This window comes from Typopeltis vanoorti, chromosome 14 (assembly GCF_054136105.1).
Source record: "Typopeltis vanoorti isolate ZY-2024b chromosome 14, IOZ_Tvanoo_1.0, whole genome shotgun sequence".
Lineage (NCBI taxonomy): Eukaryota > Metazoa > Arthropoda > Arachnida > Uropygi > Thelyphonidae > Typopeltis > Typopeltis vanoorti.
In genome coordinates this window covers 63,406,746-63,622,139 of record NC_143562.1, presented here as the reverse complement: position 1 = coordinate 63,622,139, position 215,394 = coordinate 63,406,746, and the positions used below count along the sequence as shown (strand labels likewise).

Genomic DNA, 215,394 nt, shown 5'->3' with positions numbered 1-215,394 from the left:
CTGTGGTGTTTCCTATGAAAAGAATGAAAGTGTGGGATTGCAATGTTTAAGTGACCAAAAAAGAAGGGATATAAAAGGTATGAAGGATTCAATAGGATTGCCACAAAGGAATTTTTTCAATGTATGACAAATAGAAGAGAGATAGATAGGTAGATAGAAAGAGAGAGAGAGCAAAAAACCATGGAAATTGTTAACAGTGTGATTAGTAAGGGAATGTGGACTAAAGTTTCCTCTTTTTGGATGGAGAGTGGTAGAGTGGAAACGACTGCAGAAATTAATTGTTAATTTAAGATATGATATAGTTTTAGTCTAGTCGCGACGGGAGGAACTTTTTCTGATCCTCTCTTTGATTCCCGAGTTGTCAATTTCCGGCACTGGCAAGCGGAATTTTCACCCGAAAATTTGGGTTTTCGTCCCTTAAACTCCAGAAAATCGATTGTAGAACCCACACTATTTTCAGGCAGTAACGCTTCTTGTTAGGATTAGGTACCACGAGACAGCAACACTCGTTTGCCTGTCTTCCACAGCAGCCGCCTATAATTAGTGATAGTCATGGACCAGCTATCTCTGATTGTCTGCCATGGAGATTGAACACACACACACACAAAAAAAAAAAAGCTAGACAGGGTTAGAAGGCTCGTCTACAAGGAAATAAAAAGCGTTAGCTTATTATTAATATTATTCATATAGCGGTTAGTATGGTCTCTACTATGAGACTTCTGACTCCATAGAGAGGCAGTTATAAAAATATGTGGTAAATATTTGGGTATTAGAGAAACCTCAATTTTATTCTATAGCAATTATCTTTCAAGTAGACGCTTGCGTTAAATAGCAGAGAGAAACTAAGTAAGTAAGTTAACACCTTTTATTCCCTTATAGGAAGTAGATGCGGCCTTTAAATCCTTTCTAGCCTTTGGAGACTGAGTGAGCAATTCAATCTCCACTGGCAGCCAATCAGAGATAGCTTGCCCATGGCTATCACTAATTATAGGCGCACCGTTGAAGAGACGATCAAACACGTGCTGCCATCTCATGGTACCTAACACTAATAGGATAAGAGGATATGTTACTATCTGAAATAATGTGGATCCTATGGTCGATTTTCTTGAGTTTACGATGAAAAACTGGAGTTTCCGGGAACAGGAAGAAGAAAGGCTTATTATGATAGCTGATTATAGGTGCGCCTATAATTAGCTATCACTAATTATAGGCGCACCGATGAAGAGACGAGCAAACAAGTGCTGCCATCTCATGGTACCTAACACTAATAGGATATGTTACTATCTGGAATAATGTGGATTCTATAGTCGATTTTCTTGAGTTTACGGGATGAAAAACCGGAGTTTCCGGGAACAGGTCGAAGAAAGGCTTAGATAAAGTTCTTCCAGTCGGTGACTAGACTCAAACTTATAAGTCTATCTTCGTGCACCACTTCCGCTAAGCTACAAAGGCCTCATATTGCAATCCTAAATGGACACCACTTAAAACATGACGATCAACACTTGGCATGTAATAAAAGGACGTCGAAGAGAACATAAAATTCAAATCACACCACGAGACAGAATAATAGGAAACAATTACCATGGTTGGATACCAAAGGTTTCCTGACGTTACACCAAGAAATGTGCACCTAATCCTATCAACAGGTTTGCAGACTATATGCAGCTCCATTCATCCTATTCATTTGATAAACCATTCATTGAGCAGACAACACGCATCAAGACCATCCTTTAATTGGGCCTGGACAATCTCGTCGTGATCACTGCCGCCAAAACACAGTTTTGCCTCTTCTCTCTCAAAAAAATATTTTAGCTCATATGAGTATTCCTTTATCCTTAGTAATACACGAATCACTAGAGAAGATCAGATCTTTCTGCTTGTACTATCATTTACCTCCAGTTTCTCCTTACACAAAGACATTCCTATCTTTACTTGTTAGCATATTTTTCAACATACTGTCAAATATTTGGCTAAGTGTAAAGTCGGGAATATCTTCCATCTATATCAGCACGTCAGTTTATGGATTTTTGGTTTTCCATAATATCTTGGGATTAATGATTTTTCGGTATTATTAATTTCTTGGATTCTGACCAACTGAATCACTTTTTATTTAATAGTTCACATGGAGAAGGGGTACGCTATTTTCCAAATGATACTGCAGACCTTATCCACATTCAGATTGCAGTTATGTTACTCAGAACTAAACTGCAACCAAGAAATATCTCCAAATCAAAATTTAGGGCTCACAGTGAATTTCGAGAGAAAAAAATCATCGGGATAATTAAAAGTCACAAAGCAAACCCATCAGTGATGATTAGCACAGAAGAATAAAACAAAAACGAAAATTTTACTTCACGACTCCAATACTTGCAGCTTTTTTTTTTTATGTTGAGCCTGTACACGAGAGGTTGGCTGCTCAACCTATAGTACTTTGGACCGTGTATGGGAGAAAGACTGCAATTGTACATGATATACACATAATAAAGCCAATGACTTAATTAAAAAGTTAATCACTCGTCCAAAAGAATTGAAGAAATCTCTAACATCGAAATATCCTTTAGTCCCATGGGGAGTAAATTTATGCGGAGTGAAATATCCATTCACCTGATGTTCACTTACGTTATATTCTAGACAGATGAGATTCCCTGACCTCAAACTTAGGTTTCTGAATAGTTTCACAATTTCGAGAACATAGGGATTCAATAACAAAACATGCGCGATAAGTAAACTTTTCTGTTCGGATGGATAAAAATGAAACCGAACAGAAAACTTCACTAAATTTGTGCATTCGTCAGATTCATCAAAGACGGTCATAGAATTATCAGTTGGAATGATTACACAGAAATACCGTGAAATAAGTGTTGAAATTTGGGAAAAAGACAGACTTGTTTATGATTCTCATTATATTCTTTGCCTCCTGAGAGCAAGAGAAAGCATCTTGTTTCTTGTAATCAATCGTTTACTATGATAGTACGTTTTAGAGAGAATCTTGACTAGATCTTCCACACCGACCGAATCAAGATGGCCCCTCATGGAATAGCAATTACAGAAGTCTCCTAGACATCGAAAGGTTCGACTGCAGAAGTGTTGAATCAAAATAATGGCAAATTCAAAAAAACTTTGAGTTTTTTTTTTAATTTTCTTTTAACATTCCAAAGGATATGAGCCTATATTTGTGCATGCTGTTAAGGATGTTTCTGTTTTTAGTAATAATCCATAGCCTATATGATATTCAATTTTCCTTAACTTTGACAAGATTAAGCTAACCTACCCTTCTGAACAAAGAGTTGCATGAAATTTACAAAAGTACTATTAATTAATCTGCTATATTGAATTATTCAAATGATGGAGCAACTCAGTGTTGAGATGTTTTCATTAATGTTGCACTCCCAATATTTTAAGAACCTCTTCAATAAGTCTTAATTTGTTAAAAGAATATCAAGATGGTTTCTTTACTTTAATAGTTAATTTCACTTAACGACTCGACACACTTTTTATTTTTTGTTGCAAAATACTACCAGGTACAGATGAAATCTTAAAATACTTAACTTATTATTCACACCTTAATACTTGTTGAGACTTTTAGGAATACATGCTCTCCACTGTTCTCTATCCAGAGCAAGTTCTTTCTCATTATAATACATTTGAAAGCCCAGTGCAGTTCTAAGGACTTTATGTCATGTAAATTTTGGTCTCTCCTTGGATCTTGTACCTTACACATTGCCATCAAATAACAGACTAAGACTCCCTTCGGTCCTTTCTTCCACATTCTGGGTAAATTAATACAGTTAATACTTTTAATCGTATCGAATTGTTAAATTTGAGATATCTGAGTCTGCAGCACTTGGGCATTAATCTTCTCTTCTCTTCAATAGGTTCAATTTAATCCAGGTTCTTCCTCATAGAGAGTTAGTAGTAGTAGTATTAAAGATTCCTGTACTTTTAGATTTGTAGGAATATTTTTTCCCAATTTTAAAGTTTATTCATCCTTCGCACTGCTAAGGAGAGGATGCATTTTATTATAGCCATCATTTCAATTTGAATTCAAATATCCTCCTAGCTAAAATTATTAACTTGACATACGATTTCGTGATCAAGTATTATCTGTTTATCTCTCCGTATGTCTTCCAATTTTTATTATCTTTGATTTTGGTAAATTATTATTCATTTTTTACTTTCTGCAGGTATCCTTTACTATTGCATGTTAGCATTGGAGATTTTTTTCATGTTGTAATTACTCAGATATTCCATAATTATTACATCGTCTGTATATTGCATTTGTCATAGTTCTATCATTAACTATTAGTTGTGGACAGTATTTTGTGAAATTCGTGGAGAAAAATATCAAAAGGCATGTGGAGAGTGGGCATTCTTGCGTAATTCTATTTTATATTTTAAATCTTTTGGTTGTCATAATTTTATATTGAATTGTTGCACTTGTATTCTGATAGCAGTTTAAAATAAATCTTAGTATTTGGAAGTCGCTGTTTTTCTCAGTAAATTATTATTATTATTATTATTATTATTATTATTCGTTACATCCCCAGGAGTCCGAGGACTCATCGCGGGAGGACATCTACTATACAACGGTCTCAACCATACACCGAACCTCTACTACCAATCATCCCCATCTACCGCCCACCACAACTAGTATTTTTTTGTCTGTAAATTGCGTGTGTTCTGAAGGGTTGATTTGTCTGTATGCAGGATGAAAAACCCGAGTTTTCGGACGAAAGACCCCTAACACCTACTACCTCCGTATGAGATCGGCTAACTCACCTTCCATTGATAAAGTCCGTGTATCCTTAATATTATTATTTAGTTTTTTGTTAATAATAATGAAATCTATCTTGTTGCTTCCCATGTGTACTTATGTATATTTTTATGCTTGAAGAAAATATTGCTGATTTTTAGACTGTTAAATATGCAGAAGTCTCTTAATAAAATTCCATTGTTATTGATTAGTGATTTTCCCTGTGATCCAATGCTTCCCGTTATTGGGTCATATCACACTCTAGCATTAAAATCACCCATCAAGATTGTTGCTTCATTTTTATTTGTTTCATCAATACATTCCTGAAGTTTTCCATAAAATTCTTATGTCTCTTCCTCTTTTCCATCTACTGGTGCATAAATTCCGAAAATATAGAATGTTTGATTGATTCGAAATTTTTGATTATTTTGTCCGATAGCAAAGTATAATCGGAAATTTTGTTTTTCCATTTTGTATTAATCCAAATTGCAACCCCATATGAAGCCCATTTGTCTTCTGGAACTCCGAAGAAGATCATTACCTAATCTTCCAGAATTTGAGATCCCTTCTTTTTCATTTTTTGTCCCAGTTATTGCTCCTATATCAATGTTTCTATTTTTTATTCTCTGTTTAGCTCATCAATTTTGTGTATGATACCACGATATTCAAAGTAGCTATTTTTAATTCTTAAAGAGAAGTACCTGTCCATTAGCCGAGTCAATTCCGATAAAATCTATCCTATTTTTCTTTTTCAGAGCTTTGCGAGTAATTGTAAATCTCCCCTGATAGGCTACCAAACTTTTGCAGGGTAAGTTCGGTGGTGGTGCTGCAACCCTAACGCCTCCAAACCTACATTTTGGAAGGAGAAAGCAGATTCCACTGCGTGAGATTGAAAGAACATAGTATAATAGGAAAGATTCGCCCCCTAGCCCTCGACTACTCTAATCGCATTGGGAGAAAGGAACAAGAAAGAAAGAAGAGTTCGGACCGGTCTACAGATAATATAGAGATGTATACTATGTGAAGTAAGGGACGGTCCAGAATCAGGTGCTTCGGGTTTGCCGCTCCCGTACTCACTAAATTCATTATCAAAAATTATTACCTCAAGGTAATAATTCATAGACTTTCGTCAGGAATTTCATTCAATCCGTAGAAGAGAACTATGGAAAACTATAAAAGAATTTGGAATTCTCAACAAAACAATAAGAATAATAAAGAATCTCTACGAGGAATTTGAAAGTGCAGTACGAGTAGAGAACACCTTAACCCGCTGGTTCCATACATAGAACGGGGTAAGACAGGGATGCAAACTGTCACCAGACCTGTTTAATCTTACACTAGAAGAAGCAGCCAGTAAGGCCTTAAACAAAGAAGACTCCGAAATCAAAAATTATGGGGAAAACATAACAAATTTAAAATTTGCAGATGACATTGCATTACTTGCAAGCACGGAGGAAGATCTACAACGAATTTCTGATAAAATAAAGGAATAATGTATAAAATAATAAAATTTAGATTAAGCATAAATATAGACAACACACAAATATAGACAACACACAAATAATTTTTGTTTTGTAAATCTCTCTGTAATTATTGCATTCTGTTTTATCTCCTTCTTGGTATATATAGGAGTTCTAAATGAATTGGTCCAATCAGTAGGTAATGTTTTATTTTGTAGATCCTTTCAAATAATGTTTTTAATGGTTCCAAAAGTTGTTCCTTTCCAGATTTTACGAATCCTGTGTGTATTAGATCAATACTAGTTTTGCATTTATCTATGCTGTGGGTTATTATTTGCTTGTAAAGATATTTGTTTCATCTTCCCTTTCAGTGGCTGGAATGGTAATAATATCCCGAGAGCTGTTTTCCCATCTAACCATTCTTTTTGTTTTACTTTCAATTAGTTGTCCCTCTTTGTTTTTTATCATTATCATTTTTGTTGTCCGTGTCTTACTAATTTGGTCTATTTGTTTATATAATCCATGGAGGTTATTTTCTTTTGATAGCTTCTCTGCCATTTTGCATTTTTCTTCTTACCAGTTATTCTAGTCTCTTTTAACTAGTTTCTAATTTCACTGGTTAATCTATTATATTCATTTCTGTTATTATATCATGCTTTTTCTTTGATCGCTTAACCTTTTTACTTCATTCGAGATCCGATCCTTTTCACTTTCTCTTTCTCTGTAACCAATTGTATTTTTTGCCGATTTTAATATTATTTCCTTTAATTGAACTAATATTCTTCGATGTTTATATTCTGTTTCGGTAGTTCCTTCCGGACTTTATCTAGTTCCAGTTGATATTTTCTTAGAATATCGTTGTCTTGTAGTTTTTTTTTTTTATATTCAGTCTCCTTTCGACTCTAAAAGTGCTTTCAGATTTTAACTTTATCCTTAGGTTTGCTAATACTAGCTTATGGTCTGATCCACAGTCTGCAGCAAAGGATTTGCAATTTAGGATACTTGATTTCCATCTTTCCAAAAATTGAAATCGCCTAACTAGGAATACTAGTTTAATACTTTTAACACTTGGAATGGAACACCAAACACCTTTCTAAAACTCCCATATTCTGTCCAAAACAGATGCTAGTTTTGATGTAGTAGTCATTTAGTTAGTGAAACATTAATTTTAGATATTTAGAGATTTAATTTTATTTATTTTAAATTTATTTAATATAGAGATTTTAATTAGATTAACCATTAATTAATTGATGACTATTTAATGAGAATCATGGGAACAACTGAAAAATACACATTTTTAGACAAAAAAGAATGAAGATGTTCTAAAAGAACTAAAAAATAAAATTAATAGAAGAAAAACTAAATAATTACAAAAAAAAATTGGATAGAACATTCACACCAATTGGCCAACACCCAATATCTTAAACAATTAATAAAATATAAACCAATTGGAAAGAAATGCTGGGTAGTTCTAAAATGATATTACATGGATAATGAAATTGGAACAGACCAATGTGGGATATATGCATAATTACCCTTTTGATGATGATGATGATGATGATGCTAATTGTCGTCATCATGATTCTTTTCCACATTATATGCTTTCTACAGATGCGCTTATCAGGGCTGTTAATCTGAAATGGAATCCCACAAAATACCTTACCCACAAATTCTGTTAACCCTATGGTATTGTTTCCGCATTGACATTATGCTCTAGGTTGCATTTACAATTTTTGTTATATGATCCTTGAACTTGATCTTTCTATCTATTAAAACTTGATAATTCCTAAGTTCAAGCAGTTTCTTCAAGAACTTCTCGGTCAGTGGGATACACATTGGATCTTTGAACTGAAAAGTATATTAGTAATATAGAACTATCGTCCATTTTTGCTTATCTAGAATTACAAGTACTAAATTAGCATGCAAATGCTGCCTGCTAGTTACATCCCATATTATTATTATTATCTGAGACTTGCAGGTAGTCAAGAATTTATCGAAGAAGGCTATATATATCCAAAACTAGCAATCAGAGCTTCCCTTAAATGCAATTACACTAGATAAACTCCCTCTTGCAACAGTGAAACAGCAAACTGTTCCACTGACTCAATGCTTCTGAGAGAAAAATCTTGATCTTATCCCCTTTTCAACTGCAAACAAACGTAACTTCCATATAACAAAAAATTTCATTGGACAAAATCGATTACACCTATTCAGAAGTTTATAGACAACTATCATATCACACCTATTTCTTCTGCTAACTAGATTCTGTTCCACATACTCCAAGTCTGTGCTCATAATCTAAATTCTATTATTTCTATATAATCTTTGTAACATTTCTTCTTTATCAGTTTAGTTTGCTACCCAGGAGACCCAATTTAAGCACAGTTATCCAGGTGTGATCTTCTGAAGATCTTGTAAAGGGGAAAATGACTTCCTTATACCTACATGTCAATTATCGCTTCACCTTCACAATTATCCTCTGAGTTGAATTTGCAATTATTTGCTCATAATCTATTATGAGCTTAGATCCCATTAAAAATTGTACTTGCAATGCAAATTCATATCCACCATTATGCAAGATTCCTAGCCAATCAGTTCTTGTTGCATTGAAGTCAATATAATATGTTGGAAATCTTATCAAGCCAAAGTGCATAACTTTTCGGTTACTAACACTGAAATGAGCAATTGTCGTTTGCATAAATTTTTATGCAAATGAACATTGCATAAAAATTTATGCAATTGCCATTCTGTTTAAATCATTCTGTAAGTGTTGGATATAAGAGTAGCATCACTGATTGTCCTGCCTATTTTTGCATGATTAGCAAACAACTGGTCATCACCCTTTAATTTTTCCTAATGTCATTAATGTACAGATTATATAACACTAGTTGAAGGACTTAACCCTTGATTACACCACTGGTCACATTAATCCTGGAAGATTTTTATGTAATCTGCATTTTGCATCACCTCACACCTACCATATTTTACTTTTTGATATTTGCTTTTAGAAAAAGCAACTGACACAATGAAAAAGGAAAAGTTGGTCCTTGTTGGGGATCTAAATAGCAGAGTAGGAAATGATTATGAGACATACAAAAATATTTTGGGAAAATATTTTTGTATGTCTTTTGTATTGGAGAAAAGAGCAAAGCTAATAATAATGGCAGGTGTCTGTTGGATTTCTGCTCAGGACGTGGACTGGTTATTACTAACACCATGTTCCAACATAAAAATGTGCACAAATTCACATGGAGAGAAGAGGCTAGGAATAAGAAAAGTCTCATTGACTATGTTATTGTTGATAGTGATGTTTTCTCCCTGGTGCAGGACACCAGAGTGTACAGAGGATTTGAAATTGGAAGTGATCACTATTTAGTCTTGAGCAGGATAAAATTGAATTTCATATTGAAAAGAATAACATGTAAGAAAGTATTAAAGCGAATAAAAGTTGAGCAGCTCTCAGATGTGAACTGTAGACTGAAATACAGAAAGATTATTGAAAAGAAAATGAAAGAGTTTGAGAACAGGAATCAAACCTTGGAGATTCAGTGGCAAACTCTGAAGAAAACATTGATTGATTCTGCCAGAGAGGCATGTGGTGAGGTTGTGTGCAAGGATAGAAAAATCAGAACTCCTTGGTGGACACAGGAAGTAAAAGAGGCGGTGAAGGAAAAGAAGAAAGCATATCAAAAGTTCCTGTCAAATAAGTCAGCTTGTGCTCTTAGAGAATATAGAGACAAATGCAAGAATGCTAAAAACTGTAAAACTAGCTAAACAAAAGTCATGGGAGGACTTTGGCAAGAATACAGAAAATAAATATCAAGAAGGTGGCAAAATATTCTGGAGGTTGTTGAAGAAGCTTAGGAATGGAGGAAAGAGTGCTGTAAAAGGAGTTAGAGATGACAAAAGGTGACATGAAAACAGGAGAAAAAGATATCCTTCATGTATGGAGTAATTACTTTGAAAAGCTGCTAAATGAAACAAGCAGTGATGACAGCACAGTGATAAAAAACACTGACCAGGCATGCAGTCAGGAATACATATCCATACTTGAAGTAGAAAATGCCATCAAAGGCTTGAAATGTGGAAAGGCAGCAGGAGTAGATGATATTCGACCAGAAATGCTGATGTATTGTGGTATAAGAGTCTTACAGTGGCTGCACTGCATAGTTCAGCCTGGACAGAGGGACGAATTCCCGATGATTGGAGTAGAGCTCTAATAGTACCCATATATAAAAAGGGAAATAAAACTGAATGTGAGAATTACAGAGGTATTTCCCTACTGAGTGTTCCTGGCAAGATCTATGCAAGTATACTTGAGAAACGGTTGAGAAGAATTGTGGAAGAAAAGCTTGGTGAAGAACAAGCTGGATTCAGGCCAAATAGAGGCTGTCAGGATCAGATCTTCACTTTACGACAAATAGTTGAGAAAGCATGGGAATATAACAAAGATCTGTATTTAAGTTTTGTCGATTTGGAAAAGGCATATGACAAGGTGCCAAAAGAGAAGCTATTCAATATGCTGCAGTTATATGGTGTCAATGGTGAATTATATCAAGCAATACTTAGTCTTTATTTGAGTTGTAAGTCAGCAGTTAGAATTGAAGGAAGTACAGGAAGATGGTTTAATGTTAAATCTGGTGTGAGACAAGGATGTACATTATCCCCTCTGTTATTCATTATCTATATGGATCACATTATGAAGGAAAGTGGTATTAAACCTGATATCAAGATTGGAGATGTTAATGTCAGCTCTTTGCTTTATGTGGATGATGTTATACTTCTAAATAAATCTGCTACAAGTCTGCAAGATTCTCTGACTAAATTGAATAGCTGTTGTAATAGATATGGTATGAAGGTCAGCAATAAAAAGACAAATACAATGAAAATAGGCAGAATCATTGAAAATGTCAATTGTGTTGTGAATGGAGAACCTGTGGAACAAGTAAAACATTTCAGCTACATAGGCACGATTTTTACTGAAGATGGTAAATTAAAGAAAGAAATAGACAACAGAATCAGCAAAGCTGGTATGGTGGGAAGTCAATTGAATAAATTCATATGGAATAAGAAAGAAATTAGTCGGAACACTAAATTAGCTGTATACAAGACAGTGTCCAAACTAGTTTTAACTTATGGATCTGAGAGCTAGGTCAGAAGTAAAACACTTGACCAAAGACTAGAGACCGCAGATATGAGAGTCCTGAGAAAGATTAGAGGCTTGAACAGATCGCATCAATGGCAGTATCATATTAAAAATGAGGATATTAGGAAAGAACTTGACATTGTCAGCATCCAGGAATGCGTTAGCAGAGCTAATCTCAGGTGGTATGGTCACTTAAATAGAATGGGAGAGGAAAGATTAGCAAAACAAGTGTTCTTTGCCAAGTTGGCAGGAAAATGACCCAGAAGAAGACCAAGATATAGGTGGATTGATAGGGTACAAAGTGCCTTAGACGATAGAAATATAAGATCTGATAATGTTGGAGTCTTGACAAGTAACAGACTGATTTGGAGGAAAATTGTAGATAGGAAGTTAATAATGATGTAATTTTGTCATGTAGTACTATCATATCCTGTACACCCCTTGAGGGTATATTGCAGGAATTTGATGATGATGATGATATTTGTCTGTCAACCATCCACTAATTCAATTCAAGAGTTTATGTTCCAAATACATATTATCCAGTTTATACAAACGCCTCTGATGTGGTATCAAATTAAATGCCTCAGTGAAATACAACAGTATAATAATAATAATATATTTCATCGGTAAAATGATGACTGTGTACGCTAATTGCCGCCTTAATCCTTTACACCAGCTTTTGATTCTCGTCAGTCGGCTATTCTTCTACCAAAGTAATAGGTAATGTTCCAGTCTCCTTTCATGTGGCTTATTTAATTACTTTCCCTGCTGAATCCTGTAAAAAACCTCAGAAAAGTCCAAACGGATCGTGGTATATCCATTTCCCTTGTCTATCTCAATGCAACATTGTTATAAAACATATGCATATTACTCAAAAAGATATCTTTCGTTCAGTAAATCTATGCTGTTCATTTCAAAACACAGAATAGTCCTATGTTTTGGATTTACTAAACGAAAACTATATTTTTGATTAATTTGCATAGGTTTTGAGTAATTTGCATATATTATGGAAATCACCAAGATTTCGATAATGTTGATTACCACTCCTGAGATACATAGCCCAACAGTCAGACAGTTCTTTGCTTGCAATACTCATGTGTCACTGGTATATCATACACACACACACACTTACTTTCCTCTAGTGTAGAATCTTTCTTGTATTGAGGTTTAATTTATATAGCCAGGTCAAAGTACAGCTAATTCTGTTCAATAATCTCATGGCATACGTGAAATTCCGTAATCTTGTAACAGATGAATTCTTTTTTTAGTTTATGCAATAGATGTAATACTTCTTCGTGATATATTTGAATAACATCCGTTCAACGTGCATGAACTCCTGAACCCTATATTATTATTATTATTATTATTATTATTATATTAAAAAGAATACTAAGTCAAAAAGACTGTACTCAGTAACTTGTATACTAAATTTCTGCAGAGAAATAAAATATCCATATTAAATACAGAATCTATATAAAATTATTTTAAAAAGAGACAAAATGCAGAAACATTGTGCATATTACTGTGTATACGAGTACATGTCGCCGAAAGCGAGCTGTTACTAATGGCTGTTGTCTGAGGTCACAACATATTTACTAATGTCATAAATTCACCCACTTTATTTTTGACGCCCCTGATATTTATATTCGCTGATAATATGTTAGATTACATTCATACTTGTTTTTATACTGAAATCTATTTTAGCTGGCTTGTTTCACTTGGACATATAGAATTCTTTAACTTTATTTGATGTCTTCCTTATGCAGGTGTACTTGCACGTACTTAATAATTCTGAGTCGGAAGAATACACAATCTTTCTTAACCATAATCCCCTTTATGATTACGGACTTTCGTGTAATGAACAAAGTTAAATAACTTAATTAATCTTACACAATTCACAGGTCCAATTAATCCATTGTACCAGAACAGTTAACAGTTAGCGCACCTACAAATATCCAAAAAAGGCCAATGATTCCTTCTACCCAGCATCAAATCGTTTACCATCACAGGTATTTTCCATAGTTTAGTTCTAACATTCTTAGCCAATCACAGACAGCTGTCTCACGACCAAGAAGGGTTTCACAGGCATCCGGAAAAGAGATTATGGCAGATATAACTTATTTATCTCATGGCTCCTACCGAGTTTAATTTATTTCTATAACAATAAGGAATTTCAGATATACATACAAAGGACACTAGATTAATACCTGCCATCCTCAACCTACAAACATAATGCCATTCCTTGAAATGTGTTCGTAAGTTGAATGTATTATTTTTTCATCAGGTATACCGTATATTATTATTATTATTATTATTACATCAACTTTCCTTTAGTTAATGTAAATCTCACCTGCCTGTAACATCAATCATACTGAAGCTTAATCTCTTTCACACTCAACATTCACAACATGCTCAGGCAAAGGATTCCACCACTCTCCACGCAAACAAAAAACACAAAAAAAAAACCCATTCTCTTATTGACTACTTCCCTGCACAATTTCCAGGGATGGCCTCTAGTTCTCCCACCTTTTTTATTTTCCACAATCTGAATAATCTCTCTCGTATCTGTCTGATAAATACCTCTCAAGTTGGAATTGCTTGCATCTTGAAAGTTTGTAAGTAGAATTTCTTCTGTATATATATATATATATATATATATATATATATATATATATATATATATATATATATATATATATATATATATATATATATATATATATATATATATATACAGGGTGTTCGGGATAAATTTGACAGTTTCGTAAGGAAAAAGAAAATCTTCTTTGTATCTATTAAATTTAATGAATTGACAAAAAAACATTACAGGCAGAGTTAATTACAATACTATCAACAAGATTTACTCAAAATAACCACCATTAGCATAGATCACAGCTTCAATTCTGCTTCGGAACCTCGAACAAGCTGATGCTACAGTCTCCCTGGGAAGGGCCGCAAAAACTGTTTTAATTTTATCCATTAACTGGGCTTTTGTATTACTGGAAGTGCGATTGGTGTCTTTTTCAACTGCGCCCCATACAAAATAATCCATGGGGTTAAGGTCTGGGGAGTTTGGAGGCCAAACATTTGGACTGGTGAAGTCGTAGAAATTTTCAGACAACCATTTTTGACTTTTCCCAGAGGTGTGGCAAGGGGCCGAATCCTGCTGCCATACATACGGCCTACCATTGGCTACCCTTGTTATCCAGGGCTTGACTACAGTTAGCAACTCCACGAACAAAGCCCGAATTCCAATGCCAGGGTTCTTCAACACCTGTTCCTGCAGATTTGCGAGGAATTCTGCTGTACGAACGCAATCAGATCGTCTGCTAGGGATCTTTCTTCTTGCTACATCCTCGTAGTCACCATTGCAAGTCTCTAGTTCATGCCTGATTGTTTTTACTGTATTCAGGGAGCATTGGGCAGCAGTCGTAATATCCTTATTTTGATGGCGGGCACGAATCATCATGATACAAGTTATTCTCTTCCATGATTCAGGTGGGTTCCAGCTATCCATCCTTTCTGATATCTTGTATATGAATGAAGAAGGGTCCAAACTTTTAAATGAAGAGAAGTGTGTGTTAATACATGTAACTTACGGAAAAATATAATTAATTATAAATATGTCAAATTTATCCCGAACACCCTGTATATATATATATATATATAACATAGTTTCTGATATATATATATATATATATATATATCAGAAACTATGTTATGTGTTATCTGTTTGGATTATGTGCATGTTTAACTGTCTTTGTACCTTTCTGATATATTTTCTTCTGAGTAAGATTAAGGTCGGAATATGAAACTATAGAATCTGTGAACAGTTCGTTTCAAGTTACTTTTTCATTGTACAATTTTCATCAGTACGATTTTTAATGTTACTTTTTCGCCAGTACGATTTCTGTTTCGTACTGATTTTTAGGATTTGGAGTATTGCAATGATTATGTCTAATAATAATAACAACAATACTTTTTAACATTACGTGACTTACATTAAATAACTATTTACTGTAATTTGTTTTAATTATTACAGTAAATTAATAATTAATTTACTGTAATAACAAAATACAGTATAAATAGTTATTTAATGTAAGTCATGTAATGTTAAAAATTATTGTTGTTATTATTATTAGACATAATCATTGCAATACTTTGCAATGTATTACAAACATTGCAAAAAGGGGCGCCCCCTTTCTAAATTATTGTTACCTCTTATATATAAGACACTAGCTGGACTATTTTTCGATCTTTTGTATTTCGTAAGCAGGTAGGTAGCAGCCTTCCGAGGAAGGAGAGTACTATATTTCAATAGTATTAGTAAAAAAGGATTTAAGACGTACCATAGCAACCCCCCCCCTTTTTTGTTTTGTGCCTGAGTTTGGTATTTAAAGTATTACTGTAGCGTTAACGGGATACCTTATATTATATTATATATTATATATGTGTAACTAAATTTTTCTAAGTCTTGTTGGGATACGTACGGAATTATAGCCAGTAGTAATTACTCTCAAGGGTAAAATTTTAAAATTGGGAAATTACAATTTTGTTCTTTATTCACAAGTTCTGGTTTTTAACCGATAAAAAATCGTGTTTACTGTCATTTTAAAGGAATTAGTGTTCATATTATGACCTTTTTCTTGACCACTGGTATCACGTACAGTGATAACTTCATCTAATTTTTAGAATTGTCGGTTAGTTTCCTAGTTTTTGTTACTTTCCATTGCTTACCAGTGTATCCTTGAAAATGCTGACATATTAGTCAGTGAAACATGTCGGATATTAAACTGTTATTTACTTGACTAACGTACAGAATTAAGTCTAATTTAGGAATTAGTGTTCGTTTATCTAATCGTGGATTATTTCAGTCTTCGATAACTGCCTGATGATTTATTGTATTAGCTTCTGACAGCAGTGATGTACAACTCGCAGCTATGAAGGCAGCAGTGTTTTCGCGTTATGGGATTGATAAAATGTTGCAGTATCTTGAAATAACTGGCCATTTCGTGTAAACTAAGAGTTCGTCAGTATTTTATTAGTCAGCGTTTATCCTTTCAGGCACGTTAATGGGATCTGTCTTGGAAATTTTTTTCGTTTGGTGAGGCCAAAGAAGGCACCTTTCCGGCAGACAATTCGTTCCAAACTATTAATCACTATTGGAGATGTTAACTTAACATAAAAATTGGGCTTAGTACCTTTTATTTAAAACTTACACTAGTATTCTTGCTATTTTATAGCACCATACTGTCCAATGATTACTGATGGTTCTTAACTCTGTGATGAGAAATCCTGCAATTCTGAGGACAGATACTTAAATTTTTTTAACGGAAAAACAATCCGGTATAACCCTAACTTTATTTTAATATCCTTTACCACGTACTCTTATTCAGTAATTCTCATTCATCAATAACCTTGATAAAACTAGGCTATATCAGCTGAAATACTATATAGGTTTAATTGTAACTGATTCAGGATTATGGGCTAGGTATTTCAAAATTTGAAACGCACAAAGCATACATTCATACATTACGTATGCTAGATTCCTGAATGTTAAGGTACTCCAATCATTCAAGAACTACTCACATCTAGCTAGCTTATAAAATTATATGCTAGCTAGATGTATACAAAATTGCTTTTGTACTGAGTACAAAAGTTATTCTAGAGATTGAACAAAAGATGTTCACTCCCTCAACCTTATCTAAAATAATTCGTCTAGTTTTCCTTAGTTAATGAATTTTTGATTTGAAGATCTCAACTATATATCCAGATGAATGGTATATAAAGATTTCATTTGCTGTTTTGATCACTTCCTCTTTTGTCTCTCCTTTCTCTAGTTTTCACCAATTTATTTGTCTACATAAGAAGACTAACATCAAGTACCTAATAATTTTTATGCCATTGTCAATTTTTTAACTCCTAATTTTTTCTTAGTCCGTATGATCTCGTGTGTTTGGACCTTATTTCTAACCCACATCCATAAATTAATTGAGAACGCTAGTTCTTGGTCTGTAAATTAAAGAGAACAAGAAATTATATACTTGTTTAATCCTTTATCCAAGTGCAAGCAAACAGTTTGCGCCTGAAGTATTTTCAGGACTTAGTCAACTCGTATATAGAGGCTAATGACTACATCACTTGCCTTAGTATCCCATAATGCAAAACTTTTGGACATATACAATGCTACGCATTGTGGGGTCACTACCCAGACTGGTTTAGACCTTTGAGGTCTCATCATTGGGAGCCAGACCCAGAGATACTAAGGTTGAAGTAATGCAGAACTCCTATTTTCATATGAGTAGCCAAAACGTGTTGCACGTTATTAACCCTAGCCTGCTCGCTCTTTTTTTGACATCACTGCTCATCTGAGGTATGCTATCACCCTACGACATTTCTTCTCCCCTCCACTATAGGAAATTGTTATTGTGTTTAGGTAGCCCAAGCTATTAACAGTTTACCTATTACGATATTTCAAAAGGGAAAATAAAATGCAATATTATGTAATTGTAAATTTTTACTGATATTTACCAAGTGTCGTACTTTCTAACGAAAACAAAAAATATATCCTAATTTTTGTTGTGCAAATGTGTTTTTAGGTTTCAGTACACGAAGAAAAAAATACCTTGCAATACAAATTATTATGCATGACACCTCCAAGGAGTCCGAAGACTCATTGTGGGAGGACACTTGTTGTACAAATGAACTTATTTACACAAAACAATGAGTCAAAAATTGCTGTTGCTTTAGTAATTTATTACACAAAAATAAAACATTTTTCTACCATGTGAATGATTTGTAGTTGGTAAATATAATAAAAGTTTAAAAAAAGGCTAAAATGCATCAAAATCAGTTTATAAACCGTATAGAACGTTAATTCTTTATCACATTCATTACAAATGTCTTTCCTGTGATCTGCACAAAAAATGTCGCATACTGAACAACAGATTTTGGTTTTCCGATCCTTGGCTCTGGACAGATCTGACATCGAGCTTGCTTCACTTTTGGTTTTGGAGATCTCTCAGCAGGACCAGCATTGGTGTCTTCATTGCCTTGGATGTTCAGAACTTTCAAGATTCAAGCCCAAATTCAAGTATTGGCGCCTAATCATCTTTTTCTTAGTTGCCGACTGGAGAATTAATTATCTGCAAGTTGATTTCTGCTTAATCCAGCATCCCATAAAAATAGTGCAGAGGCCATCTTCTGGCTTGTTGTGTAGGCGTGAGACATTGGTGGTAGAAACTGTCAACGCCACCTTTTGTGTAATAAAAGAGTTAACTTCTGGTTGCTTAGAGACCTCATCAACTTTCTTGTCACTACATTGATAGAAAGAGCTGTGGTACCTAACACACACTAATGCTTGCCAGGGTATGCTATCACCCCAACAGTCTTGCAGAACGACACATACTTCGTGGACTACCCTCGCTCATTGACTGATGTGGAGAATGATTAGAGTATAGCTGGGTGGGGGAAGTGCTGTGCACATCTGACTAATTTGTAGAAGAAAATGGAGTCACCTGGGGTAACATCATCCTGTGGAGCATTGTAGGGTTAAAATTTCTGGATTAGAGATAGTAGTTACACTTGGTTTAATCCTTTATCCAAGTTTAATTTTTTGGTATCTTTAATTTATAGTATAACCAAGTGGAGAACACTTCCAGCTATCTCTAATCCAGGGTATTTTAATATGTGGTATGTCTTTTGGCTACTCATGAAAATTGATTTCTGCATTACTTCAACCTTTGTATCACCTGGGTCTGGCTCCCACTGATGTGACTAAGTTTGTATGTATACACATCTAGTTAACATCTAATAAAATTCTGAATGCAAAATTGCTTTTGTACTGAATAAGTATAAGTTATTCTAGAGATTGAACAAAGAGCTCAAATGTGAACCCACTGAGACCTCAAAGGTAGAAACTGGTCTGGGTAGTGAGTGTTCCCTTAATGCATAGCATTATACATGTCTGCAAGGATGTGCTTTGCATTATGGAATACTAAGACAAGTGATGTAAAGTCATTAGCTTCCTATATATGAGTTGCCCAAGTCCTGAAAATACTTAAGGTGCAAATTTTGTTTGCACACTTAGATAAAGGATTAAATCAAGTATAATTTCTTGGTATCTTTAGTTTATAGTAACCAAGTGGAAAAACTTCCAACAACTAGTTCTTGGTCTTTCATCAACCCATCTTATCTCCACTTCTTTCAATTTAAGTGTAGACTTGATCTGTCCTACACTATCTTGTGATATTTTTGAACAGCTTTCTCTTGGCCTTTTGTTTTGCACATCTCTAGCCTGAGATGGCTTCTACATGTCTACTACTAAAGTATGCGTCTATTAATCCTTATAGACCACCCAAATTCTTGTTTTCTTGTTACAATACATGAGTGTTATAGGATGAGTAACACTGGGTTTGAGATTTTTATTGAAACTGATGTAAAGGATGTCAATAGTGTGCATAAGTAAATACTCCCAATGAGTGGAGGGCAAGTAATTATGTGGGGGACTTTCAACTTTTGCCTAAAATTAATAGTAGAGAAAAGAAGAGAATATAATTTGGAAACGCATATTGCATTTATTGACTTTGAAAAAGCATTTGACAAAGTTAAAAGAAACATTATTTAACATATTAAAAGAAAGACATACCAAATAATATCCTAAAAGCTATCAAGTATATATGAAAATAATCAAATACAAATAAGATTAAATCACGAGCTATCATATACAAGAGAGAGAAACCAAGGGGTCTGACAGGGATGTCCCCTCTCAGCACCTCTTTAATATCTACTTAAATGAAATAATGAAATGGAGTAAAAATTTACACCAAGGAATTAAACTTTCACCTACAGTTAACTTAAACACTCTCCTCTTTGCAGACTACCAAATAATAATTACATTCTGAAGATAACTCTTACAGAAAGCTATTTTAAATCTAAATGAGATATCCAAAGATTATGGTATGATAATATCAACAGAAAAATCAAAAACTATGGCCTTTAAAGGAAAAGATCCAGCAAGAACAAAAAAGTAATAGATAACAAGATCTCAGAACAGGTGAATTCATTTAACTACCTAGGATGTATGATTACATATGAAAAAGATATAAACGTAAAAATTGCAAAATATTTAAAAATGACAGGTAATTAACTCAACCAAACCTAGTTCAAAAACAAACCAGGCTAAAAGTATACAATACATTAGCCTTACTGGTCTTAATGTATGGAAGCGAAATCTGGACAATAAAACAAAAAGACAAAGATTAACAGCAGAAATCAAGTTTATGAGAAAAACTGCAAAGTAAACCCTATTTGATCACAAAAGAAACGAAGATATTATGAAAGAATTAAACCAAGAACCAGTAATAGAAAAAATTAAAAAACAAACATAAATGGATGGGACATGTTCAAAGAATGAAAACAGAAAGATTACCAAAACACGCATTAAAGTAAAAGCCATTAGGAAAAAGAAAACCAGGACGTCCTCTTAAACGATTCAACGATGACTTCTAAGGCCGGAACAGGCCATGCTAGGCCTAAATCCTTGATACGTATGATGATGACTTTCAACTATGGAAACAGATTGAAGAAAATGGAAATTACTAAGGAATACTAACAGTGACAAATAAGGATGTGGCCATTCTGCTGTGATTAGACCATCTGAACAATTCAGATTTGGTCACCTGGATTTCTTGGAGAAGTAAACACAGGACTTTCAGGGACAGATAATGGTATCAGGTTTGTGGAATATTGACAGGTTGAAAATGTAAATTGAAGTTTGGTTAATAGGCAGAGGGGATATTAAGAAACCTCCAGCAAGTGAGGAATTATGCTATATGGCACTTGTTAATGGGCTGCCACATACTACATGCACCAGCTATCATACTTGTTCTTGAACTCATTGAACAATATCAGTGGCATTCTAGTCATCTCACTATTAGAGGAAAAATCTAGATCTCATCCCTTAGTAGTATTTATTCTCAGCTTTGTCCTTTCTCTACCCTCCATAAATCTATCAACTGAAATCCTGTATGACCCTATCGGAAGTAAGTTTCAATCACATTGCACCTCTTTACTAGTCTACAAATTCTCAATCTGTCTTCATAACCAGTATTCCACAATCCTGGTATGTTTAACAGTGGAGAGAGTGTCCTTTGCACACTCTCCACTGTATTAGAATCATAATGGAAATCAGTAGCCACACCTGCAACACAATTATCAAAGTGAGGTCTTATCAAGGCCTTGTAAAGATGCAAAATAACATCCTTATTGTTTCAGCGTTGCAATTATCTTTAGAGTTGTATTTGCAATCTTTACTGCATGGTCCCTGAACTTCAATGTTCTGTCTACCAACACTCCAATATACCTAGCCTGATCAGGTTCTTCTAGCATAATCCCACCAATATAATGACATCTGATCACACCAAAATGAGACTACATTTACTGACATTCATTTCCCTTGCACACAATTCCAGCCTATTCAAATCTGCAACGTACTGCTTTTCTGATTATCCTTCCCTGATGTTAATGTATAGATTGAATATAACAAATTAAGAGCTTCCCACATATGGGATAGGGACGATAGGTCATTTTTGGAAGTGGTATGAAGGTGTAAGGCATGACGAGTTATGCAGCAGATGGTGAGTGGAATGTTTTGCTGAATGAGATGAGTGTACAAGCATGGGATAGATTTAAGATGTAGTATGATTCAATCTAACATTATTGCCTCCCATTATATTGAATGAATCTTGACTGTAGGAGGTGTTTGTTTAATAATTTGTAACCAAGAGATGACCTGCTGTTACCCAGTGCTTAGATCTTGATAGTGCATGAGAGGTAAAGAGTGTTTTGAGGGAAGTGATAGCAGAGCATGCATACATGATGATAAAATTTAAATGGATAAATACCAGCAGGAATTGCAAAAAAAAAAAAAAAAAACTGTAGAGGGAATTCAAAGAAACCTGATGACCATCAGGCACAGGGCAGAAGAGTGGACAGTGTGGTAAGGTGAAATCAGCAATGTAGGCCATAGGTATGTGGCAGGTAAAATGAAGAATTTGGAATCACAGAAGATAAATAGGTGTAGGTTTACTAACTTTTGTGGGTGGGACCACAAAAGATTAGTAATTAATATTCATTATCCAGATGGATATTGCAGTAACAAGAGGTAAGGACTTATGGAAATAGATTAACTGGAGGTGCATAGGATATTACAGAAACTTGATGTTAAATTAAATATTGTAGGATTAGAAATACCAGCTAGTATTAGATGCTAGGAATTGCCAGTGCCTTTTGCCCACCTTGTTTCAGTACAGGATTGGTGGAAAGAGGAAAATAGTTCTGTTGCAGTCAAGGTATTGGAAGCTAAGGAAAACTCAAATGGGATAATACATGTAAGGCAACATGGTTTCGAAGGGGGTAGGTCATGTCTCAGTAACTTATATTGTGATAACTGAGTTTGTTTTTATGTTGGGCCCATAAATTAGATATTGGTCAACCTATAGTACATTAGTACCATGGTTTATATGAAAAAGTAGAACAGGATGATTTGAGAAATACTAATTTATTCACTAGTACAGTACAAGACTGCTAGTAGTGTGCTGCTATGCCTATCATACATTTTAAACCTATTCATTGTTGGGTGCTCACAACAACCTAGTTTGCACACCCTTACTAACCACACTTAGCTTCACAGTGTGATCTCATTTTGCCCCTACTTCCCATTTATTGAAAAATTCTTCTGTCAGTCTTATAGTATCCCTTTAAGGTTATTCTATAATATATCCTCTCTCCATCTATCCTCATAGGGAACATTCCATAGACTTGTCACTAGCTTGGTCACTTGTCTCTGAATCCTCTCCCACAACATCCTGATCCCAAAGAAATGCAGGTGACCAAATCTGTGCACAGTCAACATGTGGCTGAATCATGGCCTTCTAAAGAGAATCTTGTCAATGTTCTTCAGCATCCAAGTAATCCTGAGCTGTTTTCCTGAATTTCAAATCTATCCACCATTATCCCTAGCATACTATTTCAGTAAATAGTACCATCAATGATACAAAGGGTGTGTGATCTTTTCATCCTGAAGTGCATTACTGTAAATTTTATGTTGAACTAACAACCATTCTTTTGCCCACACTGCCAATTTATTTAAATCATTTTGTAAGATATCTACATTACCTTTATCAACTATTGCCCTCTCTAGTTTTGCATTACTGGCAAACAACCAAATGTCCCCTTTTGAATCTGCTGTTATGTTATATCATTAATTTACAGATTAGTAGTGGTCCTAATACAGAACCCTGGGGCACCCTGTTAGTCACCCTCACTTGCCTTGATTCCACTCCACTACACAATCCTCTATCAGCCACCCCCTCCCCATCCATGTCACCAGCCTTCCCATTTGCTCCAACTTATGTAATAGTTCTCCATGCAGTATTATCAAATTCCTTTTGCAAAGTCCAGCAGTATCATGGTATAGCCATTTCTTTTATCCAACTCGCATTATAAAATGTGAATAAACTACTGAGGCAGGGCCTACCTTTTTACAAAGCCATGCTACTCCCTATAAATTATTCCTATCCGCCCATTCCTGAATTTTTTACTTTTAACCAGTTTTTTTTCCAATACTTTAACCACCACTACTTCTGTATTGGAACCATCTTCATGTGATGGAACTATCTTACCCTCTTTCTACTTCCTTGATTAAACAACACCCACTGTATTCATTAATACAGTGGGTGTTGTTTAATCAAGAATAGGTACTCAAGAATATTGATATTTTTCAATATTCTTGAGTACCTCCAGTTCATCTACCTCAATACTCACCTCAGTAACTGTAAAGTCAACATCTGTATGATGCTCTTGCAAAGTGATCACTTAGGAACTGAACTATTTCTTGTTTCCATTACTTGTCTATCTACGATCAGCACTAAGTAAAGTGATCCTTCCATAATTATTCTTCCTGTTACTTGCTATGGAATGAAAAAAACTTTTGGGATATTTTGGCCTGCTTAGCTAATTTTCTCTCATCTGATTTAGCCTTCCTTGTAATACTAGTCGCCCTTCTTGCTTGTGCTTTATATTGCTTATGGGCATGTTCATGTTTATATTCCTTCCACAGTGCTTTTTTTGTAGCTGCTCCTGCTAATTGCCAAAGATGCATAATTGGGTAGAGCAGTGTCAAAGATGTTAAAATATTGCAGAATGACTTAAATAAGCAAAGGAGAGTGACATCACTTTACTGTGGCAAAGTTAGTGGATAGAGTAAGATGGTATGTAAAAGTACCTAAAACAGCCTAGTAGATTTCTTGGTCACTGGAGAACATTCTGATGCAGAGGAGTGTCGGGATATTCTTTCATACCTTTTTTAGTCTTATCAAGTCCCTATGTTAACTACTGTGCACAGATGTGGTCATGGTTTTCTTGGGATTAGGTAGAGAGGACCAAGGTGGCAGGTCTGGAATTCACCTTATTGAGGATAGTTGAAGATTTGTGGGTTACAAAAATTGGTTGATAGGTAGAAAGCAAGAATTAACACTAAATTTTTACATGATTTAATAAAGGAAAATTTTCAGAATAGGTCTGGAGGAAGTAGGACCATCCTTGGAAATTGAACAAGAGTGGTTACCACAGATGTGAGAACACAATATCTACTTCATTCAGTGGTAGACTATTCTACATAGTATGAACTTGGACCTTATGATTTTGTACATCCTCTTTGCTACTTGGAATGGCCCAGAGTCCTCTGCCTGCCATAAGCTGTAGTGTTATCTATACTACAAAGAACTTAAGTTATGTCTTCTAATAGGGTTGCTGCATGCCTTGCTATAAGCCAGTTCTTTTTGCCACATTAGAATGTACTTTAATTCAGCTGGACATTATCCAATGTGTGAAGTTGGTAAAGAATAGGTTTTTTTCAATGCTGTCCCTGTTACACAGTTGCTGACTAGGTCAACATTCAACTTCTCTGCATAACCAACACATTTCATTTTAACCATCATGTAGATTGGAGTTTAGCTAGGAGGAAAATGTGATATGATAGACCCAATTAAAGGGATTTTACCAGATATAGAAGAAATTAGAGGGGCAAGTATGGGAAGAACAAGATGCTGTAACTGCAATTTGGTAGGATAGCCTGCAAATACACCTATGGAATCTTCCCAGAATATTGCAGTGTTGACTGACTTCCTTTCATGATTGCTTAGTGGTCAGTATTCACTGTACAAATTGTGGACATTCCTGTGTTAAAGCAATTAACACTAAGATTTGCTCATTTGGAAGGCTTCTTGATTTTTGTCGTAAAAGTGAGTAGTTTGAAGAAACTGGCTCCATATAGCTATTAAAAGCAAAGAATGAAATAAAAACTGAATGTGGGTAACAAATACAGACATGATCAACTATTAACTGCCCATTTTGCTAAGAGCTATTATCATGTTTCATAAACTGAATATGTGATAAGGGTGGTGAAATATCAATACAAATGCTAAGAGTTCAGCTGAACTACATATGCTGTTACCTGGCTGTCTTGGCAGCCCAATCTTCCATATAAATATAGTATTGTAATCTGGTGCTCAAACAGAAATGTCTTAATATACACATCTATGCTACCTACTGTAAAAAAAAAAAAAAAAAAAAAAAGGCAATCTATTCTCTTGGCTGCAATAGTTTATCAGCTGCAAGTGACTTCAGATTTCTATATTGAAATCAGGCACAAATTTGATCCTAGGTAAGTATATTGCTATAGTTCTCTCCTATTCTTAAGTCAGTTTTTTAAGTAAATTTAGGCATCGCACTTCCATATACAAAAGGCAAACAGATCAATTCTAAAATAAAACATTCTATTAATGTCTCCATGGATTCGAAAGACACTGTGTATGGGGGGGGAGCAACAGCATAGCTCAAATATACCTAATAACCACAATGCATCCAGAATTTCACCATGGAGGCAGAACCAACCATTATTCACAGTGCTCATCATACCTCTCCTTAAACTGATTTATCAAAACTACCAATCACCTCAGGCAACCCATTTCACTCATTCACCATCCTTATAGCAAGAAATCTAGACCTGCATCCTTGTGAACAAACTTCAGCTTCCAATGATTGCCTCTTGTTCATCCATTGTATAAAATCCTTTTAGTAACTTGAATGTTTGTCATGTTGCTTCTCTTCCTTCTGTGTCCTAGTTTTTATAACTCAAATCTCTCCCACAGGCCCAAAACTTACCTGTCCTTGAATCCTCAATTACTTCGATCACCAAGAGACTCGGGTCTCAACCAAATTTGAGCATGACAGTTGAGATGCAGAGATATCAGACTTAAGTGTAAGACATTCTAAATTTCACATGCTTTTTCACGAGTACCTGAATCAACACCTAAATAAAATTCATCTATGAATTAGAATCGAATGGTTCACTCCCATTTCTGGACCTTCTACCAAGGAATCAGGTAAATTAACTCTTAGAAGAAACTTAGTTTCTATATTCGGCTTTGAAATAATGTTTGATTCAATATCCACTTAATTTGTATAATAGGTAAATTAAGTTTATATTTTGAAAGCTGACACATACTGACAGGTACCTATATGCCTTGTCCCATCATTATAGACATGGCCATCGCCAGATTAGACCTTGCCTTAAAGCAAACAATTAAATATCGCTCCTGATGGATTATAAGACAAAAATATAAGAAAATCTCAAATTTCTATTTTGCTTTTATTACAAGAGAAATTATGCAAAACAATTAAATAATGTTAATTAAATGTTTGCTCTACAGGGATATCACAACAAAACTTTATAAGCTATGTCCACCTTTATCAATATAGTTGCTAGACCAACAATCTTTCCTGGGTCATTGCTGTTTGTAAATAATTTTTAATCAGTTTAAGCTTGGAAAAACTTCTTTCCCCACTTGCTACTCTAACAGGAATTGTTAGCGTAGCAACAACGCCTACTGCAATATGGCTGAACGAGCACCTTTATTAAGCTGCGCTGTAAGGTAGGCTGCCTCTATTCTACACCCTATCGACTGTACTGATTATAGATCACAAATTGGGCATTTGTGATTATAGATCACAAATTGGGCATTTCCACTCTAGGAGCAAGAGCCTGACTTATTACTGACAGGGATGAATTGGCCAAAGAACTTCAACATTTAAACACTTTCCTTCGAAATGGTTATAATGACCACAATCTCCAGACTGATTAACATGAGACCAGAGAAATTTCTAACGAAAAAAAAAATTCATGTGCTCACATTAGTTCTAATTCCATATACAATCAAAGTAGTATTTACCCTTCTCTCAAGATGAGATCACTACTCTTATCTGCAAAACCTTGATATAGCCCACTTCATTATTCAGGTGTTTCAGCTGTGGTGTGATTGCTGGTAGTCTTACTATGGATAGACAGAAAAATCAATGGAACTCATTGAAAAAACACTTTGTGATTGAATACCATAGACATGAAGCCTCAGCTTTGTCATCACACACTCTTCAGCTGACCCACAAGATGCTTTGCTAATGTGGGATAAATCGGAATTATCACCACTGCTATGATACAACAGAAAAATCTGTGAATCTTTGGAAATAGCAGTAGATTCTAAATACTGACCAAAGTATTAACTTGTCTGAATACATCCTAGCCTTTATTAGTCACACATTCATGTGAATGTGTAAACACACAGAACATTCTGAACAATTAGAAATATTTTTAAAATAACCTGTTTTATATAACTGCATAACAGTTGTCATCTTTGTTAGTCACTGTTTTGTCTACTAGTTTGTATATTTACACCTGAAGAAATGCTGTTGCCAATTAAAATGTTAAACTTATTCTGGTGTCTGCCTTGTCCATGATTACATAGATGCAAAGTGTCCATTGAGGTCACTTCTAATAACCTTCTGATATTATAGAAAAGATGCATATATTTGACATTTGATCCTTGTGACCATTTGGATGGTTAAACCACTGATCACTTTAAATGAGATGTGTTTAACTGTAAATTAACAGGTATCTGCAGGGAGTTGACTCATTGCAGGAGGCCCACAGCACAGCTCATACCATCCACAATCCAGCTAGAATTTCACCATTCAGAAGCTAACCATTCACATGGTACTTAACTCTCCTTCAAATGATTTACTGATGAACCAACTACCACAACAGGCAGCCCATTCCACTTATTCCCCACCCTACTAGCAAAAATACTTTATCTTTGCTAGCTGAAGCTTTTTCAACTTCCAATGATCTTGTTCTATCCCCAACCCTTTCAGTAATTCAGCTGAAAGGATTTTATACAACTGATGTTTTTATGCCATCTCTCTTCCTTCTGCCAATTTTTGTAACTTGTAAATCTTCAATTTCTTCATACAAAACATTTCATAGGCCCAAAACCATTTTGGTTACCCACCTCTGAATCCTCAAACCCAGGCAACCAAATCTGAGTATAAGTCCAGATAGGGATATACCAGAGGCTTATGAAGGATTTTGTCCCTACTAGTCAACATTAAGCCAAGTGATCGTCTGAACTAGTTGGCTAATTTTTTGCAATACTACCTCTGAACTTCAGATCTGAACACCCAGATCCCTGGCCTCAAATTTTCAGCAACGAAACTCCCCTATATTCTAGATATACTAGCTTTGAATGAAGTGAATCTTTTGCATTCTTTGTTAAAATTTAATGCTATGAGGAACTCTGCTGGATAGAGCTGATGCAAGAGACTAAGCAAGTTATTGTGGAGTTGTTCAGTGATCATGTTGCTAAGATATATACTAGCTTTGAATGAAGTGAATCTTCTGCATTCTTTGTTAAAATTTAATGCTATGAGGAACTCTGCTGGATAGAGCTGATGCAAGAGACTAAGCAAGTTATTGTGGAGTTGTTCAGTGATCATGTTGCTAAGATATATACTAGCTTTGAATGAAGTGAATCTTCTGCATTCTTTGTTAAAATTTAATGCTATGAGGAACTCTGCTGGATAGAGCTGATGCAAGAGTGACTAAGCAAGTTATTGTGGAGTTGTTCAGTGATCATGTTGCTAAGATTTTTCATCCTGTTGTAACAGGAAGTTGAAGTGATACTTCAGCCTAGTTCCTTGAAGGTGAACAATTTAAGTCATCTTGATGTGAATAAGGCTACTGGACCAGATGGAATTTCACCATGTTATGAAAGAATGCACTTAGGAACTGACACTTCCATTGTTTAATGAGTAGTGTCCTCAGTAATTTCTAATGAGTGGAAAGAGGGCAAGATTCTTCCATTGCATACAGCTTGAATCAGAACAGATGTTTCAAATTAGGCCATTTTGTGTTTCTGGAGTGGTAAAGGTCTTGTAGAGATTGGGTGGAAAAGGAAAGGATTCTGTTCAGAGGTCAACATGAGTTTGTCAAAGGGAGGTCTTGTTTTAAAAATTTACCTTGCATTTTATAATAAGGTGATTAAAGTTCTGGATGGGATGATTCATGTACAGTAATACTTCCAGATTTTACAAAGGCATTTGACAGGCTACCACATAAACTGGTATAAAAGTTATGGCAAATGGGATTGGAAAATCAGTCTGTTTGCTTGGATAGCAAACTAACTTTCTGAAATCAAATGGTGGCCTCTCTCAGGAGGAGTTACCAGTGGAGTGCCACAGGGTTCTGTTCTTGGACCACTGATGTTTAATTTGTTAATGATATTGTGGGTGGTCTGCATGCTTGATATTCAACTGTTTGCAGATAAGCTTGAAAAAGTTATTAGAAATGATACAGATGTACTGGTGCTTCAGAGCAACTTGAATAAAGTGGCTACATGGGCTAACAAGTGGGGATGTCAGTTTAACACCAGTAAATGTAAGGTTTGCATTTTGGATCTCAAAGTAAAGCTGTGTGTCATTGGAGATGTGTTATAGGAGGTGGAGGAAGTGTGAGATCTTGGTATATTGGTGGATAAAGAATTGAAGTTCAAGGGACATATTGCAAAAATGATAAAAACAGCACAAAGGGAATGTGTACTTAGTATACTGCATTTTGCCAGTATACTAAGAACACTGATAAGTAGAGATAATGTGGTCATTCCATTATACAAGGCTTTGATTAGACTACATCTGGATTACTGTGCATTGATTTGGTCACCTGTCTTCCTAGGTGAGAAGCAAGCTCTGGAAAAGTTTAGAGGCAAATCACAAAAGCAATATCAGGATTGTGGAATAGTGACTGAAGACAGGTTGAAAGAATGTAAATTACAGACTAGACAGTAGGCAGAAGAGGAGCAATATGATATATAAATTAAGGGGTGATTTATCAAATAAATACCCAGGATATTTTTCAGAGGGTTGAAGGAGGGCATTCTTGGAAGTTGTATAAAGGAGTGCAGCATGACTTTTGTATGGGGAATGGTTAAGTGGAATTTATTGCTAAATGAGGTGAGTGCATGAGGTATGATAAACATCTCTTAGAATGAAACTTACTATTGCCTCCCTTGAGTCTAGACTTCAGGAGGTGTGTGTATAATATTAATAAATGTAACATATAATCAATGTGCCGGGCAGAGTGAGAGTGGTTAGTGTATATGCTCTCCAGCCAAGAGGCTGCAGGTTCAAATCCTGCACAGGCATTGATGTTTGCGATTGTCTTCCACCTTCATACATTCACTCATCCAAGTATAGATACTCTCCCAATATGGACTGGGTCATGGTAGTAGTACACTCAAAACCTCCTGCAATGGGAGAGGTCTCCACCCTGCAGTGGGTAGAAAAATAGGCTGCTCATAAGCAGTGCACAATAATATTTATGATGAAAGCCCAAATTATCTCACACTACAAAAAAGGAGCCTGGTAATTAGAGAATTTAAACCACTTGCAAAGTTTGCTGGGTGATTGATCCACTCTGCTTGCCACCCAAAGGCAAAATTACATTGATAAAATTTTAATTCAAGGGTAGCTTAAAAGAGAAAAACCTAGTTGTGTAATATTAAAATGCAGGGATGACAAGATGTGTAGCCAAACAAATCTTGTCATCCCTGCAACTTTGAACTTTAAACATGTCCATTTAGTAGTCCTAATAAACAAAGGTGAATGAAATGGAATGTAGATTCTGAATTAAAGTTTGGAAAACTAAAAATTAAAGAACAAATCAAGTGTGTATATACAAGGTGTACTGGCTACTAGTGAAAACATGAGCAGCAGCAGACTGCAAGCTTTCCACAAAATAGCACATTCATGTTTTATTTTCTGTTGAATGTATATGTGTATGTGTGTATATATATATATATATATATATATATATATGTGTATATATATATATATTTAAGTTTGCATAATTTGAGATTCATCTCATTGTATATTTCAGCTTAGTTTGGCTCCGTATAGATTATCCCTATGTTCTAAAATTTCAGACAGTATGTGCTTTTTACATCTAATACAAAATTTTAATTACATTAATTTTGCCCTTTGGTTGGAGAGTGTGGTAGCTCCATCTTTTTATTTGGGAGCTGCAAACCTAGTTTTGGGAAGTTTTTATAGAAAATCTCTGGAACACCTGTATACACATGATTGTCCATGGTACTTGGAATCAAGACAGATGGGTTTGAGTAACTTGCTGAAATTTTGAGTTAGGGTATATCTCATACCCCTTGTCTAAGTCCTTTGTGTTGTGTATATCCTGTCTAACTGTAAGATATCTTTAGTTTGGGTAAAAGGATGGCTGATGCAAAGTGGTGTGTGTGTGTGGGGGGTTGCACAAATTAAGGTGATACGTGTGCCCCGAGGATGCCCTTGATCTGTTATTCAATCTTTATATCAATGATATTGGGAAAGATTTGACTGGAGACACAAGTGATTTTTGCCGATGCTAATTGGGAATGTGATTTGACATGCAGCACTTACAGAATTAGGCTGGAATGGTTTAGTTCATTAATAAATGAAATTGCATTTTAATGTGAGGTGCAATGTGTACTAGTGGGATCTTGCTAGAAGAAACTGATCAAGCTAGGGATCTTGGAGTTTGTAGTAAAATGGGGAAGTTCAGAGAATTGATATAGCAAAGATTGCAAATACTTAGATAATGGCATTTTCTGAAACATTTTGTGTAGTCTCCTTGCTGTCAAGATGATGCTGATAATGTAGGAATGTTAAAGCATCAGGATTGTGAAATTCAGACTGAGGCTGGGTTGAGAATTTAGACTTCAACAGGGGAACAGATATCCTACATTATGAAATGTTCATAGGATATCTTTTCCAAGGTGTGGAGTAGATCAGAGGGCATCCATGGAAGTTCAGGATAAATGTAATCAAATTAGATAACTACATTTTTTCCCAACAGGTGAGCAGGTAGCATGAATCAGATGTGATTTTTGATGTGGTCTCTGAACCCTTTACTCCTTGGAGGTTTAATATCATATGAAAATACTTAAATTTAATGAAGGTCTAGAAAATGAAATCAAACATGTTTTATTTTTATTTTTTTATCAGTGCAGAATCTTCGTAGAGCAGTAAAAACCTCTTCACAAAATGGAATATTTAAATAAGAATTTTTGGGTGACAATTTTTGTACTGTTTTCAGTGTCAACTCAATTTTTTTATCAATTCTGCTACTAAACTTGGAAAATATGGATGGAAGGAAGCAAATTATGAATATTGATTAAAAATTAGATTTAGAAAATTATTGAAATGGTGCTTCTACAGTGCAGAATCTTCAGTGAAGTCTACATAGAAATCTACAAAGAAAAGATTGCATGTAGTAGAAATTGTGAGCAGAATCTTTAATTCCTTATTTTAATTAAATTTGAAATTCTTGATTGCTTCTAAGCAGTTTAGGAAGACAAATTACTTGGGTGTGTTTTTGTATGTATATAAATTTTTATTTGTACTTTTATGGATTTCTTTTCAATAAAGAAAAATTATGAAAATGGTAATTTTTTTATACTCCAGAAATTAACGTTTAAATTCTGGTATCAAATAACAGACATCTAGCTTTGTTTGAAATGTGGCAGCCTTTCCTTTTAAACATAAAAGAATTCTGCGTGCTTGATCTTTCAGTACTGCAATCCTAGTGACAATAAGCATCAGATTGACATAGACAACAGTGCTCCTTAACAAATTGGTGATTCATAGATAACATTACTCTTGTCTGCCCAATGCTGGAAATGATCCCTCACTAATTTTTCAAATCTTAACTACTAACGAAATACAAACTGGTTTGTAGTTTAACACTTCTGTTCTGCTACCACTTATGCATTGGCACCGTCTTACTCCGTTTCCCATGGCCAGACTCATTGAAAAGCCAGCTGATCAGTTTAACACATTCTCTCAATGCCCATGGTGAATCCCATCCAGTCCCATTGCTTTGACCAAGTATAAAATATTTGAAATGCTTTTCTTGCACTTTTAAACCTCAAACTTGGCTCATCCCTCTAGTATTAAAACCTACATCTCTAGGATGGAATACCCCAATAAAGTGTTCACTGAACTCCACTATGTCCTTTGCATCAGTCACTACTCCCATTTTTATCCAGTGTCATTCTTCCATGATCATTCCTCCTAGCTATGTAAGGAAAAAATTTCTTAGGATTTTCTTTTGATCTCAGGGCTGATCTCTTCTTATATTCCAGTTGTGCCTTTACCATATTAGTCACTCTCCTGGCCTGAGTCTCATATTCATGCATATGCTCTCCTTATTTCTTCCACCACCTTTTTACCTGCAGTTCCAGTTTGATATTGTTTGTCATCCACTTACCACCAAACTGTTCTCTTTTTCACTTGCAGTATATAATGTGCCATCATTGCTAATAAATCTTCCTTCCCAGGCACTGATATCTTGCCCTTCCATGGAACTGCCCTGAGCTGATTTCTAAGATTATCACTTGCCTTATAGTTCCACATATGCCTTTTCTCTTTGATACTTCTGTATGTATATTCATCCAAGTCAAAACCACATGGTCATTCTCCCTAACCAAGAGCAGAAATGCCATTTCTAGGTTCCCCTTGTTAGCATCAGATCTGATGCTATGACAAATTCTAAAATTAGAGCCTTTGTAGCTAAGTCAGTATAGATGAAGCCTTTTGGTCTGAAAGACCTGGGTTCACTTCCTGTCCATGTGAGGAACCTTTATCCAATCTCTTTAGACTAAAGGTGAGTTAGCCAGTCTCATATGGAGGTAGATTTTTTTTTCTTACCCAGAACCTTGGGTTTTTTGTCTCAACAGGCAAACCAGCTCTGTGAACACTGAATAGAACCCAGGTCTTTCTGACCAAAGGGCTTTTATACTGACTGAGCTACAGAGGCTCACTGATTTAGTCATAAAATATATACTTATTCTTTCATTAGGAGGGCTCAACCCATCCGAAAGGAATGTGTTCCTTCTACATCTTGCCTAAGACATTTGTCCCTCCAAGAATTCCAAAAATTTCATTCCCCTACTTACTGTATGCAGTTTCCTCTTCTCAATTTATACTGCTGAAGTTGAAAGCTCTCATAACATTCTTTTTGTACTTAAATATCTTCTGCTCTTCACTCTGTTCCTTGGCTTATAACACCCCATTAAATATCTTGTCCTCCCAACCTTCACCTCACACTATTCCTGAGAGGGCACCTCACTTATAATACTCCACCACTGCATTTGCCCTTTCTTATCCTGATGAAAAATGACTATGCCTACTATTTCTGTGAAGTATATCATCAATCAACCATGTTTTAGTGATTCCAATAATCTTTTGACAGGCTGAGGCTATCAGTGCCACCAGTTCATCTATATTCTGGTTACTCCTGGCATTAGTATAAAAGAATCGATGCATTTACTGTTTCTATTTCTGTCACATTCACAAAGGAAAATGTGATGACAGGAATCTTGATGGTTTTTTTACAATTGAAGGTGAGTTAGCCAATCTCATATAGATAACATTTTTTCCCCCCCTTCAAACTTTGGTTTTTCATCCCATGTTGAGGTAAATTGCAATGAGAATGTGCAGTTTGTAGACAAAAAAAAAAATACTGTTGGTGGTGAGACAGTTGATGGCATTGATGGTAATAGTGTCCTATGGAGAGTGGAAAATTAAGTAATAGGGGAGACAGATGTGTGTAGCAGAATAGTGGAGTGCCCTCCTGCAATTGAGTCCTTGAAGGTATCATGCAATAATTCTCTCCAGACTCCACTGGATTCAGCATTCTACAGTGTATTCCCTTTCACCCAAGCAACTATTCCCACACAGGCCACCCTGCTACCCTTTTTAAATGAAGTACAGGAAGAAAGTAAAGTAAAGTTATCCACCTATTACTGATTTGCCATTACTGCTGACAGCACTATAAATCTCAGAACTTGGTCTATCTGCCTTGTGGTTGCCTGCATGTGCATATATATCCACTTGTGTCTATGAAAATGCTTTGGTGACCAATGTAAAAACATCAGTAATACGTAAGCTGTTTATCTTTTGTTTTTTCTTGAAGCAAAAACGCAGATAACCCTTCAGTTAAAAAGGTTCTTCCTGTCCTAGACTGGGTTTGAACACTGCTCTTTTCACCCAAAGAGCATTAGAGTTAAGAGCTTGATTATTCACATTCATTTGAAAAAAAAAAAATTTGACTATTATTGCTGTGTCACTATGGTGATTCATTTATGTACAAATGAGTATTTGGGGAGGGGGGAAAAATGGGTATTTGAAAGTGAGATGAACAAGTTACCTGCAAGAAGTACTAATACTTTATAGCCAGTGTTGTAACTTAAGGCAGTATGAACCTGATTAGCTGCATAAACCTATATTTGTGATAACACAATTCTGGATAATTCATGAATTCAGACAAATCAAATGCTGTTTATGTGAAAAAGCATCAATATTTAAATTTCTGAGAGCCAAGTTTGGAAATGTGTGCCAATAATTTTTTTTTTGTGCTTACTAAGGCATTGTTAGGTAAGTTACGAGAACTGGAATTTTATTAAATTAGTTCCTGTAATGAAACTCATAAGCAGTTGGATGGGCCTCCTAATTTGTTGATATATAATAGAAAATGGACTTAAATACAGCTTTATACACAAAGTAAAAACCAGCTGTCATATTACACACAACTTTTTATTTAATAAAGAAAAAGTGCACTTAAATCAATATTTTACAAGTACAGGTGCCCAAATGTATGATGTACAAAACCGTACTGAACTTTATCACCTCTTTCAGTACACTTGCTAAGAGATGGTGTTTGGCTGCATGCACATTAATAAAGAGCACCGTTAGACTTGGCTGTTGCAATGATATTGACATTGGAAGAAAGGATGTTGAGCATTATTTTCATTCATATGGAGTTAAAGCAAATAGTCCAAGCCTATAACATGTTTGCAAGCAGTTGTAGGCTTGGACCATTTGCTTTAACAATCCTTAAGCAATAGTTTCACTGCTTTAATTGAGAGGTTCTGATGTACTGGGAGTGCTCTGGCACAATGTAAAGAACATTTTGAGGAAACTACGAACTGTTAACACAAATGAGAATCATGGGCATGTACTGGAGCAAGTGTTATTGAGGGGGGGGGGGGGCTATGGAGAAAGCAGAGCTATGGAGTCAGAAGCAATTCTTAGTTTACTTGGAGTTGGTAAAAATGTACTGACTCAATGAATTGCAATACAATATAAATGTTAATTTCCTATTTCACAGATAATTAACCGTTTTTTAGGATTAAGTTCTTTGCAAATTTCAAAATAAAACATTTTACAATATATTTGTGAAAGTAGCACCCCATGAAAAAATTCACAATGGCAAAAAGTGTCAACAAGGGTCCTCTGTTTTTGAACACTTTATAATAACAACAAATGGGAAATGTGTCAATGTACTATAGAAGATGATTGTCAAAAAGCATGCGATGCAAAAATCACTAGTTTTTGTGGTTCTGATAAAAATACACCTACAAGAGCATAAATTTAAAGACACTTACAGCATTTTCATCCTAAAGTGTTAGGCTGTGAATGAGATAGCAATAAAACAGTGATACTCTTCAAGAGCATGCTAAACACACTTCATTACCATCATCATTTTGAGGATATATTAGTAAAAATGTACTGCCATTTTAACTTCCTGAGTAGTGGTATGTTGGTGCCACTGTTGAATTTACATTATAGCAAGGAGACTGTCACTTCTCTGTATTGAAGAACTTTTCTGCTAGAGCATGAAGGAGGGATGGGATGCAGGGAATGTTGACCTAAATCTGGGAGTTTTTAATGAACCATGGGGGTGTCCAGAATCATTCTGACATTTATTCTGTATCCTCTGCAGTTTTTGAAAGTTTGTATCTGAATTATGGCTCCATGCAGGAGATGCGTGGTTTGTATTAAAGGTTTAAAAGTACCTGAACTACTGGATGAAGCTAGAAGCATTGGTAACTCAGGATCATCCTCTTAATAGTTCAAATGAAGAATTAGACTTTGAAGTCTACTTGGACAAAATGGAATGTTCAAAAGTAAAGTGACATTGCTTATGCATGACAACCAGTAAATGTCAAAAAAAAAAAAAAAAAGAATTTCAGCAAGAAGTTTTTAAAGAATTAAAAGAAATGGAAAAGTGATTATAGAAGCCATCCTTATTTCAGAAATCATTAGTGATGTGGCTAGAATTGCAACAGCAATGCCATCCACCCAGATCAGTGTTGAAAGACTGTTTTTGGTACTAAAAATAGTCAAATCAGATTTGAGGGCTTCCATGAGAGAGGATATGAGAGCAGTTCTCTTTCTCTAAGAACAATTTGTTTGTAAATTTTGGATTTCATTTTTGATCTTTGAACTCCCTGGAGGTGTCACATAATAATTTAACCCCTATTCTGCAGCTAGATGTTAAGTTTCTTTAAAAATGTGGTTGGGAACAATTTTTCAATTTTCTACAATATAATTTTATTTCATTTAATGTAATTTTTCATGTCCATTGACTAAAATTTTATATTCAAACAATACTTGAATCTCAAAGGAAGAAAACTGGTAGAGAAAGATGTTTTTGTTTAGTTTCTTTGTTTTGTATCCTATATTCCTATTACTTCATTATTTATAGCATTTTGATAAAAACAAAATAATCAATTGACCAGTATTTTCATTTTCTGAGTTTTGTCTTTTGTTTAAAATTTAAGGTTACTGAATTTTTCTAATTTCTTTAAATAGAATTAAAAAGCCACAATGGCATAGCTATAGCCTTTAGACCCCAACTTTAACAGGTTAGTTCTAAAAAGTAGCCTGATGATTCATGTTGGCCTTGTATGTTGAGTGCTTTCAATTGATATAGGAAATAAATTAGTATATTTATTTCTTATATATTGATACATAAATTCCATAAATTGAGGAATCTGAGGTTTTATTTACAGACTCCCCAACTGCTAGAAAGTTCTGATAAACACTTAGAACAAAAATGATAAAGCAACTGATATAACCACAAGAAAGAATATTAGTAGTCATGAAGGTAACTTATGTTCTTTCTTGTGGTTATCAGTTGCTTTAATATCGTATTTGTTCTAGGTCTTTATCAGAATTTTCCAGCCCTCCCTCAGTCTCCAAAATGCAGTCAACACCAAATAGTGGTAAAACATGGGATACTGAAGTGGTTAGTGCAAGCAGAGAATTCTTTAGTTGGGTACATTTTTCATATATCATTCAGGTGAGTGTTTAACAGCGATAGATTATACTGCACAGCAGGAATACATGCGTGCTGGCCAAACTATGAAGATCCATCCTTTCTCCATAATGCGTGGTTCTTAAAGCACATTCCATCTAAGCAGTCATGTAAACAGAAGAACCTACAAGTTTCTTGAGACCTGAATTTTCCAAGAGTCAGTGAGGTTGCTGCAATTTACTGCCATAGCATAATTGGGCCCTACTTCATTGAAGAGAGTGGTGTAACAATGACCTTGAATAGCAGATTCTATATAGAGAATGTGTTGGTTCCGTTCACCTAGGATTTGCATAGAATGCATCATGCATAAAGCATTTCATGTATAGGTATTCCAACAGTACAGAGCAACCTGTCACACATCATAGTTCTAGAACCTATTTATCAGAACACCTTCCCAGAAGGCTCATTTTGAGGTTTAGAATTCATGTTCTCTGATCTCTCATCAAATGATGAAGGATCAGAGAACATGAATTATTTTATCCCTTATCTGATCTCTCAAGTGATGAGAGATCAGATAAGGGATAAAATTACATATGTTCCAACCCTTCTCTAAGATGGCCAAGAACCTTTGATGCATATATTATTTCTGATACCTCCAAGGAGTCCGAAGACTCATCGCGGGAGGATACCTACAACTGTCTCAACCTCTACTACGAATCATCTCCATCTACCTCCACCACAACTGGTATTCTGTCTGTAAATTGCGTCTGTTCTGAAGGGCTAATATGTCTGTATGCTGGATGAAAAACCAGAGTTTGCGGGAGAAAAACCCCTGCTATACTAAGAAACCTTTCTCAAAAGGCATCTATCACAAGCACATAATCTACCATCATGTTTTATTTGTCTAAGATTCCACGCAGTAGTTGTGGATATACATGTGTGAAACATTTTTAATAAATCCATTTTACTCCATATCATTGTAGTTATTCAGTACTGGGTTCTTTTGTGCTATGCTGTATTATGAAACAAATTCTTGGAATAGTATATGGTTATGTGGTAACCATAGTTAACAGATCAGCAAACTGACTTCACATAATGGATAACAGTACATAATTTTAAATGCATCATTGCATAGAATAACTTTCTTGGTTTTATAATTATTTCTATGAAGTCAAATACAGAGGATAAGACCTAACTATCAAGTAACTTCTGCATAACATTTTTAGACTGTGTTTCTGTGCATTCCACTTTTCTTCTTTTTAAAACTATATAGTGTTTTACTTCATGAAAAATTGATATGGTAGAACTCTTCCTTCTTCCCCCCCCACCACGCACCAGCTATATCACACATCAGTTTTTGTACATTGCATTCCCTTAATCTACCACACTCATGTTCAACATTCTGGAGCTGATGTTATCAATTTCTCTGGACTTTTTCCCTGAATCCCATTCCCTCAAACTTGGTGAACAATTATCTTTCTTTGGTTTGTTTTGCTTTGCCTTGTACAGTGGAACTAACCACTATTTCTACATGCAAGTGTTTTTATTTCTATAAGCCATTAGTATATTCACAATTCTTGTAATGTCGCTCTGAAATCTCCTTGCCCTCCAATGCAATCAGATAGTGCTACCATATACTCCTGTTTCTCAAAACTGCACTGCTTCAAGAAATTAGTGTGCCATAATTTGACTATCTTATGAGACTGTGACATGAATGTCCATCTTACCAAGTTGTCATAGTAATTAACTGGTAGAGAATGGCCTCATTTGTTGATGCATCCTCTGATATATCCAAATCTAATACCCTCTGACTTAACCCCTATCACACAATAATTGTCTGTTAGCAGTTCTATGAATTACCTTTTTTATCAAGGTTCCCACAATTAAAAATAAAAGCAAAAACTATTAATATATATATATATAAACATTTACTTTTATAAATTCCTTAACAAAACTAAATTTTTGAAGAGTATCATAAAAACTAATTTTGCTACACAATTTTCTGGAAGATTCATTAGGGTAAACAAAAAAAAATAAAAGCTATACATTAAAAAAAGCCATTAACAAATACAAAAAAAAATCATGTTGCAAACTACATCACTACCATGCTTGGGCAAGTGGAGAGCACTTGCCTTCCAACAGGCTGCAAGTTCAAATTCCACTGTGGATGTGGGTGTCCAAATATTCTCAAGTGGTAGATGAATTTCAGTAATGAAATTCATCTACCCTTGTTCTGAAGGGGAATGAAAAAGCTGTTTCATCTCTTGAACAGGGTTTCCAGATAACCTTTAGCCTATCCATGATACTAGTTTGTGTAAGTTTAACTTTTTCAGGGATCGGATTCACATTAAATTAAAAGTAATTCTACAGTGAAGTATTTGTGCATGACTTCTCCATATATACAAAGAAACTGCTTTATTTGGATAACCATTAAGGATAGAACTGAGTATATGTCTAACTTTTCCTATTCATATGCAAGATGTTATATTTTTGCTATATTAACAATGTCAGATTTTGATGTAGAGTTGTGTAGGGATTTGACATGAAGATGGAGTGTTTGGATGGGTTTAAGAGACTTCTATAAGTCATTTGCAGGATTATTGTTCAGGACATCTATAATTCTGTTGTCAGTTTTCATGTCAGATGCATTGAAGAAATGGAGAAAAATTTTGAGGTTCACTGTTTTCAGATAACAGTTAACAGCCACTTTGAGATATGTCATTGACATATCTCAAAGTGGCTGTTAAGTTGGGTTGACTTAGTTTCATCAGATTTTTCCCATATACTGTGTGACAAATATACCTATACAAACAAGCCACTGATGGTTATGAATCTAACCTTTTCATTTCCAGATATCTGGATAAAAATAGATCAGATAAGAAAAAAAATCCATATCAAAAGATTTTTCACTTGGTTATGAAATAAATTATATTCTTGTCTAATTTTTTTTACCCTAGTCAGTATACATGTTTAAAAGGAAGTGTTTCACATCATAGGATTGATGTGAAGTCAACAGCCTGTACATACAACTAGATGAGTCATGAAGATGCTTTGCATTGCAAACTTTGCTTACACTTAGGTGAAGGATTAAAAAAGAATATAATTTCTTGCAAGTAACAGACATCTGCTGGCATATATTGTACAACCACAGTTGATAGGACCCGGTCTTGCAAATTGCCAAGAATAGTCAATTCATGCTGAAGGGGAGAAAGAAATATAAAGGATGTACAAATTGGTTGCGAACATCTGAAATCACCAGGGCTGTGCCAACCCAAGGGTGCACCACACCCGACCGGCAAAATTTATAGGGTGGCATTTTATGTAGCTAATATCTAATTTGGATTATGCAATGCAGTATTAGGGACGGCTGATAAAAGTTTGCACCCAGGCGACAAATACCCTTGGAAATCACGTGCTTTATACGTAAAATTTTCCAACTGATACAAGCAAAATAGTTACCACTTTAAAAACTACAATGTTCATAAAAAGTTAAATTTACGATGCGTGATAATAAACAACTCTTCCCACAAGACTGATTGATTACCCTATTGTTGGAATGGATTCTCCTACTTCTGACATGTGTCGAAGGGTCTCTCATCTGGGCATGCAATACTGACAGATAAGGAAACATCTGAACTGGTTAAAATATCTGGAGTTAAAGGTTCACAATAGCATGAAGTTTGCTATTGTTTTATAAAACATTATATACTTATAGAACATATAAATCAGCAGTATATACTCATGAGAACTGCACCTTGATTATCAGCTTTGTGAAATGATTACAGGTTAAGAAAAATGTAAAAGATAGCTGTACACACCCTCTGTTCAAAAAGAAACCTAACTTTTCGAAAATAGAAAAAAACTGGCGGTGCCACCTGTCGTATCTTTTTGTTCTTGAAAGCAGCAACCTTCATTAGTGTTGTGTCAAATGTTTGACATTTTTCATTAGAAGCCAAGACTGTGTTTTGCCAAATGGATGGAAAATTAGTTTCAAACAGAGATACGATTGACTTTTGTGTTAAACTTGATAAAAGTTTTACGAAATGCATCAAATGCTTCAAAAAGCATACGGTGATGAATGCTTATCCCATACTCGAGTTTACGAATGGTTTAAGCGATTTCAAAGTAGTCGCTTGAAGATGATGAAAAGCCAGACCATCCAAAAACTGGACTAAGCAAAGATCCAAGAAGTGCGTGATTTCATCAAAGAAAACCCGAAATCAATTGTGCACATTTTGACCGAGGGTGTGGGGCTTTGTAAATTGAATTCGCTATTTATTCCCCACAAGTTGACTGACAACCAAAAAATCTATTGAATTGAACACTGCAAGGACCTCATTAAAACGGTTCGTAAGGACTAAACTTCCTGGAAACGATCGTTACGTGGAGAACGAACATCACCACGTGATGAAACGGTGTTTTGAGTATGAGCCCAAAACGGAGTGCTGAGTGGAGCCCAACAGAAGAGGGGTATCCAAAAAAAAAAAAAAAAAAAGTTGCTTGGAGAAGTCAAAAGTAAAGACGATGCTGATTTGTTTCTACGATTCAAAGGGCATTATTCAGAAAGAATTCGTTCTGCCTGGCCAAACAGTCAGTGGCGAGTTTTATCTCTAAGTTTTGAAGTAATTGATAGCGAGAATTCGTCACGTACGGCATGAATATTGTGATTGCAGCTGTCACTTTTGCACGATAATGCACCATCTCATTGTTCAAACATTGTGACAGTTTTTGAGCAAAACCCAAGTTCGTGTGTTGGGTCACTCGCCATATTCACCTGATTTGGCACCCTGTGATCTCTTTCCTTGATTTCCTTTGCCGATGAAAGGAAAGCGATACAACACCATTGAAAACATTCAAGCGACAGTTACCACACCCCTCAACAGTATCCCAAAAACAGATATAAAAAAACTCATTTAACGAATTAATTGACCGTGCGAAACAGTGTATCGAAGCTGAGGGAGAGTATATTGATTGAAATCAATGATTTGGACAGAGGGTGCATTGTATTATATGATCTGATAAACTACAGAAAACTCATATTGAAAGAATTGTCAACTTCCTTCCTTGACCCAAATAATTTAAGGCATGATAAACATTTGTATGGCCTAAAGTCGCCTTCCCCCACCCATAACAATCATCAGAATTTAACAACAAACTATCTTTGCTAGAATATATACAGTATCATTTCATTAAATAAATACTATTGAATGACTTAAAAGATGCATAGCTTTTTGCTAGGAGTCTATCTTGCAAGGTGGTTAAATTTTTTTTTTTTTTACTCAAAGGTCAAAATGGTAGTGCAAAGATTAGTTTGATCTTAACATTCATTATTATTATTACCCCAAGACCTCATGGAGTCAGACTCATCTGAGAGGTCCTTTCATCCTACACACAGCTCATCATACCATGCCTTGAAATACATTCAAACCTCTTGCAGACACCACACTCTCAGGCAAGGCATTCCAATCATTTACAACTCTGCACGAAAAAGACCTGCCTCTCACTCCAAGCAGTCACTTTATTGTAATAAGTAGATTACTAAAACATGACCTCTCTTTAGCAAATCCATGCTGTCCATCAAAGATAATACCATTGTTGTCAACCCAACTCTGGATCCTAGTTCTCGCAAGCTTCTCCAACAACTTAACTACAACAACTGACACACAGATAGGCCTATAGTTTGATGCTTGAGTTCGATCACCTCCTTTATGAAGTGGCACAATCTTCCACTCCTTAGGAACTTGACCGGGTGCAAGACTCATATCAAAAAAATGTCGAGACAGGTGTCAACTCCCTGACACATTCCTTCAGAATACATGGTGATATATTATCAAGTCCCACAGCCTTATTAACATCTAATTTACTCAACTCCCCATACACCTCTTGCTCACTTAGTCTCTCCTCCCCATCATCTACTGCTCTCAATCTCTCCATGAAGTCACATTCACAAGATTGAAAGACCCTATGAACTGCTCAAGTATCTCCACCACACATTCTGTAACAGCTGTCTTTATACCACCTTCTCCTATCAACATCATCCCTCCACAATCATTCTTTCCCCTGTGGGCCACATGTCGAAAGAACTCCCCAGGATTCCCCGTGGCCTCATTAGCTAACTGCTGTTCATACCTCTTTTAGCCACCCTCACCAACCCAGTCACTCCCCTTGCCCGGTCTTCGTAGACCTCATGGAATTGGTTATCTCCACTTCTCCCATGCTGCCTCCACAATGCCCTTTTTCTCTGCATCGCATGCTCAATTCCTCCATCCCACACCTACCCCAACCACCCCTGGAATACATCCAGACAATGCATCTACTAGACAGTTCTTGAACCCCCCCCCCCCAAACTGCACTGATCTCCTTTCCAGCTAACTCCTCATTCCATGACACACCCGCAAGCTGTCTCCCGAGCTCCTCATAATCACCCCCATCCCCCCGTAGTTCCACATATACCCTTTTCTCACAGAGGTTCTCACACTGCTGCCAACCACCCCCCATTGCCACTCGACCAATTGGCAGATGATTGGACACCTCATTTACAATTACATCCCCTGATGGGATGACCAAATCCAAGACCCTCAATCCTCACGTGCCCCCCCCCCCCCCGTTACACTGTCTGAGGCAGTTATCCCTCAAACTCAAGAAACCCATCCTCCCCCACTTCCAGTCGCCATCTCATCATTCCAGTCTACATTGCCATAATTAAAATCGCTTGCAATGATCACCCCTTTCTCATTTGCTTGGCCAATTTGATTATACATTTCATTATCACCCCCATCCACAACAACATCCAACCAAGCATTTGACTCCATCTCACACCACACTGCCCCAAAACCACTGGCAGCACTTCCCTCCCGCATCTCCACCCCTTATGGATATATCTTTATCATCAATAACACTCCCCCTCCCTTTTTACCCCTTTTATCCTCATGACACATCATACCCTTCCATCTCTATTCCCGTCAGGATGTCGTCCTCTCCCAACTATGTCTCCCTTATTCCGACAATCTTTGGGTGAACAGATGCAATTAATGCAACCATTTCATCTGCCTTGTTTCTTATACTTCTAGCATTTGTATACAAACACAAAAGCTCATTTCTGGATCTACAGCTAGTTTCACCGATACCACTCACTCAATGTGATCTCTCCATGCTCGGCTGGGGCCATTTCCCTTTCTGCTTATTCGTTTTAAAACCCTTTTCAATTCCAATTGTTTCCTCTTGATCCCAGGTCATCCCATTCCTTTCTACACATGCTCTCACCTCCTCTCGGAGCATCCACCTTTCTCACGCTGTGTACCCCTGTCCACCCTGAGCCTCCCTGTTTCCCTGCTCCTCTTGCACACCCATTCTCTCATTTTCTATATTCATACCACTCACTTCCTCATTCATAACCACCTCTTCCACATCACTTCCCACTTGATCTGATTCATTCTCTCTCACTCTACTCACTTCTCTACCTTCCAGCAGCAGTCTTTCCAAGCGACTCACACCATAACCACTCAAATGCAGTCCATCGCTCCCATACAGTTCACTTCGTCCTTCATACTCATTCCACACATTAACAAACGACTTCCGTCTCCTCACACATTTCAGCCAGCATATCATTCATAATCCTTGCTCTCCACCTCATCTCACCAGTCATACCTAGGCAACACGCTGACTACCCTTCCTGCCACGCTATTCTCTTTTATCCTTCTAAGCAGCCTCCTGATATCCATTCTGATGTGCTCTTTGTCCTCTGTCAAATCATTTGTGCCAATTAAAATCATCAACTCCTTTGCTCGCTCCCTCCTCATATCCAATGCTTCAATCACTCTACTCATTTTACCGCCTGGAAAACATGCCTTGTGCATCCTATCATCTGGCACACCTTTAATAATGGAGTTGCCATACAATGCCACTCGCTCATCTTTCGTTAACTCTTTTGTGCCATCACGATTTGTTTTAATAGTTTTTACCCGAATTTTCTTAATTTCATTCCGCATCCATTTCATCTCTTTCCTCATCCAATTCAACTTCCGAATTGCCATCACATTCTCTCTATCATTCAATCTTTCAAATTTTCTAACTCTCGACCCCCCTCTTCTCACTTTCACTCTCATTCATCCATCTGTGCTTCCGTACTTTCGGTCCAACATGCATCCAACTTCTGCTATCATTCATTCTTTAGATTTTTTCCACTTTCGATTCCTGCATCATGCCATTTCCAGTTTCATTCGTTCTCTCAATTTCGTTTCCTTCTGCCACTCTCGCTTCACTTTCGTCCTTTTTAACATCCGTTACAGTTTTTAAATCACTCGTTTTCTTTTTTACTGATTTTTTAATATTCTTTCGCCTCTCTTTCACACCATCCTTCTCTTTCGGACCTACAGATTCCTTTGAAGAAAAGCCAGAGCTATCAAGGAAGCCAAAAATACCTTCCTGTTTCTCAAAATCTACTCTGAAATGTGGCATCAGTAATTCTTGCAGATAAAGGGATTGTGAGATTTGAATTTTTTTTTTCTCCCTCCAATTATATACAAGCAGCTATCATAACAGTAAGCCAACTAATAATGCCCCCACCACATATACACAGCTCACTCATTAAAATATGCTGACCTTTAATATAGCCCAGTTAATCCATTTACAGTGTGTTAGTAACTATTACACCAAGGGTTAGATAATCTGGAAATCTTACTCTATATACCAAGCATGGAACTTTGATGCTACTTCCAGCCTCCAATAAGTAGGGTGATGGTCATCTGTTAACATTTAGATCTACAGGAATTTGAACCTATGACCTATTTGGTTGGATTAACAGAAGCACTCTCTACTCAGCCACTTAGCCTGGCAGACCAGTTGTTACTTCCACCAATATGAATATTTGCAATTATAATCCAAAAATATTTCTAATACATTTTTCTCAAGGAATATGAGTGATCATAAAACTATAAGAGTATACTTTATTTATAATAAATATTTAAATTTAAAAAATCAATAATTTTGGATTTCTTTACAAATTTGTATTATATTATACAGCATCACTCATTTTCACCAATTTCCCTTACCACTGTTTTCTTGTCTAAGATAACTGTTATGCAAGTCCAGCATATTCAGCCAGTATTTAAAAAAAATAAATAAAAATAAAAAACACCCAACTCAAAACCAAATGTAATGTTTTATAAGAGGATAATAGTTGTCATGAGGACCACCAGTTGGTGAGTGTGTGTAACACATGACACAAAAAATGTGTGGCATGGTCAGTTAAAGGTGGGGGAGCAGCAGTGCCAGGGACTTGTATTTGACATCCATTACAAATGGTGATTTCTCCCTAAAGGATAGTGGTGGCATTGAATGTGGTGAGGAAGGAGAAACCAAAATGTGAAGGAAGCTAGCATCGGCACCTAGAATTTGCTAGAACAAGTGTTATGGAAAACCGTTTCTTGAGATTCACAGAGTTGGCATTTCCGAGACAAATGTTCAAATATTCTGTATTTCATGTTAGGTTGTTAAGAGTAGTAATGAATATAATTGGAAAGAAAGAGGAAAAATAACAAATTATGAAACTGAAGCATCTTGGACTTAAACATAAGCTTGAATGTGTCAAGGAGTTAACATGCCTTTTTAACTGATATCTTCAAAAAGACCTTGAAAAATGAGAGGAAAAATAGAGTATGACAAAATCAGTGGTGGCAAATTATAGACCTGTTAAGAATATTGGCAGAGAGACATTGAAAATTGATGAGGACAGCATGCATTTGTTAAGGAAAGATCTTGTTGGTCTTATTTCAGTAACCTAGTTAGGTTTGGTATAGGGTGACAACTGAGTTGGCAGATGCAATGTTTGCATATTTTTTTTATAGATTTTGCTTCAGTTGGTGTTTAATAAATATCACGTGACAACTATTGTTGAAAGTAATAGAAAATGGGTATTCGGTAGCCTAAGTACAAGGATGGTTGGCATTGATTCTTCAAGAGTAAAACTACAAGATGGGACTTATCAGTAAGTAGTTCAAGGGAATGGATATTTGCTTACTCATACTAATTTCAGATAAGTAATGAATGACAGATTTGTGGTTGTTTAACACGTTCATTGCCAATCACGCGATGCGAGTTCTCACCAAATGGCCAATCACACGTTATCGCGTGGACGTCGCTAACTAAATAAAAAAATAAAAAAAATTTGGCCACCACACGAAATTCAAATTTTCAGCTTGGCAATGAACGATATCACGTGATGCGAGTTCTCACCAAACGGCCGATCACACGTTATCGCGTGGACGTCGTTGACTAAATAAAAAAATAAAAAAAAAAATTGGCCACCACACGAAATTCCAATTTTCAGCTTGGCAAGCTTGGCAATGAAAGTGTTAACACGTTCATTGCCAAGCTGAAATCCATGTACTCTCAGATAGTTTGGCAAATAAAAAAGTGGAAATATGATTAAAAAGTAAGTTGGTGAATGCCAATCAAATATAGAAAAAATTATTGCAGAAATTATGGACAGTAAGTGAATGAGACATCTCTGGAAGCTGCATAAAGATTTTTTTTTGTTTGTAAAGAATGATAAATGGCCAGAGATTGAATAAACAAAAACGTAAATTTCTCCAGATAGAGCAACTTATTGGACCATGTATTTTCATATGACTGGCAGTAAAAATTGATGTTTTCTTCCTTTAGAAAATAATTGATTGTCATTGCTTAACAGGCTCATCATTTCCTATTACTTTTGTCAATAGTGAGTGAGACTATACCTATGAAAGTCTACTCTGACATTAAAAGCTCTTCAAGAACAGCTTGTTTCAGCTGCTCAGCAACAAAGTGGTGTCCTCAGAAGACAACTTACTATAGTCACAGGGTTTCAGATCCCGATTTATTTTGCATATGATGATACAACAGCCACGAGTCCCCTTTTCTTACAGAGATGTATAGCATCACCTCAAACCTCCCATTTTATCTGGGCTTGGGACTGGCATATAGCTGATGAATCAGGCCTATGGCTGGATCTTAAGTATTCATGACTGTAATCCATGTAGCCAGTTTGCCTGTTCTGGGGGATGAAAAATCCCCCCTACCTCCCCATGAGACCGGCTAACTCACCTTTTGTCAAAAGAGACCAGATAAAGGTTCCTGATGTCACGGATGGGAATCGAATCCAGGTCTTTCCAACCAAAGGGCTTAGTCTATACAGACTGAACTACAGCAGCTCCTCAGATCCTATGTGTAGGATGGGACAGATCAGTCCAAATGTTGCATCTGCTTCCCATGTGTACAAACTGGTGTGAGGTCATATCACAGAGAAAGTTTCCACGCCTAAGAAGTGTCTAACTATACTCACGTCAACAAATCCATCAAACTCATCTTCTGCAGTAAGGAATCCAGTCACCACTCTCTGCTTCATATGTGCACATATAACAGGTGCTATTTTGACTACTTGTGACACTCATGTAAATGATTTCAATGCTACTTGTGGAGCTAAAAATGGAATGAGATGATAATAGTATTACAAGAGATGCAGAAAGAACAGGCATGCAAAAATAGGGAAATAAGGGGTGGTGGGATGGACAGGAAGACATGGCATAGAGAGCATGGTTGTTGGAAGTAGTAATAAATTTGTATATAGGGATGATCAGCATAGGAATGGATTTGGATGGGAGGTAGTTGAGAATGAGGAGATATATACAGGAATACCTCGATTATCGCGGTTATTGTTGCCACGAAAAATACCGCAATAATCGAATCCGCCATAATCGGGATAAATAATGCGTGTAAAATGAGTGATCAATGCCAATGATTTTTCAAATCTATTAAATTTTATATATCAAGTAAAAAAGAAATATGTTAAACGTGTTAAGTAAAAAATGAAGGTTCATTAAGAAAAACAAGATTATTCTTTAATCTTTATTTATATATAAGAAGTACATACAATTATTCTTTCTTGGATAAAAATTGGCGTAGAGTTGTCTGGTGGAATTTTTTCTTTCTTTTATCTTCGTATAAAACTCGGTAGCAACGGATGGAATTTTCAATTTCCTGACAAACCTTCAGTGATCACTCGAGATTAGGATCGCCATTCAAGATTTTTTTTCTTTAAAATTTTCAGCAATTCTAAACATTTTGTCCATTTCTTTGAGGGTGAATTCCTTCAGTGCCAAGTCAATTTGTTCGTCATTATCATCGATTTGAGCACGTTCTCTCGAGGTTAATTAGGTCTTCATCATCCAGCTCCTTATCATGTGACTGAAGCAGGTCCTGAACATCACCTTTTTTCAATTTCTTTTAGCCGTAGATCGAAGCCCTAGAGTTTGCAGCGTGGTCTAAAATATGGCGAACAGTTGATTCATTTAGGACCATACTCTCTTGCAATTTTGGCTTTGGTTATGCCTACTTCATACTTATTTATCATATGCAACTTATCTTCTAAGCTGAACACTCTACGTTTCTTCTAGCTGTAGACTTGAAATCATCCTTGTTCCTTTTAGCATTCATTGTAGGGGTAAATAACAAGAGAAATAAATATCCACATGTACTTCAGGCAAGGGCGGATAGTTACTGGTAAGTGGTGAGAAGGCACCATCTGATAAAAATGAAGCGCTACAAGAGAGCGATACCTGGAGAATGGCGACTTGAACTGGTTGCATATTTAGTGGGCTACATCTCGCAGCCGCGATAATTCGAATTTGGAGCGCAATAATTGGAATTTTGGTATCAAATTACAAACCGCGATATTCCTGTGTATATATACATATCTGGGATAGGTAGTCATTAAGGTGTTGGGCAAGGGGTGGTGTGGTGAGAAAATCACCAGCAAGTGGCAGTGGAAATGCTAGTTATAGACCTAAAAGTGAACTGCTATGTTTATACAAATACCAGGATCATCATAAATAAGAGAGATGTTTCACCAATTGAGTTTACTTGTCCAAAAATTGTAATAAGTAAAACATAGGATATCCTGGCAGAAATAGGAATGGAAGGGTAAATATTTTTTTTTTTTTTTGCAAGAATAGAGAGGATAAGGGGAGGGGATGCTACTGATAAAATAACAGGGAAATTATGTCCACATAAGGCAGACGAAAGAAATAGTTTTAAGGTTGTATGAGGCAGAGGTTGATAGGAAGAGATTTTGTTGGATGTTGCTATAGGCCAGGGAATTTGGTGATGTAGAAATGTATAAGCAACCTGTTAGTGAACAAGAGAAGGGTGATTTTAATTATGGTAGTATAGATTGGAATGAAGAGATAGCATTTGGGAATATAGAAAATGAATTTCTTGAATTATTTTAGTAGCATGTAAAGGAGGGCATGCAAAGATCAAGAGTTTTAGATCTGATCATTTCACAGGATCTGATGGTGAGTGCGGTATTGCACTTCCCTCCAGCTAGTTGCGAGTGATCACTTCATCACTATCACCAGCTTTCTACGAGGAAAGAATATGTGGAATTGCAAGGGCTGCTGATTAGAAGCTTAGAGCTATAGCATGGAGTGAGAAGCTGAACAGGAAAGAAAGGCTGCTTGAGAAGTGATAGATATACTTAACAGCATCAATGTATTCTGAAGGTCAAAAGGTTGAATAAGATGGGGGTCAAGTGGATGAATTAGAAGGGGGGATTAAGCATGAAATCTGGAAGAAGACACTTTGAAAGAAGCACAAGATGAATAATGATAATCAGTTATATAAAGAGCAGGCCAGGAAAGTGACTGAGTTGGTAAGGACAGCAAAAGTGCAGTACAAGCAGAAATTGGAAAATCAGGCAAAGAAAAAATCCTGATTTTTTTTTAAAATTATTGTTATTATTCAGGCCTTCATGGAGTCAAAAGACTCATCACAGGAGGTCCTTCCTAAGAAACAAAGTCTATCAAGACTCTCATCATGGGAGGTCCTTACTAGGAAACACAAAGTCTATCTTACCACTCCTTAAACTCATTGATCGCTCTCGCCACTATCAGGCAATGCATTCAGTGGTTCAACCACCCTCCATGCAAAGAAACCACTCCTCACTCTCTTGCTCACAGTTTCCTTTCGTAACTTCTAGGGATGGCCCCTTGTCATCACTCCTTCCCGCTGTTCAACCAAGCGAAAGAACTCCCCAGTGTCAACCCTGTAACCACCTTTCAACAGTTTAAAAGTCTCAATCATATCATCTCTTGTTCTTCTATCCACCAAACTCTGCAGTCCACATTCCCTCAGCCGATCCTCATAACTAACATTGTACAGTCCTGACACCATCTTTGTTATCTGCCTTCGTACCCTTTCCACAGTTAATTTATCCCCTTCAAATCCTGGGAACCAAATCTGAGAACAATAGTCTAATGTGGTCTGATCAGTCTTATACAACAGAATGATAACTCTTTTATCTCTGCAAGTCACTGTCCTTCTCATTATTACAGCAATCCTCTGTGTTACCTTCACCACCTTTGCAATATGTTACCTAAATTTCAGGTTTTTATCAATCATCAACCCCAGATCTCTCATCTCCCCCTACTTCCTCCAGTATAGTTCCTCCCATAGAGTATGCAGCATCCCATCGTTGTGTCCCAAACCTCAAGACCTTACATTTTGCTGCATTAAACTGACATCCCCATTCATTTGCCCATCTCTCCCATAGTCAAACCTAGTGATAAATAAACTTTCAACATCTTTCTCTAAATCCAGAGTAATTTAAAAAAAAAAAAGGTGATAAACCTTTTGGCAACTCCTATAGGTAAAGATGACTTGCTACTGCTTCTGCCTGGTATCTCCAGCTCTGGGCCTGGCTCCCACTGAAGAGACCTCAATAAAGGTCGAAACTAGTCTGGGTAGATGGCCAATCCCTTAATGCATAACAATATACATATCCACATAGGAAATGTGTTTTGCATTATGGGAGATACTGGGTTAGGAGTGTTGGTAGCTTGCTCCACCTTTGCCACGAGTTGCCTTGGTGTTGCACTACTTACTGGGATAAGATAGTGCAACACTTTATTTAGTCCTGAAGATATTTTCAGGCGCAAACTTTGTTTGCTCTCACTGGGATAAAGGATTAAACTAAATTCATTATAACATTACCCTTATCTGCCCAATGCTGTATACGGTCCCTCACTAATTTCTCCAAGATCTTAACTACTGATGACACACAAACTGGCCTATAATTAGACACTTCCAGTCTGCTACTGCCCTTATGCAATGGCAATCTTACCTTCCTTCAATTCCCTGGGTACCTTTCCCACAGCCAGACTTTCATTGAAAAGCCAGGTCAAAGGCTCTGTCAGTTCTTTAGCGCATTCTCTCAAAACTCATGGTGAAATACCATCCAGTCCCACTGCTTTACTGACATCCAGAGTACTCGGTATTTGGAACACACTCTCCTCCTGCACCGCTAAACCTCGAACCTGCCCTATCCCTCTAGTATTAAAATTTACTCCTCCAGGATGAAACACTCCAATAAAGTGTTCATTGAACAATTCCACTATGTCCTCTGCATCAGTCACTCTATTCCCATGTTTATCCCACAATGTCATTCTTCCAGTCATTTCTGATCCTACTGGTCACATAGCTAAAAAATTCCCTAGGATTTTCTTTGGATCTTAAAGCCAATCTCTTCTCATATTCCAGTTTTGCCTTCCTTACCATACTAGTCACTCTCCTGGCCTGTGTCTTATATTCTTCATGCATCTTCTCTTCCATAGCCTCTTTTTTTTGCATGCAGTTCCTGTTTAATATTTGTTTGTCATCCACTTTACTCCAAATTGTGTCCTCTTCTTCACTCGTGGAATGCAGCTTACTATTGCTGCTAACAAATATTCCTTCACAATTTCCTAAGCACTAATGATATCCCGTCCTTCCAATTCCTCCCCCCATGAAACTTCCCCAAGTTGACATCTAAGACTATCATAATCACCTGCTTTATAATTCCACATACATTCCCATCTCTTTGATACTCCTGCATGTCCATTCATCTTCCAAGTCAAAACCATATGGTCACTCTCTCTCCAACTGGGGAGAGAGATGTCATCTCAGTTATCAACTCTTCTGATGCTATGATCAAATCCAAAACTCTTGTTCCCTCTTTTACATGTTGCCTATGACATTTGTTCCTCAAGAATTCTAGAAATTCCATTCCCTTATTGCTACATGCATCTTCCTCTCCCAAATTTATACTGCTGTAGGTACAATCTCCAATAACAATTATTCTTCTTGCACTTGCTGCACTCAACTGTCTAAACATCTCCTGGTCCCCACCCTCTTGGTCTGTAGTAACACCCCACTAAATATCCTGTCTTGCTCACCTCTACCTCACACCATATGCTTTCAAAATCATTAGTGTCACTGCCTTCCAAAGCCTCCACTCTTAGAGGACATAAATTTTATGTGACAAGTAGAAAGAATGACGATTATAGCAAGATGATGTTAATAGATGAAAGTGGGAGATTGGTAACTACTGCAGTAAACACAGTCAAGTTATTCAATGAGCAATTCAAGTTTATCCTTAGTTTTGAAAGCAGAAGCTCAAGTGTGTAGAGAGAGAAAGACTTAATGGTGAGTGAGCAAGAGGTATATGAGGAATTAATCAATAAGGCAATAGAACCTGATGACATATCACATGTCTCTGTCAGTGCTTGTCGGCATTGATTTGTTAAAGGAAGGTAGTGTTTTACCAACTTATGTACATGGTAAAGAATGCAGAAAGTTGTGTATGGGGGATGCAGTATCCTGAAAAAGGAAAGGCACTAGTTGCGTGTCCCAAGAGTTTGTTTTGGGTCCATTGTTATTTAATTTGTATATATTAATGATAGTGGGATGGATTTAACTGGTGATACAACTGTTTGCAGATAATGCAAAACTGGGGAGAGTGATGAATCAAGCAGCTGGTGTTGCATTGCAGACTTCAACAGATCGTATGAGTGGGCAATGTCAGTTGAATGTTGCAAAGTGTAAGGTTCTGAAATTTGGCAGGAAACTATGGACTGTAAAGTATGTACTTCGTGGGGAAATTTTGTACAAAGCTGAGGAGACGTCTCCTCATTGTATGACTTGATCAGGCCTTATACAATGGAATGTATATGGATTGTTTGTTATACACAGATTTGGCTTCTTGGTTTTCATGGTAATGAGGATATATTGGAAAGGGTGCAGAGAAAAAGACTAAGGTGGTAACTTGTTTTTGGTATATGAAGACAGTTTGCAAAGCTTTTTGAATAAGAGAAAGAGGATATAATTGAGACATTTAACTTGGTAAAGAGTTGTTACAAGTACAAGCTTTCAGGGATGTCTTCTTGTGATAGAACAACTTCCTTTCTATGGAAGACATTTTTCACAGAATGAGAAAAGGGAATAGAACAAGGGGGACATCCATGGAAGATCTATAAGGAATATGTGAGCAGAGCCATAAGGAACAAGAGGGATTGGATGATTTATCTTGACATTGTGATAAATGCAGATACACTGAATAAGTTTTTGAAGGATGGGTTGAAGATGTGTGTGTGTGTGTAACAGCATGTACCTCCCATGATGAGTTTGTAGATGACTATAGAGGTTTAGTGTGCTAGTAATAAATAAGCTACAGTACAGTGCAAAAAAAAAAACTACTGAACTTTGACCCCCCCCCTTCAGTACACGTGCTATGAGATATGCCATTCAACTGCATGCACATTAATAGAAGATCATGTGTATATAGTCGACACTATTCCATTTAGCTGTAGCAATGGTCTGACAGTGGAAGAAAAGATTTTTATTGTTGAAAACATTATTTTCAATCATACAAGGCTGGTAGAGCAAATGGCCCAAGCCGAAGACATGTTTGTAAGCAGTTTGTTCATTTGTAAGCATGCTCCAAGCAATAGTGTCATCATTTACTTAATTGAGAGGCTCATATTTCCAGAAGTGTTCTGCCGCAATGCAAAGGGCATTCAGGAAGACCATGAACTGTTAACACTAATGAGAATCACAGGCATGGGCTAGAGCAAGTAGTACAGTCTCCAAAACTCAGACTTTTCATACATCATTCAGGTGGGGTCAGTGTTTAATAGCAATGGATTATGCTGCATGGTGGGAATACGAATACTGTGCCCACATGCTAGCCAATCTACAAAGATCTATTCTTCATAATGTCTGGCTCTCAAAGTGCATTTCCATCTATGTAGTCATGTAAACAGATGAAGCAACAAGTTTTTTGATTTTTGGGAGCTGAATTTGTCCAAGATAAACTTGTTCACAGTGAGAAGGTCACCACATTGTGTGTGTGTGTGTGGTTTCTTGCCATGGTAATTGGGCCCTACTTCATTGAAGAGCCTGGTGTAACTGTGACCTTGAATAGCAAAGGCTACATCAGGGGGTCTTCAATCTTTCAGATAGTGCGGGCCATATTAAAAATTTCAATGAAGCCTGTGGGCCACTAAGCTATACTGCGGTAGTTAGAATTGTAAGATGCTTTCCGGATTCACAAGGAACACTGTGCATTTGATACTTTACATAAAATCCTATAAAAATAAACAAACTTTAAGAGCGCAGGTAGGAGTCAGGTTCATGATAAGTAAGTACAGTCAATACTTAAAAAAAGCTAATTTAATGAAGAAAACATTTATTTTTTACTATGTCAATGATAAACTTGGCAATGCTTTTTCTTGACCAGCATGTCAATGTTAGCATCAATTGTGGAAGTTGCTATGCACAGAGTATTCGTGAGATGTTGGTCCGTAATCTGAGTTCTTGTCTTGGACTTCACATGCTGCATTTTGGAGAACTGCTCACATAAGTATGTGCTTCCTAACAGAGCACACATCTTCAAAGCATGTCGGCGAAGATTAGGGAATGCATCCTCAGAAATGTAGTCTTTGTAAAAATGTAAGCAACGGCACATTGAATAATTTTTCTCTCAAAGAAGAGTTGTTTTGGAGTTCAAGCAGCTCCATTTGTACTGAGCCTAGCATTTCGGCAGCATTGACACTGAATGGCATTGAAAATAAATCTAAAGACTGTTGGTTACGAAAATCACTAAATCTCTCTTCGCATCGCAACATGGCTAAGATTCTAGCGTATTCATCAAGAGACGAACAGTTGGACTCAGCGAGAAGCTGAAAATGAGTTGTCATTTTCTGCAAGTTGCGACTCCCAAAGTTTGAGCTTGGCCACAAAAGCTTTGATGTGATCAAACAGTGTGCACCAATTGATCTTTGGATTGTAGCTGCGTATTTAGGTCATTCATATGCAACGAGATGTCAGTCACAAAGTCTGTCATCCACTTCGGATCATTGAATTCCGCAATTGGCTTCCCCTTGGTTTGCATGAACTGCTGTATTTTGCTCCATATGTCAAAGTCTCTTAAGAACCCTTCCTTCTACTCAACTAACACACATCACTGTGATCAGCTTTGCCCTCTTGGGTCAAAAACTCTTGGAATTGATAATTCAATCCTCTTGCCCTAATAATGTTGATGACAGTCAATAACTTTCATGACATTCTCAAACCCAATAGTTTTCGTGCACAAATTCTCTTGGTGGATTAAACAGTGGTAATGGACAACCTTTTCCTTCTAGTTCCGGTTCTTTCCGTAGCAGCTTAACAAACCCTTCGTTCTTTCCAACCATAGCAGGGGCACCATCAGTTACTACACCCTCGAGGCTGGTTAAGCTAGGTCGAAACGCTGGAGCATTTTCTTGGTGGCTTCAACAATATCAGTGCCTTTCGTCATTCCCTTCATAGGTAAGAGTGCTAGCAGTTTTTCTGTCACATTGAACTGTTGATCAATACCACAGACAAAGATAGCCAGTTTTGCTGTATCCTTCACATTTGTGCTCTCATCTAAAGCAAGTGAATATCACGTAAATTCAGACAACCATTTTTTTTTTTCCAAGTTCCTTCAATGTCATTGGCAAGTTCTTTGACACATCGTACTACAGTTATCCCAGACAAACTTCAGATTTTTAAACACTTCCTTATTATTTGGGCACAGAATTTCCCCAGCAGCGATGAGAACTCTCTCACAAGATGGCTTTTGATTTTTTAGCAATTTTTTTTAGCTATTACATAACTTACTTTGACGCATGCTTTTGCTCTCTTCCCTCTGCCTTTTAAAGCGTACCCTGCTGGCATTTTAAATCAGTTTGGAGACGGTTCACTTTGTCCACAAGAAGCTGCCCTTGAAGGTGATCGAAATTGGATGCATGCTTTGTCTCATAGTGTCGATTTATATTGTATTCTTTTGATACTGGCACTGACTCACAATAAATTAAACACACTGGATTATCGTCGATCGGCACAAAAGTACAAATTAGTCCACTTTTCATTAAAAACCCGATAAGAATCACTTGATTTACGCTTTTTACTCGTAGACGCTAAAGTGATAGAAGGTGAACTCAAAAAATGATCCAAAATAGCCGTGTAACAGTTATTATCCACTGAATATGTCTCACACTAATGAAAAAAGTCTGGCAATATAAATAGGTATAGCTGACACGACGAACCTGCGTGTGCTTATACACAAATATCACACTGTTTACGACTGACTGTGGATGAGATTCTCTTGTATTTATATGAAAATTTGAAGTATCGAGAACCTTTGAGATGTATCTGGAAGGCACTAGACAGTGCACTCGAACGAACTACTGCTTCAGCCATCTACCTGCAATATTAGTACTAGTACTTAAGTACCGTTTGGCACTGGTAGATGGCTGAAGAAGCACGTCTATTTAATATTTTTATAGGATTTTATGTAAAGTATCAAATGCATAGCATTTCTTGTGAATCTGGAAAGCATCTTACAATTCTAAATACCACGGTATAGCTTAGTGGCCCACAGGCTTCATTGAAATTATTTTTTATTTAATCACGTTTTAATGTTAAGTAGTAATTTTCTCAAAATGGCCGGCAGGATATGGCAAAGAGCTCTGCATGTCACAGGTGGCCTGAAGGCCATGCATTGAAGACCCCCTGGGCTACATCACGAATGTGTTGGTTTCATTCACCTAAGATTTGCATAGTATGTGCAAAAAACATTCCACTTTTGTACACTGTTATTCCAACAGGATGGAGCAACCTGTCGCATCATGCAGCTCTAGAGCCTATTTATTATAACACTTCCCTGGGAGGCTAATTTTGAGGTTCACTGAATTTACATTCTCCTGGTCTCACATCATTTGATGCCTTTGTTTGGGACATGTTGAAGGAATAGGTATTCCATTATTTCCTACCTTCAAACCTTAATGAACTAAGAGATAAAATAGATGATATATGTCCAGCAGATGTCTAAACCCTTGATCTTCCTTTGCATGCACTAGGAAACCTGTCTTGAAATACAAGGTGCCCATTTTGAGCACATTCTATCGTCATTAATGCTTTATTCCACCAAGATTCTACCAATAGTTGTGGATGTACATATGTTTAAACATATTTCTTTGTTGATAAAGCCATTTAATCCATAACATGTTGTAGTTATTCAGTACTTTTTTTTTTTTTTGTGTCATACTCTACTTGTCTGCTTGGTGACATGGAAAGCTTTATGCTGATCTCAAATCTAAAGAAAATATACAATTTTGTACCATTCCTCAATATTTAGTTATGTCAATACAGTAGCAAACAAATTAATCCAAACAATAACATTTTAAAGAAAAATTTTAATTTCACAAGATAATAAATACAAAAATTAAACTCCAACTATGCACTGATGAGAGTTCGCTTATGAAAAATACATTTCTGACATTTTGATTTCCTTGGTACTGAACTAGAGTTTTGCTCTCTTAAGGTTTCTGCCTAGTCTGAAGAGAACCAGTTTGAAACTGCTGTCAGGGCAGTGAAACCTTAAAAAATGCACTAATAAAAGTGCAAATATATGGATGCTTGGGCATCCCATGTCTTAAGTAGCGCGAGCAAAGCAGTTCGGGGATGCCAAGGATTGTATTCTCCCAAGCTCTCACAGGAAACTTTCATAGTTTCTACAAACATTCGGCTTTGAAATAATGTTGGATCTAGTATCCACTTTACCTATGTAATTTTACATTGCTGAAATGAAGCCTTGTGGCTCTTTCTTTTAGTAATATATATGTGCTCCTCTGTTCCTAATAAGTTCATTAATTCGCTTATTTATGGATCTACCAATGTAGAATGCGTTTTTCTTATTTCTGCATATTTTTATTGCTTATTTCTGTGACTTTTGAAGTGTGGCATGGAGCAAGCTCCTGTTGAAAGATGAGTTCTTTGTCTTTCTGGATCTGTGGGACCACTCCTCCAATATTTTTATGTATTGGTCACTTTTCAACTTACTGTCAATAGGCACAAGTGATCGTGGACCTATAAAATAACTCCAGAACATATTTTTTTTAGCTGGGTGTTTAGGAGCTCATTGAAGATGGGTAGTAGAAGTCTTCTCAGCCACTGATTTGCAAATATAAGGTCCTCTCTCTTTCTCCTTGGACAAAGAAATGGCTCTCATCTGAGAAAGACCTTCTTCCACTTCTCAACAGTCCAATCTTTATACACATTTGCCCATTGTAACCTCTTTTACCTGCATAGCCTTTATCAACAGTTTTTTTTAAGTCTTGTCAGTACTCCCTGCTTCCAACAATCTTCAATGGACTATCATGTCAGAGACATTAATCCCACTAGTGCCAAGTCTACAGCAGATAATCTTGGATTCATTTTTATTTTCTTAACTAGTAAACGATCTTGAGTAAGTGTAGTTTTCCTTTTTCTCACGTTTTCCTTTTATGTCAGGAGAAAAAGTACCCATCTTCCATTGAACCTCTACACTTACTCAAGTTCATTACCCAATGAACTTGAGTAAACCACATTTTCCTTTTATGTCAGGAGAAAAAGTACCCATCTTCCAAAACCTCATTAAAATTGCATTAACACTACCCAAATTAACCACACTCATTGGCAATGTTTTTGAGTCATGGATATGTGCTGAGAAAGAGTACATATTTTTGAACACTTTCTTGGAGATTTATCCATTTTATAGCTACACAAAATAAATTAAACACTATGAATGTCAACTTATTTACACTATTAAAAGTGCACAACACTGTTAATAAACATTGTAGAGACAGTTCAAACATGTAGCATTCAATCAAAATAAAGAACTAAAACCAAAATTGAAAATAGTAAACCGAAACCAACCAAAACTTTTGGAAAATTTGGTTTGTTTGGATTAATTTGTTCACTGCTGTATACATAAGCAAATTAAGTGAAAATTTAAAAATTCATAAGACCTCAGGGAAAATGATGCAAAGAATGTATATTTTCTAACAATAAAGCAAAACACAAAAATAAAAAATATTTTATGTTTCAATTCACAAAAATCAACCAGATCAAGAAACTGACAACATATGTAGGTGACAATGGTAATTGCATCACAAACAATCAAAAGAATCTTTAAACATGAGAATACATGTTCTGGCCAAATTACACAAAAGTATAAGGTGGTACCAGGAGTGGTTCTCTTATGAAGAATGTATATTTTACAACTGACCATGGGTTACAACAGTATAGTGTATTGAAACATTGTCAAGAACAAGAAATTTTCACAGGAATCATGATGTAAAAATTTATATATAGAATCTAATTTGAGAATTATCTTGGGGCTTAATGGAAATAAGATGTCTATAAATAAATAAATTACTTTTCAGTATTTTGTCTTCCTCATGCAACTTGAAGCAATAGGATTCACTGTTTATGTAATGCTGAAACTGAAAATGTGATTTTATAAAGCAGAGAATTTTGCACCCTGGTATGTGCAAAATCCTCTGCTTCTAAAAGTTGGCTTACTTTGAACAAGGTAGACAGCCAACATCACTCTGTGAGAGAGAAAAAAAAATAGACACACATTATATATTTGTTTTGTATTTAATATCTCCACTATGGTCCTCTGGTTATATAGTGTTACTGGAATTTAGCCTAAGGTGAAAGGCCACTATGCTGCTTGCTCGGAGGTCTTAAGTAGCTTGTTTAGTCTCTAGCACAATTCTTGGATTATTTGTCCATACTGTTAATGGTAACATACAATAAGTTTACTACCTTTTGTGAGTGGGACTCACATTAAACAAATTTCACAATGAAATATCTTCGTGACTGTACTAGCTGTATATGTAGACAGCTGAATTCAAGTTGATCTGTATCCCACAAGGCCCAGCATATTTCCTTCTCAGACTCATCTACTGCCATGCAGCATGTTTAGTCACTATTTGGGGTCACTTCATTAGGAGATAAACCCCTGAAAATACTAAGAGCTATCTGATGACCAAAGTAATTTTCCAATGTGCAAACTTTGTTCCCTTACAGCTAGGTAAAACAGGGATAATATATATACACATAAAGATATATACAAAAACCTATAACTTATTTTGTTAACTTTAGATGTATCTCTCCTTGCATAAGACCTTCACCTTAGCAGCCAAGATTACTTGTCTTCTTAGAGAATTGCTTTGGACTAGAATATTTATTCTTCTTTCTTAATCTCTTTATTCATCTATTTTGCAGCACCTGTCCAAACATGCTCTTTTGTAGGTGTGGACTGTTCCCTTTGGATGCCTTTGTGAGGCAAAATATCATTATTTTGGATTTTTTTTCTTTCTTTCATTAAGCCAAAATAGACTTTCTACCCATTAAGCCAGAAGATAAACCTATATAAATAACTTATGCAATTTAGAATTTTTTTCTTATAAAATATCTGATTATAATAATTACATTATCTTTATATGGCATTAAAAAAAAGAATTGGTGCAACTAACATACTTGAATGATCAGTGATGTAAGTAGACAACTGCCGCATAGTACTATTTATGAAAAATTACAATCTTTCTACAGACTGGTGCCTTTTACAAAGACATTTCTCTACCTGAAATGGTAGGCCTCAGGTTGATCTGTAGCAAAATGTCTAGCTCCAGCCTTGAATATATAAGAATGAACAGTATAAAACAGCGGCTATAATTAAGCCAAAGTTACTCTATTTTGATATAAATACATGCACCAATGTGATGCATTATGTATTTCTGTTACAAAAAACAGTACTTTGACAGGTGTTTGGGATATCTTCACTAACAAAAAGTGTTTCTTTAAAATAATTTCTCACATTTATTCCACAAGAGCAAATAAATTAGAGTATAAAATAAATATGTATATTATAATTATACCTTAAAAATTCAAGGCATAACAACAAAGATCTTAACAATACAAAGAATGGACAGAACATAACTTTTTCAATAACACATTAACAGAAAAAAATATACAAAATTATATATCTTATAATGAAGTTATCAAACACATCCAATTAAATACCTGATTGTTACTTTTTTTAAAAAATAAAACCAATTATATTACTGTGTACATAAAATATGCAAATTCAAAGACCTATACTACGTGATTTTGTTACATATTAGTTCTTACAAAGTAAACTAAATTCAAAGTACCACAGCCACTTTACAATGCAATGAAACAATACCCTTCATCAGGGACATAAATAAGTTTAAAAAATATGTAACTTGCTTGTTACTTTATTATCTACAAAATTAATTGCAAGCCTATGCACTCAGAGTAGTAGGGGGGGGGGGGGTCCAAATAAGCACAAAATAAATTTTTTGCATATTCTTACGTTAAATTTAAATCGAGTCGAATACTGCCACAAATTTTATCAGCAATTTCAATAAATGAAAAATCAATGGAAAAAATACAAATCACATTGATTTACTGCATATGTTACTGCCCTATCAATATCTAGACAAGTCTAGTGACCCCACCCCTTGAAGAATAGTGCATCAGGAAAATTCAATTCACAAAAACAATTATAGTAATTTAGTACCTTCTGAATGGGCGAGCTTGCTCTAGTGATCAAATGGTACTTTTAAGATGTTATAGGTATCAAAAATAAACAAGGTGTGGTTTCACACCAGGCGATGAAAATCAACCTACTATCTCTAATACGTCTGTTGAAAGAAAGCAAAATGAAGATTTATCACTGTCATTTTAGGAAAACTTCATATTAAATTTCTTACTAGATGATAGCATTGTGAAATTCAGATAGTAAAAAAAAAAAAAAATTGAGTAGGTTACACTGTTATTTTCCTTATGAAAATCAATGTGCATATGCCACTGGTTTAAGGATATTATTCCACATTCAGTAAACCTTGCAAGCACACATATAACAATGAACTGTATGTTTTGTATAATTCTAATCAAATACATAAATTATTGGAGTGGTTTGCTCTGAACTTCTCTCATATTTAAACCCCTTACTATTAATAACATATGTACCAGTTATTTTTAAAATGTTCTTAGATATAAAATTACTTAAACCCAAGTTCCTTTCAGATTTAGTCAATTCATGTTCAGAGCACACTGAGATATTATAAACACTATTGGCACTGTATTCAGCATATCTCAGGAGAATTTAAAGAAAATTTTTAAAATGTTTCATATTACTGTATTATGAAGGTGAATAAGCCTACCAAAAATAAATGTACATATTTGCTTAAATCCCAGTGCTTTGGTAACTAAACTATGAGTTTGGTATGTATAATTTAACAATGAAATGAAATTATGCATTGTTACAGTTTTAAGTCATGGAAGAAGTCTCTACTAATACTCTAGCTTCTGACAAATAATACAGTGCAGAATACACAACCCTGCACTACATGCCACGAAAATAGTAAATGAGCATTTTTCTGATCAACTGTCCACACCAGTATCGAGTCCCAATATCTGCTTCATAACTTCATATGTAGAGAATGACACAGCTACCATGGGTATTGCACGGAGATAGTTTATACTCATACCTCTATACAGCCCTTTCACAATTCCATCTTCACGGAAAGTTATCATGAGTGTAGTGAAGAGACCCTTCCTAAAATAAATACATTATAGCTATAAAAGAAAGTAACTCAACTATAATAAAAATAAGGTACAGGATTCATCCATAAATTATACAATATGATTTTTATTACACAGTCTTGCCTTGCCATAAATACTGTTACAACTTCTGCACACCTCTGCATTGCCCATAGAATTGTGCGAGCCCAGTTCCGTTAGTGGCACTGTGCAGCCCACATTCACGTGTTTATCATTAGACAGAGTTGTCCAGCTGTATGGGTTAACATGCAGCGGGGAGATTATGAGAACCGTGTAGCTGTAATAGCACTTCACAAGACTGGAATATAGCCACCTGTTATTTTCAACATGTTATATTGATACAGAATACATATCTGATCACCAAAGAACAAGTAAACCATGCTGAGTTAGGATGCAACAGCTTGTGAGGGCTGTGAAGGCACACCTCCACTGTAATCCTGTGAGAATGCAGAAAGTGATGTCGCGAAAGATGAACATTTGACAGAGGACTGTCACATGCACTAACTGATGACCTGGGGGTGAGAGCCTATTGTCGTTCTACTGGACTTCCTAACACCACAACTTATGTGGCAGAGGGTGATAAAATCAAAGCCACTTCTCTGGCAGTACGTGAACAATGGACACAAAGATATCCGCTGCAGAGATGAGAAGATTTTTCACCACTGAAGAGTTGTTTAACCACCAAAACGATTGGGTATATGCCCAGGATGGTCACATAGCACCCAAAATTTAGAGAGGTCATCACTCCATGTCAGTGATGGTTTGGTGCTAGATGACGTATCAAGGGGGGGAGGGGTATCCAATTGTATTTCTGCGAGAAAGGGATCAAAACCTCAGCCAAAGTGTATACACACTGTGCTGAAATCTGTGGTATGGTCCCTGAACAATACCTTGTTTCACAGTAGACCTTCCAACAGGACTTAGCCCCTGCACACAAGCACGCAACAGTGGTTTAAGGCGAATGTACCTGACCACATATCACTATCTGGAAGTCCCGATCTGAATCTGCTGGACTTCAAAATTCTGGTCAGTTTGGCACATTTCCATTGGATGGTGTGTATGCAGCCATCAGAAGTGGCCTCACAGATTTCGGGTGTGCATGAATGCAAAAGGAAGACATTTCAAACATTGAGTGTTGCTATATGCATGTTATATGTGGTTTGTATGTGCCGAAAGCTGTAAATGAACTTACTGATAGATTTAGGGTTTATGCACTGTTCTAGTTGTAACAGTATTTAAGATTAGACTACATATTCTTGGATTAATGAATTAACTTCATGACTAGTGAGGGAAGTTAATTATTCCCTTCCTGAAACATTGTTTATGAAGTAGCTTAGAAATAACAATGAAAAGTGATCTACATAACTTTCTGTAATTACTGCTTAACTGATGCAAGTGTTACATCAGTATATCACTATACTGTTCTAACAGCTATGTGTAGACTTGTTAAGTAAACCTAAAGGAATGGAAAAAAAAAAAAAAAACACTTGAGAAAGATCTGCTATAATAAATCTGGATGAAAAAATAATTCCCTACCATACTCCAGGTATTACTTCCTAAGAATAAATACCTATAAAAGTACAGCATTCAGGCATAACTGCAACTATTCAAGAACAGAAATACTGTCAATAAGGCAAGAAATTTTACCACCAACATTCCAACCCTTATATTTAGTATCTGTAAAAAATAAATTTTGAATATGAAATCAGTGTAATGAAGTTCAAAAAGTTGCATAAAGAAAATGACACTGTAGTCTTAAAATGAAATAGTAAAAATCATAAGAAAAACCAAGAACAAATAAGTCAAGATAGTAAAAACCGTACTGCAATGCCCACAAACTGAAGAAACAAGGTTTTGAATAAACAGCAATGGAGGTGTTGAAAGTTTATTTTTCACTTGGTTAGACTATAATAAATTTAGTTTAATCCTTTATCCAAGTGTGAGCAAACAAAGTTTGTGCCTGAAAGTATCTTCAGGACTGGGGGTAAGGTGGTACAACACCAGGCAACTCATTGCAAAGGTGGAGCAAGCTAACATCACTCCTATCTCAGTATCTCCCATAATGCAAAACACATCTCCTTGTGGTTATGTATAATGTTATGCATTAAGGGAAGGGCCACTACCCAGACTAATTTCGACCTTTATTGAGGTCTCTTCAGTGGCAGCCAGGCCCAAGTGGAGATACCAAGCAGAAGCATTAGCAAGGTCATCTCTACCTATAGGAGTGGCCAAATGGTAGAGATGACCTTGCTAATGCTTCTGCCTGGTATCTCCACTTGGGCCTGGCTGCCACTGAAGAGACCTCAATAAAGGTCGAAATTAGTCTGGGTAGTGGCCCTTCCCTTAATGCATAACATTATACATATCCACAAGGAGATGTGTTTTGCATTATGGGAGATACCGAGATAGGAGTGATGTTAGCTTGCTCCACCTTTGCAACGAGTTGCCCGGTGTTGTACCACCTTACTCCAGTCCTGAAGATACTTACAGGCGCAAACTTTGTTTGCTCACACTTGGATAAAGGATTAAACTAAATTTATTATAGTCTAACCGAGTGAAAAATAAACTTTCAACATCTTTCTCTAAATCCAGAGTAATTTAATAAAAAGGTGGCACACCGTTTGGCCACTCCTATAGGTAGAGATGACCTTGCTAATGCTTCTGCCTGGTATCTCCACTTGGGCCTGGCTGCCACTGAAGAGACCTCAATAAAGGTCGAAACTAGTCTGGGTAGTGGCCCTTCCCTTAATGCATAACATTATACATAACCACAAGGAGATGTGTTTTGCATTATGGGAGATACTGAGATAGGAGTGATGTTAGCTTGCTCCACCTTTGCAACGAGTTGCCCGGTGTTGCACCACCTTACCCCAGTCCTGAAGATACTTTCAGGCACAAACTTTGTTTGCTCACACTTGGATAAAGGATTAAACTAAATTTATTATAGCAATGGAGGTGATGAATCCAGATGCTCAATAGTTAGTTTATTCAGGTACTGAAAATCATGAACTCTACTGGCTATTAATGTATAAAAACAATTGAATAGTAAATTCTTACTACCACATGTATCAGCATACAAGGCAGCTAAGCAATAAAATAGACCATCCTCTTTTCAAAATGTATTTTGAACTATATATTTGTCGTATAATGACCATAAATTTTACACTGACAGCTTCTTACATATTAACTTAATATAATGTAACCATAGCAATCATCTCAGATATTCTCTTTCTGTAATGTCATCCCACCTGAGAGGATTGGTAAAATTTTTGTTTATTATAAATTTCTAATAATTATAAATTTCTGCAAATAATTATAATTATTGGGAACTTTATACATGAATAAATATTTCTTACTTATGGATAGGATTTAATTGACAAGATATTGTTTAAATAATCAATATTTATTACAAATTTAACAAATTATACATTTTAGCATGAAATAATTTTAACAAGAATATCCCTTAATTGTTTTGAGCGGTATATATATTAACATTAGAACACAGTACATGCTATCTAATAACACTGTTATAGTGCATTATACATTATTGCAGGAACTAAATGATCAACTTGATTTTTCTATTGCTGAATTCAAAAGGTTCAGATTTTACACACAGAGAATAAGATTACCCCTATTTTTGGCAATTTTTTCAACTTCAAAATAGCATTTTATACACCATCATATACAGTGTAAAAATAATCATAATTTAAAATTCTGAATATTTTTACATATTGTTTATGTTAGTATGTTTATTAGTTTTGGTTTCATAACCCGCATTGTGGCACTTGCAATGTGCCTGTTATTGAAATTGTTTTGTCAAAATGAAATGTAAAGAAGTTAAAAAATTGATGTACTTACTGGTTTTGATATTTGTATTATTTAAATTTTATTATAGTTTAAAATATTAAGTTGTGTTTTATGAAGAGACATCCTCGTTACGCTAATGAAAACAGCATATCGGCCATTATATTTAGTTTCTCGCTTGCCATTTTCAAGGAGTGCGCATGCTCGCCGAGAAGTTTGATGTGTGATTGACAGCTGACAAGAACAGCGTTCGGTATCAGAGTAACGAAAAGTAAACAAGACAGTGTTCGGAAGGAAATAAGAATACAGGAGGGCAGATATTTAGATTCGGAGGAACTTAAGTATTTTTATGTGACAGTCTGAGGAAAATTAATAGTATATTCCGAAAAAGGAATCGTGGAACTATGAAATATTAAAGTAGAATAGGTATTGATAAATAAAAGAAAATATTGCTATAGACGTTTTAAAAGGAATATTTGAGGAAACGCTAATTGGAATGTTAATACTAGATTCCAAAAAGGGAATCATAGAACTGTGAGTTTTTTAAAGTGGAAGAGTTATGCCTGTCAATAAGCATTAGTGAATAAAAGAAGAAATTGCTATTTACGTTCTAAAGGAATGTTCAAGGAAATGCTGATTAGGAAGTTTCATCTGTCTTAAGACACCGGATCTAACTATTATTTCTACTGAAAAGGAAACAGTATTGAGTCAGAAAGAATTAATGTGTGCTACATAAGTGATGAGAAAGGATCCTATGAAAATGAAGAATAAAGTCATATCTTCGGAAAAAGGCCTTGACAGAGAAAGAAACTGGCTATGAATATTTTGTCATTGTGAAAACAAAGTGTTTAGTCTAGCCTTAATTGTGTAAGTTTATTTTTAAAAGGCCTTGGATCCAATTATGTTGAAAGTTTATTTTTCACTTGGTTAGACTATAATAAATTTAGTTTAATCCTTTATCCAAGTGTGAGCAAACAAAGTTTGCGCCTGAAAGTATCTTCAGGACTGGGGTAAGGTAGTACAACACCGGGCAACTTGTTGCAAAAAACTTTCAACATCTTTCTCTAAATCTAGAATAATTTGGATAAAGGATTAAACTAAATTTATTATTGGATCCAATTAATTCTATAGTTATAGTTATGTAAAGTTGTTTGAAGTGTGTGTGTGCACGTGCGCGCGTGTGTATATATTGCTTTTGTTATATTCATGAGTTATATTCATATTTGGTCATGAGTTAGTGATTTTTTGGATTCTGTAAGAAATAGTAAAAATAAGGTCATTGCACCAATCGGAGTGAACCTTTGTGCATATATAGGTACACTCGGAAATAAATTAAAAATAATTGTTGAACAGAGATCATTTCTATATACAGGATTAAATTAATAAAAATCCTATATTTAAATAATGACGCAGCCGGTAGGATTAATATTATGATAATAACCTCTATATAAAAATCTCTAATTATAAACACACAGTACTTGTCTCTATAATGCAATCAAAATATAAAATCTTTCTCTTATTAATGTAGTTGGAAGAATTATGGGACAAAGTACTCTTTGACAGGAAAGACCCAAGTTTGATTAATGTTATAAAAGGAATCTTAATGTGGGCTTGTTTTTTCTTTCTTTCTTTTTTTTTTTTTCAATTGAAGGTGTGTTAGCCAATCTCACATGAAAGTAGCAAGGTTTTTCATCTGGCATAGAGAAAACTCAGCCAGAAAGAATTTACAATTAACAGACAAAATAAAATTACTGGGTAGCAGATGGCACATTGTGTGGCTGTTGGATAATGTAGTGTTTAGAAGGTGTAGAGTGTCCTGATGTGATCAGTGCTGGCCCTAGGAATTTTGCCACCCTATGCACTAGCTTATTTTGCTACCCCATTCCCCCCCAAAAAACTCTTAATGACATCTTAAAAAGCCACGATGTTAAGCTAGGCTTCAACATGTCTGATCATAAATTCTAAATAGTAGCATTAACTAATGAAAATTCTTAAGTTAATGAAAAATGATTATAAACTTTTTTTTTTTATAGAAAGAGAGAGACAATTAACCCTTTAACGGTGGAATTTTGTTCTGAAAATTTGCATCTGCATGGGTAAAATCAACTGCTACTAATATTGACATTACTAGGATCGCAATTAGAAGTACTTGCCATGAGCACAGAATTTTGGTTTCGGTCCTTTGGTTTCCGAATTTATGGTCCTTATTTTCTCTTGTACTACATTAGCTGTTTCAGTTTTTAGATATTTATGCAAAGTGTCACTTTGTTTCTGAATATCGCGTTCTTTTTCTGATTTTCGTTTGCGATATTCTGCACATTTTTTTTTCCTTTTATCAGACATATTGGAATGTTAAAATTATTTTAAAAGCCAAATCCTAATAACTGTATCAAAAAAAGTATTATTAACAATCACTGCACAACTGTATTTTGATTCTATTTCTTTAATTGGTTTACTCTTCACCAATTATATCGTTATGATCGTTTGATCTTATTGGCTAAATGAAATTTACCCTCAGGTCAATGTCAACTCATGGCCGACAATGGAATCGGAAATAAAATGCAATATTAAACACAACATAATACTACATTATTTTAAATGATTATGATTTTTAAAAAATATACAGTTCAATGAAGTTTATTTATATAAAAATTTAACTAACAACTCACTGAAGTCTGGTTTCAACAAAGAAGGAATAAATTACTTTTTTATGATTATTTCGTACAGTTTAGGCCAATTACCCCCCCCCCCCCAAAAAAAAAAAAACTTGTCACCCCGTGCAAATGCACGTGTTGCACTATCGGTAGAACTGGCCCTGGCTGTGATGAGTTCTTGGACTCTATGGAGGTGTAACATAATTACTGTTAGCAGCTAACCATAGATTCAGCAGACAATGCAGGAGGTTTTGCTTGTCCAATGACACCTGTCACACTGTACCTTAAACCCTTTTACTCTTCATGTTCACAAAACATGACAATTTCTGCTCACTGACTCACAATTCTTATACCACTTCCAGGGATAGAGTTTTATCGCCTCCTCTCCCAACACTCTCGTAGGACACCTTCCACATCAATTTGATAAAATTTTCTTGCAATTTACATTCTATTAGTCTTTTGCCTCTTAATTAGATTGAACACCCAACAGCATGTATTATATCAAAATATATGTTATCTAACAGCATATTATATTCATGGGATTATGCTTGGAGTAAATGATAACACTAGAGATCTTGGAATTATGAACAGAAAAATTGAAGTTCAAAAGGTAACATAACAAAATAGTTGAAACAGAGTTGAAATAGAAATAGAAAATAGCTAAAATAGAAAATGTCGAAACAAACAATGACATAAAAATGGAAGTCCTATTGCCTCTTTATAAGGTCTTGATACATCCACAATTGGACTACTTTGCACTTACATGGTTTTCTGGGTTCCAAAGAGATAAAGAAAAGTGGAGGGGCTGCAAAGAAGAGTCAAAGATTATATTGGGATTATGGAATGTAGATTACGAATATGTGGACTGCAGATACTTGTGCACAGAAGAAAAGGGAATGATATGATAAAGATCTATAGACTTTTGAGAGGGGGTTATAGGATATAGGACACAGAGAATAAGATGACTAGGAGTCATCTTATTCTCTGTGTGTAAAATTTGAACATTTGAATTCAGCAATGGAAAAATCAAGGTGATTGTCTAGTTCCTGCAATAATATATAATGCACTATAATGGCTTAAATATAAAGAGCCAATAGGCTTCATTTCGGCGATATAAACATTATTCAAATTAAGGGGATATTAAATCCCACATTGTTTTAAAACCGAATAAGAAATTCAAAGATTGGAATCAGAGAGTTTCATGCTGAATATAGTAAACTATAAAAGTATTGGCGGTTACTAGCGTGAGCTAATGCAAGTAGTCCTAGTACGTAGTACAATCTCAGGCAACTCGTTGCAAAGGTGGGGAATCTACCCTATTCCCCAGATTTGGCTCCCTCTGACTTCTATCTCTTCCCAAAACTAAAACTCTTCCTTGCTGGTCAGCATTTTTCTTCGAATCAAGAGGTGACTGCAGCTGTAGAGGGGTATTTTGCATATCTTACTGAGAACCACTACAAGGACAGGATAATGGTGCTGGAATAAATGTATTAGTCTTAAGGGAGATTATAAATAAAATAAAAATAATTTTGAAATTATAAATTCGTTTTTTCATTGTTAGGCCGAGAACTTTTCAGACCACGCTCGTAAATTCATTGATAAAATTTTTCATTATGTGAAAGGGGATCATCTGTGGAAGTTAAGTTTGTGGACAGTCTGGCAGTTGGTGTAGGTGATGTATGGCCTCCCTCAATGAGTCCTTGACTCCCTGGAGAATGCAGAGATGAAAAACTAAACCTATCTCAGGATTTTAGAACATTGAGTAGGAGGCAGGATTAAGGGAATGTAGTCTGCAAATAGGAGAGTTGATAAGAGATGTATAAGTTGGTGAGACGAGCCTATCAGATAGATGCAGGAAAATTAGCCCATGCTCGTATAAGTAAATATGACCTCTCCATTGCTTCTGCCTTAGTATCACCACTTCTGGGTCTGGCTCCCACTGACGAGACCTCATCAATAAAGATCGAAACCGATCTGGGTAGTGGCCCTTCCCTTAATGCATAGCACTGTAAAAATTTGATGTAGCTTAATAATGCCAGAAAGCCTTACATTAATTTCTACAGAAGTCAAGCCCTGTAAGGATGTTATAAAAATAACCTGTATGTCTATGTATATTTAAAACAGTTTGTTAATGTAAATAATTCCTATGGGAATTGTCCGTACTTGCTGCACGAAGATTATAGAATGTGTTGAACTAAGGCAATACCTTGTCACCAGAAAACCGTATATGTTAGCTCCTTATAAGGACATAAAGTTTGTTTGTGAAGTCCACCTGTAAATACTCAAGGTCAGTGTTAAACCTACCGATAAACTTCAGATGAATATCCACTGCCCGAAACAAATAGGATTAAAGGAGTACACGAGAAGAACAAAGAAAGGGTCAGCGTAGTGGAAGAACAAGGGACCACACCGAAATGTTCTGGGTCCCATATCTTCGTGTAGGGATACGAAAGAAGGGGAATAAAAGGTGTTGGCCGGAAGATCGAGTAACAGTTCTAGGAGTTCCTCAATCAGTTGTCCAGAGGTCATTATCGAGAAGTCGCCAGCGGTTGTCCATCAGATGTAAGCCATCGAGGATGCGACTTCAGGAGAAATCATGCCAAAGGCCTGAAAGAAAAGATGATAGGAGCCGATCTGCCAGGCAAGGCATAGACATGATGACAACTCTTTGCTGGTAGCTATTGTCCGAGAAGGCATTTTCGAGCGGGAAAGAATTGCTCCGTTACGTTCAACGTGCATGCAAATACTCCTCAAGCCGAGAACATTCGCCCGGTTTTTGTGGGGCGGAGTTTAAGTTCTACAAACAGATAGAGGGGACAGCCATGGGTTCACCACTTTCCCCACCCTTGGCCAATTTCTTTATGGAGACATTTGAAGAGAAAGCCTTAAACTCTGCCCCACAAAAACCCACTATTTGGCTTCGTTATGTGGATGATGTGTTTGCTATTTGGCCACATGGCTCAGACACACTCCACTCCTTCCTAGCACACTTAAACAACCAACACCCCAGAGTCCAGTTCACCTTAGAAAAAGAGGAAAACAACACCCTCCCCTTCCTAGACACTTTAATCACCTGCCAGCTTGATGGATCTTTGGTTTTCTCTGTTTACAGAAAACCCACCCACACTGGCAGATACATTCACCAGCAATCCCCCCCCCCCCTCACAACAATATGGGGTGATAAAAACACTATATAACAGGGCAAAATTAATCTGCTCAGATGACAAGGCCCTGACTATTGAACTAAACCACATCCTCAACACTTTCTTAGCCAATGGCTATAACCCCAAAAAAATCCAAAAAATACTAAAACCTGTAAACCACAACCCCCCCTCCACAATAAAGATTACACCAAGTCTATCATCATCCCCTACATCCAGGGCACCTCTGAGAAAATAACCAATATCCTCAAAAAATATGACCTTACTTCCTGTTACAGACCATATAAAAGTTGGCATCCCTTATCCGCTCTACCAAAGACCAACCACTTCCCTAGACCTACCTGGTGTATACCAGGTCCCTTGCAGCTGCAAATTGTCCTACTTTGACCAAACAGGCAGAACAACAAATATCAGGATTTCAGAACACCAAGACTACATCCGGTTTCACCAGTACAGCCGCTCTGGGCTGGCAGACCATGCCTTGGATAACCACCATAAAATTCATTGGAAGAAAACAAAAATAATTCATCGCAGCAAGTTTAAATACGAAAGATTATTCAAAGAATCTTCAGCAGCTCTAAAAAACGTTCCTAACCTCAACAAATTTGGGTGCATGAAACTGCCCCAAATTTGGGAGACTTTCATTATGAGAACTTCAGCCCAACTGCCAAGACTACCAAATTAGCCTGCAAGAGGGCACCACTAGGACTTTAGGAACAATATTAGTTTCTTGCTTTCTTCCTCATTTGCTTTGTGTTAGTTCCTGAGTGCACACACCATATCTTTATGTTCCTGAAGATGGCAATGTGACATTGCCGAAATATAGAAGTTATTCATTAAAGTTACCTTTAATTAATATACTTTATATGCGTTGTTAATTCCGTAAACTAATTACCAGTTATGTCTAACCAACGTATAAGTCTTGCTACCAGATAACTTTATTAGTGGACTGTTAAGTTGAGGCTGATGAAATTGAGCAGAGTTAATGGTTGAAAATTAGATGTTTAATAGAAATTTATATGTGTAAAAGTCAGAGAGTAACTGTTTGTCAATGGTGCATTTTGCCTATAGAATTATCTTAGTATCAGAAGGAACGAGCTTTTATGTGTAATGATATTCTTTTATGTGCATAAAAGTTAAGAAGTAACAGTTTATTAATAGGTACCATTGCTTAGGGTAGTAACTTGTATTTGGAAGACAGTGGTTATTTATGTGACATAATTTTCATGAACTGAACGAGCATTTTAAACTAATCGTTTTATGTAGAGCTGAACTAAGCAAATTTTTCTTTATTGCAATAATAGTGTAAATTGTTTTATGTAAAATAAATGTGTTATTTAAATGTTAACAGAGTGTCGCCTGATACTTAATTTTTTGATGCACTGTTCTGAAAAAAAAAAAAAAAAAAAAATTAGAGCCTATTAGCGGAAACCAGGAGAAAGGATAGATAGTAGACCACGACTGCAGATATTAATTAATCAGGGATAATTTGAATGTAATGGAGAAAACTACTGGACGTACTTAACACTTCTTGTTATTAGAAAATGGACATCAGTGGCGCAGCTTTTCAAATAAATTTTCTGGTGTTCAAAGAATAAAAAGGCAAGTGCAGAAGGCAGTATAGCTTAAAGAGATAATATTGAAGACATAAGGAAAATAAACAGATATACAGAAGGGGCATATAAATAAATACAGATAGAAATTAAACTTCCAACACCTTTCTCTAAATCCAGAGTAAATTAATAAGGTGGTGCACCTTTTGGCAACTCGTATAAGTAAATATGACCTCTCCATTGCTTCTGCCTTAGTATCACCACTTCTGGGTTCGGCTCCCACTGACGAGACCTCAATAAAAGTCAAAACCGGTCTGGGTAGTGTAAAGGTGGCCCTTCCCTTAATGCAATAGCATCATACATGTCTGCAAGGAGATGTGCTTTGCATTATGGGAGATACTGAGACAAAGAGTGATGAGAGCTTTGTCCACGTTTACGAGTTGCCTCAGTCCTGAAGATACTTCAGGCGCAAACTTTGTTTACATACACTTGGGTAAAGGATTTAACTAAATTTATTATTGCATGTAAAACTTTACCATTAGTAACTTCCTATCCTACAGATCTTTATTATATTCCCACGATTTCTCAACTATTTGTCGTAATGTGTGTGTATATATGTACACACACGCATTCGAAAAATTACAAATTTAAGTTCGAATTGTCTGTAATCCATTGAACTGGAAGATAATTTCCTAGAAAGATAATTTTGCAGTTTTGGTAATCAGACTGTATGAAATCAACTTTTAGAGATAAATATTCAAAGAAAGCAGCAAGTTTGTCTGAATTAGGAAAGTAAACAAAAGCTATAAAGTGAGACAGGGTAATCTTGAGCCAGAGCAGATTATAAAGCATAGATTTCAGGTCTGATAAGCTTTGTCAAGGAATGTTCTGATCTGACTAAAGCTCAAGTTCCTCCCTTCCTCTTTTAATGAAAGAGATCAAGCAAGACACAGTTGAGGTAGCTAAGGTGGACAGTTGTGGAGTAGGCCAAACAGGATTTGATTAGGAATAGCAGATAAGGTTTAGAAATCTTTAAACAATAGGATAGATTATTTATATTAATATTTGTATTAATAAATAACAGTTTCTTGTTAATTTTTGTGGGATATTATTTATACCCTCTGTAATAATATTAGTATTTGTCTTGGCAATCTTTCATGTTATGAGATAGTGAAGAAAATTTACAAAGCAAGGTAATAAATACATCTGAAGTGAGGAACTAGTGTACTTACTCCTATACACAGAGTGCTCAGAACAATCCAAGTGTAGCCTCTAAAGTGTTCCCTTCACACTGCTATATTCAGACTTTCTCCAATCATGTTATAGCAGAAAAGTAGCAGAAGGATTATTCACCAGCTAAATGGAAATACTCCAGACATTACTGTTAGGTTCAGTTCTATGTTCTATCTAGTGGCCAGACTACAGAAACAGCTTTCATCTGTACCCTGAAACGGAAATGTGCTTCCTAATTTATTAGCAGGGTGTTAAGTACCCAGCAAAGGTCATCACTTGCACTGTATGAGAAGAAAAGGATACAGAAACTGGGGACCCTACTCTGGAGACAAAACATGGTAGTAGCCACTTTACATATCCAATAAATAAGATAATGGCATTTCACCAGGCAATGAGTCATCTACCATCTAGCAATTAGTTGGAATTTCCCAGTTTTGAAAGATATGCTTAAAAAGATGGCGATACACATCTTATAAAGTTACAAGGTTAACTAGCATCTTAAATCCCAAATGTTTAAAATGTGACAGTTCTATGGCCAGCGTGCCTGTTATGCAAGATGAAAAACCTAAATTTCCATCAGGAAAAAACATCTGAAACAGTTAATTTGCAAATGTGAAGAATCTACTGCAGTACTATTAATGTTCCAAGAATACCAGTCAGAAATTCTAAACCTAGAATTAGCCTTCTTTAACTTCCAAAATCAGGGATATTAAGGGTCAAAGCTGTATAACTGAGAGGAGACCTCCACGAAGCTACCGACCAGGGCTTCTGACCTAATGTCCAATCCTCACTTTCTCGTGGTGCACCCTGTTGGATATCTACTTGGATACTGAACGAATGAGGATGGGCTGGCAATTTGGGATTTAGCCGACCAAATTGTATTCTTATTGGTTAAACCAAAATAAAAAATGATGGTACGACATGACAAAATTTCATGCCGGCTGGGGCGTCGCCCAGTTAAACAAGGCCCCCCCATTGTTTTCACCAGGGAACCAGGGTGAACAGCAAAAAGTCAGCTACTGGAACAAATCTGAAAACAAACCCCAACTCAACATCACCAGAGTTAAAGATCGGTACTATCAACATAAGAAGCCTGAATGGCAAAGAAATGGAGCTAGCTGAAGAATTAGATAAGTACCAGATCGACATAATAGGGGTGACAAACAAAAAAAGACAAAAACTGGTGCGATCTTTCTGAGCAATAAATACAAAATGTTATATTCAGGCAATGACTATCAAGGAAAAGAAGGAGTAGCCATAGTATTCAACACAAAATACGAGGCTAATCTTCTTGAATAGCAGTCAGTCTCAAGTAGAGTAATGTGGGCAAATATGAGAATGGGGAACTGGACAACGAGACTTATTTGTGCCTATGGTCCCACAGAAGATTCTACTAAGGTAGAAGTGGAGGAATTTTTTGAGGCTTTAGAGAAAGCAGCTGACACAATAAAAAAGGAAAAGTTGGTCCTTGTTGGGGATCTAAATAGCAGAGTAGAAAATGATTATCAGATGTACAAAAATATTTTGGGAAAATTTTGAGAAAAGAACAACGCTAATAATAATGGCAAATACCTGTAGGATTTCTGCTCAGGACATGGACTGGTTATTACTAACACCATGTTCCAACATAAAATTGTGCACAAATTCACATGGAGAGAAGAGGCAAGGAATAAGAAAAGTCTCATTGACTATGTTATTGTTGATGTGATGTTTTCTCCCTGGTGCAGGATACCAGCGTGTACAGAGGATTTGAAATTGGAAGTGATCACTATTTAGGCTTGAGCAGGATAAAATTGAATTTCGTATTGAAAAGAATAACATGTAAGAAAGTTTTAAAGCGAATAAAAGTTGAGCAGCTCTCAGATGTGAACTGCAGGCTAAAATACACAAAGATTATTGAAGAAAAAATGAAAGAGTTTGAGAACAGGAATCAAACCTTGGAGATTCACTGGCAAACTCTGAAAATAACATTGATTATGCCAGAGAGGCATGTGGTGAGGTTGTCTGCAAGATAAAAAAATCAGAACTCCCTGGTGGACACAGGAAGTTAAAGAGGCAGTGAAGGAAAAGAAGAAAGCATATCAAAAGTTCCTGTCAAATAAGTCAACTTGTGCTCTTAGAGAATACAGAGACAAATGCAAGAATGCTAAACACTGTGTAAAACTAGCTAAACAAAAGTCATGGGAGGACTTTGGCAAGAATATAGAAAATAAATATCAAGAAGGTGGCAAAATATTCTGGAGATTGTTGAAGAAGCTTAGGAATGGAGGAAAGAGTGCTGTAAAAGGAGTTTGAGATGATAAAGGTGACATGAAAATGGGAGAAAAAGATATCCTTGACGTATGGAGTAATTACTTTGAAAAACTGCTAAATGAAACAAGCAGTGATGACAGCACAGTGGTAAAAAACACTGACCAGGCATGCAGTCAGAAATACATATCCATACTTGAAGTAGAAAAAGTCATCAAAGGCTTGAAATGTGGAAAGGCCGCAGGAGTAGATGATATTCGACCAGAAATGCTGAAGTATGGTGGTATAAGAGTCTTACAGTGGCTGCACTGCATAGTTCAGAAAGCCTGGACAGAGGGACGAATTCCCGATGATTGGAGTAGAGCTCTCATAGTACCCATATATAAAAAGGGAAATAAAACTGAATGTGAAATTACAGAGGTATTTCCCTACTGAGTGTTCCTGGCAAGATCTATGCAAGTATACTTGAGAAACGGTTGAGAAGAATTGTGAAAGAAAAGCTTGGTGAAGAACAAGCTGGATTCAGGCCAAATAGAGGCTGTCAGGATCAGATCTTCACTTTACGACAAATAGTTGAGAAAGCATGGGAATATAACAAAGATCTGTATTTAAGTTTTGTCGATCTGGAAAAGGCATATGACAAGGTGCCAAGAGAGAAGCTATTCAATATGCTACAGTTATATGGTGTCAATGGGGCATTATATCAAGCAATACTTAGTCTTTATTTGAGTTGTATGTCAGCAGTTAGAATTGAAGGAAGTACAGGAAGATGGTTTAATGTTAAATCTGGTGCGAGACAAGGATATACATTATCCCCTCTGTTATTCATTATCTATATAGATCACATTATGAAGGAAAGTGGTATTAAACATGATATCAAAATTGGAGATGTTAATGTCAGCTCTTTGCTTTATGCGGATGATGTTATACTTCTAAATAAATCCGCTACAAGTCTGCAAGATTCCCTGACTAAATTGAATAACTGTTGTAATACAAATGGCATGAAGGTCAGCAATAAAAAGACAAAGATAATGAAAATAGGCAGAATCATTGAAAATGTCAACTGTGTTGTGAATGGAGAACCTGTGGAACAAGTGATACATTTCAGCTACTTAGGCACGATTTTTAGTGAAGATGGTAAATTAAATATAGAAATAGACAACAGAATCAGCAAAGCTGGTATGGTGGGAAGTCAATTGAATAAATTCATATGGAATAAGAGAGAAATTAGTCGGAACATTAAATTAGCTGTATACAAGACAGTGTTCAAACCAGTTTTAACTTATGGATCTGAGAGCTGGGTCAGAAGTAAAACACTTGACCAAAGACTAGAGACCACAGATATGAGAATCCTGAGAAAGATTATAGGCGTGAACAGATGGCATCAATGGCAATATCATATAAAAAATGAGGATATTAGGAAAGAACTTGACATTGTCGGCATCGAGGAATGCGTTAGCAGAGCTAATCTCAGGTGGTATGGTCACTTAAACAGAATGGGCGAAGAAAGATTAGCAAAACAAGTGTTCTCTGCCAGGTTGGCAGCAAAACGACCCAGAGGAAGACCAAGATATAGGTGGATTGATACGGTACAAAGTGCCTTAGACGATAGAAATATAAGATCTGATAATGTTGGAGTCTTGACAAGTAACAGATTGATTTGGAGTCAAAGTGTAGATAGGAAGTTAGTAATGATGTTATTTTTTTTCATGTAGTACTATCATATCCTGTACACCCCTTGAGGGTACAGGGCAGGAATTTGATGTTGATGAACTTCCAAAATCACGGCATAATCAGAATTTTAAAAAAAATTCAAAGCCTCAAGTAGCATATATAACTTGTTAGTTACATGTACATCAGGATTGTGTAATAGTGAAGTTACCATCAGTATTGCTAAAAGATGTGGAAAGTTGTGTCATATCTGTAATAATTACTGGGTACCATCAACTGATTAAATTATTCTAATTATTCAACAATTTATAGAAACAGTAGGCTCAAATACAAAAAAACAAGAGTGATCTGAAGAAAACAGTGATCCAGGCAAAGAAATATGTTAAGATGCCTGTGAAAAAACAAAATTTAGAATATCATGGTGAACTTCAAGAAATCCAAATGGTTGTCCTGGAAAAGAAGGAATTCTATCAAAAGTTACTATAAACAAGCCAGTATATATACTTAGAGGAAAATGTAACAAAACTACATGCCAAATAGTAGATAAACAAAGTTCACGGAAAGAGTACTGAAAAAGTGTCATGACAGTGGGGAAAAAAAAAAATATATATATATATATATGTATATTTTATTATAGAGGTTACTGAAAAGGCCAAGGAGAAATGAAGAATATTCTCTATGCTTACTTGAGTAATTACAGCTTTGAAAATTTAAAAAGTAATAGTGACAGAACAAAGAAAACATTCATGCCAGTAGTAAATGATATTCAAAAATGAATAAATATGAAGAAATAAGTTTCCATCTGCTACACTGTATAATTCAAAAGCCTGGGCACATAGTTAAATTCTACACCATTTCCAAACACTAATGAACAAAGAGAAAAATCGCAATAAATCAGGTATATTATGTAAAAAAGGGGCATTGAATCTGGTTATCATATACAAATACATGATGCAAATACATCATGTATTTGTGTACATATACATCAGCAGTATATGCAAATAAGCTACAGCATAAAAGCAGGCCTATTGGAATGGTTTTCTATTTGATATCTGGAATGAAAACAAGATATTTCATAATAGCAAAATTCTTGGCTATGGCTGCAAGACATCATTTAACCAATGAATTCAGATGGCAAACCACCATAAGACTAGAGGCTGGCCAAAGTCAGGTAGAGATAGCCAGATGGTTGCATGCAAGTCGTTCTGTGGTTCACAGACTGTAAAACCAATTTCAAGTCACAAACAACATCTCGGAAATAGGTGAAGAAGGGCCACAGTCCACTGTAATCACAGTGGGTGAACGATATCTCCAATTATCTGCTTGGCAAAACAGGAGTGTTACCCCAAATCAGCTACAATCTAACTTTGCATTTGCATCCTGTGGCATGTGGATGCCACAGGAGAGAATGTCTGAAATGGACCGGGCTTCATATCAACTATAAACAAGACCAACAGGGTTGGTACTGTTCATAGATGAGTCTCGATTTGCTCTACAAAGAGATACCAGGTGTGCTCTGATCTGGAGAAAACCAGGGACATGTTATCATCCCTCTAATATCCATGAAAGGGACACTTATGGTGGAGATAGTACGATGGCTTGAGAAGGCATCCTGTTGGATGGATGAACCATCCATTATGTGCTATGTGCTTCCTGGTGGAACCAGGAATGCTGCAACTTATAGAGACAAGGTCCTGGACTCCTATGTCCATATGCAGGTGCAATAAGGGAGATATTTATCCTACAAGATGATAATGCTTATCCTCATCAAGTGAAGGTTGTGGACCAGTATCTTCATATCTTCCAGTATCCGTGGACCAATATCTTCATATTTATGGAGAAATATGACCTTAATCCTAGTGAGCATGTCTGTAACAAGTTGCTCTAAATAGAACTACTAAGTAGATGAGTTGCTATTCTCAATCCTTCCCTCAAAACCTTGGAGGGACTCAGGAGAGCTTTGCAGGAGCAATGGTTATTACCAACTGAACATCTGGACACCATTATAAACAGTATGAAACATTGTGAGAGGCAACCACATTCCATATTGAGGCACTTTTACAATCTCATTTTGATCTTGTTTTGACCATTGTCTTCATGTATTTATTTGTTTTTGAATTAAACTATTTATTTAATTGCTGTGAGCGCTTCTGTCACATCTCATATATTGCTTTTCACTAAATTGCATAAAAATTCATCATACAGTTTTTGATTTATTGCGATTTTCTCTCTGTTCCTGAATTTAATGAAACCATGTAGATGACCAGCATAGAGCACTCATAGTACCTATCTATATAAAAGAGAAATAAAAAAATGTAAGAAAGAATTAGAGGCATTTCCCTACTGATTTTTCCAGACAAGCATTCTTACAAAAAAAAACAAAAAAAACTGAAGAACAGGCTGGTACAGGCCAACTGATGTATATCAATGCTACAGTTATCATACTTTTTGACAACAATGAATAAAGAGAAGGAAAGAATATATAATTTTAAACTGTATTAATGAAGAGGACAAACTTAAATACTTCAAGCAAGTCAGTATAGCCTTTTTTTTGCTGGTAGCAAAAAAAAGCCTGTACATAAATATATTTTTATAATATTTTATATTACTGAAAATGTGATGATATGATTGAAAACAAAAATAGCTTTTCAATCATTTTTTTTTTTATAAAATTTTCAAATTATCATTATACTTTTATGGAAACTTAAGGATGCACAGGATTATCTACTTTAACATGAATCCACACTGGATTAAAGTTTAATTATTTAAACATTTCCTTTGATTTTCAATTTGAAAATTAATAGGTAAAATTAATAATTATATTGGAACCGTTCAAAATACCCAAACTTTTCAGTTTCAGGAAACATCATGCTCAACTGCATTTTCCTTCTTGCAACATCTAAAGGATATCTGAAAATGAAATTATCTCAACTGAATATAAAGTAATATTTGTTATAAAGTATAAATATCTTTAGATAAAACACAAAATCTTTAGTAATCCAAAAGCTTTATATATAATAAAGCAAGATAAAATTATTAGTAATTTATAATTCTTTTAAAATTCACTAAATGAAATAACTGGATGGTCAAAAATAATTGAAATGTGTCTTCCCCTCCCACAATTTGGTTTTTAAAGAAGTTTTCTTTAGCCAAATTAACCTTATTTGTATATAATATTGAAAACATACTGATTTCTATTAACATAATTTGCTATATAGAGCAGTTGCTAGATTATCTGATTGGGGTAAGAAATCAATTTTTTGGTTGCTGTAGTAATAATGCAAGCATTGCAGGAAAGAAGCAATCCTAGATAATTAATGCTATTTCACATTATTAAATTCAAATACAATCACTGCTTCTAGTTAGCCTCTCATATTAAAAAAAAAAAAAAAGCAACGTTTCTGCATAATAGCTTTCTCAAAATCAATCAACACTAGACAATGCTTACCATGCTTTGCATTATACTCATTGAGTACTCTCAACGAACCCTGTCAACTACTCGCCAAGCAAAAAATCCAATATTCACACAATTTCCAAGGACCTGCTGTTTTCTAATTCATGGTGTGTATTAAAAAATTTTCTTCTGCATCAATCCTACAAAACCTGTGTGTTCATATCATATACCCTCTTTTCTGCCTATCAAATTTTTGTAATCTGCAAACCTTCACTATCTGCATAAGGTGCATTTCACAAAACAGTCACGATTTTGGTCACTGACTTCTGGATCTTTACCACTTTCTCATTCCCATGGAACCTAGATGACCAGATCTGCAAGTAGCCCAGGTGTGATCATATCAAAGCCTTATATAAAAGAGAGATAATCTTATTTCTCTTAGACTGTGCTTTCTTTCACCAACTAGGTAATCCTATGAACTACTGTATTTTGATCACTTTTGCAATATAATTTCTGAAATTCAAATACAGAAAAGAGGAGATATGATAGAAACAAACATTTCTAACTGGTTTTTTATAAGAGTGATGCAGAAGAAATTTTTCAGTATGCGACATGGGAAAGAACAAGTCACCTCTGGAAATTGAGCAACAGTTGGTTAGTAAGAATTAATTATATTTTGCTTAGAGAGTGGATAACAGATGGAGTGGGTTGCCAATCAGTAGCAAATGCTTTACATTGAAGGAGTTCAAAGAGAATGACAAGTATCATGAATAATGGTTAGCATAGGCTTTCTATGACGAGTCTTTGAACTCAAGGAGATAAACAAGCAATAATAGTAATAATTAGGTCATGATTTCATGAGAGATAACTTGTAGAACATTTTATTTTCAGCAAAATCTCTGGCCAAGTCTCATGTTATCTTTAGTACTTGTAGGAAACATAATTTACAAGCACAAATTTAGTCTGTTTGAAAGTGATTTATTTGGTTTGCAAGTAGTTAAGTGCCTATTCACTTAACTACTTGCAAACCAAAAAAGTGGGAATTCTGAATGGTCATACAATTGCTGAAATTTTTAACCACTTAACATATCTTAACCATTTAACCGCATAATATATCTTCTAGAGATACACTAATGAAAAGTGATTCAATATTGAAACTGATCATTAAATGAGTAGAATGGAGAGAAAGAATTTTCACTTTATCCAGAAAATCAGACACATTTTTTAAAAATTTAATTAAATTTTTTTTTTTTTAAATGTAGAATGTTGGAGTTACTAATCTGAGCTTTTAAATGGGATAAAGTGGAAGACCATAGAACTGAAGGGTTAGACCAAAAAAGTTTGCATATGGCATCTCCAAGGCTTACAACTTAGTCTAATAAAGAGTTTCATTTTCTCAGTTGACTATTCGTGGGGTTGTAATCCAGTTCCTGGTAAGTCTGTCATGCTGTACAAGAGAGATTTTTCATTTTTAGTTTATAGAGTCCATAACTACTGTTGCTTTCCCTTTGTAAGCTTTAGCAATAACGAGATGACTGATGTGACTTAAGTATTGCAAAACTTTAGCTTCTGATAAGGAAATATTAGAAAGATGCTTGGATTTCAGTAGCACAAATAAGACTTCCAGGTGAATTTTATTGGCATCCTCACTGGAAGGAGATAAATTGTGGTCAATATTAAAGAGAAAATCAAAGTATGGTATCTTCTCTGGAACTATAGCAATTCATGTCCTTTGGTTAAAATACGAATTTCTCTTTCACAGTTAAAGGGCATCCTTTGATGTTTACTACCAATTATCTGGAACCCCCATCCTGTGGTTCCAGATATTCTTAAAACAACAAATACCATCCTTCACTGAGAAGAAGTAAAAGAAGTAACTAAAAACTGGTAGAATCAGTAAACTGTGTTACAAAGTAAGCTGTTAGATCCTGAATGGAAGAATTTTAAGAAATTATTCATTTAGAATCTAAATAAGAATTTGGCTAACTCAGATAATACCTGGTTGAAAGCACAGTTCTGAATTTATGTTGTATAGGAAGTTGTGTAATAACATGTAAATCGCACTAGAAAAATCTTGTAGTTGAAAACTAGACTGAAGGATTACCTGATTAATGAATTTGTAATAAGGAAATAGTAGTATATTGTCCCATTAAGCTGTCCTAAACTTAATAAGTCACCAAAGAAGTTAAGAATACAAGTGCAAATTACGGCCGATACATATGCACGTATCGGCTGTAATGCCGCAAGCTACAACGTACGAGGAAGATGAGGCAAGCGGAATTCCCTACAATACAGCACCTAACGGCAGCTCGGACTTTGAGGATCATCTCGAGGACATGAAAACTAAGGGTCGTGTGGAAAAGAAGGGATGAAATATAAGGCAATGCACGCGATAATGCGAGGCTTTTTTCTGGTTATTCCTGACTTCACCTCGAGAATTCCTGACTAGCGGACGGAGTAGGGATGAGCGAGAGGGTCCCATAATGCCGGATAGAGGACAGGCATTCTGAGTAAGCAACACACGAATCATCAGCCTACGCCTATGCAGAAATTGTGCCAGTCGCCGGATGTCCCACTCAAGTAGGAGCAGAGACAACACTGTATCGAGGCAGTGAGAAGTTCGAGTCTGGAAGAATGTAAAGCGGACGGCGTAGTCGTCAGCCTATTGCGGAAGCAACTAATTGAAGGAGGACCCGAACAACACGTGGCAGTTAACAGACCTTCGGAAAAAGATTGGGTAACGTAAAGACCTTTACTATATGTTTGAATGAGACAGAATTTAATGTTAGATCATATTAAGTGGACAATTCATAGTGGACTATAATAAGGATTTGTATTTTAAGAAAGAGTAATTCTGCTGAACAAAGGAATGTCAGGAGTGTAAATTCAGCTGCATGTGACTGAGATTATATGTGAATTTGTAATTTTGTAGATGATTTATACCAGAATTGTAACGGGTTGTGAAATGTCTTTAAATGTAGCATGCATTAAGAGTTTGATTTAGAATAACATAGTTAGCTAGTTTTAATGTTTTATAGCTTGTGTGTGATTAGCAATTTGATCTGTGAGTGTTTTATTAAATTAGCATTGAGTAACTAACTTAGCAGGAGATTTTGAAAAGCTTAATATCCTGTTCCAATTATAGTTATAAAGTGTAATTTGTTCCAATAAACATGTTTTGTTGGATATGCCTGACTCATGCCTGATTTCGAGAATTCAAATTACCACTTACAAAAATTTAGAACCATAGTGGGAGGGAATCTAATAAAAGTGTTCGAGTAATAGATTGTTGACCACGATTGCAATTAGTACCAGTATCTATTTAGAGTATATTAGAATGAATGCCAATTAACCTAGGAACATTCCCTGAATTTTGAATAAGCTCATATTATAGGACTCTGGCTGGCGCAGCAATAAAAAATAAATTTGCCAGTGTCCGAAAAGGAAGCATTCCTAGGCAGAGGAAGTATATTAGTATACTTAAGGAAGTATATTAGTATATTATATCAGTGAAGAAAGTAAGAAAAAAATTAATAAATATAAAAGGAAGAGTGAAAGAAAGATACAAGTAAATAGACAATATATTATATCAATAACGATAGATAACGAAGATATAACAAAGCTATGAACTAGGATAATCCTTTCTTAAAAACTGTTACTATCTAAAAATTCCTAACTTCATGAAGCTGAAAGAAACCATAAAATCTCCAGGTGCACATAATAACCTGAATGTAAGTCTATTATTTCTCTCAATTCGACTTAAGTGAAGCGTGATCTCACTTTTAATATATCATATCTCTGACTCGCAGAATATTATCTCAAGTGTAGATCCTCAACTATTCCATGTAGGCTTGAAAGTTGGAAAGCACTCTCCTTCCATCTTATAACATGCACAGGCAATGTTCAATTTCTGATCTAAACATTGTTTGTGACAGAAATTTTGAATTGTTATATACCTTCATTATATGGATGTATTTATTATCTCTCAAGCCTGCCAAGCTTACTATTTTCATATTATACCACTGTTATTTATTAACAATTTTTGGCTTAGTTCAACTAGTAAGCTAAGGTGATTAAAGAAAATTCTTTTACCTCTAGTGAAATTATGGAAACCTGTCAAATTGTCTTTGAAACTGAATACTGAGATATAAATAGTTAACCAGAACATCAGATAATCCTAATTCTTTTCACAATCTGGACCTTTTCTTAGCCAGCTCTTCTCATGGCAACTATAACCATAACCTTATGCATATAAGGTTATGGTTATAGTTTATAGTTTATTGTGCCTTTTCTATGGCTTGATCTTCTCTCAGCCAATCTCAGTTTTGTACCATCTGTCACTAAAATGGTGCCTACTGGTATGATATCTGGAATTTTCTCTAACTCTTTAACATTTTCCTCCTCTGATTATGGTCCTTACTAATAATCCTTACTAGAAAGAGGACATTTATTCCTCATTCAATTGCAAACCTACAAACACTGATTCTTAAAAAAAAAATGTGCCTTTACAGATAAATATACAGCATATATGCAATGGCTTAAGTCAAAAATTCTAACTCCTCACTCCACCTAACCTAGAGTCCAAAACAAGTAAGAAAATTATCAATAAATCCAAAGCAGACTTTATCAGCTAAATGCAATAAGCTTGCATCCTGCTCAACTAGCAGTTGAGCCTTCTGGTCCCTAAGGCTGTTAGGGACCAGAAGAACTTTGGTCCTTCCTTATTTCCACTACTCTTGCATCTTGATTTTGGTAACATCACTCAAATATAAGATAACCCTCATGTCAGTCTTTATCCCCCAATGTACAGACAACCAAGACAAATCATCTCTTATAATACCACAAACTGCTTACAGCGTACCTCCTGAGATCTTTCATCAGAAGGGAAATAAGAAAAATCCTTATTAATCTTACCACTAATAAGTCTCCTAGTTTAGATGATATCCCTTCAGTTGTGCTCAAAACTTGTGCTCCAGAATTAAACACCCATTCTGTATTGCCTATATAAGCTTTCATATTCTTTCATATTCATTTGTTATTTACTCAACAACATAGAAGATGGCATTATCCAACATTATCCAGCCTGTTCTAAAAATGGAAATAAAAGTCACCAGACTATTCTCCCGCTGCTCTCACCTCAGTACTCCTGAAAGTGATGGAATGTCAATATCTAGCTTCTTCACCACCTAGAGACTATTAGTTCACTAATGATCAACAATACAGATTCCACCATTCTTGTTCTACCAAAGACCTTCTCACTAACATTAACTAACTTTGTACAAGCCATGGAAAGATATGAAGAAACTCCTGCATGAGTTTCTTAACATTTCCAAGGGATTATCATGTCTGGTATCAAAGCCTTTTCAACAAACTACTATCTTATAGTCTTCCTCCTGTCCTTTGTGAATATATTGCCAGCTTATTCTCATCAGATTTCTTATCAATGCTGGATTACCCCAGAATTTGTACTCTAATCTGTGCTTTTCATCCTCATCACCGACTTTGTCGGTGATGAGGATGAAACTTAACTAAAAATCCTATTCATAGTTTTGCTAATGACAGTATTCTTCTCTTCATTTGAGAAATCCTATAGTACTCAGGTGATTCAAGCTTTAAGATTGTCCATTACTAATGCCTTAAATGCTGATCTCGCTTTTCTCCAGCTGAATAAAAGATAATTTAGTGAATTTCAATAACGTCAAAACAGTCCTTTTTATTACCAGGAAGAAAGTTACTCCTTGATTTGATAATGTTCTGATTTCCAATAAGGATTCATTTTCTCTTCTTGGGATGACTATAGCCCAAGAAAGGGAAAACTTTTTGGACAATGAGCATATTAGATCAACAGCTTCTCAAAAGCCTCCACCAATTTTTTTTTTTTTTTTTTTGTTCAAAACATCACTTCTCTCCTGCTCAACTCATAACATTTTAATACCACATCCCACTGACCTTTGGAATATTCTTCTCACAGGGTGGTACCCTTTTCATACCAACTCCCTCCAGTTAATTTCTCACAGGCACTGTTTCTGCATTATTACTTTTTTTTTTATAGATATTTTCAGGGACAGTGTCCAATGAACTGGCCATCACCATTCATTCACCTTCTTCTAATCATATAAGAAACAAGCAGCCACTTGTTGACATTCATACATCTGACACAAAAACCATATCAAATCAACTTCATCCTCCTTTATTCCATCTACTTTTGTTCTTTGGAACAGAAGTAGATGTAATGAGGAAGAAGATTAATAGATATCTTCTTTCTCCTTAATCACTTGCCCACATACAGTGCTGTTGTTTTATAGGTCTTATGACTTCTTATGTATTGAGTCAATAAAAAAAATAATAAATAAAAATAAATAATCCAAATTTGTGCATTAATAACATTGTGATTGTGCGACATCACCTTATAAGTTTGAAAAAAGTTTATTTTCATTTGAAGAGTAGTAGAAAATTGTTGGGAAGCTCAGTAGCCTGCAGTTCAATGTTAACTTGACCAGGCTCTCTGTCTTTCAGCACATGAATAGAGAAGGAGAGCAGAGATAACGAAGAGCAAGATGGCCGAGTCGTGTAAAGCAAAGGGGTTCAGTTTGTAAATATGTAGAGTGAATTTAAAGGGAAGTTGGAATTGCTTAAGGTTGAGGGATTCCATTTTAATGGATTTGGTATTGGATATTTAGAGAAGATACTGTTTCTCAAAAAGCACAGAATCAAATAAGTGTGGCTAATGATCCAAGGGTGAATTGTAAAGCAGAACAGCATAGCCAAATAGGTTGCAGGGCAGGAGGAAGATGAATACAAATCTGAAGATGTAACTGAGGCAGAACAAGGTAATGGAATGCATAAAGGTGGGGACAGGTATGAATGGCAATCAGCCAGGAGCAGAGAAACAGGAGTGGTCAGACTAAAGAGAGAGAGAGGTGTTGATATATCACCTGTATTTTGAAGGAATGTGCTAGAGCGTTGACATCTGCTTTGACATATTTGTTTACTATGAATCTTACACATTAGGTCAAATTCCAAAGGAGTGGAAAGAAGACAAAATTATATCACTTCATAAGGAAGGTGACAAAACTCAAGCATCAAATTAGAGGCCAATCTATGTATCAGGTGCTGTGATTACTGGAGAGGTTTGTGAGAACCAGGATCCAGAATTGGGTGGACAACAGTAGTATTATCGTTGATGGATAGCATGGATTTGCTAAAGGGAGGTCATGATTGTAATAAGTAGCAATCTACTTATTACAATCAGGTGACAGCTGCATTGGACAAAGGAGATGGACGCATAGTAGTATATACTTGGATTTTGCAAAGGCTTTTGACAGATTACTGCTTCCTCCATACACAACATTCCAGAACAGTAAAGTAGTGGGGTGGCTCAGGGCTGTTGCTATTTAACCTGTATGTTAATGATATGGATGATGATTTGAATGGAGATATTCAGTTATTTGCAGATGATGCAAAGTTAGGAAGAACTATGAGGAGTAGAGCAGATGTTGTGTCCTTACTTTCTTGTGGCTTTACAAGAAAATTTGAATAGACAGTGAATGAGCACAAGGGTGGGGACCAGTTCAATGTTGCAAAATGTTACGTTTTAAAATTTGAAAAGATAAGATGTAGAATTTACTCTTGGTGGGGATATATTGTTGGAGATGGAGGAAATAGATCTTCAGGTGATGGTGCATAAGGATCTAAAATTCAGAGCACAACACGAAGAATTCTGGCAATGATGCAGAGATAGTGACTTGTAGATGTACAAACATTCTGGTTCCATTGTGTAAGGCATCGAATATATCACATATGATCACCTGGTCTTCAAAAGGATGAAAAGATATTGGAAAGGGTCCAGAGGCAATTGACTAAAGCTAGTTTCCATCTCTCTGGAATGTTGAATATGAAGAAAGATTAAGAAATGGAAATTTACAGAGTCTAGTGGATAGGAGGAAGAGATGCGATATGTAGAGACTTACAAGTTGGTAAGTAGTTGTTATAGAATTAACATTGAAGAGGTTTTTCATAAAATGGTAGGATACGGGGGGGGGGTGAGCAACAGGTCATCCTAGAAGCTGTATAAGGAGGGTGTGAGCAAGGGAATGGGAAGCAGGCTTTTTGCATAAAGAGTTGTGAACGATTGGAATGCATTTCCTGAGAGTGTGGTGTCTGCAGAGAATTTGAATGTATTTAAGGCACAGTTTGATGAGCTGTGTGTATGACAAATGGACCTCCTGCATGAGTGACTCCATGGGGTCTTGGGATGATAATAATTATTATTATTATTGTTCCGGGAAACTCCAAGGAGTCGACAGACTCATCGAGGGAGGCCCTAACATCATGTCTGGAACAACTATTCAACATTCACAAAGTATCTATCATATCTTGCCTTGAACTCATTCACGGTCGTAGCACCCACAACAGACTCTGGAAGCTTATTCCACTCATTCACCACTCTCCAAGTAAAAAACCTAGCTCTAACACCCTTGTCAACCACGCTCTTGCCCAGCTTCCATGCATGACCCCTAGTCCTCCCACCACCAGTCATATTTTCAAAAATATCTTCTGAATCAATCTTATAAAACCCTTCAGTAATTTGAATGTCTCAATCATATCACCCCTCCTTCGCCTATCGTCCAATTTCTGCAACCCACAAATCCTCAACCTATTCTCATAAGGTTCATTCCACAGACCTGCTATCATCTTGGTCACTCGTCTCTGGACCCTCTCCACTTCCTCCCCATCACGAAGAAACCCTGGTGCCCATAACTGGGCACAGAAGTCCAGATGGGGTCTTATCAAGGCTCGATACAGAGGAACAACAACTTACTTCTCTCTGCATGTTAAAGTATTTTTCATAAGCCAAGTGATTTGGTGAGCTGTTTTAGTTACTTTTGCAATGTGCCCCCTAAACTTCAACTCCCTATCCACCAGCACTCATCAATCTCCTGGAGTACGGTTCCACCTATGCGATATACTGCTGCTATTCTTTTCACCCCAAAGTGCATAACCTTACACTTTGCCACATTAAACTGACATCCATTTTTCCTAGCCCAGTCCTCCAAACTATCCAAATCATCCTGTAAAATTTTGACATCCTGTGCACTCACAATTGCTCTACCCAACTTTGCATCATCAGCAAACAAGTGAACACTTCCTCTCAAATCCTTTCCAACATCATTGATGAACAAATTGAAAAGCAGTGGTCCAAGAACAGAGCCCTGCGGCACTCCACTGGTCACAAGACGTCTTTTTGACTCCACTCCTGAATAAAACACTCTCTGGTAACTCTCCTTCAACCACCCTCCTATCCATCTTACCAACCCTATATCTATCCCCATCTGCTCCAGTTTACTGATTAAGGTTCCATGTGGTATCCTGTCAAAGGCCTTGGCAAGGTCCAGTAGTATCACTGTAAACCCATTTCCCCTATCCAGTTCAGCTGTCACTGTGTTATAAAACGTGAGCAAGTTACTGAGGCATGATCTACCCTTCACAAAACCATGTTGTCCCCCATACAATATCCCATTTTCATCTATCCAATCCTGTATTCTTTTCTTGACTAATTTCTGTAAGACCTTGACAATGATTCCTGATATGCTAATCGGTCGGTAATTTACAACAGCGGTCTTGGAACCACCTTTATGCAGTGGAACTATTTTCCCCTCCTTCCACCCGCTCGGGACTAACCCAGACCCGAGACTCAAATTAAACAAAATGGTCAAGGGTACTGACAATTCATTAGCTGCTTCTCGTACTACACGAGCTGGTATACCATCCAACTCCACAGATGTATTGACATTGAAGTTATGCAATAGACTACTTACCTCCACTTCATTCACCACAATTCCCGTATAATCTACTGGTTTATTCGTTTCTGCAATGTCACCACCTGGATGATGTATTCTTGCAAAGTGCTCACTCAGTAACTCAGCTATATCAACTGATTCAGTTACCTCCCTACCATTGGCATTCTTTAAAATCATTCTGCCATATACATTTTTTCTTTTACTTGCTACATATCTAAAAAACTGTTTAGGATTCTCTTTAGCCTGCATGGCCAATGTTCTTTCGTAATCCTTTTTTGCTTTTCTTACCACACTCGTCACCCTTCTGGCCTGCGCTTTATACCGTTGTGCCTGCCGGTCACCTTTCTCCTTAAATTCCCTCCATAGTTGTTTCTTTTTTTGCAGCTCAAGCTTAATGGTGTTATTCATCCATTTAACCCCTACTTGATTTATTAATCGGACTCTAGGTATACAGTCAGCCATTGCTTCATGCAAGCACTTCTTAACCACCTCCCATGCACTATCAACTTCTAGTCCTTGCAGTTGTACATGCCATGGCACTGAGCCAATCAAACTCCTAAGCTTGTCATACTTTCCAGCCTGATAATTCCACATGTACCCTGTCTTAATTGAAAATTCTACACCTTTAGCCACCTCCCAAGTCAAGACCCTATGATCACTCTCACCGATTGGTGGCAATGTGGTCATATTTGTTACAGCCAAATCCTCGGATGTAATTACTAGGTCAAGCACTCTCTGACCCCTAGTATTTTCCATTACATGCTGTCGCAGATAGTTATCCCTTAATAACTGCATAAAATCCAATTCCTTCCTCCCGTGTGTCCTCTCCTCACTCCAGTCAATGCGACCATAGTTGAAATCTCCCATAATAATCACCCTCCTTCCACTCATTTCTTCTATTTGCTTGTGCATACTGTTACCACCATCTTTTCCATCACCTGGTCTATAGCAGCACCCAATTGTATATTTAGTTCTGCTAGCCACAATCTCACACCAAATGGCCTCAAATGTGTTCCTTTCTCTATCCTGCAATTCAACTTCTATTCTCCTTGGCTGTAGCTCATCAGCTATCATCAACAATACTCCTCCCCCCATTTTATTCTCTCTGTCATTCCTGAACACACTATACCCATCACATTCAATCCCACTAGCTATATCATCTACGGTCAGCCATGTTTCACTAATACCAATAACCTGTTGTCTGGAAGTGCCAACCATGGCCAAAAACTCTTCCTTCTTGTTCCTAATAATCATAATAAGAGTGACTAGAATAGAGGATGCTGGTGGGATATAGATAGTGGGATTGTTAAGTTTGTATACAAATATAAGGAGTATCTGAAATAAGGAAGCAAAGTTTTTTTTTGCACTGATTCAGTCAGTGTGCCTGTTGGGAATAGAAATGGAAGGATATACAATTTTCCAGGACAGGAAGGCAAAAAGAGGATGGAAGTATTTTTAATGATTTCAGAAAAAGTGTGTCCACTAAGAGTGAAAGTTGAAGATTCTGAATTTTTGTAGTGTGAATTTGAAATTAACTGATTAGTATATCTATTTTTGAGAGAAACTTGTGAAATGAAATTAAGAATTATTTACACATTAGCACAAGAAAAGTATATTTAATATACTGCCAGATATTTCAGTTTGAAAATAATGAACTATCATCAGTGGTTAGGCAGAAAACAGTTTTTGTTTTACAAAGTAGAATACAAACAATTGATCATCTAAAATTAGAACAAGCCATGTGTTGTTACATATTGTTAATCAAGATATCATTTCACTGAAGCCAGGTAAACATAAGATTGCAGAATAGTTACATGTATAATTTATAATGTCATCCAAAAAACTTAATTTATAAAATCATACTAAAGATATTATTAGACAGATGTAATATTTAGAAAGGTCTTCATTAAAAAAAAAAATAAATAATAATTAATATGTTACTCGGATCAAACTTTCATATATTTTTGACATAGATATGCAGTCATTACGATTCAGGTTAGGGCGGTAAAGTAACGCCTCAGCACTCTCTTTGAATAGTGCATTCGAATTTATGCCAACATCTGTGTAGGAGGCAAGTTTTGGACCAAAGAATGTTGTGGTTTGTCTTTATTCCGTGTTGTGCCAACCCAGACTTATCGGATTTGCTGTGAAGAATATAAGATTGATGTTCTTGTAATCTTTTTTTCTATAGCATCCAGTTTGTCCAAAGTAAAAAAGATGGCAGTCACATGGAACTTGGTATACACCAGGAAGAGACATAGTTGAGCATTTATCTTTAGATGAACAAACTATCAAAACTACTATCAAACAATACATGAAATTAAACGGATTCTCTGAAAGGACTACACAGAACACCTGTTCAACTCCTACAAGCCAAACCAAAACAACAAAGAATCAATGTCAAGTTCTAATCCCATATACAGTCATCCCTCGACTTACGTTGGGGTTCCGTTCCATCAGGCAGGACGTAAGTCGGTTCGGACATAAGTCGATACATTAAATCAGAGTTATAGGGATTAGGGACTTAACAGTAATAAGTATACTGTCATTTAATTTTTAAACTTTATTATAAACTGTACTGTGCATTACTGCCACTATAAAACAGGAGAATAATCATGCAGATCTTCCTCCACAATCACATCTTCATCACCTTCCCTATGTGAAGGACCAGGCTGTGGCTCTTCTGGTGTAATCTTTTTTTTTTTTTTTGATGATAATGTCTGATGTGCTTTGCTTGTTCCTTTTCTTCTTTTCATCATAAATTTGTTTATAGCAAGCAAATGGATCGTGTATTTTCCTTTCTACTAATAAATAGCGTTCAACATTGGGGTCCATGTCTTCAACCATTTTGAGAACATCGCTAACTGCAGAGACATTTATTTCTGCAAGAACCTTCATTGTGAATTCTTTAACTACCTCTTCTTGTTTCTCTTTTTCCTCTTCCTTTTCTCATTCTTCATCTTCTGCAACACGTTATTCCTCCAGTTTGACAAATTCTTTGTTGGTCAACTCTTCAGGGACGCTTCCTAGGAGTTGAACTATGTCGTCATCATTCACTTCGAGATTCAGGCTGTTTGCTAGGCCTGCTATTTCTTCACTCAGTTTACAAAAGGTCTTCATTTTTTTCAAAACTTCCAAAATCATGCACAAACCTTTTTAATGTCTTTTTCCATATGCCACTTATACGTTGAGAGGTCACTTCATCCCAAACTACAGCAATATTTTTAATAGCATGATAAATATTGAATGCTTTCCAGAATTGCATGAGAGTCTGGTCGTTTCCTTCATTATCAGAAATGGCTTGTGAAAAAATTCTCTGTAGATAATAAACCTTAAACACTACTAGAACTCCCTGATCCATTGGTTGGATAAATGAAGTAGTATTTGGAGGAAAAACATGACCTTGAACTTGGTGAAGATCACTGATATAAGACAGATGACCTGGAGCATTATCTAGAATAAAATTTTAAATTCTACATTTTCTTTCACACAATAGCTTTCCATTTCACTCGCATAACCGTTGATTAAGGCATCCAACAAACAATTTTTGAGTCATCCATGACTTCTTATATCTCCACTAATGAACTGGAAGAGTACGCTTCCTAATGTTTTTGAAGGCTTGTGGATTCTCACTATGCCTATCACAAATGGCTTCAGTTTATATCCAGCCACATTATCCCTTAACAGAATTGTAACACAGTCTTTAAGAGCTTTGAAACCAGGCATAGATTTTAGTTTTTTGTGGATGAATTGTCTGCTGGGGCATTTTTTTTCCAAAACAAGGAGGTCTCATCCTATTAAATATTTGCTGCGGCAAATAATTTTCTTCCGTAATAATTTTATCCAATTTCTCCGCAAACTCCTTGGTAGCCTTCTCATAGGAACTTGCAGATTCACCATATATTTTCACATTATGCAGTGCAAAACGCTGCTTGAATCTCATAAACCAACCAGAAGAGTGTTGAATTCATAGTCATAATCGGGTCCTGCTTTCTCCTTCAACATGTAGAAGAGACTTAGTGCCTTAGCACTATGACCATAGATCTTATGACTTTAGTCTAAGGTCATTTACTATGACCTTAGTGCCTTAGCACTATGACCTACTTCCAGCATGCATAGACGACATAAAAGGTTGTCTATGCATGATGGAAGTAGCTTTTTCAATCATTGATAGGATCTTGTTTGCTTCATCACTATAGTTGAACTTGCAAATTTGATTCAAGATCAATTGCTTGCCTCTTTTTCTGCGATTCTTCACTAGATTTTTTTAATTGGGCATGTAGAGGCCATGTTGCATAAAATATCGCAAAATATTTAACAATAAATACACAAATAACATATTTTTCAAACACAAAATCAACAGAAGAACTGTTGAAGCCAGGTGCTATCTGCAGAGGGAGGTTGCCACTGCATTGTTGCTAAATAAAAAACCTTTTTCTTTAATGCTCGCTTGTATCTTGTTCGAAAGTATAGTCGAAAATGTTATTAATTCCATTATGGGATCATGGACGTATCTTCGAAAGGACGTAAGTCGAGGGATGAATGTATCTCCGAAATTTCAGAACCAATTTCAAGAATTTTAAAGAAATATGATCTAACAGCTACTTATATTCCTATTAATAAACTATCCACCTATTTCCTCTCATCTAAAAAATGGTGGCATGTGAATTCATAAAGCAGTATCTGACACAAGCAATATATAACTGCATACCAAGAGTTAAGTGAATAAATAGAATAGGAGTGAAATGGATGAATAGCAAAATCAAGCAAGCTGTGCTGGAATATGAAGTGCAGGACAGGAAGGTGATGAACATGGAAAGAAAGAAGAAAAAGGTGCAATATGAGAGGAAATTGGCTAGTCAGGCCAAGGATAATTCAAGGGAATTCTGCTATATAGCAAGCAAGAGGAAAAAAATTATGGCAGGCTGACAGCAGTGGATGGTCATGGTAGCTGACTGACAATTGCAAAGGATATAATGTAATTATTGAATGAGTACTTCATCTGTGTATATCATATTGGTGTAAATGATGCTGTGTAATATGTAGCAAGCAGGCAAGTATAAGGAGAATTGGAAGTGAAAGAATTAGGTGTATAAGGTGTTGATTGGGTTAGATGTTAATAAAGCTATGGGAATTATTATTATCGACAGACCTCTATGGAGTCAAAACACTCATTGTGGGAGGCCCCACTCTCTCACATGCACTTCTCATCATACCTTGACTTAAATCCATTCACTATCACCGCATTCACCACACTCTCAAGCAATGCATTCCAATCACCAACATTCTCCATACAAAAAATCTACTCCCCCCCCCTTGCTCACATGCACCTTGTACAGCTTCCAGGGATGGCCTCTCATTCTCCCATATCTCCAGATATTCTATGAAAAATCTCATCCATATTAACCTGGTAATTACCCCTTACCAACTTATACTTGTTGATTATGTCTCCCCCTCTTCCTTCTATCCACTGGTCTCTATAATTTGCATTCTATTAATCGTCTCTGAACTCTCTCCAACATCTCATCATAACCTTTTTGAAAATCTGGCAACCAAATCTGTGCACAGTAATCCACATGTAGACTGATCGAATTCTTGTACAATGGAATTAAAATTCCTTACTCTGCTTTCATAATAGGCCATGTTATTCTCACAATTTTAGCAAAATTGTCCATGAAATTTCAAGTCCCTATCTACCATTACCCCTAGATCTTTCATTTTCATCAACCTCCTTTAAAATATTCCCACCAATCCTATACTCTGCATCCCATCTTTGCTTCTCAAATTTTAAAACCTTACAGTTTGCATCTACAAAAAATTGCATATATCACCATTTAAGCTGTTTCCAATATCATTTACATACAAATTAAACACAATGGTCCCAAAACAGACCCCTGGGGCACACTAGTCACTTTCCTCTTCTGGGATATCACTTCCCCTCCCCCTCCTCATACACAACTTGCTGATACCTATAACCAGCCAATCTCCGATCTTCTATCCAACCCCATCTGTTCCAATTTATCCAATTTAACTACTAGTCTAAAGCCTTTGCAAAATCTAAATATACTATTGTATATGAATCCCCCCTTGTCCAATGTATTCATCACCTTGTTATAATAAGCAAGCAGATTGCTAAAACATGATCTTCCTTTAGCAAATCCATGCTGTCCATTAAACAGAATTCTACTGCTGTCAACCCAGTTCTGAATCCTTGTCCTCAATAGATTTTCTAACACCTTAACCACAACTCCAGATAAGCAAACTGGCCGATAATTCGAAGTCTTATCATCCCTTTATGAAGAACAATTTTGCCATCTTTCCACTCCTTTGGAACCTGGGCTAATCTAAGGCATGTTAAAAATGTACGTTGAAGCTGTTAACTCCCTGTAACATTTCCTCAAGACACACTGTGATATACCATCAAGTCTACGGCCTTGTTGACATCAAGTTTACTCAATTCCTCATATACCTACTGCTCACTCACCATCAGTGTATCTCCCCATTCCCACTGCTCTCAAGTTCTGCATTGTCACAATCACAAGGATGGAATACTTTAATGAAATGCTCATTAAACATCTCTACTATATCCTCCTCAATGTTTATTATTCCTCATTATCACTGACCAAATTCATCCTCCATAATTTATCCTTTCTTCTACTGGCCACATATTGGGAAAAATTCCATAGGATTTCTTTTAGTGTCATTTGCTAACTGCTGCTCATACTGCACTTTTGCTACCCATACTGAGTTATCTTCCTTGCTTGCTTTTTCTACTCCTTGTATAACCGATTATCTTCACTCATCTCATGCTGCACACTTCTCTACAGTTATCCATTTTAGATCTACCTTATTTAATCTCCTGACCTTTGGAATACACTCAGTCATTGCCTCTGCCAGATACTTCCTGAGTAAAGACTAAACAGCACTGATTTCCTTCCCACAATTCCTCATTCCATGATGTCACTGCAAGCTGCCTCCTTAGTTTGCCATAATCACCCACTTTATAGTTCCACATATAACCTTTTCTCACAAAAATCCTCATTAAACATGGCTGGCCATCACCCAAGTGATCACTTCATGGTCACTTTCATCAACTGGAGGATGATGTGACACTTCATTTACAACAATATCTTCTGATGAGATAATCAAATCTAAGATCCTCGATCCAAGTGTGACCTCTGTTATGTACTGCTTAAAGTAGTTATTCCTTAAATTCATTCTCTTGATTTTTCTGATGCTCTCTTCATTCCAGTCTATATTACAATAATTGTAATTGCACATAATGATCACCCTTTTCTTATTAGCCAGACCAATTTGCTAAACATTTTCTTCTCACTGTCTTCCGCATTACAAGGTCTACAGCAACACCCTACCAAACATTTCAATCCTATCCACCATCACACAATACCGCTTCAAAACCACTGACAGTACTGCTCCTTTCATCTCCACTCTAGATGGGCACAACTCCTCTGCTATCATTAATAATACTCCTCTTCTCTTTTTGCTTCATCTGTCTTCACGAAAGACGACATATCCCTCCATCTCTATTCCTGTCACAACGTTACTCTCGTTCAACCATCTCACTTATACCAACAATTTTTGGATGAACAAACTCCATCAACGCTATAATTTCATTCTCCATGTTTTGAATACTTCTAGCATTTGTAAACATACATACTAGCTCATTTCTATTTCTATAATAAGACCCACTAACCCCATTTCTCAGACATGACTCTTTCGTACTCTCCCCTGTCCATTCCTGTCTATCATCATTGATATTACACCCTTTTCTAGACCTAAATGTTACCTCCCCCCACATCCTCGCTTATTTTAATCCTTTTCTTGCGCGCTCACATATCTACTCCTGAAACCATCATTTACACTTTTCATGCAGTGTCCTCCTGTCCACCCTAACCTCCCCCCCCCCATTTTCCTGTTCACTCACCTATCCATTCACAAACTTGCCTCCCTTATTCTCCTTCTCTTCAACAACACCTGTTTCCTCAGGTCTTACATTCACTTCAGTCATCATTTCTTGCAACAACAGTTTCTCCAACTTATTTACACCAAACCCATTCAAATGTAGCTCATCACTTTTATACAGCCTCTATCCACCCCTCAAACTCATCCCACACATTCACAATATGAATTCCTTTCTCCTCAAACAACTCTGCTAGCATACCATTCATAATCTTCACTTGCCTTCTAAACTCATCATTATCATACCTGGGCAACATGCTGAATACCTTACCTACCACACTATTATCTTTCACTCTCCTTAAGAACCTCATGACATCCCTCATTACATTCTTTTTACCAGTCAAATCATTCATGCTAACTACTACCACCAACTCTTTTGCTCACATATTCCTCTTATCCAATTCTTCAGCCACCCTGCTCATTCTACTTCCCGGAAAACAGACCTTGTGCACCTTTTCACTCACCACACCTCTTATCAAATCTCCACACATTGCCACTCTCAAATCATTTGATATTTCTTTCAAATCTTTTGTCTCATTCTTCTTCACATCCCCATACAAATCCCTCCCCAGTTCGTTCCTGATAAGTTTAATCTCTTGCTTCATTTTTACCAACTCCATTTTCATATCTTCAATTAATTTTTCAGTGCCATTTACACAGATCTCATTTTCACTACCTTGCACATCTACTGTCTACCCTCACTGCCATCTATGCATGTTATCTTACCAATCAACATTGTTAACTCATTGCCACTTTTGTCCACTGTCTTGCCATTACTGTTCAAGCACTCAGCCGTACCGTCAACTACACTTACCCCTGCAGCTACATCCACAATCTTTTCACCACTACTGCTTACATTCAATGATATCTCATAATCCATAAGTATGCTACGATTCTTGCACATCCAAACCCTCTCATCTCTCTCTCTCTCTCCTATTTATCCTCTCCATATAAATATCTTCAATCTTTCCCCAAACACATACTGGATTCATGGCACCTGAGTATTTTTGAAAAATCCATGCTGCTTGCATTCATCTTTTGCACCATCCTATGTTTCATTGCTATTTTACTTATGCTGAAAGCTGCATACAAGAAACACAAAGAAATTTAATAAAAACAGAATTATAACTACACTGAACACAGCCTACCAATCATAATTATCATACAACAATATTTAAAAAATTGATGACATATCACGTATCTTTATGGAATATGCAAAGCAGCTCTGCCTGTCCTTGACCGGGTTATTTAATGAAAGCTTTGTAGTGGGTGAGGTTCCTAAGGAGTGCAAAAAGAGCATAACAGTACCACTCCAAAAGCATGGAGTGGTACTATTATGCTAGGACAGATCAGTCTGTATAACTGCAGATGTAGTCAAGGCATTGGAGAGATAGGTTAGGAGTAGAATACAGGATCGGGTTAATGGACATAGGATTGATGGTTAGCATGGATTTGTAATGGGTAGGTTTTATTTTTATTTTTTTAAGAATTTACTTGCATTTTATGATAAGGTCACAAGCACGTTGGATAAGAGAGAGAGAGACTCATATACAGTGATATTCTTGGACTTTGCAAAAGCATTTCATAGATTGCCTCATGATAAATTGGTGTACAAGCTGCAGATGCAAGAATGGACAGTATAATGTTAGATGGATTGGAGATTAGCTCTCCGAATGACACTCACCTTCCTTTCTTGGGACATTGCACCTCAATACACAACTTGCTGGCTCCTGTCAATTAACCATCCCTGCAACCAAGCTATCCATCCCCATCCTGCTCAATTTCAACAATACTTTATCATGCAGTACTTGAGCAAATACTTTAGCAAAATCCAAATATCGACATACAAGTATCTTCTCTGTACAATACAGTAAATTTATTATAAAATGTGACCAAGTTATTAAAGCATGCCCTCCCCTTAAACCCATGCTGTTCTCTCCGGGTCTGTATTCCATCTCTAACCAGCATCTCTAACACCTTCACCACTACACTTGATGCACACAGCAACTTATGGGTTTTTTGCCATTACTGACTTGAATTCTTCCTTGTGTACTGACACTATTTTTCTTTCTTTCCACTCTTCTGGGACTGTTCCTGTTGTCAGACCTCTGTTGAATGATCAATTCAAGAGCAGTGCCAGCTCTTTCATATATTCCTGTAACATATTTATTTTGTGCAACAAAATATCCCATTAAGTCCCAGAGCACAGTCTTATTAACATCAAGGGTACATAATATGCTAACACTTCCCATCCTGAAATGTCACTCTTCTGTTCTCCTTCCAATTCAACACTACTCTTAGCCCCTACATGGAATATAATAACAAAATTCTCATTGAACATTTCCACAATATCTTCAGCAGCTGTAACTTGTGTTCCATCTCCAGCAACAAAGGCTTTCATATTCATTTCTTCTACTAGCAACATAACTATAGAATTCTCTAGGGTTTTGCTTTATTGCTTCAGCCAATCTCTTTTCATATACCAATTTATCTTCATTTACTACACTTGGCAAATTCCTAGCCTGCATCTTATACACCTCATGCCACTGAGGGATACCCTGTTCTTATCTCTTTCAAAACATTCTGTTTCTCAGAAGCCACTGCATAATTCAAATGATTCATCCATTTCACTCCTGCTTTTTTTATTCTCTAAACCTTTTTTTTTATTCTCTAACTTTTGATACACTCTTATTGCTTATGTCATTCATGCCACCATCAATTGTTTCTTTCAGATCACTCATTTCAGTATTCATAACTTTCTTACTATTTGCTGCTCTTTCACAGTATCTCTTCACTATCAGATGAGCACCCATTCTTCTTGCTGCATTCTCACTATCATCACTCTTAGTCACTGATATATTACCACCTATCAACTCTGCATTCAAGTTACATTTCACACATTCTCTTTCTATCCATCTTAAAAATCCATAATTTATCAATATAATCCAACAAATACATGTAGCACACCTCACATTTCACACAATGACTAAACTCAAAATTTAATTCATGCATAAACAAAGCCTCTGTCATTTTGCTTTTGATGCCAGTCAGTATATGAGTTGAAGTACAACTTGGATAAGACTGTTGCCAAAATGTCCATTAGGATGAAAGAGGTGGTATAAACATAGCATGGCAGAAGTTTTTCCCAAGAGCCTTCGCAGGGGTCGAGAAGGTCTGGCTATCATTTTAGCAGGAGACAAGCTTAGTGAGTTGGCTCTTAAGGACTTCTTTAAATTTGTTGATTTCTCTGCAATTATTATGGACTGTAGTGAAAGCAGAGTGAGAAACTGGAGTTTTTAACTTGAACCTGAACATTTGCTACATTTTTAGCTTGGACTACTTTAGCATATTTGTTGGAAAATCAAGGCTTGGGTAAGGGATATGGATTGCGAGTGGAATGGAGAACAAAGACACTCGTGCCAGCAAGAATAATTTCAATTTTACTACGTTAAAGAGCCAAGAAGCTATTTTTCCAGCAGCATAAATTAAGTTAAGGGGGATAATAAATCCCCTCATTATTTTATTTTAAAGCTGGATACAAAACTCGGAGATCAAAATCTAAGAGTTTCATGCCGAAGAACTATTGGCGAGTCCAGGCGTAAGTGATCACCTGGGTAGTACAACACTAGGGCAACTCGTTGCAAAGTTGGAGCAAGCTCCTTCACTATCCTTAATATTTTCTCATAATGTAAAATTCAACTCCTAGGAGATGTATTACTGTTTTACATTATGAGGAGAGGTCACTACCCAGACCGGTTTCGACCTTTACTGAGGTCTCATCAGCGAGTAGGTAACCTGGAATACCAAGGTTTGAGTGAACCGAACTTACATATCCCCCACTAATGAATTGCCAGAGCGGTGTACCCATATATATATATATATATATATATATATATATATTATTATTACTACGTTAAAGAGCCAAGAGGCTATTTCTCCAGCGGCGTAAATTAAGTTAAGGGGATAATAAATCCCTCATTATTTTATTTTAAAGCCGGATATGAAACTCTGAGATTGAAATCTAAGAGTTTTATGCCGAAGAACTATCGGCGAGTCCAGGCGTAAGTGATCACCTGGGTAGTACAACACTAGTGGGGGTATATGTAAGTTTGGTTCACTCAAATCTTGGTATTCCAGGTCTACCTACTCACTAATGAGACCTCAATAAAGGTCGAAACCGGTCTGGATAGTGACCTCTCCTCAATGTAAAACAGTAATACATCTCCTAGGAACTGCGTTTTACATTATGAGAAAATATTAAGGATAGTGAAGGATCTTGCTCCACCTTTGCAACGAGTTGCCCTAGTGTTGTACTACCCAGGTGATCACTTACGCCTGGACTCGCCAACAGCTCTTCGACATGAAACTCTTAGATTTAGATCTCCGAGTTTCGTATCCGGCTTTAAAATAAATAATGAAGGATTTATTATCCCCTTAACTTAATAATTTCAATTATTTGATCAGAGCAAGTGCTTGGATTGAGAGAGTGGAAACAATCAATCAGATCATGAAAAGAAGCATAGAAATCTCTATGGTCATCCAAAATGGCATCATTGTGGTACTATAGAATATAAAGTACTATAGAAAATAAATAATGAGGGATTTATTATCCCCTTAACTTAATAATTTCAATTATTTGATCAGAGCAAGTGCTTGGATTGAGAGAGTGGAAACAATCAATCAGACCATGAAAAGAAGCATAGAAATCTCTATGGTCATCCAAAATGGCATCATTGTGGTACTATAGAATATAAAGTTGAGAGAAGAACAATCTGAAGGAAAAAAAAACATGGACAAGGTTATGGTCAGAGTTGCCAAAAGGAGACCAAACAATAGTATATTTGGAAGGAGAACTGGTTAAGAAAAATTTCGAGATATTGGAATAATGATGAGGTAATCTGGTTTTCTGATAGGCAACTAAACAATTTGCATCATCAGATCATTACCAGCAGCAAACAATTCTGCTTCTCTTCCAACATTGTCGAAAGTTAGAGAAGAAGGGGGGGGGGGGTCAGTCAATATTGTGGGTGGGTGTAATTGTCCAAGGACAATTAGCTTACTGTTTGGGTAATTAGACTGTGTGATCAACTTTCAAAGATAAATAATCAAAAAGTTGATAAAATCATCGAAAATAGAAGAGCAATATATATATATATAGTATATGAAGGTAACAAAATCAGACAAGGAAATCTTAAGCCAAAGCAGATCATATAAAGGAACATCCAGGTTTGGCACGGATATAAGACCTGACAAAAGCACATGTTCTGACCTTCTTATGGAAGTTATCATGTACAATGTAATGCGAAAAGCTTAGGTGGGCTATAGTCAGAGAATGCCAGTTAAGGTTCAATGATGAATAACAGATTGTGTTTGGATATTTAAGTGGTGGTGCACTTCATTAATGTTGGTAAAGTTTATGTGGAAGTGCTTTTTAACTTGGAATGTTGTAATTTGGTTGGATTTTTTGGGGTATATTTTTATCTTTTTTTGCAATTTTTTTGGTTGCTTTTTTTACTATTTTTGAAATTTTGGTTTTCGTGGAATTTTTTAAACCTTGCAACTGGCCTTGATGTATATCAAGATTGCCACAGATGTGAAATGCCTGTTATAACTTTCACTGAATATCATGGATACAAAGTGCATGGAGTAAGATATTTCATCAACATGAACATTGATGTGGATAACTAGAATGACAATTTTTTATGCTTTCATGTTAAAAGAGCATAAAAAGGAGGAGAAAGAAGAGGCGAGTGGAATATTAGGAAAATTTATGAAGTAGAGGTGAAGGATTTGTGAATATAATGCCCACACAGTGCCCAGACTCCAGTCCAGGCATGGCCTAACTATGCACCTGCAAGCTGCTATACTCTCAATGACTATAGGCACAACTTGGTAGTGAAACATCAACAGGATCATTTGCCAGCTGATCAGGAAGACTCCCAAAGCATTATGATACCAATAGGCTTAGTACTATGCAGCATCTGGCAGCCAACCTGCAGAAACTGCTTCAATTTCAAATGGAGGTGGTGCTGGCTCTCTAGACAGATGACAGTGTGTGCCCAGTAAAGCCACCACCACTCGCATTGCATGTAAGAAAAAAAAAAAAAGGAAGGGGAGAGAAAAAGGAGACCTTACTCTAAAGGCAAAACATGGCAATAACCACTTTGCACCTCCAATAAGCAAGGCAATGGTGTTTTGTAAAGATATTTAAATATCCTTACATGATTTCTGTTTATAAAAGACACTGTTAGATTGTTTTTTTATGTTACTACCACAACAAAAGTTCTCTCTTTTTTTTTTTTTTTCAATTTTTATTTATTTTATTTTTTTGATATTTTCTAAATTTATTTTTACATAATCCAGAAACTCTACTCTAGAGACCAAACATGGAACTTTTTCAGGCCTCTAATAAACAGGGGTTGTGTTCTCATACCAGACGAAGTTCATCTACCATCTAAAGATAATCACAAACATCTGTGCCCAGGGCAGGATTCAAACATGACCTGTTGGATGGAGAGTGGATGCATGGATACACTACCATTCAACCAACCAGGCCAGCTAATTAAAAGTGAAATAAAAGATCTGTAAAAATACTGTTATTTGAAATGATATTCGACTATAAGAAGAATTTGGTAGCAGTGTTTGTAGTTTCACTAGTGAGGCTCTTAAGCCTAACCACATCTCATAGTTTAAGTCACTGGTGGAATTAGTTTACCCAATTTGGCAGTTAAAAGAATTGGCAAGATGTACATACCTTCCTATATTGTTGAGTTAAAAAAAAAAAAATCACAGGTATTTTATGCTGAGTCTGTGTAATAGTCATCAAGTGGAAAACAAACCCAATTGCACCACTGATAAATACATCCAGTCCACAGTTAGTAAAAACTTCTCTCTTTACTATTTGTGATACCTGCTGTCGTGACGTCATTCGTAACATCACAAATTGGAGAATGCAGTGTATTCTCTACTGTGATATAAAATGAACAGCTGAAGAAAGAAAGAAAGAGAGAGAGACAAAAAAAAAATGGAATGAATAGAAAAAGGAGATCATGAATAATTCCATTTAAGAAATAAAAGGAAGGAATAGTTATTTTTTCTGAATTCCTTATTCTTCAAATTCTTACTAAGTGAATATATTGTATCTTTACTGTTATGATTTCAAGTTTTATAACAAGGTGACAGCTGAACTGGATAAGGGAAATGGGTTTACAGTGATACTGCTGGACCTGGCAAAGGCGTTTGACAGGATACCACATGGAATTCTAATCCGTAAACTACAACATATGGGAATGGATATAGGGTTGGTGAGATGGATAGCTGGGTGGTTGATGGAGAGATATCAAAGAGTAGTTTATTCAGGAGTAGAGTCCAAAAAACGGCCTGTGACTAGTGGTGTGCCACAGGGTTCTGTTCTTGGACCACTGCTGTTTAATCTGTTCATTAACGATATAGGGAAGGGTCTAAGTGGGACAGTTCATTTGTTCGCTGATGATGCAAAGTTGGGTAGGGCGACAGTGAATGCAGAAGATGTCAAAGTCTTGCAAGATGACTCAGATAAAATAGAGTTCTGGACTAAGGAGAATGGATGTCAATTTAATGTGACAAAATGTAAGGTTATGCATTTCGGAGTGAAAAGATTAGCAGCAGTATACCACATTGGTGGAACTGTACTCCAAGAGATTGATGAGGCCAGGGACTTGGGAGTGTTGGTGGATAGGGAGATGAAGTTTAGGGGGCACATTGCGAAAGTAGCTAAATCAGCTCATCAACTCACTTGGTTGTTGAAAAATACCTTGACGAGCAGAGAAAAACAAGTTATTGTACCTCTGTACCGAGCCCTGATAAGACCTCATCTCGACTACTGTGCCCAGATTTGGTCACCTCGGTTCCTTCTTGATGGGGAGGAGGTTGAGAGGATCCAGAGGCGAGTGACTAAGATGATAGCAGGTCTATGGAATGAACCATATGAGAACAGGTTGAAGATTTGTGGGTTGCAGAAACTAGTTGATAGGCGGAAAAGGGGAGACATGATTGAGACATTCAAATTGCTAAAAGGATTCTATAGGATTAATTCAGATGATATTTTTGAGATCAGGACTGGTGGTGGGAGAACTAGGGGACACCCATGGAAGCTGGGCAAGAGCGTGGTTAGCAGGGGTGTTAGAGCTGGGTTCTTTACTTTTAGAGTGGTAAATGAGTGGAATAAGCTGCCAGAGTCTGTTGTGGGTGCTATGACAGTGAGCGAGTTCAAGGCAAGGTATGATAGATACTGTGAGAATGTTGAACAGCTGTGTGAACATGATGTTTAGGGCCTCCCTCGATGAGTCTAAGGACTCCTGGAGTAGCCCGTGGTAATAATAATAATAATAATGATTCTTAAATGAAGACTGGATAGAAAGCTATTTTCTGTGTTTACAGAACTGATAGCTGACATCACTGATAGTTTACTTCACATGTATCAACTGGATAGTTGAAACATATGAAGTAACTTAAGGTTTTTGATACTTGACAACTGACTTATGAGGGTGTGCTGAAAAGTTGTGATAATCACCATGAAGGACTTGAAGTAGAACCATGTAACTTACACATTATTCTACATATTCCCTGCAAAGTGTTACACACTTGTTACAATGCTGCATCATTTGCAATCCTTGGAGAAAAGTATTTCCCTTGTTGCACAAATCAGTGCTCAGCTTCATCAGACTTCATCATCTGTGGTAAATTTTGTTCCTTTTAAGCATTTCTTTAAATTTGAGAATAGGAAATAGTCAGATGGGGCCAGGTCTGGCGAATAGGGTGGGTGAGGCAGACATTGAAAGCTCAAGTTGAGTATTGTCTGTTGAATTTCATGAGCAGGTTCATTGTCCTGCAAAAACAACACATCTCTGCTGTTGGTACTTCAGTACTTCCTTCAATACCTTCAGAGCTGTTGAATAAACAGCTGCTGTAACAGTTTCACCTTTTTTGAGGTACTTGGTAAGAATTACACCATCCATTCCTTGCTGACCTTTTGAGTTCAGAACTTCTTTAGCCACGGAGAACCTTTCTCTAGTCCACTGACTGGTCTCTGGATCATAGTGATGAAGTCATGTTTCATCAACAGTCACAATACAAGCCAAAATACTTGCACCTGCTGTCTCAAAATGATCCAAAATCTCTTGAGATGACAGCACACGTTCTCTCTTATGGTCGGCATTCAAACATTTGGGAACCCACTTTGCTGAGAGCCAAATGTCCAAATGTTGGTAGATAATGATCCCAACTCATTCCCTGGATATCCTCATAGTCTTTGCAATGTTTCTGGCTGTTATTTGCCTATCATCTTATCATATCATATCACTGCATCATTGTTTTCAGGTGTGATCACTGTGGAAGGTCTTCCTGACCTGGGGGAATCTGTTGTTTCAGGATACCAAGTTTTAAACTTGGCCACCCATCTGGCAACTGTTGGATATGTTGGGGCTCAGTCCCCTAAAGTCTCACACAAAGTTTGGTGAATCGCAGTTACAGACTTTCTTGCAATATGAAAAACTTGATGGCATGCACCTCTGTGTCTTCGAATTTCTTCAAAACCTTTGACATGTCTTTTTATATATCCTAAAAGAACAAATTATTACAATTTAATGAAACATGGGGGTTAAAGGGATATGTTCTTTCTTGTAGTTAGATTAGTTGCTTTAATATCATTTTTATTCTAGGTATTTATCAGAACTTTTCAGCCCATAAATAGGACCTGAATATACTTAGAGTCAAGTAGTTGGAGACTGGTAGGAGTTGTCTTTCTTTTGTGATTGTATTCAAGGAAATTTATTGCTGCTGTTTCCCTTAGAGCATTAAGGATCGACAAGAAGCATGTGTTTTGCCTCTTCCAGAAAAAGATTAGATAAGTTTTCTGTTACATCCGGGTCTGAATGAAATACATCAACTTATAATGCATTTGCAAATATTTTGTATTTAATGTAAGAAAAGATTTGACCCAATGTTTTAAGGTTATGAATGTGTGCATGAACGAGTAGAAGATCACTAATTTTTTAGTATACAATTTTATTCTATACGTTGTATTTACACACACATTTATTAATAAAATATATAAAAAGAAAACTTAATTTTCATGTATGTAGAGTTAGTCAACAAAGTTATAAAACAGTTTCAATGGATGATGAAAGTCATCTGCCATCTAATTGGCATTTCCTCCACACCGGGGTGATTATGCTTCTTGAGGTGTTAATACGCCTTGCTAGAGCCCTGTTTATGGAAATAAGCCTTGCCATAAGAAGATAAAGTTGACTCTGTTGGCAGAGGCTATATATTACACATCACCACCAAATTAATGGCCCATAGCAATATTAAATGAGTTTCCAGGATTTGGAATCCTTGGATTGTAGCTATGCACTTTCAGATTTAGAGAGGAGAGGTGCATTCAGTATTGTTGGATCTTCTGCAAAAGAGTAGAAGAGGCTAGAAATTTTAGAGTGACATTAGGCAAGTTACTGAAATTCAACTGCACACAGTGCAAATTCACTATGTTGTTAGAGATAGCACAATGAATTGCTTCTGGTGATGAATAGAACACAGAGGACAAACAAGAAATGTGGCATGCTTTCTTGTGTAATGTAATATAATGATCAGAATACAGTTCTACTAGTGCATTCAGATTTATTCTCAGGATTCTTGAGGGGGAAAGGGGGAGGAGAGAAATTCTAGAAAAGCTCAAAGAATGGTAATAAAAGCAACATGTATTTCTGAGGACAGATCGATGATTAGAATCTGCAGAGTCTGGAAAAGAGAAGCAGTGTGACAATTTGATTGAGAAGAACTTACCAGAGAAGGACACTTTTCGTAAATATAGGAAGGAACAAGAGGCTATCTGTGGAAACTGTATGCAATAGTAATTATTGTTAATCTGGATTGACAAATGACTGAAGTATGCTTCCAGACTGTGGAGCATGAAAGTATTGAAACCTTTTAAGTTTCGATACTTTGTATAGGTAATAATAGAGATTTTGGCCTTTATGGTAAACCTCCCATTATCAGTCTTAATTCCATGATCGATAGCAGTCTAAACAACTCTATTAAAATGATTTGTATTAACAGCAAATAATATCTCCACACTATTATATGAATATGCTAAACTAAGGTAAAACAGAAAAAAATGTAACATACTGAACAAGTATTTCAAGTTATAAATCCATTTTAGAGAGAGAAATATTTGTGCAATGCATTAAAAATTAATCTCGTACTTACGAAAAGCTCTGAGCAATTGCACCAGCAAGACCTCCACACAATAATTTTGCAGGAACAACAAGAACTACACCACCACTGCTAGTAGCATGAGGTTTTCCAAAGACATGCGGAAAGTATTCAAGGCAAAACAGTTTTAGTCTCTCAAAAGCATAGAATGATAACCCTGAAAGCGAAATTTAATCTGTATATTATCGATATCAAATCATTAAAATCACTGATAATAACTGTAAATATCTATAACAAATTAATGTGATATAACAAATAAGTATTGTTACACAAGGATTTCAATCCATTCATTTTTAATTTTTGTGGTTTAATTCATAACACAAAGAAAATAAGATATTTAATTTATGATTATTATCATCAGGGCTCCAGAAATACAACTTAAATCTACAAGCCAGAAAAAATTCACCCAAGCTATTCGTCTATTTATATCAATATTGTTACAGGTGATGTTAAAAAAAGTACTACATTCTTAATTCAATATACATTACATGTAATTATACAGATAAATCTTTGACTTGCCTTTGCAAGATAACTATTTTTTTTTTAATTAACAGTATTATGAAATAATCTGAGTTATGTACAATTTTCATGCATTTGATTACACTAACCTAATTAATGCTGTAGCTGTGAAAATAAGCTTAGGACTACTATATTACAACTGCACACCTACTTAAAAGTGCAAAGGTGTTGGAATAATAACATGTATAGATCTACTACAGTAGTTAATCAAATTGTGCAGATTTTAATTTCTGTGTTTATAATGACTGGTTTATTTTGTTAATGAAACTATATTGTGAGAAAAGTACAATTATTATTTTTTTAAATAATAAATTGTCTATTACATATGTTGTGCATATATATATATATATGTATGTATGTATGTATGTATGTATGTATGTATGTGTGTGTGTGTGTGTAGAAAGTATTTTACCTTGGATATAATAAATGTTAAAGATACCAAGCTATTTTAAACCTGGTTTTACTCCATTTCCCAAGTAAGCAAACAGACAAACAAGTCAAGTTTGCACCTGCAAGTGTTGCAAGTCTAGCTGACCCTGCACATAGTGCAAGACCAAGGCAACTCATGGTAAAAGTAGAATAAGCTCTGATCACTAATCTTAATATTTACCCTTAATGCAAAGCACATCTCCTGGAGGAGATGTGCTTTGCACTAAGAGATGTATACTGCAATACATTATGGGTGGGGTCACTACCCAGACCGGTTTCAACCTTTTTTGAGGTCTCCTCAGTGAGTAGCTAGACCCTAAATACCAAGGTTCTTAAAGTTCTTAAAAGAACTGGGCGATGGACTGAGTCCTTGACTCTTTATCCCGTCATCTGAATGAAGAAAATCTGTGTGGATGGGGTGTTATTGAGCTAAAAGTTCTAGTCATGGCTGGGTAACGGCAATAAGCCAAGCCTCAGTTAAAACTTCATTGGCTACAGCATTGCCCTTTGTTACCCTGGAAGTCCTAAAAAGGACTAAGTTACTAGAAGGTGTTTTTATTTTGAATAAGAATCTCTGGAGGAGATATAGATGTAAATAAGTTTATTTACCTTGGGAATAATGTATATTAGGGTTACCAAGTAATTTTATAAACTTGGTTATTTTTACTCCTAATCTTTTATTTTTATTTTATTTTATTTTGAATAAGAATCCAGATTCTTATTCAAAATAAAAATACCTTGTAGCGACTTGTATAGGTAAAGTTGATAAAGCTCTGTATTACTAAAACCTTGGTATTTAAAGTCTAGCTACTCACTGAGGAGACCTCAAAAAAGGTTGAACCCGGTCTGGGTAGTGACCCTACCCATAATGTACTGCAGTATACATCTCTTAGTGAGATGTGCTTTACATTATGGAAAATACTAAAAATAGTGATCAGAGCTTTACCCACCTATACAATGAGTTGCCCTGGTGTTGCACCACCTTTAGACTCTAACTACGTTCAGGCGCAAACTTAACTGTTTGCTTACTTGGGATTAGGAGTAAAAATAACCAAGTTTATAAAATTACTTGATAACCCTAATAGATATATTAGGATAACCAAGTTATTTTATAAACTTGGTTATTTTAACTCCTAATCCCAAGTATGCAAACAGTTAAGTTTGTGCCTGAAACAGAGTTCAAGTCTAAAGATGGTACAACACCAGGGCAACTCATTGTAAAGGTGGGTAAAGCTGTGTTGTCAGCATCCAGGAATGCATTAGCAGAGCTAATCTCAGGTGGTATGGTCATTTAAACAGAATGGGAGAAAAAAGATTAGCAAAACAAGTGTTCTCTGTCAAGTTGGCAGGAAAACGACCCAAAGGAAGACCAAGATATAGGTGGATTGATACGGTACAAAGTGCCTTAGACGATAGAAATATAAGATCTGATAATGTTGGAGTCTTGACAAGTAACAGACTGATTTGGAGGAAAATTGTAGATAGGAAGTTAGTAATGATGTAATTTTTTCATGTAGTACTGTCATATCCTGTACACCCCTTGAGGGTACATGGCAGGAATTTGATGATGATGATGATGTAAAGCACATCTCACTAGAAGATGTATACTGCAGTGCATTATGGGTGGGGTCACTACCCATAATGCATTTACCCACCTTTACAATGAGTTGCCCTGGTGTTGTACCATCTTTAGACTTGAATTCTGTTTCAGTTGCAAACTTAATTGTTTGCATATTTGGGATTAGGAGTTAAAATAACCAAGTTTATAAAATAACTTGGTTATCCTAATATACAATATCCCCAAGTTAAATAATTTATTACACACACATATATATACATATATATATATACTTGCAAGTTTAATATTGAACTAAAGGAATCCATTTAATTGATTGATTGAATTAAAAATTTATTTTATTGAAAACGACAACTGCAATTTAATTTAAATGCATATAATGATGAAAAACACATTTTTTCTGGCACAGTTCAACCATGTGAAATTTATTGTTTCCAAGTCAAGTGCTGTAACTATTACACGTAACAGCAGCTCACTTTTATCACTTCAATTGAAACAAAAACCAGAAGTGTGTCATGAAGTGGAGCATGCATGGAGTGAAAAGAATCCCGTGTGTTGTTGCGAGGAGATTTTTGGAACTTGAAAGCAGATATTTATGAAGTATTTCATATAGAAGAAATATGTTTGAAAGCTATCAATTGTTATGTTATGACATGAAGACAGAACAACCATTATGGGAGGGAAGAGGATACGGCAGATTGAGTTTTTAATTACCATGTACAATCTTTCAATATAGAAAGAAAAATAAAGTTCTGAACCTTAAAGGAGATAAAAGGCAGAAAGAAATTGAAGATGATTGGCTTACATTATGACTTGTAGAAAAAACTGGCAACTAAAATTGCAGCTGTTTCAACAATTCTATAAAAGAGAATGGTGTGGTATTCAAATTAAGAATTTCAGATCCAAAAGTTTCACTTCTAACTCTCTGGAAATAAAACTTCTCTAATGAATTTGTTGGGAGTCACCCAAGATATGATCAAATAACTTGACAATGAATGACAAGTTTTAAGAAAAAACAAGTATAACCCCGTGTGGTGCCAGGATAAGAATAGCTCCACGCCCACGCATGTCGTATGAGGTGACTAAAATGGGTACCCAGAGAGGGAAAATGGATGGTAGTGCTCTAGCCAATGAAGTTTTAACTGAGGCTCGGCTATTGCTGTTACCCTCCTGCCATGATCAGAGCTTATAGCTCAATAACACCCTTTCCACATACATTTTCTTCAATCAGATGAAGGGATAAAAAGTCAAGGACTCAGTCCATCTCCCCCCCCCCAAAAAAAAGTATAAAGCATGCAAAATATATATATTTTTTTTTAATGCATTTACAACAAGGACGAAAATTCACTCACCACTTGTTTCTGTTTACCTGCCTGTGGAAAATAGGAAAGTGGATTTCTGGGTCCTTGATTATTATTATTATTATTTTCCTGACCTCCATTGAGTCACAAGGCTTATCGTGGGAGGTCAACACAAAGTCTATCATACCACTCTTCAAAATCATCCACAGCTTGAGCATTCACCACCTTCTAAGGCGAGGCAATCCATGCTCCTACAACTCTGCATGTCATAAACTTACTTCTTACTCTTTTACTCACCACCTCCTTTTGCAACTTCCAGAGATGGTCCCTCTCCAAGGTTACTTCATCTCTTTCAAATCCCAGAGACCTGATCTGAGCACAAAAATCCAGATGTGGTGTGACCAAAGCTTTATACAATGGGATCAAAACACTTCCCTTGTGGTTAATGTTCTCCTCAACATTGCCAAAATTCTCTGCAATATCTTCACAACTTTTGCAATATGTCTTCAGAACTTCAAATCTCTATCCACGATCACCTCAAGATCCCTTCCTCCCCCCTTCCACTTCTTGCAGTATAACTCCACAAGTGAGTATGAAGCATCCTATCTGGGAATCCCAAATTTTAAAACCTTACATTTAGTTGTGTTAAACTGACATCCCCATTCATTTTCTGATCTTTCCAGCTTATTCAAATCCTCTTGAAGATCCAAAACATCAGCACTATTACTAATAACCCTCCCAAGCTTCACCTGAAAACAACTGAACATCTCTCTGTAGTCTTATGACAATATATTGCTGATAGATTGAACAGCAGTGGTCCCAGAATTGAACTCTGTGGAACTCCACTTGTAACCTTCCTATTCCCTGATACTGCTCCCTAGTATACAACTCTATGATATCTATCAGAGCTAGTCACCAAGCCAGTCCACTAACCAGATATTCAAAAACATATGATGCAACTTAAAAATCAACTTGTCATGTGGCACCCTGTCAAATGCCTTGAGAAAAAAAAAAAAAAGAGTTGTACACCTTATCCTCATCCACTGCTCTTGTTATTCTACTGTAAAAGGTAACCAGATTACTAAAACAAGAGCACTCTTTAACAAATCCATGCTAGCCTGCATAAATATATACCCTCATCAATTCTGTATATGATTCTTACCAATTTCTCCAAAATCTTAACAACTAAGTACAAAACAGCCTATAGTTTTGATACCGCTATTCTACCACCTTTATGCAATGGTACTATCTTACACTACTTCCACACTCTCCAAGAACTTGCCCTATTGCAAGAGCAAGACTTACATTAAACAGCCATAACTTGGCTGTTTAATGTAAGTCTTAGTTAATTCCATAGCACATTCCTTTAAAACACATGGTGAAAGTCCATCTACTCTCCCTGCCTTATTGACATTTAGCATACTCAGTATTCCGAATACATCCTCTTCATTCACTTCTAATACTTCACCACTCATTATCCTTCTAGCAATAAAGCCTTTAGTACCAGGATGTAACACTAATAAAGTGATCATTAAATAGCTCAACTATGTCATCTGCTTTGGTCACCCGATTCCCATCTCCACCCAGCAAGATAATTCATCCACTATCATTTTACCTCCTAGATGAGTAGTTCTTGTAGATAAGCTTATACATTGGTTAAACATAACTTCTAATTTTTTAGAAAATGACAATGTAAACTAGACTGATTATAAAAACTTTAATTAATAACTACTTATATTTTGGCAATGTTACATTGCCATATTCAGTGATCATAAAACGATGGTATGTGCAGCAGGCACTCACACTAAGCAAATGAGGCTGTAGAAAGGCAACAGAAGTCGGTTCTAGAGTCCTAAATGGTGCCCCTTAGTGGACCAAATTGGGTTGTCTTGGCCGTTGGGCTGACGATCTTAGAATGTATATGCTTCTCAAATTTGGGACAGTGGGGCAGTCTCATGCATCCAAGTTTATTGAGGCTTGAAAAGATTTTCAGAGCTGAGGCAGATTCAAGGAATAGTCTTTCATACTTGTACTTGCTGCAGTGTAATAAAGTGGCCTTCTTCTGGCATATCCTGTGGTAGGTGTCCAAAGCATGGAACCTGGTAGGTCTAGGGCAAGTGACTTGTCTTGGTGGAGCAGATAAGAGATACCAATTTCTTATGTGGTTTGTAACTGGTTATGAGGTCATATTTCCTTAGGATCTTTGTTAATTTTTTGGATTACCCTGAATATATGGAATAGTGATAGATTTAGAGTAATCTCTGCTTTGAAAGAGGAGTTGTGGTTACCTGGTTTTAATATTGTTTGAGGGGGGGGGAGTTGTAACCATTGGCTAAGGTATTAAGGATATGGTCAAGTTCATCAGTTAGCACACTTATCTGAACTAATAAATTTTGCTGTTATACAGGATTTTTATAATTCCATATTGTTGGGGGAGGTGACTGCATCTACCTATATGTCTAGGTTTTTTATAAATGGAGAAAGCTAGGAATCCATCAGGCTGGCATGTAATCAGGGTCTAGGAAAGGGAGACTGCTGTTGTTTTCCCTTATCCAAGGTAAAACAGATTCTGAGGTGTTGACTGTTTAAGTGTGTTGTGAAATTATGAAGTATATCCAGGTCATGCAGCCAAATGGAGAACACATCATCCACATAGCATAGTCAGATAGTGGGTTTTGGGGCAGAGTTTAAGGCTTTTTCTTCAAAAGTTTCTATAAAAGGGATGGAAAGAGAGTAGAGAATCCATGGCTGTCCCCTCTGTTGAATTTTCCTTGCCAAATGAAATAGCCAAAGTTCATTGTGAACTGAAATAGGGCTGAGATATTGGCAGAGATGTAGTGAGGCTATGGCCAATATGGCCCTGGTCATAGACGCTAATTTTACATAGGTGCAAAAAATGAGATTTTTAAAGTTTTTTTTTTTTTTTTAGAACACCGCAATTTTCTTTCCTGGCCATAGGCGCCAAAATTCCTCACGACGTCTCTGGATATTAGGAGAAAATTTGGCTTAGATAAGGTCTAGGGTTTGAGTGGGACATTGGTGAATAAAGAGGAGACATGAAAACTGTCCCCTATGTCAGTGGGTTGGAGTATGAGGTTTTCTATACTAGCTTTAAAGTGGGCTGAGTTTATTTTATGTGTGAAGGTGTGTTGCCAGTATATTGTTTCAGCACTTTGGCTAACTGTTTGGATAATTTGTATGTGAGGGAATCAATTCCATTCACAATGGGACATAATGGTCCATTTTGCTTATGGATTTTTGGTAGTCAATATATTAGGAACAAGAAGGAAGAATTTTTGGCCTTGGTTGGCATTTCAAGACCACAGGTTACTGGCATTAGTGAAACATGGCTGACAGAAGATGACACAGCTAGTGGGATTAAATGTGAGGGGTATGGTGTGTTCAGGAGTGACAGGGAGAATAAAATGGGGGGAGGAGTATTATTGATGATAGCTGATGAGCTACAGCCAAGGAGAATAGAAGTGGAACTGCAGGATAGAGAAAAGAGCACATTTGAGGCTATTCGGTGCGAGATTGAAACTAGCAGAACAAAATATACAGTTGGGTGCTGCTATAGACCAGGTGATGGAATAGATGGTGGAGATAGTATGCATAAGCAAATAGAAGAAATGAGTGGAAGGAGGGTAATTATTATGGGAGATTTCAACTATGGTAACATTGATTAGAAGGAGGAGAGGACACATGGGAGGAAGGAATTGGATCTTATGCAGTTATTAATGGGTAACTATCTGCGAAAGCATGTAATGGAAAATACTAGGGGTCAGAGAGTGCTTGACCTAGTAATTGCATCTGAGAATTTGGCTGTAACGAATAAGATCACATTGCCACCAATTGGTGAGAGTGATCATAGGGTCTTGACTTGGGAGGTGGCTAAAGGTGTGGAATTTACAATTAAGACAAGGTACATGTGGAATTATCAGGCTGGTAAGTATGACAAGCTTAGGAGTTTGATTGGTTCAGTGCCATGGCATGTACAACTGCAAGGGCTAGAAGTTGATAGTGCATGGGAGGCGGTTAAGAAGTGTTTGCATGAAGCAATGGCTGACTGTATACCTAGAGTCTGAATAATAAATCAAGTAGGGGTTAAATGGATGAATAACACCATTAAGCTTGAGCTGCAAAAAAATATACAACTATGGAGGGAATTTAAGGAGAAAAATGACCGGCAGGCACATGAACGGTATAAAGTGCAAGCCAGAAGGGTAACGAGTGTGGTAAGAAAAGCAAAAAAGGATTATGAAAGAACATTGGCCATGCAGGCTAAAGAGAATCCCAAACAGTTTTTTCGATATGTTGCAAGTAAAAGAAAAAATGTATATGGCAGAATGATTTTAAAGAATGCCAATGGTAGGGAGGTAACCGAATCAGTTGATATAGTTGAATTACTGAGTGAGCATTTTGCAAGAATATATCATCCAGGTGGTGACATTGCAGAAATGAATGAACCAATAGATTATACGGGAATTGTGGTGAATGAAGTGGAGGTGAGTAGTCTATTGCAAAACCTCAACGTCAATACATCTGTGGGATTGGATGATATACCAGCTCGTGTCGTACGTGAAGCGGCTAAAAAATTGTCAGTACCCATGACCATTTTGTTTAATTTGAGTCTCAGGTCTGGGTTAGTCCCGAGGGGATGGAAAGAGGGGAAATAGTTCCACTGCATAAAGGAGGTTCCAAGACTGCTGTTCTAAATTACTGACCAATTAGCATATCAGGAATCATTGTCAAGGTCTTAAAGAAATTAGTCAAGAGAAGAATACAGGATTGGATAGATGAAAATGGGATACTGTATGGGGGGAAAACATGGTTTTGTGAAGGGTAGATCATGCCTCAGTAACTTGCTCACGTTTTATAACACAGTGACAGCTGAACTGGATAAGGGTAATGAGTTTACAGTGATTATACTGGACATTGCCAAGGCCTTTGACAGGATACCATATGTAACTCTAATCAGTAAACTGGAGCAGATGGGGATGGATATAAGGTTGGTGAGATGGATAGGAGGGTGGTTGATGGAGAGATACCAGAGAGTGATTTATTCAGGAGTTGAGTTCAAAAGACGGCTTGTGACTAGTGATGTGCCGCAGGGTTCTATTCTTGGACCACTACTTTTCAATTTGTTCATTAACGATATAGGAAAGGATCTGAGAGGAAGTGTTCACTTGTTTGCTGATGATGCAAAGTTGGGTAGAGCAATTGTGAGTGCACAGGATGTCAAAATTTTGCAAGATGATTTGGATTGTTTGGAGGAGTGGGCTAAGGAAAATGGATGTCAATTTAATGTGGAAGTGTAAGGTTATGCATTTTGGGGTGAAAAGATTAGCAGCAATATATCACATTGGTGGAACCGTACTCCATGAGATTGATGAGGGCAGGAATTTGGGAGTGTTGGTGGATAGGGAGTTGAAGTTTAGGGGGCACATTGCAAAAGTGGCTAAATCAGCTCATCAAATCACTTCTGAAAAATACTTTAACAAGCAGAGACAAACAAGTTATTGTTCCTCTGTATCGAATCTTGATAAGACCCCATCTAGACTACTGTACCAGATATGGGTGCCAGGGTTTTTTCTTGATGGGGAGGAGGTGGAGAGGATCCAGAGACGAGTGACCAAGATGATAACAGGTCTGTGGAATGAACCTTATGAGAACAGGTTGAAGATTTGTAGATTGCAAAAATTGGTTGATAGGCAGAAAAGGGGTGATATGATTGAGACATTCAAATTACTGAAGGGTTTCTATAAGATTAATCCAGAAGATATTTTTGAGAATAGGACTGGTGGTGGGAGGACTAGGGGGTCATACATGGAAGCTGGGCAAGAATGTGGTTAGCAGGGGTGTTAGAGCTAGGTTTTTTACTTAGAGAGAGGTGAATGAGTGGAATAAGCTGCCAGAGTCTGTTGTGAGTGCTATGACCGTGAATGAGTTCAAGGCAAGGTATAATAGATACCGTTTGAATGTCGAATAGTTCTTGACATGATGTTAGGGCCTCCCTCAACGAGTCTGTCGACTCCTTGGAGTTGCTCGAAATAATAATATATTTGTGTGTGTGTGGGGGGGGTGTCTGTCATTTCCACAGGCCAAGAGGTAACCTTCTTAAGGAGCCTATGGAGTGTTCTGTTTGTGTGCTAGTGGGATCATATTCTACAAGGAGGTATAGAACGATCTAAAAGTAAAAAAGGCAAGCTTACCTGTGTAAACTGATTAGTTTAAAACCACAGTGGCATCTCACTTATCTGCTTTGGTAATTACTATTTTTTTTTTTACTTTTCATTTCTTGCAGAGCTTCAAATTCTTTTTTTATAGGTTGCTTTTTGGTGGTTTGACTTGGGTGAGAACACTGCCTACATCTAGCTACATCCAACTGGCTACATCCAACCATATTGCGAACAACATCATCAGATGTTGTTCGCAATATGGTTGGAAAGGCTGCAGATACCTCATTCTATTTGTATCATTATTTCTTCAGCAGGGATCTTTGTAGGTGATATTACGAAGTTGTGGCCATGTTCAAGTGTGCTAATTGCTTCAGGGTAAGGGATAATAGGTTTATTATTGTGTTAGTAGGTAGTTGAGGTTTCGAAGCAGAGTTCTTTTGTAGACTTTCAAATTTTTTAATGTGCCGACATTGTATTCTTTGAAATTCTTTTGGTGCTGAAGCATTTGTCGGAAAGGATCATTCTGACGTTCAGTGTAGTAGCAAGCTTTATTTCTAGTGCAGAATAGCTTCTTTGGTGAACATGGGTGGTGTAGAAGATTTGCTCATATAGAAGAGTGAAGCTAGTGCATCTGTAAATGCACAAAGGATCACAAAACAATGATATGTGCATGCAGGCACTCACACTAAGCAAATGAGGCTGAAGAAAGGTAACAGAAATCAGTCCTAGTGTCCTAAATGGTGTCCCTCTAGTGGGCTAAATTGGGTTGTCTTGGCTGATGGGCTGACTATCTTAGAATGAGACTGTCCCAAATTTGGGAAGCATACATTCTAAGATAGTCAGCCCATCAGCCAAACCTAACTGACCTGGAGTATACCAGGTCCCATGTAGTTGCAAACTGTCCTACTATGGCCAAACAGGCAGGATAGTCAATATCAGGAAATCAGAACACAAGTTATGTTCTTGGTGGAACCAGACTACATCCAGTTACACCAGTACAGCCACTCAGGACTTGCTGACCATGTTTTGGACACCCACCACAGGATACACTGGAAGAAGGCTACTTTATTACATAACAGCAAGTACAAGTATGATAGACTATTCCTTGAATCTGCCTCAGCTCTGAAAAATTTTCCACACCTCAACAAATTTGGGTGCATGAGACTCAGATAACCCGAACCACTCTCCAAACACCCTAGATCTCTTCCTTACCAATGACCCTTCCAAATGCACAGTGAATGTAGTGGGCCCACTAGGTAATTCTAACCACAATCTAGTGCTCATCTCCTCCCCCATACAAGAGTAGTTTGGCATTATAACAGTGCCAAGTGGAACATCTTCCACGACTTCTATGCCTCATTCCCATAATTGGGCTATTGTTTTCAACCATCCAACCCAAACATATGCACCTAACTCAGAGGCCTAGCTAGAGGGGGTGGGCGGTCCACCCCAGACGGCACTTTGAACATTTTTGAACTTTTGCAGTTAATTCTAAAATACAATCTCAAGAACTCAGTTCCAACTATTGTAATACTACAGCGAATTTTCCTCACAATTGCTGTAAGTGTTGCTAGTTGTGAGAGGAGTTTTTCTAAATAAAATTGATTAAGAATTACCTACATTACTATGAAATAGATTTCGACAATGTCATTGACAATTTTGCTAACAGAAAAGCAAGAAAAATAACATTTTAGAATGTTGAAATTAAAGTTTTACTTCAAAAATAAACATAGTGTTTTAATTTATTTCCCTATACGTCGTTTTGAACTTTTTGTAGTATTTTTGGTATGTATTGAGAAGGGTGGCAAATTCAGGAACCATCCCGAGCGGCTAAAGCTCTAGCTACACCACTGACCTAACTTATCACCAAAGTAATCCTCACTGGAATGGAAACATACATTCCCCACACTACTCTGAACTGCCATTCCTTAACTAAACCCTGGTTCTCCAAAAGATGTGCCAAAGCTTTACAAATGAAAAACCAAACAAACCATAACTGGCTCAAATCAAGAACTCCATCCTCCTTTAGAGCTTATACTCAAGCCTGAAAGAGGGGGAAAAAAAACAATGTTTCCAAAACAGAGTTCGAAAGAAAACAAAAGCAGGAAACTAGCAGCCGAGGGTTTGGTCTCTTGCTGAAGCAATTGGTTGTAACTTCTGCCCAACACCATTCCCACTCTCCTATCATACCCAGATGGCTCCATTGCATCATTACCCACAGAAAAAGCCAATCTCCTGGCTTCACACTTTGCTTCCAATGCATGCATAACTGACAATGGTAAATCTCCTCCAACCATTCAAGATGCCCAACATATGCCCTATATCCTTTTGTCAGAAAGAGATCAGAAAATTACTGCCCAAATGAGACACAAAAACAGTCTCCTGGTCCTGTTGGCATTCCTCCTATTATCCTGAAAGTTTGTGCACCATAACTGACTCCTATCCTATGTTGCCTGTATATGCTCTCTTACTCCACTGGTATCTATCCCACAGCCTGGAAGTTCCTATGTTCAACCCGTTTCCAAGAAGAGTGACAAGTCAATGCCATTCAACTACTGCCCTATCGCACTCATCTAGTCCTGCCTAAGTAATGGAGAAAAAGTCATCAATTCTCAACTCTTACACTACCTTGAAGGCACCCAACTAATAAATGACTGCCATTATGGATTCCATTGCTGCCAATCAACAGGATATCTGCTCACATATGTCACCCATCTCTGGACAAATGCCATGGAGAAGTTTGGCAAATCTCAAGTGGTTGCACTTGAGATCTCCGAAGCTTTTGACCAGGTCTGGCACAAAGGCTTATTAAGCAAACTACCATCGTTTGCTTAGTAAACGATGGTAGTTTAGTCTGTCTCAGGACTTCTGTAGTTTGATTGCCAGCTTTCTGTCTGGAAGCACACTATGTGTGATGGTGGATGGTTAGTTGTCCTCTCATCATTTCACTAATGCCAAGGTTCCACAAGGTTCTGTCCTCTCACCAACACTCCTTCCTGCCATATATATCAATGACCTACTTCCATTGATCTCCAACTCAAAGCACAGTTTTGTAGAACACAGCACATTGTACTCCTCACTTTCATTTGATAAACCTTACTCTACACAACTCGCTTGAACCTACAGAACATTAACCCCCCCCCCCTTTCAATTCCGATCTCCAAACCATCCTCCAATGGGGTTCAGATAATCTTGTCAATTTCAATGCTAATAAAATCCAGTTCTGTCTTATTTCTCATAAAAAGAACCATTTTATCACTATTATTTTTTGACAACACCCAAATTTCCAGACAATTTGAGATTTCTCTTCTTGGAATTACCCTAACATCAAGCCTCTCCTGGCATAAACACATCACAACCATTGAATGAAGAATCCACAGCTTCTAAAAAACTAGGATTTCTCTTTTGCTCAAGATATTACTTCACCCCTGAACAGCTTTTAATTATACAAATCACAAATCCATCCAGCTATTGAATACTGCTCTCACATATGGAGTGGGGGACCCCTAAAAGTTCCCTCAAAATGCTTGACTCAATACAGAGGAAAGCAATTAGACATTAATGATCCATCTCATACCAACTCACCCCCCCACTTACGCACAGACGTTTAGTTTCGCAATATGCGTATTCTACAAATATTTCCATGGGAAATGTTCATCTGAAATAGCATCAATAATTCCCCCACTTAGTACTAAGCTCATTGGAACATGTACAGCTGCTGCTCAACATCCATTCACAGTGCACCTTGAAACTCACAAAGCAAGTTTCTTTTCCTCCTCCTTCATCCTTGCAACTCTTGTATTGTGGAACAGTCTCCCCCCTGTTGTGTTTCCAAAGGAATATAATCTTTTAAAATCAAATGTAAACAAGTTTCTCCTTTCCCAACCTACTACCCATATAAGGTACTAATGTGCCTTATATGGGTAGTAGGTTGGGGAAAAAAAAAAGAATTAAGGTTATACAATTGCTTAAACAAAATGGGCAATGACAGACAAAAGTATCTGAAGTAAAAAGTATGAGGAAGACCAAGACATAGGTGGATTGATGACAGTTTGGTATGAATCATTAACCAATCAAAATGTAAAGCCATTCTAATCATTTATATGACAAATAGAATGATTTGGAAAAAAGCTGATAAGATAAATCATAAAATATTGTATTCGATTATCATATTTACTATTCACTCATTTAGGATATACATTAGAATGTAACCATAAAAATTACAGAAAATATATGAGTGAGATTTGCTAATTACAAAATGATCAGCATGCACTATGGCAGCACTTCCCAAACTGTGGGCCGCGGCCCCCTTGCGGGCCGTAGGTTTTGTTGAGGGGAGGCCGTGAAATAATGAAAACAAACTTAAAATGTTGAAAGTTTATTTTTCACTTGGTTAGAGTATAATAAAATTAGTTTAATCCTTTATCCAAGTGTGAGCAAACAAAGTTTGCGCCTGAAGTATCTTCAGGACTAGGGTAAGGTGATACAACAACCAGGGCAACTCGTTGCAAAGGTGGAGAAAGCTACCAACACTCCTATCTCAGTATCTCCTATAATGCAAAACACATCTCCATGTGGATATGTTTAATGTTATGCATTAAGGGAAGGGCCACTACCCAGACTAGTTTCGACCTTTATTGAGGTCTCTTCAGTGGGAGCCAGGCCCTAGTGGAGATACCAGGCAGAAGCATTAGCAGATCATCTCTACCTATAGAGATGATCTGCTAGAGATCTCTACCTATAGCCCTGGTTGTTGTATCACCTTACCCTAGTCCTGAAGATACTTCAGGCGCAAACTTTGTTTGCTCACACTTGGATAAAGGATTAAACTAATTTTATTAAACTTAAAATGTTTTGAGACTAAGTAGATTTTTTTTATTTTAAAAGAAACGTATTTAACTTTTATTATTTATTATTTCTTTTTTGTTATTTTTTATATTTTAATGGAAAAATTCACACATTGGTGTTGGTTCACAAACTTTGCTTTCTGCGTATTTTGGCGCTTAATGAATATTAGTAAATATTGCTTATTCATATGTTTCATTTTAAAGCCATGGTTAATTATATTTACTTCGAATGCTCTCCAGGGAAGCTCCAACTCTTCCTGTTCGTAATCAGGGACTGTTGATATTGATTTTATATACATATCAAAACTCGTTTTATATTATCACTGTCATCTGAGCTGGTTTTCTGTTACCAATAAAAGTTTCGCATATACTTCACACATGAAGAAAAGCTTAAACAAGTTCATGTGGGGAGATAGTAACTCGCTTGCAGTGGTAAACAACACACCTAACAGCCACTATACTACAGAGGCAATAAAAACAAGTACTTTTATTATGCCAGTGAATAAGGTATGAGGAGTCTGTGTAATATATTTCTCAACAAATAGTGCAATTAGAGACAACTGGGATAAAAACACACTAATTAATGAATCACATGTCCCCTCATACAGAAACTATTCTGTATAGACTGAAACAAAACCATATGTTGCATGGACAAACACAGTATCTAACTAAAAACTATTGTTATTAATTAGATGTGTGCGAGTTCGATTTCCCAAGGCAGCAATAAAATTCAACCGAACGTGTTAAAATTCGTAAAAGTGTTAAAACTAAGCAATATATATATATATATAATGAATGTTATGGCAGTTTCACATATGGAATTCGGTTGAAGAGAGTTAGCATTTCAACTCAATTGTCAGCTATGCTTTTATCTTTTGGTTGCGTGATCTTTTGTTAATACCGCACCAATCATATGCACGTTTTAATAACCTGCCTTTGCTGTCTGTTTCGTGTTAGGCTTAATTACCGTAAAGGGAGAAAAGTCACAAAAGAGAAAAATGTTCCTGGTCCGGGGATTCCCTTATTCAGGTAATATTCACTAATTTCATGTTATCAGTCTGTGGTGTGCCAGTATCGGTAAGTGGTGATATTATTTGATCTATTCTACGTTCAAAAAAATAACCTTGAGATGGATAAATGGCTGATAAAAAATAAAAAAAAATCCTGCAAACAATCAGAAGCAGAACCAGACTAAAAAAAAACGACAGTATTTCATATTTTACCAGAACAGCCTGCATCGTCTTCAGAACCAACGGTAAGAGGCAAAAAATGTAATATATGCATTTGATTTTTGCAGTATTCGCTGTGTATGTTTTGTATTGAATATAAATACAATAAATGTTATAATAATATCTCTATTACGATTTTTTTCGAGGGGGGGGGGGTGAAATATTTTAATTTTTGCAAAGGGGGCCCTGACATCCAGAAGTTTGAGAAGCACTGCACTGTGGATTTCCAATATTAAATAATACTAACATTAAATATATTTCAAACTAAATGTTTCAAAATTTTTGTACCTGCATATGGAACCATTCCTAACACAGTTGGAGACAGCCCTTTGTAGAGAGCTCTGATGCCACCCTCCTGTGAAATCAAATAAAATTTCATCCATGAAAAGTGGAATCCAGCAAAGTTAAAATAACTAAGCTTCAAACAGCAAGTAGCTTAAATATTTTGCTCTGCTTAACAATAGTAAGCATATATTAGGGAGAGCAAAATTTTTTAAAAAAAATATATAACATTACAGTTGTTCTTTATTATAAGGATGTAAAGAGAACTTGAAGACTAGTAATAAATAAAATAAAGGCTTGCATTATATAACAGTTATGCTTTCACGTGTGATGTGAAACACATAGCACTCTTTACAGTTTTTTTTTTTTTAATTTTTTTAAAATACATCCAGAATAAAACATTGCTGATATGTGTATAAAAATACTGGAATAACAGATGCTTAAATGAATATCTATATATCTGAATATCTACCCATATACGGTACTAACGTACTATAGGTTGACCAGTGCCAACCTCTCATATATGGGCCCCAACATAATAAAAATAAATAAAAATAATAAAAGCACAAAAAAATAATTAAATAAAATAAAATAAAATAAAATAATAATATGATAAATTAAAGAACAAATTACATACACTTGTAACATGTCATCATCATCATGATTGTCAAGGATTTAGGGCTAGAGTGGCCTGTTCTGGCCTAAGAAATCATACATACAGAATTTCCAGTCATATGCAGTGGCAAACCCAGGGAGGGGTGTGCCACTCCCCCCCCCCCCACCCCCAACCAAAAAAAAAAAAAAAAAAAAAGAAAAAGGAAATAAACACTAGAAATTTTTCCAAAAATCATTTCCTAATTAAAATTAATTTTTTTTTTTATTTATGTTTGTCTTCTATTCTATACTGCTTATCAAGTATTGGTGATCACTGCAGATGCTCAGTCATAGGTCGCATGCAATGCGTAGTGTGTATTCATAAATCATCTACTCAACTCCCCCCCCCCCCCAAGATTAAATCCTGAAGTGCCACTGGTCACATGTGTAACACGTAATGATTGGAAATTCTGTATGTTTACAAGGGTGGTCTGAAAAGTTCTCGGCCTTGACCACAGGTGGCAACACTATCGACAAGATTTTTTTTCTAAGTTAGTACATCTGTCATAAGCATCCATGTGAAATTGCAAGTCATTCTATCAAGTAGTGTGTTTTATACAGCTGTCTGAAGCAAAAGTGTTGTCTGTATCCCTTGAAATGGATAAAATTGAGTATCATGCGGTTATAAAATTCTTCGTAAAAGAAGGTTTAATGGAAAAAGAAATTCGTTCGAAGTTCATGGACACTCTTCTCCTTCATTTTTGACAATTAATAAATGGGCTGTCGAGTTTAAACGTGGCTGTACCAGCCTTGAAGGCGATTCACGTGAAGGACATCCAAAAAGTGTAACAACAGCAGAAATCATCGATCAAGTGCACGATATGGTATTGGATGACTGGCAAGTCAAAGTGCCTGAAATTCCTGAGACTATAGGCATTTCAAAAGAACGTGTAGGATACATTTTGCATGAAGAATTGCAAATGAAAAAGCTTTGCGTAAGATGGGTACTGCACTTGCTCACAAAAATGCATGAAAATCTCTGAACAGTGCATGGAGCATTTTAACAAGAATAAAAGATTTTGTGCGTCGATTTATTACTATGGATGAGACATGGATTCACCATTACCCACCAGAATCAAAACATTGGACAGAAGCCAGTTGTTCAGCACCAAAGAAGACAAAGTCGGTTCCATCAGCAGGAAAGGTCATGGCATCAGTGTTTTGGGATGCTAAAAGGAATTTTGTTTATTAATCATCTTGAAAAGGGTAAAACAATAACCGGGGAATATTATTCCGATCTTTTAACCAGACTAGACAAAAAAATTCGCGAGAAAAGACCTGGTTTGCAGAATAAAAAAAATCATCTTTCATCAAAGGACAATGCACCTGCCCACAAAAGTGTTTTGGCAATGAAAAATTTAGGGATCTGCACTATGAATTGTTGAAACATCCATCCTATTCCCCAGATTTGGCCTCCCTCTGACTTCTATCTCTTCCCAAAACTGAAACTTCCTCACTGGTGTTATAAATGTTGTTTTCTTGGTTTATTATTTATTATAATTTAAGATTACATTATTTAGGTAGGGGACACTACTCTCTGGTTTCCCTTCATATGCCCTATCGATACTCAAACTATCTATCAGTTCTGTGGCCGTCACTTAGATTGACACGTGTGCGAATTCGATAAACAAAGAAACTGCCCCTGGATAGAGCCGATTCCTTTATGGAAAATCTGGAGCTGTCTCCTCGTTGGGTTCTGGAAAATTTGTTTATTAATGCTGCACCATCTAGAACCCTTAGATCAGAAAAAAGCTTCTTAAATCAAGGAGAGAACTCTAAGAATGACACGCAGTTATACAATTTATATAATAACAGTATCCAAGTTAGCTAAATCCCTTATTTTAAACTCTCATTGCAGTTGTGATCTCCCCAATTAATTAGTTCCACTCAGGTTCTACTTAATGAGTGGTGCATTGGATTCATTCATCAGGCAATTTGTTAGGTAAAAGAAAAAAGGTTTATTCATCAAACTATCACAATACAAATTTACAAAACTTGTCATATGACTAAAGTAAATCTTTCTCCTAAGTTAACAGACTTAACTTAGGAGAAAGTTAAGTCTGTTACCATGAGACAATATTAATTCTGAATCAATTCACCGATTTTTAACAATCGGATCTACAATTTCTCTCAGTGTTTAACTTAACATCAAGCATTACTACACTATAACATACTATATACAAATTATCACCACACTATATCAGAATTGAATCTCAGAGATAAAACATTCTGGTATCAGGCCAAGCCCTAAAGTCCTGTTTCATATTATATATAGGTCCCACTAATATTTCTTGCACATTAATACACACAAAGTTCTTTTACACACACAAAGGAAACTAAAAGATTCGAACGTTACCGGGACCTTCGGACTTTATCGGGTCTATCTCTCGATCCTTACAATTCCTTCCACAGCTCATTCCTTCTTCCTCACAGTTGTCCTTCCGATGGGCCAGCCTGGAACTCGCGATCATGAATTATCCTCTCCCATGTAGACGAGAAGAGCTCTGCTTAAGTTGGTCCACGTGGTCTAGCATGACGGTCAGCTTGCGTTGATTCTTCTCACTTTACTGACGAAATGCCCGCACTTGGCTCGCTACTCGGCTGCGTAACTGCATCTAGACATCGTTCTGTTGACGGCTCTCACGTATTCATCTCAGGGAATAACTCGAGCTGGGCCTCTCGAGTGACCTGCACCAAAGTTGAGAGAGAAGCAACCAAATGAAGAGCGCTGAGAGTAAGAGCCTAAGAAAGAGTGCCCACTAGCGGTGTCAAGCTTTTTATATCATACCTTGAGTGGCGCTCCTACAGCATCATACCTTTCTGCTTGGCACTACTCCTTTGCATGCGGTTCCGGTCCTTCTCTTTGCATCTCCCGAGAAACTCCTGCGTGCAACTTACTCCATGCGTACGTGACTGCCGTGAGTCATGTTACTAATCCAAATGTCTTGTTTTGCAAACTTTGAACTTGCTTTTACATACTAACATAATTCTCAATTTTTCTTCCATTGTTAAATTTACAAGAACAGGTAATATTATCTTACATAGAACAATCCAATATTAAAAGCATTTATTTAAAAAATTTTCAAGCAATTAACATCTCTACTTATGTAGAAGTATTTCTCTCAGTGATCTGATGCTTGTAAAATCCTGAATGAGATATTTCACAATGAAATCTCTTCATTCAAGATTTAACACTGGTCAGCATTTTTCTTCAAATCAAGAGGTGATTGCAACTATAGAGGGGTATTTTGCAGATCTTGCTGAGAACCACTACAGGGACAGGATAATGGCACTGAAGCATCGCTGGAATAAATGTATTAGTCTTAAGAGAGATTATATTGAAAAATAAAAATAAATTTGAAATTATAAATTCGTTTTTTCATTTTTAGGACAAGAACTTTTCAGACCACTTTCATATGTATGCATATATGTACTGTATTTGTGTATATCGAACAGAAATAAAGTCAAAGAACACATTATACAAACATTGAAATTAGTCATATACATATTAAGGTTCATGTATAATCAACACAAAAAAAAAGACCATTATACATAAGATTCTAACTACTCACTAGAGAAAGTTCTGTGTTTCTTTTTTCAGAGGATTCCTGAGTTTTAATCTCTGGCAAGACATGCAAGTTTCTCCCCTCCCAGAAATTGCTTTTTAACCCCACATCTAAGGATGAAAGGATATCATTTGTAGAATTCTCATTATTTCAGACAACCATATAAGTGTTATGGTTCAAGATCATAAGATGATAGCAAATATCTGCTAATCTCACCCTGATGTCTCTAAAATCATCAAGAGCAATGAGTTCATACAGGTGATGCCCAAGGATGGAGATCAGCTGACCAGTGATTTTAAAGTGTTAGGGCTAAAGGAGCCCAACATACTCTCTCCCTTCAGAAACAAGAAAGACCCTTAAGATTTTTCACACTGCATTTTAAATTGTTAAAATTTAAAAAACAATATATACAATAAAATTTTAAATTTTAAGAGAGTCGATATCGAAACTAGCCATTAAATCTGTTTTTTTCAAGTTTGTTGTCCTTGATTTTTGATACAAAGTCAGCACAGTTTTTAATATGAGAAGAGGAAATTCCAGAAAGATTTCTTTAAAAAGTTGTGAGGTACTTAGAAAGGTTGTAGGTAGGTGAGTTTATCCCTTCAACTATTGGTCTGAGCGGAACGTTTGCCTTGTGTATCTTGGGGAGACCATATAATCGAGGGATTAAAGGATGAAGTGTTCTAAGTGAAAGACGGATGTCACTTGGTAACTCCAAGGTAGTTTTTAATACATTATTAGTTCTATTGTGTAATTCAATTGTAGGATCACTGTTGAGTTCAGAGTAAGTATCACTGTTTAAAAGTTCCAAAATTTCCAAAAATCAGATTTAATGGCTAGTTTCAATATCGTCTCTCTCTTCACAAATGTTCCTGCTCAAGAAGGCCTCAATCTTCTTAAGAAGAAATTATCCAAAAAACTCTTTGCTTTACTCTCCTATTGCATAAAGTCAGGATACTTCAAATATGACAATAAGATCTACTTACAAAACTCAGGTCTAGCCAAGGGCAGCCAACTCTCTCCGATTCTCACAGATATATTTCTTAACGATTTTGAAGAAAAAGCTATTAACTCCTTCCCTCTTAAACCAAAATTTTGGTATCGTTATATAGACGATATATTCCTCATCTAGGAAGACAGTGTCAACAACCTGAATTTATTTTTGGACCACCTAAACAAGTTTCGTGAAAAAATCTCTTTTACCTTCGAACTGGAATCCGATGACTGCCTCCCCTTTCTAGATCTGAAGCTTACCAGATGTTCTGAAAGTATTAAAATCTCAATTTTTAGAAAACCTACTCATACTGACAGATACCTTCATGCTTCTTCCCATCACCTACCCTCCGCAAAAATTTGGTATTCTTTCTACCTTAGCACACCGGGCCAAATCTTTACTAACAGAAGAAACAGAAATTGAAAATGAACTCCTTTTTCTTAAAAAGACTTTTATCAATAATGGTTTCTCTCCTAATAAGATTGAAAAATTTCTTTCTCTCTGTCACTCAACTGCTTCTGAAGATCCCTCTTCCCTCGGAGCCTTTATTTCTTTGCCTTACATCAGCTCTCTTTCACCAAAACTAGCTAAAATTCTCAAGAAATTTAATTTCAGAACTTGCTTCACTATGCTCCCAAAACTTCGCTCCATACTTAGTAAACCTAAAGAGAAACATCTTCCAACTCAGTTTCCAGGAGTCTACAAGATCTTATGTGATTGTGGAAAGCAATACTACGGCCAAACTGCTAAATCCATCCTTCTACATTTGGAAGAACATAGTAGAGATATTTCCTACAACAGGACTAGGACTAGAGCCAGCGCTCTCTCTAGCCACGTTCTTTTCTTCCTTAACTCAGATGAAGGCCACCAACACATTGTGGACTGGACACAAACTTCTAATATCCATGTGTACTATGATGAACTTGAAAGATTGTCGAATCGAGAGAAATTGCCTTAGATTCTTCCCATATGAATAACTCCCTAAGTTTCAATCTTTCTGATGCACACAATGCCGCTGTTCAATACTGGTGCACTCGTGACAGCATGTAGTCAACTTACTGTCATGAGTACTACTGCTTTTTTGGACTAGTACTGTTAATGCAATTTTTAAGTCTCTGTTATTTTTTGTATATTTCTTTGATTGTGATATCTGAAGAAGTTTATCCATTTAACGAAACTAGTAAAATCTTTTAAAATAAACCATGTCATCTCTTTTTCTCTCTTATCAGTCATTTAAAATAATTTATAATTTTTCTACTGAGTAAAAATGAATAATCACAATATATCAGTTACTCAAGCAAATAACTTAATGTGTAAATCTTGAAACACTTAACTTCAAGTTAATATCTTTCTTTGCTTCAAAGCACAAAAAAAAAAAGTGTTGCTCCAATCTGTGAAATCTAATTAACATTAGAAATACATCTTTCATTCAGAAGAACCAAAACAATTCTAAGTAAATGGTACTTCTAATTTTTTCATTAGAAAAAAATGTAAGGCCTTTTCTGAAACTTCACTTTCAAAATTCTCATTTTAGAAAACACTGCAGTAATTAATTACTCATTTTATGACTGACTCACTTTCCTTACCTTCAATCAAGCACAGACATTCAGTCTAAAATCTGTATAATATGAAATCAGATCCTATCTTAGTTCAGTAGACGGTCTTAATTCAAAAATTCTTAATGTAGATCACTCAGAATATCTATAATCGCAAGTCATAGTTCTCTGAGAAATCTTGTAGCATTTTTGTTTGAAAATGCTAGAAGTACCTTGGCAATGGTCCATAATTTAAACAAATTACCTTTTTTTTTTCTTTACCACTAAACTCTTAGTGTATATCCAATTACACATTTAATTTTTTATTAATTCACAAGAGAACAAAATAACAATAACTATTTCAGCAAAAAGACAAGACAAATATTCATTTGGTTTGACAAGATATAAAACTCTTCTTTCTGTTCAAATTAATAGACATTAATTCTTACATAAAAGAAACAGCACACAATGAACAACTCTACATTCACAACATATTCTATTGTCTCTCTCTCTTTCTCTTCCCTCCACAACTATTAGCAGATTTGAAATGAGTGCTTACATGCAGAGTTCCTGCATGCACCGAAATTTCACTTCCATTCAATGTTAAGTGTTTGTTGCTTGGCATTAGAAACAAAAATACCCAGGTTCAACTTCTATGTATTCCCTAAATTTCATATCTTCATTCACTATCATTCCTAATTCCCTTATCTCTGCTTTCTTCACTATACTTCCCACAAATGGAAGTGTCAGAGATAAGGATGGAATTCCATCCTTATCTCTGAAAGTGTCAAATCATCTTACACTGGGTGACATTAACTTTTAACTCAATTCATCTGCCTGATGAGCATATGCACATCTTCAGGACAACAGTCCTCTCACCATTTTGACTTTGTTCTACCTTGCCACCTTTGACTGCATTTATACTATCTCTCATGCTAATTCTTCATTTTTATTTCACTTCTTTGCATACATATCCAACCCAAAATCTTTCTGTTTGATACACCCATTACAGCAATTAGATTATTCAATACATCAACATTTTATAATCTCTTTCATAAAGTGTAATGGTAGAGATTATAAAATTTTATTTTCATCTATCTTTGTTTATTCTGACCAATGATCAACTATATCCTTTCTCTGCTTCCAAGGTTCTTCACTTTTATTCTTACTTGCTTATGTTACTAATATGAATTTTTTTGTTTAAAAACAAATTCCTTCCATTATGATCTATCCAAAGAACAGTTAAATATTGCAATTCATAATATATGTACATTCATGCATAATATATTAATGACTAATGACAGCAATTTCTTTCAAAATATCAAAAACCAAAATGAAAGATCTTTTGTTTAATATAATACAACATTCAACAACCATATCAATCAGTGATCTTTTAAGATCCTTGATGTAATGTCAAATAAATGCAGTACCACAAGCCTCAATGTGGCTATGAAAAACTTTTCTTGCTGCCATAATTCCAAGATTTATATTTTTAAAATTATAACTAAATTAGAGATGCTGCAAAACAGCCACACATGACTTACAGTTTTGAATATTGAAGACATTGTGTGCAGAATTCCGGTATATACATGTTCTCCTGTTACTTGAAATGCTAGCCTAGCACGAACTACATCTAAAGGATATGTACACATCACAGCTGTAACACCTACAAAAAAAAAAATCATGACGTTACATAAAAGTAGACAAAATACTTATCAATAGAGCTACAATATTTAACAAAACAGACATTACCATTTCTTCTCTCTGCTGCCTTAAAGTATTTTTCATACTAGCAGTAGTAGATTTACAGATGTAAGACCCCAGGGAACTGTAGTTTAGAGCTACAGTTGCCTAGATACCTAAAAACCTGAAATGTTTTAATCTGAAGTTAGAACAACAGTGCTAATTAGAACCACATCCTACACATAGGGACTGTATTACTGGTAATTTGGTTTTCTACCAGCACTTTGGTAAAGCAAAAACATTTTTAATGCATGGTAATAATTTTATTATTAACTAACTTTGTAAAATATAGTTCCTTGCTTACTGCTCAGATATTAATGAGTCTTTTGGCTATGCAGCTACATATCTGAATTACAGTCAATTGCTTGCATTATTATCTCAAATATTTCATGATTAACTTTTTAGTACTAGTAACTCAAGGCTGTGTCTCACAAGAGTTGTGTCAGGTGAGATCTCATTTCACTGTATAGCATGTCTCTTTGGCATCTGGGAGGCACATTTTTGCAAATTGTTAAATATATATGGCATACCAGTTTCAATTCAGCAGACATATCTAAAAATAACATTTGTGAACCATCTTAATGGTATAAAAAAAAATCTCAAATGTAACATTCCTATTTCATGCCATTCAAAAAAATTTGTATTACATATATCAGTTTTTGCACTCTGTGAAGTATATGTGAATGAAATTCGCACATACTTCACCGAGTGAAGTATAAGAATGAATAAATTTCCCTTACATTAATTTAGTGCTACAATAAAGCATACTTTGTATGGCTTGTGTCTGTGCAATATGATAACCAAGCTGTAAGGCTAGAATATTTTTCACTGTACAGGGTTATAAATTCAATTTGTCTCTAATTACACTAAACACTAATTACTCTGTTACTAAATACAGTTATGAACTGTATTTAGTAACAAAATTTATTGCTACAATAAAACTGAACTGCATAGCTGTTTTGTTTACAGCTATGCAGTACAGTATCTTCTAGGGAAAATATTTTTCAAATTATTCAGATTCTCATTCCAACACTGAACTAACAATATCATTAACATTTGACCTCCATGGAGTCAGAGACTCATGATGGGAGGTACACACTATCACACAAAAAGCTCATCCAACCATGCCTTAAACTGATTCAAGATTCGGAATTTCGCCGCTAGAGGGCCAGGGGAACGGTCGTATTTTCAGGGAGCTCCCGAAAGCTAAGTACAATTTTGAATGGAAATTAGAATAAATGTTAAAAATCATAACGTAATATTGTCTAAATTTGGTAGCTTGTTGGGTCTGTGTGATTTTGGTGTAAATTCCGTAAATTAATTTAGTCTTTAACGATACGTTTCATATATTTGAATATGGCGCCAATGCGACGTAAGATAATGGCGTCCAAAAATACGACGGCATTATTCAAAAACTATAATGTGAGAGAATTTGTCCAATGTGATGTGTGTGGAATGTATGCATTCCCGAATAAGTCTGGAGTATGAGTTGAAAGTGATAGTGGTGGGAGAATGTGTAGAAAGTGTATGCAAAGTGAGGAGTCGAAGTATGTGTCAGGTTGTGAGACAGTTATGGTTGAAAAAAGCCAGAATGCGAGTGAAAATAGTGGCTCGATAGGGAATTGCGGTGTACAAGATGGCAATGTGAGCGGTGATCTAAGAAAGAGTGAGAGCAATTATACAGAAAGAGAAAATGGTTTGAATGATAAAAAAAAATGAGGAATTATTTGTAGGAAGTGAGATCGCTAGGCTGCGCGCAGTGATACAAGATGCGCAGCGGCAATTAGAGCACCTGCAAAACTCTTTCCAGAGTGATTCGGCTAACGTAAATAAACAGCGTGGGCGAGTTTCCGAAACGAAGGAGAGAGTGTTGTATGGTGACTCGTTATTAAGAGGAGTAATAGATGGGAGTGTAACTAAATCGTACTTACCAGGTGCGAAATTTAAGGTAAGTGAGAGCATTAGAGTGCAAAAACAGAGGGTGAAAGAAATAACAATTGTGGCTGGTACGAATGAATTGAAAGGTGATAAATTTTTTATGAGAGAGGACTTGAAAGTATTGTTAAAAGTAGCGAAAGAAAAGAGTGACAGAGTTAGAATGGTGAGTCTGTTACCGCGGTATGACAGAGAGGAGTTTAGAAGGAGGGCCATAATCGGAAATGATATTATGCGCAGGTTATGCGGACGGTGTGGTGTGGAATTTGTGGACGTGTGGAATGAGTTTGATGGGCGAAAGGACTTATACAAGATGGATGGACTGCATTTGAATGGAATTGGTGTGCGGAGACTGGAAAAAGTGTTGCTGAATGAAGTGAAAATGGATGTGCAGAACCAGGGAAACTAGAACTACCAAGGAGGGGGGGGAGTGGATATCCGGACATCAGTGAGACAGTTGAGTGTAAAAATGTATATAATGTACCTGAGCCAGCAATAAGGACAAAAAATGGGAATGGGATATTTAGAATAACACATCAAGATAGGGGTGGGACAAAGGGAACACTGCAATTCATGTATACTAATGCCAGGAGTATTAGGAACAAGAAGGAAGAATATAATAGATTTAGTTTAATCCTTTATCCCAGTGAGAGCAAACAAAGTTTGCGCCTGAAAATATCTTCAGGACTAAATATAGTGTTGTACTATCTTATCCTTGCTACTGCTTCTGCCTGGTATCTCCAGCTCTGGGCCTGGCTCCCACTGAAGAGACCTCAATAAAGGTCGAAACTAGTCTGGGTAGATGGCCAATCCCTTTAATGCATAACAGTATACATATCCACATAGGAAATGTGTTTTGCATTATGGGAGATACTGGGTTAGAAGTGCCTGGTAGCTTGCTCCACCTTTGCCACGAGTCGCCTTGGTGTTGCACTACTTACTGGATAAGATAGTACAACACTATATTTAGTCCTGAAGATATTTTCAGGCGCAAACTTTGTTTGCTCTCACTGGGATAAAGGATTAAACTAAATCTATTATAGTCTAACCTAGTGATAAATAAATTTTCAACATCTTTCTCTAAATCCAGAGTAATTTTTAAAAAAAAAGGTGATAAACCTTTTGGCAACTCCCATAGGCACAGATGACTTGCTACTGCTTCTGCCTGGTATCTCCAGCTCTGGGCCTGGCTCCCACTGAAGAGACCTCAATAAAGGTCGAAACTAGTCTGGGTAGATGGCCAATCCCTTTAATGCATAACAGTATACATATCCACATAGGAAATGTGTTTTGCATTATGGGAGATACTGGGTTAGAAGTGCCTGGTAGCTTGCTCCACCTTTGCCACGAGTCGCCTTGGTGTTGCACTACTTACTGGATAAGATAGAACAACACTATATTTAGTCCTGAAGATATTTTCAGGCGCAAACTTTGTTTGCTCTCACTGGGATAAAGGATTAAACTAAATCTATTATAGTCTAACCTAGTGATAAATAAATTTTCAAGAAGGAAGAATTTTTGGCCTTGATTGGCTCTTCCTGGCCACAGGTTATTGGCATTAGTGAAACATGGCTGACGGAAGATGATATAGTTAGTGGGATAGAATGTGTAGGTTATAGTATGTTTAGGAGGGACAGAGAGAATAAAATTGGGGGAGGGGTGTTATTGATGATAGCTGATGAACTGCAGCCAAGGAGAATTGAAGTATTGCAGGATAGTGAAAGGAGCTCATTTGAGGCTATTTGGTGTGAGATTGATACTGGCAGAATAAAATATACAGTTGGGTGCCGCTATAGACCAGGTGATCGAATAGATGGTGGAGATGGTATGCATAAACAAATTGATGAAATGAGTGGAAGGAGGGTAATTATTATGGGGGATTTCAACTATGGTAACATTGATTGGAAGGAGGAGAGGACACATGTGAGGAAGGAAATGGATTTTATTCAATTATTAAGGGATAACTATCTGAAACAGCATGTAATTGAAAATACTAGGGGTGTGAGAGTGCTTGACCTGGTAATAGTATCTGAGAATTTGACTGTAATGAATATGACCATGTTGCCACCTATTGGTGAGAGTGATCATAAGGTCTTGACCTGGGAGGTGGCTAAAGGTGTGAAATTTGTGATTAAGACAGGGTATATGTGGAATTACCGTGCTGGCAAGTATGACAAGCTTAGGAGATTGCTTGGATCAGTGCCATGGCGTGTACAACTGCAAGGGCTGGACGTCGATAGAGCATGGGAAGTGATCAAAGAGCATTTACAGGAGGTTATGGCTGATTGTATACCTAAGGTCCGAATAGTGAAACAAGGAGGGGTTAAATGGATGAATAACACCATTAAGCTGCAAAAAAAGAAACAACTATGGAGGGAATTTAAAGAAAGGGGTGATCTGCAGGCACACGAACGGTATAAAGTACAGGCTAGAAGGGTAACGAGTGTGGTAAAAACAGCAAAAGCCGATTATGAAAGGAAACTAGCTATGCAAGCAAAAGAGAATCCCAAACAGTTCTTTCAATATGCTGCAAGCAAGAAAAAAACTGTACATGGCAAAATGATTTTAAGGAATGACGATGGTAAAGAGTTCACTGAACCAGTCGATATAGTGGAGTTACTAAGTGCGCACTTTGCAAAAGCATATCATCCAGGTGGTGACGTTGAAAAAATGAAGGAACCATTAGTTTATATGGGAATTGTGATGAATGAAGTGGAGGTGAATAGTCTATTACAGAACCTTAATGTGAATACATCTGTGGGATTGGATGGTATACCGGCACGGGTCTTGCATGAAGCGGCTAATGAATTATCAGTGCCCTTGACCATGTTGTTTAATCTGAGTCTCAGGTCTGGCTTAGTCCCGAAGGCGTGGAAAGAGGGGAAAATAGTTCCACTGCATAAAGGAGGATCCAAGACTATGGTTGCAAATTACCGACCGATCAGCATATCAGGAGTCGTTGTCAAGGTCTTGGAGAAAGTAGTCAAGGGAAAAATACAGGAATGAATTGATGAAAATGAGATACTGTACAGAGGACAGCATGGCTTTGTGAAGGGTAGATCATGCCTCAGTAACTTGCTCAAGTTTTATAACAAGGTGACGGCTGAACTGGATAAGGGAAATGGGTTTACAGTGATACTGCTGGACCTGGCAAAGGCGTTTGACAGGATACCACATGGAATTCTAATCCGTAAACTACAACATATGGGAATGGATATAGGGTTGGTGAGATGGATAGCTGGGTGGTTGATGGAGAGATATCAAAGAGTAGTTTATTCAGGAGTAGAGTCCAAAAAGCGGCCTGTGACTAGTGGTGTGCCACAGGGTTCTGTTCTTGGACTACTGCTGTTTAATCTGTTCATTAACGATATAGGGAAGGGTCTAAGTGGGACAGTTCATTTGTTCGCTGATGATGCAAAGTTGGGTAGGGCGATAGTGAATGCAGAAGATGTCAAAGTCTTGCAAGATGACTTAGATAGATTGGAGTTCTGGACTAAGGAGAATGGATGTCAATTTAATGTGACAAAATGTAAGGTTATGCATTTCGGAGTGAAAAGATTAGCAGCAGTATACCACATTGGTGGAACTGTACTCCAAGAGATTGATGAGGCCAGGGACTTGGGAGTGTTGGTGGATAGGGAGATGAAGTTTAGGGGACACATTGCGAAAGTAGCTAAATCAGCTCATCAACTCACTTGGTTGTTGAAAAATACCTTGACGAGCAGAGAAAAACAAGTTATTGTACCTCTGTACCGAGCCCTGATAAGACCTCATCTCGACTACTGTGCCCAGATTTGGTCACCTCGGTTCCTTCTTGATGGGGAGGAGGTTGAGAGGATCCAGAGGCGAGTGACTAAGATGATAGCAGGTCTATGGAATGAACCATATGAGAACAGGTTGAAGATTTGTGGGTTGCAGAAACTAGTTGATAGGCGAAAAAGGGGAGATATGATTGAGACATTCAAATTGCTAAAAGGATTCTATAGGATTAATTCAGATGATATTTTTGAGATCAGGACTGGTGGTGGGAGAACTAGGGGACACCCATAGAAGCTGGGCAAGAGCGTGGTTAGCAGTGGTGTTAGAGCTGGGTTCTTTACTTTTAGAGTGGTAAATGAGTGGAATAAGCTGCCAGAGTCTGTTGTGGGTGCTATGACAGTGAGCGAGTTCAAGGCAAGGTATGATAGATACTGTGAGAATGTTGAACAGCTGTGTGAACATGATGTTTAGGGCCTCCCTCAATGAGTCTAAGGACTCCTGGAGTAGCCCGTGGTAATAATAATAATAATAATAAAGATCTTTACATTCATAACCCACTCATTCAGGAAATGCATTCTACTCACCAACCACTCTCCATCTAAAGAACCTTCTCCTCATTCTCTGCTCAAATCCTCCTTATACAATTTCCAGGGATAGTTCTTGTTCTATTGCCTCTCCCTATGAAAAATCTCTTCCATGTTAACAAACCCTGACTAGCTTATATATCTCAATCATATCCCATTCTATGAAAAATCTTTTCCATGTAAACCTGACAACAACCCCTGACTAGCCTATATGTCTCAATCATCCCCCCCCCCACACACACTCCTCCTATTCACAAAGCTTTGCAATTTACATTCTCTCAATCTGTCCTCATATTCCACATTCGACCACTGACTACCTTTGTGAATCTTCTCTGGACCCTTCCTAACATATCCTTGTCACCATGAAGACCCAGTGACCAAATTTATGCACAATAATCCATGAGGCCTGATCAAGGTCTTATACAATTGCATCATAACCTCTTTATTTCTGCATGCCAGGGTCCTCCACATCATTGCCATTATCTGATGTGCTGTCTGCACAACTTGTGCAATGTTGCCCCTGAATTTCAGGTCCTTGTCCACCACTTCCAGATCTCTCATCTCCACTACCTCCTTTAAAGCTTCCCCACCAAGTGTAAACTTTGTATTCCATCACCGCTTACCAAATTTCATAACCTTACACTTTGCAACACTGAACTGACAGTTCCACTTACCTGCCCGTTCGTGCAATCATGCAAACTGCTTGACTCTGCATTGCTCTCCCCAATTTCGCATCATCTGCAAACAGCTGCATGTCACCAGTTAAACATCCCGATATTATTATTATATAACATCTCCAAGGAGTGCAAAGACTCATCAAGGGAGGGCATCTACTATACAACTCTCCATCTCCAGCACTCAATCCACCAACTACAACGAACCGCAACTATCATCATTTACACCAATGCCATCTACTGCCCACCACCACTAATATTTTCACAGTCAATGGTAAACATCCATGCCCACGGGGGGGGGGGGATTCGAACCCTCAGCCTTTTGGCTGGAGAGCAGATATGCTAACCACTCGGCAAACCAGGCTGGCATAATAATAAAATATGATTAATATACAAACTGAACAACAATGGTCAAAAAACTGATTCCTGCAGCACACCACTAGTGACCTTTCTCTTTCAGGATACTGCACCCTCATATACAACTTTCTGATACCTATCAGACAGCAAGTCACTGAACCAACTCAGAAGTCCGTTATCCAATCCCATCCCATCTGTTTCAATTTATTTAATGGCTTGTCATGTGACAGTCCATCGAAAGCTTTTGCAAAATATAATGTATGTGCATCTCCCTTGTCCAAGACATCTGTCACTTTCTTATAGCATATAAATAATTTAGTAAAACATATCTCCCTTTTTACAAACTTATGCTGATAAACACAGAGAATACTGCCATTATCAGCCCATTAGTGTACCCTACTTCTCACCAATCTCTCTCTAGTATTCACCACAACTCCAGATATACAGACTGGCCTATAATTTTTAGCCACAGCCTTATCACCAACCTTCATGTAGTGGAACAATTTTACATTCTTTTCACTCCCTTGGAACCTGTGCTGCTGTAAGATAGACATTATTAAACAGGCATGCCAATGCTAATGCCAATTCCCTGGAACATTCCCTTAAGATAAATAGTGATATGTCATCAAATCTGATTGGCTTACTGACATCAAGGTCAATAAGCTCACATACCTCCTGCTCACTCACAATTAACTCATCCCCTCTACACTTAAGTTTCTTATAATTTCATCCTGATGAGAATGAAACACTCTTATAAACTGATCACCGAATACCTCTACAATGTCTTCTGCAACATTGGTTCTGCAACAAGACTTATACTGGTAAACTGCACATCTATAAGTTACTTTTCTACCAAAGTAGAATCTTACTATAATCAATCATTCTTCCTTATACTTGCCACATATCAAACTCTCCAGGGTTTCTCTTTACCTGATTTGCTAATTTCTGCTCATACTGAACTTTTGTTGTCCTTACTGAGTCACTTTCCTGGCTTGTTCTTTATACTCTTCATGTAAATGATTATTATCCAGGCCTCCATGGAGTCAAAAGACTCATCGTGGGAGGGCCTTCCTAAGAAACAAAAGTCCATCAAGACTCATCGAGGAAAGGTTTCCCCCCCCGCCCCCCAAGAAACACAAAGTCTATCATACCACTCCTTAAACTCACTGACCATTCTTACTCTCACCACTCCATCAGGCAATGCATTCCATGATTCAACCGCCCTCCATTCAAAGAAACCACTCCTCACCCTCTTGCTCACGGTTTCCTTTCGTAACTTCCAGGGATGGCCTCTTGTCATCACTCCTTCCCGCTGTTCAACCAAGCGAAAGAACTCCCCAGTGTCAACCCTGTAACCACCTTTCAACAGTTTAAAAGTCTCAATCATATCACCTCTCCTTCTTCTATCCACCAAACTCTGCAGTCCACATTCCCTCAGCCGATCCTCATAACTAACATTATACAGTCCTGAAACCATCTTTGTGTTCTGCCTTTGTACCCTTTCCACAGTTAATTTATCCCCTTCAAATCCTGGGGACCAAATCTGAGAACAATAGTCTAAGTGTGGTCTGATCAGAGTCTTATACAACGGAATGATAACACTTTTATCTCTGCAGGTCAGTGTCCTCATTATTGCAGCAATCCTCTGTGTTACCTTCACCACCTTTGCAATATATCCCCTAAATTTCTATCAATCATCAACCCCAGCTCTCTTGTCTCCCCTACTTCCTCCAGTATAACTCCTCCCATAGAGTATGTAGTGCCCCATCGATGTTTCCCAAACCTCAAAATTATCATTATTCATCTTGTACTATCTCCAAAGTGCCTTCTTCCAGATTACATGCTTAAGTCCCTCATTCATCCATTTTACACCTACCTTATTCAGTCTTTTGACCTTCAGAATACATTCCCACATTGATGCTATTATGTATTTCTTTATCAGTTCCTACACAGCATTTAATTCCTTACTGCTCAACTCCTCATTCCATGCTATAGCTCTAAGCTGTCTACTGAGATAGTTGTCTCTCAAGAAGTTCATTTTCCTTATTCCCAAATGCTAATCTCTTCATTCCAATTTATACCACTAACTTGATTCACTAACCTAAGTTATTTATACATTTTCTGGCCTATAATAACATCCAATTAAATGTCTTCTTGTCAACTTCTACCTTACACCACACTGACTCATAACCATTGCTACTAGTTTCCTCTTTCATGTCTACCTTAAATGGACATAATTCCTCTGCTATCAGCAGCACTCCTCTTCCTCCCTTCTTGTCCTTTCTATCCTTGCAAAAAAAAACACTGTATCCTTCCATTTCTATTTCCATTAGATATTTCATTCAACCATGCTTCACTTATTCCAATGATTTTGGGGCAAATAACCGCAATCAGTTTAACAATTTCATCTCCCAGAAGTATCAAAAATGATACTTCTGGCATTTCTAAATAAACACAGCATTTCACTTTTAGGTCTATAATCAGTCCTACCCAAGCCACTTGTTGGTTGCTATTTCTCCACTCACATCCCAATCTATGCCATTTCTATGCTGATCTTACCAATGCATACATTCACTACTACTTCCAACATCCACCTATGCAATGTCTCCCTGTCTATCCAGGCTCCCCTCCCCATTGCTCTTGAATTCCCATTCTCTCTCTCTTCATCTCTCACATTATTACTACTACTACTATTGGTGTTTCCAGTGCCAAGTACTTGACTCTTCAATACCACTTTCCTGATCTTTCACTTCATCTCTTACTTCTGATATGTTGCTTGCATCAAATACGCATTCCAACTAGCAACAGTTTCTCCAGTGCCCTCACTCCAAAGCCATTCAAATGCAATCAATCACATCTGTATAATTCCATTCTTCCCTCAAATGCATAGTGGTTAAAAACACTGAGCAGGCATGCAATCAGGAATACCGATACCTGAAGTATAAAAAGACATCAAAAGCCTGAAACGTGGAAAGGCAGATGGAGTAGATGAATATTCGTCGGGAATTGCTCAAATATGGAGGTATAAAAAAGTCTTACAGTGGCTGCACTGCATAGTTCAGAAGGCCTGGACAGAGGGACGTATTCCAGATGAGTGGAGTAGAGCTCTAATAGTACCCATATATAAAAACGGAAATAAACCTGAATGTGAGAATTGCAGGAGGTACTGAGTGTTCCTGGTAAGATTTATGCAAATGTACTTAAGAAACGTCTGAGAAGGATTGTGGAAGGGAAGCTTGGTGAAGAACAAGTTGGATTTAGGCCAAATAGCAGCTGTCAGGATCAGATTTTCACTTTATGACAAATAGTTGAGAAATCACAAGAATATAAAGATCTGTATTAAGTTTTGATGTCTGTAAAAGACCTGTAAAAGGCACATGACAAGGTGCCAAGAGACAGAAATTATTCAAAACACTACAGTTGTATGGTGTCAGTGCAGCATTATATCAAGCAATACTTAGTCTTTATTTGAGTTGTAAGTCAGCAGTTAGAATTGAAGTACAGGAAGATGGTTTAATGTTAAATCTGGTGTCAGACAAGGATGTACATTATCCCCTCTGTTATTCATTATTTATATGGATCACATTATGAAGAAAAGTAGTATTAAACCTGATTTCAAAATTAGAGATGTTAATCTCAGCTCTTTGCTTTATGCAGATGATGTTTTCTAAATAAATTTGCTACAAGTCTGCAAGATTCCCTGACTAAATTGAATAACTGTTGTAATACAAATGGCATGAAGGTCAGCAATAACGACAACGACAATGAAAATTGGCAGAAGCATTGAAAATATCAATTGCATTGTGAACGGAGAACCTATAGAACAAGCAAAACATTTCAGCTACTTAGGCACAATTTTAAGCGAATATGGTAAATTAAATATGGAAATAGACAACAGAATCAACAAAGTTGGTATGGTAAGAAGTCAACTGAATAAATTTATATGGAATAAGAGAGAAATTAGTCAAACACTAAATTAGCTGTATGCAAGACAGTGTTCAAATCAATTTTAACTTATAGATCTGAGAGCTGGGTTAGAAGTAAAACACTTGACCAAAGACTAGAGACCGCAAATATGAGAGTCCTGAGAAAGATTAGGGGCGTGAACAGATGGCATCAATGACAATATCATATTAAAAATGAGGATGTTATGAAAGAACTTGACATTGTCAGCATCCAGGAATGTTAGAAGAGCTAATCTCATGTGGTATGGTCACACTTAAACAGAATGGGAGAGGAAAGATTAGCAAAACAAGTGTTCTTTGCCAGGTTGGCAGGAAAAAGGCCCAGAGGAAGGCCAAGATTATAGGTGGATTGATACAGTAAAAAGTGCCTTAGAAGACAGAAATACAAGATCTGATAATGTTGGAGTCTTGACAGGTAATAGATTGATTTGGAGGAAAATTGTAGTTAGGAAGTTAGTAATGATGTAAATTTTTAATGTAGTACTATCATATCCTGTACACCCCTTGAGGGTACATGTCAGGAATTTGATGATGATTAATAGTTTTAGAAGTGACTATTAGTTGAATATCCACTTCTGAATCCTGCTTCCTATTGGTTAATATTTTGGTGAACATAGTGTTTACCAAAATACATATGTGAAAGCAGACTGATTGGTCTGTGGTTTTTTTAAGATTTTTATTTTTTGTATATTAAGACTTTGTGCTTTGTTCCAGTCATCTGAGATTTTAGATTCTGTCAAGCATTTATTAAAAAATCATTTGAACTTTTTTTTTTTTTTTTTTTTTTAAGTATTCTCTTCCTCCATGTCTCATCATATCTGCTGTAATTTTATCTGGTCCTGGGCTTTTATTATTTGGCATTTCTTTTAAAAGCGTTTTTTTTTATTTCTTCAAACAATATTGATGGTACTTCCATGTCATAGTGGATTTCAATGTCCTGATTAGGCTGTTTAGAACTGTATTAAATTACTGTAGAATTCTTTGATTATTTTTAACCTTTCCAATCAATTTACCAATTTTAATACTGATTATTTGTGCTTTTCCTTCATGTAATATTCTCAAAGTAGTTTTGATGCTTTTACTTTTTTCAGTAGTTTTTTAGTTTTCTTTATGTTATATTCTCTTATTATTCTCTTTTTGATGGTTTTGTTTAGATCTGCCTTTTCTATCTGGTTTAAGTTTTGCTTCAAGTTCTTTTTTCGATTAGGTTCAGAGTTTCTTTTGTTAGTTTCTGCTGTTTTTCTCTAGTTCTTTTTATAGTATTTAAGCATTTATGATTATATCTATAATATCTTGGTTTAGAGTATTTAAATCTTTATCTTCTTTTGCTTCCAAAATCCTTTTATTTCTGTTTGATATATTTTTCTATTTTGTTCAAGCATTTCATTTGTCATGGAGTCATCTGTTGTCTTTTGTATAAGTTTTCTCGTTTCTGCTCTTGTGTTTATTCTTCCTCTTAGCATTCTATGGTCACTTACTGTGTTGAATTTAAGACATCTACATCTTTGATTACATTTATTCTGTTGGTTAGGATGTAATCTATTTCATTTTTTGTTATATCATTCGGTCCTTTTCATGTTCATCTTTGTTGAGGTCTTTTCTTAAAGAAGGTGTTGGCTATTTTTAGCTGCAAATACGATTAATCTTTCTCCATGTTCATTCCTGTCTACTAGTCCAAATTTCTCTGTTGGAAGTTCTTGTGCATTTGATTTTATTCGTATTTTTGAGTTTAAGTCGCCTATGATTAAGGTGACAAAGGAAAAGTCTTTGACAAAGGAAAAGTCATGTACAAAGGAAAAGTCACGTACAAAGACTTTTTTCTTTGTACATGAAATTTTCCAGTTTTTTTTTTAAATAAAATTCTTCTATTTCATTGTCTTTGTGACTTGTTGTTGGTGCATATATTTGAATGATCTTGATTTTATTTGCAGACTCAGTTGGGCTATTCTATCTGATATTCCTTGTATACCTATTATTTATCTGTCATATTCTCTGTAGGATGCTACCGGACGACGATTCTTTGTTTGTGAATTAGAAAACCAACTCCATTTCTATTGTTTTCTGTGTTTCCGTAGGTATAGAGCATACACCCATTGTTTCTTATGTGCATGCTTTCCCCCTTCCTTCTTACTTCACTGAGTCCAATGATATCCCATTTAATTTCCTTTATTTCTTCTTCTAACTCTAGAAGATTTGCTTCTTCTTTCATTGTTCTTATGTTGGATGTGCATGTCTATTTCTTCTATTCTCTGATGTTTTTTGAGACTGTAGCCAATTTTTCACTTGTGGCTCTCTGCCTAAACCACAAGCACAGGGCTGCATTGGTTTTTTGGTGTGTGTGTGTGTGTTTATGCGTGCGGTCATTTATGGAGGATTTTTTTGCCTTAAAAAATGCTAGCTAGATGGGTTGGTGTTTCGTTTTTGGCTCCTTTTAACAAGAGGTACAGATGCCATTTATAACTGTCTGGAGTGCAGATGTTGTTATGATCTCCATTCATATTAAAGAAAATCTATTCCTGGTATCACACTTATTCATTCCTTGATCTTTTCATATTAAATTATAGATATCTATATAAAAAATGAAAATATTGAAATAGAATTAATCTAATTTTTAGAAGAGAAATTGTGTTTATTTATTCAATTTTTTATTGTTTGAATCATTTAACCTCTCTACTGGCCGTGGTGGATGAAATAGACCAAATTGCACTTCTTATCCATGTTATTCAATATATGTTACAGAATCATATCCAGATTTTGTTGGACATCTATAATGTCATGACCGGTTGAGATGTTAATACACAATATTTATTATGCTACCATGTCACTCCTATTTACAGATAGGTTTTACTTATTGCAAAATTTTAGTTACTTTTTCAGTTTTTCTCTCTTTTTATATATATATAAATGAAGTTTTATATATATATAACTTCATTTTGATATATTGAATTTTGGATTCATATTGCAAATGTGATAAAACATACCTGCCATGGATCCTGCAAAGAATTTGCTTAAGTGAGACTTTGGACCAAAAGCATTTCTCAGTAACTGTAAACAATAAAAATAACTTATTAACATCTGACCTCCATGGAGTCACTCATTGTGGGAGGTAAACACTATTATTTCAATTTTAATAAAAAAAAAAAAAAAAAATATATATATATATATATATATATATATATATATTTATTGTATCAAATTTGTGGCAGCTAACAACTGAAGAAAAATATTAAAATTACTACAATCTGATGATATCATCAATCCACCATGATTTAGGTCAGCGTCATGGTCGTTTTTCCTCTAGTGGAATTTAATCCACTACTTCTTTTGTCCATAGTTGATCTAGTCTTTAAGCATTTTGGTCTTAAATCAAGCCACAGAAAAGTGTTTCTTAAATTGTGTTCTGCAGAACCCCAAGGTTCTACAACTTGTAGGGGTTCCCCCAAACCATACACATATTTCTTACTTGCTTGTAGTAGATATAGTTTCTGAAAAAATCTTCAGTGAATACAGAAAATAGGAATTCTTATTAAATTACTTACTGGATTTGCCGGAGTATAAGACACACCAGACTATAAGATGCACACCCTTTTTGTTTACATTTTTTAGGAAAAAAACTATCACTGAATATTGTAATGAATTTACAGTATTTCAAATATAAAGTAATAAGTAGGTCTACTTTCAACAAATACCTAATCTAACTAGTAAAGAGTACTGACCTTGTAATCTTCGTCAAAAACCCAGAAATTCATCTCCAGAGCTAAATGAAGAGACACTTGAAACTTCTTCTAAATCAGATTTGAGTCCTCATACAACAAATTGTCCTCTATACCATCCAGTGCATTACTAATGCCATACTTCTTAAATGATTTAACCACTGTCTCAGTTTTCACAGCATCCCATGAAGATTTGACCCACTCACCAACTTGCAAAACTAGGCCTCTTCCTTCTTCCTGATGGCATAACCTCAAAATCTGAAGACTGCATCCAGCTGTTCCATTTCTCCTTCATAAATCTCTTAAATGGTTTATTACAGACATCTAAAGGTTGAAGCTGACTAGTTAGACCTCCTGGAATTTCAGCTAACAGAGTTTAATTCCTTGAGTTTATTTTTAAAATCTTCTGTTCTGCGAGAATGAAACTGATTCCATACTAGCAGGGCAGGCTTCTTCAACAGTCTGCCAGGGTGCCTAGACCAAATTTTATCTATCCATAACTTCATTCCTCCTCCAGCCATCCAGCCTTTTGCATGAACATATACAAACACTCCTTTAAGCAGTTTTTCTTTGGGTATATTTGGGTAAAAAACTGAGTATCGGCATATAAGATGCACCCTGTTTTTCAGACCTATTTTCAAAGAAAAAAAGTGTGTCTTATACGCCGGCAAATACAATATATTTCTAGAACAGTTACGTGAACTTTATTATTTGTAATGTTCATCAAATTCACCTATTGTCAATCCACTGCTGGATGAAGGCCTTTAAGATTACTCCATAACTGTCTGTCCATGGCTCTTCTTTCCCATGTCACTCCTGCAAATCTGACAATATCATCAATCCATTATGATTTAGGTCACAGTCATGGTCGTTTTTCCTCTCGTGGAATCCAATCCACTACTTTTTGTTCGTTCTTGTCTTCAAGGAATATGCCCAGCCCATTCCCACTTCAGATGTTTCACTATTCTCATGATGTCAGAAACTTTGGTTTGATTTATTATCCAAGTATTCCTTTTCTGATCCAGTCTTGCAATACCAGCATACTTCTTTCCATACTAAATTGTGCTGTTCTTAATTTCAAAGGAAATTTTTGAATTTCCTTTGGATTTAGTGTCCATGTTTCACAGCCATATGTCAATATAGGAAGAATACATTGGTTAAAAACTTTTCTTTTCAGGCATAATGGTAGTTGGCTTTTGAATATTGAATGTAATTTTCCAAATGCTTTCCAGCCAAGCATCATGCATCTTTTAACTTCATCCATGATATTTTGTTCCATTGATATCTGTTGTCCTAAGTATATGTAATGACCTACTTGTTTAATTTCATCATTATTGATTATTATTATTTCTGGTTGGACATTGAACATAACTTCGGTCTTCTTTAGGTTTATCTTTAGTCCAGCTGTTTTGCTAGCAATTTGGAGGTCTTGGATACAAGTATAATTCACGAGCAGTTGAAGTAAAGATAACTATGTCATCTGCAAAGCGTAAATGGCTTAAATATCTTCCATTTATCTTCAGACCTTTCCTTTCCCAATCAAGAAGTTTGAATATTTCTTCTAGGCATGCTATGAATAATTTTGGAGATATTGTGTCACCCTGTCTTATACCTCTCTGTATTTCCACAGTAGAGATTTTTCCATTGAAATGAACTGCTGCTATGGCATTGGTGTATGCTGATTTGATGGTCCTGACGTATGGTTCCTCCACTTGTTGGTTTCTTAATGCTTTAAGTATTGTACAAGTTTTTACTGAATCAAAGGCTTTCTCATAATCAATAAAACCAAGACATAATGGTAACTGATATTCATTACACTGTTCAATAATCTGTTGTACAACTTGAATGTGGTCCATTATACTAAAGCCACTTCGAAAGCTTGCCTATTCTTTTTTGGTTGTGCTAGGTCCAGAGTCTTACAAAGCCTATGAGCTAAGACTTTTGTAAACATTTTGTAAACCGCTGATAGTAGAATGATTGGTTGGTAGTTCACCAAGTCTTCTATCTCATCTTTTTTTATGTAACAGAATTAGGGTAACCTTCTTTCATGTTCCTGGTACATCATTTTTCTTCAGGCATAAAGTAAATAGTTTTGCTAAGAGTTTGTAGATCATTTCTCTACCCTTTTAGAAGTTCAGCTATAATTCCATCCTCACCTGCAGCTTTTCCATTTTGCAAGCTTTGAATGCTCCACATAACTTCTTCTGGTAGAATCTGTGGTACTTCAGCTATTTCATAGTTGTCTTCTCCATTTAATTCATCATCCTGATATAATATTGAGTAAAATTCTTCAATTCTTTTTTGCAATAGCATATATCTATTTCTGGTTACAGTCCCATCTTGTATATGGGACTGCAACCAGTTGTTTATTGCTGTTCATCAGTTGTTGTTTGGCTTTTTTGAGACTACAATTGTTTTCAATTGTTGTACGAATTTACAGTTGAATTTTAATTCTTCTGTGATATGTTTTCTGATCGTTTTGCACAATTCAGTGTATTCAATTTTAGGTTATCTGATTGTTTCATTTCTCTTCGTTTCTTCAGAAATTTTGTCTTGTTTCTGTTCTGTGGTACCAGCTATTTCAAGTGATGTAAAAGGTTATGGGTAATAATGTCATTACTTTCTGATGGATCAGCACTGTCATCTATAATAAGATTTTTAAATCTGTTCTTTAGTTCATGTTGGAATATATCTATTTTTAATGTTGAATTTGTGTACATCATTTTTTGCTTTGATCTTCAAAACATTTTTCTTCTTTCTTTTTAGCAGTTTATTTGAATCTTACCATGTACCATACGATGGTCACTTCCAATGTTGAAGGTGTTTATAACAGAGCAGCCTTGAAAATGTTTTTCTTACTGCTGAGAATAAAGTCAATTTCACTAGTTTTTGCATTTGGACTTTTCCATGTCCACTTCCTATGTGTTTTTTTCTTAAAAAAAGAATTCACGATGTACAGGTTTTCTTTTTCTGCAAATTCTATTAACCTTGCTCTTGTATCATCTCTCATCCCATATCCAAAATTCCTAATTGAGCTTTCATCTGATTGTTGTGTACCAATTTCTAACATTAAAGTCTCCCATTACAATCCTGAAATGATGTTTTCCTTTATTGTAAAGTTGGGATACATCATGATAGAGGGCTTCAATTTCTTCATCAGTATGACTTATTGTTTGTGCATAGACTTGGATCTTAAGAGGGTATGTTTTTGAGATCTGAACAACAATACTTGCTATTTGATCAGGTATACTGTCAAATTCTATTATGCTGATCTTTAATTTTTGGTTGATCATGAATCCAACTGATTCTTTCCTAATCTTGGCCTCTATAATATAGTATGTCTCCATTCTTTAACTGAAGAATTTCTTCACCATTACGTCTAACTTCACACAGTCTGAGAATGTCCCATTTTAGTCACTTTAACTCTTCAGCTAGTTCAGTTAGCCGTGCTTCGGTGCTACAGTTTAAAGTTCCAATTTGTAATGTTATGAATCATATGTTTTCTTGATTAAAATATTTTGCATATATAATAGTTTACTATCATAATTCCTTACTGATAATTTATGAAAATTTTCTTAGGGATTCTACGAAAAGAAAAAAATTTTTTTTTTATGTAGGGATTCTGCAGTCTCAAAACTGATCTATGATCTAGAGTGTATATACAAAAGAAAAGAAGTTAATTGCACATAGCATTAAGTTCCCTCTTTGACATGCAGTGCAGGTAACACTCCACATCCTCAACACCATATTTAAGTAGAGAGCCAGTAATTATCTCTTCTATTTGAGAGTAAAGCAATAAAGAGGTGCCATAAAATTACTACAGACATTACATAGAACCTAACTTGATGTTAATGGGTCAGAAGGATTCACAACTAGCATGAATAATCCTGCTACCTTTTAATCTGCCAGATTGTGTCTGGAGGAATGCGAGGTACACTGAGGCCATTTCTGAAAAAGAAACTGAGCACTCCTGTGTGGGAGCCATGTTCAAGAGTCTTTCACACTCAATGCACATCCCTTTTTCCCAACATTACCATTCCAGATTATAACAAAAATAAGTGACACTGGATCATAAAAAAACAAAAAAAAAAAAAAAAATTCTACACAAGACACTTTCATATCTACTTAATATTCATGGCCTCAGTCCAAACTTGATATTTGGACTATATATATCAAACTTGATATATATATTTTACTGATAGATCAAAATGCTCATTAGAATAATGTGTGACAAGGAAATTTTGTTCCAGAGCATGAAGGATTCTAAGTTTAGTAATTACTGGCATAGAATATCAGATCTAACAAATGCATGTCCCACCTTCCTTACAGAAAGAATTGTGCAGAACGTAGTTAAATTCTTGAAGTTCACAGGATTGCTGTTGTTGGGTGAGGTTCTGTGAGAAATAACATTTGATGCAAGTAATGAGCACTCCTGTGTGGGAGCCATGTTCACGAGTCTTTCACACTCAATGCACATCCCTGTTTCCCAACATTACCATTCCAGATTATAACAAAAATAAGTGACACTGGATCATAAAAAAAAAAAAAAAAAAAAAAAAAAAAAAAAAAAAAAAAAAAAAAAATCAATACAAGACACTTTCATATCTACTTAATATTCATGGCCTCAGTCCAAATTTGATATATCATTACTTATATGCATCAAATGTTATTTCTCACAGAACCTCAACCAACAACAGCAGCAATCCTGTGAACTTCAAGAATTTAACTACGTTCAGCCCAATTCTTTCTGTAAGGAAGGTGGAACATGCATTTGTTAGATCTGATATTCTATGCCAGTAATTACTAAACTTAGAATCCTTCATGCTCTGGAACAAAATTTCCTTGCAGCACATTATCCTAATGAGCATTTTGATCTCTCAGTAAAAGTTGATATGGACAAACTGTTAAGATGAAAAAAGAACCTATCATGTTTTTTTTAAAAAAAACAAACTAGAATGTTGAAAATTTATTTATCACTAGGTTAGACTATAATAGATTTAGTTTAATCCTTTATCCCAGTGAGAGCAAACAAAGTTTGCGCCTGAAAATATCTTCAGGACTAAATATATATAGTGTTGTACTATCTTATCCAGTAAGTAGTGCAACACCAAGTCAACTCGTGGCAAAGGTGGAGCAAGCTACCAGGCACTTCTAACCCAGTATCTCCCATAATGCAAAACACATTTCCTATGTGGATATGTATACTGTTATGCATTAAAGGGATTGGCCATCTACCCAGACTAGTTTCGACCTTTATTGAGGTCTCTTCAGTGGGAGCCAGGCCCAGAGCTGGAGATACCAGGCAGAAGCAGTAGCAAGTCATCTGTGCCTATGGGAGTTGCCAAAAGGTTTATCACCTTTTTTAAAAATTACTCTGGATTTAGAGAAAGATGTTGAAAATTTATTTATCACTAGGTTAGACTATAATAGATTTAGTTTAATCCTTTATCCCAGTGAGAGCAAACAAAGTTTGCGCCTGAAAATATCTTCAGGACTAAATATAGTGTTGTACTATCTTATCCAGTAAGTAGTGCAACACCAAGTCAACTCGTGGCAAAGGTGGAGCAAGCTACCAGGCACTTCTAACCCAGTATCTCCCATAATGCAAAACACATTTCCTATGTGGATATGTATACTGTTATGCATTAAAGGGATTGGCCATCTACCCAGACTAGTTTCGACCTTTATTGAGGTCTCTTCAGTGGGAGCCAGGCCCAGAGCTGGAGATACCAGGCAGAAGCAGTAGCAAGTCATCTGTGCCTATGGGAGTTGCCAAAAGGTTTATCACCTTTTTTAAAAATTACTCTGGATTTAGAGAAAGATGTTGAAAATTTATTTCTAACCTTTTTATCTTTCTAACTATTTATTTATAGTCTAACCTAGTGATAAATAAATTTTCAACATCTTTCTCTAAATCCAGAGTAATTTTTAAAAAAGGTGATAAACCTTTTGGCAACTCCCATAGGCACAGATGACTTGCTACTGCTTCTGCCTGGTATCTCCAGCTCTGGGCCTGGCTCCCACTGAAGAGACCTCAATAAAGGTCGAAACTAGTCTGGGTAGATGGCCAATCCCTTTAATGCATAACAGTATACATATCCACATAGGAAATGTGTTTTGCATTATGGGAGATACTGGGTTAGAAGTGCCTGGTAGCTTGCTCCACCTTTGCCACGAGTTGACTTGGTGTTGCACTACTTACTGGATAAGATAGTACAACACTATATTTAGTCCTGAAGATATTTTCAGGCGCAAACTTTGTTTGCTCTCACTGGGATAAAGGATTAAACTAAATCTATTATAAACAAACTAGAAGTTTGTCCTTAAAAGACTGTTCCAAAGTAGAGAGGCAAATGGAATGAAAGAAAAAGAAAAGAAGTTGGTTTGATATGTTTGAAGCTGTGAATAGATGATGATGAGCAGTTGCTCATGTATTATGACTTAGAGGAAATGAGATGAATGTCAGTAGCCAGTTCAATGGAACAGCATACATGCAAATACCTATAGGAGAGGCATAATGTAGAAACAGAACAACTGAGAAAGGGACTGGAATCAATCTGAGAGGGTGAGGTTGTCAATTAACCAGTTCACCCTCTTTGGACAGCTCAAAACATTTTTAGTGAGGATTTTGGTATACTACTATCTCCAAATGTAAGACATTACCTTTTCACTTGTCCAAGGGAAGTGGTGTCTGGAGTGGGAATTTTGTTTTTTTTGGAAAATAGACAGTCTTATGGATGTAATGTCCTTATATCGAGAGAGGACAGAAGTGCAAGTCAGCCTAAAAAGAGATCTTGCATGAAGATCTAGGTATTATTAAACATGAAGGGAAGAGAAGTGAAGTGGGACCGTTCAGCTGATGGTCATACCACATCCATAGAGATACCAGTTAAGATGGTAAAGTTATGTCATTTTAAACTCAGGCTGTTGGCTTCCTGTGTTGTACCAATGTATATATTTCAAACAAAATTTGAAATATAGTTAATTTAATAACTAAATAAGTCACTAAATTATAACCTCTATTTCTGTTTCTTCCTTAAAACAAAAAAAAAATGAGGAATATTTTGGAAATATCCAAAAACAGTGATGAAATACACCATTGTCCAGATCAGCCTTCAGAGATTCTGTATTAAAAATGTCTCATGTCTCTTACCTTCCTAACTTTATATCATCAGCAAGTGATTATATCACTGTCTAGAACAACCACAATATCATTAATATACAAGTTAAACAACAATGGCCCTGTACCTTTTCTGATAGTTGTCAGTTAGCCAATCTTATCCATGTCACAAGCCTATTTTGCATAATAACATCCCTTCAAGGCTGTATAACATCTTATCGTGTAGAATCATATGAAATGTCTTGAAAAAATTCAAAAGGCATTATGGTATAGCAATTCCTCATACTTTCCATGCTACAGCTGCTGCTCTTCTGATATAAATGTCTACTCTTAGTAAGACCAACTATCCTCACTAGCATGAAGGTCATCATTCTGTGTACACCAAAGCAGCTGAAGAAAAAATCCTTCTTGCAGATGGCATGCAACAATAACACTAGCATTAGTTTCATCCTTGATCCAAGCATAAGCAAACAAAGTTTGCATGTGAAGTTACTTCACGACTGGGCTACTTGTATATAGAAGCTACATAATACAATATACATATCCTCATGGACATGTATAATGTATTATGGGAAGGCCATTACTCCAAATGAAAAAACTTTCAACAAGAACACTAGCTTTATAGCTTATGATGAAGCATGCAGTAAATGCAAAACAACCATTAATAAATTCAAATCGGACTTCAGTAAGGCCAATAGCAGAAAGCTTATCCATCCAAATGGATGCCATGCCTTCTGGTACTTTGCAAAGGCCATCAGTATCACTCTCCTTCTCTAAATCCTGCATAGATGACCAAGACAAATCACCTCCTACCATACTAGAAACTGAGCACTATATGTCCCTTGTGGTTTTTTGACAAAAAGACCAAAGAATAATAAACAATTCAGACACTAAAAGTCATCCAGTTCCAATGGCATCTCTCCAGCAGCACTCAAACGCTGTGCTCCAGAATTAACATGTCTTATACTGTCTCTGCAATCTTTCATACTCAGCTAATACTACCCTAATGCATGAAAACAAGTATATCTAACCCTTTCCAAAAAAGGGAAATAAAAGTCTGCCATCAAACTATTAACTTATCTCATCCCTCTCCAAAAGGAGAAAATCATCAGCAGTCAATTCTCCAACTGGATGCCTACCAGTTAATCAGTTGTCATATTTTTGGGTTCCACCAACTAAATCCATGGCCAATCTCTTAGCCTACATCATCTACTACTGGACACATACCAAAAAAAGGTATGGAGAAACTGTCATGTTTAACACTTTCAAAGCATCTGTTTGTGTCTGGCATCAAGGCCTGCTTAGTAAAATTGCCATCCTTCAGTTTAACGTCCTCACTCTGTAATTGGGTGGCCAGTTTTCTCCTCTCTGGTCATTCTTTGTATGTCATGGTAGAGGTCTCCCTTTCTTCAACTTCTGCAATGCTGGAATGCTTTAGAGCAGTGGTCTCCAAACTTTTCACTGTGAGGACCAACATTGGGTACTTCAGCACTGTTCAGTGGGCCATAAAAAAAAAAACCCTAGAACTAGATGTATGAGTTTTATTGAAAGCAGATAAAAACTAATTACAGAGCATGTGAGATTAAATTATCGTATATTAATGACAACAAACACTATCAGCAAATTCTCATATTTTTATCACAAATTATAATAAAACCATTAATGTGAATGATGTAACCATGTTGTGTTTTTAAAATCTTATTAAACTCAGGTTTAAATTCTGAAGTGCTAATTACAAGTAGCGATTTCAAATGTTTATAAGATAAATTTGCCCTGTATTTTGACTTGATACATTTCATTCAGGAAAAAGTTTGTTCGCAAAGATACGTTGTCCCAAAAATAGAGATAAATTTACAAGCAAATTTGAAGAAATTTGCTTGTAAAATTCAATTTTTTTTCCTTTGTTGGTCCATTTTAACTGACCTTTTACAGTCTGAAAGACCGTAACTTGGATTACGGTTACTTTTTTGCTATTCCAGAATATATTCTGAATACAATTTAATTAATGCATTTGAAATCTATCAACACCCCGTGTTTTTTTTTCTGGATTCTTAATGAAAAATCAGTCCAATTGGAGGCCGGATAAAATCATATCGTGGGCCACATCTGACCCATGGGCTGTAGTTTGGAGACCCCTGATTTAGAGCAAGGTTTCCCAAACTTTTTTTCCGTGGCCCGGTTATTTTAATACTTTATCTTCGTGACCCATTAAAATTTTTATGGCCAATAGGTAAAATAAAACAGATTTGAATGTTCATAGAGTTTTCATTTATTATTATTATAATAAAGAAGCATTTACTCTTACAAAAATATAAAGAAATTAAACTAAAGCCAAGTAATTTATTAATGAGAAGTGTGATGCTGTTGTTTGTTAACTAGAAACTTCAGGTTTAGAGGAAAAGATAACTTTATTTTTAAATCCGGTTCGACTTCCAATTGGTTTCTATATTTATTTTTTAGAAAAAGTGTTGAAAAGCCTGTTTCACACTTATAGGTTGTGACAAAAGGCATTAGAAATTTTATCACTTTTTTCTGCTAAAACTGGGTACTCCTGATAGCAAGACAGCCAAAAATCCATCATGGTATTGTGTTGAAGATGTCTTTGAGCCGTATCACACGACAGTTCAATTATAGATTCAATATCTGAATCCGGCGATTCTGTCTCAGATTCTGCATTCACTGTAAAAGGGTTCCTTATCCATGCTTTGTTACTGTTGATTGGGGGGAAATATTCTTTCAGACTTGCCTGCAGTTCTAGCATATGTTCCTTGATAACAGCTGAAATCTCATCCGACATGGAACTCATATTATACTCTTTTTGTAAAAGATTTGTAATTCCCTGCTTCCACATGATGGGACCACAAATTGAGTTTTTTTTTATTGCAGCTTCCACCTTCTCTTGCACTTTAAATACAGTTACAATGATACCTTGTAATGTCAGATTTAAATTATTCAAAAAATCAAAAATGTCACAAAGGTAGGTAACCTTGATTAACCAATTGACATAATGAAAACTGTCTTTGAATTCAAATATTACATCCCTAGCCGTTTGAGGGGATGTTGGTCTAAGAACATTAAAACTTCATCCTTCATTTCAATAAGTCCTCTTAAAACATTCTCTCTTGACAGCCATCACACCTTGCAGTGTAAAAGAAGATGTTCATGTTCACTCCCCATTTCTTTGCACAACGCAGAGTATATTCTTGAATTCAATGGACGAGATTTTATAAAGTTTATAAATTGTACACACTCTTGCATAGTTGCATTTAAAAGCAATGGCATTCTTTTGACAGCCAATGCTTCTCTGTGAATGCTACAATGCACCCATACACAGTCTGGTGCTATGGCTTTGACCTACGGAAAAAGTCTAGTACGTGTGTCTGCCATTGCACGGGCTCCATCATTACTCAGTCCCACATATTTCTTCCATTTAATGCCCTTTTCATTGATGTAATTTGCAATCAAATTAAAAATTTCTTCAGCTGTTGTTCTTGTTGTCAGAGGTTTACAAAAAAAAAATTCTGTGCGAGTTGTATTGTCACAATCGTTATCTCGCAAAACACATTAAATTGGCATTGTCCGATGTCTGTACTTTCATCAACTTGCAAGGAAAAAAAATGCACTCTTTTAAGTGACTCTCCTGTTTTTTTTTTTTTTTATCACATATTCGAGATGCTAACATTTTCATTGCTCGAACTATCAATTTCTCGGCAACTGTGTGAGGATAACCAGTTTCAGCAATTAATTTTGATATTTCATAAGAAGCCATTACAAGGTTTTCAGACTGAGCTCCCTGAGAAAAATTTGAAGACAGTCTTCTTGGTAGCTATTAGTTCTCTCTTTTTATTTATAAAGAAATTTATTGCCTCATTACTGTAGTTCGGATGTTTCAATTCCAAATGTCGCTTCAACTTTGAAGGTCTCATGGATTTAAAGTGCCACACAACAAATAACACAATGGTTTGTCATCAGCACCTTTGAAGAAACCGAATTGTATGTAATCCTCAGAATACTGTCGGGTCCAGTACATCTTTTTTGTAAGAGTAGTAGACAACACATCGTGCGGCCATTTGTTAGTGCTGTTCTCAGAACTCATGCTTGGCTGCACGTCACTCGATTGTTCATTGGCACTAATCGAAGAGTTTGTAACTGGCACATTGTTTGTTGTTTTATTATACATTTATCCATCGTTAAATGGGTAATGGCAACCGAGATGAAGAAAGAATGAAATAAATTATTTAGAAACAATTATAATAATTACGGTTGTTCAGCCGAACCCACCAGGCAAGGTACATGTAATCAGTAAATACAAAAAAATATGCTCTCTCTCTCAATACTTAATTCAAATTGAACAAGCAGAGCAAGTACATGGTGGGCGAGTAAAACAAATGCCAGACCGCCAAACGATTCAGCTGGTGGTGTAGTTGCCACTGCGCAGCCTCACCATTAGTTGAGCTACTTCACTGCGAACAAAGACTGTGAAATGGTGACGTGGATAAAGCGTGTTTTTCTTCACTATTAATTAAATTTATTCATTAGTCCCGATTAAATGCTATTTACATGTATTTTAGAATTTCGTGAAAAAAAAAGAAAACCCAAAAATGAAACACCTAGTTTTTGGAGAGTTTTTTTTAGGTGACTCAGCATTTAGCTTTCGGGACCGGGTGCCGGGTCATGACTCACCATCTGGGAAATGCTGCTTTAGGGCATTCCAGCACTGGTGGAATGCCTTCCGACTTCATGAAGGCCAATAGCAGAAAGCTTATCCATCCAAATGGATGCTGTGCCTCCTGGTCCTTTGCAAAGGACCATCAGTATCACTCTCTTTCTCCAAATCCTGCATAGATGATCAAGACAAATCACCTCCTACCATACTAGAAACTGAGCATCATATGTCCCTTAGTTTTTTTTGACAAAAAGACCCATCAATAATAAATAATTTAGACAGTTAATGCTACCAAAATGCAGGCTTCTGTAAAAGGGCTCTCAGCTCACCCACCCTCAGTAATATGCAAATCACCAGACTGGATTAGATTTCTCCTTGGTCTGACATCTATCTATAGCCACTGTTGGCATAAACACATCACATTAAAGGTGATGTGTTTATTTATGTGTGATGTTATGAAAGGAGCACAACGGAAAGGAGTTCTGATGTTATGAAAGGAGTTCTGGAGCACAATTTGAGTGCTGCTGGAGAGATGCCATTGGAACTGAATGACTTTTAGTCTAAATCGTTTCTTATTCTTAGGTCTTTTTGTCAAAAAAAAAAAAAAAAATAAGGACATATGGTGCTCAGTTTCTATTATGGTAGGAGGTGATTTGTCATGGTCATCTATGTGGAATTTGGAGAAGGAGAGTAAGTTTGGAGACCACTGCTCTAAAGCATTCCAGCATTGCAGGTTGAAGAAAGGGAGCCATCTACCATGACATACAGAGAATGCCCAGAGAGAAAACTGACCACCCAATTACAGAGTGAGGACGTTAAACTGAAGTATGGCAATTTTACTAAGCAGGCCTCTAAGCCAGACACAAACAAATGCTTTGGAAGTGTTAAACATGACAGTTTCTCCATACCTTTTTCATGGTATGTGTCCAGTAGTAGATGATGTAGGCTAAGAGATTGGCCATGGATTTAGTTGGTGGAAACCAAAAATATGGCAACTGATTAACTGGTAGGCATCCAGTTGGAGAATTGACTGCTGATGATTTTCTTCTTTTGGAGAGGGATGAGAAGAGTTAATAGTTTGATGGCAGACTTTTATTTCCCTTTTTTTGGAAAGGGTTAGATATACTTGTTTTCATGCATTAGGGTAGTATTAGCTGAGTATGAAAGAATGCAGAAACAGTATAAGAAGTATTAATTCTGGAGCACAACTTTTGAGTGCTGTTAGAGAGATGACATTGGAACTGAATGACTTTTAGTGTCTAAATTGTTTATTTTTCTTAGGTCTTTTTGTCAAAAAACCACAACTCAGCTTCTAAAGAAACTAGATACTCTTTTTTGCTCAGGATGCTACTTTTCAACCATCCATCTACTAGTTTTATATAAATCTCCAATTCACCTATCTTTTAAATGGTGCTTACATGTTTAGGATGGTGTATCTAAAACCTTCCTAAAAATTCACTGTCCAGAAGAAAGTAGTTCGACTTAGATGATCCTTTACTTCAACATCTCACTGACATACTGTTCCAGCTGTCTTTTCTACAAGATTCTCTCATGGTCGTTGCTTCGGTGAACTGGTGACCATCATTCCTCCACTTTCTATTGGACATGTTAACAAAAGAGCACCAGATTCCCAGTACAAACGCAAACAACAAACCTGTTTCTCCTCTTCTTATACCTTCAAACATATGATCAGAGTTAAACATGCATACACAGTAATCCCTCAATTTTCTGACCAATGTGGGAAAACAATCTGCTGAACAGATAAGCGAAGGTTTTGTTCATGTGAAGGTTGGATAATTGAGAGACCATTATATATGTACACATAAATATACCCCACATAAAGTGTGTGTGTGAGAGAGAGATCGAACAACAACAATTTTTTTTTTTTAATGAAAAGAGGTATAGTTCTTGAGAGATCTATAAGTGTGACCAATTTAATTTTCTGTTGCTAATATAATGGATTTTGATTTCTGACAAAATACTTCACAGTTACTATTTTTCAAGTGCAACATTTAAATAAATTATTAAAAAGACTAAGTTTCAGCCTAAACTGACAAGTTATCAAATGGAATTCTAATCTAATCCTGTGGCTTCCTCTTAAGAGGGTTGCAGCTGATGAACAGTCTGCTTCCATGCCTCTCTCTCTCTTGCTTCTGTAAGACTCTTGCCCATCATCTTTGGTGTTGTATTTCCATTGCAGTCGGGGTCTTCCTATCCTTCCCTCCACCATCCCCTGCAATACAATTCTAGGGAGCTCTCCAGAAGAACCTCTCATCAAATGTCCTGAAATTGCTATTTTTCTTCTTTGGATACTAGCCATACAGTCTCTTTTCATCTCGAATCTTTTAAGAACCTCTTCATTGCTCACTCTTTCAGTCCAGCTGATACAATCCACTTTTCTCAAGCACCACATTTCAAATGCATTCAATCGGTCACTCATCTCTTTATTGATTGTCCAGGACTCTCATCCATATGTCCTCATGCTCCAGATCATTGTCTTGATTCTTACTTTTAACTGTTTGTTCAGAAATCTGTTTCCTAATATGTGGTATATTTGGAAAAATGCTGCTTTTGTGTTTTTAATTCAGTTCTTAATTTCATAATTAGATCTATTCATAATTAGATCTATAATTCAAATCTATAATTCAATCATAATTAGACCTAAAGGTATGGGGACATCCCACACCCTTTCTTATGGAGATCCATTCAGTATCCTCTCCTTCAAATCTAACCCTGGCTTCTTGAGTTTTATATATTCTGAACAACAGTCTGTTAATTTTTTCATCTATTCCTATTTTATGCAAAATATCAAATAAAACAGAGTGATTAACATTATCAAAAGCTTTTTCATAATCCACAAAGCATAGATATAAATCTTTATTGCAACACTATCGTTCTTTCCCCCAATATCCGTAGTGTTGTAATAGCTTCCCTGGCTCCCCTAAAACCAAACTGTGCTTCATTTAATTCTCTATCATCTGTTTCATTCTTCTATATATTATGTTGATTAGGACTTTTGCAACGTGGCTAATCAAGCTGATAGTTCTATGCTTATTGCAATCCATTGTTCCTGTAGTCTTGTAGGAATAAAAATAGATTTTACGAAGTCTTTAGGTATTCTATCCTCCTTCTCCAGACCTCTATTAAAGATGATGGATAGAAGTTTTATTCCTTCCTTTCCCAATGCCTTCAGCAGCTCTCCTTGAATATCATTCACTCCTGAATGGGTGAATGATGCTTCGGTTTCCCATTCCTTAATTTCTGGGGTATCATAATTTTCTATCTGATCACATTCCGGATTATCTTCATCTCCATAAAGTCCTGTTACATACTTCTCCCACCTTATCATTTTTTCCCAACAAAATCTTTTCTCTTTCATCCTTCAAAGCACCTCTTTTTTGTCCTTCTCTTCTTCCTTGAAAATCAAGTTCAAGCCTTCATAGGCCTTTCTCATATCCTTTTCCTCTATTTCCTTGCAGACCTGATTGAGCCAGTCTTCCTTTGCCTTTTTAGCCAGAATTTTTACTTGTTTATTGATCTCTTTATATCTGACTTGTGCTTCATTGTTGTTCTTATATTTTCTTTTTTCATCCACTTTTTTCTATCACTTCCTCAGTAATCTACGGCTTCCTTCCTCTCTTCTCTGCCTCACCCAGAAGATGTTTAGCACATTCCTTGATTTTCTCTCTTAAATCAATCCAGATTATTTCTAGGGGTCTATCAGTATCAATATTGCTGATCTTATTTTCTAGTTCAGCTTGATATTTCTCTCTGATATCTTTTCTTTTTTAGTCCAATTCTTATTTTACTAGTTACAATTTCTTTATTTATTCATTTTAATCTGATTTTTACTTTAATTGTGAGCAGGTTTTTATAGTCACTATTGCAATCTACTTCAGGATAAGTTTTTTTTGAGTTTTTTTATTACATTTCTAAATCTTGAATTAATTAGAATGTAATCAATCTGATTTCTCATTTCTTCACCTCTCTGTCCAGGTGCTCTCCAAGTATAAAGTCCTCTCGTGTTGTTGAAACCAGGTGTTAGTCACTATCAATTCATGTCTTCTACAAAACTCCACCAGTCTGTCCCTTCTTTCATTTCTTCCTCCCAAACCCCAAGGGCCCACCAGACCATCCTCTCTTCCTTTCCCTATCTTTGCATTCATATCTCCCATTACTATCAGTATATCTCTGTTAGTTTTCAAATGTAAACATTCCTCTATTTGTTGATAGATCTCTTCAACTTCATCTATATGATCTGTTGTAGTATTTAAGTATACTTAAATTATAAGGATATTTCTAGGTTTAGCCTTTATTTTCAAACTACAAACATCCTCCCTGGTAGCATATTGCACGAGATAAGACCCAGAAGTCCCATCTGTTCTTGTGCACAATTCATTCTTCCGTCCTGACTTGTTCATCATTACTTGGAGAAAAAGTATGCATGGTGGTTCTCCATCACCTTCCATACAGCTTGGTGGGTTGGACATTTCCTTTCAACCAGATGTAATGGTTATACTGGCATGAACAAATGGAATTAAGCATACCAAATTAATTTTATTTTTTGCTTTGAAAAGAGAAGTTTTTTTGTTTTTTTTTGTTGCCTGAATAATATCTTATTCATGTTCAAGCCAATAACTTGTATCTCTTATATCTTACTTCCAAAATGCTCTTAATACAAAAAATTTAACTCTTTCACAAATGACTAACCTTTTTATAATTTTCAAATGATACAAACTGTACAGCTCCATATGGAAATATCCTCACCATCTGAGCACCGTTGCCTTTATATAATCCTAAGACTGTTTCTTTTTGTACAATTCCTTTTAGTCCTGAGAAAACACCTAAAAAAGCAAAAACATTTACCAAATTACTACACGCTTTATTTGATTTTTTTTTTTTGAGAGAGAGAGATCGTCACATGACAAGCTGATATTTAAGTCGCAATGCATGGAGTTAAATATTAAGTTGGTGAATTATATCGAAATTGGCTGTCTGACACATAAGAGGGATGTACAGTGGGAGAGCAGTATTAAGGAAAAGGAAGGTCATGAGCAGTGTTTCACAAGGCTGAGTACTGGGTACTTTACTATCTAACCTTTCTGTCAATAATACTGTCAGTGGATTGCATGAAGATATTTACTTGCTAATATTTAATAATTTAATTTTGATGTAAAACTTGAGAAGATTATTAGTAATGTTGTAGCCCTTCAGGAGAATATGAATAAGCTGGACAGGTGGACAAATGAATGGGGAGTTATAAATTTAATGCAATGGAAGATTGAATACTCTGTTACTATGCTAGAAAAAGTTGAGGAGGCAAGGCATCTTTGGGTGGTGGCCGATAGAAATGTGATGTTTAGAGGAATTGTAAGTGCTGCAGTGAGATAATTTTTATTTATTGTGTGACGATATTGTGCCATTTTTGACTGAGTTACCGTTCATTGTGATTGATACACAGTATTTGGTTAAATATTCTGACCACTATTTTAATTGTTTCTTTCTTGTTCAGCACTTGGGGACAAAACAGCAGTGAAAGGGAAGACAATGCATAGCCGGGCATGAAATACAAAGTGAATAGCATGGGTTTTGAGCATGTTATGGTGCTAAGTTTGCATGGGGGCGATACATAGGATTGTGGATGTTTATGTGGAAAAATTGAATAAAAGAGATGAGTCAAGTGTAGGTATGCAGGAGATGCAACAACATGCTGATGGACCATGAGGTTTGTTTGAATCAGAGGAAGTGCTCAAAATCGATGGCTAAGAAAATAGTGCGACTGATAAGAAAACATATGCGATGTCAGTGAAAGTGATGTAGAGACATTGGAGAGGGTACAGAGATAAGTGACTAGACAATATCAGGAGTTTGGAATGCTGGCTATGGAGAGAGGTTGAAGAGATGTAGATTGCAGAAGTGATTAGTGAGAGGATTTTTATCAGATTAATTCAGAGGAGGATTATAAAAAGAGTAAAGGTGAGAGAAGAACCAGAGGTCATTCCTGGCAGTTATGTGGTGAAGAAGGGTGGGAGGAATAGATTTTTTTACATTGTCAGTGAATGGAACACATTACCAGAATGTGTTGTTAATGCAAAGAGTGTTAAGGACTTTAATAAGATTCTATATGATAAATATGTTGTCAGTTGAATAAACCTCCCATGATGAGTGTCGACTCCATGGAGGGTGTAATAATAATAAAATCAAAGTATAATTAAGTGTAACATAAGAAAGGCACTGGATGGTAGGAGTAAGCAAGCAAATGGGTTGGTGATGGTGGGAATGAATGACTTGGTTGGAAACAAGGAGAATATAAGAATGGATATTAGAAGACTGTTGAGGAGAATAAAAGAGAGAGTGTGTGGTAGGAAAGGTAGTCTGAATATTATACAGATATGACAGCAATGAGTTTAGGCAAAGGGCTAAGATAATGAATAGCATCTTAATAGAAATGTGTGAAGAGAAAGGAGTGTGGCATGTGAATGTTCAAGATGAATTTGAACAATGAATGGAACTGTATAAAAGTGATGAGCTGCATTTGAATGGTTTTGGTTGAGTTATCCAGAGGTTGCTGAAAGGGAGAGTAATGACCATTCTCTATAGTCATTACTCTCCTATTACACTATTGAAGGAGTGCTTAGGAATAGAAAAGTGAGTAGCATGAGAGGAGAATGAAAGAACAGGAGTGCAAGACAGCCAGTGGGAAATAAGGGGGGGGGGGAGGTCAGGGCGAAGATGGAGACACCGTGCGAGAAAAGTCGATGCTAAAAGGAGGCAAATGCGTGAATAGACAAAAAAAAAAGAAATAGGATGGACTGGGATGTGTGTGTGTGTGTTTGGGAGGGCATTTGGGTCTGGATAGGATTCTGGGGATGAGTAATGAGAAAGAGAGTGACTGGCTTGGGGTATGACATAGAGGAGTCCCATCTAAGTGGCATCAGTAGAACTTATTACAGACCTAGAAATGAACTGATGTGTTTGTATACAGATGCTAAAAGTATGAGAAATAAGGAGAACGAAACTGTTGCATTAATTGAGTTTGTTCAACCAAAAACTGTTGGAATAAAGGAGACATGGTTAGTTGAAGATTACATCCTGACAGAAATAGAGATGGAAGGGTATGATGTTTTTTGTGGAGATAGAAAAGACAAAAAGGGAGGTGAAGTACTGCTGATGATAGAAAATGAGTAGTGCTCATACAAGGTAAAGATGTAAAAGGTAAAAATAGCATCAGGAGTTTGAGGCAGTAGTGTGAAGTAGATGCATAAAATTAAATACTTAGATGCTGCTATAGACCTGGTAACATGGAGGGTGGTGACAATGAAACAAATAAGAAAATAGGAAAAGGGTGATCATTATAAGATTTCAATTATGTAATATAAATTGGGATGATGAGATAGCATCTAGAAGTAAAGAAAATGAATTTTTCTGGGACAACTACCTTAGGCATTATGTAACAGAGGAAACTGCAAAGATTGAGTGTCTTGGATTTGATCATCTCATCAGAGTGTGAGACGATCAAGAAGTTGATGAATGCCAATGAATTGATTATTTGGGTGGTTGCCAGCTATATGAGGAAAGGATGTATATAAAACAAGGCTGGTGATTTTGAAAATTTCACGAGACAGCTTGAAACTATCATGAAATAAGGAGCTGGGTGGAAAGGATTTCAATGATGCTTGGATGTTTTTCAAGAACTATCTAGCAGAAGTAATGTCTAAACATATTTCAAAGGTCAGAAGTTTAAATAATGTATGTATGAAATGGATAAATGAAGAGTTAAGCATGCAATCTGGAATAAGGCATTATGGAGGCAGCATAAGATGAGTGGTAATAATCAGTAGCATAAAAAGTAAAGAACAGACAAGGAAAGTAACTCAATTGGTAAGTGTAGTAAAAGTTCAATATGAGCAGCATTTAGCTTATGAAGCTAAGGGGGGGAAAAACTTCGGGGAGTTCTTTTGATATATAGCCAACAGAAGGAAGAAAGATTATGGAAGAATGATAATGATAATTTTGACAATGAAAATGATAAAACAACCACTGCAGAGGAAGTTGAGTGAATATTAAATGAGCACCTCATAAAAGGGTATTTCATCCTTTGGGTACAAAGTTTGAGTGCACTTGAAAGCGAGGAGCAGAGAGTGACTAGGTGAGCAGAAAGAGAATGGAGTAAACTTCATATTACTAAGGATGTGGGTCTTGATGCATTACCACATATTTTGAAAGAATATGCCAGGGAGTTGATATCTGCTTTGACATACTCATTTAATATGATTCTTACACTGGGCCAAGTTCCAAAGGAGTGATATAGGCAAGCCTGTATCACTCCATAAGGCAGGTGATATGACTTAAACTTCAAATTATAGGCCAATCTATACAATCAGGTATTGTGATTAAAGTGCTGGAGAGGTTAGTAAGGAAAAGGTTCCAGGACTGGATTTACAACAGTGACACTCTGATGGATGGTAAAGTGTTTGTTAAAGGAAGATCATGTTTTAGAACTCGGCTTACTTATTACAATAAAAGTGTAAGGTTTTAAATTTTGGAAAACAAAGATGGGATGTAGAGTACAGAGTGGGTGGGAATATATTGGAGGAGGTGGATGAAATAAAAGATCTTAGGGTGATGGTAGATAAGGTCTTAAAATTAAGAGGACACATTGCTAAAATTGTGAGTACAGCACAACAGGTTTCTGGCAATGATGCAGACAGAGGACATCGACTTGCAGAAGTAAGGAGATTATGGTTCTATTGTATAAGGCTTTTGATTAAGCCACATATGGACTACTGTGCACAGATTTGGTCACCTGGGTTTTCAAAAGGATGAAGAGATACTGCAAAGGGTCCAGAGGAAATTGACTAAGATGCTTTCTGATCTCTGGATTGTTGAGTATGAAGAAGGTTTGAAGATATACAATGTTCAGTCTAGTGGATAAGATGAGAAAGATATAATAGACATAAGTTGGCAAGGGGTTTTTATCAAATGGACGTTGAAAGAGGTTTTCATATAATGGTGGGGGAGAACAAGAGATCATCCTGGAAGCTGAATAAGGAGGATATGAGCAAGGAAGTGAGCAGGTTTTTTGGATGATTAGTGGTGAATGATTGGAATGAACTGCCTGTGAGTATTGTAACTGCAGAGAATGTGAATGTATTTAAGGAACAGTTTAATAAGCTGTGTGAGACAGAGGGAGCTCCAACAATGAGTTTGAATCCATGAGGGTCTGAAGATAATGAAGAAGAAATGGAGGAAATCTGAAGAAACTTGAAAAAGAGGATGATAGCATCATCATCAAATTCCTGACATGTACCCTCCAGGGGTGTACAGAATATGATAGTAATACATGAAAAATTTACATCATTACTAACTTCCTATCTACAATTTTCCTCCAAATCAGTCTGTTACTTGTCAAGACTCCAACATTATCAGATCTTATATTTCTATCGTCTAAGGCACTTTGTACTGTATCAATCCACCTATATCTTGGTCTTCCTCTGGGTCGTTTTCCTGTCAACTTGGCAGAGAACACTTGTTTTGCTAATCTTTCCTCGCCCATTCTGTTCAAGTGACCATACCACCTGAGATTAGCTCTGCTAACGCATTCCAGGATGCTGACAATGTCAAGTTCTTTCCTAATATCCTCATTTTTAATATGATACTGCCATTGATGCGATCTGTTCACGCCTCTAATCTTTCTCAGGACTCTCATATCTGCGGTCTCTAGTCATGGGTCAAGTGTTTTACTTCTGACCCAGCTCTCAGATCCATAAGTTAAAACCGGTTTCAACACTTCTTGTATACAGCTAATTTACTGTTCTGACTAATTTCTCTCTTATTCCATATGAATTTATTCAGTTGACTTCCTACCATACCAGCTTTGTTGATTCTGTTGTCTATTTCCAAATTCAATTTACCTTCACTAAAAATCGTGCCTAAGTAGCTGAAATGTTTCACTTGTTCCACAGGTTCTCCGTTCACAACGCAGTTGACATTTTCAACGATTCTGCCTATTTTCATTGTCTTTGTCTTTTTGTTGCTGACCTTCATTCCATATCTATTACAACAGTTATTCAATTTACTCAGGGAATCTTGCAGACTTGTAGTGGATTTATTTAGGAGTATAACATCATCTGCATAAAGCAAAGAGTTGACATTAACATCTCCAATTTTGATATCATGTTTAATACCACTTTCCTTCATAATGTGATCCATATAGATAATGAATAACAGAGGGAATAATGTACATCCTTGTCTCACACCAGATTTAACATTAAACCATCTTCCTGTACTTCCTTCAATTCTAACTGCTGACTTACAACTCAAATAAAGACTAAGTATTGCTTGATATAATGCCCCATTGACACCATATAACTGTACCGTATTGAATAGCTTCTCTCTTGGCACCTTGTCATATGCCTTTTCCAGATCAACAAAAATTAAATATAGATTTTGTTATATTCCCATGCTTTCTCAACTATTTGCTGAAAAGTGAAGATCTGATCCTGACAGTCTCTATTTGGCCCTAATCCAGCTTGTTCTTCACCAAGCTTTTCTTCCACACTTCTTCTCAACAGTTTCTCTAGTATACTTGCATAGGTCTTGCCAGAACACTCAGTAGAGAAATACCTCTGTAATTCTCACATTCAGTTTTATTTCCCTTTTTATATATGGGTACAATGAGAGCTCTACTCCAATCATCGGGAATTCATTCCTCTGTCCAGGCTTTCTGAACTATGCAGTGCAGCCACTCTGTAAGACTTTTATACCACCATACTTCAGCATTTCTTTCTGGTCGAATATCATCTACTCCTGCTGCCTTTCCACATTTCAGGCCTTTGATGGGTTTTTCTACTTCAAGTATTGATATGTATTCATGACTGTATGCCTGTTGAGTATTTTTTTTACCACTGTGCTATCACTGCTTGTTTCATTTAGCAATTTTTCAAAGTAATTACTCCATACTTCAAGGATATCTTTTTCTCCCGTTTTCGTGTCACCTTTATCATCTCTACCTCCTTTTACAGGCACTCTTTCCTCCATTTCTAAGCTTCTTCAACAACCTCCAGAATATTTTGCCACCTTCTTGATATTTATATTCTATGTTCTTGCCCAAAGTCCTCCCATGACTTTTGTTTAGCTAGTTTTACACAGTGTTTAGCATTCTTGCATTTGTCTCTGTATTCTCTAACAGCACAAGCTGATTTATTTTGCCAGAAACTTTTGATATGCTTTCTTCTTTTCCTTCACTGCCCCTTTAACTTCTTGTGTCCGCCATGGAGTTCTGATTTTTCTATCCTTGCAGACAACCTCACAACATGCCTCTCTGGCTGAATCAATCAGGGTTTTCTTCAAAGTTTGCCACTGAATCTCCAAGGTTTGGTTCCTGTTCTCAAACTCTTTCATTTTTTCTTCAATAAGCTCTGTGTATTTTAGTCTGCAGTTCATATCTAAGAACTGCTCAACTTTTATTCGCTTTAAAACTTTCTTACATGTTATTCTTTTCAATATGAAATTCGATTTTATCCTGCTCAAGACTAAATAGTGATCACTTCCAATTTCAAATCCTCTGTATATTCTAGTGTCCTGCACCATGGGGAAGACATCACTATTGATAATGCTAATTATTATTGGTGGCATTTTCTTTATTTTTGACTGTGTTGTTAACTGAGTTTCTTTAACTGTGACCATTATTACGTGATATTGTTTCAAAAGCAGTCTACGTTCCTGGCACCGAAGAATATGATAAAAATTGCAGCCAAGACTTTGATATCGACGTGCAGGACTTGGTGCAATGTAGTGTGTGTTTAATGTATTCATTTCCAAGAGTCAATGGTTTGTGGTATGAAAGCAAGAGTGGAGTGAAGTGACCGAGTGTGTATGCAAAATGCTTCATGAGCAAGTGCAAGAAATGCAGATCACGTCAATAGTAGGAGAATGAAGAAAGTGAATGGGAAAAGTATTAAGGGGCAAGAAACTGGGAGTAAAGAGAAAGTATTGGATGGGAATTCGATGATAAAAAGTGTACTTAATGAAAACATGATGAAAGTATGTTTCTCAGGTGCAAAGATCAAGGATATTAGTGAAGCCGTTAGTTTGAAGGGGGGGGGGGGAGAGTGAAAGAGTTGATTGGTTTGGCAGGCACAAATGATTTGAAAGGTGAGAAGCATGCAATGAAAGAGGATTTGAAAGAAGCAAAAATGAAGAGTAAGAAAGTAAAGATTATGAGTCTGCTGCCTCGGTATGATAGGAGAAACCCGAGAATAGTGGCCATGATTGATAATGAGAAGACTGTGCACAAGGAGGATGTAGATCTATGTGGAGCAGTGGCTGCTCGTACATAAGCACTGCGACACTGCAGCACCCCCAAGGAAAAAATGAAAAAAATTAAATTTTGTTTGCGTTTATAAATAATAACAATGCTTACAACATTATATAAATGCAATACAACATGTTAAAGGTTACAGCTTATGTTTTGACATTGATTGAATAGTTAATAATTGAAATTGTTCGATTAAAGCTTTAGATTACGAAACAAATGCACTGCGAGCTAACGCAGTGTCAGAATTATCATGTTAGGCCAATTGCAGCTAGCCTCGCCGATATTCGTTTGCACTTCTCATTGCACGTTACAAGTGATTACAACACTGCTCATTTGGGCAGTGTATCGTATGCTTGTGCGTGTTATTTCTGTGAGATACGAAACTTTAATTATTGGTGTTTGTTCGGCGGTGAGGGTGAAATATTTTTAATAAAGCAATTTCTTAATATGTAAATTTATTTATTAATAAATTGGTTACTGATTAGGAAAAAGAATTTTTTTAATTTTTATTTTGTATATGCAGCACCCCCACTTAAAATATTCATCGGCTGCCACTGATGTGGAGGAATAGTCCATAAACGTATGGAGTGAATTTGATGAACGAAAGGACTTATAATACTCGATGGACTATATTTGAATGGTTTCGGAGTTAGACATTTGGAGAAAGTGAAAGTTTAGAAATGCAAAATCAGGAAAACTAGAGATATTAAGTGAGATACAATGAGAATGTATCTGACAACCCCTAGAACAAATGTGTGAATGAAGGGAATCACCATGAACAGCTGGGTGCAGTTTTTCCAGGTTTCAAATATGAATAGGCTGGTAATGCCATTATGCAAAAGGTAACAGTTTCAATGCTTTTTGAAATATGGGTCTGGAGAACGATCCTTTAAGTACCTTGGAGCGAGAAAAGAACCACCAAGAGCATAAGATATCAATTAAATCCTGAAATGAGTTGCTGCAACATGGAGAGAAAAATCCTCAGATATTTTGGATACACCTCAAGAAGAAAGGGAAAGAGCACTGAAAAGCTCTTCATGCAGGGAAAGATGCCAGGAGCTAGAAAAAGAAGGCCCCCCCTCCCCAGGGAAGATAAGATCAAATTCCTGCTCCCACTGGACTAAGGCTGGAGGATGCACTTAGAATAACAGAAGCCAAGGACAAACAGAGAAGACTAATACATCAGGTCACAAGTCCTTAGTCATGGGGAAACTGACAAAAGAACTGTGGGTCCAAGGGAATGTTCAAAATGCATGTACATGAATTCCAGATGTATCAAAAATAAAGAAGTAAAGTTTTTGGTACTGGTCAGCTCAACATGATCAAAAATTATCAGTATTAGTGAGACCTGGTTGACAGAGAATGATGTAGTTAGAGGGATAGAATGTAAGGGACAGTGCATTTTCAGAGAAGATAGAGGGAATAGGATAGGAAAATGGGTATGGTAGTTAAAGAACTTCAACCAAGAAAAATAAAGTTAAGGATTGTAAAAGACTTTCATTTAATTTCATCTGAAGCTGTGTAGTGCGAGAGGCTAATAGGACAAAATCTATTGTTGAATGCAACTACAAACCAGAGGAAGATGTGGATGCCATGCATCAGCAGATTAGCACAATGAATGCAGGCTGAGCAATCATCATGAGAAACTTCAGCTATGGAGATATAAGAATAGAAGGAGGAAATGGAGTTTATACAGTTATTAAGGGATAATTACCTGAAAAAGCATGTAATGGAGAGGACTATCACATGGAGAGGAAGAGAGTTTTGGATCTAAAAACATCAGAAGATATAATCTATAACTACTACAGTAGCAACTCTAATTAGAAAAAGTGACTATGAAGTTTTGTTGTGGGAGGTTCCTGAATGTATTGGATTCTCAGTTGAGAAATGGTTTTCACAGAACTAAAATGCTAGCAATTATGACAAATTTAGGTGGCAGCATGGAACAGTGTCATGGCATAAGAAGCTACAAGGAATGAATGTCAGTGGTGCAAGTGAAGTGGTCAGGGATTTTTTGAGAGTGGAAGGATCAGACTGTATACTCAGGGTCAGGAGGATAAGCAGTAGTAATTTAGTGGATGAAACTTAGCTAAGAAAGCCAAAGTAAATCCAGAAGTTTTTTTTTTTTACTATGTAATAAGTAAGAGAAATAATGATTATGGATGGATAACCTTGTTCTGAGTGTCGATGGCAATAAAATAACAGAACAGAAGAAATAGTAGTTACTAAGCGATCACTTTGTGTATCAACTAGATGGAGACTTCGCAGTTACTAATGTGAGAAATGGGGCAGATGAACCCCCATTTCTCACATCAGGTACTCAACATATTCAAAAATATGAAATGTGAATATAGCAGTGGGACTGGATGGCATGTCAACTCATATGCTAAGAGAATGTGTAAGAGAACTGCCAGTGCCTCTGGCAAAGTTGTTTAATCTAAGTTTGTTCTGGCAAGATTCCAAGGGAGTGGAAAGAGGATAACATAACGGTGGCTCCGAGACAGAAGTAACAAATTACAGACCAATTAATATCTCTGGAGTGGTGGTTAAAGTATTGGAAAAATTGGTTAAAAGTAAAATTCAAGAATGATTGGATAGGAATATGATCCTCTATAGGGGGCAGCATGGTTTTGTAAAATGGAGGTCCTGCCTCGGTAATTTATTCACATTTTATGATACAGTGATGACAGCAGAATTAGATAAAGGAAATGGCTACATTATGATGCTGCTGGGTTTTGCAAAGGCATTTGACAGAATATCCAATGGAAAGTTGTAGTAAAATCAAGGCGAATGAGAGTGACTAACTACAAAGTTATAGTACAAAGCCCTGGAGTGCCCAAGGGCTTTGTACTATGACCACTCCTCTTTAATTTATAGATTAACAATATAGCAGAAGATTTGTTTGGGGAGGGATATTCAATTTATTGATGATACAAAACAGGGCAGGACAATAGTTGATAAAGGTGATATATATCTTGTAGGATGATTTATATAAATGGGCAGTATGGGCAAAGGATAATGGTTGTCAATTTAATGTGTAAAATGGTAAAGTAATGTACTTTGAGATGAAAGGATTACATACTTCACATCATATTGATGGTACAAGATTACAGGAAATTCGTGAGACTACAGATCTTGGGGTGATGGTGGATAGAGATTTGAAATTTAGAGGACATTTTGCAAGAGTAGGCAAAATAGCTCAGTGGATTGATTACTTTGATGTTGTCTTCAACACTGAGAAGCAAAAAAAATTGAAGCTCTCTCTCTCTCCCTATATGGCTATGATTTGGCCACATGTTGACTACTGTGCACAGATTTGGCTAGCTGCATTTCTAGGGGACTGGGAGGTAGTGGAGAGGATTCAGAGACGAGTGACCAAGCTCGTGATAGGTGTCTGGAATGTTCTCTATAAAGATAGAATGGAGATTTGTGGGTTGCAGTGTAGTTGACAGGTGAAGGAGATGGGATATGATAGAAACAAGTTACTAAAGGGATTCTATAAGACTGATACAAAACAAATTTTTCAATACATGGGAAGTAGGGGGAAAACAAGGGGGGATCACACTTCGAAGTTATCTATAAGTAATCTATGATTAGTAAGGATGTGAAGGTTCTTTACTTGGAGAGTGTGGAATAGACTACCAGAGGTAGTTGTGAGTGCCCCAACAGTGAATAAGTTTAAGAAGATTATATGATAAGTATTGTGTTAATGAATAATGTGAGTCTCCTGCAATGAGTCTTTTGAATCCATGGAGAACCTCTATAAATAAAAATTATATGCACTTTCGACTGTAGAAGTATAACTTCATCAGCATTAATAGATAAAGAAATAAAATAGTTAATAAAATTTTTAAAATTTAAACAATTAATTTCAATTTATGAAACACATGAATGGTGAGTATTAGTTAGGATAACTTCCCAAAATTGAGAAAGTTTAAGGCATTCATTTTTGTTAAAGTTAGGATTGTGAATGTGTTCTTCACAGCTTTCTTTGTGCAGCCTTTCCATAAGAAAACAGCTTTTTTGTAATACTCTTTGGTATTGTTCCACTGAATTCTATGTTTTGTAGATAAGGCATGGCTTGCTAAGCCAGATTTATTGGAGTAAAAATACATTCTTGATGTTCTTCAAGGTGAATTTATGCAGAGTGACCAGCCTGTCCATACTAACATAAGCTGCAAGAGCAGAGGAGTCTGTACATTTCAAGATAAGAGAGGAGGATATTTGTCTTTTGGAGAGATAGGAATGTTTTTAGTTTATGAACTGGATGGAAAGAGACTTGTGGATTAATCTGGCAAGAAGTCTTGCTATTTTTTTTTTTTTTTTTTTTTTTTTTTTTATCTAAAAGTCCTTTAACATATGAAAGACAAATTCTGAAAACTTATTATTACAGGCAACTCCAAGGAGTCCTTAGACTCATCGAGAGAGAGGCCCTAAACATTATGTCAAGAATTATCGAACATTTGCACAGTATCTATCATATTTTGCATTGAACTCATTCACAGTCATGGTATCCATAACAGACTCTGGCAACCAATTCTGCTCATTCATTACTCTCCAAGCAAAAAACCTAATTCTAACAACCTTGCTAAGTGTACTCTTACTCAGTTTCTATGGATGATCCCTAGTTCTCCCACCAACACACCTGTTCTGAAAATGAATAAATCTTGTAAAAACACCTCAGTAATTTGTATGTTTCAATCATATCATCCCTTTTCTGCCTATCAACCAGTTTCTGTAACCTGCAAATCTTCAGCCTGTTCTCGTAAGGTTCATTCCATAAACCTGCAACCATCTTCGTCACTTGCCTCTTGATCCTCTCCACCTCCTCATCACCAAGAAACCCTGGCACCCAGATCTGCACAACAGTAAAGATAGGGTCTTAATCAAGGCTCAATAAAGAGAAACAATAACCTGTCAAAAAACTTGTCAACAGTATTCTTAACCAAGTGATCTGATAAGCTCCTTTGGCCACCTTTGTTACGTGTTCCCTAAACTTTAACTCCTATCTGCTAACACTCCCAAGTCTCTGGCTTCAATTTCCTGGAGTACAATTCCACCAATGTTTACCAAGATTATCAGCTGTATACCACCAATGTGGTATATAGCTGGTAATCTTTTCACTACAAAATGCATAACCTTACACTTTGCCACATTAAACTGACATCCATTCTCCTTTGTCCAGTCTGTCAATCTATCTGAATCATCCTGCAAAATTTTGACATCATCTGTATTAACTATTGCTCTACTCCACTTTGCATCATGAACAAATAACTGAACAGTTCCTCTCAGATCCTTTCCTATATCGTTAATGAACAAATTAAACAGTAGCGGTCTGAACTGAACCCTGCAGCATGCTACTAGTCACAGGCCTTCTTTTGGACTCTACTCCTGAATAACCTACTCTGATATCTCTCCAACCACCCTCCTATCCATCTCACCAACCCTATATCCATCCCCATGTGCTGCAGTTTACTGATTAGAATTCCATGCGAGTCTAGCAGTATCACTGTAAACCCATTATTTTTATCCAACTCAGCTGTCACTGTATTATAAAATGTGAGGAAGTTACTGAGGCACGACCTACCATTCACAAAACCATGGTGCCCCTCCCCCCATACAGTACCCCATTTCCATCTATCCATTCCTGTATTTTGCTCATGACCAACTTCTCCAATACTTTGACAACTCCTGATATGCTGATCGGTTGGTAATTTGCTACATCAGTCTTGTAGCCTCCTTTATACCATGGAACTATTTTCCCCTCTTTTCACCCCCTCAAGACTAACCAGAGCTGAGACTTAGATTAAACCCATATGGTCAAGGGAAATGACAATTCCCATGCTTGATTATTTTATTTATAGATTTTGTATTATAACCATTAAATTTAAAAAGGTAACTCTGATAATACAAGGAAATGGAAGAAAGTTGCAGCAAAATGAGAGGTAATGGAACTATGGGAGCAATAGAGAGTGAACTTGAAAGAATTTCATGTGCTATGAGAATGTGCAAGTGAAATGGAAGTGTCTCTGACAAAGTTCTTTAATCTAAGTCTCAGCTCTGGCAAGGTTCCAAGGGAGTGGAAAAAGGTTAAGATAATTTCATTACAAAAAGGTGGCTCATAGACAGAAGTAGCAAATTACAGACCAATTAGTATCTCTGGAGTGATGATTAAAGTATTGGAAAAGATAGTTAAAAGTCAAAATTCAGGAATGGGTGAATAGAAATATGATACTCTAAGGAGCAACATGGCTTCATAAAAGATAGGCGCCACCTTAGTAATTTATTCAGGATTTTGTAATAAAGTGCCAGCAGAATTGAATAAAGGAAATGACTACACCATGATACTGCTGTACTTTGCAGAGACATTCGAGAGAATACTGCATGGAAAGGGATTACATAAGTTGGAACGAATAGGAATGGATGAGGCTGGTGACATGGACAGAAGGGTGATTGACAGATGGACATAAGAGGGTGGCATGTAGTGGAGTGGAATCAAGGCAAATGAGGGTAAGTAGTATATTAATTGGTATATTAATAATATAGTGGAAAACTGAAGGGAGGAATGTTCAGTTGTTTGCTGATGATGCAAAACTGGTAAGGGCAATAGTTGATAAAGGTGAGACATCCTGCAGGATGATTTAAATAAATTGGCAGTATGGGCAATGGTTGTCAATTTAATGTTACAAAATGTAAGGTAATGCACTTAGAGATGAAAAAATTACATACTTTACATCAAATAGATGTTACCGGATTACAGGAAATTGACAAGGCTAAGAATGGGGGTGCTGATGGATAGAGATTTGCAGTTCTGAGAACATATTGCAAAAGTTGGCAAAACAGTTCAATCGATTTCATATTGGAGGTTTAATGGAATATTTATAGCACTGGATAAGGATTAAAACTAATTTTAATGCTGCCAATATTTCGTCTCAGTCACCGAGACATCTTCAGGAATTACAAAAATCTTTTGTAACAACACACTCAAATACAATACAATACAATACTAAGTGAAACACATGGCTGACTCTAAAGTCCTATTTGGGTGGTGCACCCTCTATGAGCGTGTTTAGATGGCCTAGGATGTAAAGCGGGATCTCTGATAATTAATGTTTCTCAAATTTTGTGAAGTTTTATGCAACCGTATTTATTTAATGGAGAATTCAGAAGAAGGAATAAAGATTGGAGGTAGACAGATATTTGCAATACGACAAATGCAGATGACAAGGCATTATCAAATAATGAAACAGGACTACAACATCTGTTGAACAGATTATTGAAATCCTGTATCAATTATGGAATGAAAATTAACATAAGAAAAACAAAAGGTAATGAAAATAGCAAGGAAAGAGGCAAATATGGATATTGGAATAAATGGGGAAAAATTGAATCAAGTAAAGACATTTGAATATCTAGGAAGTGAAGCAAGAATAGCGATGGGAAGAGATGCCTTTAATAGAAAATAGAATTTATTCAGAAGTAAAATGAACAGAAACCTAAAGAAAAGACTAATAAAATATTATGTGTGGAGTGTTGTCCTCTATGCCGCTGAAACTTGGACATTGAAGAAAGAAGAAATTAAGATTTTAGAAAGCTTTGAGATGTGGATTTGGAGAAGGATGGAAAAAATAACTAATGAAGATGTCTTAAAAAGAGTAGAAGAAGAAAGAAGTCTGTTAAAGAGGTTAAAAAGAAGAAAGAGAAACCAGATCGGACATATTCTGAGAGGAAATGTAATCATCAGAGATGCCATTGAAGGAAAAATAGATGGAAAAAGAACCAGAGGAAGAGTAAGGAAAACAATGCTAGATGACAATGCTGAATGGAAACAGGTACACAACCTTGAAAGAGAAGGCTCAGAACAGAAGAGAATGGAAGAAAAGTTTTTGCTACTAAGAGAAGAACCTGCTCACTTGCAGAATACTTAAGCAAAAGATACTATTCCTAAAGTATGGGAAATTATCATACAAAAAACTGTGTTAAATAATTAATGTTTTTTTTTTGTTTTTTTTGTACTACTTTAGCACGTTATGCACATTTTCATGAGATTCTATTGTAATCATGCGCCCTAACTGTATGTTATTCCTAATTTTTGTTTAAATACTGTACTGATGATGTCCTAAGATACTTAGGATGAAATATTTACAATTAAATAATTTTCACTGTGGTTTATACGTGTGTTTCTTCTAATTATGAACGCACCACAGGTTTCGTTATTTAAAAAAGTCCTGTGGGTTGTATCCAAAACATGGTCTGCAAGGCTAGATAGACCATAGTCGTCATTGCAGATGTATGACTTGTGTTCTTCTAAATGAATAGTTGCTGATTTACCAGTCTGTCTGAAGTAAGCCAGCTTGTAGGAACAGGATACTCGATATACTCCAGGCACTGAGAAAGGAGGGAGCTGATCTTTGGTGGAACAGATAAGGATAATAAGTTTATGGTGGGGCTTCAACAGTGTGGAGGTTGTACTTTTTTTTTTTTTTTTTTTTTTTTTAAGGACCTGGCTATTTTTTCTTATGTGCCACAGATGTAGGGTATGGTAATAGCATTTCTGAAGTCTTCCTAAAGAGATGGCCGGGGAATGGAGGAGGAACCGATTATTATTTTAATTCTATAATCGCTGTAGCCATCAGAAAAGTTGTGTATGTGGTTGAGTGTGGTTGAAAGGGAGGTTCTGAACAAAGCTTGTGGGCTCTATTGGTTAGAGTTTTAATAATGCCATATTGTTGAGAGGGGTGGTGGTGGGAGAATTTGTGAATATATCTGCCTGTGTGAGTAGATTTTCTATATACAGAGAAGGAAAGGTTAACATTAGGAAGGTGTGTTACTAAAATGTCTAAGAAGGGTAAACTATTGTTATTTTCCTTTTCCATCGTAAACTGGATTCTTGGATGTAGGCTACTGAGGTGACAGGAAGGAGTCTAATGTGTCTGGGACATGAGGCCAATAGAGAACACATCTATATATCTTAGCCAGATAGAAGGTTTAAGAGGGGCTGAGTCTATGGCTTGTTTTTTCAAAATTTTCCATGTAAAAATTGGTGGGAGGGGGGGGGGGCACATAGCATTTCCCTCTGTCCATCTGTAGATTTTGTTCTTCTAAGAAAAATAACCAGAATTGATGGAAAGGAAAAGCGATCTAAGATCAGAAGGAAAAACATTTTTAAGTGTTCGAGTGTCATTTAAGGAAATATTGATAAACAATGAGGTGATGTCAAAGCTTACCAGTATATCTGTATTATTTAAAGTTAGATTTTCAATTAAGGTTTTAAAATGGGTAGAGTTTTTTTTTATATAGGATGTGGTAAGACTAGTGGGGGGGGGGGGTCAGAGAGTTAGCTAGTGGCTTTGACAGTTTGTAGCAAGGTGCATCAGTGGCATGTACTATAGGTCTTAGGATGAAATTAGGTTTGTGGATTTTTGGTAAACCATAAATCGGGGAAGGAAAAAAAACTGAAAAGTTTGAGATATTTTGCAATGTCCGGCAGCCAGGAGAATTAAGTTTTTTTAACTTGCATTTTTTGGGGGGATCATGTTCTAGTGGGATGTAGGTAGCACGATCTCTGAGAATAATCTCCATTTTTTTTTATTATATTTTGTGGCATTAAGGCCAATAAAGAGATTATTTCCTAATTATATGGAGATCGCGCTACCTATAATGATGTTAGCATATGTATTTCTTGAGTTCTTGAAAGTAATGTTAACAGTTCTTCCTATTCAAATATGAATACTAATAACAGGTGATCTTTGTAACACGCACAATGATATTAAAGTACTTTTAGACAGGGGATTTCGGTTTTGCTTATAATATTTTGGCATTGAATATCTTCATCCTTTTAAAAAGCATAATTAGCTCATAAAAAAGCATAAAATTTTCACATTTCTTTACATATACTTCTGCCTAAGGAGATTAACCTGATCATAAGTAAAAATTCTTCATACCTAAATGCTTGTAGTGTTGGTTGTGTGCCTGAAGGAGTATTTTTATTCTGTCTAGTGGAGCAACAGTTGTTTTTGCACACATGCCTGCAATACCTAAAAGTGTAAAATTTAAAAATTGCAGAAACAAGTGAGAGCACAAACTAACTAAATTTCTTTTATATATAAATATTTAAAAAATTATTTAATTAAATTAAAAAATGTAATGATTTGGTATTAAAGTATACTTACAATATAAAAAAAATAAAACAAAAATAGTGAAGATGTTATTGAGTCAAATATTTTTATTTGGAAAAAAAAAAAAAAAAAAAAAAAAAAAAAAAAAAAAAGCTTTTATCTAGTTTATTTTATTCATTCATATGGAATGAATAACAAAACATGCAGTACAACACACTGTCACTTTAAAAACATAAAATTAAATGGTTACATCCATATTGGTCAGATAGTTCATAGCTTCAGGTGTAGCACTTAAAAAGTTCAATTTGTCTCCTGAATATGCTCCGAGATAACACTGAGTCACAATGTGGTCCACAGCTTGTCTTTGAGCTCCACAATCACAATGTGGGGATGATCGTTTACCCCATTTAAAAAGCATGTCCGCACATACACCATGGCCAGTTCGTATTCTGTTAAGCTGAGTCCAGGAATTTCGTGGGAGGTGTGAGCAAGCATTTGAGAGAAAATTTTGTGATGTCATCTGTCTGGCTCTCCCACTGTTCTTGCCACTTTTGCTTCAGGTCAAAGTTAGATTGTAGTAGTAGTTGGGCTAGTTGTAGTGGTGGATGTCTTGATCTCAATTGTTGTACACTTAAGTCTGGGAGATCTAAATGTATTGGTAGGGCTGTGTTCTTCAAGATTTTCTTATACTCCTGTAAGAGAGCCTTAGTCCTGCGCAGATTCGGTGGAACAATGTTGCTAAGAACTGGAAGCCAGTGTGTGGGCATTGATTTAATTGTGCCAGAAATCAGTCTCATTGTATTATTTAGTTGGCTATCAACAAGTTTAATATGTGTGTCATTTAGCCACACTGGTGAGCAATATTCGGCAACAGAGAAAACTAGACCAAGAGCTGTAATCCGCAGATTATCAGTTGTTGCTCCCCATGTTGTGCCTATTAGTTTTTGTATATTATGTTGTTACGGGTTCTTAACTTATTGTAGTTAAGAAGTGTCGTAGTAAACATCCTTCAAAGAAGATATGTAAAGTGACATCTGCCATGTGATTATTAAGGTGAAAGCTTGATACTTCTGTTTTGTCTCGATTGAGCTGGAGTCTCCATTTTTTGTAATATTCACCTATTGTTTTCAGATCTTTTGTAAGTACGTCTTCAGCCTAACTCGTGTTTTTGTGTCGAATGGCAATTACAGTGCCATCAGCATAACAGAACTTGCGTGAGATGGTAGTAGGCAAGTCATATGTGTATAGGTTATAAAGTAAGGGTGCCAATACTGACCCTTGTGGAAAACCATTTAAGTTTTCGTTGTCAGGACATTTTATTTCCTAATATAACTTGAAAGAAACTTTCATTGAGCATGGAGGAAATTAAGTGTGCAGTCCGTTTACATGGGACAATGCTAAGAAATTTGTATATAAGACCTTCATGTCATACTGTATCATAGGCTGCTGTTAGGTCCAAGAAGACAGCTGATGTTTTTTCTTGCTTCTGAAATCCAGCTTTTATGTATGATGTTAAAGTGAGCACTTGATCACAGCAACCACGTTTTTCTCTAAAACCAGCTTGTTCAATCGGGACATGCTGCATAATTGGTATGGACAATCTGTTGTACAGAAGGCGTTCTAACATTTTATAGGTACAACTCAATAAAGCAATAGGTCTGTAACTTTTTGCTTCCTGGGGTGGTTTTCCAGGTTTAAGAATAGCAACTATTTTTGACTTCTTAAACTGGCTAGGTAGTCGGCCAGTCAATAATATATCAGAAAAGAATTCACAGAGCCATTTTATAGTATTTGGCCTGCTATTAATCAGAAATTCAGGATGGACACCGTCAAAGCCTGGGGCCTTGCCTGCTTTGATATCTTTTAAGACGGCTTTTACTTCATCTATAGTGAAGATTGAGGCATATGGTGAGAAAGCAGGGGCATTTGTTTTTAAAGCTCCAAGTTCTTTCTTAACTTTCTTGGTATGTTCACGGTCCCGAGATGCCCTTGACATATTAATGATTTGATTAGCTATTTTCTCAGGGAAGATAATTGTGCTTTTTCTTTTTGGTAGATTAGTTGTGGATAGTTGTTGGAGAAGATTCCAAGCTTTTCTACTTGATCATTTGAAGTCAAGGTTTTCAACCGTATCAATCCATTTTGTTTTTCAAGATGAGTTCAGGCTATGTAGTAATACATCTGCTATTTCAGGATCTTCACTTTTCAGGAACTCTCTGTAGAGATGTTCACTCTCTTCATTTCATCTTCTTCTTCTTCCTAACATGGAATATAGGCCATGTGGCCTGTTCCGGTCTCATGCCATCTCTTTCTTGGTCTTCCGATTCTTCTTTTTCCACTTATTTTGTATCTGTATAATATTTTTGGTAGTCTGCTGTTGTCCATTCGATTTAAATGTTCTAGCCATTTTTGTTTATACTGTCTTATGTAGTAATTAATTGGTTTGATTTTTAGGGATTGTAAGATTTCTTCATTTGTTTTGTGGTCCCACTTGGTATATCCAGCTGTTTTTCTGAGGAACTTCATTTCTGCTGTTTGAATTCGTTTTTCATCTTTCCTTTTCATGGTCCATGTTTCGCTTCCGTATAGTAGAGTTGGTTTTGACAAGACATTATATAGTCTGATTCTAGTGTGTTTTTGTACCAGGGATGGCTTAAATATACTGTTTATTATGCCATTTACTTTGACAAAGTTTGATATTTTAGTGTCTATGTCTTTTTCTTCTTCGTATGATAGCTCACATCCCAAGTATCTGAAAGTGTTTACTTGTTCTAGTATTTTATTATCTATTACTATTTTACTTCTTATTGGGTTTTCTCCTTTGAATGCCATTATTTTTGTTTTTTCTTTGGATATTGTCATATTATATTGCTTTGAGATATCATTTAATGATTTTAATGATCTTTGTAAGTCATCTTCTGATGTAGCTAATACTATTTGATCATCTGCAAATAGTAGTGTATCTATCTTCATTTGCGGGGTCATTTGCATACCAAATGGGTTATGCTGTTTCCAGATTGTTAATATTTCATTTATATATATATTGAAAAGCAGAGGTGAGAGGGTACATCCTTGTCGTACTCCTCTTGATATATCTTTCCATTCTGAGGTGTGTTCTAATTTAACTGCTATTTTATTTCCTGTATATATTTCTTGAATAGCTTGTAAAAGTTGGTTTGGTATGTTTAAATTGGTTAATATTTTAAACAATTTTTGTCGACTAATTTTGTCAAAAGCTTTTTCATAATCAATAAACGCCACATGTGTTTCTTTTTGAAATTCTCTTCTCTTTTCTATTAATAATTTTAAAGTAAAAATTGGATCTATGCAGGATCGGCCTTTTCGGAAGCCATTTTGTTCTTCTAGTAATTTGTTTTCTACAATGCTGCTTAGTTTCTCTTTTAATATTCCTGCATATATTTTATAACCTGTATTCAGCAGGCTAATTCCCCTATAATTATTGCAATTATCTTTATTTCCTTTTTTATAGATTGGGATGACTAGTGCTTTTTTCCAAGAGTTAGGGGTTTTTCCGGACATCCAAACCATATTAAAAAATTTCAAAAGTCTTTCATTAAATTTTTCACCTGCATTTTTGTATAGTTCTATATTTATATTGTCTTCTCCTGGCGTTTTCCTATTTTTCATCTTCTTTATTATATTTTTCAGTTCTAACATTGTGATATTTTCTATTAGGTCATTCTTTGTCTTATAAAATTTTAATTCATTGTTCTCATCTGTCCAGAGATTTTGGAAATAGGTCACCCATTTTTCTAAATCTATTGTTTGTATTTTTATCTTTTCTTTTATTTCTTTATTCATGTATTTTATTACTTTATAGGTTTTGGGTTGTGGCTTAAATAAATCCTTTTCTAGTTCTGTTACGAAATTGTTCCATCTTTCTCTATGTTTTTTCCTTACTTCTCGTTTTGCAATTGCACTATTTCTTTTATACTCTATTTCTGCTTCTAATGTTTTGGAATTTAGCCATTTCTGGTAACTGTCCTTTTTGGTTTTTATTATATTTTCTATTTCTTTGTTCCAGTCTCGTAGTCCTCTTTTTCTAATCCATTTGTGCTTTATTCCTAAGGTTTCTGTTGCTGCTTTTGTGAGAATTTGTTTCAAATTTTCCCATTCATCTTCTATGTCCCTTGATTCATGTGTGGTTTCTGTTTTTAAGTTTGTGCATTTTTGATAGTGTAGTCTAACTTGAGGATCCTGTAATGAAGAAATTTTGTAGCTTGGCTGGTAAGAATTTTCAATTCTGTGTGTTTTTAGCCACTTTGGTTTAAAACGAATTTTTGCTGATACCATATAATGATCAGAGTTTAATTCAAAGCCTCGATATGCTCTTACGTCTAAAATTAACTCCGCTAATTTAAAATTTGTGATAACGTAGTCAATTACTGATTTGTATCCTCTGGCTGACCAAGTATATTTATGTATTTCCTTGTGTTTAAACATTGAATTCATTATTCTCATATTATTATAAATGACAAAATTGCGCAATCTGCGACCATTTTGATTACATGTATCTTCGCCAAATTTACCTATGTTTGTTTTGTATTTTTTGTTTCCTATTCTGGCATTTAAATCTCCTGCTAGCAGTAAATAGTCAGTTTTGTTTGTTTTATCTATGGCATTCTGTAATTCTTTATAAAATATATTACTGTCTTCTTCTTTTCCCTCTTCTGGTGCATATGCACCAATTATTGTTATGTGGCCTCTTAATGTCTTGAGTCTAATTTCTATTAGTCTTTCATTCAAATAGTTGTAATATACAATATTGTTCTTTAGGGATTTATGTACCATAATCATTATACTTGCTTTTGCTCTTTCTTCTTTTTTTATCCCACTGTAGATTCGTAATCCAGGGACATAACTTTTTCTGTAACCTCTAGGGATACATTTTTTTCGCAGTTTCATCTAGTAAAGTTGGATTATAAAAAAAAGCTTAAGATTGAATATTTTCCACATGATCACATGCTTGACAGGATGTAACTCTGAACTACCCAAGGAATAAATGCTAAATACATCCATCCACTCTCAGGAAAAGTGGCCATAATTGGTGAGTAATGTTATACTAACCTACAATAATTTGTAGATCTCTTGCTCAACAACCAAGGCTTCCTACAAAACACCCAACAAGGTGCATTTTCTAAGATTTTGGAAATTTAAAATAATTCCCCCCCTTTTCTTTTTTTCAGATATTGTATCTCAATATCTCTGTGTAAAAAATAATGGCTTGATTACACTGCCATTTAATTCATTCCATTAAACTGAGCTTCAAAAAACACTTGAACAATACACAGCAACAAGATTTAAATAGATTGTAGTAGAAGTCATTTATCCCTTAAGAATGAGGTGCAACCTTCATATGAAACATTCCAATCACACTGTCATTCACCTGAACTATGTTTACAAGTCATGAAGGATGCCTGCATCATAAATTAAGATTGTATTTTTATAATAGCATTAGTATTATTTCTATGTCACCATGGTTAGGAGAGTAATGGGAGACCACTCTCTCTCAGACACATGGAGAGGGGGGGGGAATCATGTCACCCATATTTCTCAGTACAAGTATAGATGACCTCTTATTCTTAAAATGTCTATTATCCTATGAAATATTTCTGGTATATCTAATCTAACAAAATTATCAACTTATGTCTCAAATTCATAGCACCTCTTCCCCTCAAACTACGCAGAACACATTCAATCACAGAACCAGTTTTTATACTTAGTATTCCAAAGACCTGAAAGAGTCAGTCTATTTGCTCTATACTTTGCTTCTGGTTACACAAAAGATTCAGGTGACCATCTGAGCATGGAAATCCATGTGGCTTAAGCTCCAAAAGGTAATATTCCCAACTGTCTATATCCTCTGCATTATGACATCAGTTTTCTGGGTAACCATCAGGGGCGTCACTTTAAAAAATCACTTTAAAAAAATGTTTTTTTAAAGTGATTTTTTTTATTTTATTGGAGGGTGGGGATAGGGGCGCCAACTAAAGTTTTGCACACAGGCGCCGGACACTACTGGCGCATCCCTGGTAACCATTGTAAAAGTTTGCTGTGTACTCTCAAATTCAGTTCCCTATCCAATATTTCCAGATCCCTTGCCTCCTTCACCAAAATAATATACCTCATTCCATCTCTTCTGATCAAACTTGACACTTGTCAACCATTCATTTGCACTACATTCCAGCCTATTCAAAATCCTCTTGTAACAGAGCTTTCTCCCTTTATCCCAATTTAGCATCCACAAAACAACTGAATATTACCTCTTAAAACTAGATTATTAATGAAGCAAGATTTCCCCTTAAACCGATGCTATTCTCTGGAAAAATTACAAATCTGGATTAATGCAAACAGTATTCCGCTTCGACACCATACCACTCTTATATACCCATAATATGTGGCAAAATCCCATTTCATCTAGCCCCACAGTCATATTAATATCACATTTAAAATTCCAAATGCCTTGCATTCCTGAACTATCAGTTTCTCCTCTTCCCTCCCATTTCAATTCAAGTCCCAACCTCTTAACATGAATCTTCAGCAAATATGCCATCTCTAGCAACTAAAGGCAATCTTCCATGTTTGATTACTTTATATTAATCACACTCTCTATGGAGGTTCATTCTATTAATATTCATCATATTGAATCTTAAAATCCTTAACACTCCTTACATTAACAATATATTCAATAATCATTTCATTCACCCACAACTCTTCATGTAAAAATGACACACCCTTCTTCACCACACTGTTATACAACTTCCAGGAATTGCCTCTGGCACTTCCCCTCTCACTTTCTAGTCTTTATAATCCTCTCTGGATTAATTCGATAAAATCTCCTCATTAACTTAATGAAGGGATTTGATTGTAATGTGGAAACATTGGAGAGAGTCCAGAGATGAGTGACTAAGACAAAATATCAAGGTTCTGGAATGTTAGCTATAGAGAGAGATGTTAAAAGGAATGTGGATCACTTCTTTTCCTCCTATCCACTAAACTGTAATCCACATTCCTTTAACATCTCTCTCCATAGCCAACATTCCAGAACCTTGATATTTTGTCTTAGTCACTCATCTCTGGACTCTCTCCAATGTTTCCACATCACAATAAAATCCAGGTGACTAAATCTGAGCACAGTAGTCCAAGTGTGGTCTGACCAGTGCTTTATACAATAGCACAAACACCTTCTACTTACATGTTAGTGTACTTCTTATCATAGAGGCAATACAATGTAGGCTCTCAAAACTTCAGTCTAAAGTCAACTATCACTCCCAGATCTCTAATCTCATCCACTTCCTGCAGCATAGTGCCATCAATATAGTATACACAGCCTTATATTTCTGCACTCCAAAATGTAACACCATGCACTTATTAATATTATAAGTGCAACCCTACTCATTTGCCCATGCCAAAAAGTCAATTCAAATCTTCTTGAAGGGAATTAACACCAATAGTGCTCCTTAAAATTCTCCCCAAATCTGCATCATCAGCAAACTGAAGATTCCCAGCCAATCCACATAAAATTATTATTCAGGTCTCCATGGAGTCAAGAGACTCATCACGGGAGGTCCATCCTAGGAAACACAAAGTCTATCATACCACTCCTTGACTGTTCTTGTGCTTGCCACTCTATCAGGCAATGCATTCCACAGTTCCTTCACACAAAGAAACCACTCCTCATCCTCTTGCTCACAGCTTCCTTACTTCCTCCAGTACAGCTTCTCCAATCGAGTATGCAGCCTACACAAATAGAATCCTGGGGAACTCCACTGGTTACCCTCTTTTTTTTTTCTTTTTTTTTTTTTTTTTTTGAGACACTGCTTCATCATACATACCAACTTGCTAGTATTGTTCAGAGTGTATCTCCAATTCATCTAACCATTCCCATCCTCTGCAGCTTGGCCACCAATTTATCATGTGGTAATAATCACACTTTGCCAAGTCCAAGAATATCTGTATACGATTCTTCTTTACTTAACACTTATGACCTTATCATAAAATGCAAGTAAACTGCTAAAATTATAAATCACATAAATGTAGAATTATTTACAATCTGATTTGCTGCCTCAGCCATTGTGAATTGCAGCTAAAGCAACTAAGGCAAGTATGTTCTTCTAGCCATTATACGTGTTTTTCAAGATGAAAAAAATCCAAGTTTCCAGGAGGGGAAAAACCTCCTACCATGTGGGACAGACTAACTTATCTTTAATTGAAAAGCTCTTATAAAAGGTTCTCTGCATCATACATAAGATTTAAACCTAAATCTTTCCCACTAAACGGACACCTCTGGTACTGAATGAGCTACAGTCAGGAGTTGCTTCAGTCAATCTCCTTTCATATGTCAATTTTCCCATTCTCACCATCAGTGGTGCACCCAGGAGGGGGCCAAGAGGCCCAGGCCACCCAAAAAAAGAAACAGGAAAAAAAAAACACTAGAAAATTTTCCAAAAATCTTTTCCTAATTGAAATTAATTTTTTTTATTTATGTTGTGTCATGTCTTCTATTTCTATACAACTTATGAATTAGCGGTCACATAAGGTGAGAATACCCTATAGCTTTCGTGAATCACAGCCGCTGTGAACGCAAGGTGAACGAGGTAGTGCTCGGGAGGACCGAGAGCTACTTTGCTTGCCTGAGCTGGGCCAGAGGAGATCACGGGTTTCATGTATTGGCAATCACTGCAGATGCTCAGTCATAGGTCATATGCAATGCGTAGTGTCTATTCTCAAATCGTCTACTCAATCCCCCCCCCCCCCCAAGATTAAATCCTGAGTGTGTCACTGCTCACTATGGTTGTAACCTTCACTGCAACCTATCACTGGAATGAGGAGTATAAGTACTTTTTACTCCTCATTTCAGTGACAAGTATCCTCTTTTTTATACATGTATACTATCTTCTTCCTCTGCAGCACATACATAATTTCATGCTTCAACCCTTTTCATTTTCGTTTCTATTCTACTGAGTGATCAAAATTAAAGTACACCTTTACATTGTGTGTTGTGCAGAAGCAATATTTGAGAAAAGAAAAGTAGTTCCAAATTCACCCCCAAGGGCATTGTATGATGTACCGAATGTAGGTGTAATAATTTTTCTGTGTGTAAAAAAGAGAAAAGCGACAACGCATTTTTATTCACTTCCATTATGCATTCATTGGCTGCACTGTTCAATGTGCTGCCCTTCTGGTATGCCACAACCTGTATAGTGTTCAACAGCAGAATGCAGAGGGACTGATGTTGTGCATATTCTGCATTATGCTATCTTTCGGCGCTAGCAAGTTACCAGGATTCTTCTTCTTCTTCTGCAGCTTCTCCCACTTAAGTGGGGTCACTGTTGATGATGAGACTCCTCCACATCCTCCTGTCTTGGGCTGTTACCACATCCAAGTTCTTCATCCTCAAGTCCTCTTCTACCAGCACCCTCCATCTCTTCTTTGGCCACCCACGCTTCCTCCTTCCTTGCACATCCATCTGCATGACCCTTCTTCCCACATATTCGTCCTCCCTCCTCATCACATGACCAAACCATCTCAACCTTGCCTCCTGTATCTTCGCTCCTAAGTTCGTAACTTTCACTGTTCCCCTCACATAGTCATTTCTCAGACGATTCTTTCTGGTCACACTGCACATTCACCTAAGCATTCTCGTCTCTGCTACTTCCATCCTGCTGATGTTATTTTTCCTCAGGGGCACAGTTTCTATAGCAAGGCAAGTTATCAGGATGATTGTGATAAACTCTGTCTTTGAGAAATCCTCAGAGCCAGAAGTCACAGGGGATCAAGATCAGGCAAACAAGGCAGCTATGCAGTGGGAAACACAGTGCTGATCACTCTGGCTTCTATGAAATGATCTAGAAGAAGTTCCTGTACCAATCGACCAAAGTGTGGAGGGGGGCCCCCCATCCTGCATGAAAATGATTGAATCCATGCATAAGTGCTGCTGTAACTCCCCAAAGAAGAATAGTCCAATGATAAACAAAGCTATAAACCTGCACTAGACAGTAACCATGGATGAATGAAAAGCAATTTGTTGGATTGCATGAGTGTTTTGCATAGTCTATACCCAGCAATTGTGAATATCCACAGCTCTGTTCAGGTGAAAGTGAGTCTCATCTACTCACAAAATCATCCATGGTCACGTAGCATCCAACTCCACTTAAGCAAGGAATGTTAAAGCCAATGTCAGTCAACTTTCAAAGTCCTGCAGGCACAGGTCCTTCATCAGAGTTATCTGGAATGGGTAGAAAATCTGCCCCCCCCCTACAGCCCAGACTTCCATTTGTTCAACCCCCCCCCTCCTCAAAAAACATCTTTTTCGAAGGCATTTCACTATGGATGAAGGTTAATCAGGTGGTGCAATGTTGGCTGGATGTGGACAGAGACTTCATCATCATCATCAAATTCCTGCCATGTACCCTCAAAGGGTGTAAAGGATATGATACTGCTACATGAAAAAAATTACATCATTACTAACTTCCTATCTACAATTTTCCTATAAATCAGTCTGTTACTTGTCAAGACTGCAACATTATAAGACCTTATATTTCTATCGTCTAAGGCACTTTGTACCATATCAATCCACCTATATCTTGGTCTTCCTCTGGGTTGTTTTGCTGCCTACCTGGCAGAGACCACTTGTTTTGCTAATCTTTCTTCACCCATTCTGTTTAAGTGACCATACCACTTAAAAGAGATTAGCTCTTTAACGTATTCATGGATGCTGACAATGTCAAGTTCTTTCCTAATATCCTCGTTTTTAATATGATATTGCCATTGATGCCATCTGTTCACGCCTATAATTTTTCTCAGGACTCTCATATCTGCGGTCTCTAGTCTTTGGTCAAGTGTTTTACTTCTGACCCAGCTCTCAGATTCATAAGTTAAAACCGGTTTCAACACTTCATGTATACAGCTAATTTACTGTTCCGACTAATTTCTCTCTTATTCCATATGAATTTATTCAATTGACTTCCCACCATACCAGCTTTGCTGATTCTGTTGTCTATTTCTATATTTAATTTACCATCTTCACTAAAAATCATCCCTAAGTAGCTGAAATGTTTTCCTTCTTCCACAGGTTCTCCATTCACAACACAGTTGACATTTTCAATGATTCTACCTATTTTCATTGTCTTTGTCTTTTTATTGCTGACCTTCATGCCATATCTATTACAACAGTTATTCAATTTAGCCAGAGAATTTTGCAGACTTGTAACAAATTTATTTAGGTGTATGACATCATCTGCATAAAGCAAAGAGTTGACATTAACATCTCCAATTTTGATATCATGTTTAATACCACTTTCCTTCATAATGTGATCCATATAGATAATGAATAACAGAGGGAATAATGTACATCCTTGTCTCACAGATTTAACATTAAACCATCTTCCTGTACTTCCTTCAATTCTAAATGCTGACTTACAACTCAAATAAAGACTAAGTATTGCTTGATATAATGCCCCATTGACATCATATAACTGTACCGTATTGAATAGCTTCTCTCTTGGCACCTTGTCATATGCCTTTTCCAGATCAACAAAAATTAAATATAGATCTTTGTTATATTCCCATGCGTTCTCAACTATTTGTCGAAAAGTGAAGATCTGATCCTGACAGCCTCTATTTGGCCTGAATCCAGCTTATTCTTCACCCAGCTTTTCTTCCACAATTCTTCTCAACCGTTTCTCAAGTATACTTGCATAGATCTTGCCAGGAACACTCAGTAGGGAAATACCTCTGTAATTCTCACATTCAGTTTTATTTCCCTTATTATACATGGGTACTGTGAGAGCTCTACTCCAATCATCGGGAATTCGTCCCTCTGTCCAGGCTTTCTGAACTATGCAGTACAGCCACTGTAAGACTTTTATACTACCATACTTCAGCATTTCTGGTCGAATATCATCTACTCCTGCTACCTTTCCACATTTCAGGCCTTTGATGGCTTTTTCTACTTCAAGTATGGATATGTATTCCTGACTGCATGCCTGTTGAGTGTTTTTTTTTACCACTGTGCTATCACTGCTTGTTTCGTTTAGCAATTTTTCAAAGTAATTACTCCATACTTCAAGGATATCTTTTTCTCCCGTTTTCATGTCACCGTTATCATCTCTAACTCCTTTTACAGCACTCTTTCCTCCATTCCTAAGCTTCTTCAACAACCTCCAGAATATTTTGCCACTTCATGATATTTATTTTCTATATTCTTGCCAAAGTCCTCCCATGACTTTTGTTTAGCTAGTTTTACACAGTGTTTAGCTTTCTTACATTTGTCTCTGTATTCTCTAAGAGCACAAGCTGACTTATTTGACAGGAACTTTTGATATGCTTTCTTCTTTTCCTTCACTGCCTCTAACTTCCTGTGTCCACCATGGAATTCTAATTTTTCTATCCTTGCAGACAACTTCAGCACATGCCTCTCTAGCTGAATCAATCAGGGCTTTCTTCAAGGCTTGCCACTGAATCTCCAAGGTTTGATTCCTGTTCTCAAACTCTTTCATTTTTTCTTCAATAATCTTTGCGTATTTTAGTCTGCAGTTCACATCTGAGAACTTCTCAACTTTTATTCGCTTTAAAACTTTCTTACATGTTATTCTTTTCAATATGAAATTCAATTTTATCCTGCTCAAGACTAAATAGTGATCATTTCCAATTTCAAATCCTCTGTACACTCTGGTGTCCTGCATCAGGGAGAAAACATCACTATCAACAATAACATAGTCAATGAGATTTTTCTTATTCCTTGCCTCTTCTCTCCATGTGAATTTGTGCACATTTTTATGTTGGAACATGGTGTTAGTAATGACCAGTCCATGTGCTGAGCAGAAATCTAACAGGTATTTGCCATTATTATTAGCTTTGTTCTTTTCTCAAAATTTTCCCAAAATATTTTTGTATATCTGATAATCATTTCCTACTCTGCTATTTAGATCCCCAACAAGGACCAACTTTTCCTTTTTTATTGTGTCAGCTGCTTTCTCTAAAGCCTCAAAAAATTCCTCCACTTCTACCTTAGTAGAATCTTCTGTGGGAACATAGGCACAAATAAGTCTCACTGTCCAGTTCCCCATTCTCATATTTGCCCACGTTACTCTACTTGAGACTGACTGCCATTCAAGAAGATTAGCTCCGTATTTTGTGTTGAATACTATGGCTACTCCTTCTTTTCCTTGATAGTCATTGCCTGAATATAACATTTTGTATTTATTGCTCAGAAAGATCTCGCCAATTTTTGTCTTTTTTGTTTCAGTCACCCCTATAATGTCGATCTGGTACTTATCTAATTCTTCAGCTAGCTCCATTTCTTTGCCATTCAGGCTTCTTATGTTGATAGTACCGATCTTTAACTCTGGTGATGTTGAGTTGGGGTGTGTTTTCAGATTTGTTCCAGTAGCTGACTTTTCGCTGTTCACCCTGGTGAAAACAACGGGGGCCTTGTTTAACCGAGCAATGCCCCAGCCAGCATGAAATTTTGTCTTCTTCAGTAACTGGTATTGATGAACTGATCTATCTTTGGGACAAGAGCATCAATTAATTTTGAGACTTCGTGGAAAAGTAGTACATGTTCACACTTATTTCTTGGTGCGTAGTTTCAAATTCTTATTAATAAACATCCTCGAGAAAAAACTTACCCTACTTTTCAGAACCTTCCCCCCCTTGTAGAATACAACTGGACTTTGCTAAGGCATTTAACAGGACACCATGTGAAAGACTGTTGCATAAATTAGAAGTTGTAGGACTGGAATATAAACTGTTGACATGAATAAGGGAATACTGACAGGTATCAGTAAGTTATGTAGGAGGGAAGCAAGTGTCAGATTTAAGGTGACCAATAGTTTTCCCTAGAGATCACTTATTTCTTGACACGTAGTTTCAAATTCCTATTATAAAACATCCTCTAGAAAAAACTGTTACCCTACTTTTCAGAAACTCCCCTTGTAGAATACTACTGGACTTTGCTAAGGCATTTAATAGGAGGATACCATGTGAAAGGCTGTTGCATAAATTAGAGGTTATGGGACTAGAATATAAATTATTGACATGAATAAGGGAGTAGCTGACAGGTATCAGAAAGTTATGTAGGAGGGGAGAGAGAGTGTTAGATTTAAGGTGACCAATAGTGTTCCCTAGAAATCAGTCCTAGGACTGTTGTTCAATCTCTAGACATTAATGATACTGGAGAGGACCTGACAGAAAATGTTTAACTGTTTGCTAGTGATAGGCAAGGCAATCAGGGATACTACTGATATATTGCAGAAAGAATTAAATAGGCTAGAAGATAACAGTGGTCAATTCAATATTTGTAAGGTATGCACTTTGGTGGAATGAGATTATCAACAGCATATTATATTGGTGGAAACTGACGAGGCTAGAGATCTCACAGTTAAAGGGATAAGTAGTTTAAATTCAAATATCACATAGCAAAGATACAAATACAACTCAAAGAATAACTCAAATGCTGAAACAAACAATGACATAACAATAGAGAGGTCATTTTATCTCCTTACAAGGTCTTAATATAACTACACCCTGAACTATTATGTCCAGATTTCATCGCCTGCACTCTGACGAATTTATGGAAAGAGTGCAAAGAACAGTTATGATATAATAATCAGATTCTGGAATGTGGATGAGGATAGATTGAGAGTGTGAACTGCAGATACTGGTAAGCAAAAGAAGGGAAAGTGATATGACAAATTTATGAACTTCCAAAAGTGTGTTATGGAATACTGATGAAACTTTATATGGAAAGTGGGGAGAACATGAGGGAACATCCATGGAAGTTGAGTTTATGAGCACTTAAGAGACGAGAGCTAGATTTTGTGGAATAGAGAGCAAGTGGAAAAGTTTTCCTGCTAAATTAGTAAGCATCTAATGTGAATGAGCTTAACAGAAGGTATGACAGCTGGTAGGGGTGAAATTTGGTTTCTCTCAAAGAGTCCTGGACTCCCTTGAAGGTCTATGATATCAGAATTTATAATTATAGAATTATTTAATTCTATAATTATTTAGAAGGAGTATAATTCTTATTGTGCGACAGTGAGAAAGATAAAACATTGAGCTAAGTATTTGTATAATCTATAAGAGAAGTAATCAGTAGCATATACTGTTGGTCTGAGAGGATTAATAAGTTTGTGGATTTAGGTAATTCATGTATCTGGGAGGTAATTTTACCAAAATATCTGGGAGGTAATTTCAAAAAGGCCAAGAAGTTACTTTGAGTAAACCTTTAATACACAAAATTTGAAATTTGTTAGGATCATATTCTTACTGAATATAAGTAGACCAGTCTCTGAGCATTACATCAATTTTAAGGTTACATCCACTAATGCTGAGAACTACAATACCCATGGCTACTCTAATAACTATATCAGTGTTTTACTGCAGTTTGCTAAAGCTATGGATAAACAAAAGACAGTTGGCTAGAAGTGATTTCTTTTGGGAACAAGACCACATAACTATGTTGGCATGGGATGTTAATAGCAATTTTCTTAGCATCAAGAACAGAACAAGGACGAAGTATTGATACTAACTGACTACTGAGTTTTCTATACTCAACTACAGTGGCACACTCAGGATTTAATCTTGGAGGGAGCCGAGCACTCAGGGTTTAATCTTGGGGGGCCGAGTTGAGTAGACGATTTGAGAATACACACTATGCATTGCATACGACCAATGACTGAGCATGTACAGTGATCGCTAATTCATTAGCACAGAAATAGAAGACACGACGCAACATAAATAAAAAAAAATGAATTTTAATTAGGAAAAGATTTTTGGAAAATTTTCTAGTGTTTTTTCCTTTTTTTTTTTTTTAGAGGGGCCCTAGGTCCCCCTCCCTGGGTGTGCCACTGCTCAATTACTTCATAATTCCACATATATCTGCCCCTTGAATAATTCTTACCTGCTGAACTAAATTATTCTATAATTTTAAACAGGAAATTTTTATCATGATCCACGTAATGAAATTCAGCAAATGCACATCACAAGTATGTCATAAAATAATTCATGAAAACAAAGTGAAAAAGATCAAACTGTATGGTGACTATAGCAGTTAGCTGAAGCCACAAAACACTGATCCGTCTCAAATTTATTATTACTATGCGATACCTCCAAGGAGTCCAAAGACTCACTTTTTTGAGGGGGGGGAACCATTCTACAACTCAACACACTGTCTCCAACATTTAATCCACCATCTACACCAATGCCATCCACCCCCCCCCACCACCACTACTATGTATTTATGTAAGCTTTGGGAAAATTTTCTTAAAACTAAACACCAAACTGCTCAGAATGCAACAAATGACACAACCTAGCTGCAAAAGAAACTAGCAAGATATTGGAATCATTATTATGGATTAAATAAGTTTCAAAAATGCTACACTGCATGTTCTTAATGATAACTGAGACAGTAGTGATGAATAGGTTACTAGTGAACAGATCCAATAATTGAAATGTCCAAGTTTTTAGAAATGCTAAAAGGTAGTTGATTCTTTCTTTAACAGGCAAACTTAAGGAATAAACAAAATAAACTTAGAAAAAAAGATATATAACTTTCTCAATTGTGCATCCTTAGAACAAATACATGCATACATAAACAGAACAAGCAATGCAACAAATGACAGGAAGCTAGCAGAAGCCAATCTTACAAAATCGTTTTATTCTTTTCTGTCAGATGTAATAAAACACTTGAATAAAAACAGCAGTGAAAATCTTCAGGATATGGTCTAGTCATATCAGGCAACCTATTCCACTCAAATCTTTACATGTTCATAACCAGATTCCGAAAATGCATATCTCCACAGCCTGAAGATTAAATGCCAACTACTCAGACATCCAGGCTACAAAAAAAGACAAAGATGCACAGGACTCAATTATTTCCCAATCTGCTTACTAATGTCACTCATCTCTTGACAAATACCATGGAAAAATTTGGCAGTCTCAAATGTCTCTTTTATATCTCCAAGGGATGACAGATTTGAAGAATATTATCAGTTAACACTGAATTAAATAATATTAATAGCAGAAGAAATGTAATAAGTATTTCAACTTATTATATTTTAAAAAATGTAATAAGTATTTCAACTGTTTCTTCCCAGAACTAATTTCTGGATCTCTTCTTCTTTGGTGCATCAATCCGAAAATTGGTAAATATAGCAGCACATCACAACATCCTGTCTTGTGACTTCCTTTTTTATCTCTTCATAACTCTTAGCACCAGTTAGCATCATTATGTTATTTATATATGAAATTCTTGGTCTGCCTTGTGGCCTCTTTCCTTCTACAGTCCCCTCCATTATTTCTGTAACCAGCCCCCCCCCCATGCCTCAAATGGTGTCCAATTAGGCTTTTTCTTCTCTTATTGATGTGTTTCATTAATGACCGCTCTTCATGAACTATATTCAGAACTTCTTCGTTACTTTTCTTTTCTGTCCAACTAATTTTCATCATCTTTCTCCAGCCCCAAATTTCAAATGCCTCCAACTTTTTCATGTCTTGTTTTGTTCGAGTCCAGGCCTCACAACCATATAATGCAATGCTCGCTCCATATGTATGTTTTCACTAGCCTTTTTCTGAGCTGGATGCTAAGTCCTTTACTGGTAAAAATGTTTCTTCTGTTTATAGAATGCTTTTTTGGCTAGGATTATTCGTGCTTTAATAATCTGATTGGTTTCTTCCATCTTCTGTGATAAGACTTCCAAGATATTTAAAAGAGGATACCTATTGTAGTAGGTTATTATTTATTTCCAGGTTTATTTTCATTGGATTTGCTTTACTTGTAATTAATAATTTTGTTTTCTTATAATTAATTTTTAGGCTGTACTGTGTGAAGATTTCTTCCATCTTTGTTAGGGTGGCTTTCAGTTTGTTTTCGTTATCAGCTAAAACTGCTATATCATCCGCAAACCGTAGCCAGTTAATATCAATTCCATTTATCTTAATTCCGGTTTCTATTAGTTCTTTCAGTTTATTTATTGCATCTTCAATGTACAGATTAAACAACATGGGTGAAAGAGAGCACCCCTGTCTTACACCTCTACATATTTTTGCTATTGCGGTTTTTGTTGTATTGCTGGCTGCTTCTATTAGGGCTTCTTGATGCTTGTTAAGATTAAATATGAGCCTTCTATCTCTCCAATCTACCTTTATTGTTTTCAGGAGGTGAAACATTTGATTCCAGTCAATACTATCTAAGGCTTTCTCCAAGTCAAGAAAGACTATCAGAGTATTTTGACTCTTCTCCAATCTTCTTTCAATAACTGTTCTTAGAGCTAGGATTGCTTCTCTTGTCCCCTGCTGTTTCCTGAATCCAAACTGGTCATTGCCAACATATTCTTCAACTTCTTTGTTAGTCTTTTTCTGTATAATTTTGAGTAGTATTTTTGAAGCATGTGATATTAAGCTTATTGTTCAATGATTTTCACACTTGTTTGCATTATTTACTTTAGGAATGGGTATGATAGAGCATTGTGTAAAATCTTTGGGGATGATCCCTGTTTCATAAATATCCTTTATGATCTTGAAAAGGTATGACTTAGTTATGTTTCCTGAGTATTTTATTAATTCTGAGGGGTTGTTATCAGTGCCTGGTGCCTTGTTGGCTGACAATTCGTTCAGTGCCCATTCAAATTTATCTTTTAATATAGTTGGACCAATTTCTTCATATCAAGTCTTGTTTCATCTTCTATAGCCTTGGCATCTAGATCTTTTCCACTATATAGATCTTCTAAGTACGCCTTCCATCTTTCCGAAATTTCTTCCTTATCTATAAGTATGTTCCCCTGTTTATTTTTGATAATTGTACTTCTTGTCTTGTTTTGCTGGCTTATTCCTTTTATAATGTTATAAGCTTTATCGATTCTTCTGGTCTTTGTTAGATCTTCTATTTCTTTACATTTCTCTGTATACCATTGTTCTTTTGCTTCTTTATACTTTCTATTTATCATATTTTTTATATGTTCATATTTGTCTTTGCTTTCTTCCTTTAGGGAGGTTTTGTATTTTCTTCTTTCATCTATTAAATCTAGAATGTCCTGGGTGATCCACGGTTTTTTTATTTGCTTCTTCCTTAATCCTATGCAGTCATTGGCAGCCTTGATGATTGTATCCTTCAAATGAGTCCATTTTTCCTCTATGTTTTTCTTTTCCCTCTCTCCAGTTTTAATGTTTTCATCAGTTTGCTGTTTATAGTTTCTATGGTTTTCCTCTGTTTTCAGATTACTTATGTTCCATTTGGGTCTTTTCCTTGGTTGTGATTTCCGGATATAATGCATATTTAAATCGAGTTATCCACAAAATAATAGTAGGAAAAGTGATATCCCTAACTGATGTTATAACGTAAAATCGTTTTAATTTTTAGTATGAATCTGAACTATATCCCACCTGCAAAGCAGAACACAGGCGGTAAACAAAAATACGTTTGTAGGGCCGACTGCAACGAGTGGTCGCTCGCAATGAACCCTTGGCTCCATGGAGGTGCCATCCATTAATTGTAATAAAGAACAAATCGATTCTAGTATAACTATTGACATTAATCAAGAATACGCATTCATAATTATGAACACCTCTCCTTTTTAACCATCTTTGGATCAATGTAATCAACCAACTTGATTTAAGGGGCATTAAAAAAATCACATTGGTCAGGGGCTTGGGACGTAAAATGATCGCGATATATATCCTACTGCATAGTAACAATGACATTCTCAAAATAAGAAAATAACAAAAATGAATTCCATAACGTAAATGTATCACCTGTTTAAAAATGGCTAAAAATTTATATTGCGAATCCAGCAACGCCAACAAAATATCTCATCATCAAAATGTAAATTTGTTTTTTGCGAGTTACCATGATTACACACGTCAGTATAATGCAATAAAATGTCATTCTTTGACAGGTAGCATTCACTTAAAGAGTCATTTTGACATGCGACACCTAATTGTTAATCATAATAATATCAGACATACCTCCAGCAAGAAACGATTTTAATATCGAATCCACCGGTCCAACTTCAATGACTGTTTTCTCTGCCACTGCCATCGCTTGTCACGGAATGTTCTGCATACAAACTCGTAAGCACGATACAAGTAGCGCAAAAGCGCAGTACGCCGGCAAGCAATGCTTCCTTGATCTTGGAGATGCGTTGTAAAGACAGTCTTATGCCACGTCGGCAATGAACTGAACAAGCATGTATACTGTTTGTATTACCTAGATATAAAAGGTAACGCGAAAAACCTGTCTCTTTATTTACGAAGTAAAACTATAGCTCGAGGGTGTTAAATTCAAATTAACCCAAGTGGAGTTAAACCACCTTCTCTGTGACATAGGTATCAGCAGCTTCGCTGTTGGTTGGCGAGTAAGCAAGCGTGCAATGACGTAACTGGAATCTATGGATGTTAGCGACTAGATATGCATTACGAAATCCCAAGTTGCTATTTTGCGGCTCATGTTAGAGAGAACAATTAGAATTCCGGCCTGTTAAAATATGTCAGAAATATTGTTTGCTGTAGTGCAGCGTGATTAATAAAATAGCCATCTTTATCAAAAATGACCTTTTTCTACAAATGTTACTTCTGTAACTGATTATCAACACTTCAAAATCTTCACATCAATGGGATGAATGAATGCTGTTTCGTCACTTCGTTTTATTCTTATACCAGCCTGTTCAGTACGGTAAGCTGAGCTGATAATAGCAAGAGAGGATGCAGCCTTTGTTCCATTTTGTTTGTGTATATGTGTGTGTCCGGAAGGAGACAGATAAATTTAAATTAACATTCATTCCTTATACTTGTAAAAAAAGGTAAAATTTTGGGAAAAAAAACATTGAAAACAGCCCTATGCTAAATTGTGTCAAGAGCCGCTCACTCAGTAACTATTAAGTAATGCGGCTAGTGACTGACTATTCATATTAGGAACTTAGAAACTCCATTTCTAAGTCGAACATTAAGAATCCGCCCCATTTATTCGACAGACGTATCCAAAAAACACGTCTTGCGAAATTTCACGCGTTAAATTCGATTAATAAACAATGCTGAGTAGTTTTCAGAAAAGCGAAAAATGAACGAAAGAGAAAAAAAGTGAAACGACAGTTTTGTGCAGCCAGTTTTCTCCATACATAGGAAATATAGCTATTTCATAAGTTGAAGGTGCCTGAGAAATTCAACCTAAACAAACTTAATATGTTCTTATGCGCTTCCTCCATGCATTTCTATAAGACATTCAGGGGCGAACGCTGGTCTTGAAATTCATGCTTGCTCTTGTTATCATTCAGGGAGTGAGAGGTGTGATTGAAGTCTGATTAGCGGAATAATAAATTACTGACCATTTAAAACTATATATTTAGAAAGTTATGTATATTTAATCATACAAATACATTTATTTTACAAATGATATTCTATCTTTTCAATTTAGCTACTTGAATTCTACCCTACGGTTCTTCTTTATGAACTGGCCAACAACATCGTCATAAAAAGTTGGTTGTAACTTAATTTTCCCAAGCAACACGCACACTTGTAAAGGCCGGCTGAAGCTCACTGGCTAGAGCTACTTTGACTACATATGGCCGGTGTTTAAGACGACGTGAAGGGAACGGAAATGACTATGCGCGCGCATGAAATCACAGTGCTGCAGCGAGGACCTGGAAGCTCCGACAACCGAGCAAGCCAAGGTAGCTTTGACTAGACGAGCAAGCATCGGCCTTCGATACACAACGCAAAGCTCAATTATTGCCGCACAAGCTTAAGACGTCTTCTGTCTACAAAAATAAAAGCCTAAATGGAAAGCTTATAAATGCATGCATTTATTAAGAAATAAATATTACTTCTTTCTCAAGTAATGAGCTTGCGCAGCAAGCATGGAGAATTCGCCCCTGAAGTCGTTTCATTCAATTGATTTCGACCAAATTTGAAATGATGTACTTATTTCAGAGATTGTTTATGTCCTCTTGAGAATTGTATTCCAATCGGGGGGGGGGGGATGAAAAGATCATCATGTTCTAATCATACCGGTTCATAAAGTTCATCCAAATTCGGAACTTCACTGTTTTTTCTAATATGAAAAATCCTCTGAAAAATTTGGCTTAATCGGATGAAACGAAAGCGAAAATAGTAGAGAACATTTCCTCTGCAGATACCTGTACAATTCACATCGTTCAACCAATTACGACTACATTTAGAATATACATTGGTATCCAAAAGTTAAGGACGAAGTACATTTTTACCTGTATATGAAAAAAAGTTCATGACTACAGTCAAATGTGAATATAAATTTATTGCCAACATACTAAATAAGTAGTAGGGGTGGCTCTAGTGACAAGATCAAGATCAAGATAAGATAAGGAATCGTGACGTGTTGGTTGCTGACGTCATTGTGAGCATGGCTTCATGAGTTTGGAATGTTTGGAATTTCCCTGTGGGCATATGTGTCACTGGCTTCAGTTCTTGTGTTTTGGTTCGCGTATGGAATTATGGGTGATGGTAGAGATAAGGATTCGTGTTGTGATTGGTGGTGCACTAGTGACCAGATGAAGATCAAGATAAGATAAGGAATGGTGAGGTGGGTGTGTGTTGTTTTCAGATGTAGATAAGTGACGTCATTTGTTATTTGTAAATAAATGTCGTCATTTGTTATTTGTAAATAAGTGACGTTGTTGTTTTGAATGGAAAGGATGATATTAGTGGATAAGAAATCGTGTCGTGATTGGTGGGACACTTTAAACAAGATCAAGATAAGATAAGGAAATGTGACGTGAATATTTGTTGTTAGTTGTAAATAAGTGACGTTATTGTTTTGAATGGGAAGGATGATTTTAGTGGTTAAGTAATCGTCTCGTGATTGGTGGGACACTTCTGACAAGATCAAGATCAAGATAACATTAGGATTCGTGACGTGAATGTTTGTTGTTATTGAGTTTGGAATGATAATTTAATTTAACTATATTCTATGTCACACAAACATACAGTTTTTTTTTCTTCTATAGATGGATGTACTAATTTTCCAATACATTTTGGGTATTTCTTTCCTGTTAAAGTGTGGGAATTCTTAGAGAAAGTCGTGATGGCTCTCGTGTTTCGAGTTTTTCTGAATAATTAATTATATACTTAAAAAACCTGTCCTTAAACACACATACACACACACACATATACATATTAGATATAAAAAATCGCTAATGTATCCATGTTGATACTCTAATATATACCCTATGATTATTCTTATGGAAAAAAAAAAAACTATTCAGTATTAGAATTACGCTTACCAAAAACATATGAGCAGTTGTTATGTTTAAGTTAAAAAAACATACAGTTTTTTTTTTTCTTCTATAGATGGTTGTACTAATTTTCCAATACATTTTGAGGTATTTCTTTCCTGTTAAACGGTGGGATTCTTAGAGTAAGTCGTGATGGCGGCAGTCTTTCGAGCCTTTCTGAATAATTAATTATATACTTAAAATACCTGTCCTTAAACACACACAAACACATACACATTAGACATAAAAAAAAATCGCTAATGTATCCATGTTGATACTCTAATATATATCCTATGATTATTCTTATGGGAAAAAAAAAAAAAACTATTCAGTATTAGAATTACGCTTACCAAAAAACATACGACCAGTTGTTATGTATAAGTTAAAAAAGTACTTACAGCTTTCCTGATCTCTTCTAAATACGAATATTCCAAAATAGTTGAATTTTATATCCACAACACAACACAAACACAAAAACCACAAAGAATGAAATTTCTGTAAATACTGTAACCTGAACTAGTTACTTCGTCCTTTAGATTACAGACGTGGTTTCGTCATTTGCAATATCCCATAGCGAGCGGTTTTCTTCAAAGGGGATGACATGAGTCACATCCGTAAATTGGGGTATTGTTCAAAAGGTAGCATTTCCTCAAGTTTGGATATTTCTCAAATAATTACATATGACTAAGGACTTAGTATCAAGATGTTTGAATAACACATATCCTAAAATTATTCATTCTTCGTTACCGTCGGAATTCATTGGTGTTGTTAATTAATGCTTACATTTAATTTTAATTTAGAGTACTATCCGATTGGTTGTCTGTATTATTTATTTCCCACTGTTGCCCAAGCTTGGTGGGAAAGTCTATGCACCGTTTTGTTTAGGTTAAGTGTTATTTCCGGTTTCGCATTCCGATTGTTGTTAGAGTATGGAATTCTGACAAGTGAAATTATTATTATTATTTATTTTTATTTTTTTTCTTCAAATTGAATGGTTATTTTCTGTATTTTACTTTTAAAGGTCATTTTCTAACAGAATAACTGAGCAGAATTAATAAATATATAAAGTATATGTGAATTTATTTTCCAACACTGAATATTTCTCATTACGTCTTGTCTTTAAGTTGTCCAAGCTTGGTGGGAAAGTCTATGCGCCGTTTTGTTTAGGGTAAGTGTTATTTCCGGTTTCGAATTCCGATTGCTCTTAGAGTATGGAATTCTGACAAGTGAAATTATTATTATTTTTTTTCAAATTGATTCGTTATTTTCTGTATTTTACTTTTACAGGTCATATTCTAACAGAATAACTGAGCAGAATTAATAAATATATAAAGTATATGTGAATTTATTTTCCAACACTGTATATTTTGGTTTCCGTTGGGAAATTACCAATATAACTATTAATTTTACCTTCGATTCCTTGTGCTCTTAACCTATTTCTGTAAGTAGAATTTATTTGTGAATTATTTTCCCACACTGTTAATTTTCATTCATTAACCTTGTTTGTAGATAACGAACAAATAAGATTTTTAAGTCAATGAATCAAAAAAAAAAAAAAATTCTCTGGTTACTTTGTGGCATGAAATTTCACAAGGAAAAAAAAAAAAAAAAAAGTTATCTTCCTTCTTAAATTTGTATAACACATATACGACACCCAATTTGTTCATTTAAATTTACACATTTTATTGAACGAAATATTATTTACAAATTGTATTTACTGAATCTAACAATACAGAAAATAAATAAATTGAAAAATACATCAAAGGTTCTTCCATGGTTGTGGAATTGCCATCGTATGGTTTTGACAATGTGACTCTCATCTGAAAGTTAATTTTTCGTTTGGCGTTCGTTGGGAATTTATTACTGTAGTAAAATTAAGGGTTGTGTATTTATTTCTTTGAAACCAATACGTATACTTCAGAGAATTATTAAAAGCACAGAATCTTTCGTTATGTTTCCAAAAGCATTTAAAAGTACACGTTATGTTTTCACATTTCGGGCATCCAATTTCATTTAAATCAAGAACAGGCCTCCCTATTAACTTCGTTAATGTTTTTGATTTTTCTCTTCCTTTGGCAAGTAATATATGATATTTGCATGTTGATTCTATCATCCAATCTCTTAGTTTGTCCAAAGCTAGTGAACCAATTTCCCACTTCAGCTGATGGTTATATTTTATTAACCAAGAATTCTGTTTTTTAACTCTTTCAGGTAATTCTTTCCAACTACAAGGTGATTTTGTCACTGCATATCTTACACTAATTCCATCAGAAATACAAATTTCTTTAGGAAATAAATTTGAACTCTTATTCAACAAAAATTGTACATCAATTATCCCAATGATAACTGAAAATTCGTATTTTTCACCCACTGTCGATTTTTCATAATCGTTTTCCTTCATTCTTCTTCTTCGATTACTTCATATGGCACCACAAATAAATAGTTATTTATTATTATTTCACTGATTATTAGCTCTGATCGTATACTTTATGGTAACATTCGTTTACAAAATTCTAAACAATTAGAACTTTTCACAAAGAAACTTTCAAAGAATTTGTGGCTCACCCATTATTTTTGCATTACCAAACACAAATCACAAAACAGCAGCTGCAGTAGATGAACGATTACCTTAAGTCCAAAGTCACTCGACTCTCTGGTATTTTCTTATAGTACTGTTTACACTTACCATCCCCTACCCTGACCGTTCCTTCAAAAATGAACCTTTTGCGCAGATGACTCAACGACATGTTTTCACATGCTGTTGGATATACTGTTGGTGTGTTTTTATCTTACTTTGTGTAGGGAAAGGTAAAATTTGTATATGTGTTATCTGTAGAGTACAAACATTTTCTCTATGCCAAACTTTAAAGAAGTGTTAAACTCACGTTTTGTTGGTTTAATTAGGTGCTTCTCTCTTTCTCTCTCTCTCTCTCTCTCTCTCACTCTCTGTAAAAATAAACAAATTCTAACAGTTCGGATTTTCGATTATGTGAACGATTTGTTTTCAGATAACTCAAATAATGTCAATAGGTAGCATTAGACAATTTCTAAAATAATCAATACATGGATTTTCGTTTTCAACACTTTTTTTTTCCTGTCCTGGCATTAATTTCACAGTTGTGATTTTTTTAAATAATTAAACAGAATTGCATTAAGATATAAAGTTGTGGATTTAAATATCAAGATCTAATCAGAATAACTGAGTAAAAATTCACTGTGGAAAAACACAACAACAAAAACACACATCTTTGTTCATTTAAGTTTACAAATGCACATTTTATTTTGCTGAAATACTATTTACAAGTATATTCACTGAGAAAAATTCGAAACATGTAATTACCTAAAAATATTTCACAATATTTAGTTTAGACTCTTAACATTTTCCAAAGAGTTCAATGAATAAAATTTTTGTTACTCACTGTTTCTTGGTTACATTACATCAAAATAGCTGCTCACGCAAAAGAATTTTTAAATCAGATACCATGGTAACCACACTTCCATACGTTTGATATTGTGTCAGTCTGGAAATGACACCATGCCTCGCTAAACATTCTGTGTATTCCTTTGTCAGCAAATATACACAAACAGTTTTTGTAAAATGTTCGTAAATGTCCCAAAAT

General features: G+C 36.2%; 1 protein-coding gene across 1 annotated transcript; it reads right to left on the bottom strand.

Annotated features, from left to right (window-relative positions):
• Nucleotides 1-64,553: 64,553 nt before the first annotated feature.
• LOC150099543 (mitochondrial coenzyme A transporter SLC25A16-like) lies at nucleotides 64,554-208,993 on the bottom strand. The gene is made up of 9 exons (XM_090404372.1): nucleotides 208,497-208,993; nucleotides 188,337-188,429; nucleotides 170,784-170,917; nucleotides 153,556-153,619; nucleotides 139,102-139,223; nucleotides 130,815-130,881; nucleotides 114,441-114,603; nucleotides 84,864-84,932; nucleotides 64,554-65,691 (listed from the first exon to the last, which is right to left on the bottom strand). The coding sequence occupies exons 1-9, from the start codon at nucleotides 208,567-208,569 to the stop codon at nucleotides 65,517-65,519; spliced, it is 960 nt and encodes a 319-aa protein (XP_090260498.1). The 5' UTR covers nucleotides 208,570-208,993; the 3' UTR covers nucleotides 64,554-65,516.
• Nucleotides 208,994-215,394: the final 6,401 nt, after the last annotated feature.

What these genes read in the sequence shown, in the direction of transcription:
- LOC150099543 (XM_090404372.1), bottom strand. Translation starts at nt 208,569, where the DNA reads ATGGCAGTGGCAGAGAAAACAGTCATTGAAGTTGGACCGGTGGATTCG. An exon ending in TGTCTTCAATATTCAAAACT is followed by an intron (nt 130,882 to 139,101) that starts GTAAGTCATGTG and finishes TTGATTTCACAG; the next exon opens with GAGGGTGGCATCAGAGCTCT. An exon ending in AGGAATGGTTCCATATGCAG is followed by an intron (nt 114,604 to 130,814) that starts GTACAAAAATTT and finishes TTTCGCTTTCAG; the next exon opens with GGTTATCATTCTATGCTTTT.